Source organism: Medicago sativa, chromosome 2, assembly GCF_051527215.1.
Source record: "Medicago sativa cultivar Bolivia chromosome 2, Bolivia_mono, whole genome shotgun sequence".
Classification (NCBI taxonomy): domain Eukaryota; kingdom Viridiplantae; phylum Streptophyta; class Magnoliopsida; order Fabales; family Fabaceae; genus Medicago; species Medicago sativa.
In genome coordinates, this window is record NC_140750.1 from 55,086,923 (window position 1) to 55,375,280 (window position 288,358).

A 288,358-nucleotide genomic window follows, 5' to 3' on the forward strand; every position below is an offset into this window, starting at 1 on the left:
AAAGAAAAAGGAGAATAAGAAAAATACAAGGTTCTCTACAACTTATCTGACGAAGGTTATGAGATCTTACCAGACTCTCATTGTGGCTAGACATCAGAGAGGAAGAGCGAAACTATAACTGCTATCATAGGATTCAAGCACATGAGGTAAAAGAAACATTGAAAATGATTAGTAATTGCAAGACAATTGAGTCAGACAAATATACCTATTCAAGTGTAGAAAAATCTGGAAGATAGAGGAATTGTGTGGTTCACCAAACTTTTTAACAAGATTACGAGAACAAAGAAAATGTTGGATGACCGGAGAAGCACTTTAATTCTAACATATATGAACAAGGGGGTATACAAAATTGCATGAATTATAGGGAAATTAAACTACTATTTTATTATTATTATTATTATTATTATTATTATTATTATTATTATTATTATTATTATTATTATTATTATACAATAAAAAAGCATCAAGAAAAAACCATATATTTGTCCAAAAAAAAAAAAACCACACGTATAGTTTTGTAAAGAATACATCACCAAGATAAATAATGATGAATTGAGATTTCTATAACAGAAGTGAAGATGTTCATTAGTAAACTTGAGATATAAATGCACACATATTTATAACTTTACTAATAGACATCTCCATTTTAAGAAATATATAGAATCTCAATCCATTGAGCACCATATCTGGGCCGCAGCAGGCATGGTGAGAATCTTACTATTCACAAAATATGCAAACTAACTAAACGGTGAATGTTGGTAGCTTCGGAGGGAATCCACATGGACAGCCAAATCATCAGGTAGAAGTACTTCCCTAGGATTGGTAGATCTTCAAGTTGATAACATGATTGAGCTATTTCAACCAGTCCATTCTTGTCCATCAGAGGTCACTGTTTATGTTCACAAGGGATCAAAACAGCCATTTCTAGGTACCTCATATCAGAAACCTCTCATTTCACAGGACGTACACCAATTGTTTTCACACGAAAACGGTACTGTGGCAAAGATTCATCATCTTCATCCTCATCTTCACTAGAATCATCTTCGACATTGTCCCACCGAGCGTAGTCCAAAGCAGAATGTCCTTTTGGTTTTGGAATTGTTTTCCATGCTTTGGATTGTGGCTCGGATGATTCCTTGTTCTGTGCTTTAGGAACTATATGCTCTGTCGTCGACTTACAAGTCTCATAGTTTTGGTCACTTCCCAGTTTGGATGAAAACTTGAGGTCTGTTTGTTTGGGAGCACATTCAATATTGATAACACCTTTGCCAAGCTGACCCTTTAGATCTTTCCTAACATTAGAAGCTGCTGCATGTTTCTGTCCCATTTCTTCCTTCTTTACCTCTCTTTCTAGCATCGCCTTGTCCTTCTCATCTTCATGTTCCTCGAACTCCTCTTCTGACTCTGGTATTGGAGCAAGCGACTTTCCTTGAGCAATGAAAAATAGCATCATTTCTTAGAAACACAGCTGACAAAGTATATTCATTGCAAGAACATAATTCTAGGTCAAATTTACAAGGTTAGTGCACCCTTTTTCTCTACCTTCTTTTTATTCACCTACTTCTACTTTTCCTCTCTTCATTTCACATCTATATTTTAAATATTGAATACAACTCTTTTTAACAAACACATTACATTTGTTTATTTTTGATAAAAAAAAAAAAAAATTATTTAACATGCTGCACTTAATGAGTGTTCCCGCTATCAACAGGATGAAAGGGGGCATGGGATATATATATATATATATATATAAAAAAAAAAAAAAAAAACACTAAAACACTTATGAGTAATTTTCGAGATCTATCTAGTATAATACATGCAACTGAAATGAAAGGAATAATATCGTACCAACTGTGTCTTCAAGCGAGCATGAAGATTTTGATAGACTTCTGAGGATGGATTCAACTCCAAGAGTCTGTTGACATCAAAAAGTGCTGAATGGTACTCCTTCAGTGTCACCAGTGTTTGAGCCCTCAGCATCAATGCGCCACTGTGATTGCTATCAAGCTCAAGCACCGAAGTACATTCTTCTGCTGCCTGAAATATAGAGTAAGCATCATTGCTTGCAACATATAAATCTACTATTAGACTACAAATCTTTCATCAAAAGCTTCCAACTAGGAAGAAAAACTGACAAGAAAGGGCCTCATTTCAAAGTATGAAATCCCAACAACTATTTCTCATTTTACTATGCTTGACTTGGATTAGATAGAGGCTTAGAGCTGAAAAGGGGTTCCAAAAAATACGGCAAAAGTAGTGAATTTGTATGCAAGCACCAATTCGCAGGAGAGAACAGAGAAGATCAGAATACTGTATTCTGTTTCTATGATCACAATTCGCAGGTCTAAATAAATCCCAACCATTGTCACACAAAATGCATAACAAATGATCATGATTATAGAATGAGACTATAAACTAATAAGATTAATAATTCAGCATCAACAAGGCAGCCAATTTGTTACAAATACAAATCATAGATCCTATCCTTCTACAGATCTACAAGTAAACAAACAAATTAGTTAGATTCAACTAAGCAATTTTCCATTCACATTTCACAACCCATAATCTGAATTCTGAACAAATTTGCAAACTATTTCACCAACTAATCTAAATTATTAGAATTCATACAATATCATAGAAGAGAATTGCTAAATACTACAAAGGGTCAACCCACGAATTTCAAGAATGCTTACTTGCCGTATTTTTAATTAAGGAATAAAATTTTATTTCCGCATTTGGCGGAATTCATGGGATGGGTGGGCATACAAAATAGGCCTTTGTTTTTTTGACTCTTTCGTAGGTTTTATCATTTTTTATGATAAAAATATCTTAACCTAGTTAGGAATATTCATAAAACCAGAACTATGATAGTTCCAATAATCCTCAAACAATACCAAAAATTCCCTCCCTCTCGAGCAATCCTTTTTTTTCCCGGCCTCTGATTCCCGGGAAAAGGGGCTAATAACCTATTGTGCTGTAAGTAAAGTCTAACAAAAAATTGTTTCTAGCGTAGATCAAACTCGCATGCGCTAAGTCAATTTGACTTCTAACAGAAGCTCATTAACCACTTGAGTCTAACCGAACCTCATTAATACAATATTTACAACACAAGCACACACAAAATTAATCAAATAGTTTAGAAAAAGATAAACTATGGTATAATTAAAATTTATAGTTTCAATTTCATTTTTTGAATAATGCTAAAAAACTAATTCATCCAAAAAAAAAAAATGAACAGAGAATAGTGGAAGAATAATAATAAGAAAACGAACCTTTTTGAAATCATGAAGCTTAAGAAAACAAGCAGCACGATTACTATGCAAAGCGATCTTCTGAGGATTCGTCTTCGCCATACCAATAGCGTCCGTGTAAAACGCTAACGCCTCTTTGTAGAGTCCGTCACGGTACATCTGGTGACCGCGTTCGATCTTGTTCGTCGCCATTGATTTTCGAATTTGAATTTGTTTGGACTGTTATGTTTAACGAAATAAATGGGATTCGTTGAGATGAATTTGAAATTTATAGCTTAGCTTAGTGACAGCTTGTAGAGAGAGAGAGAGAAAGAAGAATGGAGTGAGAGAGATGATGAGGAAGGAGTTGGAAGTGATTTGTTTGTTTGGGTAATTATTCTGCTCTTCGTTGGAACGCGCGTTTGCCTCCTTCCTGTCTTTCAATTTTTTTAATCAAGTGGTACATTTTTGTTTTTATAGATAACTTTTTTTACAAAAATAAATGATATTCATTCGTTTAAATTGATAGAGTATATCGATAAAATACAAATTTAAAATCGTTAAAGTGAAAGATCAAAATAAACACTGCATTAAGATGGGAGATAAAAAATACACTGCATAAAGACGATAGATCAAAAGAAATGGAGTCATGCAGAGACGACGAAATCACAAAAACAAACAAAATAAGAATGACAATATGAGGAGATAACTTATTCAACTAAAAAAGAAAGAAAAACAATTTGAATGGATGATATTGGGTCAAAATTGACCCTTTGAAAAAAGTTGTTGGTTCTTTAGTTTTGAAAAGTGATTGAGATTTGAGAATCTAAAGTATGTATCAAAATAATTTTTTTTTATGAGCAAGGAGAGAGGACAGACATCAAGAGGCAACATAGATATCCCAACTAGGTTGGCACCCGGGAAACCTTCATCATATGCCGCCAAACTCTAAAGATTTTATTTAAAAAAGGGGGAAAAAGGAGGGGGGACTAGGCCAAAACCCTCAAAGAAAGAAAGATAAAACAAAAAGCAAAAAACAAATAACAAAAACTCCCCAAAAACAAATTATGGAAGTCTGTAGTTGGGTAATCCACATCTATCTCAAAAAAATCGACGGACAACTCAGAAAGAAGAGAATTTGGAAACACCGTTGCAGAAGTGAGAGCAGCCCAAAGATGTCGACGACGCTTGACCTTAACAGTCCAAAAATTCATTGGGCAGTTGTAGAAGGATCACCCCGAGCACGGGTTTTGGTAGGCTGCTTCTTTAAGACTAGTTGTAATTTTAATTTCTGTTTCTGCTTCCTTGTTAGAACCGGTGTGAAGTCTTCATCGGCTGATCTCTCATCATATTGACGCACCCGTTCCCATAAATCTAAACCATGTTGAATATTTTTGCTGGGATGAAATTCTTGTTGTTGAATTTCGGCAGCCACATGTTCATCATGCGATACATTAATATTAACATATGCTTGCACAGCCTCTTCAGTCCCTTCAAGTGATATCACGACAGCCTCATGGGACACTATAGAATTTTCAATGGAACGAGCAGCCATGGGGGATTGATTTGGAACAGAATGCACGTCAACGTGCTCAACCAAATTCTCTGTCTGAACCTGCGGCGAATCCATAGATACCTCATGCACGTTGTTGTGCTCAACAATTGATGAATGTGGTACATGCTCATGGGCACCCTTAGGACTCTCAACCAGCTCCCCCGGACGAGAATGATTATGTTCCACATCATCCGAGAGCGTTGCAGTAACATCGTCAACCACGGGGTTCTGCAACTCCTCCCGCGATGTTGGATGCGACTGCTCCACTCTCGCAGAATGCACTTCATCGTGCGCAACCGGAGAAACAATTTCAAACACTGGTGTAGCTAGTGGCAGCTCCTCACTAGAAATGTTGTCAAACACGTTATGGAGTGGAAAGCTGAAAGATGTTGACGACAATGACGTTCTGGGCATAGGGACCGTCACTTGAGAAGTAACAACCGCTGAAGTAGAATTAACAATTGGCCCCATGTGTGAGCTAGCAATAATAGGTGCTAGAATAGCCTGTGAAGGCGGAGCCAGTGTTGAAGGGGCAGTAGTAAGCAGAACTCTCTGAGAAGTGGTAACTGTCGAAGTAATCGGAGCCGGAACCCAAGTCCAGGTACTGCCATTGGCTGAAGTGGAAGCCCCTCCATCTGTGTCCTACCGAGTTGTTGTGGGGGGTGCTTTCTCAGCCACAACGATTTGTTTCCCACGATCATCTTTATCCTTTGGTTGTTGAGGATGTATCCATCGGCAAGAGGAGACATTATGTCCAATGGAGTAACAGTGATGGCAAAACAACGGCCTCCTCTCATATTGCACTTCCACCTTAAAGGCGAAGCCCTCACGCTCCACAAGGATCTCATCGTAAGCTCTCTTTGATAGGTCAATGTCAACTAGGATCCGTGCAAAGTGGCCAAAAGTGCGGTTTCTTGTCGGTCCATCAATGTCTATCGGAGTGCCAACCACACTTGTTATTTCCTTCAATGTTCGCTTCCGCCAATACTCTTGCGGTAACTCAACCAAGCGAATCCAGAGCGATACATGTCTGTTTCTGAGCAAGATACTTGAAATCTTTGGTCCACCGCGATAATCTTAACAAACCCGGCTTGAGGTTGACTGTGCCTGCTGCCCATATTTTCTAGAGATCATCCGCTGAGTTTAAGTGAAAGTCATAGTAACCCTTGCTGAGAGGCACCATTTTCCATCCCGCCGATGTTTTCCAAAGCTTTCCGATTTTGGTACTTAGGTCACGTGCAGAATACGGCTTATCCCCCTTGTGAAGAGTTAATCGGGCCCTTACCGCATTCTTGCATTCCTCTACTCCCCTATGGTCAAAGCATCTCCTTTAATGCATGGAGTAGGGAGAGGTCTGTCATCAATCACCTTCTGACCCGCTAAGGCTGCTGCAAATGACTTAGTTGTTACTATTGTAAGTGGTTGCGCAATTGCTGAAGGAACGGGTTGCCCAACTGCTGAAGGTACGACGTTTGACACACACGGCCAGGGGCACGTGTATGCCATCAGTGGCCTGACTGCAATTCACGATTATTTCCACCCAAATCCAATGATGACAGGAGTGGAGACTCACGTAAACAAGGCAGCAATTTTGAAAAGTCTAATTGGTATGATTCAATCGGTGAAAACACAGAGGCGTAGTTACAAATCCAATTGATCCAGCACCGAATTGGTTGAAAACAAATGAATAACCCATAGTCACATAATTCGCAATTCGCTCGGTACGCGGTACGGGTACGGGTTCGCCGTACGCGACATTAGAAGAATTCGGTACGTGTAGGGGTATAGAGCTTCGGTACGCTTCGGTTCGTAATACTAATATTACCTAATTAAATATAGTAAGCCATCAATAAATTATTTTTACTAGAATTTTTAAACAAAAAATAAATAAAATATTTTACTTAAAAAAATTGAGTTTACGTTTAATTTTTTTTTTCACAAAGCCATACTTATTATATTGTTTATTACTTCTGAGTAGCAATTCTCAATTCATTGGGCCAGCCAAATTTAGAAAAGCCCAATATAAAGAATGTCCAGGAAAATTGCTTTTCGGACATAGAATACTACCTTTTGACACAAGTAAATGACCAAATTATCCCCAGCGGCATTTAACAACCGCTGGGAAAAACGTCGGTAGTTAACTACCGCTGAGTGCCAGTGGTTGTTAACAACCGCCGAAGCTGAAGGTATCGGTTTTTAACTGCCGCTACGTGCTTGCCCATTTTCCAGAAGCTCATTTCCATTTTCCTGAAGGTTTCCTAACCAATTTTCATTTTCATATTCATTTTCATCTAAGATTTTCATCAAATAACCACTTGAAAATTCTTCTAAAATTTTCATATAATAACCAATTGATACCTAAACATATTCATCCAATATTTAACAGGAACATGGTAAAATTAAAACGCAAGAAATAATATAAAACGAACGTACGTATATGTCATAGAAATAGCAAAATGTATGGAACATGTCATAATAATACATCATGATCATCATAGTCAAAAAATACATAAAAAAAATCCTAATACTAATCAGCCCTGCCTACCCTGCCTCTGTTGCCCCCTGCGTCGCCTGGAAATCTGATAAGTAAGTGCAGGCTCAGTAGCACTAGCTATCCGCATGACCTCCTGGACAATCTCCTCTTTGGTCATCTCGGCTTGTCTGGCCACAATATCTCGGGCTATGTGCGCCACATCCCGGACGATCGTCAGTGTGTCAGGCATCTCCATGGCATGCTCCTCCTCAATCAGCTGCTCCACGTTCGCCGGCCTGGGAGCGGATCCCTCATCAGGTGGGAGAATGCGAGGGTGAGAGACTCTGGCATACCAAGCCATGTAGCCAGGAACATGCTGCCATGGTGTCTCACACCCATCTACCCAACCAGGTACTAACCATGCCGCAACATCCATCAACACAGTAGTCAACATCTGTGTAGGCACCAGAGGGACAGCTGAAGGATGTCTGGGAACGACCTGGACAAAGGAGAACTTCCTCTTCACCCGCTCAGGCAAATGACGGTACACCTTCTCCTTCCCGCACATGAGCCATCCCGAGTAAGTGCACAAGATATTAAATGGGTGCACGTCTCTGCGATCACCATAGGTAGAAAACCTGACGTCATCCACCTCCAAGTGATCCAGGCGTGAACGGTAATGGTGCACACTCTTATGGCCTTTGCTAGTGAGCCATCTCCAAGCACATGGTGTCCGCGGGTCCCAATACGGGTTACGCTTCCTTGGGTAAGGACCTGACAAATGCTCCAAAATCCATCCCTGCAACAAAATAAATAATACACAAAAATAATTATTCAAGTTAAAACTTCAATAAATCTAAAACATTATAAAATAGTCTAACATGATAATAAAATTTATAAAATAAATTCATAAAGAAATTAAGATAAATATTACCATAAAAAGAGTCGCAGAGCCAGCCATCGTTCTGTTATTCAAGATAACAGAATCATCCAGATAACCATAGAGGTAGGCTAAGGTCATCCCTCCCCATGACCACTTCCCAATCGCCCCCAAGTCCGCCATGCAATCCAGATATATCAAGTCGATGTGTCTGTTCGTTTTGTTAGTGAACAGCGCACAACCGACGAGATATAGAAGGAAACTCCTCACACAACACGCCCTCCTCCTGGCTCTCTCCTGCATCTCCTCCCTAGACTGTGCATGCTCAAGTCGTCTAGCCTCAGTCAGGTGCTGCTCATAAACCTGCTTCAGTGCGGGATAACTGATATGACCAGGAGATTCATCCCTAACCTGAACTCTGGCATCAGCATCTGACATGCCCAACAACCTGGTCATCATATCAATAGATCGGTCCCGATCCATCGACTCATCGTGCTCCAACATGCGGCCGTAAATAGGAATGTGCAGAAGATTATGCACATCGTCCAGAGTGATCGTCATCTCCCCCACAGGTAGATGAAAACTACTCGTCTCCGTGTGCCACCTCTCGCATAGAGCACGTATCATCGCATGGGTCACAGTCGAATACCCAACGTGTATCAAACCATGGAGGCCAGACCCCTCCACAGGCTCCCAAAACCACCTCATAGCCGCCTCCGGCTTATCAAGCTCCTTCAACCTTTTCCCCGCGTTTACGCACTTATAACCCGCTGCATCCTGCCACATCTGAAATTCAAATTAAATAAGACATTGTCACTATTTTAAATAACTAAAACACTTACGCTACATTATTTTAAATAACTAAAACACTTACGCTACGTTATTTTAAATAAATAAAACACTTACGCTTCATTATATTAATTAATTAAATCTCTTACGCTACGTTATTTTAATTAATTAAACAACTTACGCTACCTAATTTTAATTAATTAAACCACTTACGCTACGTTATATTAATTAATTAAATCACTTACGCTACGTTATTTTAATTAATTAAACAACTTACGCTACCTAATTTAAATTAATTAAATCAGTTACGCTACGTTATATTAATTAATTAAACAACTTACGCTACCTAATTTTAATTAATTACATCACTTATGCTACATTATATTAATTAATTAAATCACTTACGCTACGTTATTTTAATTAATTAAACAACTTACGCTACCTAATTTTAATTAATTAAATCACTTACGCTACGTTATTTTAATTAATTAAACAACTTACGGTATGTTATTGTAATTAATTAAACCACTTACGCTACCTAATATAATTAATTAAAACATTTAAAGAATTTTAAACAATTTAAACACTTACATTATTATGGTTCACCCAAAGAGGGTTCGCCACGTGTCTCGCGTAGTCGGACAACAATGACGTGGTCTGAGGTCCTCCAGGAAAGGGAGCCTCTCCAGCAGGATAGGGCGGTATCCGCGGAACACGACTACCTCGTCGTGGCTGAGGCTCACGCTCAAGCTCACCCTCGGGAATAACATTATGTGCCTCCATATAATCTGCCACAACATCCTCTGGCACCCCCTCATCCTCTGCCTCGTCCTGCGGCGGCGGCTGAAAATACATCCTCTCTTCCTCCATCCGATCAAAGCCAACAAAACCATCATCCGCATACCCAGCATAATCATGCGTTGGTGTCAGATCAACCACCTGGGATGAGTCATCCACATGTGCCTGTGAGCCCTCTCCATGTATCATCGGGTCCCTGCGCCTCCGAGTCTTAGAGACATACGGGTCTTCAGCCCTCTTTTCTCTCCGAGCACTAGCGGTACTCGCCTCTTTACCTCTCCGCATCCTATCCTCTCTAATAACCCGCCGCTACTCATCTGTATCCCTAGCCAAATCTGTACAAAACAAATTTTAAAAAACATAAATAAGTTGACAATGTATTTAAGAATACAATGTATCTAAGCATTCACTTAAGGCATCAAACATAGGCGAACATAGGCATGCATACAATGTATTTAAAACTTTTAAGGCATTGAACATAGCAAGTAACATGTAACATATCAAAAATGAAACTTAGGGGGGTGTATTGGATTATGATTTTAAAAGATGATTTTAATAAAAAAAGTCTTTAAGATTTTAAAAGACTGTGTGAGATTGTATTGATTCTGTGAGATTTTAAAAGACTTTTTATGTAAAAGACTTTATACACTCAAGATTTTAATCGATTTATCACACTGACTTTTAAGGATTTCAAAGGATTTTATGGGATTTTAAAATTTTAAAGGATTCAATGAATTTTAGGGGAAAAAAGAACAAACTTACAAGTGTGAAAGTGTGAATGATAAAAATAATGAACAAATAAATTCTAGCGTTTGAATAAAGAAAAATAAAACCAATAAAAAATTCTTTTACTATTGATTTTAAAATTTTAAGGATTTTATAAGATTTTAAGGGACTAAAAAACACTCTTAACACATTATTCTCCATACACATTTTTTATTTGTTAAAAATGTTATTCCCACAAAATTCAATTGTACTCCCTCCGGTCACATTTATAAGCAAAAAATGACTTTTTAGATACATTGAATAATGAATGTATCCGGTCACATTTATAGGTTAAATACATTAATCATTAGATGTATCTAAAAAGTTGTTTTTTTGCTTATAAATGTGACCAGATGGGGTACATATTTAAAATTATGACAGCCCTTACAAATCTTTCAAAAAAAAAAAATACTGTGTCAGCCCTCATTTTGTGTTTGAAATTAGAGAAGTCGTTTGAGTTTTTCTAAGAGAGGTGAGAGAGAGAGAGAGAGAGAGAGAAGAGAGGAGGGAGAGAGAGAGAGAGAGAGAGAGAGAGAGAGAGAGAGAGAGAGAGAGAGAGAGAATGGAGAGATAGAGAGACGAAGAGAGAAAGGAGAGAGGGGGGAGGGGAGAGAGAGAGAAGGGAGAAAAAAGAGATAGTAACTTTTAAATGAAAAACAATCCCAAGAAATCTCATCTTTTCATGAAAGATTTTTTCTTGTTAAAATTACACTACAAAATCCCACAAAATCCATCAAAATCCAATTTATTAAACAATCCTTCGAAATTTGAATGATTTTGAATACCATGAGACTTTTTTTAAGTGATGAAAAATCTTGATTGAATACCTCAAGACTTTTTTAAAATGACAAAGAGTCTTGATTGAATACCACAGGACTTTTTTTAAGTTGCAAAAAGTCTTGATTGAATACCACAAGACTTTTTCATAATTAAAAAGTCTTTTAAAATCCCACAGAATCCTAATCCAATACATCCCCCTTAGGCATTCATAAAATTTAATATAACACATTCATCAAACTTTATATAACATACCACATTATGTCATGCTTCAAACGTGCCAAAAAATTTAAAAATCCAAGCTTATAATAATTATAACATATATACTTTATAAAATTGAACATACTTGAAAACAAATTACACAAAAAAAGCAATATTTCCTCACTTATGCATTTTAACAAACACCTTATGTGCATTCTAAATTAGGAGCACAATTAGTGTTATTTGAACATCTAAACAACTACATTATACCTAAACCTACTCTAAACATCAATTCCAGCATAAACAATACATTAAAACATCTAAATCATAGTTAATTTTCAATTTTCTAACCTAACCTAAAACTACCTAAAACTAACATTTTGCTCAAAATTATGAAAACTAACACCCTAAACAAACTACATTGCATGTAAATAGGAAATAATGAACTTACTTGTGAATTAATTGATGAAATTTGGCTCAAATTCGTGAAGTACAAGTTTGGAGAAATTTGGAAGAGAGTTGAATGTGTTTGTGTTTCTGGAAAATGAAGAAATGAGGGTTCTGGTGTTGTTTAATCGCAGAACTCAGCGGCAGTTAACAGCCGCTGGAAGCCAGCGGTAGTTAACTACCGGCGTGTTTCCCAGCGGTAGTTAACTACCGCCAGGGGCATTATAGTCATTTCCATGTGTCAATTGGAAGTATTCTTTGTCAAAAAAGCAATTTTCAATGTCTAGTGCAAGAGCCCATCCAACACACTAACCATAATTTCATTATCTTCTTCCTCGTTCCTCCATACAGCAGCAGCCGCTACCAATCCCAGTTTCTTCAACTGACTTTCTTCACTCTCTCGCGTTCTTCTCACTTTCAGGCTACAACATCGTTCTTCAACTCACAGCTATCCCCCTTACTCTCACGACGCTGGTTTCTATGGGTACTCTTGGTTCGCGAGTTTTCGCGAATTTCTTCACGAATCTGAGCGAACCAATACGCGAAAGAACCGCGAATCGGTTCGAGCGAACCAATTCGCAGTTCGCCACTCAACCAGCGAATTATGTGACTATGGAATAACCAATTGGAATTACGTAAGCTAATAGAACCAAAAAAGCTAAACCCGTGAAAGTATTGGAAGCTACTCAATCCCAAGGAACAAACGTTAGCCAAGTAATGAATCAATTGAAAGCAAAAGTACACTAACAATTGAACCTTCTTAAATATGGATATGGATTGAAAGTAATGGACATGGAATGAAGAACATGAAGTGGCGGCGCTTGCTAGTGTTGTGCCCTAGCAGAGCGTTTTTGGCTTCTTAAATATAATACAACAAGAGTATGAGTAAATGTATATTGTTTTGATCTATCAAAATAAAGAGATTAGGAATAGACAAGATGACAAAAAATAAGTTATCATAGTTCAGTCCGCACAAAATGTGAGATTATCCAATATAATCCTTGAGATACACTCTCAATGTAGCACTCTCATTTATGGTCTACGTAATCTTACAAGTTTTGCACAACCTCTTCAAACTTTTGCAACCACGCAATCTGCCTTTAAAGCTCGAAAGATGATTAGTGATTCCCTAACAACTAATTACAATGACTTAGTTGTGATCTGAATCTGTTTTAACCATTTTAATCTCACAATGACCTTTCTTATCTCACAAGGTTCAATCTAGTATCACTAGAGTGGTGGACTTGAATTTCATATACACTTTGACTGATATTACAAATCTATTGTGTAGACTTAAGTGTATTTGAGATTGCTAGAATGATTCTTAACTTTGAGATTGAATCCGACAATTTTCAAGTAATATGATCTTTTTGTATTATGATCTTATTGTATGATGTATGATATTTTCAAAAAATATATTTTGGTGATATGTGTGTGAGATGTTCTCTTATTTTAATGTCGTGTTGAACAAGTAAGGAAAATAGCCTTTTGAAAAGCTAGTCATTATTTTGTCCTTTCTGATTTGCCTTGGTGACTAAGTTTCTCCTCAAAAGTAGTCATTGTGCTTTGTTCTCAACTTCTAATGTGTTAATATGATCTTCGAAAACATCTAATCACAAGATATTTGACAATATTTTATCTATGTTTTTGAGTCGTTTTATTAGAGTTTGATATCATTTTAGAGACGTTTTAGAGTTGTTTATGGTTGAAGGAATATTTTATATTTGTTATACCCTAATTTTGGACCTAAAAATACTAGCTCAATTCTTCTTTTCTTGCATTTCAAGTCATTCAAAATATTTTTTCTTACATTCCAAGTCATTTGAAATTATCTCTGATCAATTGCATCTTTCTCTGCATCTTATTTCAATGTTATTTGCAAAATTCATGAAAATGGGTATTTTAGTCTTTTCCTGCATTCAAACTCATTTTAGTCCTTAAAAATTGTTTGTGTCTTTCCATTTGATTTGAATAAGTCCTTGTTTCAATCTCGTGTTAAAATCCATTTCAAAAAATTACAGTTGAAGTCATTTTGAGTCAGTTTAGCCCCTAGGGGCATTTTAGTCATTTCCAGTATCAAAAACTCTTTCAAAATCCTTAATAATTGTCTCTGAGTCTTTTCAATTTGTTTGGATAAGCTCTTGCCTTAGTTCCCTGTTAAAGAACCATTTTAAAATTGCATTTGAGTCGTTTTGAGTCATTTCAGTCCCTAGGGGCATTTTGGTCATTTCACACGAAATTTTGGCAGAGAGAGGTTACTTTGAAGTACCTCATTTAAGTAGTTGGTTCATTTTAGTCCTTTTTGTGTTTTTTATTTTTGTTTCACTTTAAGTTTTTTCCATTTGCCAATTTTAATTCAATTTTATTTTTCATTTTGGTCCTCAAATTTCTAAAATTGCACTTTGGTCCTTTTTTCATTTCAGTCCTTAAAATCTTTAAAGTTTAATTCTTTTTTTTTCTTTTTTTTCCTTTTCTTTTTTTCTTTTCACTTTAGTCCATAAAATCTTTTTTAGTTTCAATTTTAGCCCTTTAAGTATTAAAAATTACCTATTGGTCCAATTTGTCAAAATTGCAGTTTGGTCCTTGTACTTTCGAAATTGCAGGAAGGTCCTTGAACCAAATTTAGTCCAAAGCAAGTCCAGGATACGTGGCAAGCCCTCATTGGCCTACAGATACACATGTCAAGCTATAAAAGGTGCATTCACTGCACAAGTGCCAACAGAATCAATCACAATTTGCCAACTCAACAAACACGTTTCACCAATTCTCTCTCCTCTAATAGAATCAAAATCACCTTTCATCAAGAACATGATGAAACTTTTGAAGAACTTCATCATCACAAAACCCTAACCGTTTCAAATTTCTATCAAAAATTCATCATCAAGCACACAAATCAAAATAAGTTTTCAGAAAACAAAAGATCAACACCGTTTCAATTAGAAAAACCTTCATCAAATTTGGTTTAATTCATGTTTGTTCTCAGTGATTCCTTACGGAAATCATCATCATCGAACCATATCATTCATCTTCTTGCAATTCAAGTCGAGGACGATCACAAGAAGAAGTTTGAGAAGAGAAGAAGAAGAATCAAAGCAAGTTTCGAACCGGTGAAGAAGGAGAAGAGAGTTTCACCGATTTATTTTTGGTTCAACACTTACCAGAAGAATCAAAAGCTTTCTCAAGAATCTTTTGTTCGAATCTCCAACTTAAAGCCAGGTAAACACACGAACTCTTCTCATTTTTGTTTTAAATCATCATCGAAAGTTCGTAATCAAAATAAACGGTGAAACATAGTAGATCAACAAGCTTTAAAACTTGTTCTTTCGAAAAAGTTTGAAAAAGATTGAAAAAGTTCAAAACCGAAACCCTAAAATGCAGATCTAGGATGATTCACCGTTTATTTCGTAAAATCAAGTTCAAATTCATAATCAGTATGAAAAATAGAACAGATTAGGGTTTGGATTCATGAGATTCGAAGCATCTGAAACGTCGCCAGAATCTGGAATTCACAGCGGTGACAATGAAGATTCCGATGAATCTTCATCGTCTCCAGCCGTTTCATTCCAGAAACCGGCGGTGGAGAGGTGAACGGAGAAGAAGAGAGAAGTGAGAGCTTCTCTCACTAGAATAAGCTTAGAGAGAGAAAGAGAAGTGAGAAATGGACTGGACCGGTCTCTTTGCTTTTTTATAGACCCCTGAACCAGACCGGTTCAGTCCTGGTTCAACTCTGATTCATTTTCAACCGTCTGATCTAGGTTTTTAGGATCCTGGATCAATCCAACGTCCCTGATACGTTTGGATAGTCCAGGATCCATATTCCCTTGGGCATGGGCTTGGGTTCCTGCGCAGACTGCTTCTCTTTCATGTTTTCTTGCTATTTCGTATGTTGTTTTTACTTTTTACACCTCTTTTGACTCAAAAATCTTTTTATAAAAATATCTAAAAATTCTTGTGTGTGTTTCTTGATATTTTTGTGAGTGTTTTACATATTAAAATTGATAAAAGAAGAATATACTTGACACTTGTGATTTGTTTATCTTTCTTGTGATTTTTTTTTTACTATACTTTGATATGATATTTTGGTGAATTGATACTGATGCTTGATGTGCAAATTTGTGAATATGTTGGTCTCTGAGTTTGGGTTTTTTTTACTGCTTGAGAGTACAATTTGTTGATTTCTTGTGTTGCAAGTTAGGTGGATTTTGTTTGTGAAAATTGAATGCCAAATATGCCTAAAATATATCATGGTTCTTTGACTTGAATGTGTTCTTATAATTCTCATTTTGTTGATTGTGATAAGAATCTTTGAACATTGTCATGATATGGGAATTATAAGTCATACACTTGTCTTGTTATCATGATAAATTTTAGGCATATTTTGCTAAGAGTTTAATCACTTTTTTTTTCAAGTTTTTGCTACTTTGTTTAATGTTCCTTTTGCTTATAATTTTCATGCCATTATACCTTATCCTACTAACCATTTCATTTCATGTTTCATTCATCCATAAGTATTCCTCATCTCACATCATATTTTCATCTCTTATTTCTTGCACTTTAATTTTTACCAAGGCTTAGAATGTAAAAATTAGGGACTTGTAATATTACTTTCATGCCATTTACTTTTCTTGCAAGACCATAGCATGTATCTAGGCCAATGATGTAAAGGACAATGGACTCTAATGATGTACACCGGCACAAGCACCGACACATGCACACATATCACATAGATATCTTTAGATATATGCTTAGGATATGCATGTTTAGATGTATGTTTAGGATTGCATGTTTAGATGAATGCTTAGGTTTTACACTTAGAAAAATCAATTTTCACAAATAACTTGAACAACATCACTTGAAAACCTTTTCCAAAAAATATAGGAGTCAAAACTCCTTTGCATTTTCTCTTTATTTTCTTAATCAAATTTCAATGAAAATTAATCATACTTAACTTTTTTTCCAAAATCACTAATCAAACCCCACTTTTTCTTAAATCTCAATGCTCATGAAGCCTCTCAATCTCCATTCTTCAAAATTCCAATTTTCAAACTTAAAATCAACCAATAAAAACAAAAACATTTTTTGGAAGAGAATTACGGTGGATTTGATCCCTTAAAAGGGTACGTAGGCAAGGAATCAAAATTCCTTCAATTCAAATAAAATAAAAATTCAAACACTTTCTTCTCCCTCCAATTCTTGACTTAGTAAACTCTTAGGTGTAAATATCACTTTTCAAATAGCATTTAAAAATAAAGCGCACGCGTAGAAAATAAAGACGGTTCCTATAGGATACTATAGTCGTTATGGGTGCCTAACACCTTCCCGTAGCGAAAACAACTCTCGGACCTCGATTCTCAAGGGTTTTGCTTATTTTTTCCCTTCCCAAGAAAAAATGAGATATCAAAGGTTAAAAGGTTCAAACGTAATCAATGTTTGACACCCGAAAACCAAGATAAAACAATATTGTTTTCATTTAAGCCCATGCAATTCTATTTCTTCCTAAAACTGACAACTACATAGGTGTTATGGGTCATTTTAGTGAGAAATCATGTAAATCGGAAAATCAAGACATCACATAGAGTTATGGAGGCAAGAGAATGAATATCAAAGGAGTTCAATAAGGATTTTAAAAGGCAATACAAAGTGGGAGAATAATATCATAAGTGCCAAGATGAAAGCATGGGGAAGATGCCCTATGTACCCCATGCTATGCCTCATGCGCCCCAGGCACATGGAAGTTCCCATAAGGCACAAAGTTTCAACTTCATGCGCCCCAGACGCATGGTTCCATGTATTTTTGCGTTTTGACTTGTTTTTCAAGTTGGATCAAGTGGAAAACCACTTTAACCCGGTTCTAAGCTTTCCTATAAATAATGACCCTTGAAAACACTTTTATTTATTAGAAATTGGGAGGTGCAAGGGGAAGGCAAGTAGAAAGGAAACATTAAGGAGCAACTAGAGTTTCCCTAACTCCTCTCTTGAGTATGTTTTGTAATTTATTATTGTTTATGTTTTTTGTTGTCATGAAAAACTAAACTCCCTCTAATATGGGTTATGAGATTTTTTTTTTAGGAATATGGGTTATGAGATAAACCTTTGTTTATTTGTTTGAAATCATTAATGCAATTTCTCTATTCAGTTATAATTTAAGTCTTATTTAACTTTTGATTTCTATTATCTTTATAATTCTTTTGGAACACAAATAAACCTGAATTGTATCTAATAGACCTTAGGCATACTGAGTCATATGATTATCTTGTATGATCCCAGGTTATAGTGCAGGGTTGAATTACCTTTCTTTAACCCAAATTATAATTAAAATAGAAAGTTGCTTAATTATCTTAATCAAATTAGGTTTTTTGATTAAGATGTTAGATTATGATTCATCCTTTGAGAACTTACTTGGTATCTCTCTAGTTAAGCAGAATTACCATAAGTAATTCGATTGATATATCACGGTTTCATAATTCAAAATATCGTTTATCAAGCAATTAGTCATAACTGATAATGAATATTGCATCAATTTGACAAATAAGACACAGGGTATTCAGAGAAACCTAATCACCTTATAATCTCTAAATCAAGCATCTTTTATTATCAGCAAACTACTACTCACATTGAGCACACAATTCAAAAGTGAAACCCCTTTAACCCCTTTAATTCATTTCTAGTTTGAATAAGTTAAGCGAATTGCTAAGTTGACGACAATCTCTATCGAGATAATAAACTTACTACTTTATTACTCCCTCCGTTTCAAAATGAGTGTCGCTTTAGCCAAAAAAAAATTGTTTCAAAATGAATGTCACTTTCAGTTTCCAATGCAATAATAACTTTTTCTTTTCAATTGTACCTTCCAATTAATACTCTGCACACTAATTCCAAAGTATTACTTTTAAAACTAACCAATAGTTAATAAGGATAATTTGGTAAAATAACCATTCTCTTACTTTTAATCATTGCATTTCTTAATATGTGTGAAAACACCTAAAACGACACTCATTTTGAAACGGAGGGAGTATTTCTAATATCATTGGATTCATTCTTTTCATCATTCTTTTATGTGTTTTCTAAATATCCCATTATGAAGTCCATTATTATCTTATATGATGATCTTCCGCGTCTCATTCTTATGTGTTATTGACTTGTCATCTAATGTACCTAATTTGCAATTTGAAGTACCCTTGATTTCAATTCTAATCTCAAAATTTGATCATTGACTTTGTAGATGAGATTGCATCTGAACTTTGGGTTGATGCCTTCTTTAAACTTGATATGAAGTGCTTTTGAATTTCCAGTATGTTCTCATTGATCTACAAACTGAAGTGCTTCTGCTTTCTATTCTTAAAACATCTTGGTTTATGAGAATGAAGAATTTTGATCATTATTTTTTATTGACATGAGATTGCATCTCATCTCCTAATTTCTTGGTTAATCTTGTCTTCATTCTGAGGTGTAGTTGAGATGTGCTTGATCTCATTTTGAAGTCTTTGTTATCAATATGATGTCCTTAACACATAATGATGTTAAGATTCAAGTTTCTTTGGGTATTTTTGATTTGTACATTTGTAATACTACCTCCGTTCCTTTTTAATTGTCACATTTTGACATTTTACACAAACCAAGACAATCAATAAATATTGCTACTTTTGATACAATAATTTCTATTTTTACTATAATAACCTTATTTATTTAATATCTCATTACATATATTTAATGTTGCATTGAATTATGCAAAGTGACACTTAAATAGGAACAAAAAAATTCTTCAAAAGTGACACTTAAAAAGGAACGGAGGGAGTATTTTGTTATAAAAAACACTCAAACAAACTTGTCAGAAAACTATACTTATCAGAATAATTTTGATCTTATCAAATAAGTTTTTATTATTAAAACATCAAATTAAGAAGAATTTTATGATTTATTAGTTTCTGACAACCCAACAAATTGTGATTATCCAATTCTAACCGGCCCTTGTTTTTAGCACACTTGTCATTTAGCATTATTGATGATTCATAATTATTAGTCACCATTTATAGATTTTTTTTTTTTACAAGAGAAAATTTAATGCATTTCATTTAAAATAAGAGTAGAGATACAAGATGAAATTCAAATGAGAATACAGAAATGAACATGATATGGAGCTATCCTAGGTAAACCATGAGTAACTTTGTTGGTTTTTTCAAACTATTTTCTTTACTTTAATATTTAATTTAATGTTATTTTAAATAAATTATGGTCTTTGATTTATTGAGTCAATTTTGTGCTTATGCTTTCAATCACCCAACTAACTAAACAATTTTAAACACAATCCGGGTTGAGACAATATTCTTTCACTATTATTACTGAAACAATTGTGTACATTTTCCGAAAGTCAATCCATTATTTATTCGTTCTGAGCCATGTTCTTGATCTTTTGTAACATTAACACACATTAAACAAGAGTTTGAGCAGAAAAAAAATTTGGTATCAATTGAATAAATTAGAACTCATAAAATATATGGTTCAAGTAGATATGAAGGTAATTCATCTTCAACCCTAATCCAGAGAAATTTAGCTCCTCATAGTAACAAACATTAAACAAGAGTTTGAGAAATTATAGGTTCAAAAATAATCACTAGAAATCTTCAATCATGTAAAAAATAATAATTGTTGTTATTTTAACAACTCACCATTTATCATGACACACCCACAAGATTTACCATATTGATTATATATTAACTAATAATTAAATTTACTCGCTTCTAACTCTTTAGTTAAATATTAACTAATAATTAAACTTACTCGCTTCTCACTCTATAGTGAATGGTTCACTTTAGAGTAGTTAGATATATACTCCAAATGACATGGTGACATGTTGTGCGTATCTATACTTCTATATTATATATAAAGAAAGTAGACTCTTTTGAACTGCCTTTTTCTTCTTCTAGTTACACTCTAAAACAAATTTGAGCATAAAAATAATATTTTGTTGGTTTCATTCAAAAAGATAAGAATTTATATTATAGTAGTTATATTTTTTCAAAAGATGTTATATTTGTTTTATTGTTGGTATCGTTATATTTTTTCAAAAGATGTTATATTTGTTTTATTGTTGGTATCGTTGAGAAAGATAAATATAATTTATTACAATATGAAGGTGCAAAATATATATTACCTATAACTATAATCTTAATCAAAATTTCTTAAAAAACAATTGTTTGTAATTTATATACAATAGCAAGAAGAGCGGATAGACGATTACAAAGTACCCGTCTAAACGTTAGTATATATAAAATAAACTAAATGATATGTTAATCAAGAAAATTAAATATATAAGACATTCAGTAATGCTAATTAATTAATTATTTATTTCTTTTAATTTGAGACAATTTCATATGACATGTCTTTATTGAAAGGTCACTAACACATAGTGGTCCCATAAAAAATTTATTCTAAGACCGGATAGTAAGATTGTACCATATTAATACCACAAACAGAATTACGAGAATTACCTTGCCTTTTCACTCTCATGTATCCATTCTCACCCCAACCTTCACCCCTCCAATTCTTAATCAACCAATATGCGTTTTTATTTTCCCCTCCGTAACCAACTATCGTAACAGCATGATTTAGTTTGAGCTTGGGAAGGGGTTTACATGGTCCAGTACCAAATATTCCTCCTTTGTAGTCAGCAAAGTTTGTGTTAGTTTGAATTCCAACTGCGACCGGTTGATTTGCGACGGCTTCTAGTAGGCTTGTTTCACCGGGTGGTACTATTGCATAACCTTTTATTTTTGCAGTACGTTTTATTTTGTCGTTAAGGCAGGTGCCTTGTTTATCTTTGTACGGATAATCGGCTTCTGTTGCTATTTCATTCTTTGCAATATAATCAAATGCTTTATGTAGGTGACCTCCTTCACAACCAAAATTATTTTTGTCACAGTCTACCAATTCTTGAGATGACAATGACATCAAATTGTGAGTTTTGATTTGTATAATTCCTTCTACAGCAGCTGCTGCCGCGAATGCCCAACAACTTGCTATGATTAAAAAAAAATATCAACCACACAATATGTTAATTAATTAGTACACTAGTAGTACATGATTTGATCAAATTTAAAGAGAATATAATTTATACATACTATGTGTGCTAATGTGTAATTAAAGAAAATTGTTTGAGAGGTGATAGTTTAGTTATAATATTAAAGAAAATATAATTATATATACTATATGTGCTAATGTGTAATTAAAGAAAAATATTTGAGAGGTGACAGTTTAGTGATAATAACTTGACTTTGTAACCTCAAGAGATTATTAATTATTACCACAATCGCCTTGCTCTTTGACATTAGTGACAGCTCCACTCTGTCTCCAATCTACAGAATCTGGAATTCTCTTTCTTTTCTTTAGTGATGAATTGGTAGTTGAAATTTTGCTCACATTCAGTATAGATGAGTACTCTACTTTGCTTTGAAATTTGATACAAGAATATTTAGCAACGTACTCTTCATCAGTTAAATCTGAGTATTGATTCAGACCCAACTCATAAGTCGCATTTCCATCACGGTTGAAATTCTCTATGTATTCCAATTTCTCTGCAAAAATCTTGAACCGTTTCTTCTTCTCAGCATCATCTGCATAAGTGCGCCCGAATTCTTTCATCCATTGCTCGTGTCTCATTTCAGTAGCAAGAGATGATTCCAACACAGTTCTGGACATGGTTTGATATGCACATGTCCAAAATGTGAAGAAAATAGCTATTAATATAATATTCTTCATGTTCAAGTATCACTTCAAATGATATTGGTAGTCGTTGTGTGAAGGTAAACATGTGATATGTTTATTTATATAGTACTTTTTTAAGTCAAACAATCCATTAATTTATTATTCATGGTCAACATTATTTATTTATTTCAAACAAATATACTAATTTTAAACACCATAGTAATAAAATTATCCCCATCTAAAGGTTTTTTAAATCTTAAATATCATTTAAAATTAACCATAATCATATTTTACAACTTTTTAGTGTCATAACATTTAATAAAAAAGATGAATAACAATATTAATAATAATACTTTTCGGTCTCTATGATGTCATTAAATATTAAAATATAATAACATAATAAAAGGTAAATAGTAGCCAAACTTGTTATTGAATACTTTATACTTAATAGAAAAGTATTTCATTTAGTTTTATAATATAATATTTTTTTAAGGGATGATATAATATTGTTTTATTACAATACACGTAATTATAATTTAATTTTAATAAATAGATAATCATGACCATTATATGTTATTTGTGTGATAAATAAAATATTATATAATTATTTAAATATTAAATTTATTCTCTAAATCCTAAATGTATGTTTTTGTAGCTAAGTTAAGAGTAATAACATGCACCAAAATGTTTAAGCAACATTCTAATCATGTTGACACCCATACTAATTTGTGGAGTGAATGACATTTAAGTAAATTAGAGGTGACGGTTATTTTATGAGGTTAATGACAACTTTGTGGAGTTGCTAGAGTAGAAGTAATTGGTAAAAAGGGAGAATTAAATGAATTAGAAATATGAGAGTTAATTGTTAGTAAGAATAAGTTTGAGCCCAATAGATGTTAAGTTAACTAAGCCCAATAGAATGAGTATATAGGCTAGTGTTAGTCATAACCGTAGATTTGACATTCATTTGGTAGGTTCACTAGAAAGAGGCAAAGTGATAAGAAAATTGCTTTTATGACTGTAGATATTTTCTAATAACACATAGAAATGTCTAAAATACCCCCCGGCAGAAGTTAACTACCGCTGTGCAAACTGACAGCAAAAAAACAGTGCAGTCTGCAATGTCATTTCCAGCCATTTTCGGTCTTTTTTACCTGTAATTTCAAACGGCAATTCCTCATGAAATAACACCGATACAACAACATCCAGAAATTACAAACAACAACATTTCATAATTTATCAATGATTTGGTAACATTACACAAATACGTTAACGTTACACAATTGTTTGAAATTCGCCAAATTTTCCACATTATGCAACACATTCACTAATAGTACATTAATTTATAATAAATGCGAGATATATATATATATATATATAATTCATTAAAGGTTAGTTACATCTTGGCCACAAAAAAAGGACTTTACATTATATATCCCAACAAAAACACGTCGGTGTATATCAACAAAAAAAAGGACGAACACCGACAAAAAGTGTCAAATTTCATCTAATGAAATTAAATCATCTAAATGTTCCACAAGATCTTCGAATTCTTCATTTGCTTTAACCGGATTGTCAAATAAAATTAGATTGTGTTGGTTTGAATATTTTTTGGATGATAACGATTTCTCTCCTCTTTCAAGATTCATGAGTGTTTGGAAACGATCGTGTTGATCCAAAAATTCATCTTCCAATGATGCCGCCTCTTTCCTCTTGTGATTATTCCACTCCGTGGATGATGGAGGTAGTGGGCATCTTTCAACGAAAGAAGAACAAAATGATTTGGGAATAAACCAAGACACATGATGTGGATTTTCGGGTTAACTGGAGGCCTACCTCTAATTGGGAAAAAAGTCTCTGAGATTCCAATATCAAGGCTAGTATCTCCACCACCGACCTATTGTAATAAGTTGCAACGATGTGACCCATATCCAGCAATGTCAACCATTTATTGAGAGGTGCAAAACCACTACCATTTTTGGGAGGATGCAACCCATTTAAGGTGTAGTTATAACGGCCCTCGTCCGTATATACCCACATGTAGTCATTCTTATGTTCTTTCATCTCTTGAATAAGTGCTCTCCGCACCATAACATGACTTTCTTCCGTCAAACCCAAGGATTCGGCTATAGCCCTAAACCCACAATTCCCATCGCCTTTAACATCCACAATTTTCTCAATATATGGTCTCATGAATTGTGGCATGTAATACATTGGATTCGATGGATCATAAGTTCTTGGAACCAAGATAGGCTTTGGAACCAGAACCGGAGTTGGCGTTGGAATCGACGAACGTGGAGAAATGCCAAGCAGAGCACGTTTTCTTTTAGGTTGTGCATATTTTTTTGGTGGTGAAGATTGACTTTTTGGAAATTGAGAATCAATAGTCTCCCACAAAGATGAGACCATACATGTCGATTTTGGTGTAGTTTTGATTTTTTTCTTTGCTCCTTTGGTTGGTACCTTTCTTGGAGGTGGTGGCAACATTGTGGTCTCCGAAAACGCTAACAACCGCAAACCCTCTTTGATTCCTAGTTTCATTTGGTATGGAACTCTTTTGAAACGTTCTTGAATACCACTCCACTCCTCCACAACCGAAAACAATTCTTCATTACTTTCTTCTTCACCCATATATCTTATGCCATTGCGAGTATATCTCATCCAATTGAATAGGCTTGTTGTGACGGATTTTTATAGCAATGAAGCATGCACAAGGTAGGCCATACGACGTCCTTTGAACACAACCGCATGTTTTCTTGTCCATGCACAAGGTTTTCCTAGCACCCTCTTCTTCCACAAAAATATAGTTCATGGCTTGTCTAGACATGTTACCCCCCAACCCATAGTACAAACTGACATCTTTGTATATATGTTCCAAGATCGTAACACTCCTACCAAACGATGATTGTATCTCCCCAAACTGGATTATCAACATCTCATCTATTTTTTCCCAACAAGTACCCAAATCACCCTTGGAGGTGGAAAAATATTCCTTCACTCTACCATGAGCTCCTTCAACTCTGTTCGTGGTCCTGCACCCAAGATATAACACAAGGTCTGTCCATGCCCTCACTATTTTGTCCTTCACAGTGTCCAAAATGGTAGTTTGAACATAGTGAAGAAACTTTGGATAATTCTTACAAGCATCTTGCCATTCTATTAGATTACTTGCATATAACTCTTGAGTATGAGATTCAACCAATTTTTCCCATGCATGAAATATGGTATCAACTATCTCACTATGCTTCACCTCGTCGACAAGCTTCCTTTTCCCATCCACTATGACAATCTTTTGTTTCACTTTACAATCGATGATGATTTTTGCTCCTACATTTTTTCCAACATGGAAATAACAAAGTATTGCACTACTATCAAGGAGAACATTTTCTACGGCATTCATCAAAGTCGTATCTCTGTTAGTCACTACCACCTTAGGCATATCACTATTTGGTTTAAGAAGTTTAAGCAACATTTGTAAAGCCCGAGTAAAGTTATCCTCTTTCTCTGACGTCATAAATGAAAAATAAATCGAATATGTCATATCGGTTGAGGTGACTCCAACTATTTCAAACAATGATATCCTGTACAAGTTGGTTTTGTATGTGGAATCCATTGTCAAAACAGTCGGGAAATTGTTAATCAACTTTACCCATGTTGGATAAGTCCAAAATATGTCTTGAATAGTTTAACTTTCACAGTTTTCTCTAATGAAATAAACATATTTATTCTCTTCCAACTTTGAGATTAGAAACTGCATCTCTGTCAAGTCACCCCTTTTTGCCGTTTTGAATTTATGACGTTCATTGTAGACTTTGTTGGAACAAAATGTGTTTAACAATGAACCTTTGAGAGTTTTCATGATAACAAGGTATTAAAAATTGTCAATTGGATAAGCTAATATTTGTTCAAGTGTACAGGACCATAGACACAATTTGACATCTTAAATAGGTCCTAGATGAACAAAAGAGAGCTAAGAAATCAACAAAAAGGAAGCTTAAAGCGTCTGAAGAGAAGTGCTCCTGAAGTGATGATGTCATCAGAAGCAAGTTCATCACCAGAAGCTGAAGTACATCAGGAGATGCAAGACTTAAAGCTTCAAGAGCTGTTCAATGGATTTAAACTCATCTAAGCATTGCAGAAGACTGGAAATGTAAATCAACGATTATTTTTGAATGTATTTGAAGGCATTGGATGCTTATCTTCAAAAAGCGTTGACAAAGTACAATTGTACGAAGTGTACAACAACTACCTCCACTACTCTGTGTTTGTCTCTGCTACCAGACAAGAAAAACAGCTTTGCCAGCAACGATGCTCCTTCACAATGGGAATGGATTTGAAATTGATCCTTCATTGGACAACTACCATATCAGGCAAAAGATCATTGGTGATTGATCAAAGCTTCAAACGACTCTTTTTGATGTGCTGGAACATCTCTTTCACACCTCTATATAAAAGAGTGAAGACTTAGAGATTGGCAAGGACTCAACAACAATTTACAAGTGCCAAAACTCTGCTGAAATTGTTCTGCATTCAAAGCTCACTTAGAATTTCTGTTTCAAAAGTTCATATCTTAGAAATTCTAGAGTCTTAAGAGTCTGTATCTGATTTGTATTGTAAACACCACTGATTTTATATCGAGTGTTCAACCTCAAACATTTTTCTTTGTAATTTTGTTTGATTAGAAGTCTCTTGCAGTTGTGCTTGAGCAATAGAAGTCTCTTGATTGTGTTCAATAGCATAGGAAGTCTCTTGCAGTTGTGCTTGAGCAATTTGATCAAATTATTGGCTAAAGCTGCAACATCATAGTCTCTGTCATGAATGTCGTCATCATCACTATCCCTCATCCTATCTTGTAAAGTAGTCGGGCGTCTGCACAGGAAAAGGAAAAATGAAAAGAAAAATCAAAATAAGACAGAACTCACAACAAAGAGATCACAAAACTAAAACGTAAAAGGATCAACCAAGGATTGTGATTTCACTTGAGTTACTAAAATGTAAAGGTGGATAGTCCATATTATACGTATTACATCTTTATGATAAAATATGATATGACAGAAACATAACATATATACACATCATTATCATAACTAATGGTTTCTCACATCAATATAGTCAAAATCATATATAACATTATAATTAAAACTACTTCTCTATATTTCTAATGTTATTTATTGAATATCAATCAAGTCCCAAACCCTTATTGGTCAAGATAACCGGGTCACAACACCAACCATGTAAGGATGTGGCCTACGCTGACAATTATAGTACTACAACCAATTCAACACTTCCAACAAAGACTTTATGCATGAGAAAAGAAAAAAAAAACTCCAACCTCCTTGTAAAATGTTGCTAAGGATTTAGATCAAAAAATAAATGAGAACTGAGCTTACCCACACGCCCAACGGTTAACATTCTCAACCACATTACGGTCCTGAAGCACGGTAGCTTGCCATTCACTCCACTCACTATTTTCCTGCATGTTAAGAACACCACGTTGAATATATAAGAAAAAATCTATCTCGACAAATTTGTGAGAAGCAATCTAGAATGGATTTAGGTTGTGAGAAGCGATTCATCCTAAACTTCCTCCTAATTTGCAGTCAAATGATTCTGTTAACTGTTAAGGTCTCTCACAAAACATTTATATTGCAAAGTGAAAACATAACTGAAGACACTCTTAAAAGTTCTTCCAAAGTACCACTCCTAGGTAGTCAACGTCATAAAAAGAGTAAAAGACACCTATATCTTCTAGCAAGAAAAAACCTTGCACAAGTTGCAGCAAATTCCTATATAAATGAATGATAGAATCAGATAATATTTCTTTTGAAAGCACTAAAGAGAAAATTAACTCACTTCAAGCAAAGCTCGGATAGCCAACTTCACAGTTTCCTGTCCAGATGTCTCTTTAAAATTCTTTTCTAGAAACTCAAGGATTGAATTCGAGTTTTTGCCAGTGGCATTTGCCTTCCACGCTGAAAATGTACCAGAAGGATCTGTCTGGTACAGAGAGGGAGACCCAGTGTAAGGATCAAAGCCAACGATCAAGGTGGAAAGCCCAAATGGCCGCACACCAACACTCTGTGTGTACTTCTGCTGGAGACCAGCTATGTACCGGGTAATATACTCCACAGTGCATGGATCTTCAACGGTGAGTCTGTGACTCTGGCATTCAATGCGTGCCCGGTTTATCAGGACTCGAGCATCAGCTTTTAATCCCGCACATGCAAGAGCAATGTGATCATCTAGATTAACAATCTTCCTAACCGACCTGCAAAACAAAAGCAAAACGATTGTAAACAACTCAAATCCATATTATTTTATAAGCAGTTTGGATAAACTCTTAAACATCAGCTATATAAAAAATAAAAAATAAAATAGCTTCTCATAATCTTATTTAAAAATAACTATAGATTTAGCAAGAATTTGCAATAACTATACCCGTATTTAAACAAATAGCTTCTCATATAAGCTAAAATTAGTTTCAGCATCTCAAATTTTTCAAAAGTTCTCTCCTATAAATAACAGAATATAAATACCAACAAGCTTGTTCGGTCTTTGTTGCAAATGAAACTATATAATCTTATTTCAATCAAGAAGCTATTGTAAGCTATAAACACTTATTTCCAAACTAGATCTAAAATTCTAAATACACCGCACAAAAATTGCAAAACCTTTATTTCTATTACTTTGCTAGACAGGACCTAACATATCTTATGAAGTGTTGGTGCTACCGAGTTATTTACTGACATCATAAATCACAGAACTACAACAATTAACACATCAGGATTCAAAGCTTATAACAAAATCATAGGGTAAAGAAACAACATAAAGCACGGATCACGCTTAAACCCTAAGATCCTAAACCTAACACCGAATTTGAGAAATGAAAATCAATTGCATAATTTTTTGAAGAAAAGTGTGAAACCAAACCTAGAATCTTGAAGCTTAGCGGTGGATTTCTTCTCAACACCGAGAACGATGTTATCGATACCGCGAACACCGACGGTGGCGTTACCCTTCCTAACAGCCTCTAGAGCGTACTCGACTTGAAAAAGATGACCATCGGGGGTGAAGACTGTGATCGCTCTGTCGTATCTTGCCATTGTGATATTCTTTCTCTTCTTCTTCTTCTTCTTCTACCTTTTTCCGATTCAAACCAAATCGAAAGAAGCTTTCTCTTTCTCTTTCTCTGTTTGATTGAAGGGAAGTGCGATTGAGTTCAGGGAAGGAGGCATCTTGAATTTGAGACGACCTGGAATTGATTTGGGGTGAGAATCGATTTCAGTTGAATACGTTTTTGTTTGAGAGTTGGATTGTGTGGATACGTTTTACTGATAGAGGAATGGATAAGGGAAAAGTGAAAATTTGTTTTCACATCAGGCCGTTCTCACCCACGGATGTAAAAATAAGTTAGCCAAAGTTTTCGCTCAAATTGTGAAAATGCCACCCTGTGTTTTTCCCTTCATCTCAATTATGCACTGATGTAAATGGTATATGCTATTAGGAATTCCCTTCATTTACTTATGCCAACTGATGTTAAAACTCACACTGTTATCTTTCCCTTCAGATATTTTCCATGCTGATGTGAAAACTAAAACCCCCTTGATGTTAAATGTGTATTTTGTAGTAGTGAGAGTTTCACGACATCGACAATGTCGGATCTAATACATTCAGTGGCATACCTAAGTGCTGCCAATGATGCTCGTATATTTTCTTCTAGCTCCATCTCAAGTGTTCTTACACTTGGATCATAATATATGATTGCAAGTTTACGGTGAAATAATTACATTTCCTTAAGATCTTCTCAACTTTGTGAGATTTATCAAAAAAGTTATCTTTTCTGATCTAGTAATCTTGAAACCAAGAATTACTTCAATTTTTGTCTAGGTATTTCTTATCAATGTTGTTGATAAACAATGATTTCACATAATTCATAACATGAATCTTTAAATCAAATATGAGCAAGTCGTCTTCATAGAGACATATGATCGTGCAAATATTATTTGTCACTTTCATTCACTTTATAATCATTCGATAGCATTAGAATGTCAAATTTTTCATGTCATTCCTTAGGAGTTTATTTTAGATCTCACAAAGAATTATCTAACTTACAGACTTTGTTTTCTTGTCCATGAATTGCAAAATTTTCAGGTTGTTCCATATAGATTTGTTCTTCTAGTTCACCATAAAAAGGTAACTTTCACATCCATTTGGAGTACTATCGAGTTATAAACGGCGGCTAAAGGGACTAGTACTCTTATGGATATGATTTTCGTGACTGGTGAATGAATGTCGAAGAAGTCTATATTTTTCTCTTTGTCTAAAACCTTTGACTACAAGGAAATTCTTGTATTTATCAACCGTCCCTTTAGGTTTTAGTTACCTTTTCGAAATTCCAAATACAACCGATTGATTTTGCAACCATGAGTCAAGTCAACTAAGTTTCATGTTTTGTTAGACTCTAGAAAATCCATTTCATCGTTTATTGCTTCTTGCCATAATTCAGCATCCATTAAGGATATAGCTTTTTAAGGCTTTAATGGATCTTCTTCCATTGTATAAACCAAGTTCATACTTGTTAGCAATTTTAGCTTTCTTACCTCCTTGAGGTTCTATAACATCTCGTATGATGTTTTCATAACTATTTCTAATTACATGAATGTGATTAAATATAGTGCCCCCACTAGTTCTTATTTTTTAGAAGGGAATTTATTTTGCCCCCACTAATGTCGTGCTCCCATTAGAGCCCCCACTAGTGCCCCCACTATTCTTTAGTTAAAGGGGTAAATATTTACATAGAATTCGACATCTATTAAATTCTATGATCACTTTAACATTTAGGTCATAAAACCTATATGTTTTCGTTATTTATCGCATACTCGATGAATACATATTCATACGCTTTACTAGTGAGTTCAACTCTCTTGGGGTCCAGGATCTAAATATAGTCTAGACAATCCCAAGTTCAAAAATAAGACAAGTTGGATTGTTTTTTCTTCAAAAATTTCTTAATTAAAATTTTTGTTCTTAGACTTGGGTACTCTATAAATTTCAATTTTCGTTATAAAAATTGAACATTCAAGCACATCAATTTTATTTTCTAAAATTCACAGTCATCAATAAATATGATAAAAATATCATTTTATCATTTCTAATTTATGTGTCATCAAATTAACACATATCATAATTTATTATGTTTAGAGATTCAATTCTCTAAATTCTGATTTATATGAACTTTTTGGTTCATATATCTTGACTGCAATAAATAAAATTGTCTAATTATATAACGTTGGAATTAAGTCCAAGTTACTCAAAAATTAAACTCTTGTTCATGATCAGTTTTGATATGTCAAATATTAAAATCTCACAACTAATAAAATAGAAGGAGAATTTAATTTTTAACATACCATCAAAGTGCAATCTTTTTCCACAAGAATGCATGGTACACAAGTTTCTCTTGGAGTCTGAGTCAACTCAGTCTTATTCGATAGAAATCTGAAATTCAGATTCTTTCTTAATTTTATATGAAACATTTAGAACAAGTTTCTCATATAAATTCTAGTTCATCAAAAAACCTTTTCAATTTGGTCCATTCTTTGATTTTTCAATGTTGATATTTTGTACATATAAACATGGACTGTTTAGATGGTAAATTGTCCTTTTTTCCTCGGTATTACATCTATTAACTTTGGTTATAGCTGGACCATTAGCTACTCCACGAGGCTACAGAAGCAAACTGCTTTATACTCACCAAGTTAACAATCGATTGCATAACAAACAGAGAATGAGGTTTAATTAATCCTTTTATTAAATAAAGAACATTATGTTATGCCAAACTAAGTGGAAGTGCCGAGAGACAATTTTTCTATCCACAATAACTTCACGTTTTACCATTAAAAGTGATATTTGGATTTCTTAGTGTTTGTTGTTATAACAACAAACACTTCATTGTTTCAGTCGAAAGGTGCATTTCTATAGCTTGATTTATCCTTAATCTGTTTAGGGACAACTTAACCTCAATATGTAACTTTAAAATTGTTGTTTTTGGATTTCCAAACTGTTAAATTTGAATTTCCAAATTCTATTATCTACCGAAGTTGTTACTAGGTTGAGTCACGACCAGGTCGCTCTCTTTAAGACGTTTTGTGGCACTACCCAAAGTTGTGCAAGGTAGACTATCAACCACGCCGCCTCTAGGATAAAACAAGCCCAGCTACAACTGTTCGATTAACTACTGCACTGTAGAAAAATCGTTCGAGAATTACACCCTCAAATATGGTACTAAGACCACTCTTTAATATTGAAACCATTCAAATTAATATGGTATTATTACCATTCTATTATGGTGCTGAGACCACTCAAATTAATATGGTATTATTACCATTCTATTATGGTGCTGAGACCACTCAAATATGGTGTTACCACCATTCTAACTTCTCCAAAACATCAATATGGCACTACGACCACTCAAATATGGTGATACCACCATTTCTCCTTAAATAGAAAATTATTGAAATAATTTATATACTGTTAAGATCATTCTTTAATTCCGACGGGACATTAGTATTACGAAAAGGGACTATGATCTTAATAGTACTCTATATTCCGAAGAATCATATATTATCGAAGGGACTATGAACTTAAGACCAAGGGATTATGGTCTTTAGAACACTCTTAATACCGAAGGAACAGAAAGGAGTAGAAGCAGAAGAAACTCGTTATCGCAAGTCGGAGGGAGAAGAGAAGAAAAGAATTCCCGACAACTCAATGAAATTCTTTTCGGTGTGAAGAATGAGTGGGGCGAACTTCTCCTTTTATAGGGAGAGTTTGTAACAAAAAACGAGTGACTTGGGGATTAAGTCTGCTTAATCCTTAAGCAAACGCGTTTTGTTTCTTAATTGGATATATCCGGAAGTTTCTGGATACGCGTTTTGGATCGGGTTGGATCGTAACAAATTTATTTGTTACGCGTAGCGCTTACGGATAATGATTAAATTAATTAATTAATTAATTTAACATTTTCAAGTAACAAAAAATATATATATCTTTTTTTTTTAATCCACGACCCATATATAAACACTTACTAGTTGGGGTGACCCTCCAATGTGGGACATTTTTAAGTCACACCTACACACTAGTTCTTTCATAGTGTTTTTCTTTCCAATTTTCTCACTAGAATTAACTAGTGTTCCAACAGTTCTGCCTGCAACGCGCGCTGAATTTCGTTTAGGAAACGATGGACTTGATTTTTATACCGTTAATGTGGTAGAAGGTTTCAACATCTCCATAGCAGTGACTCCTATGGGTGCTTCCGGTGAGAATCTCAATTGCAGCAGCGCGGGTTGCCCTGCAAATCTGAATACTATGTGTCCGACGGAGCTTAAGGTGATGGAAAATGAGAATGATGTGGCATGTCAAGGAGCTTGTTCTACAGATAATTTGGAAAAATTTTGTTGTCTTAAGAGTAATTTTTCAACTAGCGAAACTTGTGATCCAAGTTCTTATGCTCTCACATTCAAGACAGCATGTCCTCATGCCTATAGCTACCCTAACAACAATGGGGAAAACACATTCAGTTGTTCATCTAAACTTTACAAAATCATCTTTTGCCCCGCTTCCAGCAATGATGGCAGGTTAGTCCTTGCAATTTTTTCTCCAATTAACAGTATTTAGTTTGAACCAACGCACTCGCATAAAACATCCTCTCAACTTACAACTAAAGTACGTATAATCAAAGTCAATATTTTAATAATGTGACTTTTTCTAATTGATCAACAGTTTGAAAAACGGAGGTTTAAAATGGCAGAGAATTGTTTTATTTCATAAAATATTTTCTATTTTCATTGTGTTTTTACTTTCAATTTTTGCAAATTGTTTGTCTCTCTTTTTCTGTCTTTCATAAAAATTTTATATTGTAGTATGCGATCTTTGGGTGGAAGTGTGAGTCCAGGTGACTCACTCACTGCTGGAAATGGGACAAGTCGTTGGCTCTCTCCTTCGGGAGATTTCGCATTTGGATTTTACCAACTTCCAAATAAGCTTTTCTTGCTAGCTATACGGTATGACAAAATACAAACCGATTCCATCATTTGGTATGCAAATGGTGACAACCCTGTTCCTAAGGGATCAACATTGGTATTAGATGGTTCTCATGGGTTGATGCTCACCAACCCTCAAGGTTTAGAGATATGGAGATCATCATATTTTTCTTTAGGTAGAATTTCAAGAGGTCTAATGAAGGATGATGGAAATTTTCTATTGCTAGACCAAAATTATGTTGTATTATGGCAGAGTTTCAATCATTTCACCGACACATTAGTTCCTGGTCAAGAAATGAAGTCAAATAACTATATTTATTCTCGACAAGGAGAATTCAATTTCTCGCGTGGAAAGTTTGAACTTCACCTACAAGAAAAAGGAGATGTGCTCCTCAACCTCATAAATTTCCATACAAATACAAGCCACAGTACTCAACCAGATGCTTACTATGATAGTGGCATTGTTGATCCTGAAAATCAATCATCAAATTTTGGCAAAAAATTTGTATTTGACAAGTCAGGATTGTTCTTATACATATCGAAAATGAATCGGTCAGTGTTTAAAATAATCACCAATCCAAATAAGACAGTGTCAAATGATGGCTTCTACCACAAAGCAACAATCAATTATGATGGAGTTTTTACCCTCTCATATCATCCTAAAGATCTAAGAAACGGTCATGTTGGAACATTAGTGCGATGTTGGAAAATAAATTGGAAGATTAAACCCAGTAATTATACTTTAATCTAATGTTGTGTGAATTGAAAAAATAAGAGTGTGGGGGTCCCACATAAAATAGAACTCACACATTAGTAGTGTTTAAATTGCGGTATTTAATTTTAAATATTTGACAATGATAAAATTAATAGTAATTATTATTTTTATTCGAGAATATCACTTCCCATAAATTTAGCTTATGGTGGTTGTGATATGAATAAGAATTTAATTAAATTTCTTATATTTCCTTCATTCAAATCCAATAGTTTGTTTCCTCCACTTTTGTGGATTTGTTTCTTTTGATCCTATCCACAAGTGTTGTTGAACTGATTAATGGATAAACTTCATTTTAATCTTCTCCATTAGAGTAACTGTTGTCGCAATTTTTGCTAAAACAGTGACAGAATATCTATATAAATAGAGGACTCCACTCAGTTCAAAAAACACACCAAAGAGTTTCATTGAGTTGTCGGGAACTCTTTCTCTCATCTCCCTTTCTTGACTTGTGTTGACGAGTCTTTCTTCTCTTCATCGCCTTTTTTTTGTCCCTTTGGAATTAAGAGTGTTCTTAAGACCATGGTCCCTTTTTCGGTTTAATGTCCCTTCGGAATTAAGAATGGTCTTAAAAACATAGTCTCTTCGATAATATAAGTCCCTTTGGAATAAGGAGTACTATTAAGATCATAGTCCCTTTTTGGAATAATAATGTCCCGTCGGAATTAAGAATGATCTTAACAGTATATAAATATTCTTTCAATATTTTTCTAATTGAGGAGAAATTAAAAAGTGGAAATGGTGATATCACCATATTTGAGTGGTCGTAGTGCCATATAGATACTTTGGAGAAATTAAAGTTAGAATGGTGGTAACACCATATTTGAGTGGTCTCAGCACCATTACAGAGTGGTAACAATATCATATTAAAGTGGTTTCAGTATTAAAGAGTGGTCTTAGTACCATATTCGAGGGTGTAAATCTCGAACGGTTTTCTACAGTGCAGTAGTTAACCGCACAGTTGTAGCTGGGCTTGTTTTATCCTGGAGGCGGCGTGGTTGATAGTTTGCCTTGCACAATTTTGGGCAGTGCCACGAAACGTCTTAAAGAGAGCTACCTGGTCGTGACTCAACCTAGTAACAACTTCGGTAGATAATAGAATTTGGAAATCCAAATACAACAGTTTGGAAATCCAAAAACAACAATTTTAAGACGTTTTGATCTTCTATGTCTACCAAAGAAGTTACTTATTGAGGTTAAGTTGTCCCTAACCACATTAAGGATAAATCAAGCTATAAAAATATATATTTTAGCTGAAACCATGAAGTGTATGTTGTTATAACAACAACGCTAAAAATATTCACATATACGTTGTCGAACTTGTTTGAAATTTGTTTTCAAAAAATCAAACTATACTGTGAATAAAGATCCGAACATTACTTATGTGAGACTATCATTAATGATGATAAAATGGATATGGCATAATTTTTTAGATTGCTACAAAACTTAAGAAACTGTTTTGGACCGAAAAAGGATATGGCATAATCTATATGGAACAACCTGAAAAAATTTGCGATTCATTGACAAGAAAACAAGGTATGTAAGTTAGATAATTCTTTGTGAGGTCTAAAATAAACTCTTAAGGAATGACATGATAATGTTATCGAATGAGTATAAAGTGAATGAAAGTGACAAATAATATTTGCACGATCATATGTCTCTATGAAGACGACTTACTCATATTTGATCTAATGGTTCATGTTATTGATGAGTCATAGATAGTCTTATTTATTGCCTTATTTAGTTTAGTTTTATTTTAGATTTGATTTTATTTTATTGCATTTTATTTTAGTTTAGAATATTTTACTTCAAATTGTGTTTTATTTTATTTTAGGAATAAATATATGGTGGAAGGTGCCCTGGAGCAAAAGAAAGAGGACTGGAACAAATACAGCGCAAGAATACGAAGATACGGGACAAAAATATGTTCCCCCAAAGTCAGAAGCTTGGCACGGCCCGTGCCAATATGTGGCACGGCCGTGCCCGTCTTCGGGACCTGTTTTGCTGCTTTTCTTCAAGCCCAAGTTACCCTGTTGCAGCTTTACCGTTTTATCCTTTTAGTTGCTTAGTTTCTAAGTCAAATGTAAAGCTATAAATAGAGTAGCTCTCCACCATAAACAATCATCCTTTACTTTGTTTATTTTAATTGCTATTTTAATAAAAGTCTTTATTTTCCCTTTTACTTTCTTTGCAATTTACTTTACTGTTATTTTCTCTCTTCTTCCCCCATGTCTACGATGAACGTTAGTGAGTAGACTCTTCTTTGTCTTGGGATTGTTGGATAAGTCTAATGACGTAATCCGGATCAAGCCAAGTCTTAAACCCTAATTAATTGTTACCCTAATTCCTAATCTAAATTCACCGTTTTAACATGAATTAATTATTATCAAACTGTGGAAGCGAACGCGGAGGGTTTGATAATGGTTAATTCATCATCACAGATATCAATTCATAAAGCGAACGCGGAGCTTTGATATCCGAACAAGTGAATTTAGACAAGGTTTGCGAAACATGAGAATAGTCTAGCAAACCTTGGGACACATAAAGTTTCGATCTTCAAGGGTCCCAAAGGCAATCACCCATGAGAATAGGTGTGGTTGTTGGAGGGATACACTCACTGACTTCGAGAGGAGCTGTGATATGCTAAAGAGAGACTTGTCCTTAGTAATTATGATTAACGTTTAATTATAAGTTTAAGGCTTGCTAGTGAAAAGATTCGTTATTATGATGAACCAATGATCCCAAGGCTTTTTAATACTATTGTTATTTACCTTCAAAAACTGCACTCTCCAACTTCTTATTTCTTTCTCTTCTAATCAATTTCTAAAAGCTAATTGGATTGACCAACTCCCTAGCGGAACGATAACTCTACTTACTACTATTACTTCGATAGACCGTGCACTTGCGGTTTGGCCTATCAAGTTTTTGGCGCCGTTGCCGGGGAGTTAACTAATTTAATTAGCTTTTTCTTAGTGATTAGAATTCTCTCTTCTTTCTCTTTTCTTTTTATTTTTAACTTTTTATTTTTTGTTATCGTTAACTTCTTGGGTTCTCAACCTTTTATGCGAAGAACTAGAAATCAAGCGGTATTCATACCCGAAATCGAAAGGTTCTTACATAGAAGAAGGAGAGCAGCACAAAATAACACCGCCATGGCCAATCGCAATCTCAAAGAGTATGCAACGCCGTCTACGGCTGAGCCACAAGCTGTTATTGTGTACCCAACGGTTAAGGATGACAATTTTGAAATTAAGCCTGCCCTACTTAACTTGGTGCAGCAAAACCAATTCTCGGGATCCCCCACTGAGGATCCCAATCTTCACATCTCTGTTTTCCTACGAATTAGTGGAACCATGAAGGAGAACCAAGAAGCCGTAAGACTTCATCTCTTTCCCTTTTCCTTAAGGGATAGAGCTAGCGCTTGGTTCCATTCCCTCGAAGTCGGTTCCATTACTTCATGGGATCAGATGAGGCAAGCATTCCTTGCCCGTTTCTTTCCACCATCTAAAACCGCTAAACTTAGAGACCAAATCACGCGGTTCAACCAAAAAGATGGGGAATCTCTCTATGATGCGTGGGAGCGTTTCAAAGAAATGCTAAGACTTTGTCCCCACCATGGCCTAGAGAAGTGGCTTATAGTCCACACTTTTTATAATGGCTTGTCTTATACCACTAAGATGTCTGTTGATGCAGCTGCTGGTGGAGCACTTATGAATAAGAACTACACGGAGGCGTATGCCTTGATTGAAGACATGGCTCAAAATCATTACAAATGGACCGACGAGAGAGCCACCACTAGTTCTTCATCCTCCAAAAAGGAGGCAGGTATGTACGAAGTCTCTAACTATGACCACCTCGCTTCTAAAATTGATACACTAACCGAAAAACTTGAAAAACTCAATGTTAGTGCTATCAATTCTGCTTCTACTCCTTCTTGTGAAATATGTGGTATAACCGGTCATGCTGGTGTTGATTGCCAACTAGGTAGTGCTATTAACGGTGTTGAGCAAATGAATTATGCTCAATACAACCAAGGGATGCGACAAAATCAAAATTTTTATAAAAACCAAAATCCCTATGGACAAGTAGCACCACCCGGTTATGCAAACAACCAAAGATTCACTCAGAAATCCAATTTGGAAATTTTGTTGGAAAATTATATTGCCAACCAAAACAAACAACTTCAAGAACTTAAAAACCAAACTGGATTTCTGAATGATTCTCTTTCCAAGCTCAATACCAAGGTTGATTCTATTGCTACTCACTCTAAAATGCTTGAAACACAAATCGCCCAAATAGCTCAACAAGTGGCTACATCTTCCCAAACACCGGGAGTCTTTCCTGGTCAAACCAAAGCCAATCCCAAAGCCCAAGTTAATGTCATATCTTTTAGGGGTACTAAGTTAGGCGAAACTTTTGCTAAGGTTAAAAACATTGGGAAAGAGAATGTCAAGCCCTTAGGTGATAAAGTTGTGATAGAAGAAGCAAAACCACTTGAAGAAAACAAAACTCCATCCCCCTTAAATCCTGAAAAGCTTAAACTAGAGGGTAAGTTTGAAAAATTTGTTAACATACTTAGGAAGATTTGCATTAAACTTCCCTTTGCTGAAGCTTTGTCTAGGATGCCTCTATATGCCAAGTTTTTAAAGGAAATTTTTTCAAAGAAAAGGGCTATAGAGCATAACGAGACAATAGCCTTGGCTAAGGAAACTAGTGCAATCATCCAAGAAGCACCCCCTAAGCTTAGAGATCCAGGTAGCTTTGCCATACCGTGTGAAATTGGGAATGAAACCATAAACAAAGCCTTATGTGACTTAGGAGCTAGTGTTAGTTTGCTGCCTTTGTCTCTTCTTAAAAGGATAGGGATAGGAGAGTTGAAACCTACCGAAATGGAATTAAAGTTAGCTGACCGTTCTACCATGAAACTTGTAGGATTTGTCGAGGACATACCTGTTAAGATAGAGGGGATATACATCCCCACTGATTTTGTAGTCGTTGACATTAAAGAGGACGACGACGTCCCTATAATCCTAGGTAGACATTTCCTCGCAATTGCGGGAGCTCTCATTGATGTTAAACTTGGTAGGATAGTCTTTCAAGTGAGTGATCAAATGGTAGGATACGAGTTGGAAAATGTTATGAAGGGTCCCGCTCTTTACTCTTGTTGCATGCTTAACGATCATGTTGTGAAAGAACGTTTTATAGCGTCATCTACACAATATGATATTTTTGATCCATTCTAAGGACTCTTTCTAGCCGTCAAGCTAATGACATTAAAAGAGCGCTTCGTGGGAGGCAACCCACGCATTTAATCGCTTTTGTTTTGTTTTTCTTTGTTTTAAGTATTTTTGTAGGTAATTGTCCAAGTTGATTCGAAAAAATGGAAAAATTTTGAAGCCCCAGGACCAGAGAAGAGGCACGGCCCGTGCTAGGTATGGCACGGCCGTGCCAAGTTTTGAAGCAAAAAAATGATGGATGAAGTCAGAAAGATGGCACGGCCCGTGCCAATAGGTGGCACGGCCGTGCCCGACCTCTTGTTGCCCATATATACAAATTTTTCTTTCTTCTTCCTCATTCACAAACAACAACCCTCTTTCATCTTTCAAACTTCTCTCTAAACCTCCATAACCTTCAAACCTTCAAACCCTCATATCTCCCTCAATTCTTAACCAAATCACTCAATTCTTTCACCAATCAACAACAAACTTCATCCAAAACAAAGACCACCAATCAAAAACATCTTTCATCCATTCAAACCCATAATTCACCAAAAACCTAATCTTTCAAAACCTAACCCAAACACCACAAAACCTTAACCAATCTCCACATCCAAACCAACAAACCTTCCTTAAACATCAACCCCAACCCTAAACCAATCCTATCCACCAAAAATCCTCCCAAACCCTAAACCTTCAAAACCAATTCCAACAAGGGTCAATGGCTTCAAGAAGAAGTGGTAAAGAACCAGCAAGCTCTCAAGGAGGACCTCCCCCAAAGAAGCAAGCCCAAGTGAAGAATCATGGGATCCAGTTCAAAAACAACAACCAAAGGGACAGGTATAAAAATCTCATCTCTAAACACTTGCATCCTTCTCGTTATCCTGATCCCAATACTTTGGATGTGCTAGAGCTTTTTGTTTTATCTTGGTTTTTCGGGTGTCAAACATTGATTACGTTTGAACCTTTTAACCGGTGATATCTTATTTTTTCTTGGGAAGGGAAAAAGTAAGCAAAACCCTTTGGAATCGAGGTCCGGGAGTTGTTTTCGCTACGGGAAGGTGTTAGGCACCCATAACGACTATAGTATCCTATAGGAACCGTCTTTAATTTCTACGCGCGCGCTTTATTTTTAAATGCTATTTTGAAAAGTGGTATTAAGCCTAAGAGTTTACTAAGTGAAGATTTGGAGGGAGAAGAATGTGTTTGGATTTTTATTTTATTTGAATTGAAGGAATTTTGTTCCTTGCCTACGTACCCGTTTAAGGGATCAAATCCACCGTAGTTCTCTTCCAAAAAATGTTTTTGTTTTTGTTGGTTGATTTTAAGTTTGAAAATTGGAATTTGAAGAATAGAAAGAGGCCTCAAGGGCATGAGATTTAGAAAAGGTGAGGTGGGATTAGTTATTTGCAAAATATGGTCAAAGTATGATTAATTTTCATTGAATTTTTGATTAAGAAAATAAAAGGGAAAATTACAATGGGATTTTGATCCCAAGGTTTATTTTGAAAATGATTTGAGTGAAGTTTGTTCATATATTTTGGAAAATTGATTTTTTCTAAGTAATAAGCCTAAACATTCATCTAAACATACAATCCTAAACATACATCTAAACATGCATATTCTAACTATATATCTAAAGTGAAGTGTGTGCGTGTGTCGGTGCTTGTGTCGGTGTACATCATTAGAGTCCATTGTCCTTTACATCATACCCTAGATACATTCTATGGTCTTGCAAGAAATTAAAAATTGCATGAAGTAAAATATTACAAAAGCTCCTAAGTATTACATTCTAAGCCTTGGTACAAATTAAATTGCAAGAAAAATAGAGATGAACATGGGATGAAATGGAGATGCTTATGAAATATATGAAACATGAAATGAAATGGTTAGTAACACATGGTAATATCAAAAGAAATAGAGCAAGAAACACACTATAGCACAAAGCATGGAAAACAACCCAAAATAAAGGCAAAATGAGTGCAAACATGACTAAAATTTGTTCATAGAATGCAAGAGCCATATGACCTATAATTCTCACATTCCAATACATTTTTTTTAAAGGTTTAGAATCAAGTCTTGGAATGAGAATTAAGGCAACATGGTTAACTTGACATTTTGGAAGCAAACTTAGGCATATTTACATTATTTATTTACACGAGTAACTTGTAAACTAAGTAACCTATCAAGATTCACACTTATGCAGCAATATCAAACACAAACAGTGGATAAAACCCCATAAAATCAAGTGGCATAGGTCACAAGCATTCATCAAGGGATTGGAATTGGAATCAAGCAAATTTTCATCAATTTTTAGCACAAAATATCACAAAATAGTAAAAAATTAACCACATTATTTTTATCAATTTTAATATGCAAAAAAAAACATCACAAAACACTACAAAATTAACAAGAAGTGTATATGAATTTTTGGAGTTTTTTTAGAGAATTTTTAGACACAAACACATGTAAAATTTCACAATATTCAACAAAAAATGGTAAACTTTTAACAAGAAAATACTACATATTTTTTAATCAAGATTTAACACATAAAAACACCAAAAAAATGTCAAGAAAATGATCAAGAATACATGAAAATTTTTTAGGAATTTTATCAAAGATTTTGAAACATGCGGGGGGTGTAAACAGCGAGAAATTACCAAGAACACACAGGGGAGGGGGGTGCGCGTAGTAACAACATGCAGTAACAAGGAAATACTGCTATGGGCCCAAAGAAGCAACCAGGCCTGAGGGATATTGGGTAATGGAGCGGGTTATGGGTCAAGCCCATGGGTCATGGGTCAAAAATGGATCAATGAAAATTGGACAAAAGCAAGCAACGTTGTTGTTCCTTCCTCATTCCTTTCTCCTTCTTCTTACTTCGAACAACATCTCTTCTCCCCTTAACAAAATACAACCGCCTCTCAGACCTTTCTTCTCCGATCAAAGCAAACTTCCGGCGCGGTGGCCGGTGGTGGCACCACCGCGTCGGAGTCACAAACGTCACCATTTCCGAAATTTTCTTTAAGTTTTACACATCCTTTTCTTCCTAGAACTCAAATCCGGTCTCAAAGATTCCAAAACAAATCAGATACACTTTAAATCTAAGATCAAGTAATGCGTAGAAATAGGAAAACGAACTACCTGAGATCGGGATGAACATGAACAGAAACGAACAGGCCACCGCGCCTTCGCACTCGGCTACTTCTCCTTCGGCAACTGCTCCAGCACTCACTGCCCTGGCTACCGCAGCTCCAATGTTCTCAGATTCGCGACGGAAAACGACGCCGTTTCCAACAGTTTTAGCGGAATCATCAACAGAATCAGCAACAAAGAAAGAAACCACAGCGATCTTGAGTTTCAGACATGGCGGATCCTTCTTCGTACCACTCTCTCTTTCTCTGGTTTGCAATTCTGGCCGTGATTATTGTGATGAGCTCTTCGTGTTGGTTACGAAAACATGATGAGTTTTTGATTTGTCCGTGAATGAAATAAGCGATTAACGTAATGAAATAAGTGATTAATGGATGAATCGGTGATTAATTGATTGAAGATTGGTGATGATGATTGAGGTAAGATGAAGATGATGATGTAGGTGGCAGTTGAATGATGATGATAATGGTGGTTGTTGTGGTGGTTTTGTGGTGGTTAGGGTGGTTGAAGGTGGAGGAGGAGTTTGTTAGGGTGGAGGTGATGTTTGTTACGGCTGAAGTAAGAGAAGAGGGAAAAAATGAAAATTGATTTTATTATTTTTGTGTGGATTTTTGTGGAAAATGATTGGTAATGATTGAAGTGTTGAAAATTTGACAATGGGTTTGACTTTTATAGGTGGTGTGGTAAGCCTTGGACCAATTGGAATGGGACATGTGGCACTGGACTCTAACAAACTTTTGTGGACTAATAACATTTGGACACGTGGCACTTGGACTTAACACACTTAAAAAGGATTAAAATGTAAATAACAAAAGTACGAGGACCAAAATGAAAACTAAAATTGAATTGAAAAAGTAATATTGAAAATTAACGTAAAGCGAGACGATTAAAAACAACAAATCAAATTAAAACGAATCAGAAATATTATGTGAAATGACCAAAACGCCCCTAGGGACTAAAATGACTCGAAACGACTCAAATGCAACTTTAAAATGATTTTTTAACAAGGGATTAAAGCAAGAGTTCATACAAGCGAATTAAAAGACTCAGAGACAATTTTTAGAATTTAAACAGAGTTTTGACACATGAAAAGACCAAAATGCCCCTAGGGGCAAAACTGACTCAAAATGACTTCAAATGCAATTTTTGAAATGGATTTTGACATAGAATGGGAATAAGGACTTATTCAAACTACTTGAAAAGACTCAAACAAAATTTTAAAAGACTGAAAGAAATTTTGACATGGGAAATGACTAAAATGCCCTTTTCTAGGAATTTTGCAAATAACATTGAAATAAAATGCAGAGAAAGATGCAATTGATCAGAGACATATCAAATGACTTGAAATGCAAGAAAAGAAGAAATGAACAAGTATTTTTAGGTCCAAAATTAGGGTATAACACTTTTTGATGATGTTTCTAGGCTGATAGGAAAGTTAGGATGGACTGATTTGCTGAAACCTATGCGGGGTTATGAAAATTTCACTTATGAATTCTTGAGCTCAATAGATTTTACCAAAGATAAGTTGGATTATGATAACCCTAACCATAGAGTTGTTTTACGGTTAATGAATATTGATTATGACATGTCACTTCAACACTTTTGTGAGGCCTTAGGTTTTGCAAATGAAGGATATATTCATGATCATTGGGATCCTAGTCTAAAACCGGCTAACTATGACCCAGCTGCCTTTTGGAAACAAATCACCGGTCTTAACAAATACGTCCCTAGGGCAAACAAAGCTAGCAACATTCACAACCCCGTACTTAGGTACCTTCAGAGGGTAATGGCTTGCACTATTTGGGGTAGAACCGAGCTAGGAAACACTAGAACCGATGAATTGTTCATGCTATGGGCAATGCTCCACAACCACCCCGTCAATACTTGTTTTTATTTGATTGATTACCTAGACTTTGGCGGTACTAGACCGGCCGGTAGAGGAGACATAGTGGTGGGTGGCATCATTACATATATAGCTAGGTGTTTTGGAGTGGGTGAAGATGAGGGGATCAAACCAATTGAGGGAAACAATAGGCTTAACATAGAAACCCTTATTGCTATGAATTTCATCAAACATCGTCCACCGCTCCATTACCAACTTAAGCTAAATATGCCAATCGTGTTTTTATTGCCTAACCCATCTCGGACTACCACCGAGGTGGAAGAAAATTGGTTGTATGTTAATGATGTGCAGGTTCTTGGTGAGCAAGATGATGAAGAGGGAGAAGGTGCTAACTTGCACCATGATGAGGGAGAAGGTGCTAACTTGCACCAAGAGGGGCACCATGGCCATGAAACCGGTGAGCTTAATTAAAATCAAAGATGGACATGGATTCATAATGAGATCGAGAGGATGAGCACCGAGCAACAAAGGCAAGGTGTTGAAATCTCCGGCCTTCGCAATGAAGTTCAAAGGGCCAACCGTGTCAATGATGAAAATAATGAGATGCTCCGTCGGATGATGCAACACCTCCAACTTCAAGGTCCTCCTTACGGACCTCAATAAACAAATGTGAGCTTTCCTCTTCCTCTCTTCTCTTCTTCTTCTTCCTATCTCTCTCATTCTTCTTCTACTCATCTCCTTCTTTCTTCTCCTTCTTTCTTCTCCTTCTTTTTAATTTCTTTTTCTTTGAATCATTGAGGACAATGCTTCCCCTACGTGTGGGGGGGGGGGGGGGGGGGGGCTAATAAAGTGTCTAGAGTCGTAGTGTTCCCAAACTCCCTTGAACTTTATTCTTTTGTTTTGTTTTTATAGCAAGAGGCATGACTAAGTAGCTTGTTTTTAATGTAAATATGGCATGAAAATTTTTTGTTTTGTCTCTTCTTTAAAGGTTGTTTCTTGTACATAAAAGTAGTTTCTTGTGTTTCTTGTGTTCTTGCTATACCCATATCTTGTTTTAATGTGAAAATTCTCCAATGAGAAAAGCACCCGGTTGCAATCCTTGAGTAAATGTATGAATAGGTATTTTAAGGAACACGTTCTATCTTTAGTGTTAACTTAGACCCTTTAAAGTCTTAAGAGTAAAAGTAGTATAAGTTTGTGTGGGAAAATTAATCAAATTGTTCTTAATTGTTATATTCCTTTTAATTTATTAATGATAAATGGGGCGGGAGAATGGCACCAACATGTGGGGGAAAGGACAATTACATTCTAACTTCCTAGTTGTGGTGGTGACTCCTTAATTTGAACTTAAAGTGAAACAAATTCATCAATGCTAGGGGGAAAGGACAATTACATCCAAAAAGACTTCCTATGCGGAGATGAAACAAATAAATAATTTTGCAGCACTGCTTAGGGTGATTTTGAATCTAGGGGGAAAGGACAATTACATCCGAGAAGACTTCCTACGAGGATAGATAGCCCCTAAGCATCTGCAGCCCCTTGTGCTTAATTGTTAAATTAATTCAATCTTAACTTAAATTCCCATCACTCTTATATGAAATGAAGAAAGGACTTTTCTCGGTTACTTTAGCACTAAGGATAGAACCTATTCCTCATAATATCTGTCTTATACAGGAGCAAGAAAAGGGTTGGACTGCACACACACACTCACTTGAGACTTGATGTTGGGTAGAATAGGTTCATGAGAAGTATTTGAAATTGTAATTAGTGTACTTGAAGCAAAGCCTTTCTTTTGAGACATTTGTTCTTAATATTGCCATAATCAAATCTTTTGTTGCTGCTATGTTTGCTGCCTTTTGCTTGAGGACAAGCAAAGATTCAAGTGTGGGGGAGTTTGATGAGTCATAGATAGTCTTATTTATTGCCTTATTTAGTTTAGTTTTATTTTAGATTTGATTTTATTTTATTGCATTTTATTTTAGTTTAGAATATTTTACTTCAAATTGTGTTTTATTTTATTTTAGGAATAAATATATGGTGGAAGGTGCCCTGGAGCAAAAGAAAGAGGACTGGAACAAATACAGCGCAAGAATACGAAGATACAGGACAAAAATATGTTCCCCCAAAAACAGAAGCTTGGCACGGCCCGTGCCAATATGTGGCACGGCCGTGCCCGTCTCCAGGACCTGTTTTGCTGCTTTTCTTCAAGCCCAAGTTACCCTGTTGTAGCTTTACCGTTTTATCCTTTTAGTTGCTTAGTTTCTAAGTCAAATGTAAAGCTATAAATAGAGTAGCTCTCCACCATAAACAATCATCCTTTACTTTGTTTATTTTAATTGCTATTTTAATAAAAGTCTTTATTTTCCCTTTTACTTTCTTTGCAATTTACTTTACTGTTATTTTCTCTCTTCTTCCCCCATGTCTACGATGAACGTTAGTGAGTAGACTCTTCTTTGTCTTGGGATTGTTGGATAAGTCTAATGACGTAATCCGGATCAAGCCAAGTCTTAAACCCTAATTAATTGTTACCCTAATTCCTAATCTAAATTCACCGTTTTAACATGAATTAATTATTATCAAACTGTGGAAGCGAACGCGGAGGGTTTGATAATGGTTAATTCATCATCACAGATATCAATTCATAAAGCGAACGCAGAGCTTTGATATCCGAACAAGTGAATTTAGACAAGGTTTGCGAAACATGAGAATAGTCTAGCAAACCTTGGGACACATAAAGTTTCGATCTTCAAGGGTCCCAAAGGCAATCACCCATGAGAATAGGTGTGGTTGTTGGAGGGATACACTCACTGACTTCGAGAGGAGCTGTGATATGCTAAAGAGAGACTTGTCCTTAGTAATTACAATTAACGTTTAATTATAAGTTTAAGGCTTGCTTGTGAAAAGATTCGTTATTATGATGAACCAATGATCCCAAGGCTTTTTAATACTATTGTTATTTACCTTCAAAAATTGCACTCTCCAACTTCTTATTTCTTTCTCTTCTAATCAATTTCTAAAAGCTAATTGGATTGACCAACTCCCTAGCGAAACGATAACTCTACTTACTACTATTACTTCGATAGACCGTGCACTTGCGGTTTGGCCTATCAGTTATGAATTATGTGAAATCATTGTTTATAAAACAACATTGATAAGAAAGAGCTAGACAAAGTTGAAGTAATTCTTGGTTTCAAGATTACTAGATCAGAAAAAAAGAGAATTTTTTTTTATAAATCTCACAAAGTTGAGAAGATCTTAAGGAAATGTTATTATTTGAGTGTAAACTTGCAAGCATATATTATGATCCAAGTGTAAGAGCGCTTGAGATGAAGTTAAACAAACAGAATATGCGAGCATCATTGACAGTCCTTAGGTAAGCCACTAAATGTATTAGACCCGACGTTACTGATGTCGTGAAACTATTGTGCAAGTTTACTAGTAGACAAATGAGAAGCATTGCCATGCTATTGATAGAGTCATGAGGTGCCTTAAGAAGACTATGACTTTAAGATTAAATTATAAGGAGTAACCTATTGTATTTGAATGGTACAAAATACAAAATAGAACATCCTTCAGATGAGTCTTAAAGCGACCAGTGACTGCACATTGAGCATCATTGTAGGAGTTGTTTGTTGAAATAAATGATATTGACTCAACCCACTATGGAATGTATCTGGGATGAGAACACTAGAGAAAACTAGTGAAGAAGCAAGTTGATAAGATACTTGCTAGCTGAGAACCCTTAGTGGGTGAAACCGTTGTCTGAAGTGTTAATTTATTGTGATAGTCTGCAGCTATTACAAAATTGAGAATTGTTACCACAATGGTAAGAAACGATAATTAAGGTACGAACACAGAATAATTAGAGAGCTCTAAAGGAACGGTTAAAGTATATCGTGCACGTACTGATAAAGAATTAGTCAATCATTTGACGAAAGGAATTACTAGAAAGAAAGTCCTAAACACATCCAATAGGATGGGACTAATGCCCAAAGGTCACAAGTGATGGTAACCCGACCTACGTGACTGGAGATCCCATGAAATAGGTTCAATGGGTAATAACAATGAGTGATAGAACATGCTATGAGAAAAATTAAGAAAGCATGAATCCTGCAGCGATAGAAGGATGAGATAATAGAAACTCTTAATGAGATCTATACTCTATGTTGAGTGGAGTACATAGCTACAGGAGTACTCTTGATAGACTCACCTATACGAATGTGGAACTGAGGCCGGTTTCTATGGGATTCGGGGCAGAATACCTAGAGCGTTCGTTAAAACTGGGATATACGTGCAGGGCCAAAAAACGCACGGGCTTTTAGATTACACCTTAGGAAAAGATTTGTGTGCGGGTTCTATGTCTGAGATAGAGTTCAATGCTTTAAGCAACTCTTGTTAAATCAGAATATTATCCGCTATGCAAAGGTTCAAGTTGTAGGTGACACCTTTGTTTATTAGCAACCTTATAGAAACGTTTTGGCGTTATTATTGAAACCATTTTTTAAATTCAAGTGGGGGATTGTTGGAACATTAGTGCGATGTTGGAAAATAAATTGGAAGATTAAACACCAAGTAATTATACTTTGATCTAATGTTGTGTGAATTGAAAAAATAAGAGTATGGGGGTCCCACATAAAATAGAAATCACACATTATTAGTGTTTAAATTGCGGTATTTAATTTTAAATATTTGATAATGATAAAAATAATAGTAATTATTATTTTTATTCAAGAATATCACTTCCCATAAATTTAGCTTATGGTGGTTGTGATATGAATAAGAATTTAATTAAATTTCTTATATTTCCTTCATTCAAATCCAATAGTTTGTTTCCTCCACTTTTGTGGATTTGTTTCTTTTGATCATATCCACAAGTGTTGTTGAACTGATTAATGGATAAACTCCATTTTAATCTTATCCATTAGAGTAACTGTTGTCGCAATTTTTTATAAAACAGTGACTGAATCTCTATATAATTAGAGGACTCCACTCAGTTCAAAAAACACACCAAAGAGTTTCATTGAGTTGTCGGGAACTCTTTCTCTCTTCTCCCTTTCTTGACTTGTGTTGACGAGTGTTTCTTCTCTTCATCTCTTTTTCATGTCCCTTCGGAATTAAGAGTGTTCTTAAGACCATAGTCCCTTTTTCGGTTTAATGTCCCTTCGGAATTAAGAATGGTCTTAAAAACATAGTCCCTTCGATAATATAAGTCCCTTCGGAATAAAGAGTACTATTAAGATCATAGTCCCTTTTTGGAATAATAATGTCCCGTCGGAATTAAGAATGATTTTAACAGTATATAAATATTCTTTCAATATTTTTCTAATTGAGGAGAAATTAAAAAGTGGAAATGGTGATATCGCCATATTTGAGTGGTCGTAGTGCCATATAGATACTTTGGAGAAATTAAAGTTAGAATGGTGGTAACACCATATTTGAGTGGTCTCAGCACCATTACAGAGTGGTAACAATACCATATTAAAGTGGTTTCATTATTAAAGAGTGGTCTTAGTACCATATTCGAGGTTGTAAATCTCGAACGGTTTTCTACAGTGCAATAGTTAACCGCACAGTTGTAGCTGGGCTTGTTTTATCCTGGAGGCGGCGTGGTTGATAGTTTGCCTTGCACAATTTTGGGCAGTGCCATGAAACGTCTTAAAGACAGCTACCTGGTCGTGACTCAACCTAGTAACAACTTCGGTAGATAATAGAATTTGGAAATCCAAATACAACAGTTTGGAAATCCAAAAACAACAATTTTAAGACGTTTTGATCTTCTATGTCTACCAAAGAAGTTACTTATTGAGGTTAAGTTGTCCCTAACCACATTAAGGATAAATCAAGCTATAAAAATATATATTTTAACTGAAACCATGAAGTGTATGTTGTTATAACAACAACGCTAAAAATATTCACATATACGTTGTCGAACTTGTTTGAAATTTGTTTTCAAAAAATCAAACTATACTGTGAATAAATATCCGAACATTACTTGTGTGAGACTATCATTAATGATGATAAAATGGATATGGCATAATTTTTTAGATTGCTACAAAACTTAAGAAACTGTTTTGGACCGAAAAAGGATATGGCATAATCTATATGGAACAACCTGAAAAAATTTGTGATTCATTGACAACAAAACAAGGTATGTAAGTTAGATAATTCTTTGTGAGGTCTAAAATAAACTCTTAAGGAATGACATGATAATGTTATCGAATGAGTATAAAGTGAATGAAAGTGACAAATAATATTTGCACGATCATATGTCTCTATGAAGACGACTTACTCATATTTGATCTAATGATTCATGTTATGAATTATGTGAAATCATTGTTTATAAAACAACATTGATAAGAAAGAGCTAGACAAAGTTGAAGTAATTCTTGGTTTCAAGATTACTAGATCAGAAAAAAAGAGAATTTTTTTATTTAAATCTCACAAAGTTGAGAAGATCTTAAGGAAATGTTATTATTTGAGTGTAAACTTGCAAGCATATATTATGATCCAAGTGTAAGAGCGCTTGAGATGAATTAAACAAACAGAATATGCGAGCATCATTGACAGTCCTTAGGTAAGCCACTGAGTGTATTAGACCCGACGTTACTGATGTCGTGAAACTATTGTGCAAGTTTACTAGTAGACAAATGAGAAGCATTGCCATGCTATTGAAAGAGTCATGAGGTGCCTTAAGAAGACTATGACTTTAAGATTAAATTATAAGGAGTAACCTATTGTATTTGAATGGTACAAAATACAAAATAGAACATCCTTCAGATGAGTCTTAAAGCGACCAGTGACTGCACATTGAGCATCATTGTAGGAATTGTTTGTTGAAACAAATGATATTGACTCAACCCACTATGGAATGTATCTGGGATGAGAACACTAGAGAAAACTAGTGAAGAAGCAAGTTGATAAGATACTTGCTAGCTGAGAACCCTTAGTGGGTGAAACCGTTGTCCGAAGTGTTAATTTATTGTGATAGTCTGCAGCTATTACAAAATTGAGAATCGTTACCACAATGGTAAGAAACGATAATTAAGGTACGAACACAGAATAATTAGAGAGCTCTAAAGGAACGGTTAAAGTATATCGTGCACGTACTGATAAAGAATTAGTCAATCCTTTGACGAAAGGAATTACTAGAAAGAAAGTCCTAAACACATCCAATAGGATGGGACTAATGCCCAAAGGTCACAAGTGATGGTAACCCGACCTACATGACTGGAGATCCCAAGAAATAGGTTCAATGGGTAATAACAATGAGTGATAGAACATGCTATGAGAAAAATTAAGAAAGCATGAATCTTGCAGCGATAGAAGGATGAGATAATAGAAACTCTTAATGAGATCTATACTCTATGTTGAGTGGAGTACATAGCTACAGAAGTACTCTTGATAGACTCACCTATACGAATGTGGAACTGAGGCCGGTTTCTATGGGATTCGGGGCAGAATACCTAGAGCGTTCGTTAAAACTGGGATATACGTGCAGGGCCAAAAAACGCACGGGCTTTTAGATTACACCTTAGGAAAAGATTTGTGTGCAGGTTCTATGTCTGAGATAGAGTTCAATGCTTTAAGCAAATCTTGTTAAATCAGAATATTATTCGCTATGCAAAGGTTCAAGTTGTAGGCGACACCTTTGTTTATTAGCAACCTTATAGAAACGTTTTGGCGTTATTATTGAAACCATTTTTTAAATTCAAGTGGGGGATTGTTGGAACATTAGTGCGATGTTGGAAAATAAATTGGAAGATTAAACACCAAGTAATTATACTTTAATCTAATGTTGTGTGAATTGAAAAAATAAGAGTGTGGGGGTCCCACATAAAATAGAACTCACACATTAGTAGTGTTTAAATTGCGGTATTTAATTTTAAATATTTGACAATGATAAAATTAATAGTAATTATTATTTTTATTCGAGAATATCACTTCCCATAAATTTAGCTTATGGTGGTTGTGATATGAATAAGAATTTAATTAAATTTCTTATATTTCCTTCATTCAAATCCAATAGTTTGTTTCCTCCACTTTTGTGGATTTGTTTCTTTTGATCATATCCACAAGTGTTGTTGAACTGATTAATGGATAAACTCCATTTTAATCTTATCCATTAGAGTAACTGTTGTCGCAATTTTTTATAAAACAGTGACTGAATCTCTATATAATTAGAGGACTCCACTCAGTTCAAAAAACACACCAAAGAGTTTCATTGAGTTGTCGGGAACTCTTTCTCTCTTCTCCCTTTCTTGACTTGTGTTGACGAGTCTTTCTTCTCTTCATCTCCTTTTTCATGTCCCTTCGGAATTAAGAGTGTTCTTAAGACCATAGTCCCTTTTTCGGTTTAATGTCCCTTCGGAATTAAGAATGGTCTTAAAAACATAGTCCCTTCGATAATATAAGTCCCTTCGGAATAAAGAGTACTATTAAGATCATAGTCCCTTTTTGGAATAATAATGTACCGTCGGAATTAAGAATGATCTTAACAGTATATAAATATTCTTTCAATATTTTTCTAATTCAGAAGAAATTAAAAAGTGGAAATGGTGATATCACCATATTTGAGTGGTCGTAGTGCCATATAGATACTTTGGAGAAATTAAAGTTAGAATGGTGGTAACACCATATTTGAGTGGTCTCAGCACCATTACAGAGTGGTAACAATATCATATTAAAGTGGTTTCATTATTAAAGAGTGGTCTTAGTACCATATTCGAGGGTGTAAATCTCGAACGGTTTTCTACAGTGCAGTAGTTAACCGCACAGTTGTAGCTGGGCTTGTTTTATCCTGGAGGAGGCGTGGTTGATAGTTTGCCTTGCACAATTTTGGGCAGTGCCACGAAACGTCTTAAAGAGAGCTACCTGGTCGTGACTCAACCTAGTAACAACTTCGGTAGATAATAGAATTTGGAAATCCAAAAACAACAATTTTAAGACGTTTTGATCTTCTATGTCTACCAAAGAAGTTACTTATTGAGGTTAAGTTGTCCCTAACCACATTAAGGATAAATCAAGCTATAAAAATATATATTTTAACTGAAACCATGAAGTGTATGTTGTTATAACAACAACGCTAAAAATATTCACATATACGTTGTCGAACTTGTTTGAAATTTGTTTTCAAAAAATCAAACTATATTGTGAATAAAGATCCGAACATTACTTGTGTGAGACTATCATTAATGATGATAAAATGGATATGGCATAATTTTTTAGATTGCTACAAAACTTAAGAAACTGTTTTGGACCGAAAAAGGATATGGCATAATCATGATAATGTTATCGAATGAGTATAAAGTGAATGAAAGTGACAAATAATATTTGCACGATCATATGTCTCTATGAAGACGACTTACTCATATTTGATCTAATGATTCATGTTATGAATTATGTGAAATCATTGTTTATAAAACAACATTGATAAGAAAGAGCTAGACAAAGTTGAAGTAATTCTTGGTTTCAAGATTACTAGATCAGAAAAAAAGAGAATTTTTTTTTATAAATCTCACAAAGTTGAGAAGATCTTAAGGAAATGTTATTATTTGAGTGTAAACTTGCAAGCATATATTATGATCCAAGTGTAAGAGCGCTTGAGATGAAGTTAAACAAACAGAATATGCGAGCATCATTGACAGTCCTTAGGTAAGCCACTGAATGTATTAGACCCGACGTTACTGATGCCGTGAAACTATTGTGCAAGTTTACTAGTAGACAAATGAGAAGCATTGCCATGCGATTGAAAGAGTCATGAGGTGCCTTAAGAAGACTATGACTTTAAGATTAAATTATAAGAAGTAACCTATTGTATTTGAATGGTACAAAATACAAAATAGAACATCCTTCAGATGAGTCTTAAAGCGACCAGTGACTGCACATTGAGCATCATTGTAGGAGTTGTTTGTTGAAACAAATGATATTGACTCAACCCACTATGGAATGTATCTGGGATGAGAACACTAGAGAAAACTAGTGAAGAAGCAAGTTGATAAGATACTTGCTAGCTGAGAACCCTTAGTGGGTGAAACTGTTGTCCGAAGTGTTAATTTATTGTGATAGTCTGCAGCTATTACAAAATTGAGAATCGTTACCACAATGGTAAGAAACGATAATTAAGGTACGAACACAGAATAATTAGAGAGCTCTAAAGGAACGGTTAAAGTATATCGTGCACGTACTGATAAAGAATTAGTCAATCCTTTGACGAAAGGAATTGCTAGAAAGAAAGTCCTAAACACATCCAATAGGATGGGACTAATGCCCAAAGGTCACAAGTGATGGTAACCCGACCTACATGACTGGAGATCCCAAGAAATAGGTTCAATGGGTAATAACAATGAGTGATAGAACATGTTATGAGAAAAATTAAGAAAGCATGAATCCTGCATCGATAGAAGGATGAGATAATAGAAACTCTTAATGAGATCTATACTCTATGTTGAGTGGAGTACATAGCTACATGAGTACTCTTGATAGACTCACCTATACAAATGTGGAACTGAGGCCGGTTTCTATGGGATTCGGGGCAGAATACCTAGAGCGTTCGTTAAAACTGGGATATACGTGCAGGGCCAAAAAACGCACGGGCTTTTAGATTACACCTTAGGAAAAGATTTGTGTGCGGGTTCTATGTCTGAGATAGAGTTCAATGCTTTAAGCAACTCTTGTTAAATAGAATATTATCCGCTATGCAAAGGTTCAAGTTGTAGGCGACACCTTTGTTTATTAGCAACCTTATAGAAACGTTTTGGCGTTATTATTGAAACCATTTTTTAAATTCAAGTGGGGGATTGTTGGAACATTAGTGCGATGTTGGAAAATAAATTGGAAGATTAAACACCAAGTAATTATACTTTGATCTAATGTTGTGTGAATTGAAAAAATAAGAGTGTGGGGGTCCCACATAAAATAGAAATCACACATTAGTAGTGTTTAAATTGAGGTATTTAATTTTAAATATTTGATAATGATAAAAATAATAGTAATTATTATTTTTATTCAAGAATATCACTTCCCATAAATTTAGCTTATGGTGGTTGTGATATGAATAAAAATTTAATTAAATTTCTTATATTTCCTTCATTCAAATCCAATAGTTTGTTTCCTCCACTTTTGTGGATTTGTTTCTTTTGATCATATCCACAAGTGTTGTTGAACTGATTAATGGATAAACTCCATTTTAATCTTATCCATTTGAGTAACTGTTGTCGCAATTTTTGCTAAAACAGTGACATAATCTCTATATAATTAGAGGACTCCACTCAGTTCAAAAAACACACCAAAGAGTTTCATTGAGTTGTCAGGAACTCTTTCTCTCTTCTCCCTTTCTTGACTTGTGTTGACGAGTCTTTCTTCTCTTCATCTCCTTTTTCCTGTCCCTTCGGAATTAAGAGTGTTCTTAAGACCATAGTCCTTTTTTCGGTTTAATGTCCCTTCGGAATTAAGAATGGTCTTAAAAACATAGTCCCTTCGATAATATAAGTCCCTTCGGAATAAAGAGTACTATTAAGATCATAGTCCCTTTTTGGAATAATAATGTCCCGTCGGAATTAAGAATGATCTTAACAGTATATAAATATTCTTGCAATATTTTTCTAATTGAGGAGAGATTAAAAAGTGGAAATGGTGATATCACTATATTTGAGTGGTCGTAGTGTCATATAGATACTTTGGAGAAATTAAAGTTAAAATGGTGGTAACATCATATTTGAGTGGTCTCAGCACCATAACAGAGTGGTAACAATACCATATTAAAGTGGTTTCAGTATTAAAGAGTGGTCTTAGTACCATATTCGAGGGTGTAAATCTCGAACGGTTTTCTACATTGCAGTAGTTAACCGCACAATTGTAGTTGGGCTTGTTTTATCCTGGAGGCGGCGTGGTTGATAGTCTGCCTTGCACAATTTTGGGCAGTGCCACGAAACATCTTAAAGAGAGCGACCTGGTCGTGACTCAACCTAGTAACAACTTCGGTAAATAATAGAATTTGGAAATCCAAATACAACAGTTTGGAAATCCAAAAACAACAGGTCAACGATGGATCGTGGCAAAGGCAATACCTGAAAACATTTGTTTAAATTCTACATTTAACAATGTTAAAAGTATTTGTGGGTCGAATAGCATTTGTACCCTTAGAGATAACCAAAGGCCAATGTGTACTTCTCTAGAAGGATACTCCCTCCGGTCACTATTATAAGCAAATTTCTACTTTTTAGATTCATTCAATAAATGATGTATGTGGCCTACAATATAGACTACATACATCATTTATTGAATGAATCTAAAAAGTCAAAATTTGCTTATAATAGTGACCGGAGGGAGTATACTCTAGACGATTCAAACAACATGTTTGGGGGTTGCGAGCCAAATTCCCAAGTCAATTGTCAAGGATGGAAATATCAGGGTTCAGAAAATGATACACATGATGACAAAATTGTCCAACACTTATTGGCCTAAATCTGATTACGCAACACTGAGTCCTTGTAGTCTAGAAGAATGCAAGGAGTCTTGTTTGCAAGATTGCTTCTGTGTGTTGGTGTTTTTCAATGAAGGTTCTTGTTGGAAGAAAAAGCTACCACTCTCACATGGGAGAAAAGATGTGCTAATAAAAGGTATTTCTATAATGAAAATGAAGAAAAATGATACTCGATCATCTCTCTCCAATTTGAATGAAGATCATCTCTACGTGCACTACAAGTTAACCATTCTCCTTTGAGAGCAACGGTGCCCTTTGTCCGTATAACACAAGTTTACAGTTTTTCTCACACGGTACTACACCCTCCAATCACGTTCTAATCCATGGAAAAAGGGGACACATTCATATCTAGGTTAACACAATCAAGGGGCAAATTATTTAGGAAAAAGCCCAATTCATGTGACTTTGATTAAGTCTTCCTACGAGTCAATATGGAATTTTGTGGAAATGTGTCTTTCAATCACAATTTTCGTGGAAGAAACCAATCAGTCATCACAATCTTTCCTAGACCAATTAATTCTTTGAGAGAGTACAAAAAAATTTAAATCCATAACTTTTATTTTAACTATAGTTAATATCAAAGTTTTATTTCAATATCAAAGTTTAGTGTAATAACAAATATCGCCGTTCTACATGTTTAGTGTAAATTCAGAAAGCTTAATTTAAAAGTCAGTTATTATTTTGTGTCAAAAAAAAAAAAAGTCAGTTATTATTTGAACATTAAGAAATGACCAATTATATTTCCTGACACCAAATCTTTCCTGACACCACATTGAAATGCCTTCCTTAAAAAAATATATATATATCATTGAAATGCCGGTCACCAATTATATTTTTTTTTTAAAAATCAATATTTTTTTTATAAAAGGTATTTATTTAAAAATGGGTCTTGCTAATCGGTGTCTCCGGTGCGCTGGTTAAGAAATCCAAAAGTAAAATTTTTATTTTGAAATATAAGTTATTACTTTTGATTAATTTTAATAAAAACTTACTCTTTGGTTGCTTGACCAATACTCCAGGAGCCGGTGGCGGATCTCCATGGAGACCCATGGGAGCCACTGCACCCACAGTTTTAATATAAATTTAATATTAGTCATGTCATTTTAACAAATATGGTGTTGTTGTAGCGGTTTGATTATCTCCCAACCCAAATCTTGTAATGGTCGTGGGTTCAATCCCTCCCTTTGCATGCTGCATGCTCCTTTTCATTTTTCTTAGCGAATTTTTCATGCATGCTCCTTTTCATTTTTCTTAGCGAATTTTTCATATTCTTTTCAAAAAAGAAGCTCCTCTTGGGATTTGAAACGCCACCCCTCTTACAATCAAGCAATTGTACCAACATACCACTTTACAATATTGATTAAATTTTGCTGCATGCTCCTTTTCATTTTTCTTAGCGAATTTTTCATGCATGCTCCTTTTCATTTTTCTTAGCGAATTTTTCATATTCTTTTCAAAAAAGAAGCTCCTCTTGGGATTTGAAACGCCACCCCTCTTACAATCAAGCAATTGTACCAACATACCACTTTACAATATTGATTAAATTTTGAAATTTAATATTTATTCCACAATTATTTGACACCTCCGAAAAAAACTCAAGATCCCCGACAAGAGCACTATTTACCATTCTCTTTTAAAAAAATGTGGAAAATAAATTACTTCTATTATTAGCATTGAGCTAATACGCAAAGAGAAGCTGAGTATTTTTATTTTAAAATATAGACTTAAGTCAATTTTTCTCACTCAATTTTAAAACAATTGAAGTTTTAATCCCCCATTTTTAAATCATTTTTTTATCCATTTATTAAAAAGTAACGGTGTTTATTATGTGTTTTTTATTGACATAGAAATTCAATATAGTAATATAAGCTCTATTGAAATTAAAAATGAGATGATAGTGAAAAATGAGATGGTGGTAAATAACATCCGGAAGAATGACCTTAAAATGAGATGTAGATAAAATTAAAAAAAATATTAGTAATAATTTGATAGTCATAAAAAAAAAAAAGGATATACACTTCAATATTCATTGTTCCACGCTGGTTGAAACATTCACGTAATGAGCACGTTATTTATTGAATCGATATAAGCAATCCAGATTTTAATGTACATTTTATTTTATTTTTTAAATAAAAAAATACCAATCTTAAAATTTAGACTTTCAATAGTAACCGTGTGAATGCCTCAAATTGCTGACCAAAGACAATCTACTTTGTTTCAAGACATAACAATTACTGTGGCATTTTATTTTTAGGTTAAGGGTCTATTAACCGGTGTCCCTGGGATATTAGTTAACAAACTAAAAGTAGAAAAATAAGTCAAATTTTGCATTAAAAAAAATATTTTTTCAACTTTTAAAAAGTAGAATACACAATTTTCAATTGAATATTTCCTTTTATAATTCCTCAACAAGTGCCCCAAGGGCACTTGTTAACATTAAATATGTTTTTGGTCCATATAAAATTGGATACTTCTAATTACTTAATTTTAATAGGTTTTTTATTCCCTACAAAAAAAAATTACTTCTAATTTTAGTGCATGCTAAAACAATGTTTGTTTAACTATCCTTAAACTCTTAAATTTTTGAACAATTTTTTTTTAGACAAGTTTAGAACACTATGAAAGGTTCGTTTACTAATTTTTAGAATTTTTTAACATGAAAAGAATTAAATATGAATTTTTTAAAACGACGAAAATTAAAGATAAAAGTAACAAAATCTGGATGTAGAAATCAAATTTTGTGACAATTTTTTGCAGAGAAACTTTTAGGAATGTTCTTAACATGTCTGCGAAAAAATTGTTCAAAAACTCAAGAGTTTACGCATAAATTAAACAAATTTGATTTGAGTAGGGATTAATACTGAGTGCAAAAAAAAATTAAGGACTAAAAGAACTATTAAAATTAAATAAGTACTAATATACTTTCTAGGGGGTTTGCTTCTTTGACAAGCTTCCTTTGTTAAAAAAAAAAGGAAGGACTAAACTTAAAAAATCTCAATTTTATAAGGACTAAAAACATATTTATCCCTTTATTTTTTTGTGTTAATATTTGGTTTTTAAGAGAAAGGATCACCGATAATATGAAGTTCAGCGGTAAAATAAGTATAATTATTCAAAAGTTATTCCACCAACAATCAAACTCGGTTCTTTCACTTGTTGCAGCCAATTAAGCATAAGTCTTAAATGAAGCGCGTAAATTCATTGCAGTTCCCTTCCTAAACTGGCACCCTTTTATATCACAAAAGAAAATTTGGATAACTATTTTCTCTGCTCCACCTTCTTCTCCATTTCGATTTTAGCTTCCACATGGTTGAGCCAATGTCATTTTTGTTCTTCTTCACACTTCATCTATCAATAACTTCAGGTACACTTATACACAAATTAAATACATATATATCATAATCTTTCTCTTCATTTCTTCTAATTATTCAATGTTCAATGTCTAAGTTATCTTTTTTTTCTATTTTGCAGTGGTATTTTCAGCGGAATTCACTATAGTTAACAATTGCAACTATACGGTTTGGCCAGCTTCACATACTACTAGTGGAAATAGTGGCAATTCAACATTAGCAACCACCGGATTCATGTTAAAACCCCGTGAGAATTCAACAATTACAGCGCCTGCCAAATGGACTGGCCGTTTCTGGGGACGGACTCTTTGCACAACAGACTCCGTCTCCAAAAACTTCTCATGTGTCACAGGTGACTGTGGATCCGGCAAAGTAGCATGTGATGGCCGCAGCGGATCACCACCTGTGACACTGGCGGAAATCACTTTGGACGGTGCTAACAATCAAGATTTTTATGACGTTAGCTTGGTAGACGGTTATAATGTCCCGATGGAAATTGTTCCGTTAGGTGGTTCTGGTAAGTGTAACAGCACGGGTTGTCCTACGGATTTGAACACGGTGTGTCCAACGGAGTTGAAAGTAACAAAAAATGGGACGGTAGTGGCGTGCCAGGGTCCTTGTGCTGCTTTTAATTTGCAGTTTTTCTGTTGCGTTGGGAATCATTCAGCTCCAAATACTTGTGAGCCGAGTGTGTATGCTAACATATTCAAGACGACGTGCCCTCAAGCTTATATCTATGTGTATGATGATCAGACCAGCACGTTCACTTGTCCGGCCACCGATTATCACGTTGTTTTTTGTCCTGCCTCAAATAACGCCAGGTTAGATACCAATACTAATACTAGTTCAAAATATTTTTCATGTCATATTTATATTTATCAAAAAGTTCTACCATTTGCAAACTGTTTCTTGTTATCGGTTCGCATATTTGCAAACTGTTATTAGCTTGTGTGCTATCGGTTAACTGGTCTATCGCATTAAGTTGTGCTATACAAATCAACTTGTCAGTATAAGATCAATTCATTGATTTGGACGAATACTAAGATAAAAAAAAATTAACATACTAATATTTGTCATTAAAAAAAAAATCATTGATTTGGACATAAACAGTTACAAATTCCGTTTCAAAGATTATTCATTACTATTTTATTATGCAGCTTAGAATCATTGGATCAAGGTGTGATTGTTGGTGAGTCACTTATTGCTGGCAGTGGCACAACTCTTTGGCTCTCTCCTTCAGGAGATTTCGCATTTGGATTTTACGAACTTCCAAATGAGCTTTTCTTGCTGGCTATATGGTATGACAAGATACAAGATGATGCCATCATTTGGTATGCAAATGGAGACAACCCTGCTCCTAAGGGATCAAGATTGATATTAAATGATTCTCGTGGTTTGGTGCTGACTAACCCTCAAGGTTTAGAGTTATGGAGTTCGGATTTCACATCAGGTACAATTTCTAATGGTCTAATGAATGATGATGGAAACTTTCAATTGCGAGACAAAAATAATGTGACAATATGGGATAGTTTCAATCATCCTACTGACACATTAGTGCCGAATCAAGTAATGGAGTTGAATGGAAATCTTTCTTCACGACAAGGAGCGTTCAACTTCTCACAAGGAAGGTTTAAACTTCATCTACAGGAGGATGGGAATCTCGTTCTCAACCTTATAAATTTGCCAAGCAATTACAGTTACTATCCTTACTACAGTTATGGTACCAGTGATTCTAAGAATCAAACAAACGTTGGTCAGCGTTTGATATTTGACGAATCAGGTTTCTTATACATTGAGAAAAAAGGAGGGGATAACTTTTCTATCAGCAATCCAAATGGGGCATTCTCAACGGATGATTTCTACTACAAAGCAACTATTAATTTTGATGGAGTTTTCACCATTGCATTTTACCCTAAAGATCCAAAGAGAGGACAAAGTTGGGTCATTGCAAAGACTATCCCAGAAAACATATGCTTGTATTCTACATTCACAGATGGCGAAGGTGTATGTGGTTTTAATAGCATTTGCACCCTTACAAATGATCAAAGGCCTAACTGTACGTGCCCAGTTGGATATTCTCCGATTGATTCAAATAACATGTATGTTGGTTGCATACCAAATTTCCAAGTTATTTGTCAAGCTGGTGCGAATTGGGATTCAAAAGATGATCTATATACAATGAAGGAGCTACCAAATACTGATTGGCCAAAATCTGATTATGAAATAATAAGCCCATCTAGTCTACAAGAATGCAAGGAATCATGTTTGCAAGATTGCTTGTGTGTTTTGGCTTCTTTCAACCAAAGTTCCTGTTGGAAGAAGAAGCTCCCACTCTCGTATGGGAGAAATGATCAAGGAGTTAAAGGAATTTCAATCTTGAAATTGATGAACAACGATCCTTTGTCATCCTTATCTGCCTTGTCAAATGGGAAGAAAGATCATGATACTTTGATCATTGTGATTTCAGTTCTTTTGGGAATCTCATTGTTTGTCATTTTAACGTTTCTTGGTGCAAAATTTTTTGGGTTCCCCTACAACCTCAAGAAGATCAAAAGTAGTAGGACCAACAAAAGTGTTGTTGACAATAACTTGTGAAATTTTAGCTTTAAGGAAATTGTGGAAGCAACACATAATTTTAGAGAAGAATTGGGAAGAGGATCTTGTAGCATTGTCTACAAAGGAACAATAGATATGATGATCAATGTGGCAGTTAAGAAACTAGACAAGCTGATCCAGGATAGTGATAAGGAATTTAAGACTGAAATGAGTGTGATAGGCCAAACTCATCATAGGAATCTTGTCCGTCTTCTTGGATATTGCAACGAAGGACAACATCGCATTTTGGTATATGAGTTAATGAGTAATGGCACTTTAGCAAGCTTTCTTTTCACCCCATTAAAACCAGATTGGAACCAACGAGTCCACATTATCCTGGGGATTGCAAGAGGTCTTGTTTACTTGCACGAGGGGTGTTGCACTCAAATCATCCACTGTGATATAAAGCCACAAAATATACTTCTAGATGATCAATACAATGCTAGAATTTCAGATTTTGGATTAGCTAAGTTATTGTTGATTAATCAAAGCCATACTGAAACTGGAATAAGAGGAACTAAGGGATATGTTGCACCAGATTGGTTTCGGAGTGCACCAATCAATGCTAAAGTTGATACTTATAGTTTTGGTGTATTGTTGTTAGAAATCATTTGTTGTAGGAAAAATGTAGAGAAAGAAATTTTTACTGAAGAAAAAGGGATTTTGACAGATTGGGCTTATGATTGCTACAAGACTAAAAGACTTGACGGTCTTCTAGAAAATGATAATGAGGCTGGCAATGACATGATGTGGTTGGAAAAGTTTGTCATGATTGCTATTTGGTGCATTCAAGAAGATCCTTCTCTTAGGCCAACAATGAAGAATGTTTTACTGATGTTAGAAGGAATTGTTGAAGTTGCAGTTCCCCCAAGTCCCTATCTATATGGTTCTGTAAGTTGTAATTAGTATTAGTTTCTTTTCATGGGATTTTAGCATTGTTTTCTGATTTTATTTTGCTAATGCAATTGAACATTTAGCTTTTATTCATATTGCTTTTTCATATAACTTAGAAATTGGTTGTATTTATGAACAATGAAAAGTTTATTGTATGGTACATGCACAACAACAATTAGAACCTATGTTTTGCTTTCCTCTGTACACTTAAAAAATAAGGTTCCTATTGATCCAAAGTCCAAACAAATATTACATGGTGAAAATGTCAAAACTACATAAACTCTATTTACAAAGTTAATAAATATGAAAAACATGTCTGTCATAGGGAACTAGTCGTCATGCTCCAATGGTCAGAAGCTTCCTTCCTAATTGTGTTCACAAGAGTTTCCGACAGCTTCATTTCCTAAAGTGACATTTTCATCAGCAAAAGATGTATTCAAAACTATATCAAACATATATCATATTCTAAATATAAAGCAAAATTTTGAGCTTTTTTAGCTCATCTTCTGTAATTCGTGTAATCAAGGGAGAATTGCGAATTGGTACGTGGGTACCGAATTCGGGTACTTCGGCGTATTGGTACTCACAAACCAGCGAACCAAGAGTACCAAAGCATGGTTACCGCTGATTGGTTGAAATAAAGGTTTAGACTACAAAATAAATATAAAATGAATCACCATGAGTTGAGGACTGAGTGAGAAGAACAGGAACAAAGAGTGGAGAGTGAGAAACTTGGTAGAAGAAATTAGGTCTGGAACAGTGGTGGCGGCTGCTGTTTGAGGAGCAGATGAGGAAGATGATAAAATTTGGGTTATTGTGAAAATTGGGCTTTTCTCTTGTTGGACCATTTTTTTTATAGAATGTTGCTCTTTACCCAAACAGTTCTGCTCATTCCCAAAGTAAAAGTCCAAAATGCCCCTACGCAACTTAAGTTGCGCAGCGCAACTTAACTTGAGCTCAGAATACACTAGCGCAACTTAAGTTGAGCTAGTGTATTTCTGTTCAGAATACACTAGCGCAACTTAAGTTGCGCAGCGCAACTTAAGTTGAGCTAGTGTATTTCTGTTCAGAATACATTAGCACAACTTAACTTGAGCTCAGAATACACTAGCGCAACTTAACTTGAGCTCAAAATGCACTAGCGCAACTTAAGTTGCGCAACGTAACTTAACATGCGCTAGTGTATTTCTCATAATACACTAGCGCAACTTAAGTTGCGTAGGGGCATTTTAGACTTTTACTTTGGGAATGAGCAGAATTGGTTGGGTAAAGAGCAGCATTCTTTTTTATATTGAACTTTGCTGCATTTGGCCCAAAGAATTTTGAATTGCTAACTCTGCAGAAAATAATAATATAAGTGTATGACCTAATGATTTATTTAAGAAGTAAACTCTTTTCTTTTTTAACTAAACTACTTTTTTTTAGAAAATCTATAAATATATTTTTTGTAATTAAAAGTTTTAGTAAAAAAAAATACTTTTTTTTTTATAGCTCACTATATTTATTTAGGTATTATTAGTACTACGAACCAGAGCGTACCGAAGCTATATACCCCTATACGTACCAAATTCTTCTCCTGTCGCGTACCGGGAACCCGTACCCGTACCGCGTACCGGAACGAACCGCGAATTATGTGACTATGGTTGCAACATATATGGGGAGATGACTTGTAAATCTTGTACAAAAAAATCCATAAATCTATTTCACATTTTGACTAGACACTAGATATGCTACTTAGAAACATAATTAATTCCATAGAGGAACACATATTTCGTTGTTACTACATTCTTTCTCTGCACATTACTCACACTGTATTGAAACTAGTAATTGACATTATCGCAACATAAGGGGATATGGACTTTAAAGGGTGCTCTTGGGACATGTCAACATTTTTTTATCCCAACTAGCTCGTGAAGTGTTGTTTGGGTTTTCACTTTTTAACACCTTCAAAATCGAATAGTATAACTACATTGTGACCTTTCGGTTTCTTGAAGTTTCTTTTGCCACCGTATATCATCAATACTTTTCCTAAAATGTCTTTTGAAAATGTCTTTTGAAAAGACCAAGGGTATTTAACAACAAAACCGGAGTATCGTAATGAATGAACATTTTTCCTAAAATGTTACTTGTAATTAGTTCTTGAGAAATGCTAACATGCCCATTAGGAATTTAAGGTATTGTTTAAACAATCAACAGTAATAACTTTTTCTTTAAAAAATTATGTAATTATGACTTTAATGTATGTTTAACTTGTATTTTCAAGATAAGTTTCTTTTTGTGTATTTTTTAAACAATGCATTCTCTTTAACGTTAACATAACCATTAGTTGTTAGATTAATATTTAGTTCTTTGTGTAGGTTTGAGCTCAAAACCTTCAACTATTTATTCTTTTACTCAAAGAAGTTGAGCAATCAAACCCACTTCAACTAATCAATTTTAATATATTAAAAATTTTATACTGTATATTTGTATGACTATTACACTTTAAGCCGTTGCTATTGTACTTTACCTTTTCAAAATCAGTTGAAGCCACAATTTTTTTTACACAAAAGCAGGACCGAAGAGGTAGAGACTCATATTTTATATAAGGTAAGGAAAAATATTGTGAAGCTTTTACTTAAACTTCCATCTTCATTTTCATTTTAATCATTCCCAATATCTCATCTTTCCAAAATGTACGTAAGCTCTCATCTGCTTAGGCCGCCAACATCAGTTTTTTCATTTTGGTTAGTAACCCATCTTTTATTACCAGGTAATCTCTTTTTTTTCGACAGTAAGGTAATTTTATTTTTTATAAATCATGTGATTTACTTGTCATTTTATACGTTACATTGCTAAACACATAATTAAATCTTTTTTTTTTTTTACTCAATTCTAATTCAATCTTGTTGTTTCCTATCCATCTTGAAAGGAAAAAAAAAAAATAGTATAAAATGAATGAGTGATTTTAACGTCTTTTAATACTTGGAAAGTTGAAATTAATAACATTGCTTTGCAGGGGCCAATTCGGCGGTGTTCACACTAATTAACAAGTGCAGCTATGCAGTGTGGCCAGCTTCACTTACTACAAGCACAAACGCAACTCTCCCAAACCACCGTTTTAATTTTAAAGTCGGGAAAGACTTTCACCGTTACAGCACCTGACACCTGGTCTGGCCACTTTTGGGGCCGGACTGATTGCAACATTGACTCTGTCACTGGAAAATTCTCATGTGTCACCGGCAACTGTGGGCCAGGGAAGTTAGCTTGTAATGGCAAGGGACCCGAACTGCCTACCACGCTGGCACAATTTAGTTTATCCAGTGAAGGTGGACTTGATTTTTACAACATCAGCGTGGTAGACGGTTTCAACATCCCCATTTTGGTTGTTCCTGTTGGTGGTTCTGGCAAGAATTGTAGCAGCACCAGTTGTCCTGTAGATCTTAATAACGAGTGTCCCACGGATCTTAGGGTCTACAACAAAAGTAAAGTGGTGGCGTGCCACGGTGCTTGTTCTGCATTAAAATTGAAGCGTTTTTGTTGCGTTGGAAAATATTCATCTCCAGAAACTTGCGAGCTAAGTTCTTACTCTCTTGTGTTCAAGAGGGCTTGTCCTGATGCTTATAGCTATCCTTTTGTTTATGGGACGAAAACATTTAGTTGTTCATCTGACAGTTATGACATTATATTTTGTCCACTTTCCAAAAAGAAAACTCTATTTAATACTCTATTTCGTCCTTTTGTAATATTGATATCAGTGAGTGTTGTAATTGGATTTTTGATAAAATGTTGTTGGTGTCCCGCACAAAAACAATATGTTGACACAAATGTAATCGTAAGGCCTGCCCGGCCTATGCTGGTTTATTATTGAGAATTTTTACCAAGAACATTATAGAGATGAAAATCAGTTTTAGTTTAATACTGATTTAAGTATATTTGTTGTTGAGTTATACACAAGTCGATCTTTCTTCTATTAGTAAAAAAGGAATAGTTTATATTTGATTTAAAATAATGACATCTGAAGTATCAAATTGCTAAACTAAAAGTTAGAATTTCGAAATTGTGGGTATAGTTAAAGTTCGGCTCTATGGTTGATCACACAATAGAATATGACAATATTCAATTGTAATTCTCTGAGCACAATTTGTTGTATTCCCCAACGACTTGCATCAAAGAGGCAAGATGGTTTCCTTATTTGATTTTAGAGTGCTTGGATAATTTCCAACAATCTAATTGTATCTACCCTAAACTCGAAATCTCTTCCTATTTTCCAAGAAGTAATTCTAGAAACCCTCGATGTTTTTTTCTACCCAAATGTAGCACAACCTCCTAATGTCTTAGGTAAGAATGGTTTTACCGAATGTTAAATCCTAAGGCTTTGTTTGGAAGTTTGGAGGGGAGGGGAGGGGAGGGTTTTGGAAAAAAGGAAGGAGCAAGTGGAGGAAATAGAAGACATTGGGAGGAGAGGGCTTTGGAGGTTAATTTTTTACTCATAATAAAAAATCCCCCTCATTTGGGGGAACTCAAAAATTGTATTGGAGGAGGGTTTTAGGGGGTTATGGAGGGTTTATATGAATTTTTCAAATCCAAGTTGTTATTATATTCTTAAAATTAAAAGTATATTAATCATAAGTATTAGTTTATCATTCTCTATGTCATACCCCAATTTTTGACCTAACATCCTACATTCATACATTGTCTGACCCTGAATAGTCTTTGACTTTTCAAAGGAAATTTCAGCAGAAAGGTATCTTAAAATACCTCATGTTTGGTTCCGAGTCGGGCCCTCTTCGCTCTTTATATTTTTATAATTTTAGTTTTCTTTATTTTTTTATTATTTGTTATTTACTCTTTAATTTCCGTCTTTTATTTAATTTTATAATTTTAGTTTTTATTTCCAATTTTTATTTTAGCTTTTAATTAGTCATTTTTCATATTTTATTTTAGTCACTTTTATTTTATTGTCCAAGTAAAAAAAACCAAAGTGTCAATGAGTTTATTTTAGTCACTTTTATTTTATTGTCCAAGTAAAAAAAACCAAAGTGCCAATGAGTCCAAAATTAAGTGTCCAGGGGTCCAAAATATTTTTCCTCCAAGCCATGCCATAATCAGTGCAGAGTCAAAACTTTCTTCCCATTTTTCATCAGGAACGCGTTTCATCATCAATACCTCTTCTCACTCTTTTAATTTATTAGTCATTTTTTTTTTAAACTTTTAGTTTTTATTTTTATCTTTCATTTTTATTCAGTCTTGATTTTTATTTTTTTTTATTTTCCATTTTATCATTTTGTTTTTATTTTTTTTCGTTTAATTACTTCTTTAGGTTTTTATTAACTTTTTGTTTAATGAGTCCAAAAATTGTCAAAAAATATAGTGTCAAGGTCCAATTTTTTTTCTTTCTCAAGTGTGCCACCAATCATGCCATTTTTACATGTCAACTCTCCCATTTGAAAAATCATTCAAATCACATTCCAAAACCATCAATCTCATTCAAATCCCCATCAAAGTGCATTAAACCAATTTTCCATTTTTCATCAACCTTAGAACCTATAAATAGAGCTCTCATCCTTCACAATTGGACACACCAAAAGTTCTCTTGAGTTGTCAAAGAACTTTTCTCTCTTCTCCCTCATTTAGCTTGTGTTGACGAGCTATTCTTTTCTTCTCTCTCTTTTTTCTGTCCCTTCGGAATTTTGTCCCTTCGGTAATTTTTGTCCCTTTCTTTTATTTTCTTGCATTTTATTTCTTTTTATCATTTTATTTTATTTCTATTTAGCATTTTAATTATTGTCATTTATTTTCCTGCAATTAGAATGTATTTAGGTCCAATGTAAATATAAATAAGAAAAGTGTGTGTGTGTGTGTGTGTGTCTTTTATTTCTTTATCGCTTTATATATATAAAAAAAAATAAAAAAAATTAGATTAGGGATTTTGTGGTGACCCAACGTCACTACAAAAATCCACGCGCTTTTAATTTTATTGCTCCGTTAGTTTAATTTTCATTTATTACTCCAAAACAACAAAAACATTCAAAAAAATCAAAAATCACAAAAATATTTTCATAATAAACCTTGATTTTCAATCAAGTGATCCTCCTTTTTATTTTCTTTCTTAATCAAATATCAAATCAACTTTAATCATACTTTGAGTCTATTTTTCTTTCAATATAAAAAATACAAACCAATTCTCATTTGCCACTTGCCTTTTCATTTTAAAACCTTTTTAAAACTAATAAAAAACACAAAACAAATCAAACGTCAATTTCTACCCCGAACTACGTGATTTTGATCCTTCACGGGTACGTAGGCAAAGGACACTCGTCCCTCAAATCAATAAAATGTAGATGATTAGGTCTTCCTTTTTTTTAATCATTTCAAAGTTTCATTTTTTTAAAAATAAAAGCAAGCAAGCTAGTTTATAGCACAAAATGTTAAATAAAACCAAAAGGTTCTCGTAGAGTACTACAAATATTTAGGGTGCTAATACCTTCCCTAAATATAACCAACCCCCGGACCCCCCAATTTAAATAAATTTTTTCAAAGTCGTGAAATAAAAAGTGAGTCAAAAGCTAATCAAATAGCCTTGATCTCCAAAAAATGACGCGACACTCTAAAAAACAGTTCTTTCAAAAAATGTGAATTTTTTGTCCATTTTTTATATATTTCCAACCCCCCAAAGCCCTCCCCTCCAAACACCCAAACAAAGCCTAAGTCGCAAATGTTATCATACAATATTTCTATAACTATTATCATTCACACATTTATCCTAGATCAAATATCAAAAGTTAGGGTTAATAACTATGAAGCACGGACACAGACATAGACACGACACGGACATCGATACGCCGACACCGATAATAATTTGAGAAAATGAAATAATTCAGTGTAATCATAGGTGTCGTGTCGTTGTCCGAAATCAACGCGTGTTTGATACTAGGACACACCTAATCCGAGGAGTGTTCGTGCTTCATAGGTTAATAGTCATTCAACACATTAACTAATTTATACATTCGAAAACGTAGAAAAAAGAATTAAGAAAAAGTAATAACTGAATAAAACTAGAAGTTCAATTGTGGAAAGAAGTACTCTAAGATTACATGGTTCAAATAGCTAGATAGAATGTCATCTGCTTCACCTTGTCGGAGAAACCTAGCTACTCATGATAAAATTAAAGATAACTAATGATTTTTAAAGAATTATACATTAATAGATGAAGAATTAAAGGCCTCAATCTTGTTTCCAAGGTTGATCTTTAGTATGGATCCTTCATAAATCGTGTTACTTGGCTTCTATGTGCCAAAAATCAAACCCTGCTCATTTTTGGTTATCCAAATATACAGAAATTTGATATCAACTGATTCAGCAATGACCTTGTGTTATGTGCATACCCCTCTGCACAATGTGCATGAGGCACTAGCTTTTCCATTGACTTCCTTCTTTCCTTGTACGATGTGCAAGCTCTCCTCATGCCTGATGTGCAGCTTCCATTAGATAATTCATTATACCCCAAGAGATCACTTGATGCAGATATCTTGTCAAAAGTATAGTGCAACCACAAAATGTTTTGGAGGGTGAATTCGGTCTAGTTTATAGGTCTTCAACACAATTCTTTAGTGAAATGCTAATGCTTCAACTTACTACAAAACTTGACTAAAAACATGTTAACGCCTGTTATACCCTAATTTTGGACCTAAAAATACCTGCTCAAAATGCTTTTCCATCTTTGATATATGTCTATTACTCTTGAAAGATTGCTAGTTTGCTATTATTTTACACTGATATTTTACCCTGCTTTATCTTCCAATTTTGCCTCAAAAATCTTTTCAAACTGTGAGTTTGTCTATGTCTTCTTACATTTAAAACCATCCAAATGTTTTTCTTGCATGTCAAGTCATTTTGAAGTTGTCTCTGATCAATTGCATGTTTCTCTGCACTTCATTTCAATATTATTTGCAAAATTCATAACTAAGGGGTATTTTAGTCATTTCATGTGTCCAACTTCATTTTAATCCCTGAAAATTGTCTTTGAGTCATTTCAAGTTGTTTGTATAAGTCCTTGATTTAATTCATGTCAAAATTCCTTTTAAATTTTTTTTTGCATCTGGGACATTTTGAGTCAGTTTAGTCCTCAAGGGCATTTTAGTCATTTCCAGTGTCAAAACTCTGTTTGATCTCTAAAAAAATTGTCTCTGAGCCTTTTTAATTTGTTGTACAAGCCTTTGTTTCAATTCCATGTTAAAAATCCATTTTAAAATTACATTTGCGTCATTTCGAGTCATTTTAGTCCCTAGGGGCATTTTGGTCATTTCACACGAAATTTTGGCAGAGAGAGGTTACTTTGAAGTACCTCATTTATGTAGTGGGTTCGTTTTAGTCCATTTTGTATTTTTTAATCGTTTCACTTTACGTTATTTTCCATTTACCAATTTTAATTCAATTTTATTTTTAATTTTCATTTTAGTCCTAAAATTTCTAATAATTGCATTCTAGTCCTTTAAGTCTCAAATTTTTGTTTTTTTAGTCCTTTTTCCATGATTGCAGTTTGGTCCTCAAGTTTTAATCAATTGCAGATCAGTCCTCAAGATTATTTCAGTCCAAGTTTAGTCCAGGAACACGTGGCAGTATCCTATTGGGCAGAGGGCACACTTGGCACCTATAAAACAGTGCCAACTCAAGTCAAAGTCAGAGATCACCATTCATTCATTGACACATCACCAAAAACACATTTTCACCCATTCTCTCTCCTCTAACAGAATCAAAAAACTGTTTTCACAAGAACGAAGATGAAGCTTCATCTTCTTCGTTGAACCCTAATTTCCAGAAATCAAAATATTCACAATCAATTGCAACAAGATTCAACAAATTCAATGAATTCGAAGTAGTTCTCAGAGATTCACTAAGGAATCATCATCATCGAACCCTAATTTCTGCAATTCCAGCATGAATTCGCCACTGAAGTGACGAATCACACGATCACAGAGAAGTGGTGAGAAGAAGAGGAATCGAAGAATCAGAGAATACGAAGAGAAACATTCAGCCAAACTGAATCAAATTCAACAGAGGTTCGAAGCAAGTTCATCAAGATTGAACTAACTTCGTCAAAACCGAATCAAATTCGATCAAGAAAACCAGCACAAAGTCAAATCAAACTCAAACAAAAACCAATTCATCAAGATCGAATCAACTTCGCCAAAGCCGAATCAAAATATTCAACGAAATCAAATCAAAGTCCGAAACCCTAGGGTCTCAAATCAAGGATTGAATCGAAGATCAACAGCGAAGGGATCCTGAATCTGTGAAAGAACTGAAACGGTTAGGGTTCAAATAGCTTTCAAAAAAATCAAAAGACGAAGAGAAAGTGTTTGATTATCATCAAGAACTCGTCAACGTGGACTAATACGGTATCATTCCTTCCTCTTGCAACTTGATCTATGCATGTTCATATACCTTTGAATCTGTTACTGTCTCAAAGAATCGAATCCACACACCTTTAGATCTAGCAAAATCTAAAGAGTTTTTGAGTGATTGAATGTTAGAAATGGGAACAGGAGAGGAAGACGAACATTTCTATGTAATTAGTTTTGAAAACGGCATCAGATCGTCGGAGAAGATGAAGATTCCGATGAATCTTCATCTTCCCCCGCCGTCCTCCGCCTCTGTTCCCAGTTTCCAGCAAGGCCACTAACCTAGAGAGAGGACAGAGCGTTTTAGGATGTAGAGAGAGAAAGAAAGGGAGAAAATGAAGAAAACGTTGGGGAGGGGTTTATATAGACCTCTAGGTTATGTTCCCCACCGTCAGATCTAGGGTTAAGGGGAACTGGATCAATCCAACGCCCCTGATGCGTTTGGATGATCCAGATCCCTGTTGGATCTTGGGCCTGGGCTTCAGTTTTTCTGGACTTCGTATTCTTGTGTTTTTGTTGCTATTTCAATACTGTTTCTTGCTTTTGGCCCCCCTATGTGTTCAAAAGCCTTGATAAAATTCTAGAAAATTTCCTATGTGTTTTTAATGTGTTTCTTGATATTTTTGGTGATTGTTTTACATGTTAAAAATTGATAAAAAAATATATAATATTACTTGTAATTTGTTTGTCTTTCTTGTGAATTTTTCTGCTATGTTTGATATGATATTTTGCCAAGTTGACACTTGTGCTTGTTGTGTAATCTTGTGATATGCTTGCCTTTGATATTGAGTTTTTTTTTCTACTGTTTGTGAATGTGATTTGTCAATTTCTTGTGTTGCAAGGCAACTTAATGTTTGTTTGTGAAGATAAAGTGCCAAATATGTCTAAACATATCATAATTCTTGACTTGAATGTGTTCTTATAATCCTCATATTATTGATTATAATAAACCCTTTAGAAAATTGTCATGGTGTGAGAATTATAAGTCATATACTTGTTTTGATGTCATGATAAACTTTAGGCATACTTTGCTACTTTTAGGTTAAGGATCTTATCACTTTTTGTCAAGTTTTTAGTGGTTCTTTTGCTTATAATTCCCCTTCTATTATGCCTTATGCTACTAACCACTTTACTTCATGTTTCATGCATTCCATAAAGCATCTCATCCTCCATTCTTGGTCTTTATTTTCTTACACTTGAAATTCATGCAAAAGTTAGAATGTAAAACCTAGGAATTCTTGTACTTTACCTTATGCTTTTAATTTCTTGCAAGACCATAGAATGTAAACTAGGGCATATGTAAACGACAATGGACTCTAATGATGTACACCGACACAAGCACCGACACATGCACACATATCACATGGTTACTTTAGATGTATGCTTAGGGAATGTATGTTTAGATGTATGCTTAGGAATCGCGATACTTAGAAAAATTCTCTTTTCCAAAAAATATGAACAACATCACTCAAATCATTTTCTAAATAAACTTTGGGATCAAAATCCCATTGATTTTCCCTCTATTTTCTTAAACAAAAATCTTAATGAATTTTAATCATACTCAGACCTTTTCTTTGCAAAATAACTAATTCCACCGCACATTTTTCCAAATCTTATGCCCTTGAGGCCTCTCTCTCTTATTCTTCAAAATTCCATTTTCAAACTTAAAATCAATCAACAAAAACAAAAACATTTTTGGAAGAGAACTACGGTGGATTTGATCCCTTAAAAGGGTACGTAGGCAAGGAACCAATATTCCTTCAATTCAAATAAAATAAAAATCCAAACACCTTCTTCTCCCTCCAATTCTTGACTTAGCAAACCTTTAGGTGTAAATAGCATTTTCAAATAGCATTTAAAAATAAAGCGCGCTCGTAGAAAGTAAAGACGGTTCCCGTAACGAAAATAACTCCCGGACCTCGTGCCTAACACCTTCCCGTAACGAAAATAACTCCCGGACCTCGATTCTCAAGGGTTTTTCTTATTTTTTCCCTTTCCCAAGAAAAAATGAGATATCAAAGGTTAAAAAGGTTCAAACTTAATCAATGTTTGATACCCGAAAACCAAGATAAAACAACGCCGACTCACATGTCTGCAAAATGACATTAAAAAGACTCCAAAATATTGCTATCACAGGGTGTCATCAGCAACCTTCTTGTCTAGGAAGATTGCGATGGTTACGATGTTAGTCTCCCCGAACGAGTTTCACGGTTTCTTCCAAGACTGATTTTTTTTTTAACTCGGCGTTGACGTTAGTAGTATCAAAATAATTAGTATCAAATTTTTGCAAAATTTTAGACTTGGTCAACTAAAATATTCGTATCAAAATCAAATTTCCAATAAATTAGTATAAATAAAAACACGGTTAACATTAGTACTATGCCGGCCTGCCTCTTTCCTTCTTCGGTTGGATTTTTCTTCTTGTTTTCCATTTACTTTATTTAAGTAATTTCAATACACAAAAATACTTTTTCAACTCATAGTAGCTACTATATTCTTTAGATTAGGTGTGTCCAAGTGTCACGCGTTAGTGACTAACACCGACACGACACCGACTTATACGATTACACACCAATTTGTTGCCTTTTTAAATTATTATCGGTGTTGGCATATTGGTGTTTGTGTTGTGTCCGGTTTCCGTGTGTGCGCGTTTCATGACTACTAATAGAAATCTGACATGATGTTTTAGCTCTAATACAACAAAGTAAAGCGTATGACTCATTCTACATTTTTTTTTTATAATAATGAATCATCCCTATTGCAACAATTAGCGTATCAAAATATATAGGATTACGTTTACGGACTACCTCTGACGCTTGCAGAATATAACTTATTGTGTAGGTCAATTGATTAGCGCCGGCGATTAAGCGGAAAAGTCGTGATAAAATGCGTACACTTAAGAGAACTTGGATAAGTCACTTTTGTACCTTCAATACCTTCAATTTATGCACATATGGTTGAACCAAGTCCACTTTTGTTTTTCTTCACACTTCACCTATTAGTAACAGGTACTTGTACAGAAATTAGATAAACCATAATCTTATTTATGCGCATTCAATGTCTAATATACCATTTTTTTGCAGTGGTAATTTCAGGGGAATTCACTATAGTTAACAATTGCAACTACACAGTGTGGCCAGCTTCATCTACTACCAGTGGAAATGCAACACTCGCAACCACTGGATTCATTTTAAAACCTGGTGAGAATTCCACAATCACAGCACCTCCCGACTGGGCAGGGCGTTTCTGGGGACGGACTCTCTGTGCAACGAATTCCATCTCCAGAAACTTCTCCTGCGTCACAGGTGACTGTGGATCCGGCAAAGTAGCTTGTGATGGCCGCAGTGGATCGTCACCTATGACAATAGCTGAATTCTCTTTGGACAGTGTTAACAATCAAGCTTTTTATGATATCAGCTTAGTAGACGGTTATAACATCCCAATGGAAGTGATTCCGTTAGGTGGTTCTGGAAAGTGTAACAGCACGAGTTGTCCTACTGATTTGAACACGGTGTGTCCATCAGAGTTGAAAGTAACGAAAAATGGGACAGTTGTGGCGTGTCATGGTCCTTGTGCTGCTTTTAATTTGCAGTTTTTCTGTTGTGTTGGGAATCATTCGACTCCAAATACTTGTGAGCCGAGTGTGTATGCTCAGATATTCAAGACGACTTGCCCTCAAGCCTATAGCTATGTGTATGATAATAAGACCAGCACGTTCGCTTGTCCAGCGACCGATTACAATGTCGTCTTTTGTCCTGCCACCAATAATGATAGGTTAGATTGGTTATGATTATCTTACTATACATACTCCTTGATGACAAAATACTAGCAAGTGTACATGTGTATCGACAAGTAGTAATATTTTTAAAAGATTAATCTCCACGGAGATTGTTTAGTTTTAACTCAACTATTGCGATTTTTATTAGGGTACTTGTAATAAATTAGCAAATTGATTAGTTTAGTTACCTTAAGAGTTAGACAAAGAAAGCGACTAGGTCACGTTAGATTTCCTTTTTTGAATTGTTTGGGTAACCGCAAACTATGAATACATTGGTATTGATTACTTGATTTTAAGACATTTGGACAAAATAGCTAGATCAATGTCTTAGTCGCCAACTCTCTTCAACGGTTACTTCCACCTATTGTCTCAATGAAGCCCGTGACCCACGAATATTTAAGAACACCAAAGTAAGTAACAATTATCATTAGTTATGTGTAAATCTAATCAATTGTAGAACGATTAACACAAGTCCAGCCGACAAAGTTAGGGTTAGTATTCATTGTGACCTAGATCAATTTGTGGACATCCGTAGATGCATAAAAGACATTAAGAACAATATTAAACAAATAAAATATCAAAGTAATCAACTGAAATTCATAGCATAATTTAAAGTTACATAATCAGACAATTACAAGAAAGTTCCTCTTTCATGACCTAACCTAGAGAGGATTAGCTACTCATAGTTCCTAATCATATACAAATAGAGATGAATAAGAAATCATGAGAAAAGGATCACTGATTAATGAATCTTTGGCCCCCAAATGGCTCTGGTAGCTACAATCCTTATGAAAACACGTATCTGCCTTCGTCTTCTCTTCAAAAGGTAATTTTCCACTGACCTATGTGTTTGTTATTTATAGGAGAGTGTTTCCCTAAATTTTAGGGAAATTTGGCTCGCGATGGGAACCCAAATCTCGCGTTGCGAGATAGGCAGTGAGTAGGGACGGACCTGAACAAGGCATGGTGTGGCAAGTGCCACACCAGTTCAGGTCCGATTTATTTTTTTTATAATTTTGTTTTGTTCGATTCACTTTATATTTTTACTCGTATATTAATACAGACATCGAATTTTTATTATGTTTATACGTCTGTCTATATTTTTACTCATATATTAATACGAAAACATATTTTTATTTAATTTATATACGTGTCTATATTTTTACTTATATAAGAGAACCTTTTTTTTTAATTTATACATGTGTAAATTTTAACTTGTATATAATTATGAAGACCGATTTTTATTTTTAATTTATACGCATGTCTAATTTTTACTCATAGTTAATACGAAAATAAATTTTTGTACAATTTGTACATATGTCTATATTTTTATTCATATATCAATATAGAGTTTTTTTTATAATTTATATGCAATTGCGACTTGCTTCCAAATAAAGAGTGAAACGCTCTCACCCGTCCAAATAATTTATATAGAGTTTTTTTTATAATTTGTATGCACGGGTATCCTGCTAGAGCATTTGACATCTCTTGTAACTTATATAGAAAGAAATGTTCTTAGCGCAATTAGTAATGATATAATTTTAGTTCATTTTCAACAAATAAAAAATATATTATAAAGAAAAAAATATTTAATTATTTGACAAAAAAATTTTGCCCCACTAGCATTGAAAGTCCAGATCCGCCCCTGGCATTGAGCTTCCCTTTGAGTTGTCGTTTCATTCTTGTGATGCGGCGCTCATAGCCCACAATGAGAGAAAGACAGTGACGATTGCATGGCTCATAGCCTGCTATGCGAGATTGGCAATAGCTGCTCCTTAGTTTCTTCAATCCTTACTCCATTTCTTCTCACCAGAGTGTCTGTAACGACTATACCTTAAGCATCATCATTTGGTTTTTTTTATTCCTTGATCCATTTCTGCTCAAAAACATTTTTTTCTTTGTGGAAGATGGGTATATGAGTTTTGAAGGCAAAATTAATAAGTTGGGTGTTTTTTATTTTATATTGACATACAAACACTTAATAGCGCTTTTGTAAAAGCGTTAACAAACGGTACCTTTATAATAGTGTTTATCTCAAAGCGATATCTAACTTTCATTGTTTAACGTCTTACAAGAGCGTTTCCCGAAAAGCGCTAATAAAAGGTACCCTTATGATAGCACCCGACCAAAAGAGCTATAATATGCCTCAATATTGCTTTTTTAATAGTATTTTAGTAAAAGCGCTTTTAAAGTGGCACTATTGTCTGTCAAAATTGTAGTAATGAATTTCATTTTGAACTTGAATCTTAAATTATTGTCGATTTATATGATATATGATCCAATTCTAACTTTTCTATTTCACCCTTAAAAAAATTCTATTTGACTTCTTTTTTACTTAAAATATTTAAATTTTTTTGTAATGTATTTTACGATTCATAATTTGTTCATATTATTTATTTATAACATAATTATTTTATAATCTTGATTTGATAATCACATTAGATAATATCATATTTCCGCATCATTCAGATGTTATCTGAATCACTAAATATAAGCAATATTACTTGACTATTTTTTTTAAACACTTGATTGACTAATAAGAATTTATAAAACAATGGATATAGTTTTTCAAATTTAACATTCATTAATTACTATGTTCATTGTGGAATTTTATGCAGCTTAGAATCATTTGATCAAGGTGTGAGTGTGAGTGTTGGTGAGTCACTTACTGCTGGAAATGAGACAACACGATGGCTCTCTCCTTCCGGAGATTTTGCATTTGGATTTTACCAACTTCCTGATGATTTTTTCTTGCTAGCTATATGGTATGACAAGATACAAGATGATGCCATCATTTGGTATGCAAATGGAGACAACCCTGCTCCTAAGGGATCAAGATTGATATTAAATGATTCTCGTGGTTTGGTTCTCACCAATCCTCAAGGTTTAGAGTTATGGAGATCCGATTTCACAGGTACAATTTCTAATGGTCTAATGAATGATGTTGGAAACTTTCAATTGCGAGACAAAAATAATGTGACAGTATGGGATAGTTTCAGTCATCCTACTGACACATTAGTGCCTAATCAAGTAATGGAGTTGAATGGAAATCTTTTTTCACAGCAAGGAGCGTTAAACTTCTCACACGGAAGGTTCAAATTTCATCTACAAGAGGATGGAAATCTTGTACTTAACGTTATAAATTTGCCAAGCAACTATAGTTATGATCCATATTACAAATCTGGCACAAGTGATGCTGAGAATCAAACAAATGCTGGCCAACGTTTGATATTTGACAAATCAGGTTTCTTATACATAGAGAAAATAGGAGGGGATAACTTTTCTATTAGCAACCTGAATGTGAGATTCTCTACTGATGAGTTCTACTACAAAGCAACAATAAATTATGATGGAGTTTTCACCATATCAGTTTACCCTAAAGATCCAAAAAGAGGACAAAGTTGGGTCATTGCAAAGACTATACCAGAAAACATATGTTGGTATTCTACATTCCGAGGTGAAGGTGTATGTGGGTTTAATAGCATTTGCACCATTACAAATGACCAAAGGCCAAATTGTACCTGCCCAGACGAATATTCTCCGATTGATTCAAATAACATGTATGCTGGTTGCATACCAAATTTTCAAGTTATTTGTCAAGCAGGTGGGAATTTGGGTCCACAAGATAATATATATACAATGAAGGATTTACCAAATATTGATTGGCCTGCATCTGATTATGAATATATAATTCCATCTAATTTACAAGAATGTAAGGAATCATGTTTGCAAGATTGCTTATGTGTTTTGGTTCATTTTGACGAAGATTCTTGCTGGAAAAAGAAGCTTCCACTATCTTATGGTAGAAATGATCCGGCGGTAAAAGGTATTTCTATCATGAAATTGATGAAAAGTGATCATTTGTCCTCCTTGTCAAAAGAGAAGAAAGATCATGATACTTTGGTCATTGTGATTTCAGTTCTTTTGGGAAGCTCTCTGTTTGTCATTTTAACATTGCTCGGGGTGATATTTTTTGGGTTCCCCTACAACCGGAAGAAGATCAAAAGTGGTAGAAACAACGAAAGTTTTGTTGACAATAACTTGCGCAGGTTTAGCTTCAAAGAAATTGTTGAAGCAACAAGAAACTTTAAAGAAGAATTAGGAAGAGGGTCTTGTAGCATTGTCTACAAAGGAACAATAGAGATGATGATCAATGTGGCAGTTAAGAAACTAGACAAGCTGATCCAGGATAGTGATAAGGAATTTAAGACTGAAATGAGTGTGATAGGCCAAACTCATCATAGGAATCTTGATCGTCTTCTTGGATATTGCAATGAGGGACAACATCGGATTTTGGTATATGAGTTAATGAGTAATGGCACTTTAGCAAGCTTTCTTTTCGCCCCTTTAAAACCAGATTGGAACCAACGAATCCAGATTATCTTCGGGATTGCAAGAGGTCTTGTTTTCTTGCACGAGGGGTGTTGCACCCAAATCATCCATTGTGATATAAAGCCACAAAATATACTTCTAGATGATCAATACAATGCTAGAATTTCCGATTTCGGATTAGCTAAGTTATTGTTGATTAATCAAAGCCATACTGAAACTGGAATAAGAGGGACTAAGGGATATGTTGCACCAGATTGGTTTCGGAGTGCACCAATCACCGCTAAAGTTGATACTTATAGTTTTGGTGTATTGTTGTTAGAGATCATTTGTTGTAGGAAAAATGTAGAGAGAGAATTTTTTACTGAAGAAAAAGGGATTTTAACTGATTGGGCTTATGATTGCTACAAGACTAAAAGACTCGATATTCTTCTCGAAAAAGATAACGAGGCTAGCAATGACATGATGTGCTTGGAAAAGTTTGTCATGATAGCTATTTGGTGCATTCAAGAAGATCCTTCTCTTAGGCCAACAATGAAGAAGGTTTTGCTGATGTTAGAAGGAATTGTTGAAGTTGCAGTTCCCCCAAGTCCCTATCTATATGGTTCTGTAAGTTCTAATTAGTATTAGTTTCTTTTGGTGGGATTTTAACATTAAATTGGTTGTATTTATGAACAAATGAGAAGTTTATTGTATGGTACATGCACAACAACAATTAGAACCTATGTTTTGCTTTCCACTGTATACTTAAGAAATAATAAGGTTTCTATTGATCCAAACAAATATTACATGGTGAAAATGTCAAAACTACATAAACTCTATTTACAAACTTAGTAAATATTAAAAACATGTCTGTTATTGGGAACTAGTGGTCATGCTCCAATGATCAGAAGCTTCCTGTTTCACCAGTATTTTGAGTTGTAATAAATTAATCTTCTAATTAAAGCATTTAAATAAGAAATTTTTCTTTGAAAAATTTCAAACTGTGATGTTCACAAGATTTTCTAACAACTTCATTTCCTAAAGTGACATATTCATCAGCAAAAGGTGTATTCAAAACTATATCAATCATATACCATATTCTAAATATAAAGCAAAATTTTGAGGTTTTTTAGCGCATCTTCTGGAATGTGCCTAGGAAATTAAATGTGGATATAATGGATATATGACCTTTAATAAGGGGATGTGAACTTTAAAGGGTGCTCTTGGGACGTGTTAACATTTTTTTATCCCAACTAGCTCGTGAAGTGTTGTTTGGGTTTTCACTTTTTAACACCTTCAAAATCAAAGAGTATAAGTACATTCTGACCTTTCGGTTTCTTGAAGTTTCTTTTGCCACCGTATATCATCAATACTTTGGCCCTTTGCAGAAGTCTTCTGAAAGACCAAGGGTATTTAAGAACAAAACCGGAGTATCAGTAATGAATGAACATTTTTCCTAAAATGTTACTTGTAATTAGTTCTTGAGAAATGCTAACATGCCCGTTAGGGATTTAAGGTATTGTTTAAACAATCAACGGTAATAACTTTTTCTTTAAAAAATTATGTAATTATGACTTTTCCGTATTTTTAAGGTAAATTTTTTTTTTTTTTGTGTATTCTTTAAACAATGCATTCTCTTAGCGGTTAACATGACCATTAGTTGTTGGATTAATATTCAATTCTTTGTGTAGGTTTGAGCTCAAAACCTTCAACTATTTATTCTTGGGTCTTGTTAACCAGTGTCCCCGTGGCACTGGTTAAGGAAGCAAATATAGTAATATTTGCCTTGAAAGATGTGTAATCAATGCATTAAAAGATTAAAAAGTGTCTTTTTTGACTTTCACTTTCTTCTTTTAGCTTCCTTAACCAGTGTCCTGGGGGCACTCGTTAACATTTTCCTTATTCTTTTACTCAAAGAAGTTGAGCATTCAAATCCACTTCACCTAATCAATTTTAATATGTTAAAAATTTTATATATTTGTATGACTATTACATTTTAAACCGTTGTTATGGTACTTTACCTTTTCAAAATCAGTTGAAGCCACAATTTTTTTTTACACTAAAGCAAGACGAAAGAGGTAGATACTCGTATTTTATATAAGGTAAGGAAAAGTATTGTGAATCTTTTACTTAAGCTTCCATCTTCATTTTCATTTTAATTTCATTCCCAATATCTCATCTTTCCAAAATGTACGTAAGCTTTCATCTGCTTAGGCCAACACCATTTTTTTCATTTTTGTTATTAACCCTTCATCTTTTATTACCAGGTAATCTCTTTTTTTCGACATTAAGGTAATTTTATTTTTTATAAATCATATGATCTTACTTGTCCAGAATTAAATCAATTTGTTTTTACTCAATTTTAATTAAATCATGTTGTTTCCTGTTGCAGGGGCCAATTCAGCGGTGTTCACACTAATTAACAAGTGCAACTACGCGCAGTGTGGCCAGCTGCTCTTACTACAAGCACAAACGCAACTCTCCCAACCACCGGCTTAATTTTAAAGTCGGGAAAGACTTCCACAGTTACAGCACCAGACACCTGGTCTGGCCACTTTTGGGGCCGGACTGATTGCAACATAGACTCTGTCACAGGAAAATTCTCTTGTGTCACCGGCAACTGTGGGACAGAGAAGTTAGCTTGTAATGGCAAGGGACCCTAACCGCCTACCACGCTGGCACAGTTTAGTTTATCCAGTGAAGGCGGACTTGATTTTTACAACGTCAGCGTGGTAGACGGTTTCAACATTCCCATTTTGGTGGTTCCTGTTGGTGGTTCTGGGCAAAATTTTAGTGGCACTGGTTGTCCTGTGGATCTTAATAACGAGTGTCCCATGAATCTTAGGGTCTACAACAAAAGTAAAGTGGAGGCGTGCCAAGGTGCTTGCTCTGCATTAAAATTGAAGCGATTTTGTTGCGTTGAAAAATATTTATCTCCGGAAACTTGTGAGCTAAGTTCTCACTCTCTTGTGTTCAAGAGGGCTTGTCCTGATGCTTATAGCTATCCTTACGATTATGGGACGAAAACATTTAGTTGTTCATCTGAAAGTTATGACATTATATTTTGTCCACTTTCCAAAAAGACAATAAAACCAAAAAGTATTTGTGGCAAAGACAATACCAGAAAACATTTGTTTAAATTCTACATTTAACAATGGTCAAAGTATTTGTTGGTTGAATAGCATTTGTACCCTTAGAGATGACCAAAGGCCAATGTGTACTTGTCTAGAAGGATATTGTCAGATTGATTCAAACAAAATGTATGGGGATTGCACACCAAATTTTCAAATGAAGAAAATTGATACTCCATCACCTCTCTTCGATTTCAAGGAAGATCATGATAATAAAACCAAAAAGAGAAAAGGTCAGGATACTTTGATCATTTTGATATCAATTCTTTTAGGAATTTCTGTGATTATAATTGTATGTTTGGTTGTACAATTTGCTTTTGGCACAACCACAAGAAGATCAGAAGCAGTGCAACCAAAAAAAGTGTTGGTGACAAAAATTTACGAATTTTTACCTTCAAAGAAATTCTAGAAATAACAAATAACTTCAGTGAAGAATTAGGAAGGGGGTCATGTAGTGTTGTATACAAAGGAACATAGATGTAGATACTAGTGTGGCGGTTAAGAAATTGGACAAGTTGTTTCAAGATAGTGACAAGGAATTTCAAACTGAAATGAATGTGATACTCGAAACTCATCGTAGGAATCTTGTTCGTCTTCATGGGTATTGCAGTGAGGATCAACACCGGATTTTGGTGTATGAGTTGATGAGCAATGGTACTTTAGCAAGCTTCCTTTTCACTCCTTTGAAACCAAGTTGGAACCAACGAGTTCAAATTGCCCCCGGAATTGCAAGAGGTCTTGTTTACTTGCATGAGGAATGTTGCACCCAAATCATCCATTGCGACATAAAGCCACAAAACATACTTCTAGATGATGATTACAATGCTAAAATTTCTGATTTCGGCTTAGCAAAACTATTATTGATTAATCAAAGTCACACTCAAACCGGAATTAGAGGAACCAAAGGGTATGTTGCACCAGATTGGTTTAGGAGTGCACCAATAAGTGCTAAGGTTGATGTTTACAGTTTTGGTGTGTTGTTACTTGAAATAATTTGTTGTAGAAAAAATGTAGATCATGAAAATGTAAGTGAAGAAAAGAGGATTTTAACTGATTGGGCATATGATTGCTATAAGGCTAATAATTTGGACCTTCTTCTAGAAAATGAATGTGAGATTGTCAATGATATGAGTAGAGTGGAAAAATTTGTCATGATTGCTATTTGGTGCACTCAAGAAGATCCATCTATTAGAACAACAATGAAGAAGGTTTTACAAATGCTAGAAGAGATTGTTGAAGTTGCAATTCCTCCAAGTCCCTACCTCTATGGTTCTTTTAGTTGAAATTAGAATTAGTTCCCTTTGGATGTTGTTTGATGCTTCTTCTTGTAATTTGTTTTACTAAGTCTACCATTTAATTATAGGCATCACCTTGTTTATATAGCTTTTCTTCAAATTGGGTTGTACATGACAAGGTTGAACATAAATATTAATGGAGGGAAGGTGATCCATCAGTTTTTTGCCTCAGAAAAATAAATTAAAACAGTTTTTATTGGATAAATCTGAACATTTTTAAATATCATATTTTGACCACAATTCATTTATTTATTTTTTATAAGAAAAAGGAGTTACTACAACCCAAGTACAAGAGATTATACTTTTTCCTTCCATTAAGCCTCCATGCTGTATAAAGTGATTTGCAAGGTGACGATGAAGGGCCCTTGAAATCCAGATACATGAAACGATACGGATACGATACCGATACGCCGATATGAAAAAAAAATTAAAATTCAAAATACGATACGGTTGGGATACTTCAATAAAAAATTAAATTTAAACTACGTATTAAAACTCAAAATACAAATTATCATTAACAAAACAATTTTTACCTATGAATCTTAGAATTTCACCACATACCTTTGCATTTGCATGTCCCTAACGGATTAAATTGATAGACCTGACCCTATATTACTAGGGAAAGATGATAAAGTTCATATCCAACGATGTTGAATATAAGCTAGATATACTTCTGTAACCCATTCCTAAGTTCAATCATACTTCTTAGGTACGTCACACTCTAGGGTTATGAAAGCATTAAGGACGATGCACACAAAAATTAAATAGACCTTAAATCATAACTAAATAAAATACTTGCATTAATAAAATCCAATAAACAAATATAGGGTTCATCTTAGAACCCTAATCAAAAGGTGTTTAGTTACTCATGGTAACCAAAGACGAATTACAAAAGAAATAAAACATATTTTAAGAACAAAGGTTGAGGAGAGACTCCCTCTTGATGCTCGTAGCGTTTGCCTTTCTCTTGAACCTCCAATTTATGAATGAGAATTTGTGAATAAAAACTCTTGTATTGATAGGAAATTATCCAGCTGAGTTTGGGTTGAGAATCTAGGCTTTTCTCCAAACCTGCACAGAAAATACGGCAAAATATTGTATTTTTTTTTAACCGCACGTGCCTCGCTCGTGGCAGCAAAACACATAGCCGTGTTTGGGGCACGCGCCTCGCTAGTGGCTTCAGCCCTAGGTGTTGTTTTTGACTTTTCCTTCATCTTTTTGAGCGGGTTCTTCTTTCGAATTGGTCTTTGAATTTGGGACAAAATTTCCCAAGTTGTAAAGTCTTTAGAGACCTCTTGAATCTTCATCTCATATATTCGAATTCTTCATGAGGTGGCTTGCTTTGGAGAATTAAAAACACCTATGAATTGCTTAGTTTATTAACTCTAATCACTACTAAAATGAAAGTAAAATACAAAAAAAATAATGTAAAATGTCATGTCATCATCTTCACAACATTCTGCCCGCAACATTCACCATCAACTCATTTATTAAGTTCTTTTGAAAGGTTACAAAACAAATCAAAAGCAATCAAAGGCTGTTAAGAATCACTAAGTGTGTTAATGATTGAAAAAAAAGAATTACTTGCTTTATCTTTAAAAAATAAATTACTTGTATTTGAATTAGTCAAAATTTTATTCACCCAAGTCCCAACATTAAGTTAGTAAATTAAATCTTGTCAAAAAAAAGTTAGTAAATTAAATAAATATCTAGCTATTAGTTACTCGTATATAACTTTCTCCTTCTATCTACTAAACTAAGTACGACAATCTTTGTCCGTGCTTTTGACGATTTTGCCCTTCTGAGGGTATTTCTGTAAATTAGTAAATGCCTCTTTCCCTCTATATATATATATGGAGTGGTATGAAATTCCCACTACTTACTTCATTTCATTCATTCCAACTATCAGAGCTGTTTCGTTTCTTACCTTCTTCCAGAGAACGTGTTGTTCGTTTTATTGCAAGGTATGTTGGAATATTTTATTATTTAATAATATTTCAATATCATTATGTGGGCAAATATCGTAATAATAATTATATTAGCTATTTATCAATTGTGAGCTTTAATTGATTAGTGATCAAATTAAGTAATAAGGCTATTAGATTTCTAATTGGATAATTAATTAAATATTTAATTAATTGATATGGACTCAATGAGTGGATGTCCGGATGGCCCATTAACGGAATAATGGGAAACCCTAATTGTCATCCAATATAAAAGAGGCTATGGTCCCCAATACACCGTACACGGCAAACTCTCTCTTCTCCCCATCTGAAGAGAACTTGAGGCATAAAGGTACCGGTTGAGGAAGAACCAAATCAGCCGCCGCTAACCGTGTTGATGTTGATGTTTGTTTCAGATCACCTCCTCTCTTTATAGTTGTTGTCGAGAGGGCTGCCACCAAAGCTTCATTCCAGGTATTCCTAATACCCTATTTCTTAATATCTTGATAAATCAAACATGTCGTAGATCCGATCATAATCATGTTCAATGTTTTGTTTGCTTCCGCTATTGATTCATAATTGTTGAACATGTTTTATGAGATCTGTTTTTATTAAGACCTAAATTTCCAACAAGTGGTATCAGAGCGGTCTTCATGTTTGATTTGTTGGGATAACTTGTGTTTCGTTGTTTGCTTTTGAGTATTTTTTATCATCGTTAATTTTTTTCTTGAACCCTATTAAAGAATTGGGGGATTTTCGGTTTATTTCTCCCAAATTTATGAATTCGTGGTTCGAGCAGTTTGGTTTTTTATCGGTGTGAAGTTATAAATTGCAGACAACTTTTATGATGATTGCTACTAAAGCTTTTAACCATTTATTTTATTTTTGTTTATAAATTGCATTTAAATTGGTCAAGGAAGTTCCAACAATTTAAGTATCGATTTTGATGTTATATATACTAATATATATACCCATCTTTTATTACGTGTTTCTGGAGCATCCTTGTTTCTGGAACATCATGCTTGCGTAATTAATATTGTGATCTTAGCTTCCTTTGAGGTCCTATTAGTTACGATTTTTTTTTCTTTCTTTTTTCCTTCTGCTTGATTGTTTGTGTGTGTATATATTGATTGGTTGATGTTATAATCGATCTTTGGTTGTTGCAATATATACTTGTACAAAATTGTGGCTGTGCTTTGGTCTTTTGCACATACAGTCGGTGCAAACTTTTGTTTTCACGGTTATCTATGTTATCCTCCCAGTCTCTTACTATGCAATCTTTTTTTTTTTTTTTTTAGAGAAAATTCAGTTTAAATCTTTTGAAAGTCCAAAGTTGTTGCATTCGTTTGACATGAAATACGGATTTGATATCGTTTGGATTTGAGCTTTTCATTTGTTTTTCAGTTTTATTTTCAAATCAAATATTTTGATCTCATTGATCCATAAAGTTGTCACGTTGTTATACATATTTGGCATTACATATAGCAAATAAGGATTTGAATTTTGGTGGTTTGATTTGATTTAAAAATAAAACCTTTGATTTGGCATAATTTTAGGTGTCGTTTTTTTTGTTTGATTCTTTCAAATTAAGATTGATTCACAATTTCTTTTGTATTCAAAGTTTATTTTGAGATATTAGGTAATTCTTGATATATATTTGGTTATCATATATCATTTGTGGAAATTTGTTGTCTCCTTCGAATAGTGTTTAATAACACATCTCAAAGTATATTTTGAACTAATTTGGTAGTACATAAAGTAAGGATTAAATTCTTTAATTTTGGAAAATATTAATTCTAGTTTTGCTTATTTGTTTATAGACATATACAGTTTGATTTCTTTATTTAGGAAAACATTTCTTTAAAAGAATCATTTGGTACTTGTGTGAATCAATTGTAGCATGAATACTTTTGGTATATAAGATTCAATTTTCTTCTGTTTCAAAATTGAATATTTGGCTTATAGCATGATTCTGATGTTAGAGTTTATTGTTATTAAGTTTTCTACAATAATATTTTGTCTTATCATGCATTTTGAATATATTTCATGCTATGTTTGTTGTTGTTTTTATGCAATATATGTAAATGTATTGTCATACACACATTGGTGTGATTTGTGACTTGCATCTTCTTTCAAATTCGTGAGTTTGTCTTCACACTTAAGTATTGTCATACACACATTGGTGTGATTCGTGACTTTCATCTTCTTTCAAATTCGTGAATTTGCCTTCACACTTAAGGGTTGTCGAGTGACCTTATGGTTACTTAGCAACATAATGAACTAATTCAGCCTACATTATGTCGGTAGTGCCTTGTAAATTTAAGACCATTCCCATTTAATTTGTTGTGAGATGTCTAGTAATTGCGGTTGTTTTGGTTGAAACAACATGTTGCCAAAGTAACCTCTGTTGCGTAGATTTGATTCAACTGAACTTACAAAAGACGTAGTATAAATTGTCCATGTGAGTTGTCGTCGGCCCCAAGGAAGGCACAACTTGACCGGATAGTTGCATACATATGGTAGTAAATGTGTGGTGATTATAAAGTAATCTTCCATGTGAATAATAGGATACCCGAAGGTGACTATTATTTGATAGGATTTATCACCCCATTTAATATATATTAAAATTGTCTAGTAAAATTAGTTGAGTCAGTTGAAACAATAATGTTGCCCAAGTAACCTCTGTTGTGTAAATTGTTTTCAATTAAGTTTACAAAAGATGTAGTGTAAAATTATTCATGCGAGTTGTTGTTCGGCCCCAAGGAAGGCGCAACTTGGCCGGATAATTATGCACTTGCGAGGGTAAATATGTGCTGATTATAACGTAATTATCCATGTGGATAATGGGATGCCCAAAGGTGACTATTATTTCCAATGTTTGATCATTACATTGAGAGTACCGCTTGCAGTTAATTCTTAGCAATCCAAAGATTGTGTTTTAATGGTGCGCTTGGTATCTTGTTAAGGTCTTTTATTTGCAAATAAAGAAGCACATTTCTTTAATATTTTACTGACATGTGTGATGATGTTGTGTTAGTGTAAACTTATTTAAATATTTAAGAGTTTACATTAACATGTATTATGATAAACATATGGCAATTATAAGAATTTATTCTTTGTCAAAGTAAATTGTCATTGTTTGATCATTGCTGTAAAATACCACTAGCAATTGATATTGTTTAAAGACTTAATATTGATGGTGCAATAGGTATTTTGGTGAGTACTTTTGCTACTCTTGTTCTCTTTAAGCTAATATAGTTTAATGTATCTGCTAATTTAACTTAATTTTTTTTTAACTGTTAAAAGCTTTAACTTTTAGGAATTAAAGAATAACATTAATATTGTTCTTGGATCTAGACCTTAGATAAGGGTGGTGAAACTCACATTCTCTCACAAATTCAGAACCTAATGTGAGAATTAAGTTTGATAAGTGAGTATACACCAAATCTCATAGGTCACGTGAGATCATAATGCTGAAATATCATATGTATTAGAGGTGTTATTTAAGATGACAAAATTCTTGTCATGTTTTCTTTGCTTAAACTAAGGTGCTTTTAAAGCAATATAGAGAATTACAAGCTCTCATTGGAGAGTGGGTATTTCATGAAGATTATTAGGCAAAGAAAATGTAAGAAGCACATTATGTAAATATTTAATCTTGCTAAGACACTATAATTTCGACTATCTATGACTTGTTCGAAAATTCAGTAATTTCGACTATCATATGACTTGGTTGAGAATTCAGTATTTAGTATTCTCTTTGCACAATTAAGTTTATAACTATTTCAGTTAGAAATGATCATTTAAATGATAAATTCATAAAGTGTGCAAATAAGGAAAAATTGAAGCAAGAGAAAATAAAATAGTGCTCATTCGGAAAATACCTCAAAAGATAAGGGCAAATAAAGAAAGGTATTCTTGACTGACTTATGTCCAATGATGTTGAAAGATATATCAATTTGGAATGGACAAAGTCGATAAAGATTTCTTTATTCATTTTTTGAACTATTTTTTTTTTTAGATTGTCATTAATGAATTGTTTTTGTATTTAAAAGACAATTTGGTGAATCATTGCTTAGATTGATTTTTTGTTTTAATTTCCCTTTGAATGAACCAAGATATTTTACGTTTTTATTTTATGATGATTCAATGTGTCTTTTAAGTTCAATTATTAGAGTCAATTCAGTTATGACTTGTGACATTCTATATTTTTTTTAAGGTTCTAAATACTATAAGTTTTCGTCCCACAAAATAAGAAAATTTTGAGACATATATTGTTAAGTTTTCTTGAGGATATTGAGTTTGGGGGAGAGATATGGTAATAGAACAAAATTGATTGAGGAAGAATTAGTTCTAAACTAATTCATATAGTTACTATTATTATAGTATATTTGGATCCTCATGAGGACATTATTGTTATACCTCTCAATCAAGTTAAGAAACTATTTCATATAGATCAAACTCAACACCCTCAAGAACTAGGGATTCTAGTGTCATTAAGAATTGACTGAAAAGAGAAATTCTATTTAGTATATTTGAAAGACTCTATTAAGACAGTCATGATACTAGTTTCCTTATTATAATTATGGAGTTGCATAAGATGGATTTAAATATAGTGTTTCTTAATGGTGACATTAATGATACAATATGGTGCAGCTAAATAAAACTTGTATCAATTGATACAAAGTAAATGGTTTGCAAAGTCATGCTCCACTTATATGTTAAGAAATTTGTCTCTTTAGTGTTACCACAAATTCTCATAAAGTAATTGTCTCATGTGGTTTGGAGATAATATTATGGAGAATTGTGGATTTAGCAAGTTCAGTGGGAGTAAGTTTATATTCCTAGTTTAATATGTCAATTTTATTTTATTTAGTCAACTATGATATATGTTTGTTATGTGAAACCAAGGAAATCTCTAACAAAAGTTAGTAATGAAAGATCCTGGGGACACCTCTTTTGTATTAGGCATTTCAATACTTAGAGATTCTTCTCAAGGCATTATTCGGATATCACAAAAGAGTTATATCAATAAAGTTGAAAATGAAATGACATAATTTTTAGATGACCTCAATCACCGAGAGAGACTTTTCAGTCTCAAATATTGCCCATTAGGAAGTTTATGAATTCAGAAATTTAAGTATTTTCCTAAGTTTTGCCTATAAAATATTTTTTATGTATGATCTTATTATACGCATTTGGAAAATATATAATAAGATTGTTTGGCAGATACTTGAGCAATTCAAAATTTGAATTATTGAAGAAGCAACCAGAAGAATTTTAAAAAGAACAAGAGAGCTTATGCTCACATAAGAGATCTGATAATTTGGAGATCATTTGTGTGTCAGACTTTGGTTTTTGGATGTAAGTAGATAATACACATCCTAACTCAGGAAATGCCTGTAAGTATTTATGTCACTTGGTTGCATATTGTTAAAGGTATTGAAAGACCGCTCAAGTTATATAGTGACATAATTCAGTCGTACAGTTGTTTAACAACAAATTTCTAAAATTTCATTACCTTATAGATTATTGTTGTTAAATGATAGAACATGTAGAGACAAATTTTATGCTAGCTGATCCACTAATCTAAGACTTGACACATAAGGTCTTTCATATGGTTGTTGTCATTAAGGATGTCTTGGATTAGTGGGAGTCTCTTTTATTTTATGTTCTATACTTTGTTTTAATATCGATGCAGACTTTATGTTATGATTTTCTGCAGAAATAAAGTTCATAAGGTTATTTTGTTATAACTATTTATGTATCATTTTGTGCAAATATTGAATTTGCAAACTTCAGTTTGATCTCACTAAAGTTTTCAGTTGGACCAGTTGGAAATAGACATGATTTAGAGATCACATTACATGAAATTTCCATGTCACTCATCCATATCGATCTATGTCATCAAGTGCATTGATATGGTGGTCGTCGGGGTTCCGTCACGTTATACGTCAGTGACGACAGCCGCGGTGGTCCCATTATTAATGTATGAGGTGGACCAGATTGTAAAGTTGAAATTTAAAGATAAATAGCATTCAGTTGCGCGCCTAAAGAATTCTGATATAATTATTAAGATATGTAGCCCAAGTGGGAGATTGTTGGAATATTTTATTATTTAATAATATTCCAATATCATTATGTGGGCAAATATCGTAATAATAATTATATTAGCTATTTATCAATTTTGAGCCTTAATTGATTAGTGATCAAATTAAGTAATAAGGCTATTAGATTTCTAATTGGATAATTAATTAAATATTTAATTAGTTGATATGAACTCAATGAGTGGATGTTCGGATGGCCCATTAACGGAATAATGGGAAACCCTAATTGTCATCCAATATAAAAGAGGCTATGGTCCCCAATACACCGTACACGGCAAACTCTCTCTTCTCCCCATCTGAAGAGAACTTGAGGCATAAAGGTACCGGTTGAGGAAGAACCAAATCAGCCGCCGCTAACCGTGTTGATGTTGATGTTTGTTTCAGATCACCTCCTCTCTTTATAGTTGTTGTCGAGAGGGCTGCCACCAAAGCAAACATGTCTAAATTTCCAACAAACATGTCGTAGATAAATCAAACATGTCGTAGATCCGATCATAATCATGTTCAATGCTTTGTTTGCTCCCGCTATGAAGGTGAGAAAAACAAAAAAAGGGGGGTTGAATTGTGTTTTGAAAAAATTCTTCGTTTCTCCTAAAAACTGAACACACTGATCAGAAGCTAGGTGAGACAGCTTCTGAAGTGATAATCAGAATCTAAATGCAGCGGAATAAAACAGAGAGAGAGAAGAAGAACGACACAAAGCAATTATACTGGTTCCTTCCACAATCCGGAAGTAGTCCAGTCCCCCTTGCACTTCCAAGGAGATTTCACTATGAGTAATATCTGATTACAAATGCTCAAGTACACAAGCAAGAGACTTCCAATGCTCAAGCACACAAGCAAGAGACTTCCTTTGCTCAAGAACACAATCAAGAGACTTCCTGCTCAAGCACAACTGCAAGAGACTTCCTAACTAAACAAAATTACACAGAAAATTGTTTAAGGTTGAACACTTGATATACAATCAGAGGTGCTCACAATACAAATCAGATACAGACTCAATGGACTTAAGAATTTCTAAGATATGACTTTGAGACACAGAAATTCTAAGTGAATGCAGAACAATTTCAGCAGAGGTTTGGTACTTGTGAAAATCTTGTGAGTCTTTCGTTCAGCGTTCTTGCATTACCAAATCTCTAGGTCTTCACTCCTTTATATAGAGGTGTGAAAGAGACGTTGTGAAATTGCCAGCACACCAAAGAGTCGTTGTTGAAGCTTGATCTTTCACCAATGATCTTTTGCCTGATTTGGTTGTTGTCCTATGAAGAACAAATTTGAAATCCATTCCTTATCCAAAGGAACATCTATGCAGGCGAAACCGTATTCTAGAGCTGTTTTCTTGTCCTGTAGCGTGGACACAAAACAGGGTAGTGGAGAACGTGGTTGTACAATTCGTACAAAGTACAATGTCAACGCTTTCGTCCAAATTGCAAGCACACGCCTTCAAACACCTTTGAAATGACCGTTGCAAACTCCACTAATCCTTTGTTTGTGTTTTCGAATCCAATAGACAGCTTTTGCATTGATAATTCTTCAATTCTTGATTCTTTGCAAATCCAGTTGAAATTCAGCTTCTGGTGAAATGGCTTCTGATGAGGCAGCTTCTGATGATGCAGCTTCTGATGATACAGCTTCTGATGATGCAGCTTCTGATGATATGACTTCTGAACTTCTTGTCTTCAGGAGCACTATTCTTACTTCAGAAGCGTCTTAACTCCAGGAGCACTATTCCAACTTCAGAAGCGACTTAACTTCAGGAGCGCTTTTCCTCTTCAGTAACAAGTTGCCTTCAGGAGCGTCCAAGCTTCAAATTTTTGTTGTTTCCTTAGCTCTTTATTTGCTTCATTCAGAACCAATGATGATGTGACTTTATAATTATGGTCTTGTACACTTGAACAAATATTAGCTAGTCCAATTTACAATTTTTAATACCTTGTTATCATCAAAACTCTTTAAGGTTCATTGTTAAACACATTTTGTTCCAACAATCTCCCCCTTTTTGATGATGACAAACAAAAGTATTTAAAATTGATCAATTGTTGTTAATCTAATTAACAAGTTGACTTTGGGGTTCTGAGGTTTGTAAGCTCAGAATCTGAGGTTTGTAAGCTCAAACTCCCCCTGAGTCTGATAGTCTTTAAGGTGAGGTTTGTAAGCTCCCCCTAAGTTCTATCCAGGTTAATTAAATTCATTTTTCGCGTAATAATATTATCAGAGCTTAAAAACAAAATTGAATCATTGAAAGAATTAACTTATAGATAAGAAGAATGGTTCAATTAACTTTACTTGAATTTTGATACTCCTTCGTTCGTTCATAGCTTATACCAATAAGGTAAAAAAAGATGATAGAAGTTTTTCAAAAATTTCAAATGCAATTAATGGGGCTCAGAGCCTTTAAATACTTGTCACATATACTCCCCCTTTTGTCATTATCAAAAAAAATTGAAATATATATAAGCATAAAAGACAAAAAGATATGAGAAAAACTCAAACATGAGAGAGTATACTAAGCAATGAACTAAATAAATCAGAGCAAAATATATGAACATGTATATTCAATTGTCAGAAGCAGCTAAACAGTCAGAATCAGTAAGCATTCAGAAGCAAGAGAAATAAGACAAGATGGTTTCAGAAGCAAGGACTAAAAAAATAAAACAAACAACAATCAAAAAGTAAAACACAGGGGTGTGCAACTAAGGGTTGGTTTGTTGTTGTTTCTTCATCTCCTCCATTTCTTCAATCTTCTTCTGCAACAGTTCTTCAAGTTGTTGTTGCCTCTGGAGAAGAGCTTGTTCCCTTTCTCTAGCTTCTTGCTGCTGCTGTGCCATCTGTTTCTTCATAAGCTTACACAACCTTGCTTCTCTGGTCAAGTAATCCGTTTCAAAGAAGAAAGGCTGTGTAATACCCCATCCATTTAGGTTGCGAGTAATATCAGTTAACGAAAGGAAGTGCGCGTCTGAGTTTAGGGGCGTAATTGGAATTTGAGCTTGAGGGGTATTTAAGGGCAAAAGGTCCCAAAATATTCATTTTCATTTGAACTTTCTCTCTCTCTAGGTTTCCAACAAATATTTCTCTCTCCCTTCTCTCTAAAATTTCGGCCCAATCTCCCCTCCATAATCATCCACTCTTTGTGATAATTCCTTGAGGCAAGCATCATGGAAAGGGATAAGAAGTACATGTTAGAAAACACCTAAAGATTGTAGAAGCAAGCTCTCTCTCTCTTGATTTTTGTCTACCTAGGGTTTGGTAAAGCTTAGAAAACACTTGAATCTTATTTCTTTTGGGCAAGGTGAGTTCTTAGTTAGAAAAGCCTTCCTTTGGTTTGAGCTTTCTTGGTGTGTAAGCTTTGATTGTGCTAGATGTGTTTATGAACTTCAAAGCTAATTCTTGATGAATATTTGTTAAGATTGCCATGAAATATGTTATTTATTGCTTTAGTATGTTGCTGGATGTTTTGGTGCATTGCAGGAAGCATTAGGATGCGTTTTGGGTCAAAAATTGCAATTTTGGTACCACAGGCCCGAAGAGCTACGCTATTAGCGAAATTCTACGCTAATAGCGCAGCTCCCCAGAAAAGCCACGCCCCAGGGGCGCTAATAGCGCAGCCCTCTGGAGTGGCCAACTTAATTTTGGCCTTTTGGCCCTCCCTCGGGTCGGTGGTGCGTTCCGAAGTATTTCTTTCATCGTTTTCCAATCTTATAACCCCAAAACGACATCTAGGCAATGCATCTAACACGTAACGATTCTCGAATTAAAAATCATGGCAATCATAACATAATCATTAGGGATTTCTAGTGAGCAAATCACTTGATTGTGAGAGGGAAAGTAATAGTTTATCAAGGGAAGAAACATAGAGACTCGACATAGTTTGTCGTGAATAGAATAGCATCATTTAGGCGATGAATATTAGATTGTGATACGATTAGATATCTTTTCACTAAGAATGTTTTAATAACATATATGTGCCGTGTCTCTTGTGATCACACTAGGTTGGTTCCAAGAGGTTTCCATTAGGTGAAACGGGAATAGCCGTAAGGGGCCCACACGTCACTAGGGAGTTCCGGTGGTTTACCTTAGATAGGTTTCCATCGAGCAGATAGGGTTTGCGCTCGGGTTTACTCCACCCCGGGGCTTTCCATAAAATGAATCCAGATATTGTTATTGTTCAACGCTAACTCTTATTTCAAATATTGTTGACTATGAGATGACGTCAGATACGTTAAGCTTCAGACTAGAATAGTTAAAGATAGTATTGTCGATGACGATTCTAGGTTTTCCCCTAATCGTACGACTTAGTAATGTGACATATGTATAGACCTCGATGCTTAGAGAGTATCTTGGTAAAGCGGTCTTAGATTACCCCTTAACCGCGATGTCATATTTAGAATTATTGAGACTATAACAAGTAAGTTGAACCTACGACGGGTCTAGCATGCACTACCGTCTAGGAAAACAACCCACACACGTATAATCAACCGTCAGGTTGTAAATTAGACACGTGGTAACCATAGACTTTTCCCGAGGTTATCACTAGCTAGGGTTAGATAGAACTCACTGAGGCATTATGTCTCATCCCTCTCCTTATTTGTTCAGGTTCTCAGGTTTCCCGCAGTAAAGGTAAAGAAAAGGTGCAGGTTTAGCATGCATGCAAGGACTTCATCTTGGTGTTAAAGTAGTTGATGCATATGTATAATTATTAGCACATGTTGTATATTGGATGTATAATTAGATTTGTACGACAAACTTCTATGAAGAATGATGTAATATAAGACTTTGGTTGTTGAAGTTGTGTTTGATGACACGGTTATATTGTAAAATTAATGTATCCAATATCAGTTTTAACGCACTTTTGATTATTCTAGACACTATCAAAGTGGGCGTTACAAATTGGTATCAGAGCAGGTCGTTCCAGATCGTGCCTTGGGTCATTAATATTACAATCCAAGGAGTTGTTCTTTCGAGTTTAGGATATTGTCCTCATTGTTATATTTGGTTGAAATTGATCACTTTGGCTTAAATATGACAGTTAGAGCGGAAATGTCCGGAGCGCGAAGAGGACGAGGACGGGGCCGGCCAAGGAATAATCAGAATGATGAGGAGAATGAGAATCCTAGTGCTCAGATGTGGGCACAGTTGATGCAGCAGAATCAGCAGATGATGCAAATGATGCAACAGCAAATCCAGCAGAATGCTCAATCCCATCAGCAGTGGGTTGCAGCTATGCAGCAAGGTCCGGGAGTGCATCAACAGCATCCTCCACCTCCAGTTGTGGGGAACCTAGCTTTCCGAGAGTACAATCGGAACCATCCTCCAGAGTTCGATGGTAGTGGTGAACCACCAGAGGCTAAGAGGTGGATTAAGCACATGGAAAAGATTTTCCTTATGGCCAACTGTACCGAGGAAGATAAAGTGATCTTTGCAACTAATCAATTCCGAGGTGCAGCCCAGGATTGGTGGGAAACTGCTCGGCGTAGGATGGAGGCTAATGGGCTAGAGTTGAATTGGGAGAATTTTAAGCAAGTTATGAAAGAGAAGTACCTTCCTATGACATTCAAGGTCAGAAAAGAACAAGAATTTCTTCACTTGAAACAGGGTAACATGTCCGTGACGGATTTTACCAAGAAGTTCGAGGAGTTATCTCATTACTCAACTCACAATGAGCATGCTGGTAATGAAATGTGGAAGGTTAATCATTATAAGCATGCTTTGAGGGGCGAGTTGTATGCGGTGGTCAGTCAACAGAGGTTGACAAACTTTGATGAGATGGTACATAATAGCTTGGAAGCTGAAAGAGGTTTTGACAGAGCTGCTAAAGAAGGTACCACTGCTTTCGATAGAAGAAGAGGTAGCTTTGTTGATAAACATCATGAGAAGTTGAAGCCAAAGGGGTCTCCTCAGAGGGGTAAACAGTCGGGTTCTTTCAGATCCTATCCAACTTGTAAGAAATGTGGAAAAGCTCATACGGGGGAATGTAAACTGGGTGACAACTCTTGTTATGCTTGTGGCCAGACGGGACATTACATGGCAAATTGTCCAAATAGATGAGACAAAGGCAAGGGAGCAAGCACTACAATGACTAGAGGAAGGGTGTACTCACTAGATGGGAAGAAGGCTCAGGAGAATGAAGACTTGATCGGCGGTATGTGTTTTCTTGGTCAGAATCCCATTAGAGTTTTGTTTGATTGTGGTGCCTCACGTTCCTTTATTTCTTTTCAATGTGTGGAAACTCTTCAATTGTCCGTTTCATTACTAAAGCCCCCTATGATGGTGACTACGGCCACCGATGGAGGAGTAGTAGCTAATTATGTATGTGAGAATTGTCCTATCACCGTGTCTAGCAAGACTTATTATATAGATTTAGTATGTCTTCCGATGAAACAACTTGATGTGATTTTGGGAATGGATTGGCTGTCAGCGAATCATGTGTATATAGGGTGCGCAGAAAAGAGTATCTATATGCCAACTAGTGATACAGTGGAAGGAGTAGCCTTGTCAGAATTGATTAAGCACACATATCAGATGGCTCGGTTTATCTGTGCTCAAGATAAGAGATTTTATGTGATGCTCACTGTGACTCCAGAAACAGATTTAAGTCCTAGCGACATTCCAATTGTCAGTGAGTATTTGGATGTTTTTCCGGCAGATATCACAAGTTTACCTCCCGAAAGAGAAATTGAGTTTTCAATTGATTTGATTCCAGGAGTAGAGCCAGTATCAGTAGCGCCTTATAGAATGTCCCCCCTAGAACTCAAAGAATTGAAAGCCCAGTTAGAGGAGCTTATTCAGAAGCATTTCATCAAGCCTAGTGTTTCTCCTTGGGGTGCACCTGTATTGTTAGTCAAGAAAAAGGATGGCAGCATGAGGTTGTGTATTGATTATCGCCAGCTGAATAAGGTGACCATAAAGAATAAGTATCCTTTACCAAGGATTGATGACTTGTTAGATCAACTCAAGGGAGTGTCAGTGTTCTCGAAAATTGATCTCAGATCGGGATACCATCAGATTCGTATCAAGTCTTCAGATGTGTCTAAGACGGCTTTCAGAACACGATACGGGCACTATGAATTTTTGGTCATGCCATTCGGTGTAACCAATGCCCCAGCAGTTTTCATGGACTATATGAATCGGATTTTTCAGCCATATCTAGATCAGTTTGTCATTATTTTCATTGATGACATTTTGGTTTATTCCAAGAACCCGCAGGAACATGCTCAACATTTGAGAATAGTGTTGGACATTCTTCGGGAGAAGCAATTGTATGCAAAGTTCAGTAAATGTGAGTTTTGGCTAACGGAAGTCAGATTTCTGGGTCATGTTATTTCTCAGGGAGGTGTAGCAGTGGATCAGTCAAAGGTAGAGGCTATTCAGAATTGGACTAGGCCAAAGAACGTGTCAGAAGTTCGAAGCTTTTTGGGACTAGCTGGTTATTATCGCCGTTTCATTATGAAGTTTTCCCAGAGTGCTTTACCCTTAACTCGACTCACAAGGAAAGATGTACCTTTTGAGTGGGATGAAGAATGTGAGAAGAGTTTCAAGACTTTGAAGAAGAAGTTAACACAAGCACCAGTCTTGACTCTTCCAGACCCGGAGAAGAGATATGTTGTGTTTTGTGATGCATCGTCTAAAGGACTTGGAGGAGTGCTCATGCAAGAAAACAATGTGATAGCTTATGCATCTAGGCAACTCAAGACTCATGAAGAAAACTATCCCACCCATGATCTAGAATTGGCAGCCATAGTGTTTGTTTTGAAGAGTTGGAGACATCATTTGTATGGAGCACAATTTGAGTTGTTTAGCGATCATAAGAGCTTGAAGTACTTGTTTGATCAGAGGGATCTGAATATGAGGCAGAGGCGTTGGATGGAATACCTAAAGGATTTCGATTTTGAATTGAAATATCATCCAGGAAAAGCCAATGTTGTTGCGGATGCATTGAGTCGTAAAGCCTTGATCCAAGCCGAAGTAAAAATGCATGTTTGTAAGTTGCACGAGGAGATTCGAGACCTTAACCTTGAAGCCACAGAGGATGTTGATGGTATTTGGTTACACAGATTAGAAATCACTTGTGATTTGCGGTCAAGAATTGTACAAGCACAGGAGACAGATGGTGACTTACGAAGGAGAATTGGTCATCCAGAATTTTCTATAGCTTCAGATGGGGCAATTTTATTCGAAGGAAGAATTTGTGTACCGAATGACGCAGAACTCAAAAGGATGATTTTAGAAGAAGCACACAAGAGTAGTTTCTCGATTCATCCTGGTGCTACCAAGATGTATCGCGATCTAAGGAGAGATTACTGGTGGCCTGGAATGAAATCAGATATTGCTGACTTTGTAGCTAGATGCCTGGTGTGCCAACAAGTTAAGATTGAACATCAAAGACCAGCGGGGTTGCTACAACCGCTAGAGATTCCTCAGTGGAAATGGGAGCAGATATCTATGGATTTTGTGGGAGGCTTACCTCGTACTCAGAAGGGACATGATTCCATTTGGGTAATCGTGGATAGATTAACCAAGTAGGCTCATTTCTTACCGGTTAAGTCTACCTACAAAACCTCTCAGTATGCAGAATTGTTCATTTCAGAAATAGTTAAGCTACACGGTGTTCCAGTGAGTATCGTGTCGGATAGAGATCCCATCTTCACCTCACACTTCTGGAGGGCTTTCCAAAGGGCTTTAGGGACTCGCTTGAAGCTGAGTACGTCTCATCACCCACAGACTGATGGACAAACAGAGAGAACCATCCAGACCTTAGAAGATATGTTACGCGCTTGCATATTGGAAGATGGTGGAAGTTGGAATCATCACTTACCTTTAATAGAGTTTTCCTACAACAATAGCTACCACTCTAGTATTGGCATGACACCTTATGAAGCTTTGTATGGTAGGAAGTGTAGAACTCCTTTATGTTGGGCTGAGGTAGGAGATAAGAGTATTCTTGGACCAGAAATCATTCAAGAGACAACTTTGAAGATTAAATCGATTCAGGAAAAGATGAGGATAGCTCAAAGTCGTCAAAAGAGTTATGCGGACAATCGACGAAGGCCTTTAGAGTTCAATGAAGGTGATCATGTATTCCTGAAAGTTACTCCCAAATTAGGTTTGAGGGGTACTTTCAAGATTAAGAAATTGTGTCCTAGGTATGTAGGACCGTTTTTGATACTCAAGCGTATCGGACCAGTGGCTTATCAATTAGCTCTACCACCAGCTATGTCAGGTATACATGATGTGTTTCACGTGTCCCAACTGAAGAAGTATGTACCGGATCCTTTCCAACCAGTTGAATTGGATTCTATAGAATTGAAATCAGATTTGACATTTCAGCCAGAACCAGACATGATAGTAGAACGTGATGTCAAATCTCTCAGAAACAAAGAGATTCCTATAGTGAAGGTAGTATGGAAAGGTTCACCGGATGGTGAAGCTACGTGGGAACTAGAATCAGAAATGTTGAAGCAGTATCCGCACTTGTTTTCAGGTAAATTCTAAATTTCGAGGACGAAATTTTTTTTTAAGGGGGGTAGAGTGTAATACCCCATCCATTTAGGTTGCGAGTAATATCAGTTAACGAAAGGAAGTGCGCGTCTGAGTTTAGGGGCGTAATTGGAATTTGAGCTTGAGGGGTATTTAAGGGCAAAAGGTCCCAAAATATTCATTTTCATTTGAACTTTCTCTCTCTCTAGGTTTCCAACAAATATTTCTCTCTCCCTTCTCTCTAAAATTTCGGCCCAATCTCCCCTCCATAATCATCCACTCTTTGTGATAATTCCTTGAGGCAAGCATCATGGAAAGGGATAAGAAGTACATGTTAGAAAACACCTAAAGATTGTAGAAGCAAGCTCTCTCTCTCTTGATTTTTGTCTACCTAGGGTTTGGTAAAGCTTAGAAAACACTTGAATCTTATTTCTTTTGGGCAAGGTGAGTTCTTAGTTAGAAAAGCCTTCCTTTGGTTTGAGCTTTCTTGGTGTGTAAGCTTTGATTGTGCTAGATGTGTTTATGAACTTCAAAGCTAATTCTTGATGAATATTTGTTAAGATTGCCATGAAATATGTTATTTATTGCTTTAGTATGTTGCTGGATGTTTTGGTGCATTGCAGGAAGCATTAGGATGCGTTTTGGGTCAAAAATTGCAATTTTGGTACCACAGGCCCGAAGAGCTACGCTATTAGCGAAATTCTACGCTAATAGCGCAGCTCCCCAGAAAAGCCACGCCCCAGGGGCGCTAATAGCGCAGCTCTCTGGAGTGGCCAACTTAATTTTGGCCTTTTGGCCCTCCCTCGGGTCGGTGGTGCGTTCCGAAGTATTTCTTTCATCGTTTTCCAATCTTATAACCCCAAAACGACATCTAGGCAATGCATCTAACACGTAACGATTCTCGAATTAAAAATCATGGCAATCATAACATAATCATTAGGGATTTCTAGTGAGCAAATCACTTGATTGTGAGAGGGAAAGTAATAGTTTATCAAGGGAAGAAACATAGAGACTCGACATAGTTTGTCGTGAATAGAATAGCATCATTTAGGCGATGAATATTAGATTGTGATACGATTAGATATCTTTTCACTAAGAATGTTTTAATAACATATATGTGTCGTGTCTCTTGTGATCACACTAGGTTGGTTCCAAGAGGTTTCCATTAGGTGAAACGGGAATAGCCGTAAGGGGCCCACACGTCACTAGGGAGTTCCGGTGGTTTACCTTAGATAGGTTTCCATCGAGCAGATAGGGTTTGCGCTCGGGTTTACTCCACCCCGGGGCTTTCCATAAAATGAATCCAGATATTGTTATTGTTCAACGCTAACTCTTATTTCAAATATTGTTGACTATGAGATGACGTCAGATACGTTAAGCTTCAGACTAGAATAGTTAAAGATAGTATTGTCGATGACGATTCTAGGTTTTCCCCTAATCGTACGACTTAGTAATGTGACATATGTATAGACCTCGATGCTTAGAGAGTATCTTGGTAAAGCGGTCTTAGATTACCCCTTAACCGCGATGTCATATTTAGAATTATTGAGACTATAACAAGTAAATTGAACCTACGACGGGTCTAGCATGCACTACCGTCTAGGAAAACAACCCACACACGTATAATCAACCGTCAGGTTGTAAATTAGACACGTGGTAACCATAGACTTTTCCCGAGGTTATCACTAGCTAGGGTTAGATAGAACTCACTGAGGCATTATGTCTCATCCCTCTCCTTATTTGTTCAGGTTCTCAGGTTTCCCGCAGTAAAGGTAAAGAAAAGGTGCAGGTTTAGCATGCATGCAAGGACTTCATCTTGGTGTTAAAGTAGTTGATGCATATGTATAATTATTAGCACATGTTGTATATTGGATGTATAATTAGATTTGTACGACAAACTTCTATGAAGAATGATGTAATATAAGACTTTGGTTGTTGAAGTTGTGTTTGATGACACAGTTATATTGTAAAATTAATGTATCCAATATCAGTTTTAACACACTTTTGATTATTCTAGACACTATCAAAGTGGGCGTTACAGGCTGGTTTGCCAGGAGTAGTGTAGAACTTCTTACTCTAAGACTCTGATTCACATGCTCCATTAGCCTTCTGACTGATGCTTGCTTGACTCTGATGCATTTAGCCTTGATTTCTTCGATAAGCTCAGCTGCCCGGTTCTGAAGAGATGCCCAGGAGTCTTCATATGCACCTGTGAGATCAATCGTCCTTCTTTGATCCACCAGATTATGCATCTGACTCAGAATTGTCAGAAGCTCAGAATTAATATATCCAGATTCCAGGATGTTTGTGGGTGGTTGATCAAGGGTTTCAAAATCAGAATCACTGATTTCCAGATCTTGAACAGGGTTAGGAACTGGAATGGTAAGGTGTGTTTGTGTGTTTGAAGATGAAGGCTGGTTAGAAACAATGTGTGTGGTGGAGGTTGAGGCTTGAACATTGACTAGAGAGATGTCAACATCCATGGGAGTTGGTTCTGGAGAGTGTTCAGGTAAAGGTTGAAATTCAGTTTCAGTTGGTGGTTGTTGTGGTGAATTTGTTGTTTGATTGTTGAGTTGGGGGTCAATGGTAGCTAATGGTGATTGTGGGGGTGTTGTGGGTTTATGTGGTTCAGGTGTTTGTTGATGGGGGTTTTCTGAAACAACATTTTCAGAAGCAGCTGCTTCTGGAGTTGTTTCAGAGGCCTTTTCTGAGGTAAACTCAACATTTTCTGGAGGAATCATGTTGAGAGGTTGAATGTTAAGAGGTTGAGGGTGAAGGCGAAAAATAGTATCAATGACTCTTTCTCTCTGCTCAGCCAGTTCAGCCAACTTCTCATTAATTATGTGACCAACTGGTTCATAAGTAGTTGACTGAGAGGGCTTATCGTTGGTTTTGGTTGATGTTGATTGGCTTTTTACTGGTTTTTGAAACAGTTGAGCTAAGGGTATATCATCATCAGAATCATCAGAATCTGATAATGATTTGGATGCGGAATCTGATGATATATTAATTACCTTCTCTGGTTCAGGATCAGAATCCTCTTTAGCAGACTCACTGGACATCTGCAACATTTGCTTGGCTTCTGATACTACAGACTCTTGTAGCTCAGCAGCAATTTCCAAGACTTTTTCAGCTGCTGCCTTCTTCTCTTGTAACTCTTTTAACTCTAAATCAGAAGCAGCTTGAACTGTTAAGGTGATATGAGGAAAATCCTTGGTTCTCCTCAAGGCTGGCTTCCTCTTCCTCTTTGGTATAGCAGGTTGATCAAGAGAAATGCCAACATCCATGATCAACCTTGAATCCACGTCTCCAATAGCTTCCTCAATTGATGGTACTGAAGAACCACCAATCTTGAGCTTGTCAGAAGCAACTCTTGCCTTCTTAACAGACTTTTCAACGTCCAGGTATTCTTCTGCAGACAATTTCCTCTTAGCTCTTCTGCCTTTTGCCAGAGGCACAGTACCACCAAACATTTCCTCAGGTACTTCATCCAACCTAATGACTTTGTTGGTTGCCTCATAGTGATCTTTGATGTACCTCATCTGCACTTCAATAGGATCCTTTTTGCAGATGGGTGGAAATTCTCTCATAAGATCAGATACAACAAGAGATTCACTTAAATCAGTTTGAAGTTTGGTGACTTCACTGATTAGCTTCATATTCAAGAGAGTATGAGCATTAATGAATTTTCCAGTTTTTGTGTCAAGTAGCTGATCTGTGAAGCCTTGAGATTGACTGAGACTGTCCAAGACACCTCCTTGATAGAATATCTCTGAAAGGAGTCTTCCATAAGGAACCCAGGGTTTATCCAGTAGCTGACTCTGTTTCAGACACTCTACCAAGTACTTGAACATGTATTTGGGCACATTCACCTTTTCCTTCTTGATGAAGTGCTGGAGAAGGACCTTCTGAGCTAGATTTGGTTTCACACAGTCACCACATGGAAACAGGTTCTCATTCTGAATCTTCAGAAGCATCTTAGTTTCCATGCTCAATTCAGCATATTTCTTCTCCTTCTCAGAATTGTATATCACCAAGTTGGCTTGCTTTTTCCAAATGTGTTTTTCAGCAGCATCTGAAAGATCAATTCCAGAGTAGTATCCAGAGGCTGCAGCCTTAAGAACATACTCTATGTGCCATTGTGCAATTCTTACTGGAATACCACAGATGCTGGACCTGATTTCATCTTCAACAAATGGCGCAAGACCCATTTCTTCTCTTGTTTTCCCTTCTAATTCAGGATACATTAACACCATCTGACTTTCCTCAGCTAAGGATGCCGCTTTGTTGTAAAATTTTGCTCTTACCCAGAAGTGTCTAACCAGAGCTTCATATGTTGGTCCATTCAACATTTTGAAATAATGCATGAGTCCTTGCTCTTCATAGTAGCTTCTGATTGAACACCTATGAAAATTCAGAGAATCAAAATCCACTGGATTCTCTATCTGAACTTGCAAATCCCATTCTTCCAATTTCATGCTTCTTCCTCTGTAGTCATATTCAGGGACCATTCGTGAAGTAGATACTGAATCTTCTCGTTGCGAACTTGATGATGCCATTTGATGATTGACGAAGATTTGAAGAAGATGAAGATTTTAGGGTTCTAAGGTTGAGAGAATGCGCTTACTTCGCAAGAGGTTTGAGAGCAAATGTGTTTGTTGTGAGTGAGTAGTGTGTGAATTGTCAAAGTGTTAAAAGTAAAACGATTGCAATTCAAAAGAGACAAACAAACATAACATTAATGACAAAATTGGGGGCGCGTGAAAAGTACTTTCAAAGCTATTAAATCATCATTGCCCTTTTAGTTATACACTAATACATACAGGCCACGTAAGAAGTTCACAGAGTAACTACCAAGTTAGTGGGCCAGAAGTTACTTTTTAAAAGGTAACTTCCAACGTTTCCACTAATTCAACTATTCAGAAGCAACAAATCCAGCTTCTGGACTTCAGATGCTGACGTCATCATCAGAAGCGAGTTTTCCTCAGAACCTCAATAAAGAGCTTCTGATGGACTACCGCTTCTGAACTAACTTCAGAACCTAAAATCCTATTCAGGAGCAAGCAAACATCTAATCAGATATAAAGTGCATGTTCAAATTTTTCTTTATAAAATCAAATCTTTCAACGGTTAAAGGCTTAGTAAATATATCAGCCCATTGATTTTCAGTATCAATGAATTGTATATCTAAAATTCCTTTTTGAACATAATCTCTGATAAAATGGTGTTTGATTTCAATGTGCTTAGCTCTTGAATGCAAAATTGGATTTTTAGACAAACAAATAGCAGCAGTATTATCGCAATAGATGGGAATACTGTTAGCAGTTATCTGATAATCTTCCAACTGATGTTTCATCCAAAGTAGTTGTGTACAACAACTTGCAGCTGAAATGTATTCTGCTTCTGCTGTAAACATAGCAATAGTTGTTTGTCTTTTGCTGGCCCAGGATATAAGATTATCACCCAGAAATTGACAATTGCCACTGGTTGACTTTCTTTGAATCCTATCACCAGCATAATCAGCATCACAGAATCCAATTAGCTTATAATCTAAGGATTTCCTATAAAGGAGTCCAAGATTAGTTGTTCCCTTCAAATACCTGAAGATTCTCTTGACAGCAGTCGTATGAGATTCTCTAGGATCTGATTGGAATCATGCACACAAGCATACACTGAATAAAATATCTGGCCTAGATGCAGTGAGGTATAACAAAGAACCAATCATACCTCTATACAGCTTCTGATCTACTTTAGCTCCTTCATCTTCTTTGCTCAGGTTGCACGTAGGATGCATTGGAGTGTTCACCACTTTACAATCTTCAAGTTTGAACTTCTTCAGAAGCTCCTTTGTGTACTTTGATTGATGAACATAGACTCCATCTTTGCATTGATTGATTTGAATGCCAAGGAAGAACTTCAGCTCTCCCATCATGCTCATTTCAAATTCATCCTGCATTAACTCAGAAAATTCCTTGCAAAGAGATGCATTAGTAGAACCAAATATTATATCATCAACATATATTTGCACAACAAGAATATCTTTCCCAAGGGTCCTTCTGAAGAGTGTAGTGTCAACCTGTCCTCTCTTAAAATCATTTTTGATTAAGAAATTACTTAGTCTATCATACCAAGCTCTGGGAGCTTGTTTCAAGCCATATAGTGATTTCTTCAGTTTAAAAACATGGTCAGGATATTTAATATCCTCAAATCCAGGAGGTTGCTTAACATACACTTCTTCTTCTATGACACCATTGAGAAATGCACTCTTGACATCCATCTGATATAATATTATGCCATGATTAACTGCATAGGAAAGAAGTAACCTGATTGCTTCCAATCTTGCAACTGGAGCAAACGTTTCAGTGTAATCAATGCCTTCTTGTTGACTATACCCTTGTGCAACAAGCCTGGCTTTGTTTCTTGTTACTTCACCTTGCTCATTCAGCTTGTTTCTGAATACCCATTTTGTTCCAATAATGTTCTTGTGCTGAGGTTTGGGTACCAGATCCCACACATCATTTCTTTGAAATTGATTCAACTCTTCTTGCATAGCTAGGATCCATCCATCATCTGAAAGTGCTTCATCAACTGTTGTAGGTTCAATCATTGAGATTAGTCCAATCATTGACTCTTCTTGTCTGAAATGTGATCTTGTTCTTCTTGGACTATCTTTGTTTCCAATGATTAGCTCCTCAGGATGTGAAGACTTGTGTTTGAATGTGTTTCTGGGAGGATCTGCTTGATGTGAGCCATCTTGTGCTTCATCAGAAGCAGTTTCATCTTGCGCTTCTGATGTGGGTTCAGCTTCTGGACTATCTTCAGACTCAGCTATCTGATCAGGTTCTGGAGTAGCTTCAGGAACCTGTATCTCTGCAAAACTTTCACCTTGCTTTGAAGTTTTATCTTCAATCTCCTTGTCATCAAATTTAACGTGCATAGATTCTTCAACACAGAGTGTTTCCGAATTATACACTCTGTATGCCTTTGACCTTTCAGAGTAACCTAAAAAGATTCCTCTTTGGGCCTTGGCATCAAATTTCTTTAGGTAGAGCTTGTTGTTCAGAATGTAACAAGTACATCCAAATTGATGAAGGTAAGAAATATTGGGTTTTCTTCCTTTAAAGAGTTCATATGCTGTTTTCTCCGAAATAGGTCTAATATAGATCCTGTTTTAAACATAGCATGCTGTATTCACTGCTTCTGCCCAAAAATGTTTTGGTAAATTGTTTTCATGAATCATGGTTCTGGCCATTTCTTGTAAAGTTCTATTCTTTCTCTCTACAACCCCATTTTGTTGTGGTGTTCTAGGAGAAGAGAATTCATGGAAAATTCCATGTTTTTCACAAAAAACTTCAAATGGCTCATTTTCAAATTCTCCACCATGATCACTTCTGACTTTCAAAATTTTTGATTCTTTTTCAGATTGAATTTGAGTGCAGAAGCTACTGAATACATCACACGCAACATCTTTACTCTTTATGAATTTCACCCAAGTCCATCTGTTGTAATCATCAACAATGACTAATCCATATCTACTTCCATATAAGGATGCAGTACTCACTGGTCCAAATAAATCAATATGGAGTAATTCTAAAGGTCTTGAGGTCGAAACAAAGTCTTTGGTTTTAAAAGATGATTTCACAATTTTCCCTCTCTGACATGCACCACAGAGTGCATCTGAATGATAGTCAATGTCTGGTAGCCCTTTCACAAGTTGTAACTTACTAAGCTTAGAGATTAACCTCCAGTTAGCATGTCCCAACCTTCTGTGCCACATCCATTTCTTATCATTCACTGATAGTAGGCAAATCACCTTCTGATCAGCCAGTTCAGAAAAATTGATTTTATAGACGTTGTCAACTCTCTTTCCTTTGAACACAATGAATTTGTCTTCCTTGTTGATTACTGTACAGTTGGGTTTTTCAAAAAGCACATCATAACCATTATCACAAAATTGACTAATGCTCAAAAGGTTATGTTCAAGACCATCTACCAACCATACATTATCAATTGAGGTAGAGGAATTACCAATAGTTCCTGTACCTATGATCTTGCCTGACTGGTTGCCTCCAAATTTCACATTTCCTCCCTCTTTCATTGTTAGGCTGAGGAACATGGACTTGTCTCCTGTCATGTGTCTTGAGCAACCGCTGTCTAGGTACCATGATCTTTGCTTTGGCACTGCTCTTAGACATACCTGCATCATTGACATTTTTAGTTTTAGGTACCCATTGTTCTATGGGTCCTGGAAGGTTAGTACTTAAGGCTTTACTCTTCACTTCTTGTACCTTGTGCTGTGAGTTGGGTTGCTTCTGATTAACCATCACCTTAGGTTTTGGTACTTCAGAAGCAGTAACTGTCTTCTTCTGAAACTTAGACTTCAGAACCCCAGATTTTGGCTTCACCAGACTCTGAGGAATAGGTTCTGATCTTTTCAGGATCCTAACCTTTGAAGTCTTGGAATCAGATTTGATCATAGCCTTTGACTTAGAGTTCTTTGGCTTTGAAATAATCTTAGCCTTAGAACTAGAAGCTTCAGGTTCTGATTGAACAACAGTTTCCAACTCAGCCCCTTCTGGTACAAAGAATGTTTTCAGACCTTCCTTGATGCATTCACAACAAGACTTTAGATTGGTTTTCTCCAGTTTCACCTCTGGAAAACCAATTCCTCTGCCATTGTTCTTGTAAATGCTATAAATCATAGAAGCTACTCTGCTTCTGTCAATGCCAGATATAATGAAATCTTCAAGAGCAATTTCATGATTACTTAAAGGTTTTTCATTACACTTTTCTTGTAGCTTCTGACATAAGAACCTGAGCTGGTCTTCATATGTTTTACACATGAAGTCAAAGCCCCTAAGTCCTTGTTCAGAAGCTTTCAGATCCAATAGAGTTGATTTTTGCTGTTGTACCAAATCAGCATATTTTTCTTTTAAATCCTTCAACTCATTGGTTCTTACTTCAAAATGTGTAAGAAGTTCTTTAAGTGACTCAACAAGTTCATCTCTGGGAATTTTGGAATATACCTCATTTTCATCTTCTGAGTCTGAATCTGATCCAGCTTTTGAAGTTGCTGTTGCTACCAACCCAACAGCTACCTTTGCATCTTCATCAGCTTCCTCTTTATCAGATCCAGATTCACTACCCAGATCATCCCAGGTTGCCATTAAACTCTGCTTAATCTGCTTCTTGAATTTGGTTTGAATGTAGACCTCTTTGATTTGTCCTTTGACTTTTCTCTTTGAAGATCAGGGCATTCAGCAATGAAGTGTCCAGGCTTCTTACAGTTGAAGCATCCCTTCTGATCTTCTTTCCTTGAGCTTCTGGAGTTACCCCTTTTGGCGAGAAACTTTCTGTTCTTCTTGGCCAGATATTGAAGTCTGTTTGAGAGCATGGCCATTTCAGCAGCATCTGGTTCAGAATCTGAACTTGACTGTTCTTCCTCTTCAGATTCAACCACTCTGAGAGCTTTTGATGACTTGCCTTTGGATGGAAGATCTATTGATTTACTCTTCTTAGTAGACTCATGTTCATTAAGACTTAACTCATGAACTTTGAGATAACTAACAAGATCTTCGACACTTAAAGTGTTTAAATCTTTAGCTTCCTCAATGGCAGTCACCTTCGGTCTCCATCTGGCAGGTAAGCTTCTGAGAATCTTGCTTACATGATCAGAAGCAACATAGCTCTTCTTTAGAATCTGTAGCCCAGAAACTAAGGTTTGAAACCTTGAGTACATCTCCTCAATAGTTTCATCATCCTTCATCTTGAATAACTCATACTGATGTACAAGCAGAAGAGCCTTTGCTTCTTTGACCTTCTTGCTCCCTTCATAATTTGAACAGAGAAAAGCAAACATAGCTTTGGCAGTGGATTTGTCACTCATCTTCATGTATTCTGCTTTGGGTATGGCAGTGACAAGAGCTCCTCTGATAATATGATGCTTCTTGTAGAGTTTCCTCAGTTCTGGAGTATGTTTCTTTCTATCCACAGCAGCTCCTTCTTCATCAAGGACTAAATCACCAACACCATCTTCCAGAATATCCCATAATTCTTCATCCAGGCTCATGATGTAACTGTAAAAATTGGTCTTCCACCAAGAGAACTCTTCAGCATCTCCATTGAACTTTGGAACTTTTCCAACACTGGTTTTCTTACTATCACTATAATCATGTGAGACATTTTTATAGCTAGTATCACTAGAACCAGAACCATTAGGAGGAGGAGTAGTCATGTTTTTCTCAGATCTTTGACTGTTGCACGGTTAAGTGTTACACAACAGACCAAGGCTCTAGATACCAATTGAAGGTGAGAAAAACACAAGAAGAGGGGTTGAATTGTGTTTTGAAAAAATTCTTCGTTTCTCCTAAAAACTGAACACACTGATCAGAAGCTAGGTGAGACAGCTTCTGAAGTGATAATCAGAATCTAAATGCAGCGGAATAAAACAGAGAGAGAGAAGAAGAACGACACAAAGCAATTATACTGGTTCCTTCCACAATCCGGAAGTAGTCCAGTCCCCCTTGCACTTCCAAGGAGATTTCACTATGAGTAATATCTGATTACAAATGCTCAAGCACACAAGCAAGAGACTTCCAATGCTCAAGCACACAAGCAAGAGACTTCCTTTGCTCAAGAACACAATCAAGAGACTTCCTGCTCAAGCACAATTGCAAGAGACTTCCTAACTAAACAAAATTACACAGAAAATTGTTTAAGGTTAAACACTTGATATACAATCAGAGGTGCTCACAATACAAATCAGATACAGACTCAATGGACTTAAGAATTTCTAAGATATGACTTTGAGACACAGAAATTCTAAGTGAATGCAGAACAATTTCAGCAGAGGTTTGGTACTTGTGAAAATCTTGTGAGTCTTTCGTTCAGCGTTCTTGCATTACCAAATCTCTAGGTCTTCACTCCTTTATATAGAGGTGTGAAAGAGACGTTGTGAAATTGCCAGCACACCAAAGAGTCGTTGTTGAAGCTTGATCTTTCACCAATGATCTTTTGCCTGATTTGGTTGTTGTCCTATGAAGAACAAATTTGAAATCCATTCCTTATCCAAAGGAACATCTATGCAGGCGAAACCGTATTCTAGAGCTGTTTTCTTGTCCTGTAGCGTGGACACAAAACAGAGTAGTGGAGAACGTGGTTGTACAATTCGTACAAAGTACAATGTCAACGCTTTCGTCCAAATTGCAAGCACACGCCTTCAAACACCTTTGAAATGACCGTCGCAAACTCCACTAATCCTTTGTTTGTGTTTTCGAATCCAATAGACAGCTTTTGCATTGATAATTCTTCAATTCTTGATTCTTTGCAAATCCAGTTGAAATTCAGCTTCTGGTGAAATGGCTTCTGATGAGGCAGCTTCTGATGATGCAGCTTCTGATGATACAGCTTCTGATGATGCAGCTTCTGATGATATGACTTCTGAACTTCTTGTCTTCAGGAGCACTATTCTTACTTCAGAAGCGTCTTAACTCCAGGAGCACTATTCCAACTTCAGAAGCGACTTAACTTCAGGAGCGCTTTTCCTCTTCAGTAACAAGTTGCCTTCAGGAGCGTCCAAGCTTCAAATTTTTGTTGTTTCCTTAGCTCTTTATTTGCTTCATTCAGAACCAATGATGATGTGACTTTATAATTATGGTCATGTACACTTGAACAAATATTAGCTAGTCCAATTTACAATTTTTAATACCTTGTTATCATCAAAACTCTTTAAGGTTCATTGTTAAACACATTTTGTTCCAACACACTATTGATTCATAATTGTTGAACATGTTTTATGAGATCTGTTTTTATTAAGACCTAAATTTCCAACAAGGTATCGTTCTTCTCATACCATCGATTGAAATTGAAATCGATTTAGTGTAAAAGATGATTGATTTGGTCTATTTTTTTGTTTGCTTCATCTGTTTGCTTTCTTATCTATTGCATGTTTCAATCTTTATTATTCTACATTATCGTTGGGTTTTGTTTGGTCTTTGGTTGCATGTTTTAAAAAAGGGTCTTTTTGATTGTGGTCTAGGATGATCAGATGCTTTTTTGGTGTTTTATGTTTTCTTTGTGTGATGCATGTCCGATTGCATGTTGGTAATTTCCCATTTTTACAATTTGGTCTTTGGTTGCATGTTTTCAAAAAGGGTTTTTCGATTGTTGTCTAGGATGATTAGATGTTTTCTGTTCTGTTTTTTGTTTTCTGTGATTTAGGATTTGTGCTGAGCATGTTTTTTATGATCTTGTGCAGGTTTCTTTCTCATCAAGCATAAGGTTGTGTGATTGTGGGAGTTGGTGCTGTTTATGTCAATTATTTGTTGTTATTTTGTTTTGTTTTTGTGTGATTTTGCTCACTTTGTGTTGTTTTGTTTTTTTGATGAGTATTGGATAATGTTTTTTAAAACTGACTTATATGTTGTTGGGTTCTTTTTAATTTGATTTCGGTTGCATGTTTGAGATAATTGGAAAATGTTTAGAGAAAAGCAATAAGTTGTGATTAAGTTGCAAATAAACAGATTATAAGCCATTTGAATCAGTGTTTGTGATCAATTGATGTTAAAGATGGCCATGGATATCATTTAGTTGATCACTAAGTAATTTTAAGAATTTGGTTGCTGTTTGTGTTATTTTTGTTTGCTATTGAATCATGATTTTGTTATTTCTTTTTGAAACCAGGGAGATTTTTGCTAACTTCTTTGGAATATTGAACTGATTTCATTAGGTGTAGGGCTCATAGATATGGCTACGTGCGAAATTTGAATGAGAATGACATTTGGTTCTGACAAAAGTTTGCATACACTGATTTGATTCCTGCTTAAAAATTTGCATTTCAAGATGATAGTTTTTTATTCTAAATTCTGTATGATAAGGATTCTAAATGTTGTATCTAAGGTGTGAAAAACTAGTATAGACTTCTGATGCAGAATTTGGAACCAACATTGGAACTGGTATAGTCTTGGTTTACTTTCTTGGATATATTGAAATGATTGTTATCTGGAAATTTGCTGAAAATCTTAAGTTCTTGTGATTTGGTTGTTGACTTTGATAGATAGTGTTTGTCTGAGAATAAAGTTATAATGATGGTGTTTGATACAATATTTGAGTGAAAGATAGTCTCTATTTTCTTTCAAATTCCATACAAGTTTATTCATTTGTAGTCTATGAGCCATTGGACCACTTTGGTTTTATAATATTGATTGATTTGAATTGTTAAAATCTGATGCTTAAAAATTTGCTGGTATAGTGTTGGTTTGCTTTCTTTGATACATTGTATTGAACTGATTGTTACCTGAAAAATTTGCTAAAAATCTTTAGTTTTTGTGATCTGATTGGTGACTTTGGAAGCAAAAGCTACATTATTACTGATAATATTTTCAAGACCTAATAAGGTACCATAAACAGGTACCATAAACATATCCAGATAATAAAATTAATTTTACATATATAGATTGCTAGAAATAAAAGGAATCTGTTGAAGCCTAATAAGGTCCTTTTTAATACAGGCAAGTGAATTCCTTTCTACATTAGGTGATCTAATTATTTGTTTTTCAGGTTTATGAAGGAAATCAAGGTTGGCCCTTTATTGAAGAGGGCTCTTACAAGCTGCTGATTGAAACTATTCTTTGTAAAGAACAAACTTGTGATGAAGACAAGGTAAACATTCAGAAATTTGACACTTATTTATTATTTTTTATTCACAATAAGTTCTCATGATATTCATAAATGGAAATGTGTAATTATACATTGATTTTCTAACCAAACTGAAGTTTTGAGACAAAATATCAGGAAGTAACAGAGAGAGTATATTTCTATAGTTTTGATAATTTTGTTTTTTGGTCAAGTTCTGTAGTTATAATTAGAAATATAGACAAATACGTAATTCACCTTTGTTCCCTCTACTTCTTGATTAGCAGCTATATTTTTTTTGTTCATATTGACTAATGTTTCAATAAGTGTTCTGAAATATATCTTTAACTACTGGTTTTTAACTTAATTGGATTTATGTAGAATATAATTGAAATAAGGGAGCTTTTTGTGTTCCTGTTGCTTTACCCAATATGTATAGGCTGAGTGCTGATGTGTGTGGATGTTTTGCCTCGCTAAATGGAGCTTTGAGTGGCTATTTTTGAACATTAGTGATGTTAGTGGTGTAAGACAAAATGCCTACATATTATCATGATCAAACTCACTAAAGTATTAAATTGATATAGATGAATGCACCCTGTGCTTTGGTTTTATAGATGAATGAACAACATGTTGCTCTTTGGTTTTATATAGAAACGGAGATGAATGCATTTATGCTGTTCTTGGGAAGAGCTTTGCGAAAATTCTTCTCCTAAGTGATAACTATCCAAGCATACCAGCTTCTTTGCACCCTGTGCTTTTATCTAAGCCCATTTACTTGTACTTCAGTGACATATCGGAAAATATGCACAGGTGGTTCCTAATTTTCTCCCTTCGTACTATTCTTGCCCTGTACAATTAGCTAATTTAGATCAAATGTTTTTCACCTGCCCGGTTGAAGCAATGCTTATCGGTTTTCTTTGAGCGCTACCCATGTCTCTCAACAAATCACAAGGTAAGCATTATTGATGTCATATTTTCATTGTTTTACATTATCCATCATTTTTACCATCCACAAACTTGAAGTTTGTTAAATATATGCTAACTTTATCATCTGTTCACCTTACTTGATATTCAAAGGCACGCACCTTCACCTTAATATGAATTGGTACGTGGTAGGTTTAAATTAGTTCACATAATTCTGTTCTAATTGCTTCTAAAGGTTTTATTTTGTGTACTTGTGATTTATTTTTGTCGATGTTGAGGATATATCATAATGTGATATCTGCATATTATGGCTGAATAAAGACTTAATCTTTTTTTTTATATACAGTTTTTAGAGAATTAACTTATTTAAAGCAGCATTTTTTTTTAAAAGAAATTTATTTCAAGGAGCTCTTTTATAGTTGCAGTACAGTATCTTAATGAATTGAACATGGAAAGTTGTTTTCTAATGGGGTAATTTATGTTGCACATATGTGAAGAGGGGCATGTCTTTAGCAAAGTCACCACAGCTAGATAGTGCAAATATTATGTAATCTATTTTATTGATAGTATTGTACTATAGGACATAAATCATCTAAACAAATATACATAGGATGAACAATGCAAATCCTGCCTCAGAAACCAAAAACTTATCGAGCTCTTTTAGAGGAAAAAAGCCAGTATGAGGCAAGACTAAAGGTATATTGATCTTCTTACAGGAAACATCTAACCCCTTATGCCAAACCCTATGCTTTTAGTCCATGTGCATGAGTGAATTGTTTTGTGTTTCTCCTGTCATATAAAAGTTTATTAAAGAGCTTCTTTATGATTATTTACTTAATAATAACGTTTATAGGAAGAGCAAGAAGCAGCCATCAAGCAGATGAGAAAGAACTTAGTAATTAAAGCAAAGCCGGTACCAAGTTTCTACTATGAGGCGCCTCCGCCTAAGGCTAAACTCAGGATGGTTCTTGATCTCGGGTTGCAAAACAAAAAGAGTATTTGCCAAAATACATAACAAAATTGGATTATATTTTATGATCATAGCTTTTTGGATATCATTATTATGTTATCATATCATTTTTTGGTCTATTACTGATCCTGATTGGATATTGTATTCTTTCTTGAGCATATTTCAAATTTCTTTGTGAAAATCCTCTATGTTCTTCAGCTGTATGTGCATATATCCAAAGTGTACTAACTTTATAATATGGAATCACTGTTTGATGGAATCTAAGCTGTCATGTGAAGTATTTTCCAGGGTTATCTCAAATTATAATAACAATCAATTTGTTTTTCTGTGAATATTTAATGGCTAGGAGATCATAGAGTATTCTTGCTGTCTGTATAATGGGCCCGTTATGAAGTTAATGTGAAGTCTGATGTTAGATTATTTTTCTTGGCCTCTCCGTGGTGTTATGTTGTTAGTTTGATTATAGATTAAAGATCATGAATTAATCTCTCTTTCTTTCTCTGATTGTCTATGCTTTGTTATTTTGTTTGTAACCCTTTCCCCATCTCACATAAATAAGGAAGAATAAATTTTGGCCAAGAACCTATTCATTGTATGGTTTTGGTTGAACCATTATTGGTTTCCAAAAGAGAATTTGATTCCATTATTTGCAGATTTTGACAGAGATAATCAGAGGCTGAATATGTATAACCTACAATGTTTGAATTGAAATATTACTGTGAAACTAAATTCTACTTCAATGAATCTCTGTTGTTTTTCCATTGATTGTATGTAATTAATGTTATCATCACAGTTTAGATTGTAATTTTTCTCCCTCTCTATTCATATCTTTTAGTGTCTTTCCTAATACCTTATACTCACTAAAACCTGCAAACAATTGAATACACAATTTGTTCAAAACCGTTTTTGTTCAATAAGCATAAATTTTCCATCATGACAAAGAAAGGGGAAAAGGAATTATCTACTAACTATTTATAAAAATTTTGCAGGGTTGTTTTACAATTTTGCAAATAACACTTTATCGACCAAGAAAAGGCTATCTTTGAGAAAGTAAAACCTTCGATGTTTGTTTATATAAATTCAAAATTTGATTGTAGGAATTTTGGATGATGCCATTTGGTTTCTCTACACGAGAGAAGAAGTGGTGTGAATTTGCAGAACCTATTGACGGGGAATCAACTGAATTTTTGCGAATCTTTGCACTGAAGTATAACATGGTGATTATAAGCCCATTTCTTGAGAGGGATATGAACTACGGAGAGGTTATTCGGAACACTGCGGTTGTGATTGGGAATCACGGCAATATAATTGGGATACACAGGAAGGTAAATTCTCTAAACTTTCTACTTCCACTTCTAATGGAATAGACCGTCTTTCAGCTATCTAATAAACATACAAAATTTTGCACAACCATGTAACAAGAGTCGGAGACTTCACTGAGAGTACATATTATATGGAAGGAAATACAGGTCACCCTGTATTTGAAACAGAATTTGGAAAGATTGCCATTAATATATGTTATGGTAGGCACCATCCTTTAAACTGTTAAACTTTTGGCTTGAATGGCGCCGAAATTGTTTTCAACCCTTGTGCCACTGTTGGTGAACTCACTGAAGCAATGTGGCCAATAGAGGTCAGTTGTTTTATATTGATGGAAGACATGTTAAACTCTTTTCTGGTATTACTTAATGTTTATAAATTATTCTAGCATACATGTAGGCCGATATTCCATATTTCTCTAAACCGTCTTTGAAGTACTTGCTTCAATGTTGATTTGCTTTATAAAAAGGGACAAATTGAAGTGTATTGTTTTGAGTAAGTAAACTCATAAAAGCAATTAGAGGGATATGCTACTGTCATTAACTTGGTGGCATTTGGAATATGTTTGATTTGGTCATATAAATTTAACAACACATGCTATACCCATGTTTGATTAGTTTACAGTTATTTTTTTCTCTCCCATTAAGCCACTGTAATTTTTTTTAATACATTTGTCATTGCTATGACACTACTATGTAGCTCTACATTTTCTCTTAAATTTGTGTTCAATAACCGATCTGATGTTTTGGTCTTTGGTTCTGATAGAGTTTGTGTACTGTGGCAGGTTAATCATGCCCTTTTGGAAGAAATACAGCAAATTAATCGCCGAATTATTGACACAGTAGTAGACATAAGTAATGAAGATGTTGATTCAACTACAGCTGCTGCTGCTGACTGGGTTCATGGGACCATTGTCAAATGTTCTTTCATTCCTGTGTCTCTCAGCCTATCTTTAAAATCTGAATATGCTTCACTACAGGTATGGACTCCCAGATTTTGCAACTGATTTTTTTTTATAGCTTTTATTAGCCTTATTTGTGTTTTATCACCTTACAGTCACCTATTCAGCCTCTGCGCTTGCTGGTTCCTCCAAATTATCCTAATTCTTCTCCCATATTCATAGACAAGTTTCCAGTTGAATCCCGGTGAGATAATGGGACATTTTAGCCCCACATGCTTTAATTTTGCTAATTTCGGATCTGAAATGTTTTGTATTTTCTCTTCCAAATAGTGGCAGTCTACACAATGCATGTATCACTTTTCACCCTTATCTTTAAATTTTGCTGCGAATTGTTTCTAATGCATAGTGTTATTATATATGTTATGGCAGTAAGGGGAATGAGGATCTTTCAGAGAAAGCAAAGGTGAAGCTTAGCATGTCCTTATGTAATTTCTCACAACCTATGTCCCTTAAGGATATAGCAAAGACTTGTGTGATGCTTCTGCTCTCGGTGTTATTTCCGAGTATGCACAACAATTTGGTGGAGGAACATTCAGCTCTAAGTATGGAGAATGGCACGAGTTCACATCTTGGGAAGATTTGTTAGCTGCATAATGAATTATTCTTAAATAGTGGCAAACATTATATGAAGACCTTTTTAATTTTGGCCTAGGAGGTTTCAAACATTATTATATTTCAACTAGCAACAAACCTGTTGTTTATTCAATAATAGCAAATTAGAATCCTCTCCATTTGTTAAACGAAATAGAGAACTCCATTTATAAAGTCACATGAGTAATATGCATCTCTTTACATTATTTTTGGATGAAAATTAAGGTTTGGGACATAATACAATTGCATAGTTTCATCTATGTTTTGCGTCTATCTAATGATCTCATTACAGATGACAAATGACAAAGATGACACTAAGAATTTGCTGAGTTATTAGTTTAAGGGGATTGATCTGCATATTTCTGAAATTAGGCAATTGTGCGTAGTTTCTATCTACAGTTACATTGCATTCATGAATTTACTGAACTCATAATGAGTCTGATCATGTTGCACATATGCATGTTTGAAAATAATCTTTTGAAGAAAGATGGCTTATACTAAAATTCAAGTCTATATTTTATCTGTTACCAATAGAATTTACCATGTCAGTTGAGCTAATATTTTTGAGTATTTAAATTGTGTTAGAGCTTCTTTCAAAATTAGTACACTATATAATTGATCTATTCTGAAAGTTTACTGTTCATGTCTAGAGAATTGATATATCAGGTTGATTGCATAGCAGAAAAATTGATCACAATGAAATATAGAGAACCAAATTAGTACAATGCAGTGAATTGTGTTAAGAGTTTTTTTTCTTCAAATTAGTAGAGTTTGGTTTGGTGCTATATCATTGATCACACAAAATAAATTAGCAAAAAAAAACGTTGAATATAAAATAGAGATTGTCAATTTCATTGGATAAATTATGAAAATGGAACACATGAAGCTATTAGAGGAAGTAGAAGCATACATGAAGCAGATATAAGTGAAATGGGACTCATCATCAAATCTAAATGTTGCATTAGAATCTCTATCTTGTGCGTGTTAATGTTATTAGTTTTCCCTTTCGCATGTGTACAGTGTACTTGACCCTTTATTTTATGCCGTTTTTTATAGTACTTGAACAAATAGAGAAGTCTTTCGAAATCTTGTGCAATATCCATTAATTTGCTCATTTTTCTTTTGGAACAATTTTTTACAAGATACGTTATTCAACCCGTGCGAAAGATAAAAGGTATATTATATGATATTATATTTGAGTCAATAACGGCATAAAATAAAGGAAAAATGTTTGTCTCGCACTGGTATGAGAAATATATAAAAATCACATATTTATGATCTCTAAATATATATGCTTCTTTCGTTAATTTTTTCAGTCCTTTAGTCGGTGGACATTTTGCCAGTGATGATAATTTGGTGATTTTTCTCATTAACTTCTTATGTTAGAGAAAATGTTATGTGCAAACCTGTAGCACTTCTCTTTTTTCTTTTTGGAAAGTTGTCAAATATAGTTCTATACCCACTTGGTCTTTTATTATAGATAGTGAAAACAGTTTGGTTTTGCTAGAGGTAGGTGGCTAAAGATTGTCTTTTTAATCATGAGTATTTTTGATATTGTCTCAAATTTAACTTTGTAATTTATTAAACACAACTACTTTAGAATCTATGTTGTATAACTTCTGTTTTGGTTTCGTTTATGGTAGACCTGTCTAGGACTTGATATGTTATGAATCATGATTTTTTATATCTATATGCATGTAATATCTATATTTGGAATCAGTTTACTTTTAAGCGTTAACAAATATGTTTTTGCAAACAAAATTATCTGAAAAAAAGTAATCCACCCCGTGCGAAGCACGGGTTTGTAACTAGTTTTGTTATAAAATTCGAAATTTCCTCGAAGCCAAAGCTGTGTGATTTCAATTCTCCTTCATCCACAAAGGACAAAGACTTGTTTCTAGTTGGTGACTTTTGAAGATCTTTCCTTGTTTTATTTTGCTAACTGAGTCGTCTCTATAATATTAGTAACTATTGCACTTCCGTAGAACACACTTCGTTAGTCCCTTTGACTCGTGATATATGGCTTTCACTATCATTGAAATGTCTTTCTTCAAATATACACGCTCTGGTCACTAATATAAGCAAAAATCTATTTTTTAGTTACATTCAATTAATAATGTATGTGGTCTTTATTATATGTCACATACATCATTAATTGAATGTATCTAAAAAGTAGATTTGTGCTTATATTAGTGATCGGTTGTTACAAGTCACCCTTTGGTGGTGTCTTTTATCAAGTCACGCCTTAAGGTGTGATTTTCACTTTTTAGTTATAACTTTGCTGAAAGACACCTTCATAAAAGTAAGTTGGTGTCTTTTCGCAAATGCTCATAGAATAACTTGATAAAAGACACCTTCACAAAATGTGTCTTCTATCATAACCCATATATATATATACCCCGGTCACTAATATAAGCAAAAATCTACTTTTTTAAAAATCTATTTTTTCAAAAAGGTATTATTTAAAAAAATGTGGAAAATAAATTACTACTATCATTTAATAAAATGAAACATCAATACTTATTCTACCGAGAAGATTTGAGTTAAACCTTGAAGTTAAAGTATTAAATTATTAGCATTGAGCTAATACACAAAGAAAAGCTGGGTATTTTTTATTTTATTTTTAAGGGGGGAAGCTAGCTAGGTATGTCATGTTGTCAAATAAAAAATAGATTTAAATGATTTTTCTCTCACTATTTTAGAACAATTGAAGTTTTAATCCCTCATTTCAAAATCATATTTTTATCCATTTATTAAAAAAGTGAGTGTTTATAATGTGTTTTTTATTGACATAGAAATTCAATATAGTAATACAAGCTCTATTGCATTATTAATAGAATTTGATAGTCATACCAAAAAAAAGGAGGTACACTTCATAAGCTGATTGTTAACGTTAACACAATCAGCACGCTAGTCATTAATCCATATCAAGCAATCTAGATTTTAATATTGCAGATTTTATTTTATTTTTATAAATCAAAAATACCAATCTTAAAAATTAAGACTTTCAATGAAGTGACCGTATGAATGCCTAAAATTGCTGACCGAAGACAATCTTTGTTGCTTCAAGACGTAGCAATTACTGTGGCATTTTATTTTTTGTGTTAATGTTTGATTTCTAATCAAGGATAATTTGAACCAGCAAAGCAAGAGCTTGTTTGAAACACTTTCCAAAAACTCTTTTTTAGTTTTTAAAAACTTGAAAATTTAAAACTTATTTGATAAACTATTTTTAAAATTACAGTTTTGGAAACTGTTTTGAATTTTTTAGTTTTGGGAATAAAAAACTAAAATATGTTAAAGGATAACTATTGTGAAAAGAGGACTTATATATTTCAAAAACTGAAAACAAAAACTATTTCAAACATGTCAGTGTGGCAGTTTTGGTCAAAGAGAAAAACAATTATTGTGGCAGCCAATTGGTCAAGACTTGCGATTAAGTAAAAGTCTTAAATCTAGCGCGTAAATTCATTGCAATTCCCTTCCTAAATTGGCACCATTTCAGGGGTAAAGATCCTCTTCATTTATAACTTTTTTCCATTTGTTGTAATTTGGAGAGATATAGACAAATAAAAAAAAATGATGGTGGGATCCACTTAGTGATAGGACACAAAAAAAAAAGTGGTGGATCCTATCACTAAGTGGATCCTACCATCATTATTTTTTATGTGTCTCTCTCCAAATTGCAACAAATAGAAAAAATTATAAATTGAGAGAATCTTTACCCCATTTCAGACCATAGAAGAATAATTAGAAGAAAACTTGCATTACAATTTTTTAATCTTCATCTTCTCCTCCAATTCAAATTTAGCTTCCATATGGTTAAGCCAATGTCATTTTTGTTCTTCTTGACACTTCATCTATCAATAACTGCAGGTACTCTTACACAGAAATTAAATAAATATCATAATCTTTCTCTTCACTTATTCTAATTCTCATTTTTGGCAAATTAATTAACACACACGAATATATTCAATGTTCAATGTCTAAAGTATCTTTTCTATTTTGCAGTGGTATTTTCAGCGGAATTCACTATAGTTAACAATTGCAACTACACAGTGTGGCCAGCTTCATATACAACCAATGGAAATGCAACATTATCTGAAGGTGAGAAAAACACAAGAAGGGGGGTTGAATTGTGTTTTAGAAAAATTCTTCGTTTCTCCTAAAAACTGAACACACTGATCAGAAGCTAAGTGAGACAGCTTCTGAAGTGATAATCAGAATCTAAATGCAGCGGAATAAAACAGAGAGAGAGAGAGAAGAAGAACGACACAAAGCAATTATACTGGTTCCTTCCACAATCCGGAAGTAGTCCAGTCCCCCTTGCACTTCCAAGGAGATTTCACTATGAGTAATATCTGATTACAAATGCTCAAGCACACAAGCAAGAGACTTCCAATGCTCAAGCACACAAGCAAGAGACTTCCTTTGCTCAAGAACACAATCAAGAGACTTCCTGCTCAAGCACAACTGCAAGAGACTTCTTAACTAAACAAAATTACACAGAAAATTGTTTAAGGTTGAACACTTGATATACAATCAGAGGTGCTCACAATACAAATCAGATACAGACTCAATGGACTTAAGAATTTCTAAGATATGACTTGAGACACAGAAATTCTAAGTGAATGCAGAACAATTTCAGCAGAGGTTTGGTACTTGTGAAAATCTTGTGAGTCTTTCGTTCAGCGTTCTTGCATTACCAAATCTCTAGGTCTTCACTCCTTTATATAGAGGTGTGAAAGAGACGTTGTGAAATTGCCAGCGCACCAAAGAGTCGTTGTTGAAGCTTGATCTTTCACCAATAATCTTTTGCCTGATTTGGCTGTTGTCCTATGAAGAACAAATTTGAAATCCATTCCTTATCCAAAGGAACATCTATGCAGGCGAAACCGTATTCTGGAGCTGTTTTCTTGTCCTGTAGCGTGGACACAAAACAGAGTAGTGGAGAACGTGGTTGTACAATTCGTACAAAGTACAATGTCAATGCTTTCGTCCAAATTGCAAACACACGCCTTCAAACACCTTTGAAATGACCGTTGCAAACTCCACTAATCCTTTGTTTGTGTTTTCGAATCCAATAGACAGCTTTTGCATTGATAATTCTTCAATTCTTGATTCTTTGCAAATCCAGTTGATATTCAGCTTCTGGTGAAATGGCTTCTGATGAGGCAGCTTCTGATGATGCAGCTTCTGATGATATGACTTCTGCAGCTTCTGATGACGCAGCTTCTGATGATGTGGCTTCTGGACCTCTTGTCTTCAGAAGCACTATTCTTCAGGAGCAGCTTACTTCAGGAGCACTATTTCTTCAGGAGCAGCTTGACTTCAGGAGCGCTTTTTCTCTTCAGTAGCAAGTTGCCTTCAGGAGCGTCCAAGCTTCAAATTTTTGTTGTTTCCATAGCTCTTTATTTGCTCATTCAGAACCAATGATGATGTAACTTTATAATTATGGTCCTGTACACTTGAACAAATATTAGCTAGTCCAATTTACAATTTTTAATACCTTGTTATCATCAAAACCCTTTAAGGTTCATTGTTAAACACATTTTGTTCCAACAATCTCCCCCTTTTTGATGATGACAAACAAAAGTATTTAAAATTGATCAATTGTTGTTAATCTAATTAACAAGTTGACTTTGGGGTTCTGAGGTTTGTAAGCTCAGAATCTGAGGTTTGTAAGCTCAAACTCCCCCTGAGTCTGATAGTCTTTAAGGTGAGGTTTGTAAGCTCCCCCTAAGTTCTATCCAGGTTAATTAAATTCATTTTTCGCACAATAAAAAATATCAGAGCTTAAAAACAAAATTGAATCATTGAAAGAATTAACTTATAGATAAGAAGAATGGTTCAATTAATTTTACTTGAATTTTGATACTCCTTCGTTCGTTCATAGCTTATACCAATAAGGTAAGAATGATAGAAGTTTTTCAAAAATTTCAAATGCCATTAATGGGGCTCAGAGCCTTTAAATACTTGTCACATATACTCCCCCTTTTGTCATTATCAAAAAAAAAAATTAAAATAAGCATAAAAGACAAAAAGATTTGAGAAAAACTCAAACAAAAGAGAGTATACAAGAAATTAATCAGATCAAAAATAAATGAACATGAATATCTAAAATATCAGAAGCAGCTAAACAGTCAGAATCAGTAAGCATTCAGAAGCAAAGAGAATTAAAACAGAATGGTTTCAGAAGCAAGGACTAGGAATTTAAAACAAACAACAAACAAAAAGAAAAACACAAGGGTGTGCAACTAAGGGTTGGTTTGATGTTGTTTCTTCATCTCCTCCATTTCTTCAATCTTCTTCTGCAACAGTTCTTCAAGCTGTTGTTGCCTCTGGAGAAGAGCCTGTTCCCTTTCCTTAGCTTCTTGCTGCTGCTGTGCCATCTGTTTCTTCAGAAGCTTACACAACCTGGCTTCTCTGGTCAAGTAGTCCGTTTCTGAGAAGAAAGGCTGGTTTGCCAGGAGCAGTGTAGAACTTCTTACTCTGAGACTCTGATTCAGATGCTCCATTAACTTCCTGACAGAAGCTTCCTTGCTTCTGATGCACTTAGCCCTTATGCTTTCAATTAGCTCAGTTGCCCGGTTCTGAAGAGATGCCCAGGAGTCATCATATGCACTTGTGAGATCAATTGTCCTTCGTTGATCCACAAGATTATGCAACTGACTCAGGATTGAGAGAAGCTCAGAATTAATATATCTAGATTCCAGGATGTTTGAGGGTGGTTGTTCAAGGATTTCAAGATCAGAATCACTGATTTCCAAATCTTGAACAGGGTTAGGAACTGGAATGGTAAAGTGTGTTTGTGTGTTTGAAGATGAAGGCTGGTCAGAGGCAATGTGAGTGGTAGAGGTTGAGGCTTGAACATTGACTAGAGAGATGTCAACATCCATGGGAGTTGGTTCTGGGGAGTGTTCAGGTAAAGGTTGAAATTCAGTTTCAGTTGGTGGTTGTTGTGGTGAAGATGATGTTTGAGTGTTGAGTTGGGGGTCAATGGTAGCTGTTGGTGATTGTGGGGGTGTTGTGGGTTTATGTGGTTCAGGTGTTTGTTGATGGGGGTTTTCTGAAACAACATTTTCAGAAGCAGCTGCTTCTGGAGTTGCTTCAGAGGCCTTTTCTGAAGTAAATTTGTCTATGGGTAACTCACCTGAGTAGTGGAGAGCAAGATTGTCTAAGACAGAAGTGTCTTCTATTGGTTCAGGTGCTGATGGTGAAGAGGGTGAAATGGGGAGAGAGGTGACTGGAATCTGAATTACCTGATCTGCAGGGCCAGCTTCAGAAGTGATCTTTTGTGGATCAGCAGCTTGAGGAACTACTTCTGAAGTTCCCTCTTCTGGAGCATTTTCAAAAATGAGCATCATATCGTCTTCCTCATTGTCTTCAGTAGGCTTACCAGCAATGGCTCTTACTTCAGCCAATTTATCTTTGTAGAACCTATCACAATCTTCCAATCCCAAGGCCTTGAGCTTTTCATCTCTTTGATGAATGTATTGTGCTTTTTGTTCCTTTCTGTCTGATATAAGATCAGAAGCACGTTCATCTGCCATCCTTTTCCTTATTGGAGTCATCTCAACCATAGGACTCACAAGTTGAAGGGGAGCCTTCTTCTTCTTCAGCTTGGGATCAGCCTCTTCTTTCTCCATTTCTTCAAGAGCTTCCTCCAGCTGCTCTTGGGTGATTACCAAATCTGCCTTACCTTTTCTTCTTTTCTGAGGAATAGAGGCAGCACCAACCTTCTGCATCTTTCCTTTTTCCTTGATAGAAACAGGTTTAGCAGCTTCTGACTCAGTACTAGTTCTGGCCTTCTTTCCTTTAGTAGGAGCAGCATCAGATTCAGAACTAGTTCTGGCCCTTTTCCCTTTAGGTGCATCAGAAACAGCAGCTTCTGACACAGCAACTGCTTTGGCCTTCTTGCCTTTCCCTTTAGCAAGAGCAGCTTCCTCCTGAGACCTCGCATCTTCCTCCAAGACGTACTCAGCTACTAATCTAGCTAAGTGTTCAGGATTACTTTCCTTAACTATGGAAGGAAAGTCCCTGATAATCTCAGATTCTTCTGTGGTCAACTCCAACCATTTCTCATCTTTAGGAGCTGTCTTGAAAAAGTGCATTGAATGCAAAGTCTTGCTACTGATAGTCTTCTTTGCAGTAGAAACTTCGAAGCATTTATCAGAAGCATCCCTTGTTCTTCTCAACAAATCCAGCACCTTCCCTTGATAAAAGATCTCAGAGAGCAATCTTCCATAGGGCACTTGTTTCCTTCCTTTGACTGTGCTTTCATTAATAGCCCAGCAGAGATGATCCAATACATATCTTGGAAAGTTTATCTTTTCCAGATTGGTCATGAAGTAGATTGCTAGCTTCTGTTGGTTGTTGGGTTGATCAGACCCACCTGCTCTTTGAAAGAAGCAATCGTTGCTGAATTTCACCAACATTCTATTGTGAATCTCCATTTCAGAAGGCTTAGCATCTTTGTTACCACCCAGAAGAGTGTTGTAGTAGTTTTGCAGCAGGACATCATCCTTCTTAACAATTTCTTGAAACCTCCCTTCTGCATCCATTCTACAAGCTTTAGCAACAATCTCCTCTGTGATGATTACGGGAATACCCATCACTTCAGACCTTATCTCAAGGCTACTGAAGGAAGTGGGATTCAACTCAATCTCCTTCTTTCCTTTCTTCGACCCAGCTGGTTTATCTGCTGCCTTCACAGACTTTCTATTGACAATTTCAGCCCTTAACCAGAAATCTTTGACCAAGTTCACATATGTTGGCCCATTTAGCATGTTGAAGTAGCCAGACAGTTTCTGAGTTTCTACGTAGCCTTCCATGTCCACTTCGTACTTCTTGAGTGAAGTGAAGTCCACTGGTGATTCTACTTGGACGATTAAGGATTTCCATGGAATATCCATAGTCTTCTCTTTGTAGATGGACCCAGATTCTGATACGCTTTGCTTGTTTGATGTAGATTCTGAAACTATTGAGCTTGATGATGCCATTTGATGATTGACGAAGATTTGAAGAAGATGAAGATTTTAGGGTTCTAAGGTTGAGAGAATGCGCTTACTTCGCAAGAGGTTTGAGAGCAAATGTGTTTGTTGTGAGTGAGTACTGTGTGAATTGACAAAGTGTTAAAAGTAAAACGATTGCAATTCAAAAGAGACAAACAAACATAACATTAATGACAAAATTGGGGGCGCGTGAAAAGTACTTTCAAAGCTATTAAATCATCATTGCCCTTTTAGTTATACACCAACACATACAGGCCACGTAAGAAGTTCACAGAGTAACTACCAAGTTAGTGGGCCAGAAGTTACTTTTTAAAAGGTAACTTCCAACGTTTCCACTAATTCAACTATTCAGAAGCAACAAATCCAGCTTCTGGACTTCAGATGCTGACGTCATCATCAGAAGCGAGTTTTCCTCAGAACCTCAATAAAGAGCTTCTGATGGACTACCGCTTCTGAACTAACTTCAGAACCTAAAATCCTATTCAGGAGCAAGCAAGCATTTAATCAGATACAAAGTGCATGTTCAAATTTTTCTTTATAAAATCAAATCTTTCAACAGTTAAAGGCTTAGTAAATATATCAGCCCATTGATTTTCAGTATCAATGAATTGTATATCTAAAATTCCTTTTTGAACATAATCTCTGATAAAATGGTGTTTGATTTCAATGTGCTTCGCTCTTGAATGCAAAATTGGATTTTTAGACAAACAAATAGCAGCAGTATTATCACAATAAATGGGAATACTGTTAGCAGTTATCTGATAATCTTCCAACTGATGTTTCATCCAAAGTAGTTGTGTACAACAACTTGCAGCTGAAATGTATTCTGCTTCTGCTGTAGACATAGCAATAGTTGTTTGTCTTTTGCTAGCCCAGGATATAAGATTATCACCCAGAAATTGACAATTGCCACTGGTTGACTTTCTTTCAATCCTATCACCAGCATAATCAGCATCACAGAATCCAATTAGCTTATAATCTAAGGATTTCCTATAAAGGAGTCCAAGATTGGTCGTTCCTTTCAAATACCTGAAGATTCTCTTGACAGCAGTCATATGAGATTCTCTAGAATCTGATTGGAATCTTGCACACAAGCATACACTGAATAAAATATCTGGCCTAGATGCAGTGAGGTATAACAAAGAACCAATCATACCTCTATACAGCTTCTGATCTACTTTAGCTCCTTCATCTTCTTTGCTTAAGGTGCACGTAGGGTGCATTGGAGTGTTCATCACTTTACAATCTTCAAGTTTGAACTTCTTCAGAAGCTCCTTTGTGTACTTTGATTGATGAACATAGACTCCATCTTTGCATTGATTGATTTGAATGCCCAGGAAGAACTTCAGCTCTCCCATCATGCTCATTTCAAATTCATCCTGCATTAACTCAGAAAATTCCTTGCAAAGAGATGCATTAGTAGAACCAAATATTATATCATCAACATATATTTGCACAACAAGAATATCTTTCTCAAGGGTCCTTCTGAAGAGTGTAGTATCAACCTGTCCTCTTTTAAAATCATTTTTGATTAAGAAATTACTTAGTCTATCATACCAAGCTCTGGGAGCTTGTTTCAAGCCATATAGTGATTTCTTCAGTTTAAAAACATGGTCAGGATATTTAATATCCTCAAATCCAGGAGGTTGCTTGACATACACTTCTTCTTCTATGACACCATTTAGAAATGCACTCTTGACATCCATTTGATATAATATTATGCCATGATTAACTGCATAGGAAAGAAGTAACCTGATTGCTTCCAATCTTGGAACTGGAGCAAACGTTTCAGTGTAATCAATGCCTTCTTGTTGACTATACCCTTGTGCAACAAGTCTGGCTTTGTTTCTTGTTACTTCACCTTGCTCATTCAGCTTGTTTCTGAATACCCATTTTGTTCCAATAATGTTCTTGTGCTGAGGTTTGGGTACCAGATCCCACACATCATTTCTTTGAAATTGATTCAACTCTTCTTGCATAGCTAGGATCCATCCATCATCTGAAAGTGCTTCATCAACTGTTGTAGGTTCAATCATTGAGATTAGTCCAATCATTGACTCTTCTTGTCTGAAATGTGATCTTGTTCTTCTTGGACTATCTTTGTTTCCAATGATTAGCTCTTCAGGATGTGAAGACTTGTGTTTGAATGTGTTTCTGGGAGGATCTGCTTGATGTGAGCCATCTTGTGCTTCATCAGAAGCAGCTTCATCTTGTGCTTCTGATGTGGGTTCAGCTTCTGAACTATCTTCAGATTCAGCTATCTGATCAGGTTCTGGAGTAGCTTCAGGAACCTGTATCTCTGCAGAACTTTCACCTTGCTTTGAAGTTTTATCTTCAAGCTCCTTGTCATCAAATTTAACGTGCATAGATTCTTCAACACAAAGTGTTTCTGAATTATACACTCTGTATGCCTTTGACCTTTCAGAGTAACCTAAAAAGATTCCTCTTTGGGCCTTGGCATCAAATTTCTTTAGGTAGAGCTTGTTGTTCAGAATGTAACATGTACATCCAAATTGATGAAAGTAAGAGATATTGGGTTTTCTTCCTTTAAAGAGTTCATATGCTGTTTTCTCCAAAATAGGTCTAATATAGATCCTGTTTTGAACATAGCATGCTGTATTCACTGCTTCTGCCCAAAAATGTTTTGGTAAATTGTTTTCATGAATCATGGTTCTGGCCATTTCTTGTAAGGTTCTATTCTTTCTCTCTACAACCCCATTTTGTTGTGGTGTTCTAGGAGAAGAGAACTCATGGAAAATTCCATGTTTTTCACAAAAAGCTTCAAATGGCTCATTTTCAAATTCTCCACCATGATCACTTCTGACTTTCAAAATTTTTGATTCTTTTTCAGATTGAATTTGAGTGCAGAAGCTACTGAATACATCACACGCAACATCTTTACTCTTTATGAATTTCACCCAAGTCCATCTGCTGTAATCATCAACAATGACTAATCCATATCTACTTCCATATAGGGATGCAGTACTCACTGGTCCAAATAAATCAATATGGAGTAATTCTAAAGGTCTTGAGGTTGAAACAATGTCTTTGGTTTTAAAAGATGATTTCACAATTTTCCCTCTCTGACATGCACCACAGAGTGCATCTGAATGATAGTCAATGTCTGGTAGCCCTTTCACAAGTTGTAACTTACTAAGCTTAGAGATTAACCTCCAGTTAGCATGTCCCAACCTTCTGTGCCACATCCATTTCTTATCATTCACTGATAGTAGGCACATCACCTTCTGATCAGCCAGTTCAGAAAAATTGATTTTATAGACATTGTCAACTCTCTTTCCTTTGAACACAATGGATTTGTCTTCCTTGTTGATTACTGTACAGTTGGGTTTTTCAAAAAGCACATCATAACCATTATCACAAAATTGACTAATGCTCAAAAGGTTATGTTCAAGACCATCTACCAACCATACATTATTAATTGAGGTAGAGGAATTACCAATAGTTCCTGTACCTATGATCTTGCCTGACTGGTTGCCTCCAAATTTCACATTTCCTCCCTCTTTCATTGTTAGGCTGAGGAACATGGACTTGTCTCCTGTCATGTGTCTTGAGTAACCACTGTCTAGGTACCATGATCTTTGCTTTGGCACTGCTCTTAGACATACCTGCATCATTGACATTTTTAGATTTAGGTACCCATTGTTCTATGGGTCCTGGAAGGTTAGTACTTAAGGCTTTACTCTTCACTTCTTGTACCTTGTGCTGTGAGTTGGGTTGCTTCTGATTAACCATCACCTTAGGTTTTGGTACTTCAGAAGCAGTAACTGTCTTCTTCTGAAACTTACACTTCAGAACCCCAGATTTTGGTTTCACCAGACTCTGAGGAATAGGTTCTGATCTTTTCAGGATCCTAACCTTTGAAGTTTTGGAATCAGATTTGATCATAGCCTTTGACTTAGAGTTCTTTGGCTTTGAAGTAATCTTAGCCTTAGAACTAGAAGCTTCAGGTTCTGATTGAACAACAGTTTCCAACTCAGCCCCTTCTGGTACAAAGAATGTTTTCAGACCTTCCTTGATGCATTCACAACAAGACTTTAGATTGGTTTTCTCCAGTTTCACTTCTGGAAAGCCAATTCCTCTGCCATTGTTCTTGTAAATGCTATAAATCATAGAAGCCACTCTGCTTCTGTCAATGCCAGATATAATAAAATCTTCAAGAGCAATTTCATGGTTACTTAAAGGTTTTTCATTACACTTTTCTTGTAGCTTCTGACATAAGAACCTGAGCTGATCTTCATATGTTTTACACATGAAGTCAAAGCCCCTAAGTCCTTGTTCAGAAGCTTTCAGATCCAATAGAGTTGATTTTTGCTGTTGTACCAAATCAGCATATTTTTCTTTTAAATCCTTCAACTCATTGGTTCTTACTTCAAAATGTGTAAGAAGTTCTTTAAGTGACTCAACAAGTTCATCTCTGGGAATTTTGGAATATACCTCGTTTTCATCTTCTGAGTCTGAATCTGATCCAGCTTCTGAAGTTGCTGTTGCTACCAACCCAACAGCTACCTTTGCATCTTCATCAGCTTCCTCTTTATCAGATCCAGATTCACTACCCAAATCATCCCAGGTTGCCATTAAACTCTGCTTAATCTGCTTCTTGAGTTTGCTTGGTTTGAATGTAGACCTCTTTGACTTGTCCTTTGACTTTTCTCTTTGAAGATCAGGGCATTCAGCAATGAAGTGTCCAGGCTTCTTACAGTTGAAGCATCCCTTCTGATCTTCTTTCTTTGAGCTTCTAGAGTTACCCCTTCTGGAGAGAAACTTTCTGTTCTTCTTGGCCAAATATTGAAGTCTGTTTGAGAGCATGGCCATTTCAGCAGCATCTGGTTCAGAATCTGAACTTGACTGTTCTTCCTCTTCAGATTCAACTACTTTGAGAGCTTTTGATGACTTGCCTTTGGATGGAAGAGCTATTGATTTACTCTTCTTAGTAGACTCATGTTCATTAAGACTTAACTCATGAACTTTGAGAGAACTAACAAGATCTTCGACACTTAAAGTGTTTAAATCTTTAGCTTCCTCAATGGCAGTCACCTTTGGTCTCCATCTGGCAGGTAAGCTTCTGAGTATCTTGCTTACATGATCAGAAGCAACATAGCTCTTCTTTAGAATCTGTAGCCCAGAAACTAAGGTTTGAAACCTTGAGTACATTTCCTCAATAGTTTCATCATCCTTCATCTTGAATAACTCATACTGATGTACAAGCAGGAGAGCCTTTGCTTCTTTGACCTTCTTGCTCCCTTCATAATTTGAACAGAGAGAAGCAAACATAGCTTTAGCAGTGGATTTGTCACTCATCTTCATGTATTCTGCTTTGGGTATGGCAGTGACAAGAGCTCCTCTGATAATATGATGCTTCTTGTAAAGTTTCCTCAGTTCTGGAGTATGTTTCTTTCTATCCACAGCAGCTCCTTCTTCATCAAGGACTAAATCACCAACACCATCTTCCAGAATATCCCATAATTCTTCATCCAGGCTCATGATGTAACTGTAAAAGTTGGTCTTCCACCAAGAGAACTCTTCAGCATCTCCATTGAACTTTGGAACTTTTCCAACACTGGTTTTCTTACTATCACTATAATCATGTGAGACATGTTTATAGCTAGTATCACTAGAACCAGTAGGAGGAGGAGTAGACATGTTTTTCTCAGATCTTTGACTGTTGCACGGTTAAGTGTTACACAACAGACCAAGGCTCTAGATACCAATTGAAGGTGAGAAAAACACAAGAAGGGGGGTTGAATTGTGTTTTAGAAAAATTCTTCGTTTCTCCTAAAAACTGAACACACTGATCAGAAGCTAAGTGAGACAGCTTCTGAAGTGATAATCAGAATCTAAATGCAGCGGAATAAAACAGAGAGAGAGAGAAGAAGAACGACACAAAGCAATTATACTGGTTCCTTCCACAATCCGGAAGTAGTCCAGTCCCCCTTGCACTTCCAAGGAGATTTCACTATGAGTAATATCTGATTACAAATGCTCAAGCACACAAGCAAGAGACTTCCAATGCTCAAGCACACAAGCAAGAGACTTCCTTTGCTCAAGAACACAATCAAGAGACTTCCTGCTCAAGCACAACTGCAAGAGACTTCTTAACTAAACAAAATTACACAGAAAATTGTTTAAGGTTGAACACTTGATATACAATCAGAGGTGCTCACAATACAAATCAGATACAGACTCAATGGACTTAAGAATTTCTAAGATATGACTTGAGACACAGAAATTCTAAGTGAATGCAGAACAATTTCAGCAGAGGTTTGGTACTTGTGAAAATCTTGTGAGTCTTTCGTTCAGCGTTCTTGCATTACCAAATCTCTAGGTCTTCACTCCTTTATATAGAGGTGTGAAAGAGACGTTGTGAAATTGCCAGCGCACCAAAGAGTCGTTGTTGAAGCTTGATCTTTCACCAATAATCTTTTGCCTGATTTGGCTGTTGTCCTATGAAGAACAAATTTGAAATCCATTCCTTATCCAAAGGAACATCTATGCAGGCGAAACCGTATTCTGGAGCTGTTTTCTTGTCCTGTAGCGTGGACACAAAACAGAGTAGTGGAGAACGTGGTTGTACAATTCGTACAAAGTACAATGTCAACGCTTTCGTCCAAATTGCAAACACACGCCTTCAAACACCTTTGAAATGACCGTTGCAAACTCCACTAATCCTTTGTTTGTGTTTTCGAATCCAATAGACAGCTTTTGCATTGATAATTCTTCAATTCTTGATTCTTTGCAAATCCAGTTGATATTCAGCTTCTGGTGAAATGGCTTCTGATGAGGCAGCTTCTGATGATGCAGCTTCTGATGATATGACTTCTGCAGCTTCTGATGACGCAGCTTCTGATGATGTGGCTTCTGGACCTCTTGTCTTCAGAAGCACTATTCTTCAGGAGCAGCTTACTTCAGGAGCGCTATTTCTTCAGGAGCAGCTTGACTTCAGGAGCGCTTTTTCTCTTCAGTAGCAAGTTGCCTTCAGGAGCGTCCAAGCTTCAAATTTTTGTTGTTTCCATAGCTCTTTATTTGCTCATTCAGAACCAATGATGATGTAACTTTATAATTATGGTCCTGTACACTTGAACAAATATTAGCTAGTCCAATTTACAATTTTTAATACCTTGTTATCATCAAAACCCTTTAAGGTTCATTGTTAAACACATTTTGTTCCAACATTATCAACCACCGGATTCATGTTAAAACCCGGTGAGAATTCAACAATCACAGCACCTGCCAAATGGACTGGTCATTTATGGGGACGGACTCTCTGCACAACAGACTCTGTCTCCAGAAACTTCTCCTGTGTCACAGGTGACTGTGGATCCGGCAAAGTAGCATGTGATGGCCGCAACGGATCAGCACCTGTGACACTGGCGGAATTCAATGTGGACAGTGTTAACAATCAAAATTTTTATGACATCAGCTTAGTAGACGGTTATAATGTCCCGATAGAAGTGGTTCCATTAGGTGGTTCTGGTAAGTGTAACAGCACGGGTTGTCCTGCGGATTTGAACGCGGTGTGTCCAACAGAGTTGAAAGTAACAAAAAATGGGACGGTTGTGGCGTGCCAAGGTCCTTGTGCTGCTTTTAATTTGCAGTTTTTCTGTTGCGTTGGGAATCATTCAGGTCCAAATACTTGTGAGCCAAGTGTGTATGCTAAGATATTCAAGACGACATGCCCTCAAGCCTATAGCTATGCGTATGATGATCAGACCAGCACGTCCACTTGTTCGGCCACCGATTATCACGTTGTTTTTTGTCCTGCCTCAAATAACGCCAGGTTAGATACTAATAATAGTTCAAAATATTTTTCATGTCATTTTATATTTATCAAATAGTTCTACCATTTGCAAACTGTAACACCCCGTTTTCCCAACATAAAAATTTCATATTAAATCAGATTATTTTAAATCATAACGGAATGTCACATACTCTTTGAAAATCATAAAATGGATAATAAGTATTATCTCTCAATATTTAACATCAAAAATCTAAAATCGTGCAGCGGAAAATAGTTCAACATACTAAAAGTCTTGGCACGCAGGCCTCATCAAAATCTCATAAGTCTTAGTTCATTATTTATTCATAAGGTTCATAAAAAGACACGTAAGGAATAGAAGTAAAAGCAAGCCCCCATCCTGTTACGTATCAGAGCACCTAGACACGAACCACAGCTAGTCCTGGTTACCTGCGCGTTACCAACGTAAGGTTAACATTACAACAGAAGGGGTGGGATTTCACAGTCAATAAATTAAGCATATAATTCATTAAAATGCATTTAGCAACATAAAACATTATTAACATATCAAACATTTATCACTTAGCATATTATCATTTCATAATCAAATACCATCATCAAATATCATCATCATTAAATATCATGTTCAACTTAACACTTGACTGGACAGCACGACTCAACTTGACAATGCAACTCTTATCAACTTAACAACTTAACAACTTAAACCATCGTGAAACTTCTTGATATGCAAATGCATGTGGTACCATTCAACATCATAAATGAGCGTAATTAGGCTCTTCAACATGTGAGCATAAAGCTGCCGTGCTTAAAGCCCCCAACGTAGTTTGAGCACAAAGGTTGTCGGGCCTAAAGCCCCCAACTTTAATGAGCACAAGGCTGCCGGGCCTAAAGCCCCCAACTTTAATGAGTATGCAATGGACTCAATCTTCCTACAACTTAGACAACAACGTGAACATCTTATACAATTCCATTAAAATGGACAACTTCTTAAATCATGACAACTTAGACCGACTCATGCAACTTCAAGACATTAACAGTCAACAGCAGAAAACAGTAGCAAGATACAACATATAATAATACTTGAATGCATTAACATCATTTAAGGAATGAATTACATCAACATAATTATCATAAAACATCATAATATCACTCATGCAACCCTACTAATAATCTCAGTCATCTAAACAGGCTTCTGAACATTCTGGAAATGTCCTAACAACTCTCATTCTTACTTCTAAGTCAACTCATAACTACATGTGCGAAAGAATCGCATGGAACAACAATTTTGGGCAACTAACAGGGTTACTCGCAACGGCGAGTACATAGCTCGCAATGGCGAGCAACTGACTTGCTCGCAGTGGCGAAGGGTCCTGCTCGCAATGGCGAGTGAAGGGGTAGCTTGCAGTGGCGAGTTGATTTACTCGCAATGGCGAGTTCACTGGGTTAGCTCGCAGTTGCGAGCGGTTCTGCTCGCAGTTGCGAGCGGTGACTGTCAGCTCGGACAGAAACATGGTTTTCTCAAAATTTCATCTACTCTCTTGATTCTACCATCCAAATAGCATCTAATTAACATCCTATGGAATATCTAAGGTCTGTATACAAGTTTTGCATCAATCTAACATCTTTTCATGGTTCAATCATCAAAATCGGTCTTAAACCTAATTTCGAATTCTCACCAAAACTCAACCTAATCATGCTAAAATCATTTTTCAGAATCATACCCTTAATAGTATTGAAAGTTAGTCTCACCCTTACCTGGTAATTGCAGAAATCGCAGCCCTCTCTCTCTTGTTCTCCTCTTCTGACTTTTCTCCCTTTTTCTCCAAAAACGCACGTACTGTGTTACTAACTTATGTCTGTCTATTTATCTTTTCATATTACTCTTCTCACTGTTAATTTACTCATCTCACAACACAGCCCCACTTTTAATATTTTTATTTTATTTCTCATATCTTATTTTATTTAATAATAAAATAAGTCACACCAACATAGCAGCTTCATAAAATCATATACCTCACATAATTTATTTATAAATCATATAAACCACTCAACTTCATGAATCATAAAATTCACACATATCAATCATGTAAACCACTTAAATCATATAAGAATATAAATATATTCTAAACTTCATTGAATTAATTAAATAATTAAGACGGGCGTTACAAATCTCCCCAACTTATAGAATTTTCGTCCTCGAAAATTTACCTCAAGCAAACAACTCTGGATAAGACTCCTTCATCTTACTCTCTAGCTCTCACGTCATGCTTTCACCAGTTACTCCACTCCAAACCACTCTCACTAGAGGTATCTCCTTGCCTCTCAACGTCTTCACCTTGCGATCATCAATCCTCAAAGGTAAAGTCTCCACCGTAAGGTTGTCTCTAACTTGCACATCATCTCTCTGAATCACATGGGACGGGTCTGGAACATACTTCCTCAGCTGCGACACATGAAACACATCGTGCAAATTCGATAAATGCGGTGGTAAACCCACTCGGTATGCCACCGTCCCGACTCTTTCCGATATCTGGTATGGACCAATAAACTTCGGAGTCAACTTCTTTGACTTCAATGCACGACCAACACCGGTCGTTGGAGTAACTCTCAAGAACACATGATCTCCCTCTTGAAACTCAAGGTCTTTCCTACGCTTATCATGGTAACTCTTTTGTCGACTCTGCGACGCCTTCATCTTTTCTTGAATCATTTTCACCTTGTCAGTAGTCTGTTGAACAATTTCTGGTCATAAAACCACACTTTCACCTGTTTCAAACCAACACAACAGAGTCCTACACCTCCGACCATACAATGCCTCGAAAGATGCCATTCCAATACTTGAATGATAACTGTTATTATAAGTGAACTTTATCAACGGAAGATAACTATCCCAAGTTCCACCTTGCTCAAGTACACATACTCTCAACAAATCTTCGAGTGACTGAATCGTTCTTTCCGACTGACCATCTGTTTGGGCATGATAAGTCGAACTCAATCTCAACTTAGAGCCTAAAGCCTCTTGCAAACTCTTCCAAAATCTCGAAGTAAATCTTGGGTCTCTATCTGACACAATGCTTGAAGGTACACCATGCAACTTCACAACGTCTCGAATATAAATTTCCGTCAACTGAGCTACCGGAAAACTGATATTGATCGGAATGAAGTGTGCCGACTTCGTCAATCTATCAAAAATCACCCAAATGGCGTCATTCCCTTTAGGAGTATTCGGCAAACTCGTCACAAAATCCATAGATATACTATCCCATTTCCACTCTGGTACATCTAACAGTGTCATCAATCCAGCAGGTTTTCGATGTTCTACCTTCGACTTCTAACAAATCAAACAAGAGTACACAAATTGTGCTATATCGAATTTCAATCCAGACCACCAAAACAACTTCTTTAAGTCATGATACATCTTTGTAGCTCCCGGATGAATACTTAAGCTACTTCTATGACTCTCTTCAAGAATCATCTTCTTTATCTCATCATTATCTGGAATACATATCCTACCTCGAAACCTCAACACACCTTGATCATCTACCTTAAAGTCACTATCTTCAGTTTGATTACTAGCAACCAACAGGTCCACAAACTTAACATCGACTTTCTGCGCATCTCTGATACTTTTCAAGAAATCATTATCAATTTTCAGCATTCCTAACTTAACACTCCGAGACGACATTTCACAAACTAAACTCAAATCTCTGAACTGTTCAAGCAATTCGAACTCTTTAACCATCATAGCGGACATATGTAAAGTCTTCCTACTTAAGGCATCTGCAACAACATTAGCTTTACCCGGATGATAATTCAAACTAAAGTCATAATCTTTCAACAATTCGAGCCACCTTCGTTGTCTTATATTCAATTCCTTCTGATCAAACAAATACTTCAAGCTCTTGTGATCACTAAACACCTCAAATCTCGAACCATACAAGTAATGTCTCCAAATCTTAAGCATAAATACAACTGCAGCTAATTCAAGGTCATGAGTAGGGTAATTTCGTTCATGAATTCTCAACTGTCTTGATGCATAAGCAACCACCTTACCATCCTGCATAAGTACATCACCTAAGCCCAACTTGGACGCATCGCAATACACCACAAAAGGTTCATTAGGTTTCGGCAGAATCAAAACTGGAGCCGTCGTCAACCGCTTCTTCAATTCATTAAAACTGTTCTCACAATGAACATCCCACACAAAGGTTTTACCTTTACACGTCAACTGTGTTAACGGAAGTGCTAACTTAGAAAATCCTTCTATAAATCTTCGGTAGTAACCTACCAAACCCAAAAAGCTTCTAATCTCTGTAACTGACTTAGGAGTCTCCCATTGTGATACTGCTTCAACTTTAGATGGATCGACTGCAATACCACTACCAAAAATAACATGGCCAAGAAAACTTACCTCATTCAACCAGAATTCACACTTAGACAATTTAGCATACAACTTCTTCTCTTTCAGCACTTGCATGACAATCTTCAAATGTTCCGCATGCTCTTTTTCAGTCTTAAGAGTAAATCAAAATATCATCGATGAACACAACCACGAAGCGATCCAAAAATGCATGAAAAATGCGATTCATATACTCCATAAACACGCCAGGCGCATTACTCACACCAAAAGGCATCACCTTATATTCATAATGTCCATAACGCGTCCTAAAAGTCGTCTTCTGCATATCTTCATCTTTTACTTTAATCTGGTGATAACCCGACCTCAAGTCAATCTTGCTGAACACACGTACACCCACTAACTGATCCATCAGGTCATTAATTCTAGGAAGTGGATATCTATTCTTTATAGTTACTTTGTTCAACTGTCGATAGTCAATACATAACCTCATACTACCATCCTTCTTCTTAACCAACAATACCGGCGCTCCCCAAGGTGAAACACTCGGTCTTATAAACTTCTTATCAAGTAAATCTTCCAACTGTTTCTTCAACTCAGCCAACTCAGAAGCTGACATACGATAAGGTGTCATAGACACAGGCTTCGTTGCCGGAACAAGATCAATAGAAAATTCAACCTCTCTCTCCGGCGGTACAACAGGAATTTCATCAGGAAAATCACACACCACTTGCAATTTATCAATCACTGCTTGATTCTCCAAAGATAAGGATGCCATCAAGGAAAACATAAAGATTCCTTCGCGTTCTAATTGCTTCAGCTGCTTAGTAGACAAGAATTCCGCTCCACTTTCCTCTTCAGCAGAAGAGAAACGCACCGACTTACTAAAACAATTAATGAGGACATGATTGTATTCTAACCAGTTCATACCAAGAATCACATCCATTCCACTCAAAGGTAGACAAACTAAATCAATCTCAAAATCACGATCAAACATAGACAAAGGACATTGTAAACAAACCAGAGATGTGGTCACCGAACCCTTAGCTGGAGTTTCGACAACCATTTCTCCATTCATATCAGACATAGCAAGGCCCAACTTAGAAGCACAATCTAAAGCAACAAAACAATGTGCATCACCAGTATCAATAATAGCAACTAAAGGAGTACCATTAATATAACAAGTACCTCTGATCAACCGATCCTCACTATCAGTCTAAGTACCAGTAAAAGCAAAAACCTTTCCTCTAGCCTGAGTCTTCTTCGGATTCTTGCATTGAGACCCAATATGACCCTCTTCATTGCAGTTAAAACACACAATGTCCCCATGCTTACACTCTGCAAGTGTATGTCCTTTACTGCCACAACGAAAGCACCGTTTAATATCCTTAGTGCAAGCATTACTCTTATGGCCTTTCTCGCCACAAGTAAAACAAACAATCTCAGCACCAGCATCTTTCTTATTTGACCTTCTTTCATCATTAGCTCTTCCTTTTCCTTTGTCAGCAGGAGCTCTGTAAGGCTTTGGGCGACTTTGCTGGCCCTTACCCCTCTTCTCACTCATAATCTTATAATGAGCTTTGCTATCATCTTCATAGATTCTGCATCTGCTCACCAAAGCAGGAAAATCACGGATCTGTTGGTAACCAATGGCTCGCTTAATATCAGCACGCAAACCATTCTCAAACTTGATACACTTAGAGAACTCAGCATTGTCCCCAGTATAGTGTGGATAGAACTGAGCCAGCTCCACAAACTTTGCAGCATACTCTGTCACCGACATGTTTCCTTGCTTCAGCTCAAAGAACTCGATCTCTTTTCTTCAGAAAACATCCTCAGGAAAATATCTGTTCAGGAACTCCCCTTTAAACACAGCCCAAGTAATGACTGCATCATCTTGCTCTAGGGTAGGTTGGAGGCTCACCCACCAGTCATCAGCTTCCTCAGCCAGCATATGCGTACCAAAACGCACATTCTGATCATCAGTACCCTGCATAACTCTGAAAACTCTTTCAATCTCCTTGAGCCATGTCTGTGCTCCATCAGGTTCGTACCTTCCTTTGAAAGTGGGAGGATGATTTCTCAGAAAGGTCTCCAACATTCTCACATCAACATTAACACCAGCACCAGCATTTTGTTGTTGTCCTATAGCTTGGGCCACGGCTTCCAATGCAGCAGCCACCGCAGCATCATTCCTTCCAGCCATTCTAGTTCTCTTATAACAGATAAAATTTGCAGCCTCCAGGTCTCTTCTCTGCACAACACACAACAATTAGAATAACATAATAATGGTATTCCAACTGCTAAAGACACAACTTGACTCACTACTTGGCCGGACGGACCGACCTGCTCTGATACCAATTGTAACACCCCGTTTTCCCAACATAAAAATTTCATATTAAATCAGAGTATTTTAAATCATAACGGAATGTCACATACTCCTTGAAAATCATAAAATGGATAATAAGTATTATCTCTCAATATTTAACATCAAAAATCTAAAATCATGCAGCGGAAAATGGTTCAACATACTAAAAGTCTTGGCACGCAGGCCTCATCAAAATCTCATAAGTCTTAGTTCATTATTTATTCATAAGGTTCATAAAAAGACACGTAAGGAATAGAAGTAAAAGCAAGCCCCCATCCCGTTACGTATCAGAGCACCTAGACACGAACCACAGCTAGTCCTGGTTGCCTGCGCGTTACCAACGTAAGGGTAACATTACAACAGAAGGGGTGAGATTTCATAGTCAATAAATTAAGCATATAATTCATTAAAATGCATTTAGCAACATAAAACATTATTAACATATCAAACATTTATCACTTAGCATATTATCATTTCATAATCAAATACCATCATCAAATATCATCATCATTAAATATCATGTTCAACTTAACACTTGACTCGACAGCACGACTCAACTTGACAATGCAATTCTTATCAACTTAACAACTTAAACCATTGTGAAACTTCTTGATATGCAAATGCATGTGGTACCATTCAACATCATAAATGAGCGTAATTAGGCTCTTCAACATGTGAGCATATAGCTGCCGGGCGTAAAGCCCCCAACGTAGTTTGAGCACAAAGGCTGTTGGGCCTAAAGCCCCCAACTTTAATGAGCACAAGGTTGCCGGGCCTAAAGCCCCCAACTTTAATGAGTATGCAATGGACTCAATCTTCCTACAACTTAGACAACAACGTGAACATCTTATACAATTCCATTAAAATGGACAACTTCTTAAATCATGACAACTTAGACCGACTCATGCAACTTCAAGACATTAACAGTCAACATCAGAAAACAGTAGCAAGTTACAGCATATAATAATACTTGAATGCATTAACATCATTTAAGGAATGAATTACATCAACATAATTATCATAAAACATCATAATATCACTCATGCAACCCTACTAATAATCTCAGTCATCTAAACAAGCTTCTGGACATTCTGGAAATGTCCTAACAATTCTCATTCTTACTTCTAAGTCAACTCATAACTACACGTGCAAAAGAATCGCATGGAACAACAATTTTGGGCAACTAACACGGTTACTCGCAACGGCGAGTACATAGCTCGCAATGGCGAGCAACTGACTTGCTCGCAGTGCCGAAGGGTCCTGCTCGCAATGGTGAGTGAAGGGGTAGATCGCAGAGGCGAGTTGATTTACTCGCAATGGCGAGTTCACTGGGTTAGCTCGCAGTTGCAAGCGGTTCTCCTCGCAGTTGCGAGCGGTGATTGTCAGCTCGGACAGAAACATGGTTTTCTCAAAATTTCATCTACTCTCTTGATTCTACCATCCAAATAGCATCTAATTAACATCCTATGGAATATCTAAGGTCTGTATACAAGTTTTGCATCAATCTAACATCTTTTCATGGTTCAATCATCAAAATCGGTCTTAAACCTAATTTCCAATTCTCACCAAAACTCAACCTAATCATGCTAAAATCATTTTTCAGAATCATACCCTTAATAGTATTGAAAGTTAGTCCCACCCTTACCTGGTAATTGCAGAAATCGCAGCCCTCTCTCTCTTGTTCTCCTCTTCTGACTTTTCTCCCTTTTTCTCTTAAAACGTACGTACTGTGTTACTAACTTATGTCTGTCTATTTATCTTTTCATATTACTCTTCTCACTATTAATTTACTCATCTCACAACACAGCCCCACTTTTAATATTTTTATTTTATTTCTCATATCTTATTTTATTTAATAATAAAATAAGTCACACCAACATAGCAGCTTCATAAAATCATATACCTCACATAATTTATTTATAAATCATATAAACCACTCAACTTCATGAGTCATAAAATTCACACATATCAATCATGCAAACCACTTAAATCATAAATCATATAAGAATATAAATATATTCTAAACTTCATTGAATTAATTAAATAATTAAGACGGGCGTTACACAAACTGTTTCTTGTTATCGGTTAGCTTATTTGCAAATTGTTATTAGTTTGCACCCGCTTTTGGTTAACTTATCTATCACATTAAGTTGCGCTATACAAATCAACTTGTGAATATAAGATCAATTCGTTCATTTGGACAAATACTAACATAAAAAAATTAACCTACTAATATTTGTCATTAAAAAAACAAATTCATTGATTTGGACATAAACGGTTACAAATTCCGCTTCAAAGATTATTCATCACTATATTTTATTATGCAGCTTAGCATCATTGGATCAAGGTGTAATTGTTGGTGAGTCACTTATTGCTGGCAGTGGCACAACTTGTTGGCTCTCTGCTTCGGGAGATTTTGCATTTGGATTTTACCAACTTCCAAATGAGCTTTTCTTGCTGGCTATATGGTATGACAAGATACAAGATGATGCCATCATTTGGTATGCAAATGGAGACAACCCTTCTTCTAAGGGATCAAGATTGATATTAAATGATTCTCGTGGTTTGGTGCTCACTAACCCTCAAGGTTTAGAGTTATGGAGATCAGATTTCACATCAGGTACAATTTCTAATGGTCTAATGAATGATGATGGAAACTTTCAATTGCGAGACAAAAATAATAAGACATTATGGGATAGTTTCAGTCATCCTACTGACACATTAGTACCGAATCAAGTAATGGTGTTGAATGGAAATCTTTCTTCACGACAAGGATCGTTCAACTTCTCACAAGGAAGGTTTAAACTTCATCTACAAGAGGATGGGAATCTTGTGCTCAACCTTATAAATTTGCCAAGCAATTACAGTTACGAGCCTTACTACGTTTCTATGACCATTGGTGATTCTAAGAATCAAACAAACGTTGGTCAGCGTTTGATATTTGACGAATCAGGTTTCTTATACATTGAGAAAAAAGGAGGGGATAACTTTTCTATTAGCAACCCAAATGGTACATTCTCAACTGATGATTTCTACTACAAAGCAACTATTAATTTTGATGGAGTTTTCACCATTGCATTTTACCCTAAAGATCCAAAGAGAGGACAAAGTTGGGTCACTGCAAAGACTATACCAGAAAACATATGTTTGCATTTTAATTGCCGAGGTGAAGGTGTATGTGGGTTTAATAGCATTTGCACCATTACAAATGACCAAAGGCCAAATTGTACCTGCCCAGACGAATATTCTCCGATTGATTCAAATAACATGTATGCTGGTTGCATACCAAATTTTCAAGTTATTTGTCAAGCAGGTGGGAATTTGGGTCCACAAGATAATCTATATACAATGAAGGATTTACCAAATATTGATTGGCCTGCATCTGATTATGAATATATAATTCCATCTAATTTACAAGAATGTAAGGAATCATGTTTGCAAGATTGCTTATGTGTTTTGGTTCATTTTGATGAAGGTTCTTGTTGGAAAAAGAAGCTTCCACTATCTTATGGTAGAAATGATCCGGCGGTAAAAGGTATTTCTATCATGAAATTGATGAAAAGTGATCATTTGTCCTCCTTGTCAAAAGAGAAGAAAGATCATGATACTTTGGTCATTGTGATTTCAGTTCTTTTGGGAAGCTCTCTGTTTGTCATTTTAACATTGCTCGGGGTGATATTTTTTGGGTTCCCCTACAACCGGAAGAAGATCAAAAGTGGTAGAAACAACGAAAGTTTTGTTGACAATAACTTGCGCAGGTTTAGCTTCAAAGAAATTGTTGAAGCAACAAGAAACTTTAAAGAAGAATTAGGAAGAGGGTCTTGTAGCATTGTCTACAAAGGAACAATAGAGATGATGATCAATGTGGCAGTTAAGAAACTAGACAAGCTGATCCAGGATAGTGATAAGGAATTTAAGACTGAAATGAGTGTGATAGGCCAAACTCATCATAGGAATCTTGTTCGTCTTCTTGGATATTGCAATGAGGGACAACATCGGATTTTGGTATATGAGTTAATGAGTAATGGCACTTTAGCAAGCTTTCTTTTCGCCCCTTTAAAACCAGATTGGAACCAACGAATCCAGATTATCTTCGGGATTGCAAGAGGTCTTGTTTTCTTGCACGAGGGGTGTTGCACCCAAATCATCCATTGTGATATAAAGCCACAAAATATACTTCTAGATGATCAATACAATGCTAGAATTTCCGATTTCGGATTAGCTAAGTTATTGTTGATTAATCAAAGCCATACTGAAACTGGAATAAGAGGGACTAAGGGATATGTTGCACCAGATTGGTTTCGGAGTGCACCAATCACCGCTAAAGTTGATACTTATAGTTTTGGTGTATTGTTGTTAGAGATCATTTGTTGTAGGAAAAATGTAGAGAGAGAATTTTTTACTGAAGAAAAAGGGATTTTAACTGATTGGGCTTATGATTGCTACAAGACTAAAAGACTCGATATTCTTCTCGAAAAAGATAACGAGGCTAGCAATGACATGATGTGCTTGGAAAAGTTTGTCATGATAGCTATTTGGTGCATTCAAGAAGATCCTTCTCTTAGGCCAACAATGAAGAAGGTTTTGCTGATGTTAGAAGGAATTGTTGAAGTTGCAGTTCCCCCAAGTCCCTATCTATATGGTTCTGTAAGTTCTAATTAGTATTAGTTTCTTTTGGTGGGATTTTAACATTAAATTGGTTGTATTTATGAACAAATGAGAAGTTTATTGTATGGTACATGCACAACAACAATTAGAACCTATGTTTTGCTTTCCACTGTATACTTAAGAAATAATAAGGTTTCTATTGATCCAAACAAATATTACATGGTGAAAATGTCAAAACTACATAAACTCTATTTACAAACTTAGTAAATATTAAAAACATGTCTGTTATTGGGAACTAGTGGTCATGCTCCAATGATCAGAAGCTTCCTGTTTCACCAGTATTTTGAGTTGTAATAAATTAATCTTCTAATTAAAGCATTTAAACAAGAAATTTTTCTTTGAAAAATTTCAAACTGTGATGTTCACAAGATTTTCTAACAACTTCATTTCCTAAAGTGACATATTCATCAGCAAAAGGTGTATTCAAAACTATATCAATGATATACCATATTCTAAATATAAAGCAAAATTTTGAGGTTTTTTAGCGCATCTTCTGGAATGTGCCTAGGAAATTAAATGTGGATATAATGGATATATGACCTTTAATAAGGGGATGTGAACTTTAAAGGGTGCTCTTGGGACGTGTTAACATTTTTTTATCCCAACTAGCTCGTGAAGTGTTGTTTGGGTTTTCACTTTTTAACACCTTCAAAATCAAAGAGTATAAGTACATTCTGACCTTTCGGTTTCTTGAAGTTTCTTTTGCCACCGTATATCATCAATACTTTGGCCCTTTGCAGAAGTCTTCTGAAAGACCAAGGGTATTTAAGAACAAAACCGGAGTATCAGTAATGAATGAACATTTTTCCTAAAATGTTACTTGTAATTAGTTCTTGATGAGAAATGCTAACATGCCCGTTAGGGATTTAAGGTATTGTTTAAACAATCAACGGTAATAACTTTTTCTTTAAAAAATTATGTAATTATGACTTTTCCGTATTTTTAAGGTAAATTTTTTTTTTTTTGTGTATTCTTTAAACAATGCATTCTCTTAGCGGTTAACATGACCATTAGTTGTTGGATTAATATTCAATTCTTTGTGTAGGTTTGAGCTCAAAACCTTCAACTATTTATTCTTGGGTCTTGTTAACCAGTGTCCCCGTGGCACTGGTTAAGGAAGCAAATATAGTAATATTTGCCTTGAAAGTTGTGTAATCAATGCATTAAAAGATTAAAAAGTGTCTTTTTTGACTTTCACTTTCTTCTTTTAGCTTCCTTAACCAGTGTCCTGGGGGCACTCGTTAACATTTTCCTTATTCTTTTACTCAAAGAAGTTGAGCATTCAAATCCACTTCACCTAATCAATTTTAATATGTTAAAAATTTTATACTATATATTTGTATGACTATTACATTTTAAACCGTTGTTATTGTACTTTACCTTTTCAAAATCAGTTGAAGCCACAATTTTTTTTTACATTCTTGGGTCTTGTTAACCAGTGTCCCCGTGGCACTGGTTAAGGAAGCAAATATAGTAATATTTGCCTTGAAAGCTGTGTAATCAATGCATTAAAAGATTAAAAAGTGTCTTTTTTGACTTTCACTTTCTTCTTTTAGCTTCCTTAACCAGTGTCCTGGGGGCACTCGTTAACATTTTCCTTATTCTTTTACTCAAAGAAGTTGAGCATTCAAATCCACTTCACCTAATCAATTTTAATATGTTAAAAATTTTATACTATATATTTGTATGACTATTACATTTTAAACCGTTGTTATTGTACTTTACCTTTTCAAAATCAGTTGAAGCCACAATTTTTTTTTACATTCTTGGGTCTTGTTATCCAGTGTCCCCGTGGCACTGGTTAAGGAAGCAAATATAGTAATATTTGCCTTGAAAGCTGTGTAATCAATGCATTAAAAGATTAAAAAGTGTCTTTTATGACTTTCACTTTCTTCTTTTAGCTTCCTTAACCAGTGTCCTGGGGGCACTCGTTAACATTTTCCTTATTCTTTTACTCAAAGAAGTTGAGCATTCAAATCCACTTCACCTAATCAATTTTAATATGTTAAAAATTTTATACTATATATTTGTATGACTATTACATTTTAAACCGTTGTTATTGTACTTTACCTTTTCAAAATCAGTTGAAGCCACAATTTTTTTTTACACTAAAGCAAGACGAAAGAGGTAGATACTCGTATTTTATATAAGGTAAGGAAAAGTATTGTGAATCTTTTACTTAAGCTTCCATCTTCATTTTCATTTTAATTTCATTCCCAACTAGTATGGACACCCGTGCCAAGCACGGGCTAGAATTTCGTCATATTTGAGGGATAAAATAACGTGATATATTAAGTGTCGGTTAAAGCCAACGTTGAATTAAAATGTAGAGGTTGAACAACAAATAAGTGAAAAAAACTAATTCAGATTTTGGATTAAGGTGTGGTATCATTACCACTTTTGTGGTTGCTCTTTATGCAATGTGTTGATTCACATTAGTGTTGACTCCCCTGGAAGACCCAACAGTGATATCGTATCCCGATTCATAATTGTGGGGGAGAGGGAGTGGGTTCTTGGCGGTGAATCACGGTCACAGAGAGTCTTATATTTAATAGAGAGATGTTAATGTGTCAAGTATGAGTTAAAATTCGACATTAGATGCAAGGGTAGTTGTTGAGGAACATATAAAGGAGATTATCCATATACTTGATGCCTAAGGACTTTGAGTAAAGATGTGATGTCAATCTCACTTTTGTGGTTGCTCTTAGCATAATATGATGATACAACCTAATGTAGGTTCTCACGAAAGTTGCAACATTATAATGATTCGTTTTGTTAGTTTTTGGGTGTCATTTATTTAATTTTTTATCTTAAATTTTAGTTATTAATTGTCATTCGCTTTCATTTTTTTTTATTCAACCTCTATTATTTCAAATTCTTTCGCTTTTAGTCTTTGGTGGGATTTGACAATGGAAAAATACACACATGTTATGCTGAGTTGAAAAAATATATGCATATTATACATTTTAAATTGATGTGATATTTTTGATTTAGCCTGTTTTTTTGGTAACATAATTATCCGGTAATTTCTAACTCTTTCAACAAATTCATAAAATTTCCAACAACTCAATCTATTTGATATACTCTCACGGATAAAACACATTTTTTCCTCTAATCATTCTCTCATGTTCAAATTCATTTTTTCAGCTTTTTTCTTTTTCTATTTTACTTTCTATATTCTAATGAAAGAAAGGAACAAAGACATCTCCCTGTTAAACAACCACCAACCTGCATATTTTACCATGTAGTATCTCTGATCTTTTTTGGCTATCTCACTCTATCATAGATACAGAGAGATGTATGAATTAAATTTCTACTTTGGATGCAAGAGTATATATTGAGCAACATATAAGTGATATGACTAATATACCTATTGTCTTAAAGTATTTGATGAGAATGTGGTGTAAATCTCATTTATGAAGTTTTTTTTAGTCAAATATGATGATCCAAGTCATTGTAAGCTTCCTCGGAACTCCGAACATTATGATAAATTATTTTGTTAGTTTTTGGATGTCATTTGCTCAATTTTTTATAGAGGAAAGATATTTGAACAACCATTTTTTGGGACAACTTACGTTACAACAAAAAATACAAAGAAATATAGACATTGACATTAAAACCAAAATAATAGAGAGAGAAAAAAAAGAGTAAAAACACAATGTGAGTATAAGAGAAGATGTTGTGTCAATCTCACCTTTATGATTGCTCTTAGCCTAATATGACGATCAAACTAAGTGTAGGTTCCCCCATAATCACAACATTATGATGAACTTTTTTTTTTAGTAAATTACGATAAACTACTTTGTTATTGTTAGGATGTTATTTGTTTATTTTTTTATCTTAAAATTTAATTTTTGATATCATTCGCTTTCATGTTTTTTTATTCAACCTCTCTTATTTTAAACTCTTTCACATTTGGACTTTGATGGAATGTGATAGAAAAAATACACGTCGAGTTGACAAATTACATGTTTGTTACATATTTTAAAATGATTTGACGCTTTTTTGATTAAGTCTATTTTTGTTGTAAAAATACCAAAAATCTTCATATCCTTCAACAAACCCATGAAATTAGCGGCAACTGAATCTATTATGTATACTCGCACAAAAAAAAAAAAAACATACACTGCATGTTTTTTTTCCTTATCGTTTCTTTCATATTCAAATTCATTTTTCATATTTCTTTTTTCTTTCTAATTTCCTTTCTCTCTTCTTATGAAACAAAGGTACATAAATTTCCCTCTTGAAACTACTTTCAACCCACCTTTTGAACATGTCGTTACTATGTTTGACATTATTTGACTATGTCACATGATTACTGATGTGAATAGTCACACACTTGATTAAGAGATGTTAATGTGTCAAGTGTGAGTTAACATTCTACATTGGATGGAAAAATAGATTTTAAACAACATAAAAGTGAGATGGATCATATACCTAATGTCTTAAGATTTTGTGTGAAGAAATGATGTCATTTTCACCTGTATAGTTGCTATTGACACGATATGATGCTCTAATTTAGTGTAGACTCATCTGAAAGTCACGATATTATTACAACGTTGTGATAAACTGTTTGAGGATTGCTAGAAACACATTTTAACATACATTTTTCAACACACTCTCTTTGATTTGACAAAATTCACATGAATCCCACCAAATCATGTGGGTCCCATATAAATTTTGTGGGTCCGATGTGAATTTTAACCAATCAAAGAGAGTATGTGTTAAAATGTGTGTTCCTAACATTTCTCGTATTGTTTTGTTAGTTTTTGGATGTCGTTTGTTAATTTTTTTTATCTTAAATTTTAGCTATTGGATGTCATTCACATTGATGCTATGTTTTTTATTCAACCTCTATTGTTTCAAATTTCCTACAGTTTTGACCTTTGGTGGTATTAGACAATGGAAAACTACATATGTATTATGTTGAGTTGATAAAATACATGCATATTAAACAAATATTTACACAAAAATCCGCAACTCCTTCAACAAATTGGAAAGATTATTAACAATTCACCATATTCCTTATAATTAATCTCATAGACAAATTGCACACACTCCGTTTTTTTTCCTTATCATTCCTCTCATGTTAAAATTCAATTTTTACCTTCTTTCCTTATCGAATTTATGTTCTTTCTCTTGAAAGAAATGAACAAAAACCTCCCTCCATTAAATCACCATTATCCCACCTTTTTACCATGTTATGCCTTCTCAGCTCTAATTTGGTAATTTGGCTAAATTATCAAATCACATATGTAGAGAGTCTCACACTTAAGAGAAATATGTTAACATGTCGTGTGTGAGTTAGAGTTCCATATTAGATCATATACCTAATTTCTTTAAGATCTGGATGAAAATGTGATGCCAAATTTATTTGTGTGGCTGCTTTTAACATAACGTGATTATCCAACCCATTTTAACCCTCGGGAAGTCCCAACATTATGTAATTTTTTTTTTCATTTGGATGTCATTTGTCTTAGATGTTATTTTTTATTCAACCTCTATCATTCAAATTATTTCACATTTGTTCTTTAGTCGGATCTGACAATGACAAACTATAGATGTGTTATGACGAGTTAACAAAATTCATGCTTATTACTTATTAGACATTTTAAGTGAAGATGTTGTATCAAATACATTTGTGTGGTTGTTCTTAACCTTTTGTGAATTTTTTTGTGCCAACCCTCTAGTTTCTAGAGGATAGGGTCCTAGTGTAAAGAGGGAAAAACTAACAAATTATGTTTGAAACCCTAATACTAATACAAAATATAAAAAAGATAAAATGGCAATGTTAGAATCAAGATGACTTAAAAATATCAATTGATATGTGTTATGATCTTATTAGTTTACAAATTAAAAGGCGACGTATGCTACAATTAGATTGACCGAAGTAATAAACATTTTTTAGTACAAGAAATCAATACCACATGATTCATGCAAATGTAAATTACATTATATTGTTTTCATTAGTTATTTTCTTTTAACATTTTGATGATGGATAAACCATGTGAATTGAAATTCTTATGTCTACCAAAAGAAAAAAAAATGGAGAAAATGGATGAGGGAGATTTGAAATTCTTATGAAAGCAAATAAATAATAATCAATAATAATAAATGGAGATTTGAAAAATCAAATTATATTTGAACTGTGTTAATAACGTATAAATAATAATCAATATATGTATATATTTGAATTAGATTTGAAACCGTGTTGCATACATATAAATTTGTCATCGTAAATTAATTTTATTCCATGTTCATTATCCTAATATTGTTGTGGGTAAAGTTAATTTGGTTAAATGCTATAATATTTTCAAATGAAATTTAAGATGACAATAATTGAGACAAAGACAATCATTAAAATTAATGGAAAAGATTATGCTGTCTCCTCTTTTGATTTTTTTTTTTATGGGGGAACAATGAAACATAATGAAAAGGCATGACCCTAATGAAAATAATGATCAACTTTTATTGGCTGATAAAAAACATTAAATGAGATGAGAAATGTGAAGATGCCGCATGTACTTTTGATGATCTTTCTTATAAAAATTCTTGATGATATTTCTCTAGTTCTAAGAAGTGACCAGTTAAGAGGTTCATAGAGCACTCTTCTCATCCCTTTTGCCACCACAAAGTGTGATGTATGTTGATGTGTAGCTGGTCTATCAAGATTGTATTATGTGGTATGTGAAATATAAGTAGAAAGAATACTATGTAATCTCTAGCAGAATGAACTATCAGAGAGATGAGGATGATTATTAAAGAAAAAAAATTTGAAATACATGCTATAAGACATTTATATAAGTTCTTTTTTTAATTTTAACTAACCATCACGATCAAGTAACAAATGATTAAATCAAACTGATAATATTAAATTACTAAAATCAAACTCAATGTTTGAAAATTTATGTATATTGATCAATCAAAAAGATATAAATAAATATGGATGAGTAATTAAGTTCATTCTTATATCCTTAAAAAATGTTAATTCTTGTCACCTCCTTGGTAAATAAATTCATCCTTATCACAATTGTTTTGCCTTTTCTTCCGATGAATTATACGAACTTTTTTAAAGCACTAAATAAGTTTTTTATATCCTTAAAAAAAAGTTAATTCTCGTCACCTCCTTGGTAAATAAATTCATTCTTATCATAATTGTTTTGCTTTTTCTTCCGATGAATTATACGGACTTTTTTAAAGCATTAAATATGTTTTTTTGACAAATTTAAGCATTAAATAATATGAAATTAATTAGTACCTTTTATGCACCATTAAGTTATTCCAAATACCAACACCCAAAAAAAAAAATCATTCCTTATATATATAAACGTCTTGCTTTGACTAATATGTATGAATGCTGCAATTCATTATTCATTTAATGGCTGTCTAATGAAAATTAAAATCAATTTGATACAAATCAAAATATGGCCTAAGTTTGATTGGAATATTTGTCTTTGATACAAATCAAAATATGGCCTAATAAGTTTGATTAGAAAATTTCCTACTCTGATATATTTTTCCGAAAATTAAAACTAATATTTGAAAAAGTATATTTTTTAATTTTCGTAGGATATTAAATTTTATTGAAAAAGAAATAATCATTTTCGTATTATGTCAATTTTTTTTTCTATTTACATAAAGATTACAAACGTATATACACATCAAAAAAATAAAGATTACAAACGTATATACACATCAAAACATGAATAAACTAAACAATAGTCATAGATAGAAAAATAATTGATATCCACAAAAAAAAAAATCAAAATCTTTCATGGAATAAGTACAAATGGGAGGCAGACACAAACACTAAGTAAATCTTACAAAAATATTCAAATAGGACTAACCAACAATCTAAAGGCAAAATTTCAATAAAATATGAAACTGAACATAAGATATATTATAGATGAAAAAGAACCCAACAAATGGACATTCTCTACAATAAAAAAAAATTACATTATCTAATTTTCTCTTGGCACATAAACATTCAAAAAGTTGCATGGGTAGATCTATGATGTCCATGCCATAAACCGTTAGAACTTGAAATTATCATAGGGCGAATATGTGTATTTGGACAAAATACATGGATATCCACAACATTTAGTGGATTGATATCATAAATTGAATCAATTTTTGAAGTTAGAGTGATGGAAAAAAATATGCTTTGAAGAAAAGTATTTCAATAAAATGAAAGAGAGATTTCGAGAAGAATTTCAAAATTGAATTCCGAATGACGTGAAAATGTTGAGACTCACCAACAATATTTATAGAAAAAAGAAGCAAGTAAATTGCATCAATTATGCCCTTAATTTAATAATGAAATTAGTATGACATTAAATAGCAAAAATAATTTGAATAAAATTGAATAAAAAAATATGAAATGCACTAAATCAGAACAACATTAAATGCACCTTAGAATTCTAAGATGACACGTGTACTATCACAAAAAAATAAGGTAAATGTTTATAATAGAGATATCTCATCTTTCCAAAATGTACGTAAGCTTTCATCTGCTTAGGCCAACACCATTTTTTTCATTTTTGTTATTAACCCTTCATCTTTTATTACCAGGTAATCTCTTTTTTTCGACATTAAGGTAATTTTATTTTTTATAAATCATATGATCTTACTTGTCCAGAATTAAATCAATTTGTTTTTACTCAATTTTAATTAAATCATGTTGTTTCCTGTTGCAGGGGCCAATTCAGCGGTGTTCACACTAATTAACAAGTGCAACTACGCGCAGTGTGGCCAGCTGCTCTTACTACAAGCACAAACGCAACTCTCCCAACCACCGGCTTAATTTTAAAGTCGGGAAAGACTTCCACAGTTACAGCACCAGACACCTGGTCTGGCCACTTTTGGGGCCGGACTGATTGCAACATAGACTCTGTCACAGGAAAATTCTCTTGTGTCACCGGCAACTGTGGGACAGAGAAGTTAGCTTGTAATGGCAAGGGACCCTAACCGCCTACCACGCTGGCACAATTTAGTTTATCCAGTGAAGGCGGACTTGATTTTTACAACGTCAGCGTGGTAGACGGTTTCAACATTCCCATTTTGGTGGTTCCTGTTGGTGGTTCTGGGCAAAATTTTAGTAGCACTGGTTGTCCTGTGGATCTTAATAACGAGTGTCCCATGAATCTTAGGGTCTACAACAAAAGTAAAGTGGAGGCGTGCCAAGGTGCTTGCTCTGCATTAAAATTGAAGCGATTTTGTTGCGTTGAAAAATATTTATCTCCGGAAACTTGTGAGCTAAGTTCTCACTCTCTTGTGTTCAAGAGGGCTTGTCCTGATGCTTATAGCTATCCTTACGATTATGGGACGAAAACATTTAGTTGTTCATCTGAAAGTTATGACATTATATTTTGTCCACTTTCCAAAAAGACAATAAAACCAAAAAGTATTTGTGGCAAAGACAATACCAGAAAACATTTGTTTAAATTCTACATTTAACAATGGTCAAAGTATTTGTTGGTTGAATAGCATTTGTACCCTTAGAGATGACCAAAGGCCAATGTGTACTTGTCTAGAAGGATATTGTCAGATTGATTCAAACAAAATGTATGGGGATTGCACACCAAATTTCCAAATGAAGAAAATTGATACTCCATCACCTCTCTTCGATTTCAAGGAAGATCATGATAATAAAACCAAAAAGAGAAAAGGTCAGGATACTTTGATCATTTTGATATCAATTCTTTTAGGAATTTCTGTGATTATAATTGTATGTTTGGTTGTACAATTTGCTTTTGGCACAACCACAAGAAGATCAGAAGCAGTGCAACCAAAAAAAGTGTTGGTGACAAAAATTTACGAATTTTTACCTTCAAAGAAATTCTAGAAATAACAAATAACTTCAGTGAAGAATTAGGAAGGGGGTCATGTAGTGTTGTATACAAAGGAACATAGATGTAGATACTAGTGTGGCGGTTAAGAAATTGGACAAGTTGTTTCAAGATAGTGACAAGGAATTTCAAACTGAAATGAATGTGATACTCGAAACTCATCGTAGGAATCTTGTTCGTCTTCATGGGTATTGCAGTGAGGATCAACACCGGATTTTGGTGTATGAGTTGATGAGCAATGGTACTTTAGCAAGCTTCCTTTTCACTCCTTTGAAACCAAGTTGGAACCAACGAGTTCAAATTGCCCCCGGAATTGCAAGAGGTCTTGTTTACTTGCATGAGGAATGTTGCACCCAAATCATCCATTGCGACATAAAGCCACAAAACATACTTCTAGATGATGATTACAATGCTAAAATTTCTGATTTCGGCTTAGCAAAACTATTATTGATTAATCAAAGTCACACTCAAACCGGAATTAGAGGAACCAAAGGGTATGTTGCACCAGATTGGTTTAGGAGTGCACCAATAAGTGCTAAGGTTGATGTTTACAGTTTTGGTGTGTTGTTACTTGAAATAATTTGTTGTAGAAAAAATGTAGATCATGAAAATGTAAGTGAAGAAAAGAGGATTTTAACTGATTGGGCATATGATTGCTATAAGGCTAATAATTTGGACCTTCTTCTAGAAAATGAATGTGAGGTTGTCAATGATATGAGTAGAGTGGAAAAATTTGTCGTGATTGCTATTTGGTGCACTCAAGAAGATCCATCTATTAGAACAACAATGAAGAAGGTTTTGCAAATGCTAGAAGAGATTGTTGAAGTTGCAATTCCTCCAAGTCCCTACCTCTATGGTTCTTTTAGTTGAAATTAGAATTAGTTCCCTTTGGATGTTGTTTGATGCTTCTTCTTGTAATTTGTTTTACTAAGTCTACCATTTAATTATAGGCATCACCTTGTTTATATAGCTTTTCTTCAAATTGGGTTGTACATGACAAGGTTGAACATAAATATTAATGGAGGGAAGGTGATCCATCAGTTTTTTGCCTCAGAAAAAAAAATTAAAACAGTTTTTATTGGATAAATCTGAACATTTTTAAATATCATATTTTGACCACAATTCATTTATTTATTTTTTATAAGAAAAATTTATTGATAATAGAGTAAAGGAGTTACTACAACCCAAGTACAAGAGATTATACTTTTTCCTTCCATTAAGCCTCCATGTTGTATAAAGTGATTTGCAAGGTGACGATGAAGGGCCCTTGAAATCCCTTGAAGCCCAGATACATGAAACGATACGGATACGATACCGATACGCCGATATGAAAAAAAATTAAAATTCAAGATACGATACGGTTGGGATACTTCAATAAAAAATTAAATTTAAACTACGTATTAAAACTCAAAATACAAATTATCATTAAAAAAACAATTTTTACCTATGAATCTTAGAATTTCACCACATACCTTTGCATTTGCATGTCCCTAACGGATTAAATTGATAGACCTGACCCTATATTACTAGGGAAAGATGATAAAGTTCATATCCAACGATGTTGAATATAAGCTAGATATACTTCTGTAACCCATTCCTAAGTTCAATCAGACTTCTTAGGTACGTCACACTCTAGGGTTATGAAAGCATTAAGGACGATGCACACAAAAATTAAATAGACCTTAAATCATAACTAAATAAAATACTTGCATTAATAAAATCCAATAAACAAATATAGGGTTCATCTTAGAACCCTAATCAAAAGGTGTTTAGTTACTCATGGTAACCAAAGACGAATTACAAAAGAAATAAAACATATTTTAAGAACAAAGGTTGAGGAGAGACTCCCTCTCATACATCATTAATTGAATGTATCTAAAAAGTAGATTTTTGCTTATATTAGTGACCGGAGGGTGTATATGTGTGTGTGTCTATATATATATATATATATATATATATATATATTATTGAAATGCCACTCACCATTAATTATATTTTTTTAAAAATCTATTTTTTCAAAAAGGTATTATTTAAAAAAATGTGGAAAATAAATTACTACTATCATTTAATAAAATGAAACATCAATACTTATTCTACCGAGAAGATTTGAGTTAAACCTTGAAGTTAAAGTATTAAATTATTATACACAAAGAAAAGCTGGGTATTTTTTATTTTATTTTTAAGGGGGGAAGCTAGCTAGGTATGTCATGTTGTCAATTAAAAAATAGATTTAAATGATTTTTTTCTCACTATTTTAGAACAATTGAAGTTTTAATTCCTCATTTCAAAATCATATTTTTATCCATTTATTAAAAAAGTGAGTGTTTATAATGTGTTTTTTATTGACATAGAAATTCAATATAGTAATACAAGCTCTATTGCATTATTAATAGAATTTGATAGTCATACCAAAAAAACGGAGGTACACTTCATAAGCTGATTGTTTTTTTTTACAAAATAAAAGATATTCATTCATTCAAATTGAAAGAGTACATCGATATAATGCAAATTCGCTAAAAACAAAAAGATGAATCTGTGAACAGACTCACAACATCCATGCAAATAGCATAAAACGGTAAAGTACAAATGCCTACACATATGACTATATTTAAATCTCCTGAATAACCATGTTTCCGGTTGTTAACGTTAACACAATCAGCACGTTAGTCATTAATCCCTATCAAGCAAAATCTAAATTTTAATGCAGATTTTATTTTATTTTTTTAAATCAAAAATACCAATCTTAAAAATTAAGACTTTCAATGAAGTGACCGTATGAATGCCTAAAATTGCTGACCGAAGACAATCTTTGTTGCTTCAAGACATAGCAATTACTGTGGGCATTTTATTTTTTGTGTTAATGTTTGATTTCTAATCAAGGATAATTTGAAATTATAGTTGATAAAAAAAAAATTATTCAACCAGCAAAGCAATGGAACTCTTAGTGTGATAGTTTTGGTCAAAGAGAAAAACAATTATTGTGGCAGCCAATTGGTCAACACTTGCGATTAAGTAAAAGTCTTAAATCTAGCGCGTAAATTCATTGCAATTCTCTTCCTAAACTGGCACCATTTCAGGGGTAAAGATCGTTTCCATTTATAATTTTTTCTATTTGTTGCAATTTGGAGAAAGATGGACAAAAAAAATAATAAGTGGTGGGTCTTATCACTAAGTGGATCCCACCATCATTATTTTTTACGTGTCTATCTATCTCCAAATTGCAACAAATGGAAAAAAAATTATAAATGGAGAGGATCTCTACCCCCATTTCAGACTATAGAAGAATAATTAGAAGAAAACTTGCACTACAATTTTTTAATCTTCATCTTCTCCTCCATTTCAAATTTAGCTTCCATATGGTTAAGCCAATGTCATTTTTGTTCTTCTTGACACTTCATCTATCAATAACTGCAGGTACTCTTACATAGAAATTAAATAAATATCATAATCTTTCTCTTCACTTATTCTAATTCTCATTTTTGGAAAATTAATTAACACACACGTATATATTCAATGTTCAATGTCTAAAGTATCTTTTCTATTTTGCGGTGGTATTTTCAGCGGAATTCACTATAGTTAACAATTGCAACTACACAGTGTGGCCAGCTTCATATACAACCAATGGAAATGCAACATTATCAACCACCGGATTCATGTTAAAACCCGGTGAGAATTCAACAATCACAGCACCTGCCAAATGGACTGGTCATTTATGGGGACAGACTCTCTGCACAACAGACTCTGTCTCCAGAAACTTCTCCTGTGTCACAGGTGACTGTGGATCCGGCAAAGTAGCATGTGATGGCCGCAACGGATCAGCACCTGTGACACTGGCGGAATTCTATGTGGACAGTGTTAACAATCAAGATTCTTATGACATCAGCTTAGTAGACGGTTATAATGTCCCGATAGAAGTGGTTCCATTAGGTGGTTCTGGTAAGTGTAACAACACGGGTTGTCCTGCGGATTTGAACGCGGTGTGTCCAACGGAGTTGAAAGTAACAAAAAATGGGACGGTTGTGGCGTGCCAAGGTCCTTGTGCTGCTTTTAATTTGCAGTTTTTCTGTTGCGTTGGGAATCATTCAGGTCCAAATACTTGTGAGCCAAGTGTGTATGCTAAGAAATTCAAGACGACGTGCCCTCAAGCCTATAGCTATGTGTATGATGATCAGACCAGCACGTCCACTTGTCCGGCCACCGTTTATCACGTTGTTTTTTGTCCTGCCTCAAATAACGCCAGGTTAGATACTAATAATAGTTCAAAATATTTTTCATGTCATTTTATATTTATCAAATAGTTCTACCATTTGCAAACTGTTTCTTCTTATCGGTTATTAGCTTGCCCGCAATCGGTTAACTGGTCTATCGCATTAAGTTGTGCTATACAAATGAACTTGTGAATATAAAATCAATTCATTGATTTTGAAAAATACTAACATAACAATTAACATACTAACATTTGTCATTCAAAAAATAATTCATTGATTTGGAATAAACAGTTACAAATTCCGTTTCAAAGATTATTCATTGCTATTTTATTATGCAGCTTAGAATCATTGGATCAAGGTGTGATTGTTGGTGAGTCACTTATTGCTGGCAGTGGCACAACTCGTTGGCTCTCTCCTTCAGAGATTTCGCATTTGGATTTTACGAACTTCCAAATGAGCTTTTCTTGCTGGCTATATGGTATGACAAGATGCCATCATTTGGTATGCAAATGGAGACAACCCTGCTCCTAAGGGATCAAGATTGATATTAAATGATTCTCGTGGTTTGGTGCTGACTAACCCTCAAGGTTTAGAGTTATGGAGTTGGGATTTCACATCAGGTACAATTTCTAATGGTCTAATGAATGATGATGGAAACTTTCAATTGCGAGACAAAAATAATGTGACAATATGGGATAGTTTCAATCATCCTACTGACACATTAGTGCCGAATCAAGTAATGGAGTTGAATGGAAATCTTTCTTCACGACAAGGAGCGTTCAACTTCTCACAAGGAAGGTTTAAACTTCATCTACAGGAGGATGGGAATCTCGTTCTCAACCTTATAAATTTGCCAAGCAATTACAGTTACTATCCTTACTACAGTTATGGTACCAGTGATTCTAAGAATCAAACAAACGTTGGTCAGCGTTTGATATTTGACGAATCAGGTTTCTTATACATTGAGAAAAAAGGAGGGGATAACTTTTCTATCAGCAATCCAAATGGGACATTCTCAACGGATGATTTCTACTACAAAGCAACTATTAATTTTGATGGAGTTTTCACCATTGCATTTTACCCTAAAGATCCAAAGAGAGCACAAAGTTGGGTCATTGCAAAGACTATCCCAGAAAACATATGCTTGTATTCTACATTCACAGATGGCGAAGGTGTATGTGGTTTTAATAGCATTTGCACCCTTACAAATGATCAAAGGCCTAACTGTACGTGCCCAGTTGGATATTCTCCGATTGATTCAAATAACATGTATGTTGGTTGCATACCAAATTTCCAAGTTATTTGTCAAGCTGGTGCGAATTGGGATTCAAAAGATGATCTATATACGATGAAGGAGCTACCAAATACTGATTGGCCAAAATCTGATTATGAAATAATAAGCCCATCTAGTCTACAAGAATGCAAGGAATCATGTTTGCAAGATTGCTTGTGTGTTTTGGCTTCTTTCAACCAAAGTTCCTGTTGGAAGAAGAAGCTCCCACTCTCGTATGGGAGAAATGATCAAGGAGTTAAAGGAATTTCAATCTTGAAATTGATGAACAACGATCCTTTGTCATCCTTATCTGCCTTGTCAAATGGGAAGAAAGATCATGATACTTTGATCATTGTGATTTCAGTTCTTTTGGGAATCTCATTGTTTGTCATTTTAACGCTTCTTGGTGCAATATTTTTTGGGTTCCCCTACAACCTCAAGAAGATCAAAAGTAGTAGAACCAACAAAAGTGTTGTTGACAATAACTTGCGAAATTTTAGCTTTAAGGAAATTGTGGAAGCAACACATAATTTTAGAGAAGAATTGGGAAGAGGATCTTGTAGCATTGTCTACAAAGGAACAATAGAGATGACGATCAATGTGGCAGTTAAGAAACTAGACAAGCTGATCCAGGATAGTGATAAGGAATTTAAGATTGAAATGAGTGTGATAGGCCAAACTCATCATAGGAATCTTGTTCGTCTTCTTGGATATTGCAATGAAGGACAACATCGCATTTTGGTATATGAGTTAATGAGTAATGGCACTTTAGCAAGCTTTCTTTTCGCCTCTTTAAAACCAGATTGGAACCAACGAATCCAGATTATCTTGGGGATTGCAAGAGGTCTTGTTTACTTGCACGAGGGGTGTTGCACCCAAATCATCCATTGTGATATAAAGCCACAAAATATACTTCTAGATGATCAATACAATGCAAGAATTTCAGATTTTGGATTAGCAAAGTTATTGTTGATTAATCAAAGCCACACTGAAACTGGAATTAGAGGAACCAAAGGGTATGTTGCACCAGATTGGTTTAGGAGTGCACCAATAACCGCTAAAGTTGATACTTATAGTTTTGGTGTATTGTTGTTAGAGATCATTTGTTGTAGGAAAAATGTAGAGAAAAAAAATTTTACTGAAGAAAAAGGGATTTTAACTGATTGGGCTTATGATTGCTACAAGACTAAAAGACTCGACATTCTTCTCGAAAAAGATAACGAGGCTAGCAACGACATGATGTGCTTGGAAAAGTTTGTCATGATAGCTATTTGGTGCATTCAAGAAGATCCTTCTCTTAGGCCAACAATGAAGAATGTTTTACTGATGTTAGAAGGAATTGTTGAAGTAGCAGCTCCCCCAAGTCCCTATCTATATGGTTCTGTAAGTTGTAATTAATATTTGTTTCCTTTGAAGGGATTTTAGCATTGTTTTCTTTTTTGTATTTATGAACAATGAGAAGTTTATTGTATGGTACCTGCACAACCACAATTAGAACCTATGTTTTGCTTTCCCCTATACACTTAAAAAATTAGGCTTCTATTGATCCAAACAAAAATATTACATGGAGAAAATGGCTGGAATTCGCAGGAAAACTGCCGCGAGTCGTTCCGCCACCTCTCAAGCACCGCGTTCGACAATCCAGATTCTCCATAGTCGAACGGTTCCGATACTTGAACCGGTGAATCCTGAATGAAGCGACTTGGACGCAACAACATTGCCTCCACCTCTTTCCCAACCGGAGGACGCTCCTCTTCTGTCTCCCCAGTCTCCTCCACCTCTGAAAATGAACGAAGTCCTCGCGGAGCTAAACCTTAAACTAACAAGCGTTTTATTTTTTAAGCAACAGTGGAAGAACGGAAACATACCTATAGAATCAACCAAGCTCTTTGAGATCTAAACCCATTTAACAATTTTACAATTACACCATATCTTGTTTTGAATTTGATTCTGATGTTACACTTTAATATCCTTCTTCTACCTTATACTAAAATAAAACAACTGGTCTCAGGCCGGCTGTTGTAATTGGTAAGTCTGCATTTGACCAGTACAAGCAGCTCATGGGCTAAGTTGAAACGAAATCATACATTCTAGTTCACAAGGTAGTGCTATAAATAAATCCCAAGAAAAGAAGAAAAACACCAAGTCTTCATAGTCATAGAATTCTAGTTCCTAGCTTCCAGCAATTTATTCACGTATAAAACAGAATTTTACTTAATACCTCACAAAAATACATAAAACATTCAAAGTTTGCATATGGTTCGGCCAGGCGCAACAACGTTGTTGTCATTCTTCCTATTGTGTCCTATTATAAAACACATATACACTAATATTTATTTATTTTGTATTAATTCTCTTATTTATTTGTTGTTCTTAAATATTTTATTGAAATGTTATACTTATTTGTTGTTCTTAAATATTTTATTGAAATGTTATACTTCCACAAGAATGCAGTGAAAGATAAAAAAAAATGATATATGATATATTTTCTCGACCGTATTGATGAAAAATGCTAGTCAATAGAGAAATAAAATGCTACTATTTTATTTCGGAGTTAATAGGGAAGGAAAGGGAATAACTGAGCCATCACATTAGACTAAGAGCACCACATAATTGAGCATGGACATCACATGTTCATCCACAACCTTAAAACATTAAGTATATACGAATCATACAAAAATATTCATCATATCTCGCGATACCTATATTTGTACACATATTTTAGAAAATAAGCATAATATGATAGAATTATACTCTTGTCTAAAACGCTAGTGGTTGTTTAAATGAAAACAAAATAGTGATTGATTTTCATTATGCATAAAAAAAATGTAACAAGCTAAATTACATTAATTTGCAGAGGCTTTCTCAGATGATCAAGTGAGATTCTTTTTATATAACAAATGCAAACACTACAAAAAAACGCGTTTTTTCCGGCGGTTTTTTTCCGGCGGTCAGTGTTGACCGCCGCTATATCCAGTGTATTATGGCAGTTTTTATAGCCGCCGCTTTTTACGGTACATTACGTCGGTTTCGACTGCCGGTATTAACAAAATTTAATTGAATAATATTCCTTGTATATAATGGCATTTTAGACTGCCGGTATTAACCTTTCTAATTTTTCCAGCCACTACTTTGGCGCACTAGCTTCCCTCTTCTTTTTTTCCCAATTATTTAGAAAATCCCTCCATCTTTTTTGTCTCAACACAATATATTTTTATAACTAAAAACCCAAACCTTCATCTTTTTTTTCTCAACACATAATTTTTTTTTCTCAATCCAGAACAACACATGCAGAAGATGAAACCCTCAATTTCATCGATTCCAAACCCTCAAACACCATCGATTCATCCAAAACCCATCGATTCAAACACCAAAACCCTCAATTCCAAAACTTCAAACACCATCGATTAATCCAAATCCCTAACTTCCAAAACCCTCAAAACCTTCACCTTTGAATCCAGTAAAAGATTGTTCGGATCTCACATTCTTTTCACTTTCTACCTTCACAAATGTCCCTGGTATTGCGATAATGCTTCTTTTTTCTTTTTTCACTTTCTAATTTTAATTTTTGTAAAATTTCACGAAGCTTATTTCTGAAGTGTGATTGGATTCTTTGGTATTTTTTTTAGTAATATTGTTATTATTTACTGATTTGTTTTTCTTCATGATTTTAAAATGTTATTTATGAATTTATTAATTTTGGATTAGTTTGTGTTATTTTTCTTAATCATATATAACTTTTGTCTTTTATATCGATGAATGAGTTACTGAAACTGGAGTGAAGAGATAAATTTAAGATAATATATCTATGCTTAATCTTTGGTTTGCTTTGGTTTATCTTTGCTTAATCTGGAACCTGAAACTGGGTATGAAGTTTGCTTAATCTTTGGTTTGTATTATTCTTTATTTTAGTTGGTGTTGTGATTCATGCAGTTGAAAATTACCTCAGTCTCCTGCTGTTGAAGAGGACAAAGTCAGAATAGAAAGAGCCCTTCATCCAGGTTCTTGAACAAATATTGTGTATGTTACCACTTCTGATATGAACCTTTTGATTTGGTGTATCTTTGGATTTATTAATTTCTGTTTAGTGCAATTTCAATTTAATTTTTTAGTTTTGAAGCTATTTGAAGTTGTATCATATGGTGGTTTGAACTCATTTGATCTTGTTAGTTGATTTGTGATTCAGATTTTAGTATATTAATTAGGTTGGATTAATCAGTTAAATGATAAACAAACAAAAAGAAAGAAAGTTGTGGTGTACTGTATATTGTAAACAATGATCTTTGAGTCCTCCATTGCATGAAATAACATTTTGTTGTATATCATAGTTTGTTGTATATCATAGTTTGTTTCGCATTGGTTTTCTTGTTCTTTTTTTAATTTCTCGTGCTTATTGCATTTCAAGGATTTGGTAAACTGATTGTACCTCTTTCATTCAGTTTTGAACTCGATTTGATCCTAAAACCATATCTCAACTTTAGTTCTTTTGCTTCTGCACTGTTTATTTCCTCTCTCTTTGTTTTAAAGCCTTTTACTTTTGCTTTTGTTAAATCCAAAAAGTTGTGGTTCTATGTTTTAGGTTTTTTCTGTTTTGGACAACCCTAGGTTGCTTGTTTATTTGTGAACTGGTTTCCGAATTGATAAATCCTAGATTTGGTGTGTTGTTGGGATGAATTCCTTGTTTTCAATTGTGAATCCTTCTCATTATTTAGTCTACATGCTTCTGAAATTGATTTACCTTTTATTGAAGTTGTTTGTGTCTGATGTTGTCATATCCTTTTGGTTTTTGGTGTCTATACATTTTGTCCTGATTATCATTAATCTTGAGATGGGTTCTTTTATTAATATGACTGTGAATTCACATAGAACTACAAAGGTTTAGAGTTTTGAAGTAACTGAATGTGTGTTATGTGGCTGCAGGTGCCAGCTTCATTACATTACAACATGGTATAGATGTTTGAAGAAAATTAATGATTGTTGATTTGGATAATGCTTTGTCTTCTATTTTGCCACCAACAATTTCATTTTTGTTTTTGCTTGTTTTGAATTTATATAATAAGTGACTATGTTTTATTTTTTCAGCCATTGTTTCTTGGAGAGAGGGGGGTCCATCATTTGGTAGAGATGATTAAGGTATTGATTTGATATACAATTGAATGGAAAATGAAGAATTTGAAGTTGGGTTTATAGGGAATTTGTTAGTTTTATCTGTTGTGAATTTATTCTAACAGCTTGAATTTTTATTTGTTGTTTTTGAATTTTTTTTGTTAGCTTGAATCATGGCAACTGCAACCATTGTGGATTTACATTTGGCATTAGCTTTCTTCTCAAGAGGCAGGTAATGACAAATGAGGATTTTGGTTCTTTCTTTGTTCCCTGGTTTAAGAAACTTAAATGACATGTCTAACATTGGAGTTTTGTGTTTGTAATTACTAACCTTGAAAACATTTGAAGTATAGGATATATAAAACTTCAATACAAAGTAAGATATTGAATTACTAAAGACAATTCAGGTTTTCTACTAGGCATGTAATTGATCTTTGGGAGAGAGCTTATACATAAGAGATAGATCATGGGAGTCCTTGCTGGAAGATGAATTTGGACTTCTTCACCCCATAGATACGATTTCTATTCAACACGCCTAGTATTGTAGGCGCCTTCGCACCCTTGCATCAAACGCAGCTACTGCTCAAATTCACAAGGGCAATACGATACTCATACATTGTTGTCGACATGTCCAAGGTATTGGTTTTAATACTTTGTAGTCTATGTGTTTCTTCTGAGTTATGTTATCTAGCATTGACCATCATTTTAATTACTTGAAATTTGGGATTCAATTGGAGGATAAGTATGTTGGAACACTTAATGAATAAATGACAATAAACTTGTTGAATCATGGCATGAAACATTACAACAGTTTAAGAAGTAAATAATGTTGTGATAAATATTTGTTACAGAAATTACAGAAATAATATCACTTTTGCAGGAGGTGCTGACATCAATGGCTTTTGGGAGAGAACTAAATTTTTTTGGGACTGGTTTTGCGGTAAAAAGAATGGCGATGTTAGCTATTTGTACTCTAGTTGGCAATGTAATCATCTCCTGTGTTTTATGTCAAAAACTCTCTTTGTATCATGGGTTAGACCCTTGTACTCATTTAATTCATTTGCTTATTAAAAAGAAAAATACTTATATGATTTGTTACAATTCTTATATTTTTATATGCTGTCCATATTTTTCTACGTTTCTTATCATTTCTTTTATGATTTTTGGGCCAGAAAAATGTTTGCTATCTACCTAATAATCATTATTCAATTTTTTTTATTAAAAAAGAGGCAATTGTGGCGGTTGAAGCTGCCATAGTTCCTTTTTTAAAAAAATTAAATTACAACAATTTTGGCGGTTAAAACTGCCACTATGTGCAATTTTTTCTTCTGAAATTGTGTACAATAGGGCGGTTGAAACCGCCGTTTTAATCAATCAACTAGCCGCCGCTATATGCATTGCGTATTACGGCAGTTTTCATGGCGGTTAGTATTAAACTGCCGTTTTAATCTTTGTGGCAGCCAAAATTCCGGCATTTTTCTGAACCGCCAGTTTGGCTAATAGTGGCGGCTAAAACTGCCGCAATATGCAAAATTTAGCCGCCGGAATTCACGCGTTTTTTTGTAGTGAAATATAGAGTGTGGCCAGCTTCGCTTACTACAAATGGAAACCAAAATCTCCTAATCGACAGATTCGGTTTAAAAACAGGTGACAAGTCTACAGTCATGGCTCCTTCCACATGGAGTGGTCACTTTTGGGGCCGAACACTCAGCAAACCGGATTCAGCCACAAAAAACTTCTCATGTGTTACCGGGAAGGTGGAATGTGATATAAAGAAAGTTCTGCCTGCAACGCACGCTGAATTTCGTTTAGGAAACGATGGACTTGATTTTTATACCGTTAATGTGGTAGAAGGTTTCAACATCTCCATAGCAGTGACTCCTATGGGTGCTTCCGTTGAGAATCTCAATTGCAGCAGCGCGGGTTGCCCTGCAAATCTGAATACTATGTGTCCGACGGAGCTTAAGGTGATGGAAAATGAGAATGCTGTGGCATGTCAAGGAGCTTGTTCTACAGATAATTTGGAAAAATTTTGTTGTCTTAAGAGTAATTTTTCAACTAGCGAAACTTGTGATCCAAGTTCTTATGCTCTCACATTCAAGACAGCATGTCCTCATGCCTATAGCTACCCTCACAACAATCGGGAAAACAAATTCAGTTGTTCATCTAAACTTTACAAAATCATCTTTTGCCCAGCTTCCAACTATGAGAGGTTAGACCTTGTAATTTTTCCTCCAATTAACAATGTTTGATTTGAACCAACACACTTGCATAAAACGTCTTCTAAACTTACAACTAAAGTAGGTAGAATCAAAGTCAATATTTTAATAATGTGACATTTTCTATCGACAATTTGAAAAACAAATGTTTTCAAATGTTTTCTATTGTCATTGTGTTTTTACTTTCAATTTCTACGGACTAGTCTTTTGGGTTGGGCTCTTCTCATGGGCTAAGTCCTAACAGACCGACCCTGTCTATACTATCATTCTCTACTTTCAATTTTTACAAATTTTTTGTCTCTCATTTTTTGCCTGGGATCTTTGGGTGGAAGTGTGAGTCTAGGTGATTCACTCACTGCTGGAAATGGGACAACTCGTTGGCTCTCTCCTTCGGGAGATTTCGCATTTGGATTTTACCAACTTCCAAATAAGCTTTTCTTGCTATCTATACGGTATATATGACAGAATACAAACTGATTCCATCATTTGGTATGCAAATGGAGACAACCTTGTTCCTAAGGGATCAACATATTGGTATTAAATGATTCTCATGGGTTGATGCTCACCAACCCTCAAGGTTTAGAGATATGGAGATCATCATATTTTTCTTTAGGTAGAATTTCAAGAGGTCTAATGAAGGATGATGGAAATTTTCTATTGCTAGACCAAAATTATGTTGTATTATGGCAGAGTTTCAATCATTTCACCGACACATTAGTTCCTGGTCAAGAAATGAATTCAAATAACTATCTTTATTCTCGACAAGGAGAATTCAATTTCTCGCGTGGAAAGTTTGAACTTCACCTACAAGAAAATGGAGATGTGCTCCTCAACCTCATAAATTTCCATACAAATACAAGCCACAGTAATCAACCAGATGCTTACTATGATAGTGGCATTGTTGATCCTGAAAATCAATCATCAAATTTTGGCAAAAAATTTGTATTTGACAAGTCAGGATTGTTCTTATACATATCGAAAATGAATCGGTCAGTGTTTAAAATAATCACCAATCCACAAAGCAACAATCAATTATGATGAGTTTTTACCCTCTCATATCATCCTAAAGATCTAAGAAACGGTCATGTTGGAACATTAGTGCGATGTTGGGAAATAAATTGGAAGATTAAACCAAGTAATTATATTATGTTGTGTGAATTGAAAAAATAAGAGTGTGGGGTCCCACATAAAATAGAACTCACACATTAGTAGTGTTTAAATTGCGGTATTTAATTTTAAATATTTGATAATGATAAAATTAATAGTAATTATTATTTTTATTCGAGAATATCACTTCCCATAAATTTAGCTTATGGTGGTTGTGATATGAATAAGAATTTAATTAAATTTCTTATATTTCCTTCATTCAAATCCAATAGTTTGTTTCCTCCGCTTTTGTGGATTTGTTTCTTTTGATCCTATCCACAAGTGTTGTTGAATTGATTAATGGATAAACTCCATTTTAATCTTATCCATTAGAGTAACTGTTGTCGCAATTTTTGCTAAAACAGTGACAGAATCTCTATATAAATAGAGGACTCCACTCAGTTCAAAAAACACACCAAAGAGTTTCATTGAGTTGTCGGGAACTCTCTCTCTTCTCCCTTTCTTGACTTGTGTTGACGAGTCTTTCTTCTCTTCATCTCCTTTTTTTTTGTCCCTTTGGAATCAAGAGTGTTCTTCAGATCATAGTCCCTTTTTCGGTTTAATGTCCCTTCGGAATTAAGAATGGTCTTAAAAACATAGTCCCTTCGATAATATAAGTCCCTTCGGAATAAAGAGTACTATTAAGATCATAGTCCCTTTTTGGAATAATAATGTCCCGTCGGAATTAAGAATGATCTTAACAGTATATAAATATTCTTTCAATATTTTTCTAATTGAGGAGAAATTAAAAAGTGGAAATGGTGATATCACCATATTTGAGTGGTCGTAGTGCCATATAGATACTTTGGAGAAATTAAAGTTAGAATGGTGGTAACACCATATTTGAGTGGTCTCAGCACCATTACAGAGTGGTAACAATATCATATTAAAGTGGTTTCAGTATTAAAGAGTGGTCTTAGTACCATATTCGAGGGTGTAAATCTCGAACGATTTTCTACATGCAGTAGTTAACCGCACAGTTGTAGCTGGACTTGTTTTATCCTGGAGGCGGCGTGGTTGATAGTTTGCCTTGCACAATTTTGGGCAGTGCCACGAAACGTCTTAAAGAGAGCTACCTGGTCGTGACTCAACCTAGTAACAACTTCGGTAGATAATAGAATTTGGAAATCCAAATACAACAGTTTGGAAATCCAAAAACAACAATTTTAAGACGTTTTGATCATCTATGTCAACCAAAGAAGTTACTTATTGAGGTTAAGTTGTCCCTAACCACATTAAGGATAAATCAAGCTATAAAAATACATCTTTTAACTGAAACCATGAAGTGTATGTTGTTATAACAACAACACTAAAAATATTCACATATACGTTGTGGAACTTGTTTGAAATTTGTTTTCAAAAAATCAAACTATACTGTGAATAAAGATCCGAACATTACTTGTGTGAGACTATCATTAATGATGATAAAATGGATATGGCATAATTTTTTAGATTGCTACAAAACTTAAGAAACTGTTTTGGACCGAAAAAGAAAATAATGAACTAATAATGGAATTGCTTGGATTCGGTTATTACTTTGAGGGAAAATGCTCTATACTACTTTGGAATAACCATTTGTAAAACTGTGCAAACTCTTTTTTTTAACAAGCCAAAATGAAATATAACTCAACAAAAATGGCTCATCCCGCACAAGGTGTGCTGAGAAGAACCACCCAAAAGATTACAACGTTATGAGTCTGTTGCCAATAACTGCAACTAAAAACCAGAAAAGACTACTCCCTTCTTTCCTTTTCTTTTGTCACGTGAGTGACATTCCCTTTTGCTTTCTTTTTAAAAAAAAAAGTTCATTTATTTTAAGTTTGTTTTTAGTCCAATTTTAGTGTAGAAGGTTCCATTTTCAGTCCAATATTTGTCCAAATCTGATCCAAGCAGCAGCAGGGGTATAATGGTACAGTGCCAGAGGGACACATCATCAGAAATTCCTGCAAGCAAACCCTATTTTACACAATATAAATACAACATTTATGGCACCAATCACTGTACAGACTGACAGAGGCAGCAGCCGCACCAATTACATCCACAAACCCTAAAACCTTTTCTCTCTCATCTAATTTCAGATCAAATCACCAAAAATCAACAAGAATGACATGAACACCATGGACAAAATTTTTCCAGCAAGATGAAATTCTCACAAATACCATAACAACTCAAATCCAATCGCATCAATGTAACAACAACACTGTTTATTCCTTTTCTCTCTAATTCATCTCACAGCACTTATGTATAAACACTATTCCAACATAGCTCACCAACAAACTCAGAAATCATCACAAAACTACAATCCACGTTTTCTGTCATAGATCTATAACAATATATCCACATCACTGCTACTATCCAGGCTCATCATCAACACTCAATTCGGCTAAACCGAATCTGCCATTATCTGTACGGATCGAACTCGGCAAGGAAGGAGCGGTTTAACTTCTGGCTCGCGAGAACAGAAACGGATTCACACTCAACTTACAACATCAACTGTGAAGCTTGCAAATCGGATCTATAGCAGAGAAGAGCGGCTGGTACTTGAAGTTTTCCGTCGATCTGTTGATTTTCTCCGATCTAAGCCAAGGTAAATTGTTTTTCATTAAAAGCTTATGTAGATCCGGTTTCATTTGTGTTGTTGTGCAAAGTTTTTTTCGAAAATAAATATGTAGATCTAGGCCAAATCGCTGCTTGTTTTGAAAATCTATTGTGAGAAATGAATAGAGGAGGAGAAGAGGAGCGTTTTGATGTGAAATTTTCGAAAAAAATAATAAAAAAAAGCTCTGACGCGGCGGCTCTCCAGCCGACCATCGCGTCGGAGCAGCTCCGGCCACCACTCTTCATCTTCTCCGGCAGACTGTTATTTTAGAGAGAAGTGAGAGCAAAAATTTTAGAGAGAGGGAGAACAAGAAGGAATGAGGTTTTTTTTACAGCAAAATGAATTTATATGCCTCCTTCATAAGCCCATTTTCGTAGCTAACAAGGCCCAGTACTCCTCATTCATTTCTGTTTCATTTCTCTACAGATCTGCTACTGCACCCTCCGTTACTGCTCACTGCACACCCCCTCTGCATACTTGCTTTGTTTTTTTATAAATCTTTAAAACAATCTCATGCATTTCTCTTTTAATTTCCTTTCAATTAATATTGTCCCATCCATTTTGAGGCTTTAATTTCTATATCTCATTTTATTCTTTGCTTTAGAGTTTTATCTCATGCATTTTTAAATATCTTGTTCATTGCTTTACTTGTGAATTTTGCTTTCATGCTTTGCTTTAAAAATCATAACATCATTGCATTTTATTCTAGTATATGATGCTTTTAAAATTCTCATTATCTGATCATCTCATGTTTACTTTAATTTTAGTATAATCTCATGCATTTTTATTATTCTTGCAATTTATTTATTTTCCAATATCTTAGTGTGTATTTTAGGCATTGATGTAATTTATTTTTTGAGCATTTTTATTTCTTGCTTTAGAATGCCCCTAGGATGGTATGTAATAATGTAGTAATTGCACACACCGACACAAGCACCGACACTACACCATTTTATTTGTTGCTTTACGCTTGCTTTATTTTTCGCATCGTTACGCTAAGTTACCGTTAGTTTAGAAAAACCTTTTTACCTCAAAAAAAAATCAAATAAGCAAAAAGTCAAATATTTTCTCAATAAACCTTGGATCCAAATCCAAGTTGTTTTTCTTTTTATTTTCTTAATCAAATTCCTAAATGAATCTTAATTAAACTTAGACCAAATTTCTTAAATAAAATGAAACAACCTCACTTCTATTTTATTCTTCTATACCTTGAGGTCTCGCAACCCTTCTTAAAACCATTTTCAAAATCAAATTAAAATCAACCTAACCCACAAAAAAATATTTTTGAGAAAGAACTACGGCGGTTTTGATCCCTTTTAAGGGTACGTAGGCAAGGGTTTATTCCTTCCAAATCGATCAAACAAAAATAACAAAAGCTTATACCTCTTCTCCCTCCATTCGTTCACTTAGACTTTTAGCAATAAATTTTCAAATAAAAATAACCTAGTACAAGATAAAGTTAGAAAGAGGTTCCCACGTAGTACCGTGGACGATGCGGGTGCCTAACACCTTCCCCAATCGTAACCGACCCCCGGATCCAAAAAAGGGTTTTTAATTCATCTTTTCCCTTCCCACGAATAAAGATCGAAAAGTCCAAACGATTAAAGGTTCAAAACCAATTAATGGATTGACACCCGAAAAATCATGGTCTACAGCGTTCTTAAAAATCCTGTTATTTCTCTCCCTCCAAAGGACCCAAACAGTAGCATGCCAAATAACCTTAAGGTAGACGTAAGTAAACCGAGGTAAACCAGCATAGTGACCAAAATGATGAAAATGATCAGTAACCAGCTCAGGAGGAATGAAAGAAATACCAACCCAATTATAAATGAGATACCACAAGCTACCAAAGATGTTGCATCGGAAAAGAACGTGAGTCGCCGACTCCGGGCAGCCGCAACCACCAACACAAGCGTTGTCAGCTGGCTGAAGAATGCTTCTGCGTATCAAATTGTCTTTTGTTGGCAATCTATTGCGAAGAAGTCTCCACACAAAAACCGACACCTTCAACGGGACTTGCTTCAGCCAAACCATATCAGACATACCCTGCTCCATAGGTGAATCAGATGATGTGAGATACTGATAGGTCCCTCGAACAGTGTAACCGTTGATGGGATCGGGAACCCATCGCCACCTGTCAATAATGTCTACCTGCAAAACAATGTCAGAAAGCAAAGTCGCACACTCTGTAACAGTCCCCTCTTCCTATGCCAGAAGGCGCCTCCTCCACACCCAAGCGCCGCCACCAACCTCCCACCCTCTCTCCACCATCTCCCTAACCGTTGCACCCTTATCAGTAGCCAAGTCAAAGAGGCGTGGGAATTGCACACGATGCGGTGCACCCCCCACCCAATTATCTGTCCAAAAGTAAGTCTCACTCCCTCCACCCACCCTCCTCCTAATATTGTCTTCAAACCAACCCTCCATCCCCACACCTACACCCCGACGAACTCCCGACAACATCCGCCACCAAACAGAACTATCTCGCCCACCCTCTTTCAGCCTCCCACCTTCCTCTCCATACCTAGCCCTTAAAACTCTATACCACAAACCCTCCTTATCAGTCAACATCCTCCAACACCATTTACCTAACAAAGCCACATTAAATTCCCGCAACCTCCTAACCCCCAACCCTCCTTCCTCCTTCGGTAAACAGACAGAATGCCAATCAACCCATGCAATTTTCCTAATTTCCTCACCCCCACCCCAAAAAAATTTAAAAAATAGATTCAATGGAAGAAATGATACCTGTGGGGGCCTTGAAAAAGGAAAGAAAATAAACCGGTAAAGATGACAGGACAGATTTGAGTAGAATCAGACGGCCACCAAATGAGAGAAATTTGCTATTCCAGTTCGACAATCTAGACTGAATACTGTTCAATATCGGTTTCCAAAAAGCTAACTTTCGCAAATCTCCGCCTATAGGCAACCCCAAGTACACAAATGGAAAAGCCCCAACCCGACAGTTTAAAACCAACGCCGCCTCCGCCAACCAAGAATCAGACACATTCACTCATGTGAGCATACTCTTATGAAAATTAACCATTAAACCAGAAAGTTGCTCAAATATCATCAAAACAGCTCACATCGAACAAACATTCAACCAAATCTTGTCTCCTATTATTAATGTATCATCAGCAAATTGAAGGTGGGACAAACACAATTCATTTCCACGCCCCACTTGGTAACCATGAAACAGCCCCTCCTCCATTAAAGAAGTCATCAAAACGTTGAAACCTTCTGCAGCCAATAAAAACAGAAACGGTGAGAGCGGATCACCTTGACGCAGCCCACGTTCAATCGGAAATTCTTCCGTAGGACTACCATTAACCAACACTGAAGCTGTTGTCGTTCCGACACATTCTGACATCCATTTCCTCCACAAAGTCGGAAAGTTCATTTTTTTCATTACCGCTTCCAAGTAATTTAAATCCACCGAATCATAAGCCTTCTCAAAATCCACCTTAAAAAGTAACATTTCCTTCTTAAACCGTTGGGCCTCGTCCACCGCCTCATTAGCCACCAAAATTCCATCGAAAATCTTTTTTCCTTTGACAAATGCAGATTGTGCTTCAGAGACCACACTTCCAATAACATTTCGCAACCGATTGGCAAGAACCTTAGATAGAACCTTGTACATACATCCCACCAACGATATAGGTCAGAAATCGTTCAGCCTTTGAGGACTTGACACCTTTGGAATTAACGCGATAAATGTTGCATTAATCCCCTTTGTCAATCGACCGTTGCGATGAAATTCCATGATGAAGCGCATAAAATCCTCCTTCAAAATATGCCAAAATTGCTTAATAAAACCAAAGTTAATTCCATCTGGACCCGGACTCTTGAAGCTATCACAATCCCACACTGCCTGTTTCACCTCCTCTACCGTAAATGGCCGAATAAGATTACCAGCCTCAATCACGGACAATTGTCGGAACCGCATGTTTTCCACCCCTGGCCGCTCCACATGATGTTTACGGAAGTGAGATGAAAAATGATCATAAACGGCACTTCTAATATGTTGCTCCCCTTCAACTTAAATTTGCATCCATAAGAGAGTGCTAAGAGATGGGATTTTGGATGCTATAAAAGTTTATGCAACTGAATTCCATCTGAAGTTAGTTGCTCTAAAATAAGAAAGAATCTGAATTTCAGATTTCTATTGAATAACACTGAGTTCATTCAGACGTAAAGAGAGACTTGTGTATCATGCATTCCTATGAAAAAAAAATTGCGCCTTTGATGATATGTTCAAAATTAAATCCTCATTCTATATAAGTTGTGTGATTTTAATATTTGACATATCAAAATTTACCATGTGAACAAGTGTTTAATTTTAAACTTGAGTAACTTGGACTTAATTCCAACGTTATATGATTAGACAATTTTATTTATTGCAGTCAAGAAATATGAACCAAAAATTCATATATATCAGTGTTTAGAGAATTTGAAAATTTGAATCTCTAAACTTAATAATTTATGATATGTGCAGCTTCATGACACTTAAACTAGAAATGATAAAATAATATTTTATCATATTGATGACTGTGAATTTTCGAAAAATAAAATTGATACCCTTGATATGTTCAATTTCTATAATGAAAATTGAAATTTATGTTGGATAGAGTACCCAAGTCTATGAACAAAAATTCTAATTAAGAAATTTTTGAAGAAAAGACAATTCAACTTGTCTTATTATTTTTGAACTTTGGATTGTCTGGACTATATTTTGACTCTGGATCCCAAGATAGTTGAACTCACTAGTAGAGCCTATGAATGTGTATTCAATGGGTATGCTATAAATAGCGAAAAATATAGGTTTATGACCTAAACGCTAAAGTGATCATAGAATTAAAAGATGTCGATTACTATGAAAATATTTACCGCTTTAACTAAAGAATAGTGGCGGCACTAGTAGGGGCTCTAGTGGGAGTACGACATTAGTGGGGGCAAAATAAATTCCCTTTTAAAAATTATGAACTAGTGGGGCACTATATCTGATCACATTCCAGTAATCAGAAATAGTTATGAAAACATCGTACGAGATGTTATAGAACCTCAAAGAGGTACAAAAGCTAGAATTGCTAAAGAGTATGAACATGGTTTATACATTGGAAGAAAATTCATTAAACCTTAAAGAAGTTATATCCTCATTGGATGCTGAATTATGGCAAGAAGCAATAAACGATGAATTGGATTTTCTAGAGTCTAACAAAACATGACCCTTGGTTGACTTGCCTCATAGTTGCAAAATCAATCGGTTATATTTGGATTTTGGAAAAAGAAACTAAAACCTGATGGTACGGTTGATGAATACAAGGTTGTCCTTGTAGTCAAAGGTTTTAGACAAAGAGAAAAATATAGACTTTTTCGATACTCATTCACTATTCACTAGAATCTTATCCATGAGAGTACTAGTCCCTTTAGCCGCCGTTCATAACTCGATAGTACTCCAAATGGATGTGAAAGTTGCTTTTTTTATGGTGAAGTAGAAGAAGTAATCTATATGGAACAACCTGAAATTTTTTCCGATTCATGGACAAGAAAACAAGGTATGTAAGTTAGATAATTCTTTGTGAGGTCTAAAATAAACTCTTAAGGAATGACATGATAGTGTTATCGAATGAGTATAAAGTGAATGAAAGTGACAAATAATATTTGCACGATCATATGTCTCTATGAAGACGACTTACTCATATTTGATCTAATGATTCATGTTATGAATTATGTGAAATCATTGTTTATAAAACAACATTGATAAGAAAGAGCTAGACAAAGTTGAAGTAATTCTTGGTTTCAAGATTACTAGATCAGAAAAGAAAAAAAAAGATTTTTTTTTTTTTATAAATCTCACAAAGTTGAGAAGATCTTAAGGAAATGTTATTATTTGAGCGTAAACTTGCAAGCATATATTATGATCCAAGTGTAAGAGCACTTGAAATGAAGTTAAACAAACAGAATATGCGAGCATCATTGACAGTCCTTAGGTAAGCCACTGAATGTATTAGACCCGACGTTACTGATGTCGTGAAACTATTGTGCAAGTTTACTAGTAGACAAATGAGAAGCATTGCCATGCTATTGAAAGAGTCATGAAGTGCCTTAAGAAGACTATGACTTTAAGATTAAATTATAAGGAGTAACCTATTGTATTTGAATGGTACAAAATACAAAATAGAACATCCTTCAGATGAGTCTTAAAGCGACCAGTGACTGCACATTGAGCATCATTGTAGGAGTTGTTTGTTGAAACAAATGATATTGACTCAACCCACTATGGAATGTATCTGGGATGAGAACACTAGAGAAAACTAGTGAAGAAGCAAGTTGATAAGATACTTGCTAGCTGAGAACCCTTAGTGGGTGAAACCGTTGTCCGAAGTGTTAATTTATTGTGATAGTCTGCAGCTATTACAAAATTGAGAATCGTTACCACAATGGTAAGAGACGATAATTAAGGTACGAACACAGAATAATTAGAGAGCTCTAAAGGAACGGTTAAATTATATCGTGGACGTACTGATAAAGAATTAGTCAATCCTTTGACGAAAGGAATTACTAGAAAGAAAGTCCTAAACACATCCAATAGGATGGGACTAATGCCCAAAGGTCACAAGTGATGGTAACCCGACCTACATGACTGGAGATCCCAAGAAATAGGTTCAATGGGTAATAACAATGAGTGATAGAACATGCTATGAGAAAAATTAAGAAAGCATGAATCCTGCAGCAATAGAAGGATGAGATAATAGAAACTCTTAATGAGATTTATACTCTATGTTGAGTGGAGTACATAGCTACAGGAGTACTCTTGATAGACTCACCTATACAAATGAGGAACTGAGGCCGGTTTCAATGGGATTCAGGGCAGAATACCTAGAGCATTCGTTAAAACTGGGATATACGTGCAGGGCCAAAAAACGCACGGGCTTTTAGATTACACCTTAGGAAAAGATTTGTGTGCGGGTTCTATGTCTGAGATAGAGTTCGATGCTTTAAGCAACTCTTGTTAAATCAGAATATTATCCGCTATGCAAAGGTTCAAGTTGTAGGCGACACCTTCGTTTATTAGCAACCTTATAGAAATGTTTTGGCGTTATTATTGAAACCATTTTTTAAATTCAAGTGGGGGATTGTTCGAACATTAGTGCGATGTTCGAAAATAAATTGGAAGATTAAACACCAAGTAATTATACTTTGATCTAATGTTGTGTGAATTGAAAAAATAAGAGTGTGGGGGTCCCACATAAAATAGAAATCACACATTAGTAGTGTTTAAATTGCGGTATTTAATTTTAAATATTTGATAATGATAAAAATAATAGTAATTATTATTTTTATTCGAGAATACCACTTCCCATAAATTTAGATTATGGTGGTTGTGATATGAATAAGAATTTAATTAAATTTCTTATATTTCCTTCATTCAAATCCAATAGTTTGTTTCCTCCACTTTTGTGGATTTGTTTCTTTTGATCCTATCCACAAGTGTTGTTGAACTGATTAATGGATAAACTCCATTTTAATCTTATCCATTAGAGTAACTGTTGTCGCAATTTTTGCTAAAACAGTGACATAATCTCTATATAAATAGAGGACTCCACTCAGTTCAAAAAACACACCAAAGAGTTTCATTGAGTTGTCGGGAACTCTTTCTCTCTTCTCCCTTTCTTGACTTGTGTTGACGAGTCTTTCTTCTCTTCATCTCCTTTTTCATGTCCCTTCGGAATTAAGAGTGTTCTAAGACCATAGTCCCTTTTTCGGTTTAATGTCCCTTCGGAATTAAGAGTGTTCTTAAGACCATAGTCCCTTTTTCGGTTTAATGTCCCTTCGGAATTTAGAATAGTCTTTAAAACACAGTCCCTTCGATAATATAAGTCCCTTTGGAATAAAGAGTACTATTAAGATCATAGTCCCTTTTTGGAATAATAATGTCCCATCGGAATTAAGAATGATCTTAACAATATATAAATATTCTTTCAATATTTTTCTAATTGAGGAGAAATTAAAAAGTGGAAATGGTGATATCACCATATTTGAGTGGTCGTAGTGCCATATAGATACTTTGGAGAAATTAAAGTTAGAATGGTGGTAACACCATATTTGAGTGGTCTCAGCACCATAACAGAGTGGTAACAATACCATATTAAAGTGGTTTCAGTATTAAAGAGTGGTCTTAGTACCATATTCGAGGGTGTAAATCTCGAACGGTTTTCTACATTGTAGTAGTTAACCGCACAGTTGTAGCTGGGCTTATTTTATCCTGGAGGCGGCGTGGTTGATAGTCTGCCTTGCACAATTTTGGGCAGTGCCACGAAACGTCTTAAAGAGAGAGACCTGGTCGTTACTCAACCTAGTAACAACTTCGGTAGATAATAGAATTTGGAAATTCAAATACAACAGTTTGGAAATCCAAAAACAACAGGTCAACGATGGATCGTGGCGAAGGCAATACCAGAAAACATTTGTTTAAATTCTACATTTAACAATGTTCAAAGTATTTGTGGGTCGAATAGCATTTGTACCCTTAGAGATGACCAAAGGCCAATGTGTACTTCTCTAAAAGGATATTCTCTAGACGATTCAAACAACATGTTTGGGGGTTGCGAGCCAATTTCCCAAGTCAATTGTCAAGGATGGAAATATCAGGGTTCAGAAAATGATACACATGTGATGACAAAATTGTCCAACACTTATTGGCCTAAATCTGATTACGCAACATTGAGTCCTTGTAGTCTAGAAGAATGCAAGGAGTCTTATTTGCAAGATTGCTTCTGTGTGTTGGTGTTTTTCAATGAAAGTTCTTGTTGGAAGAAAAAGCTACCACTCTCACATGGGAGAAAAGATGTGCTAATAAAAGGTATTTCTATAATGAAAATGAAGAAAAATGATACTCGATCATCTCTCTCCAATTTGAATGAAGATCATGATAATAAAACCACAAAGGAAAAAGGTCATGATACTTTGATCATTGTGATATCAATTCTTTTGGGAATCTCTATATCCTTATTTACCTAATTTTTTCCCGCTCATTTGCTTTATTAGGTTTGCAATTATTTAACCTAACAAATTCCATCTAAAAAAATGCATTGCACACCAATTTCATTCGTATCCGCTTGCCTTTTTTTTTTAAGAAAATATTTTCTACCATATCAATGATATTACGTGTTAAAGATTATTTATTGGTCTCTATTATAGTCGAGAAAACTCGTGCGACGCACGGGTCAAAAGTCTAGTGGTTATAATTTTAGCAATGGTTTGTGCAATTTGCTTTGGCTATAACCGCATGAAGATCAAAAAAAAAAAAAAAAAATCTTGAAGTATCTCTACGTGCACTACAAGTTAACCATTCTCCTTTGAAAGCAACGGTGCCCTTTGTCCGTATAACACAAGTTTACAGTTTTTCTCACACGGTACTACACCCTCCAATCACGTTCTAATCCATGGAAAAAGGGGACACATTCATATCTAGGTTAACACAATCAAGGGGCAAATTATTTAGGAAAAAGCCCAATTCATGTGACTTTGATTAAGTCTTCCTACGAGTCAATATGGAATTTTGTGGAAGAGTAATGATATTTTGACATCCATTTGATGACAACATTGTTGACAACCTTGTTTTTCTCACTTCTTATTGGTCAAAAACAATGGAGAGAGAAAAATGAAGAGAGAGGATAACAACATCATGTGAGTGTGAGAGAGAAAGTTGTCAAAAAGTGGTTGTCAAAATATCATTTCTCTTTGTGGAAATGTGTCTTTCAATCACAATTTTCGTGGAAGAAACCAATCAGTCATCACAATCTTTCCTAGACCAATTAATTCTTTGAGAGAGTACAAAAAAATTTAAATCCATAACTTTTATTTTAACTATAGTTAATATCAAAGTTTTATTTCAATATCAAAGTTTAGTGTAATAACAAATATCGCCGTTCTACATGTTTAGTGTAAATTCAGAAAGCCTAATTTAAAAGTCAGTTATTATTTTGTGTCAAAAAAAAAAGTCAGTTATTATTTGAACATTAAGAAATGACCAATTATATTTCCTGACACCAATCTTTCCTGACACCACATTGAAATGCCTTCCTTAAAAAAATATATATATATCATTGAAATGCCGGTCACCAATTATATTTTTTTTTAAAAAATCAATATTTTTTTTATAAAAGCTATTTATTTAAAAATGGGTCTTGCTAATCGGTGTCTCCGGTGCACTGGTTAAGAATCTAAAAGTAAAATTTTTATTTTGAAATATAAGTTATTACTTTTGATTAATTTTAATAAAAACTTACTCTTTGGTTGCTTGACCAATACTCCAGGAGCCGGTGGCGGATCTCCATGGAGACCCATGGGAGCCACCGCACCCACAGTTTTAATATAAATTTAATATTAGTCATGTCATTTTAACAAATATGGTGTTGTTGTAGCGGCTTGATTATCGTTGTAGCGGCTTGATTATCTCCCAATCATGTAATGGTTGGTTGTGGGTTCAATCCCTCCCTTTGCATGGTTGGTTGTGGGTTCAATCCCTCCCTTTGCATGCTCCTTTTCATTTTTCTTAGCGAATTTTTCATATTCTTTTTCATGTACGTAATGGTTGTGGGTTCAATCCCTCCCTTTGCATGCTCCTTTTCATTTTTCCTTTTGCATGCTCCTTTTTATTTTTCTTAGCGAATTTTTCATATTCTTTTGCATGCTCCTTTTCATTTTTCTTAGCGAATTTTTCATATTCTTTTCAAAAAAGAAGCTCCTCTTGGGATTTGAAACGCCACCCCTCTTACAATCAAGCAATTGTACCAACATACCACTTTACAATATTGATTAAATTTTGAAATTTAATATTTATTCCACAATTATTTGACACCTCCGAAAAAAACTCAAAATCCGCCACAAGAGCACTATTTACCATTCTCTTTTAAAAAAATGTGGAAAATAAATTACTTCTATTATTAGCATTGAGCTAATACGCAAAGAGAAGCTGAGTATTTTTATTTTAAAATATAGACTTAAATCAATTTTTCTCACTCAATTTTAAAACAATTGAAGTTTTAATCCCCCATTTTTAAATCATTTTTTTATCCATTTATTAAAAAGTAACGGTGTTTATTATGTGTTTTTTATTGACATAGAAATTCAATATAGTAATATAAGCTCTATTGAAATTAAAAATGAGATGATAGTGAAAAATGAGATGGTGGTAAATAACATCCGGAAGAATGACCTTAAAATGAGATGTAGATGAAATTAAAAAAAAAATTAGTAATAATTTGATAGTCATAAAAAAAAAGGATATACACTTCAATATTCATTGTTCCAAGCTGGTTGAAACATTCACATATAAGCAATCCAGATTTTAATGTACATTTTATTTTATTTTTTAAAATAAAAAAATACCAATCTTTTTTTTTCTAAGAAAAAAAATACCAATCTTAAAATTTAGACTTTCAATAGTAACCGTGTGAATGCCTCAAATTGCTGACCAAAGACAATCTACTTTGTTTCAAGACATAACAATTACTGTGGCATTTTATTTTTAGGTTAAGGGTCTATTAACCGGTGCCCCTGGGATATTAGTTAACAAACTAAAAGTAGAAAGAAAAGTCAAATTTTGCATTAAAAAAAACATTTTTTCAACTTTTAAAAAGTAGATTACACAATTTTCAATTGAATATTTCCTTTTATAATTCCTCAACAAGTGCCCCAAGGGCACTTGTTAACATTAAATATGTTTTTGGTCCATATAAAATTGGATACTTCTAATTACTTAATTTTAATAGGTTTTTTAGTCCCTACAAAAAAAAAATTACTTCTAATTTTAGTGCATGCTAAAACAATGTTTGTTTAACTATCCTTAAACTCTTAAATTTTTGAACAATTTTTTTTAGACAAGTTTAGAACACTATGAAAGGTTCGTTTACTAAAATTTAGAATTTTTTAACATGAAAAGAATTAAATATGAATTTTTTAAAACGACAAAAATTAAAGATAAAAGTAACAAAATCTGGATGTAGAAATCAAATTTTGTGACAATTTTTTGCAGAGAAACTTTTAGGAATGTTCTTAACATGTCTGCGAAAAAATTGTTCAAAAACTCAAGAGTTTACGCATAAATTAAACAAATTTGATTTGAGTAGGGATTAATACTGAGTGCAAAACAAAATTAAGGACTAAAAGAACTATTAAAATTAAGTAAGTACTAATATACTTTCTAGGGGGTTTGCTTCTTTGACAAGCTTCCTTTGTTAAAAAAAAAAGGAAGGACTAAACTTAAAAAATCTCAATTTTATAAAGACTAAAAACATATTTAACCCTTTATTTTTTTTTGTGTTAATATTTGGTTTTTAAGAGAAAGGATCATCGATAATATGAAGTTCAGCGGTAAAATAAGTATAATTATTCAAAAGTTATTCCACCAACAATCAAACTTGGTTCTTTCACTTGTTGTGGTGGTTTTGGTCAAAAAGAAAAACAATTATTGTGGCAGCCAATTGGTCAACACTAGCGATTAAGCATAAGTCTTAAATCAAAAGCGCGTAAATTCATTGCAGTTCCCTTCCTAAACTGGCACCCTTTTATATCACAAAAGAAAATTTGGATAACTATTTTCTCTGCTCCACCTTCTTCTCCATTTCGATTTTAGCTTCCACATGGTTGAGCCAATGTCATTTTTGTTCTTCTTCACACTTCATCTATCAATAACTTCAGGTACACTTATACACAAATTAAATACATATCATAATCTTTCTCTTCACTTCTTCTAATTATTCAATGTTCAATGTCTAAGTTATCTTTTTTTCTATTTTGCAGTGGTATTTTCAGCGGAATTCACTATAGTTAACAATTGCAACTATACTGTTTGGCCAGCTTCACATACTACTAGTGGAAATAGTGGCAATGCAACATTAGCAACCACCGGATTCATGTTAAAACCCCGTGAGAATTCAACAATTACAGCGCCTGCCAAATGGACTGGTCATTTCTGGGGACGGACTCTCTGTACAGATTCTGTCTCCAAAAACTTCTCCTGTGTCACGGGTGACTGTGGATCCGGCAAAGTAGCATGTGATGGCCGCAGCGGATCACCGCCTTTGACACTGGCGAAAATCTCTCTGGACAGTGCTAACAATCAAGATTTTTATGATGTCAGCTTAGTAGACGGTTATAATGTCCCGATGGAAATTGTTCCGTTAGGTGGTTCCGGTAAGTCATGTAACAGCACGGGTTGTCCTACAGATTTGAACGCGGTATGTCCAACGGAGTTGAAAGTAACAAAAAATGGGACGGTTGTGGCGTGCCAGGGTCCTTGTGCTGCTTTTAATTTGCAGTTTTTCTGTTGCGTTGGGAATCATTCAGGTCCAAATACTTGTGAGCCAAGTGTGTATGCTAAGATATTCAAGACAACGTGCCCTCAAGCCTATAGCTATGCGTATGATGATCAGACCAGCACGTTCACTTGTCCGGCCACCGATTATCACGTTGTTTTTTGTCCTGCCTCAAATAACTCCAGGTTAGATACTAATACTAATAATAGTTCAAAATATTTTTCATGTCATTTTATATTTATAAAATAGTTCTACCATTTGCAAACTGTTTCTTGTTATCGGTTAGCTTATATGCAAATTGTTATTAGTTTGCACCCGCTTTTGGTTAACTTATCTATCACATTAAGTTGCGCTATACAAATCTGTTATTCTGGCACGTTAGACTAACGATGTTCTAAACGATGTTCCAACACAGAACGCAGTAAACAGATGTTGTATATGATGTTTAGAACATTAAGCTAACATACATAAACATAACAGAGAGAAATAACAGACAGGAAAGAAAAGAGGCACAGAGAAATTGTTAACCAAGTTCGGTGCAACGTCACCTACTCTGGGCGCTACCAAGCCAGGAAGGAAATCCACTAGTGCAGTCCGTATTCAAAAGCTCTCAGCAAACCACGTTTGCACTTATGACCTAGGACCTACCCTAACTTAGACTTCAACCTAGGAACTCCTAGATCTGAGATCCCATCTCACTCCCTTACAACAGATCACAATCCCCTGTGATTCCCAAATTACAGACTCAAATCAAATGAGGTTACCCTCAAAAATAACAACTTGCAACCTTGCTTAAAAGCTTAGATGTAGTTCACAATCTACCTAGCTCCTTGCTTAAAAGCTTCGGAGTAGTATACAATATTACAACTCAAAGCACAATCCTAAACATGTATCAAGATGATACACGAAAGGCTCACAAGATATAAGACTCAAAACCTAAACAAAACTCTATTTTGTAAACCAATGTCTTGAATAATTCTTCAGGTCCTGCAACCTCCTTTATATACTGAAGCAAGGCGTGTCATTCCATCAATCATGCTTCAGATCGGATCAGTGACTTATTGATTAAGCAACATGGACGGATATGGAAACTCCTAGAAATTAGGCTTATTAAAAGTCACCTTAAAAATACTTTCCTAAGTCATTTTAACAATTCCTTAAGAAATCACATATGTTCTGATCTCATCATAATTGCACACGATTCATACCAACACATGCTGGTGTGGATTCCTTCAATTAAGCAAGCGCGTGCGTAAACATAGGCAAAGCACAGAACGTACAGACCAGGTCTGGATGTTGAACATTGTGTTCCACATCTGAATTGAATATTTGTTTTAGGTAAAAATGAAGCCAACATACAAATATCCAACAATCTCCCCCTTTGGCAAATTTTTGGCTAAAACAAATTCAGCCCACACCTGTTAAGACAGAGAGATAGCTCACGCAACCTTTCCTTCAATCTTCACAATTAAAATCTTTCTTGAAGAAAGGTTCACATTCTCAGACTTCTAAAAGATACCACAATATAATTCTTCAGTCATCACACATAATCTTCATGACTAGAAGAAGTATATTACAGGTCTCAGATTCTGCTTCCAATATTTTCACACAACCATCAACATATGGAATTATGCAGACAAGAGAAGCTAAAAAGGTATCAGAGAGAAAATCAGTCTTGCAGCAAAGGACGTATAAGGAAAAATAAATTCCTATACATCCTAAACAGAAAGTCAACTGTCACAACATGCTACTTAGAGAAATATAAGAAACAACGTTCAGTAGCTCAAACCATCAGGATGTTCCAACATCCACAAGAACATTCAGGGACAATGAAGTTTACTCCCCCTCAAAGAGTACAAACAGATATTTCTTACTCCCCCTGAATTCATGCAAACTAGCAGAAATTTGTTGTTGAAGATCATGCAAAAAAAATTCCTCATACATACACACATTCCTTATAGTACTAGAATACCAGAAGTCTGATGTCTCAACATCAATAAGCACATACATAAATACTTAAACACCAGATCAAGGGATTGCAGACAGCAACTAAGTGCACATATAGAATGCAGAGAAGTGATGTGTTCCAACATCACCTAACACAACTAGAATCATACATTTACTCCCCCTTTTTAGCCATAAAATATGCCAAAATAAGAATACCAAATACTTAGATAAAACAGTCTTCAACTTCCAGAGATGTTCAGAATATAAGAGTACCAAGATTAAGAAGAAAGTATTCAGTTACAGACCATAACACATAAGGTGTTCAAAATATCCAAGGCATATCCCACAAAAACAACAAAAAAAAAATCAAACATAACAAAAGAAAAAGAAAAATTATTCTTCTGCCTCAGAGCTGCTCCCAGATGCTTCTTCTTCATCCTTGTCATCAGCTTCCTCATCTTCATTCTCAGATTCATCCTCAACTTCCTTTTCACTCTCCAGCTCCTTATCTTCTGTACCAGCTTCCTCTCCTTCCAGGGCATGGATCATCAGTTCAAACTTAGCCTTCCTCTCATCCAGCATAGCACATGTGTCCTTCAAGGCTGCAATGATCTCTTCCTTTGTCATAATACCTGTACTAGGAACAGAAGCAAATGTTCCAACAAGATCTGGAGCATGATTATCTCCAAAAAGTTTCTGATGAAAAGTAAAAGGAGATTCTCTCTTCATTGGCATATCATCAGCAGAGATGAGACCAGGATGTTGACTAAGCATAATATTACAAAGCAAGGTAGGAAAAGCAATTGGGAATCTGACAGCATCAGTCTTGGCATGCTTTACAGTTTGTTCAAACACATAACGACCAATATCCATCTTTGTTTTAGTTCCTATGGCATAAATAAATTTACCCAAACCTGTTGCAATGTCTGAGGAGTGAGTAGTGGGAACCCAGTTTGCAGCTCCAATTTGGTTCAGAACAGCATACTTCATGCTTAATTTTCCTGAGGAAATCTTCCCTTTCTTTGGCCAAACTTTCACCTTATTGGCTGTGATTTCTTTGCAAATCTGATTGTCAGTGGCTTCCACCTCAGCAGCACCTCCTTCGACACCTAGAAAGCTATTGATGATGTTGGGGGAGAAGTTGACACATTCTCCTCTAACGTATACCTTTTGATAATCTTTCCTGAGAGGATTATCACAATCCTTGGGAATATTTACCAGAAACTCTCGAACCAGCTTTTCATAGCACTCTCCTAGCTTGCACACTGTTTTCTCCAGACCAGCCTCTTTGATCAAACTCATTACCTCTTCAATCTTCAAGGCCTCTTCACTCAGTTCTCTTTCTAAAGCAAGTCTCCTATGGTAAATAAATTTCCACCTCTTAGCAAAGCTTGGAAGATGAAATGACACTTTGTCGATGGGCACGTCTTCAACCACCTGTAGGTCTTTCTTATCAGTTTTCTTTAAGTCAGAGGGAATGATGTTTGGAACATCCTTCTTAACATCATACTCAGATTCACTTGAAGAGACAACTTTTCTCTTTTTCGAACTTCCAGCAGTAGCTTTCACCATCACTTTACTCCAACTTTTCTTTGGGCCAATACTAGCAGACTTTGTCCTTCTTTTGGGTGTTTCAGTCACAGTGGTATCCGTCTTCTTTGAGGTTTGGCTAACAGCAGGAACAACCTTACCTTTGTTACTTCTTAGTCTCTTGGCCATGCTATTACCAAGGATCTGTGTCTAAGGAACATCCTCCAGATTGAGTTTATCAACATCTACCACATCTTTATCACTTTCTTCCGCTTCTTCATCATTTCTTTTAGAACCATCACCAGAGACACTATCCTCTTCTGTTTGAGCTTTCTCCACAGTCCTTTCGGGACCATTCTCCTTTTCAGAATCTGACTCAACACTAGGTACTTTTTCAACACTCACATCCTCTTCTTCACCAGATGACTTAGCAATTTGACCCAGGGATGTGCTAACATCCGGTTCAACATTCTCTTGAGCTAGGGTTTCTTTAGTTTTTTCAACAGAGGCCTCAGTACCAGTTTCTTTCTCCGGTTTATCTAAATTCATGTTCTCAGTACTTTCTATAGCATCATTCAGGTCTTCTAACCCTAGTTTTCTATCAGATACAGGTTCACCAGGAATTTGAGTAGAAACGGGATTACCTTTCTCACGACTAGGTGTTGCAACATCTGAGGAGATCTTTGAATCGTCACCAGCATTAGTATCACTAACAGCAGAACCTTTCTCCGTCGTCTTAAAAGGATTCTCCTTTTCATAGAGATCTGTCATGGTTAGGGCTTGCTTGGATTCACCCTTCTTTGTGGTCTTCTTCTTCTTAGTGCAGGACTTCTCAGCAGTTTTCTTCATAGATTTTGTAGGAGAGACAGTGTTGAGTGGCTTGACCATCTTAGGAGCAGAGGAACTGGTTTCACGTTGAGCGGCGGCTTTCATTTCAGAAGAAACAGAGGTGTCCTTTTTGAATTTCATGACGAAGTAAAAAAGATGATATCGAATGGGGTGAGAAAGGAAAATTGAAGATTGATTTGGAGAAGAAAGAGTGTGAACGGTTTTGAGAGGTTTTGAGAGAAAGAAGAGAATGACAAGGGTTAGGAGTGATATGTGTGATATGATTGCGGTTGGTAGAGAGAGGGAAGTTAATTGGGAAAAACCGCCTAAATATGCGTGCACTAATAAGTAACCTGAAGCACAACCTTCTTTTGCATGCTTTCCCCTAGTTAACTGCTATAGCCTCTTCCTTAGAGAAATGTCCAGTCTGTCCTTTATTTTTTTAAATTTTTTGAGATCCAACAACTCTTCAAATTCATCACTTACTATTCCTTCTATAGGGATGCAGCTGATTTCTTTAGGATTTCCACTTAGATTCTTTTGAAGTTTATTAATTTCTAGAGGTGAGTCTCTCTGAGAACCTCTTGTTACTTCTTGAGAGTGTGATGTCCTTTGATCTTTCTGATGTTTCAGTATCCTATCCAACATGTCAACATGTTCTTCTGAGATCCATTTGTAGCAGTCATTCTTAGTCCTTTTTCCTTTCATAAGAACTAGTCCCTCCTTATTTGTTACCCTGCAACCAAGTTTGTTGAATCTTACCTCCAGACCTTGGTCACACAGCTGACTCACACTGATTAAATTTGAGAAGAGTCCTTCAACAAATAATACATTATTAAGTTTGGGTAGCTCATTATTGATCAACTTACCTTTACCTCGTATTTCTCCCCTACCATCATCACCAAAGGTTACATACCCTTTCTCACAAGGTCTTATGTATTCAAAATAGTTGTCATTCCCAGTCATATGTTTGGAACAACCACTGTCAAAATACCAAACTTCTTTTGATGTTGACTTTTTAGATGTGTGTCCTACCAAGCAAACATTGTCACTCCTAGGCATCCATTTGTGATTGAATTTACTTGGATAACCGTATAGTTTGTAGCAGAAAGGTCTAATGTGGCCTTTTCTCTTACAATGATGACAAATCCAAAGGCGAGTTCTCCTTTTCTCATACAGATGTTGTTGAGAAGGTTCCAACATAGTCTTGTTATCAGAGGTTCCACCATTTCCTGAAGTGTCTGTAACCTTATTATGCCTTTTAGGTTCTTCTTTTCTTATCAATCCATGATCTTCCATAGCATATGCAATTTTTTTGTTACGTTGTTTTCGATTCAGAGATTGATAATTGAAATCTATACCTTTTGTTTGTCTCTTGCCTTCACCTTCTGCAACATTATTCAGAAATGTAGACTCATTTTCAACTTGTATTTTTACTCTCCAATTTGAGAGTTTAAACATGTTACCTCAACATTGAGTTCAGATACCTTTGTCAGAAGAGCATTTTTATCTGCAAGGAGTTGATTATTTATCTTCTTTTGTTCTCCTAACATCGTACAGATTTCAGTGCTTCTAGCATGCAGATCCTTATATGCAGTAACTAGATCATCATACTCCAATTCTTCATCACAAGACTCATCATCAGAGTAGATTTTTCATGTTATAGCAGTTACTTGTCTAGAGAACATAACTTCATTTAATCTTTCAGACACATCTTTCATAGACCAAGCATTATTGAACCTTTTCTTGTAAAAGTTAGTACATTCTGTTGTTATGTGACCAAAACCTCCACATTCACGACATTGATCTTCCTTGTCTTTCTGCTTTTCTCTGATGTTGGATCTAGTGTTCTGACTATTTTTTGCCAAACTCACAATTTTGTTGAACAGTTTTCCTAGGAGAACTACAGATTTAGTCAATTTTTCATTATTTCCAGGATTCCCTTGAGTTTCTTTAATGCCAGTAGAGTAAACTTCCTTTTCAACCCTATTGTTGATGATGATTTCAAAATTCTGTAGAGATCCAATGAGCTCTTCTATCTTCATTTCAGAAATGTTCTGAGCTTCTTCTATAACAATGACTTTAATGTCGAATCTTTTAGGAAGAGACCTGAGAATTTTTCTGATCAGTTTTTCTTCAGACATCTTTTCCCCAAGAGTATCAAAAGCATTAGCAATGTCAAGAATGTTCATGTAGAATTCTTCGATACTCTCATCTTCCTTCATGGTCAGTTTTTCAAACTGAGTGGTTAGAAGCTGTAATCTAGATTTTTTCACTCCTGGGGTGCCTTCATAAGTAATTTCCAGAATTTCCCATGCCTTTTTAGCAATATTGCATTGTTTAATCATTCTGAACACATTTTGATCAACCCCGTTGAAGATAGCATTTAGAGCCTTAGAATTAGCAAGAGAAGCTTCATCCTCAGCTGAAGTCCAATCTTCTTCTGATTTCAGAACACTAGTCTTGTTTCCATCTTTGTCAAGTGCCATAGGATGTTCCCAACCTTTTAACACTGCTTTCCAAGTTTTGATGTCAATAGATTTAAGGAAAACACTCATCCGAGATTTCCAGTAATCATAGTTGGTTCCATCTAGCACTGGTGGTCTGTTAACAAAACCTCCTTCTTTCTCCATATTGCCAGAATACATCTCCTCTGGATCTCACCCAATAACAGGCAGGGTGCCTGCTCTGATGCCAATTGTTATTTTGGCACGTTAGACTAACGATGTTCTAAACGATGTTCCAACACAGAACGCAGTAAACAGATGTTGTATATGATGTTTAGAACATTAAGCTAACATACATAAACATAACATAGAGAAATAACAGACAGGAAAGAAAAGAGGCACAGAGAAATTGTTAACCCAGTTCGGTGCAACGTCACCTACTCTGGGGGCTACCAAGCCAGGAAGGAAATCCACTAGTGCAGTCCGTATTCAAAAGCTCTCAGCAAACCACGTTTGCACTTATGACCTAGGACCTACCCTAACTTAGACTTCAACCTAGGAACTCCTAGATCTGAGATCCCATCTCACTCCCTTACAACAGATCACAATCCCCTTTGATTCCCAAATTACAGACTCAAATCAAATGAGGTTGCCCTAAAAAATAACAACTTGCAACCTTGCTTAAAAGCTTAGATGCAGTTCACAATCTACCTAGCTCCTTGCTTAAAAGCTTCGGAGTAGTGTACAGTATTACAACTCAAAGCACAATCTTAAACATGTATCAAGATGATACACGAAATGCTCACAAGATATAAGACTCAAAACCTAAATAAAACTCTATTTTGTAAACCAATGTCTTGAATAATTCTTCAGGTCCTGCAGCCTCCTTTATATACTGAAGCAAGACGTGTCATTCCTTCAATCATGCTTCAGATCGAATCAGTGACTTATTGATTAAGCAACATGGACGAATATGGAAACTCCTAGAAAGTAGGCTTATTAAAAGTCACCTTAAAAATACTTTCCTAAGCCATTTTAACAATTCCTTAAGAAATCACATATGTTCTGATCTCATCATAATTGCACACGATTCATACCAACACATGCTGGCGTGGATTCCTTCAATTAAGCAAGCGCGTGCGTAAACATAGGCAAAGCACAGAACGTACAGACCAGGTCTGGATGTTGGAACATTGTGTTCCACATCTGAATTGAATATTTGTTTTAGGTAAAAGTGAAGCTAACATACAAATATCCAACAAAATCAACTTGTGAATATAAGATCAATTCGTTCAGTTGGACAAATACTAACATAAAAAAATTAACCTACTAATATCTGTCATTAAAAAAACAAATTCATTGATTTGGACATAAACGGTTTCAAATTCCGCTTCAAAGATTATTCATCACTATATTTTATTATGCAGCTTAGCATCATTGGATCAAGGTGTAATTGTTGGTGAGTCACTTATTGCTGGCAGTGGCACAACTCATTGGCTCTCTGCTTCGGGAGATTTTGCATTTGGATTTTACCAACTTCCAAATGAGCTTTTCTTGCTGGCTATATGGTATGACAAGATACAAGATGATGCCATCATTTGGTATGCAAATGGAGACAACCCTGCTTCTAAGGGATCAAGATTGATATTAAATGATTCTCGTGGTTTGGTGCTCACTAACCCTCAAGGTTTAGAGTTATGGAGATCAGATTTCACATCAGGTACAATTTCTAATGGTCTAATGAATGATGATGGAAACTTTCAATTGCGAGACAAAAATAATGAGACATTATGGGATAGTTTCAGTCATCCTACTGACACATTAGTACCGAATCAAGTAATGGTGTTGAATGGAAATCTTTCTTCACGACAAGGATCGTTCAACTTCTCACAAGGAAGGTTTAAACTTCATCTACAAGAGGATGGGAATCTTGTGCTCAACCTTATAAATTTGCCAAGCAATTACAGTTACAGGCCTTACTACGCTTCTATGACCATTAGTGGTGATTCTAAGAATCAAACAAACGTTGGTCAGCGTTTGATATTTGACGAATCAGGTTTCTTATACATTGCAAAAAAAGGAGGGGATAACTTTTCTATCAGCAATCCAAATGGGGCATTCTCAACGGATGATTTCTACTACAAAGCAACTATTAATTTTGATGGAGTTTTCACCATTGCATTTTACCCTAAAGATCCAAAGAGAGGACAAAGTTGGGTCACTGCAAAGACTATACCAGAAAACATATGTTTGCATTCTACACTCCTAGGTGAAGGTGTATGTGGGTTTAATAGCATTTGCACCATTACAAATGACCAAAGGCCAAATTGTACCTGCCCCGACGAATATTCTCCGATTGATTCAAATAACATGTATGCTGGTTGCATACCAAATTTTCAAGTTATTTGTCAAGCAGGTGGGAATTTGGGTCCACAAGATAATCTATATACAATGAAGGATTTACCAAATATTGATTGGCCTGATTCTGATTATGAATCTATAATTCCATCTAATTTACAAGAATGTAAGGAATCATGTTTGCAAGATTGCTTATGTGTTTTGGTTCATTTTGATGAAGGTTCTTGTTTTAAAAAGAAGCTTCCACTATCTTATGGTGTAAATGATCCGGCGGTAAAAGGTATTTCTATCATGAAATTGATGAAAAGTGATCATTTGTCCTCCTTGTCAGAAGAGAAGAAAGATCATGATACTTTGGTCATTGTGATTTCAGTTCTTTTGGGAAGCTCGGTGTTTGTCATTTTAACTTTGCTTGGTGCAATATTTTTTGGGTTCCCCTACAACCTCAAGAAGATCAAAAGTAGTAGAACCAACAAAAGTGTTGTTGACAATAACTTGCGCAGTTTTAGCTTTAAGGAAATTGTGGAAGCAACGCATAACTTTAGAGAAGAATTGGGAAGAGGATCTTGTAGCATTGTCTACAAAGGAACAATAGAGATGATGATCAATGTGGCAGTTAAGAAACTAGACAAGCTGATCCAGGATAGTGATAAGGAATTTAAGACTGAAATGAGTGTGATAGGCCAAACTCATCATAGGAATCTTGTCCGTCTTCTTGGATATTGCAACGAAGGACAACATCGCATTTTGGTATATGAGTTAATGAGTAATGGCACTTTAGCAAGCTTTCTTTTCAACCCATTAAAACCAGATTGGAACCAACGAGTCAACATTATCCTGGGGATTGCAAGAGGTCTTGTTTACTTGCACGAGGGGTGTTGCACCCAAATCATCCATTGTGATATAAAGCCACAGAATATACTTCTAGATGATCAATACAATGCAAGAATTTCAGATTTTGGATTAGCAAAGTTATTGTTGATTAATCAAAGCCACACTGAAACTGGAATTAGAGGAACCAAAGGGTATGTTGCACCAGATTGGTTTAGGAGTGCACCAATAACCGCTAAAGTTGATACTTATAGTTTTGGTGTACTGTTGTTAGAGATCATTTGTTGTAGGAAAAATGCAGAGAAAGAATTTTTTGCTGAAGAAAAAGGGATTTTAACTGATTGGGCTTATGATTGCTACAAGACTAAAAGACTCGATATTCTTCTCGAAAAAGATAACGAGGCTAGCAACGACATGATGTGCTTGGAAAAGTTTGTCATGATAGCTATTTGGTGCATTCAAGAAGATCCTTCTCTTAGGCCAACAATGAAGAAGGTTTTGCAGATGTTAGAAGGAATTGTTGAAGTTGCAGTTCCCCCAAGTCCCTATCTATTTGGTTCTGTAAGTTTTAATTAGTATTAGTTTCTTTTGGTGGGATTTTAACATTAAATTGGTTGTATTTATGAACAAATGAGAAGTTTAATGTATGGTACATGCACAACAACAATTAGAACCTATGTTTTGCTTTCTACTGTATACTTAAGAAATAATAAGATTTCTATTGATCCAAACAAATATTACATGGTGAAAATGTCAAAACTACATAAACTCTATTTACAAACTTAGTAAATATTAAAAAAATGTCTGTTATTGGGAACTAGTGGTCATGCTCCAATGGTCAGAAGCTTCCTGTTTCACCTATCTTTTGAGTTGTAACAAATTAATCTTCTAAGATATTTAAACAATAAATTTTTCTTTGAAAAATTTCAAACTACGATGTTCACAAGATTGTCAAACAGCTTCATTTCCTAAAGTGTAATTTTCATTTGCAAAAGATGTATTCAAAACTATATCAATCAGATACCATATTCTAAATATAAAGCAAAATTTTGAGGTTTTTTAGCGCATCTACTGGAATGTGCCTAGGAAATTAAACGTAGACATAATGGATGTATGACCTTTAATAAGGGGATGTGAACTTTAAAGGGTGCTCTTGGGACGTGTTAGCATTTTTTTATCTCTGCTAGCTCGTGAAGTGTTGTTTGGGTTTTCACTTTTTAACACCTTCAAAATCTAATAGTATAACTACATTGTGACCTTTCGGTTTCTTGAAGTTTCTTTTGCCACCGTATATCATCAATACTTTGGCCCTTTGCAAAAGTCTTCTGAAAGACCAAGGGTATTTAACAACAAAACCGGAGTATCAGTAATGAATGAACATTTTTCCTAAAATGTTACTTGTAATAATTAGTTATTGAGAAATGCTAACATGCCCGTTAGGGATTTAAGGTATTGTTTAAACAATCAACAGTAATAACTTTTTCTTTAAAAAATTATGTAATTTTGACTTTTACGTATTTTTAACTTGTATTTTCAAGATAAAGTTTCTTTTTGTGTATTCTTTAAACAATGCATTCTCTTAACGGTTAACATGACCATTAGTTGTTAGATTAATATTCAGTTCTTCGTGTAGGTTTGAGCTCAAAACCTTCATTTATTCTTTTACTCAAAGAAGTTGAGCATTCAAATCCACTTCAACTAATCAATTTTAATGTGTTAAAAATTTTATACTAGATATTTGTATGACTATTACATTTTAAACCGTTGTTATTGTACGTTACCTTTTCAAAATCAGTTGAAGCAAGACGAAAGAGGTAGATACTCGTATTTTATATAAGGTAAGGAAAAGTATTGTGAATCTTTTACTTAAGCTTCCATCTTCATTTTCATTTCAGCAGTGCTATTCCTCCCGAAAAAAACATCCCGAGACCATCCCGAAAAGTGCTTAGCCAATAGAATTTAGTTATTGCCGGAAAACATGGGAGGCATGGCATACACACAACAAAAGTATAAAGGTCGGGATAACGGTCGGGATAGCTTTTTCGGGATAAACATCATTATCCTTTTCATTTTAATTTCATTCCCAATATCTCATCTTTCCAAAATGTACATAAGCTTTCATCTGCTTAGGCCAACACCATTTTTTTCATTTTTGTTATTAACCCTTCATCTTTTATTACCAGGTAATCTCTTTTTTTCGACATTAAGGTAATTTTATTTTTTATAAATCATATGATCTTACTTGTCCAGAATTAAATCAATTTGTTTTTCTTCAATTTTAATTAAATCATGTTGTTTCCTGTTGCAGGGGCCAATTCAGCGGTGTTCACACTAATTAACAAGTGCAACTACGCAGTGTGGCCAGCTGCTCTTACTACAAGCACAAACGCAACTCTCCCAACCACCGGCTTAATTTTAAAGTCGGGAAAGACTTCCACCGTTACAGCACCCGACACCTGGTCTGGCCACTTTTGGGGCCGGACTGATTGCAACATAGACTCTGTCACAGGAAAATTCTCTTGTGTCACCGGCAACTGTGGGTCAGAGAAGTTAGCTTGTAATTGCAAGGGACCCGAACCGCCTACCACGCTGGCACAGTTTAGTTTATCCGGTGAAGGCGGACTTGATTTTTACAACGTCAGCGTGGTAGACGGTTTCAACATTCCCATTTTGGTGGTTCCTGTTGGTGGTTCTGGGCAGAATTGTAGTAGCACCACTCGTCCTGTGGATCTTAACAACGAGTGTCCCACGAATCTTAGGGTCTACAACAAAAGTAAAGTGGAGACGTGCCAAGGTGCTTGCTCAGCATTAAAATTGAAGCGATTTTGTTGCGTTGAAAAATATTTATCTTCGGAAACTTGTGAGCTAAGTTCTCACTCTCTTGTGTTCAAGAGGGCTTGTCCTGATGCTTATAGCTATCCTTACGATTATGGGACGAAAACATTTAGTTGTTCATCTGAAAGTTATGACATTATATTTTGTCCACTTTCCAAAACGACAATAAAACCAAAAAGTATTTGTGGCAAAGACAATACCAGAAAACATTTGTTTAAATTCTACATTTAACAATGGTCAAAGTATTTGTGGGTTGAATAGCATTTGTACCCTTAGAGATGACCAAAGGCCAATGTGTACTTGTCTAGAAGGATATTGTCAGATTGATTCAAATAAAATGTATGGGGATTGCACACCAAATTTCCAAATGAAGAAAATTGATACTCCATCACCTCTCTTCGATTTCAAGGAAGATCATGATAATAAAACCAAAAAGAAAAAAGGTCAGGATACTTTGATCATTTTGATATCAATTCTTTTAGGAATTTCTGTGATTATAATTGTATGTTTGGTTTGTACAATTTGCTTTTGGCACAATCACAAGAAGATCAGAAGCAGTGCAACCAAAAAAAGTGTTGGTGACAAAAATTTGCGAATTTTTACCTTCAAAGAAATTCTAGAAATAACAAATAACTTCAGTGAAGAATTAGGAAGGGGTTCTTGTAGTGTTGTATACAAAGGAACAATAGATGTAGATACTAGTGTGGCGGTTAAGAAATTGGATAAGTTGTTCCAAGATTGTGATAAGGAATTTCAAACTGAAATGAATGTATAATCCAAACTCATCATAGGAATCTTGTTCGTCTTCATGGGTATTGCAGTGAGGATCAACACCGGATTTTGGTGTATGAGTTGATGAGTAATGGTACTTTAGCAAGCTTCCTTTTCACTCCTTTGAAACCAAGTTGGAACCAACGAGTTCAAATTGCCACCGGAATTGCAAGAGGTCTTGTTTACTTGCATGAGGAATGTTGCACCCAAATCATCCATTGCGACATAAAGCCACAAAACATACTTCTGGATGATGATTACAATGCTAAGATTTCCGATTTCGGTTTAGCAAAACTATTATTGATTAATCAAAGTCACACTAAAACCGGAATTAGAGGAACCAAAGGTTATGTTGCACCAGATTGGTTTAGGAGTGCACCAATCAGTGCTAAGGTTGATGTTTACAGTTTTGGTGTGTTGTTACTTGAAATAATTTGTTGTAGAAAAAATGTAGATCATGAAAATGTAAGTGAAGAAAAGAGGATTTTAACTGATTGGGCATATGATTGCTACAAGGCTAATAATTTGGACCTTCTTCTAGAAAATGAATGTGAGGTTGTCAATGATATGAGTAGAGTGGAAAAATTTGTCATGATTGCTATTTGGTGCACTCAAGAAGATCCATCTCTTAGACCAACAATGAAGAAGGCTTTGCAAATGCTAGAAGAGATTGTTGAAGTTGCAATTCCTCCAAGTCCCTACCTCTATGGTTCTTTTAGTTGAAATTAAATTAGTTACCTTCGTATGTAATTTTGATGCTTCATTTAATTTGTTTTACTAAGTCTACTATTTGTCTATAGGCATCACCTTGTTTATATAGCTTTTCTTCAAATTGGTTGTACATGACAAGGTTAAATGAGAAGTCTCATTTAAATGGTTACTAGACCATCAACCCGTGCTAACGCACGGGTCATACAAAAGAACAAATATAGCGCAAATATGAAAGTAAATAGTTACCTTGAATCGAAAAAATAGTATAATTCAACTCATAAAATAAATTGCCACAAACGCTTTTAATGTACCATATTAAACAATTTCCATGACATCGACCCTGTTACAGAAAGGAAAAACGCTAAATCCTAAATGTCTGATTCATGGAGATTGAAGAAATTCGATAACAAAGCAGATAGTTTCAGCATTCGAGTAAGTTAAACAACTTTAGTGTCGGTAGGCTCAATCTTGACACGAACAGCCCTGTTAGGTTTTGTAACCGATGTCTGACCAGCTTCACCATGTTCAACAGCCACAAAGTTAATGCTATCAGAGGACCTCTTAAGACTTGTCTTGCTGGTTGGTGTGTCAATCACAGAGGTATTGTTGCATGAGTCTTCAACCTCCTGTACATCCCGCAGACATTTGCGTAAAAAAATTTGTTTAAATTTCTTACAGATTAAATTTTCTGCATTTCATTAGTAATTGTAGATTATATATAATTAATCAATTAAGTAACATTTGAACATTATAATTGTTTGCTGGAACACCATCCACACTAAGCTCTTCACCAGATCCATCATTGGGTTTCTATCACACATACACCAACAAAAGAACCAATTAGTCATATGATGATTTCCTTATGTACATTAATCTAAAACAATTATTAGATTGTAATATCATATATGAACTACCTCCAAATTATACTTAGACATAAATTGTTCAATGACACCAACATCATCAGATGCCTTCTTAACGGCATAATTCATATACTTCTTTACGACATTTCCTTCACCAACCTCAACCTTGAAAAAAACTTGCTTGTTAATAAGCATATTAAAATCAGCAGGATAATCACTGGCTCCTTCTCCCTGTTGAAAGATTAGAAGATGTTAGTTGAAAATTCTTTGGAAAAAAAATTCCTCATATGTAGTACATGCATTTATCCACTACCTTGTCACGTTCTTTGATTAAGTCTTCCACGTTACGCCCAATAAATTGTGTCACTTGGCGATCAAAAAGGACAAAGGTAGTGGACCCTGTATCGTCCATCATAATGACATGCAGCTTGAACCTAACAAATAATCAACGGTATCAATAGACTTCTACGTATAATAAAAACAAAAGTTATATTCGGATAAGATTCAGATACCTAGGCACAACGCTTTTGCAAGTTTTGCACTTGCGACAACGGAGCATTCCATTGTCAACATTGACCAATGAAGCACACTGGGTGCATGATCGAAAGTACCATTCAACCCCAGTTTCGATCTCACATATATAGTGGCAAGTACCGAACCTTGACACACCTGTACAAATTTCACCGCCTTTTGCATATAAATCTTGAACATAAATATCAATGATTAATCCAAAACAATATTTAAAAATTCCCAAAATAGACAACTACCTGAGTTGACTCAATCATACTTTCGATTGTCATTCTCTTGGTGTTGAGCAAGTCATCTGACAGAGATGCAGAGCTGTTTGTGGAAATCTGACTAACACTTTGGGTCAATTGGAGCGATGCATTTTTCATGCTGATAAAAGTATACCAATGTCATTAAAAGAATGAAACTCAAGCAGCAAAATGTTTCATTGATGTAGTAATTATAGTATATCAAGTCTTACAAAATAAGTCCATACCAATCATAAATTTTTAGTTTCTACTTTCTATAAAAACGTAAATGCTTACCCTTCCATGTAAGCAGCAACATCAGGTAAATCGCCATTAAGTATGAGCTTAGTCCCAAAAAACGCATTAGCAATTCCCGTTACACCTAGTTTTAACAAATTGAACAGCAAGTGAACATTATTTCTCATTTCATGCGTGGATATTAATAGAAAGTAGAAACTAAAAACTATGAAATACCTAAATATTTGCGTGTCTTGCAAAACTGCAATATCAATACAACAAGCGAAGAGTTGTCATGGTTAACAAAAAAGCTCACAATTTTGTCAGCATGTTCACCCCAAAGAGAGCAATGCAAACTGTTGTTTCTGTAATCAAATATTAGGTAATAATCAATACATCCACACAATGTTTATTAAATTATATTACATGAAAGAGACACAAATAAAAAGATAAAGTTCACTCCAGATCTTGCAAAGTGAGATCAATCACTTTGCTCTTCCTGCCCTCCTTTTCAGTTTCCCTTACATCACCCCTTTCAATTACATGACCAATAACATCTGATATTATGTATAGAAAAGTAAAAACAATTGTAAGAATTTTCTCAAGGAGTGTAGAGAGTTATAAGTAATGCACAACACACATTCATAATCGAAGTATTACCAGCAGATGTGTCCTCGACATTTGAAGAGAGAATTTCATTGAATGACATGAAATCAAAAACATTGATAGGAATAGTAGGCAAGTCTTTTTTGGTAAAACTTGAGTTGTGCAACATACTAAGTTTGTGTTTGTGTTTGTGCGAAGTTAGCTTATATGGATTATTATACATAGGTTAGAAAATTAATACTATCAAAATAAGTACATAAGCTACAATATAAAATAATACTTGCGTTTCTTTTTCTTAGTTTGGTAAACAATACTACTACTTTATTTCTCCTTTCAAAAAGATAGCATTATTGTATTTCTAGCTAATGTACGATTATTATACATAGGTTAGAAAATTAATACTATCAAAATAAGTACATAAGCTACAATAATAAATAATAATTAGTCTTATAAAAAATAGGATAATTAGGTTGGAAAGGATTTTGTTTTATTTTTAATTAAAAAATAGGTTTGTTTTGTTTTTCATAAAAAAAATAGTGTAATTAGTTTAGTTTAGGCTTCATAAAAAAATAGGAGATGATTTTCTTTTGTTTTTAATAAAAAATAGGAGCGAAAATAGGATTGGATTTTCTTTTGTTTTTAATAAAAAATAGGAGCGAAAATAGGATTGGATTGGATTTAGGAGTGATGTGTTGTTTTGTTCAAAATAATAGGAGTGATTTGTTGCTTTTAGGGGTAATACAGTAATATTAAGCATTAGGGTTAGGTTAAAATTAGGGCAAAAGTTAGCTTCCGGGTTAACTTTTATATATAGATAGATTTTGGTGGAATTTAGCGTCCCTCCATATGTCACGTACTCCTCAATCACCCTAAAGGTCATACGGGTACAAGGTCGTCAATCCTTAAAATTCCGTAAACGGTCAGATAGTTATTAAGGCGGGGACTTACTCTCTCACATATAATTAAAACATAGACATAGTAAATATTCCTAAATTTTCATCAAAAGAAACCACTTTTACATATGAATCTCATAATTTCACCACATACCTTTGCTTGTCCCTAACGAATTAAATGGATATGCCTAATTCTATCTTATTAGGGGAAGAGGATAAAGTTCCTATCTAACGATGTTGAATATAGGCCAGATAAACTTTTGTAACCTAGCTCTAAGTTCAATCATATTTTTTAGGTACATCTTTCTAGGGTTATGAAAGCGTTAAGCATGATGCATACAAAAATTAAATAGACCTCAAATCATAAACTGAATAAAATACTTGCAATAATAAAATCCAATAAGCAAATATAGGTTCATCTTAGAACCCTAATCATGGTAATCAAAGATGAATTACAAAAGAAATAAAACATATTTTAAGAACAAGGGTTGAGCAGAGACTGCCTATTGATGCTCGTAGCTTTTCCCTTCCTCTTGAACCTCCAAGTTATGAATGAGAATTTTTTAATGAGAACTCTTGTATTTATAAGAAATTTTCCAACTAAGTTTTTTTTCTCCAAACCCGCAGAGAAAATACGGCAAAATGTTGTATTTTTTGGAACCACATGCGCCTCGCTCATGGAAGCAAACCACATAGCGTTTTCTCTTTGTTCTACGTGCCTAGGGAACGTGCCTCGTGAGTGGCTTCAGTCCTCGGTGTCATTTTTTTTTTACTTTTTCTTCCTCTTTTTGAGTGGTTTCTTCTTCCGAATTGGTTTTTGGATTTGGGACAAAATTTTCCCAACTTGTAAAGTCTTTAGAGAGACCTCTTGAATCTTCCTTTCCAGTGTGTTTGGAACAGAAGATTTACGCGAGAGAGAAATAAAGGAGAGAGAGATATGGAAGAAATGGGAAACTTCTCCTGTTTGGCATAGAGAAGAAATACAGGAGAGAGAGCAAAAATTTGTGGGACCCACCACCTTTTTGTTTCTCTTCAGTGGAGCGAAGAAAGCCAAGAGAGATGACCAAAATTTTACGTTTTCCATTTATACCCTTGTCTTCATTGTTCCTCTTTTTGCCTTAAACTTTTGTACAGTTACCAAGCTAAACTTATATCCACTACCAGATCCAGTCACTGCAACACAAAAGATCACAATTATCACTTCGCCATCTTCATGTCCATTTCCTACCATAGTTATTCTCTTCAGTTTGGATTCATGTTCTGGAAGTTGCTCCAATGTTGTTTCTTTCCACTATGTCTATTAATTTATATGAAACTATGGATGCTGGGTTGATTGAAAAAGCAACAAATGAAAGATAGCATATTGAAAACCAAAAGGGCGTGAGCGTTGAAAATTAAACAAGTTCTTTTGATTAATTAATATTTTAATTGAATAACAATCCTAATTAATTTAAAATGAAATTAAAAAATGTGATGATTTAATTCAAATTAATGGATTTATACTACAGGGGTATTTTAGTACTTTTCATAATAATCAACATTTCTTTCTTCTATATTTCTCTTATCTTTCTCTTATTCCAAACAATCCACCAAATCTACTCTATTTCTCACATATTTCTCTCTTCCCATACTCTCTCTCACCAATTTCTCTCTTCACAATTTCTCTTCGGAACCAAACACACCCTTCATGTCTTCGATTTCTTCATGAGGTGACTTGCTTAGTGGAATTACATAATTTTTTTAAGGAAAAAGATAGGTAGACACACTTTTTTATACACCTCTCTTGTACACCCCATGTGTCAGGGGTGTTTTAGTAATTTCACATGACATCATCACCCTCTATCATCTCTTCTTTCAAAGTTTTTGCCACGTGTCACAATTTTGTGTGGGTGTCAAAGGGTGTATGCCACCTAAGGTGGTTCATGTATAGGGGCTCTTTTTTTAATGAGAAATGATATTTTGACAACCACTTTTTGACAACTTTTGGACAACTTTCTCTCTCATACTCACATAATATTGTTATCCTCTCTCTTCCTTTTTCTCTCTCCATTGTTTTTGACCAATAAGAAGTGAGAAAAACAAGGTTGTCAACAAAGTTGTCATCAAATGGATGTCAAAATATCATTACTCTTTTTTAATACAATACTTCAAAAACACCTATAAATTGTTTGGTTTAGGGAAGAACTATAATTACAATTACTCAATATGAAAACATTACAAAATATTCCTTAATAAACCATGATCAACTTCTCACAGAACTCCTTTTTAATGACTCAAATTACTACTAAAATGACTAAAAAAACATACTAAAAAATTATGTAACATATCTTATCGTCGTCTTCACAACATTCTCCCCACAATTCTTAACAAGAGTAATTTACTTAAATGAGTTGGTAAACTTGTCTTTTCCAACTTCCCCTTTAGCTATTCTTTATACAACTTTCTCCTTTTTGTTTTGTTATAAAATTCGAAATTTCCTCGAAGCCAAAGCTTTGTGATTTCAATACTCCTTCATCCACAAAGGACAACGACTTTGTTTCTAGTTGGTGACTTTTGAAGATCTTTCCTTGTTTTATTTTACTGACTGAGTCGTCTCTATAATAGTAGTCACTATTGCACTTCCGTGGAACACTTCGTTAGTCCCTTTGACTCGTGATATATGCCTTTCACTATCATTGAAATGCATTTCTTCAACAAAAAAGAAAATGTATATATCATTGAAATACCAGTCACCAATTATATTTTTAAAAAAATCTCTATTTTTTTTCAAAAAGGTATTATTTCAAAAAAATGTGGAAAATAAATTACTACTATCATTTAATAAACTTATTCTACTGAGAAGATTTGAGTTAAACCTGGAAGTTACAGTATTAAATTATTAGCATTGAGCTAATACACAAAGAGAAGCTGGGTATGTTTATTTTGTTTTTAAGGGGAGAAGCTAGGTATGTTATGTGGTCAATTAAAAAATAGATTTAAATGAATTTTTCTCACTCTATTTTAAAACAATTGAAGTTTTAATCCCTCATTTTAAATTCATTTTTTTATCCATTTATTAAAAAAGTGACAGTGTTTATTATGTGTTTTTATTGACATAGAAATTCAATACAGTAATATAAGCTCTATTGCATTATTAATTGGTAAACAACATTCGGACCTTAAAATGAGATGTGAATGAAATTAAAAAAATAAAAGAATTTGTCAGTCATACCAAAAAATAAATGAGATACACTTCATTGTTCCAAGCTGATTGATTCCCTAGCTTATTTTTTATTTTTTTTGACAAATGATTCCCTAATTGCTAACATTCACGTAATGAGCACGTTAGTCGTTGAATAGATATCAAGCAATTCAGATTTTAATGCAGATTTTATTTTATTTTTAAAAATTAAATACACCAATCTTAAAATTAAGACTTTCAATGAAGTGATTGTCTGAATGCCTGAAACTACGGAAAAAACAATCTTATTTGTTTCAAGACATACTCCCTCCGTCCCTTAATAATTGACACAGTTGACCTTATTACGCATGTCAATGCATAATTTTGAGCTTAAATATCTTGAATAATATTATAGAAAAAATTATGAAAATTTGATATTTTGAAAATACTTATCGAGACAAATCTAACGACATCTTATATGATATTATTTATCTTTCTATATTAGTAGAAAAATATGGTCAAAGTAAGTTGGGTCAAAATTACACATTTTCAAATGGGTCATCTATTGCGGGACGGAGGGAGTAACAATTATTGTGACAGTGTTTTTTTTTTTTCGGTTAATATTTGGTTTCGAAAGGACCACCATAATATGAAGTTCGACCTTAAGACAACTATAATTGTTCAAAAATTAGTCCACCAACAATTGAACTCGGCTTCTTCCACTTATTGTGGCAGTTTTGGTCAAAGAGAAAAACAATTATTATGGCGGCTAATTAGTCAACGCCAGCCATTTAGTGTAAGTCTTAAATCAAGCGCGTAAATTCATTGCATTTCCCTTCCTAAACTGGCACCATTTCAGACCATAGAAGAATAATCAGAAGAAAACTTGCATTACTATTTTTTCTTCTTCTTCTCTTCCATTTCAAATTTAGCTTCCATATGGTTAAGCCAATGTCATTTTTGTTCTTCTTCACACTTCATCTATCAATAACTTCAGGTACACTTATACACAAATTAAATACATAACATAATCTTTCTCTTCACTTCTTCTAATTATTCAATGTTCAATGTCTATCTTTTTTTCTATTTTGCAGTTGTATTTTCAGCGGAATTCACTATAGTTAACAATTGCAACTATACGGTTTGGCCAGCTTCATCTACTACTGGTGGAAATAGTGGAAATGCAACACTTGCAAACACCGGATTCATTTTAAAACCCGGTGAGAATTCAACAATCACAGCACCTGCCAAATGGATGGTCGTTTCTGGGGACGGACAGATTCCGTCTCCAAAAATTTCTCATGTGTCACAGGTGACTGCGGATCCGGAAAAGTAGCATGTGATGGCCTCAGCGGATCACCACCTGTGACATTGGCGGAAATCTCTTTGGACAGTGCTAACAATCAAGATTTTTATGACGTTAGCTTGGTAGACGGTTATAATGTCCCGATGGAAATTGTTCCGTTAGGTGGTTCTGGTAAGTGTAACAGCACGGGTTGTCCTGCAGATTTGAACGCGGTGTGTCCAACGGAGTTGAAAGTAACACAAAATGGGACGGTAGTGGCGTGCCAGGGTCCTTGTGCTGCTTTTAATTTGCAGTTTTTCTATTGTGTTGGGAATCATTCAGCTCCAAATACTTGTGAGCCGAGTGTGTATGCTAACATATTCAAGACGACGTGCCCTCAAGCTTATAGCTATGTGTATGATGATCAGACCAGCACGTTCACTTGTCCGGCCACCGATTATCACGTTGTTTTTTGTCCTGCCTCAAATAACGCCAGGTTAGATACTAATACTAATAATAGTCCAAAATATTTTTCATGTCATTTTATATTTATCAAATCGTTCTACCATTTGCAAATTGTTTCTTGTTATCGGTTAGCTTATTTGCAAACTGTTATTAGCTTGCGCGCTACCGTTTAACTTGTCTATTGCATTAAGTTGTGCTATTCAAATGAACTTGTGAATATAAGATCAATTCATTGATTTGGACAAATACTAACATAACAATTAACATACTAACATTTGTCGTTCAAAAAATAATTCATTGATTTGGAAATGAACTCTTACAAATTCCGTTTCAAAGATTATTCATTACGATATTATCATGCAGCTTAGAATCATTGGATCAAGGTGTAATTGTTGGTGAGTCACTTATTGCTGGCAGTGGCACAACTCGTTGGCTCTCTCCTTCAGGAGATTTCGCATTTGGATTTTACCAACTTCCTAATGAGCTTTTCTTGCTAGCCATATGGTATGACAAGATACAAGATGATGCCATCATTTGGTATGCAAATGGAGACAACCCTGCTCCTAAGGGATCAAGATTGATATTAAAGGATTCTCGTGGTTTGGTGCTCACCAACCCTCAAGGTTTAGAGTTATGGAGATCAGATTTCCCATCAGGTACAATTTCTAATGGTCTAATGAATGATGATGGAAACTTTCAATTGCGAGACAAAAACAATGTGACAATATGGGATAGTTTTAGTCATCCTACTGACACATTAGTGCTGAATGAAGTAATGGAGTTGAATAGAAATCTTTCTTCACGACAAGGATCGTTCACAAGGAAGGTTTAAACTTCATCTACAAGAGGATGGGAATCTTGTGCTCAACCTTGTAAATTTGCCAAGCAATTACAGTTACGAGCCTTACTACAGTTCTGGCACCAATAGTGATACTAAGAATCAAACAAATGTTGGGCAACGTTTGATATTTGACAAATCAGGTTCCTTATACATAGAGAAAAATGGAGGAGGTAACTTTTCTATCAGCAATCCGAATGGGACATTCTCAACAGACGACTTCTACTACAAAGCAACAATTAATTTTGATGGAGTTTTCACCATAGCATTTTACCCTAAAGATCCAAAGAGAGGACAAAGTTGGGTCATTGCAAAGACTATCCCGGAAAACATATGCTTGTACTCTACATTCACTGACGGTGAAGGTGTATGTGGGTTTAATAGCATTTGCACTCTTACAAATGATCAAAGGCCTAACTGTACGTGCCCAGTTGGATATTCTCCAATTGATTCAAATAACATGTATGTTGGTTGCATATCGAATTTCCAAGTTATCTGTCAAGCTGGTGGGAATTGGAATTCAAAAGATGATTTATATACAATGAAGGAACTTCCAAATACTGATTGGCCCAAATCTGATTATGAAATAATAAGTCCATCCAGTCTACAAGAATGCAAAGAATCATGTTTGCGAGATTGCCTTTGTGTTTTGGTTTCTTTTAACCAAAGTTCCTGCTGGAAGAAGAAGCTCCCACTCTCGTATGGGAGAAATGATCAAGGAGTTAAAGGAATATCAATCATGAAGTTGATGAACAATGATCCTTTGTCATCTTTATCCGCATTGTCAAATGGGAAGAAAGACCATGATACTTTGATCATTGTGATTTCAGTTCTTTTAGGTGTTTGTCATTTTAACATTGCTTGGTGCAATATTTTTGGGGTTCCCCTACAACCTCAAGAAGATTAAAAGTAGTAGAACCAACATAAGTGTTGTTGACAATAACTTGCGAAGTTTTAGCTTTAAGGAAATTGTTGAAGCAACGCATAACTTTAGAGAGGAATTGGGAAGAGGATCTTGCAGCACTGTCTACAAAGGAACAGTAGAGATGATGATCAATGTGGCAGTTAAGAAACTAGACAAGTTGATCCAGGATAGTGACAAAGAATTTAAGACTGAAATGAGTGTGATAGGCCAAACTCATCATCGGAATCTTGTCCGTCTTCTTGGATATTGCAACGAAGGACAACATCGCATTTTGGTATATGAGTTAATGAGTAATGGCACTTTAGCAAGCTTTCTTTTCACGCCATTAAAACCAGATTGGAACCAACGAGTCCACATTATCCTGGGGATTGCAAGAGGTCTTGTTTACTTGCACGAGGGGTGTTGCACCCAAATCATCCATTGCGATATAAAGCCACAAAATATACTTCTAGATGATCAATACAATGCTAGAATTTCAGATTTTGGATTAGCAAAGTTATTGTTGATTAATCAAAGCCATACCGAAACTGGAATAAGAGGAACTAAGGGATATGTTGCACCGGATTGGTTTAGGAGTGCACCAATCACTGCAAAGGTTGATACTTATAGTTTTGGTGTATTGTTGTTAGAAATCATTTGTTGTAGGAAAAATGTAGAGAAAGAATTTTTCACTGAAGAAAAAGGGATTTTAACTGATTGGGCTTATGATTGCTATAAGACTAAAAGACTTGACTGTCTTGTAGAAAATGATAATGAGGCTGGCAATGATATGATGTGCTTGGAAAAGTTTGTGATGATTGCTATTTGGTGCATTCAAGAAGATCCTTCTCTTAGGCCAACAATGAAGAAGGTTTTACTGATGTTAGAAGGAATTGTTGAAGTTGCAGCTCCCCCAAGTCCCTATCTATATGGTTCTGTAAGTTGTAATTAGTATTAGTTTCTTTTCATGAGATTTTAGCATTGTTTTCTGTTTTCATTTTGCTAAAGCAATTTAGCATTTAGCTTTTATTCATATTGATTTTTCATATCACTTTTGGAAATTAAATTGGTTGTATTTATGAGCAATGAGAAGTTTATTACTCCCTCCGTTTCAAAATGAGTGTCGTTTTAGGTATTTACACACATATTAAGAAATGCAATGATTAAGAGAAAGAGAATGGTTATTTTACCAAATTATCCTTATTAACTATTGGTTAGTTTTAAAAGTAATACTTTGGAAGTAGTGTACAGAGTATTAATTGGAGGGTACAATTGAAAAGAAAAAGTTATTATTGCATTGGAAACTGAAAGCGACACTCATTTTGAAACAAATTTTTTTGGCTAAAGCGACACTCATTTTGAAACGGAGGGAGTATATGGTACCTGCACAACAACAATTAGAAGATATGTTTTGCTTTCCTCTGTACAAATTAGGTTTCTATTGATCCAAACAAATATTACATGGTGAAAATGTCAAAACTACATAAACTCTATTTACAAAGTTAGTAAATATGAGAAACATGTCTCTCATAGGGAACTAGTTGTCATGCTCCAATGGTCAGAAGCTTCCTTCCTAATTGCGATGTTCGCAAGATTTTCCGACAGCTTCATTTCCTAAAGTAACATTTTCATCAGCAAAAGATGTATTCAAAACTATATCAATCATATACCATATTTTAAATATAAAGCAAAATTTTGAGTTTTTTTAGTTCATCTTCTGTATTTCACAAATAGGAAATAGTCGGCAAAATATTTAGACAGAGTGGCACTTTAGTTAGCCCAAAAATATAAGAAATGAAAATTTTGCAATGTACTAAGTTCAATATATGGCAAAAAAAAAAATATTCTTTCCTTCCTAATTAGTAAAGGATAATATTATGCTATGCCTAAGTGAAATTTGCATGATGTTCAAGGAGGGAGAGATTTTGAACATAGGATCTCAACAATTTGGTAATTCGTACGCTAGTGTATTGGTGATTTGGAAATTTAAGATTCTAACATGGTGTCGAAGTCCTTTTGGTTAATCTAAGTCATTGTTGGAAATTGGAATTAAAATTAGTAGCACAAATTGATGGATTCTGCATTCTGGCTCAAGATGCTGTCATGCTGCAGCAATGGCTGCATTTATCAGTTGGATAGAAGTTGTAGCAGTTCCATACAAGTTGCTGCAATATATATGGGGAGATGACTTGTAAATCTTGTACAAAGAGATCCATAAATCTATTTCACATTTTGACTAGACACTGGATATGCCACATAGAAAAATTAATTCCATAGAGGAACACATATTGATAAATGATTATGGTGGAAAAGTGCATTTAAAAATAATTTGAAATACCAACGACGACGGATTCTTCCCTTAAACAAAAAAAAACAAAAAAAACAAAAAAAACCTATAAGAATCATTGTTCTCAAGGTCGTGAGAACAATGAGTTACATTGGTGTTACTTCTACCTAAACAAAGGGAAGCGGATATGAGTTACATTTTGATACGTAGTTCATGTTATCTTTTGCGACCATTCTCTCTTCCCCATGTCTCTCTGACCAAACTCTTCTTCAAACAAATCGATTTGCGAAGCTATACATGCATCAATATTCATAAACACAACTATATATTACCTTTCTATGTTGCAGCAATGAAGGCACGAGCGCACAACCAGAAGTGAATATTAGATGCAACTTGTTCTGTTTTAGCATGGTGTAATAAACTTTTGTTTTCGAAACCATGATTTTACCTTCTTTTTTTTACTAAAAATGATGGAGTCTATCTCCTTTTTTTTTTCTTTATTGAAGCAATGTGGAGTCTATTTTGAACCTTGTTGTTGAGGTTCATATCAGGGTAACTTTTTTCTACAAAAACGGAACTTAAAATTTTGCTATGACTTCTACATTGAGTCTGTGGTAATTTTGTTATTGTTTTTAGGAAAAATCCTATAACTAGTGTTAAATATACTACTTTTGACTTTCTTGGCTAATGCATGGGGACACTGGTTATAATGACTTTTTTATAGTGAAGTTTTGTTTTGCTTTTTCACTTATTGCCACAGTCAAAATCGAAGAGTTATAAGGACGTTGTGACCTTTCGGTTTCTTGAAGTTTCTTTTGCCACCGTATAGCATCAACAATACTTTCGCCCTTTGCAAAAGTCTTCTAAAGTCCAAGGGTATTATTTATCAACAAAACGGGAGTATCATACATCATAATGAATGAGCATTTTTCTTTAATATAAAATGTTAAGGGGCTTGCTAACGAGTGTTTTGGGATACTTTTTAAGTATATTAAATTTTAAAAACTATTTATTCAAAAAGTTAAATATTACAAATTCTAATGTATTGAATATACAAATTTTCATAAATACTTATGCTCAGGGACATTCATTGTTATTTCTTAAATGTTAATAATTAGTCGATAAACTCTACCGTATTCAATTGTTTGTTTGCGTTTGAGCTCAGACCATCAACTCTTTATTCTTAAACTCAAATCAATTGAACTATCCAACTTTCTTTAATGTTGAGCATTTTTCTAATCAATTTTAATATGTTAAAAATTTTATACTATACATTTGTATGACTATTACATTTTAAACCGTTGTTACGGTACTTTACCTTTTCATAATCAGTTGAAGTCACAATTTTTTTTACACAAAAGCAGGACCAAAGAGGTAGAGACTCATTTTATATAAGGTAAGGAAAAGTATTGTGAATCTTTTACTTAAGCTTCCATCTTCATTTTCATTTTAATTTCATTCCACCTATCTCTCTCCAAAATGTACGTGAGCTTCCATCTGCTTAGGCCAACATCAGTTTTTTCATTTTTGTTAGTAACCCTTCATCTTTTATTACCAGGTAATTTTTTCCGACAGTAAGGTAATTTTTTTTTTTTGAAGGAAACAGTAAGGTAATTTTATTTTTTATAAACCATATGATCATTTTATAGTTACATTGCTAAACACAGAATTAAATTATTATTTTTTACTCAATTTTAATTAAATCATGTTGTTTCATGTCCATCTTGAAAGAAAACAAAACCAGAGTATAAAATGAAAGAGTGATTTTAACGTCTTTTGATACTTAGAAAGTTGAAATTAATAACATTGATTTGCAGGGGCCAATTCAGCGGTGTTCACACTAATTAACAAGTGCAACTATGCAGTGTGGCCAGCTGCTCTTACTACAAGCAAAAACGCAACTCTCCCAACCACCGGCTTAATTTTAAAGTCGGGAAAGACTTCCGCCGTTACAGCACCAGACACCTGGTCTGGCCACTTTTGGGGCCGGACTGATTGCAACATTGACTCTGTCACTGGAAAATTCTCATGTGTCACAGGCAACTGTGGGTCAGGGAAGTTAGCTTGTAATGGCAAGGGACCCGAACCGCCTACCACGCTGGCACAATTTAGTTTATCCAGTGAAGGTGGACTTGATTTTTACAACGTCAGCGTGGTAGACGGTTTCAACATTCCCATTTTGGTGGTTCCTGTTGGTGGTTCTGGCAAGAATTGTAGCAGCACCAGTTGTCCTGTAGATCTTAATAATGAGTGTCCCACGGATCTTAGGGTCTACAACAAAAGTAAAGTGGTGGCGTGCCACGGTGCTTGTTCTGCATTAAAATTGAAGCGTTTTTGTTGCGTTGGAAAATATTCATCTCCGGAAACTTGCGAGCTAAGTTCTTACTCTCTTGCGTTCAAGAGGGCTTGTCCTGATGCTTATAGCTATCCTTTTGATTATGGGACGAAAACATTTAGTTGTTCATCTGAAAGTTATGACATTATATTTTGTCCACTTTCCAAAAAGAAAACTCTTTTTAATACTCTATTTCGTCCTTTTGTAATATTGATATCAGTGAGTGTTGTAATTGGATTTGTGATAAAATGTTGTTGGTGTCCCGCACAAAAACAATATGTTGTTGACACAAATGTAATCGTAAGGCCTGCCCGGCCTATGCTGGTTTATTATTGAGAATCTTTACCAAGAACATTATAAAGATGAAAATCAGTTTTAGTTTAATACTGATTTGAGTATATTTGTTGTTGAGTTATAGTCAAATCAATCTTTCTTCTATTAGTAAAAAAGGAATAGTTTCATATTTGATTGAAAATATTATTGACATCTGAATTATCAATTGCTAAACTTATAAGTTAGAATTTTGAAATTTTGGGTTTTGTTAAAGTTGGGTTCTATGATTGATCAATTTCATAAATGCCTATAGTGGAAAAGTGCACGTCAAAATCACTTAGGGTGTGTTTGGTTTAGAAAAGAAGTTGTGAAGAGAGAAATAGGTGAGAGAGAGAGAGTGAGAAGAGAGAAATATGTGAGAAATAGAGTAGATTTGATGTGTTGTTTGGTATAAGAGAGATGAGAGAAATAGAAGAGAGAGAAGTGTTGATTATTTATAAAAGTACTAAGATACCCCTACATTAAAAAAATCCATTAAAATTATTTAATCTTTTATTCAAATTTATTTTCTTTAATTAAATTATTTATTTAAAATTTATATCAATTAAAAATTAATTATTTTTTTTTGTGTTAAATTAAATTCATTAGTTTAATTGAATTAAGTTAAATTAATTCTAGCTTTTATGTAATTTAATCAATTATTAGGTCAATTTTAAAAATTTACTTACTCACTGTATTCCGTACTACTCGACATATGGATATATTAGGAAAGCAACACTTTATCACCACTAATCACAGGTAAAAGACCCTTTATAGGCTACCATAACGAACTAACAGGTAAAAAAAAGGAAGAAAAAAACACTAATTCATAGGCTACCAAAACCATGAAACAATGGAGGGGCAAATATGGAAGTTTGAAAAAAATAACCCTTTCTTAGCTCTTTCTTCGCTCATGTGGAGAGATATAAAAACATGTGGGTCCCACATGTTTTAACTCTCTCTCCCCTATTTCTTTGGTCTCCCAAACAAGAGAAATAGCCAACTTCTCTTCTATTTCTCTCCCCTTAACTTCTCTCTCCCCTAATTCTCCTCTACCAAACACATAAACATAGAAGTTTAATAGTAATTTTGTTCTCGTGAGTGAGACACCGACTTGATTGGTGTTAGTTCTGGAAAAAACAAACAAAAGATAAAATGAGCTGAGTTTTTATAAACTTTTTTTCCTAAAAAAAATAACGGCTTTCAATTATATGTTGTCTCTCACTCATTAGAACGAGGAACAATGTGAGTTTCTACCTACAACACAAATCGGGAGTCGTCTGATCTACATTAGAATATGACAATATTCAATTGTAATTCTCCGGATACTATTTGTAGTAGTTCTCAACGTCTTGCATCAAAGAGACAAGATGGTTTCCTTATTTGAGTTTTTACGAGTGTTTGGATAATTTCCAACAATCTAATTAATAATTATATAACCATAATCTCCAAATCTCCTCCTATTTGCAAAGAAGTAATTCCAGAAACCCACGATGTTTTTTTCTTCCCAAATGTATCACAACCTCGTAATGTCTTAGGTGAGTCTTTGATCATAAAAGGTTTTACCGAATGTTAAATCCTAAGTCACAAATGTGATCATACAATATTTCTAAAACTATTACCATTTGCACTTTTATCTTAGATCAAATATCAAAATTTAGGGTTAATAGTCGTTCAACACACGAATTGATTTATACATTCGAAAACGTATAAAAAGCATCAAGAAAAAATAATAACTTAATAAAACGAAGTCTGATTGCAGAAAGAAGTAATCTACAATTACATGGTTCAAATAGCTTGAAAGAATTTCATCTACTTCACATAGTCGGAGAAACCTAGCTACTCATCATAAAATTAAACATAACTAATGTTTTTTGAAGAATTATACATTAATAGATGAAGAATTAGAAACCCCAGTCTTTTTTCCAAGCCCCAAATATTTTTGCTCTCACTCACAAAACTTAAGACCAGAAAGCCATCAAAACCTTCCATTTCTTGTACTTCCAGATGGTCTTTATAATAATTTTAGCAGATGTACTAAAAAGCATCGAATTAATAAAATATATAAGATTCGTCTTCATAGGGGTTATTTCAATTTTTGCCCCACAATGTCGTTATTATTATTTATGTGTTTGGATTTTATAGACCTTTGTCATGATTCTTCATTAATTTCATCATTCAACACACTTTAATGTAAAATTGTGTCATGATTATCCTGAATTTTCCAAATTCCCATTTTGGCGCTCTTCTGATCGTGGCTCGAAATCCTTGGATCACGCCACGATTTTGTGTGAATTGAAATCATCATTTTTTGCTTCAAAATCTTGTCGTGACTTCCATAAATCGTGGCACGATTAAAAAAACATCAAAAGTTGATTTTCTTAAATTCTTTAGCTCCAAGCTATCTATAACTGCTAAAAACTCAGTTAAAATACATAAAAACTAACTGAAAAACATCATATGACATTATGTCATAACCACCCCAAACGTGCATCATTCTTTATCATCAAGGAATTGACAGTAAAATAACAAGTTACTCACTAATGATAGCATCAAAAGTTCATCTTCTTAACTAATGTTTGATGAGCTAGCTTGCTTGACCAAACATCCAATTCTACAACTTCTTGCATAATATTGATAAAAGGGTTCCCACAGTCGACATGTAGTTCTGCCATATTATCATACGCTTGAAAGGTTTATAAATTATCAATCAAAGTAGTTCTGCCATATTATCATACGCTTGAAAAGTTTATAAATTGTCAATCAAAATCAATATTATAGTACACACATTTAAGGACTTTTAAGGGTTATAACGGGGTTTAGGCACACGTGGCATGTTTTTGGGAAAGTAGGTTTAATAGAACAAACATGTAGTTAAGCATTTTCTACTGTTTTGATAAAGTGACACCACACCCTACAAATCAATTAGAGTACTAGAGAACTAAAATGATGACAACAAATCATTGTATTCACAATATTTTGTCTCCAAAACTTTTTTTTCCTGCAAACCAATTTTAGAAGATTCAGTTTACATTTTCTATGTTTTTTTTTATTTGAGACATTTGTGATCTTCTTAGTTCATGTTCTTTAATACCTCCACCCAAACTTAAAATGTTGCTAGTTCCAGAAGCAACCTCAAACTTAAGATTCAGATTCATCAAACTTAAAATTTTGGGTTCATGAATTCCTAAAGTCTCTAGGCTTGTAACATGTTTGTCACCAAACACGGGGTATAACCTAAATGCTCAAATTGGCCTAAAAAAGGATAAATTAATATAAAAACCAGGTTATCTCAAAAGGCTCTAGGTAACAAACACTTTGTCTTAGTGTGTAAAAAACATAACCAATTAACTAGCAGAGAAAAATGACAAACTCTATAAACGACAATTGCATGGAAAACAGTTATAAGAAGAAAAAGTAAAAAAAATTATTGTTTTTGGTTCAAACCTCACAAGCTGATTTCTGAAAGTTGTGGCTACCTAAGAATCATGAAAGTCATACACTTCTCCCTTGAGTTGCAACTCAAGCCTCTACCTCCTTATAAACTTTTGAAGTACCGTTGACAAGATTTATTACCAAACTGAAAAAAGTCAAAAACAAACAAATTCATTAATAATAAACAAGTATATATGCATTGTAATGATAGGGAGTACAACTGAATCTCACAACAGACACATTGACAATGACAAATTATTGAAAAAGATTATCGTGGACATATATTTTTTTCCGTCCTATTTTTTATTGAAAATAAAAACCTGCAAAAAAACAAACATTAGATAAAGTATGGGCTGCCTCCTATCAAACGCTTTCTTTTACGCCCTTAATCTTGAGTCTTCAACCACTGTTAGCACGACAAATATGACAGAAAAAACACATCATCTTTCTTCTTCCTCTTGTATGGTATGAATTCCATGAACATCATACAAAGCAACAAGTTCTCACATGCTCCCTCTATTAAAATTTTAGAATTTAAGCTCTCCTACCATAGAGAATAATATGTATCCATTTGCACATATGGTCTCTTTAAACCTCGTTGGTTGATACTTCAGGTAGAGAGCAAAACTCTATCTTGTATATTTTCTTCCACCATAATAACATGACACTTAATCTCCATCTCAATCAACTTCTTCTCACATTCATATGTTATCTCATCAATTACAACACCAAACTTGAAACTTATCAAATGAGGCTTGATTTTCTCTTCATTCGTTATATGAGACCATTCACAATAACTATTATGATGACCTTCCCCACAAAAATCACATCTCAGATTTAATCTTGCGATTTTGTCATCTCAATGTGTTATCTTGTGAGATAGCAACTACTTTCCATACATCCGGATAATAATCTCTTTTGAATCAACTAGGCAAATCCCGTCTATCATTGCTACAAAATTTGGATACACTTTTTAGCAGCAAAGAACAATGAAATAAATGTGAAGAGCATAAATGAATAAATAAAAAATCAAATTTTTTCAATATATATATAAAAATATGAATGACAGAAATCTTAAAAAAAATAATGAAATTGTCTCGTTTAAATGATTCAACAGTCCCCGGCAACGACGCCAAAAAATGATATAATTTTAGCAAGTGTCCTAAAAACGCATCGAAGTAATAAAATTTATTAGATTTGCCTCCACATGGATTGTTTTAATTTCAACTTGGCAATATCGTTGTTATTAAAAATTTGTTAAAATGGGGGATTGCAGTGTATAATTTGTTTGGTAATTAAAATCATAAACTAAACATTTTTTTAAAGAAATATGCTTATAACATTTCATTAATAATAATATGTTTAATACATTTGGGTATATTAAAATAAGTAACGGGATCAGCTAGCTAGTAACGCGCCTTCTCCTGCAAGAGCATGCACAACCCCATTGGCTTGTCACCTAGCAAACTCCACCCTAAAGTTGGTAAAGAAAGAGCTAAATAGAGTACGACATGAGGAAATAATACACCCAAATTCAGAATAGTCTTCTAGAGTAGCATGAAAGGCATCACAAGTAAGCTTGGAGTCTTTATCAAAATTGACGTTGTCAAATTGCATATCGCTCAGCCACTGCAAGGCAGAATGGAGCCCTAAAACGTCACCAATGTCGTCTGAATAACGACAAGGGTAACTAACAACCTTGGCCAAAACAAATGTACCTTCGGAAACCCGAACGCAAATACCAATACCAGTGCGATTAAGATGAGATGAGAATGCAACATCAATATTACACTTGTACCTACCCGACAAAGGCCGCTGCCAATCGAAAGAGTTCACATGTGCTGAAGCAACTGCGGTCGAATTCCCCCCTCCAACAGGTTGTTGTGCTTGCTGCTGAGAAGTGAGATCAGCTATGGCGGGAACATTAGCAAGCTGCCAATCAACAGCCAAATGCTTAGCCCGCTCAACAACCGTGGCACAAACTTCCGTAACATCATCCCAAACTCTAAGATTATGGTGCTTCCAAAGACTCCAAAACAGTGATATCAGCCGTTGATTAAGTTTAGCAGACAAGGTTTCCAACAAACAATATAAATATAATATCAATTGCCGAAGTAGTAGATGACATATCATGCTGAATTGCTCCCCAAAGTCCTATCATTCGCCAAACATGAAAAACAAAAGGACAATCGAAAAAAATATGAGCAAGGTCTTCGTGGTTTGGTGGACAGCTGACACAATTAGTAGGACATTGAACACCTTTGTCAAGAAGGCGGACACGAGTCGGTAGGCAGCCCTGACACATATGCCAAACAAGATTCTTTATTTTAGGAGGAACCTTGAGCTTCCAGATCCCGAACCAAGATCCTAGGTGGCAGAGATGAGAAGACTCAACAAGCTCGTCAACACATAACCCATAAGCACTACGAACATAATACTGACCATGCCTTTCTGCTTTTCAAATAAGTCGGTCCTCTGGTACCTGAGCAAGAAGCGACGTTTGAAGAATCTTTTCAGCAATGTCAACACTGAAGACTTGACGAACTACCTTTTCGTTCCAACTCTTGTCGTAAAGATTCATCAAATTATTGATAGTAACATTCTAAACAAAGTGGGGGCCTGCAATATTGCGATCAATGTACTCCCCATTAGGCAACCACAGTTCATTCAAAATCGAAATAGATGTACCATAACCAACACTCCAACGAGCACCACCATGAACGATAAATCTATCGCGCAAAATACTCTGCCATACACAACTGGGATTGTGGCCAAGCTGAACTGTGAGATAGTTTCAAGATGAGGAATACCGCACTTTAAAAATACGGGAAACAGGGTATCAGGTTTCGAAAGAAACTTCAAACCCTGCTTACCAAGCATTGCTAAATTGAAAGCGGAAAGATCCTTGAAACCCATACCACCATGAACTTTAGGTGCTGATAACCTCTCCCAACTCATCTAATTAATACCTCGCTGTGTAGTTCTACCATGACCCCACCAGAAAGAATTCATCATCTTTTTGATGTTATTAATTAACATAGTCGGCAACTGAAAGATATTCATAACATACAACGGAATAGCCTATAGGACGGATTTGATCATAACCTCATGCCCTGCCTTAGATAAGCACTTACTGCTCCAAAAATTTATTTTCTGCCAAACACGGTTTTGATATAGGCAAATGTCGCATTTTGATCCCTACCCACCTTAAAAGGTAAGCCCAAATATTTACCGGTCCCCAACACTGCTTGAACCCCAAGAATGTCAATTAGGGTCTGTTTCAGGGGACCAGGAACATTACAACTACAATAAATTTTGTACTTAGAAAAACTAATAGCCTGACCAGAAGCTGACTTATACAAGGAAAATATTTTTCATAACAATTGTTTGTTCTTCATCAGCTTTGAAAAAAAGAAAACGGTCGTTTGCAAACAAAAGATGAGAGACAGGGGGCGCCCTACGACAAATTTTAGTACTTGTAATAACACTTCTCGCCTCCCATAAACTAAACACATATTAATATACAAAATGATAAGAAATTTATAGGAAATGTGATCATGTATTTTGAATCCTTCGTCTCTCATTGTCCGGTAAATACACTTATCTTCTACAATTACTCTCCTAATTTCACAATAAAATAACAAAATAGTTCTGATTAATCCTTTGGCTAAGAACCCTCTTCTAAAACTACAACACCCTAAACTCTTAGGTGAGTCCATAATCGTTGAATGTTTTATATGAACGTTAACATATATGTCATAACCTAATAGTCATCTATCCTTAGACTGACTCATTAGATTAACCAGAATTATTTGATCAAATTCAATAGTTAATATTATTAATTAATTGATACTGTATTTGAAATCATTTCATATAAAATAAAAATCAATATACAAAAAGCAATAACAACAAATAATTTCGAATAAAACTAACTTGGATTTATAAAGTTATTTTAATTTTTTTATTTTTAGGGGAGAACCAAAAGAGTTATTTTAATTTATTAAACAAAAGGAAATATATGAAAAATATCAGTGTATATGGTCGGTCATACGGCCAAGTCCGTTTCTTCTTTCTCCTCTCCTCTTCATTTCATTTCCACTGTAAACCCTAATTCCCTAAATTATCCCAATTCTTCTTCTCCTCCACCTTCTTCATCTCTCTCTCTCTCTCTACAATCTGTCGCATCGCATATTGTTCCCTGATTTCCGTTTCGTGTTCCCATTGCTCGCGCAGAAAATTCTTCTCTCTCTCGTCAAATTCCTCTCCGATACTAAAACCCAACTTCAATTTCGCTTTTTGCTTCAGGTAACGCTCTAAACGCTTTTTACTTCTGTAATTTTCAGCTTATTAAGTTGTTTTAATTTCAATTGAAGATTAATTAATTACTTTTCGCTTTCATGTTTCATTTATGTACTTTTTAACCCTCTTTAGTTTTATGAATTGATATGAACTTATATATTTTTTATTATTTTTTTAATTAATGATTTAAGAGTGGTATATGGAAGCATATTGCTATAGACATTTTTTTGGGTTATTAGGGTTGTTAAATTGTGGGTATTGATGTGAAGCTCTGTAGCAGCGACACGACACGACACTTGTGATAGAAGATGTTCGGTGTCCGTCATGTGCGACATTACACTGACACGTGTGATCATATATTGAATTATCATTTTCTCAAATTATTATCGATGTTGTTGGTGTCCGTGTCTATGCTTCATAGATGTGAATTTCCTTGTTGCATACAGGTTCATGTATATCGCTACATGATAGTGTTATAAGAGAGAATATATGATATTTGTGCTCATTTTATTAGTGAGAATAAATTGGCCAAATCTTAGATTAGACACGTTCATATAACAAATTATTGCCACTTGGGCCGTTCAAAAGAGCTTAATTGGACTTATTATATAATCACCTGCACAAGTGTTTGTGAATTGGAAGAGCTGATGAAAATTGGTTATGATATGTCTACTAAGTTACTAACAAGCAGTTTTGAGCTTATTTTCATAAGCATTGCAGAGTAGCTTATTAAAAGAACTTATACAGATCTTATGTGATGCATATTATAATAGCTTATTAAATTTCCAATATTTATTGGTGCCCATGATATGTCTACAATATGAATTTCACTTCTTTAATTTTCAGCTTGTTAAGTTGTTTGGTCTTATTACATAATCACTTTCACAAGTGTTTGAAAATTGGAAGAAGTAATGAAAATAGGTTATGATGTGTGTACTAGTGGTTTTGAGCTTAGTTTCATAAGCATCGCAAATAGTGTAGTAAAAGAACTTATACATATATTATGTTATGTTTTGTTGTCCCATAAGGTCTTCGATGGTTGAAATACCTTTTTTTAAGTTTTTATATGAAAAAGTAATAATTAAATAAGTGCTTAATTAAGCTGTTTCCTTTTTCTAAACCCCTAGTGTACATTCAATTATTTATATATCATAATGAAAAGTACCTTGATGACATAATTGATGATTATACTATTTATCTTGCACATTAGTGATTTGTGTACTTTGTTTCTCATTAGTGTATTTATTGTACAGGGAACAATTGAATATTAGAGTCGCGATTATTACATTGTGAAATTTGTATACATATACATCAAAACTAAGTTTAATCAGCACTTCAACTCATGGCTGGATTGTTGCTTGGTGATGCCTCTCATCAAGGAGCACATCCAGTTGGTTCTCAAAGATACTCTGAAGAGAAGCCAGAGGATGGATCAAGATGGTATTTCTCTAGAAAGGAGATTGAAGAAAATTCTCCATCCCAAGGAGATGGTATTGATTTGAAGAAAGAAACTTACCTGCGCAAATCATACTGTACATTTCTGCAAGATTTAGGCATGAGGCTTAAAGTGTGAGTCTTTATTAGTAGCCTTAGATAACTATCTTTACAGCAAACCTGTTGGTTTCTCTTTGTCGGCAGCTTATTTTTTAAAATGGTACAGAAAGAATGTAAGGTTGTTTTATATGTGATTTGTTTCTTTATTTGAGCTCATTATATTTATAACTTATATTGCTAGAGATTTAGGGATTTTTTTTTTTTTTTTTGTTTCTTATCATATTAAAATTACTAATAAATGGTGATGAAGTTACTTCCCTTTGTTTATCCTGATGTTGATATTTAAATCTGATGCAGACCTCAAGTAACTATTGCAACAGCAATAATCTTTTGTCATAGATTCTTTCTTCGGCAGTCCCATGCAAAGAATGACAGAAGGGTGAGTCTGTATTTTGTTATAATATATTCTCACATTTTATGGTGATGATTGTTATCTCATTGAAGTGTAAATAAATTTATGCTTATCAATTTTTTTTTTTACTGAATAATTAATATAGACTGTTGGGTAAATTATAAATACATATTTTGTTTGTTTTGACAACACCTGTGCACTATCTTTTATTTATGCGGGGCGGGATATTGTGGTTAGTCAATAAGATACGAGAGTGTAGACATTATTGTATTCTTGGAAATTTATAAGAAAAAACATAAAGGGATAGAATTCTTCAGTTATTTATATCTCCAAGCTGTTAAAAATAAAACAAATGGCTTATTGTTGAAGACTGGTTTATTTACTTTATGTCCTATACTTATTGTAGTGCATATATCTAGCTATGACACTGAAAAACTGGTGCACTATTTTATCGTATGAAGCATGGATATAAACCAGAACAGCGGATACAATCACACGTAGACAATGCTAATGTCAAAATGTAGGATACCGACACATAACTACACATGATCAAAAAGAGGTGAAATTTAGCGATTCACATAATTTCACAGAATCATAGTTAGAAGCCAAATTATTCTAACTAAAAAGACATAGCCAAACAAAATATATAAATATCCAGTAAGATATCCCATTCGACAGGAGCCGTGTACGAGGTAAAGGGACTGTGAAATGGAAGGGTGTATGTTATACAATAATTGACATAATATTGGCAAACGAGTTGGCCTATTTATTGGAAGTTTTGTTACCAGCAGTTGAATATAGTGATTGTGGCAATCAGCCAATTTTTTGTTTAGTGTTTAGCTTGTTTTTATATTGGTGTTGGACTTGCTTATTTGTCCAAAAAAAGTATTAGATGCTTATTGCAAATTCTGAAAATTATCACATTAAATGCATAATACTACATTGTCGTGAGAATGTCATATTATCTTTTCTTCCGTCCTCCAACTTACTGGGTTGTTATACACCCTAGGCCTAGTGAATTAATCCTACCCCACCTTATGATTTTGAACGAAGTTGTAAAAACTGTGCAATTTACTGATCCTGTGCACATAAAATCACAAGAGTAATGATAGTTGTACAACCATTTTGTGACAACTTTTGGGACAACCTTCTATCTTCTTAATGGACAAAAACAATAGAGAGAGGGAGTTGTCCCAAAATAGTTGTTTAATATCATTTCTCACATCACAATGTGGCTTGGTTGATCAGATTAGGATTCCAGTGACAACTCAAACTCGTGAGATCATCGAGCTTCACGGGCTGGGTTATTGCAGTTATCATCATTCCACTGATAGAATAGCAATATCATATTTTGTTTTATACTTTTCTACTACTTCCATCATCTTGGTCTGTAGGCACCAATCATTGGAGTGTGATATGATAACTATTTAGCTCTTTTACTTTTAGGTATTAAAACTACACACCATATACTATTTAGTATGATTAATTTTATTCCCTGGTATGTATAATAGGTAAGGATATTATTATTTATGAGTGACACTTAATGACTTTTTTTAAGGTTCGATTAATGACTTTCCTTATAATATGATTATTGTTAGCAAAACATAAATTGAATTTGTAGAATTGTTTTATGTTGGTCATCAGCCCACTTCATACCTTGTCAGCTGTTTGAGTTTTTGTTCTGCTAATTAGAATATTTAGTTTTATGCTTTTGTTGTATTGTTTTGAACGAAAATTTTTATGGCATCTTATTTTTGTTTGTATTGTATTCCTTTTTCTTCATTTGGAAAACTTATGGATCTAAGGTCATCTTTATCTTCTATCTGTTAGGCTTTCCTATTTTTCAGCATTTATTTGAGTCTGTGGACATGTACCTTGATGTGTGATATATGTCGGAGTGCATAGTCATTAATAATTTTTTTGTTTTCACGTGATGCATGGTCAATGATATGTAGGGTGAAATATTAAGTTGGAGACATGGTGATAATTAATAACTTACAATGTTTTGCAGACCATTGCAACAGTGTGCATGTTTCTAGCTGGCAAAGTTGAAGAAACTCCTCGGCCATTGAAAGATGTGATTATGGTTTCTTACGAAATTATAAATAAGAAGGATCCAACAGCAGTTCAGAGAATCAAACAGAAGGTATGCCATTTAATATATCCTAATGTTACAAACCCACAATTAAGAATTGAAGAATAGGAAGGAAGAAAGAAATAGGGTGAATATGTGATGAGGATTTCGCTCCTCTAATGAGGGGTTAATTTAGAGGTTAAAGGTTGAATTGCAGAATTGTAACCGCAATCAATGGTCTGGATTTAAACAACTTCGTAATTTGTTATCCATGTGCATGCACTAATTAGTAATTACAATCTCTAAGTGTTGTCTTTTTCAATCAGCGGTTATTATTGTACGCTGTACTCTATCCTCGAAAATTGCAACCCCCCCCCCCTCCCTCTCTCTCATTTTAGAGTAGACAAATTCAAAATCTGACATCCAAAGAGAGATTTTATACTCCCTCCACAAATGATTCTCCTTTTGTCTTACACACTACTTTATTATATAAAATCTTCATTTTCTATCCTCATTCCCCCATTTTTGAAGTTGGTATCCTGTCTAACTAACTTCTCTATTTTATCTTATCTAATATCTCAACTAACTGAATTTTCTAATTGTTCCCTTGCTGCTATCCTAATGCCACCCCTTCAAAATTCATCTCACCTGAAGGTGGAAATTAGGGAGTCCTGCTGGTCATCTCCCCATCATGCTTCACACCTTGACTCTTGATAGAGCCTCAGCCCAAATAAGGATTTGATTGAGCAAGTGTCCAGTGGTCCTAAGGTGTGGAAGTTTTACACCATTTGAGAGAGAGAAAGGGAGAGTGGGGGAAGAATGAAGTGAGGTGATGTGTGAAATGCTGCACTAGCATAAAGAGAGTAATCTTAGAAATCGTGGTTGGGCCTAACACAACCCCACAAAACTGGCTTGTGAGGTGAGGATTGCCCCCACTTATAAACACATTGTCAGGCCGTCTCCTATCCGATGTGGGACTCTTAACACACCCCCTCACGACCAGCACTATTGGGCTTGGTTCGTGGACATAATGGTGTGTGGCCCGATAGCGGAAACCTGATAGCAGATGGCCCAATGGATCTTGAAGAGGCTCTGATACCATCTTAGAAATCGTGGTTGGGCCTAACACAACCCCACAAAACCGGCTTGTGAGGTGAGGATTGGCCCCACTTATAAACACATTGTCAGGCCGTCTCCTATCCGATGTGGGACTCTTAACAAGTAAAATAGGGAATCATGAGGGGAATTCAGTTATCATATATAATCAGAAGAGGTGTGAGGAAAAAGGTAGCTTTTGGCATTCATTTGAGAAGATAATGTTTTATTGTCTGCACCTGAAATGTTTTCAGCACTAGCAATCTAGCCTAACCTTCTTCACCCATGATCTGTACTTTTTGTTGCCCTTTGTGCTGCTGCTACTGCCTCGTTCCTGTTATTCAACTTGTGCATGCTTGGACAGAGGAACCCCCATCCCTTCCGGGTTTCTTAATCTACTACACTCTCCTGTGTCTGGCATGTAAGAATCTGTTCGATGTTGTCTACTGTGGCAACATTCTTCTTGTCTTTGTAGAGATGAATGCTGTGTTCACAGGCCACCTTCTCGAGAAATTTTATTTATATTTCTGAAGTTTCATTACTTGACTATTCAACTCCATGGCTGAACATAAAAGCTAAGAATTCTCATCCAAGGGTTTCCCTTTCTCACACAAACTATCAAATTTTCTTAATCTTCTCTCTATCTCTCTCTCTCTCTCTCTCTCTCTCTCTCTCTCTCGATTTCTCTCATTTATCTAGTTGTTATGCCACCTGGTTTACCAAGTAACTAACTTAACTTTCTGTCCCTAACTAATATCTAGGAATGAACAAAGTGACCAGTTACAGGGCCCTAAGCACAACCATATCCAAACCATTTTTTTAAATCAGCAATTTGCAAAAACAAATTAATTGGCTCATTTCGTTTTCATAGATGGGTTGTCTGATTTAGTAAACCTGACTAGTGAAGTTGAGGTCCATATCCGAACTTGGTTGTCTGATTTTCAGTCTCTCTTGCTACTTTATGTTCCCCCGGTTCCATTATTCTTGTTGAATTGCAGTACTCTCCTTGCAGTCAGAAATCAAAATTACAAACCCTTGTCCTAATTTAATCTCAATCTGCGGTCAAGATTTTATTCACTCTAGATTCATTCACCCATTCCCATATACCTTGGCACCTTCAGATTTTGCGACACCAAGTCCAGCAGCAGTACAAGTAGCATTCCTCCATCCTTTTTGTTTTGCAACAAACTTTACAGGAAGAGGCTGGATTACTACTAGTTATGGGCTGAAACAAGGGATGGCTTTTCTGATTCCTTAATTTGAATGGAGGACCCTGGGGTGTATAATTCTGACGTGTGAGATACAATACAAAGATGCAACGAGAAAAACAAGACCGTTTTTTGAGGTACTGGGAGGATTGATGAAACTGAATTGGAAATCAAATCCTGGACAAAACTGGTTTTGAAATCGAATATGGGACCGGTTTCAGGGGGGTATGTGATTTGGTTTTGAAATCCAATCTTGATAAATGGTTAATAATTGGATATGATTAGGTTTTTGGAAAAAAAAACTATCCATCAACGGCTATTAACATCTCTTTTTCTATTATCAAGCAATCTCTACTTCCTGTGTTGAACTTGAACTACCTGTTGATATACTACATTCTATGCAGTGGTTTGATTTAGGTGCTGTGATAAATATCTTTTTGAATTAACTTCCACCTTACATCCATTATAGTGGAAAAATTTGCATTTCTGTCATGTAAAATATTTGACCCTGCTGCCAGGAGGCTAATGCATGCAAAAAATGATTTGCAAGTTATATCTAGATTTAGTTTACAACAACAACAACAACAACAACCAAGCCTTATCCCACTAAGTGGGGTCGGCTATATCTAGATTTAGTTTAACCTTTTTTTTTGTTTGTTTGTTTAACCAACAGTGATTTTCTTTCAAAATCAATTCTTTTTGAAGTTTTTCGTTTTCTTCCTACATCAAGTAATATAAATTTTTCACATGCAATTAAATTTTTTTTTAGTTGCAAAAATGTACCACAAAATTCATCTGGGTTAATTTTGATCTTTTTTTCTTTCTTTTTGGTGTTTGTTTAACCAAAGTGTATTTCTTTTGAGTTTTCATTTTCTTCGTGCCTCTTGTAATATAAATTTTTCTCATGCAATTTTTTCACGTGCTAAAATGAAACAGGAAGTGTATGAGCAGCAGAAGGAATTAATTCTACTTGCAGAGAGGGTTGTTCTTGCAACTCTTGGTTTTGATCTTAATGTTCACCATCCTTATAAACCTCTTGTTGAGGCAATAAAGAAATTCAAAGTTGCTCAAAACGCCCTTGCTCAAGTTGCTTGGAATTTTGTAAATGATGGGTAAGAATTGTATGATGATTACACCATTTTTATTACGTCCGCCTTTGAATTTCCTTTCCTGAAATTTGGGTGCCACATGCGCAGACTTCGGACATCTCTTTGCTTGCAATTTAAGCCCCATCACATTGCAGCTGGAGCCATATTCCTTGCTGCCAAGTTTCTAAAGGTGAAGCTCCCATCGGATGGGGAGAAGGTCTGGTGGCAAGAGTTTGATGTCACCCCACGCCAATTGGAGGGTCGGTGTCTTTTTTTTCGATACTAGTGGTATAAAGAAATGAGAAACAAAAGTACCAACTCATCATTATTTCTCTTTTTCTGTTTTCTAGTTCCTGTTGCATATTTCCCTCTATTTGGAGTGTGGTGATATCTTAGTATTCTATTGAAGTAGATTAGTATAATCATGCCAACATTGAGTATAACAGTTATTTATACTTTCTTTTTATCTCAATGCTATACCTAATGTGTACCTACTTTTTGCAGAAGTGAGTAACCAAATGCTCGAGCTGTATGAACAAAATCGAATGCCGCCTTCCAATGATGCTGAAGGAACTACTGGAGGTGCAACTTCCAATCATCGGACCACTGTAAAAGCTCCAACTAGTAATGATGAAACTGCACCCGCAAACAGTAATTCCCAGACCGGAGGCATAAGTTCAAGACTTGAAGCATCAAAGCCTGCATCTTCGAAGACTGCTTTTGATTCATCTGCCGCCAATCAGGTTGGGCGTCCCGTCTCTAATCCTGGCAGAAGTAGTGATTATGGGTCCACAGAAATAAAGCACAGGGTGGTAGATGATGTCAAAGGCAATCAACATCCTGAGCATGAACCTCTTCCATATAAAGACAACTTACAGCATGTACAAGATGTGATGAGATCTCGGTCTGATAATGGTCAAAAAGAGCACGAAAACAATACTCTTAGAATTGAAACTAAAGAACATTCTGAATCAAAAGATAAACATAACAGCAGAAACCCAGATCATAAGGATGGTAGTATGCTTAGCCGGCCTCCTCAGGAAGCTATTAAAAAAATCAATACAGACAAGGTAAAGGCTGCATTGGAAAAACGAAGGAAAGCAGCTGGTCATCTAACCAAAAAAACAGATTTCATGGATGACGATGATCTCATTGAGAGGGAACTGGAAGATGGAATAGAATTGGCTCCTCCTCAGAGTGAGAAGAGTAAGCAAGATAGAAGGCAAAGCTGGTCGAAGCTCTCAGCAGATAAAGCAGATTATGAAAACTTACATGGGAGACACCAAGATCATGCAGACGAGCAACCTCATGGGGTAAAGGGTCTGCCATCACGTGGACCAGATCCAAGTGCTGTGGAAGAAGGTGAGGTGGCAGCTTTTGACGACATAAGTGCAGGGCTTCCATCACCCAAGTCAAGCAGTCGCAAGAGGAAAGCAGGGAGCTCACCTGATAGAGCGGTGGAGGGGAAGCAGCGACATAATCATGGCCCTGGACCTCACCACAATAATCATTCTGATTATGTTGAAGATCGGAGCAAGGTAAGCAGGTTAAGCCATACCGAGAGAGACAGCAAAAGGCATGCTCAGGAAAATCATGTTTGAACATGGATAAGTTATTATTCCGAGATATTTTCTGGTCATAACCTCCTTAGCTGCCAATGAATCTCTCTGATAGAGGAATTTTAAGTGTTTTAAGGACATGAAAACAAATTGAATTTGGTTGGAAGGACTAATGTCATTTCCTTAATTTATGGGCATTTGGGAAAAACTGTATCATAGAAGTTAAGTGTTATAATATATATTATTGCAAAACTTGTATTGGATGGCCCAATTTCCCAACATGATCCATGTTTTTGATGATTATTACCCCTGTGAAATAATGGTAGTTACGATGATCATAAACTCTGAGCAAACCAAAAGGGAAGATTGTTGTTGTTCTGTACTATGTTCAGGAGTTTGAAGTGCTTTTCTAATGTCTAGTATATTTATGCCCTGGGAACACATTTATGCTGTGGCAGATATGAAATTTGTGTTTGCCGCAACAGTTTTTAATTTGTTTTTTTTTTTGGCTTAATGTGCTTTTGATCCCACTATTTTAATCCCCCTGTTTTATTTTTTTTGGGTTTTTTTTAATCCCCACCAATTCTAGTGATTTGTCATGCGGTGACGTGACAGTGTGTTGGCTAATTAAGTTTTCATGTCATTAACAGAAATAATTAGTTAAATACAAAATGTAAAAACTAATTCCCTAAAAAATAGTGTAAAAACTAATTGATTAGTAATTAAAAAAACAAAAATTGAATTAAATTTATAATAAGAAAGGTTTGTTAACATCAACCCTAATTTCTAAAATCCGTAATTTCTTCGTTCTCCATCTACTTTTCCTTTTAAAAACCTGATTCATGGAGAATGGGGCAGCCAAATAAAAGCTTAGAGAGATTTTCATAATATTTGAAAGTGATAAAACGCAAGTTAAGGACTTTGAGCAAGGGAAGATCAACTTTTTTTTTTTTTAAGGAACGTATGAAGATTTTATCAAACGTTATGTTTTTCAATGTGAGGACCGACATGGTTTTGGTAGTGAAAACGGAAGAAGACAAAGAATCTTGGGGTGGTGGGGTTTAGCATGGAAAACAGCTAGCCTTTCCGATGCTAAACCCCACCACCCCACTTCTCAATATGTGACACGTGACCTCAAACCTTCAAACACTTTACCTCTTTCAAACCAATTTGGTATAAAACCTGTTTAAAATAAAAATAACAGGAACTTATTCATTGAAACCCATATTAACATGTTAGCTCATATGATTTTTTTAATTAAAAGTTAAATATTTATCTTCATGTGTTTTTCAAAGGAATCTTCATCTTCACCAATTTTCTTTCTACAAGCTCAGATCTAGAAAACTACAAGTAGAAAATTTCCAAATCTGGAAAATCACGGCAACAACAATTACCACATCCTTTCTTAAATAAACATATCAAGTCTATATAAAGTCACTTATATTTCTACTCACGCTATCATTCTGTTACATAGAAAATTCAACAATGTATGATCTGAACTGTCCTTCACCCTACAAAGTACTTGACATAATTCAACAATGTAAAACACATAATTAAAGGTCACAAATCAGCTAAACTATCTTCTTCATCTAGTTCCTCCAAGAGAGCCTTGATTTCTTTGTATTTCCTAGGTCAGATCAAACTTTTCCGAACATCTTCGAAATATCTGACCAATGAAGCGTCCAAATCGATTGGTCTTTTAGTACCATACTGACCAAATATCGAGAACATAGCCTCACGTCGTCATCGTTCTTAAACTTCATTTGATTGAACTGCACTCTTCCAGCTGAGTCGGTCGATGGACGTCGATAATCAACATTGTCCACTCTCCTTGTGTCTCTATGGTTGAGTTGATGGTTGATTTGGTAAAGCATATCCTTCAACTCGAACAATGTGATATCATTATGAACCCTGAACATATGTGGATTTTCCCCATTGTAGTAAACTACAAATAGTTTGGTGTTCAGATCAGTGGCTGAAGTGTCCATGATTATTTGGTGTGGTTTACAAGAAGATAAAAGAAGCACACCAATTTATAGAAGTTTTTGTGCGTCGTAGACCACATAAATTGTCGGTGCAATGTGGACCATATGAAAATCCAGTACTTGACTGGTTCAGATTATATAATCTGAATTGTCCCTCATCCAATAAATTACGAGTTTTAACATAGTAACAAGTTCAGACAATTTAATCCGAACATTTTTGGGATAGTTTCAGAATATATAATCTGAATCACCACACAAACTAGACGGTGGCTTGGTCAGCAAGAATGACTCATTGAACACTTATTTTTAGGTTGGTCGGGAGGAATTGAATAGTCAGGTAGACTTGAAAACATTTTTTTAACCATGCATTGATGGACCATTACACTATATTCATTCATGCTTAAAAAATCCCCCTATAAATACCCATTAATCATTCACAAATTCTCATTCCATCTAACATTCTCTCCTCCTATTTTCTTCTACAATGTGCTTCCATCGTTGACCTTTCATACAAGGTTACTCTAGTATTTTAGAGATTTTCTAAATGGTCAAAGAACATGATGCAACTATGTTGGTTGGAACTATTTGTTTGAGTGTAAGGTTGATGTGTCTTGGTGTAAGGTTGATCATCAAAGTCTCATTCTCCCTAAAGAGGAAACAAACTTTACCACAACCTCCTTCCCCCTCCATCTTCTTGCACCACATGTTTAGCATGAAGTGTTTATTAATTTTGTGTAATAAGCTTCAATGTTAATATACTATGAAATATATGATCTGTTAATGAAATGAGAGTTTTATTATGTTTTTCTCTTTTAATTTTTTTAATTTTCAATCATGTGTTCTTAATATTTTATATGTCGATGTTGTTCTGCAATTCTAAGCAATAGAAGGTTTTAGATTATTTAATCCGAAACATGATTCAAATTATAAAAGCAAAGCAAAGAGTATTTTCGAAAAAAAGTAGGGCGCGTGAGTAACACAAAGGGGGAAGGGGAAGTAATCCCATAAGTTGTTCCACATATTCTTCGACCTTTGAAATCCCTTTCATTCTCTTGAAGAATTCATTGCTTTCAACTAGAGGATAATACAAAAAGACTCTATAGTTGTACCCTTTCAATGTCACCATTGATTGTCTACTCCTAGTCCCACTAGTAGAATACTCCACCTTAAGCTGAGCTTTCTCCACCTCAACTTCTAAATGCATACATCGACTGTGCCTTTTACCTTGTAGCCTCCTTCTCTCAAGATGACCATGAGTATTCCTACCTTTCCTCTCCAGATTGATCTTTAGAGTAGTCTTTCCTGCACCTCTCCAGAATGATCATGAATGTTTAACTTCTCTCCAAATGAGCAAGGCCATTGAGAATACACATCACCGCCACGAGTTCACCTTCATGACTTCCTTTCTCAACATTTTATCTTTGAGGTAATAGATAATGACATTCATTACTTTTTCCATCATCTCGGTCTTCTATGATTTTGCTAGGTTGTCTGGCATTTCTGCGTCACCCTTCAATATTTTCATACGCTTTCAATGAGTCAAGCTTTGCTTCCATCTCCAAGATGTTAACTTTGGCCCACTTGAAAAAAAACTACACCCCTTGCCCCATGTTAGGAATAAATTGTTGTGAATTCGTAAACTAAATGACATCAATAAACCTAGATGTGTGGAGAAATTATCAATGCAAACCAACAAGCAAACAATCCAAGCAACAACAAACAACCAATTGTAAACCAAAATTCCGATCAAAACTAACAACAACAACATAAAGAAAGTAGCGAGTAGAGGAACAACATACCAATAATTTGTTTACCCATGTTTCGTCTAACCTTGACATACATGGGGAGAAGAGAGTATCTCTTCAACCCACTATCAAAGAGTCATTACAAAGAGATACAAAGAGTTATAAAAAATTAGATTCCACAATCTCTCCACGAGCAAATTTAATTTCTACCGTTTTTTACTCCATTCCCTTGATCAAGAGAGTTACAAAAGTGACTAAGAAATTTACTCCCAATATTATCAAAGAACATCAACTAAATTTCTCCCATTTACCCTTTTACAACCACTCAATAATTTTCACTATCCAAGGCGTTTCTAATGTTTGACTAATGTCTCTAATGCCTAAAATCTCTCTCCAAAAGGAATCTACCATTTACCAAGAGTCACCTCTTTTGGTTCCCCAAGGTTCAATTTTTTTCTAGCATTTTGAATCTCTCCCAAAGACCCCCAATTCTTAGCTTCGAATGTTCTTAAAAGTTTCCTCCTTTGATTTCACGAGATTCACCACTAAAGGAGTGAAAAAATGGAATTCATCGTCAACTCTACTATCCTTGGCGCAATGCGATTCTGTCTGCATGCCTAGCGTATGTACAGTAACAGGCCTTGCGTGTGCCTCCATGCGATGAAAATCCTTAAGAAAAAATGTCAATTTGATCCATCCTCACCAATGTTTCACATACATCTTTGAAAGTTGAGTGTCATCTACATTCACATTCCAACTTTGAAGGGGGAACGTTAAAAGAAAAAAATCTACCTAGAAAATCAACATTCACTTGTAATTATAGGATACTAGTAATGTCATAATTGTAACCGTCAAATAGTTCAAATTGTTTTAAAGTTGTACAACATTATTGTACAAACATAAGATATACAACAGTACATTTGTGTAAAAGGAGTACTAGTCAAACCCGTGAACACAAAGACACCAAGAACAAATTAAAACAAAAGTGTATCTTCTTTGTGTGATTGGGGTTTCTTATAGGAGCTTGCATAACACGAAACAAAGAAGAAAACCCCTTTAGTCCTTCCCTACCACATGCTTTCTTTTTATGATTCTTCTAAAAACATTTTGTTCTTTTGATTTTTTTTTCTTCTATCATTTGAATATCATGAAAAGAGTTGGAACAATAAAAAGTAGATATAGCGTTTAGACAAAGGATTGAATACCCAACTTGAATAGGTAATAGTAAACTGATCATGTAGATAAAAAGCATGACAAATCTAAGAACAATGGATCTCACATGTTTCAAAGAGATACAAAAGAAAGTGTACTATGGAAGAGAATAATATATTATTGAATTAATAAATAATTAATTAAATGTTGGTTGGAAAACAAGAAAAAAGGTATAGCCCGTAGTGATCTTATATATGCCTCAAAATCAGCTATAGATTCATTTCCGTGCAACATCCACCACTGCAACAACATGAGTCTGTTTGGTCCTTAAAACCAATTGGGGTCATAAAAGTAGATGTGATCGAAAGGTAGAGGCATGTGTCAACTAATTGTACAGTTGAAATATTTTTGTGTTTCTTGAATTTTGGTTCATTCCTTTTACACTGTCTAGGTTTAATTTGTACTTACATGCATATTAATCAGAGATTTAACATTTAGGTTAGATTGTTAATCATTAGTACATTTTTTCAAATCTCAATGATTAAATTGGAATATAAAGATTGTAACAAAAAAAAAAATGGAATATCAAGACTATAAATAGAGGTTAACTTTATCTATTTAAGCAGTCGCTTTTATACTATTGGCTGATCCCAAAAGAAATTATTGTTAACTTGTTTGCTTGGTTTTCAAGCTTTGTTTTAGTCATAAAATCCTAAAATATGGTTTTGGACAAAGTAATTCAACCGTTGGGATAATGAATCTAGCAAATCCAATGGTAGACACATTACATTGATCTTGGGAAATAGTGAACGCAGTCGATCTAGGTCAAGGAATTTTTAAAGAGTCTTGCTAACTAGTGCCCCTAATGCACTAGTTAAGGAGTTCTTAAATAGTTTTTATTTTTTATTTTTTTAAAAAAATGTAAGTTTTTATTTTTGATGAAGCAATAATTACAATTCCTTTTTATAAAATCTTACCTATTTTGGTTGCTTAACCAATATCCCTAGGACGCTGGTTAGAATTCTCCATTTTTAAATTGGATCATCTCTTTCATTTTTCTCTCATCCCCCCCCCCCCCCCCCCCCCCCTCTCACTATATATATTACCTTCTCTTCATCAAAAAATAAAAATATAATCAAGAAAGAGTAAGATTAAGAGAGAGATAGGGTGAGAAAAGAAAAGAGAAGGGAAGTAAAATGATGGAGAATATTTTGTCCCATTAATTTTTTTTATAGGGGAAATCAGTGTTCTCGACCATTTGTGAAAATTTGACAATTCAAATTTTTAATTTTGGATTTGTCGATTCACAATGTGAGTCATCTATCTCTATCAATCGACTTGATTTATCTAATTGTAGCGATATCAAGAGTTATCGACTGAAATAAATCTGAATCAAGTGTGGCCATACCGTGATAGAAAATGAGTAGATTTTTTTTATTAATTTCAAACAAATATTTCGTTTTATTTAAACTTTGTTGAAAATTCTGTGTGTGACCTTATATTTATAACATTATATATTAAATTGTCATACTTTTAAAATAAAAAAAGAAATTCCATAAAATTCCTCCATCAAAGAGTAAGAGGGCTTGATGAAACATAAGGCATTAGGTATCAAATCAAATATCAATTCATATGATTCGGTCAAAATAAGAGCAAAGAAAGACAGCTTATCATGCACTTTCGTTACATTGTGAACTAACCAAATGTTTTTGCCATTACCAAAATTTATATTTATATGTATTAAGCAAATCCATGTTTTTGCCTCCTAATTAAGTTCCATTTTGCCACCATGTGTTATGTTAAAATATTTTAATAGTAGATAAGAGAAAAGTAATATTTGTTACCAAATGTGGAACAATTTTTGTAAGTGGGAAGTGGAGTCTTATGTCTAGCTGGTTAACTTGTGTGACAGGTATGGAGAGACAAGAAGCAGAGGCACCTGATACTACTTACAGTCACGAATTAGATAATCTTCAATTCTATCTGAAATTTTGCTTTTTGTGGCAAATTTTCAGAGACAGACCAAATTTGAAGGAGAAGCTACATAGAGTTCTTCCTCTGGTTAATCAGAATTTTTGTCGAACAATTTATTGTCTCAAATTATAAATTACAAATATTAAAAAAAGATGATAGTTATTTTTTTAAAGAAAAAGAAAAGATGATAGTTAGTTAATCATATTTGATTCATACTATCCTAATAAAAAAAAATTAAGTCTTTTGCTTAAATCACCTTCAATCACTAATGAATTTTCTTTTGAAGTCAATCACTAATAAATTTAAATTGTGTCAATTTATTTCTAAAAGGTTGAAAATTAATTGTTGTCAATAAATATTTGCTACTTGTAAAATTTTAATCGTCGTCTATTTGTCCATAATTGTGAGTATGACCCTTAAATTTACTTGTACTAAATTTATCTTATTCACTATTAGTGTCACCATCATAAATGTAAATTGAATATAATGTTTTAAAAGTAGTATACTCGATAATTGTTAGAAGGAAAAATTAAAAAAAATATTAATTTTACGTTAGAAAGTGTCACTGAGTCCCGTAAGTGTAGCTCAGTTGGTAGCTACAAGGATAATTTGTGCAGGGGTCAGAGTTCGAACCCCAAATTCCCCACTTCTCCACACATAATGTGTGTGAATCTAGCCACTAGTCTACTTGACAAAAAAAAGAAAAGAAAGTGTCACTGACACTCATTTTAAAACATTTTTTTTGGTTAAAGTAAAATTCATTTTGGAATGGAGTAAGTATAAATTGTAGCATTTTAGGTACTCGAACTCATATATAAGTAAAGAAAAGGAGAATAAAGATCAAACTAAGGGTGCGTTTGTTTCAGCTTTAAAAAAAAATAGATTTTGTGTTAAAAGAATCTAGAGATTTTTTCTTAGAGATTTTTAAAAAAATCTAAAGTTTTTGTGTTTGCCTACTATCCATAAAAATCCATTTTTTTTAAAAAAATGAGTTCTAACATGTACATGTGTTATCTCCTTGTTGTTGAAAAAAATAGATTTTGAGAAAAGCTAATCCTAATAGCTTTTCATTTTCGGGTCAAAATATATTTTTTTGATAAAATGATTTTTCTAAAAATCCTAAACAAACGCTTAAAAATGAAAAAAGTGATTTTTTTTGAGGGAAAAAAATAGATTTTTTTTGAAAAAAATCTGAAACAAACGGGCCCTAAATAACGAGGAAAACCTCCAAAGATAGAATAGTACTTCACTATATCCATACAATCAATAAGATCTACACACTAGTCATATAACATACAGTGTCTCTTTCTAGTCTTTGCCAAGAACTATTTTCAAGACTCTTTAAAAAAAAAAAAATCAATTTAAAGAAGTAAATTGCTATTTTATAAATTTGAAAGATTAAATTGGCTTATGGCCACACAATGTTTTTAGAATTTTTTTTAGTAGTATAATACACCAATAATTGACATTTTTCCCACATAGCTCACACTTATCACAAATCGTTTCTCTCTTGGTCCACACATATCATCATATATCTCAAATTCTTTCATAATAATATAATTTTTTTTTATGCAAAAAATATTTTTTTTTGAACAATCATAATAATATAAATATTATTAAGAATCGGATACAAAATCGAATGAGAGATGATCGGTTAAATGATGTTTAGTTATTTATATTGAGAAAAATATTTTTATTGATATTAAAAATAAGAAATTAAAATCATTCAAAGTTTCTACAATATGAAAAATCGTAGAAGATAATTATTAATGTTAAAGATTTTTATATATGATGCCCCAGTAATAAAAAAATCCTGGATCCGTCGATGTTATATATGTATATAACATCAAGAATTAAAATGTTGATTTACTTGCACTTTCTCTATGAAAATGTTTTTTAGCAAGCTGGCTTCGTCCTCACACTTTTATGACGGCTGATACTATAAGCTGCTAAGGTGGGAGACCAGGAATCCTGGCAGATAACAAAAGATTGTGCAAATGTATATAATATATGCTTTTTATAAAAATTATTTTGAACCAGATACCCCTTTTTATCAAATGTAATAGAAAGTGTCATGGATAAACAAAAGTAATTTTTTAACTTTTGTTCTTTAGAGAGCACTATAGCTTAGGTAATAAACAAATATGCTCAACATTTCTGTTGGTGAATATGTGAACTATTTTTTGTGGATAAATTATGTAGTATGGTCTCAGACACCAAGACAAATTGTTTTTAAGCGGCATACTAATTTGCATATTATAATAATCGTAACATCAACAATTTGCTTGTTGTGATAATGGGGGCCTGAGTCATGTATTCGCAGCACTGTTAGGTGTGTATTAGATTATATATATTCCAAAGTAATATAAATAATAATATGCAACCGTAGGCTTTAAGTTAAGTTCCTTCAAAAAAAAAAAAAGTTCAGTGGACCGTTGCAGGTGAGATTTTTTTCTCTCAAATGCAACTTTTGGTCGACATGGCAACATTTATGTTAAATAATAAAAATTAGGGTCCTGCTAACCGGTGTCCCTGGTGCACTGGTTAAGCATACCATAAATGAGAATTATTACCATAAAAGGAAACTATTTTTGACTTTATTATAAATTAATTACACAATATCAATGCATTAACTATTATATAATTTCCTTTTTTATATCCTTAATCAGTGCCCCGGGAGCACCGGTTAGCATTTCCCTAAAAATTAAGATATCAAATAAGGGTAACTTTAACATCTGAACATTTTCTAGTCATATGAACTAGAGAAACTTTGATATTTTTAGATTCTTTTTAATCCAATTAATTGCTTTAAATGTCTCTAGATTTTGCTATTTTTTAAAGGCAAAATTTATTAGTATAAATAAGATTCATTATAACTCTAAAGATTCTTTCGTATAATGCTAGGGTTTGGGTGGAAGTGTAAAGAGGAAGAAGGTAAAGGAGTTGGCTTGTGATAAAGGTCCGTCAGTGTTGTGTATTCATGAGATAAAATTAGAGATGATTGATGTGAGAGTGTAGTTATTTGGGGCTCAAATCTTTGTGGTTTTTCTTATCGACCAGCGATTGGTTCTTTAAGAGGAAATTTTATGTGGATAGTTCAGAGGTGGAGGTGTAGGTGACTATGAGTTTGGTTTATGTTCAAAGGTGGAGGTGTAGGTGACTATGAGTTTGGTTTATGTTATTATTTATGTACGCTTCATTAAGACCGGCAAAGTGTTTTATATTACACATGTGTATGTGTCATGTGACTCCCGTCGCAAGAAGAATCTTTGGGGGCTCTTAGGTGGGGTGATGGCTAACTATACAAGTGTGTGTTGGTATTTGTGTAGTGATTTCAATGCTATTTGATCCAAAGATAAAAGAAAGAGTAAAGAGGGTGGTTCTATTCAGGGTGATTTTACTCATTTTAATGATTTCAATGTTGTTGATTGTTATGTTAAAGGATTCAGTTGAGGCAAGATACATGTTATGTTGTTGGTAAGGAAGAGGAGTACACCATTTCGCATTTACAATTTTCAGAGGATACTCTAATTGTAGGTGAGAAAGTTGGGTGAACGCTAGAGCTATAAAAGCTAACATCGTTCTTTTTAAGTTAACATCAAGGTTGAAGGTGAATTTTTATAAGAGCTTATTGGTAGGGGTGAATGTGTTTAATTCTTGGATGGTTATTAAAGCATCAATTGTGTTGAATTGTAAAATTGGCTGTATCCCTTTATTTATCATGACCTCCCGATTGGCGGTGATAGGAGGCAGTTAGTAGGAAAATAAATTGCACTAAATGGAACATTGTTTGTTTGGATAAGAAGGTTGACGGGTTAGGTATGACGAGGATTTTAAAGTTTAATATAGATTTGTTAGGCAAATGGTGTTGAAGGATAAAGTTGGTTTTAAGGACTTTAGGTCGGGGTTTCAGGGTAGAGGCTTGGTTTTGTTGGGTAACTGTGGGAGCTCGGGGGACCGTTGTAACGCCCTATTTCTATTAAAGCGATAAAACACGCGAATACAACAGATATTCAAGAAATAGACGCTACGTCTCAACAAAACTCCAAAATCATCATGCATATATAAAACATCTCAATAGTCACAGTGGATACAAATCATATATCTCCAACATATACATGCCATGGTCAAAAATACATCATCATATAAAAATTCTTCAAGTCCCAACAAGTGGACAAATCTCAACAAAATAAAACAAATCCGACAATAAACATAAGATACGACAATCCTAATCAGAGCCTAAACCTACGACTACAAACGATAGCGGAGATAGCTCGCGCTATCCAAGCACTCACCAGAGCGACTACTCCTGCACAGCGTCTACCCATCCATACAGACAGGTAGGCGGTCAAACCACTGGAGGTTAGCATTACATTAATCATAATCAATACAAATAACTATATATATATATATATATATATATCATTTCAATTCTTCACTTAATAACATGAATAATTAACCTCCACATATTCATTCACAAAACATTTTCGAATAACACAAATATATGTATTCATCATACCTACATCAACTACCTTCATCACATTCATCATTAAATGCAACATTCAAGACTCATGCTATAATGATATGCGCCTAACTCGACACATATATGCATGTGGTACCAAATCTCCTCAAGGTCGTCACCCATGATGCAACAAAAACATCATTATCAACGGCTATAGTCAACGGCAATATGGATATAACATCCGACACGACATATGATGCTTGAACATACGACTCAATCCACTATGCATATGTTCACAACAATTCAACGACTATATTCAACGACTATCATCAACATTCCACTTTATCATAAAGTTCAACAACTCCATTCAATACAACACATGATAACGAAAATCATATTCTTCACCTAACAATCATTCAAACATCCTCTTACAATCATATCAAACTATCCATAGAGGATTTATAAAGCGTTCGGCTCATAAAACTATTTTCATCAAAGTTCGTCTCTAACTTCACCATTTTAAAAGAATTGAAGCTTTTGAACCAAAACCAAGCAAACAAGATTCAATGCCTCAACTAAGTATACCTCTATACCACATATAAGTGCAGTAGAGCATACAATTACGTTTCACCGGCTAAACACGACGAAATCATGAAATTCCCAAAGTTCGTCTCTCTTTGTCATTTTTGCAAAAGAATCCTATTTTCAAAGCAAAACATGTTAAGACTTGATGAAACCAATCACAACCATTATTAGAAATCATATAAACATTATACAACCTTAACCCTACTTCAATTTCACGAGAAAAGCGAGTTTACGGAAAATTGACGTTTTGGACCATTTTTCAAAAGTTAAGTGAATTTTACAAAATCAAGTCCAATTTGATTCAAATGAAGTTCCAGTAGGATTAATTGTATAAACAGAGGTTAAACAAGTCAAAATAAACAGTTTAGAAAGCCTGGATTGGTCCCCATGTGCACGAAGCGAAGAAATAAAAATGGCTGAACTGGTTGTTGCACGCTTAAGCGTCCTCTGCACGCTTAAGCGTCCTCTGCACGCTTAAGCGTTCAACTTCCAGTAGCTTCTGGGAGTTGCTCGCTTGTGGTACGCTTGCGGCAAGTTGGTGTAGCTCGCTTAAGCGTCCTCTGCACGCTTAAGCGTCCTACACCAGAAGTTCAAAAACCAGTTACGGGTTCCAACCCTTTTCACCCCAAAATCCCCTTTTTGATCATTCCAAACCCCAAAACTTAATCCCAAAGATGTTTATAGGTCATATACACTTCAAAACACTTAAACATACACAAGTTTTGAGATTAAAACATCAATTTAACAAAATTCATCAATTCACCAAAACTTCCACAACTTTCAACAACAACAACAAAACCTCATCATAATCCACCAATTCATGATACCTAATGTATCTATTCATCAACAACACATTCAACAACAACAACAACATTTGAACATGAATTCATCATCAATCTAACAACCACAACATTATTCATCATCAATTTCATACAAAAACTCATTAAGTTCATATATACCCATTTTGACATACAAATTCAACAACAACAACACAATTATCATTCAATTCATGCATATAATCATATCATCAAAATTAAGCACGAATTTCTACATCTAAAATCAAATTAATCACTTGACCACAATTATGCAAAGAATTAGGGTAGAAATTAAACTAAAGGATTATGATTAAAGTCTAACCCCCTTACCTTAATTCTTCATAATCATCAACTAAGACTTCACTTTAGCTCCCAAAGCTTGAATCTCTAGCCTCCTCTAGCCCTCTCGAGATCTTCCTTTTCAAACCCTTATCTTCTCTCTATCTATATCTCTTCTCAATTGTGAAAATGTTGGTAAAACCCTATTTTCTCTATAAACTAGAGTTTATATAGGTTCCACCTAATTGGGCTCAACTCACAAAGTTCTAATGGGCCTAACCCATTTCTATTCTAACCCAAAATGTTACTACTCACTTAACGGTAAAATGTAATACTAACGGTCACCTACCGGTAATAAAATAAATTACTACAACTCCCTAGCACTTAGTAAAATAATACTAACCCTCACTAAGCATTAAAAATAATCCTCATCAAAACTACTAAATTACCCCTACTCACAAAATGACCAAAATACCCCTGAGTCCAAAATGACTAAAATATCCTTCTAACACCGAATTCTACAATCCCCGACCAAAAGTACACACAGAGGCAAATAATCACATAAGAGCACATACAATTGCACATAAAAGCAATTAAATAAATAATAAAATAAATCTAGCGAAAAATCGGGCTGTTACAACTCTCTCCCACTAAAAAGAATTTTCGCCCTCGAAAATTACCTGAAGGAAACAGCTCTGGATACGAAACCTTCATCCTACTCTCCGATTCCCAAGTGGCACTCTATCTAGTTGGTCCAACCCAAATCACTTTAACCAAAACGATCTCCTTGCCACGCAAACGCTTCACTTCCCGATCCTCAATCCTAACTGGCCAAGTCTCAACGGTCAAATTATCCCTTACTTCCAAATCATCCACTTGAATCACATGAGACGCATCATACACATACTTCCGCAACTGAGACAAATGAAACACATCATGAAGATTCGACAAAAATGGTGGTAACGCAATCCGATACGCTACGACCCCAACCTTCTCAATAATCTCAAACGGTCCAACAAAACGAGGAGTCAACTTTCGACACTTTAAAGGTTACTTTGTTTGTTTGGAGGTTATTACAATAAAGGATTCACACGAGAGATCATTTATTGAGGCGATGGATGATACCGCCAAATGATATTCTTATTTTCCTGAGTTGTTCGGTCTCTGGGGGTCCCTATTATTTAGTTCAACAATGGTTATGGATGCAATCAGTCAGTCCTTTGGATATTTGTAATCATGTTATCCAATTTCGAATTTAGGAGGTTATTGAAAGAAATTACAGTTTACTTTTCATTTCATCTAGCTAGCTATTGTGTGGATTATATGAAAGAAAAGAAACTCTCACATTTTTTTAGCATAAGCAGGTTTTGATACATCATCTTGTTACAAAGTTAATAAACTTTTAACCTTCTCACAGTTGAAAGTGGAAGACAATATTTTGTCTTTTGATCTTCATCTCTGGTGGCATAGTTGGATTGGTTGTTTGGGATTTGTTATCTAGTTTTGAGTTTTTTTTTTGTTTTACCAATTTGGTTTTATTGTTGTTGTATCTTAATACTTTAGTCAATTTTCTAAGCCTCTTGTGTTGTTTAGGAGACATTGGCAGTTTTAATATATTTCTTTTTTTTTTTTCTTTTTTTTTTTTTTAAATCTAAAGGTATGATCCAGTGGTAAAAATATGAAGGGGGTGATAGACCATGCATGTATCTTAAACCCTATGAACCCTTAACATATGTATTAACATACACATATACCCCTCTATTGGCTCAAAAAATATATACACCCTTCTATTTGCAATTAAAAAAATCATAAACATTTTTTAGTTTGAGCTTGTGGTAAACAACAGAAGCTTCATTGATATATAACCAAAACGAATATGTCCCATCTTCGTACAAAATTAAGAGCCTATCCAATCATGGGTGCACTTAGGGCTACATATATGTGAGCACAAATTTTTTGTTTGCTAAGGGTATATTTGTTTATAAACCTCAAGTCAATGTACTATTGTTTCGATATAAATGATAAGTATTTTAATACAAAGTAGGAAGTATATTATTGTATAAACTGAGTTGAGAGAAAAATATTTTGTACTTGATTTGTTTACTGAAAATCTAACAATACCATGTGTAAGATTCGTAGCCTATAAGTAGGATAAATCTATAGTAGTATATATACTTATTGATGTATAGCTTTAATACAGTTTGAAAGAGAATAGAGTGTACATGAAGCTCTCTACAATTTGCTTTTTCAGATCACTTCAGCTTTTTCCTTCTAATTAGCTAGCTTAAATTCCTCTTCTCGTTGGCTATAAGCTGCTGAAAAATTAAATTCGTACTTTATTCTATCGACAACATGACCAAAATTATTATCAATAAACATATATTATAATATAAAGAAAATACTTGCTTCCTAATAAATTTTTTTTATTGAAAAAAATTAGCATATTTACAGATACACTTAATTTCATATCATGTCATCTGAGTTAGATGTTAGAGTCAATACATCAATTCCAATTCGATTAAAAAGTCATGTTCAATAAAATATCAGTTTGGGACAAATTCATTGCTTTTCGGCCACACATGATTAAGAACAATGGTTTCTGATCATTACCCATATTATTATTTTTTAGCTTTTTTTAAGATATGGCATTATTTTATTATATTTTTGGTTCTGATCATTGTCCATATTTAAGAATATGAAAAAGGGTGTTGGTTCTTTTTTTTTTGGTAGTGTAAAAGGGTGTGTTTCTAATCATTCATGCAACGGTTTCTTTTGGGTAAAAAAATCATATTTGTTACATATTTAGGAAACAAAAATAATTTATGGACTATAAGTTCAAAGTTTTTTCTAGACCCAAATAGTGCGAGCCATGTATAGTTACAACTGCTAGCTAAGATAAGCCATGTAAACAAGAATTTTCTTTCTATCCCACACTTTTGACCTCAACTTTAAAGGTCTTGATCTATAATTTTACGTTTTTCCGCATATGCAAAGAGTTAAATCATCTTTAGTAAACATGTGTAGTGAGATAAAAGATGAATATGTAAATAGGGAAACAAAAAGGGTGAGGTGGGTTAACGAATCATAATATATCACATTTATATGCTTTTGGAATAATTTATTTACATGCGGAGTGTAAAAGAAAAAATTTCACATAAAAGTGAATAGTTTCATTAACATTTTTTCTGAGGTGAATAGTTTCATCATGTTATGCAGTATGCACTAAATGTATATGTATTCTTTCATATCCATTAGGTATTTATCTTTTGTTTTGTCAAATAGTCAAAATGCTAAAAACTCACCTCTTTAAGATAAATGAACTCAATGTCTTTATGTGTATTTTTTGTGTGTGGTCAAGTAGTTAGTGATTAAAAATTCATATTTTTAAGATGAATTAGTCAAATCATTTATATATTATTATTCAATGTCTCCACCAACATAATAGTTAATGAAATAATCTTGAGTAAACCACCAATTTGATCCCTGTCTTTGTAAGTGATTCTCAAATTAGTCACTGATTTTATTAATATTTCAAAATAGTTTCCGTCTTTGTCAAAAAATTCTCAATTAAGTCCTTCGTCATGTGGAAAAAACATAGAAACATGGGTCTAATTGAGAAACTTTTGACAATATTTCAAAATAGTCCATGTCATTGTCAAAAGTTTCTTAATTAGACCCATGTTTCTATGTTTTTTTTTCACGTGACGAAGGAATTAATTGAGAAACTTTTGACAAAGATAGGAACTATTTTAAAATATTAATAGAGTTGTGGACTAATTTGAGAATTACTTACAAAACAATTACCAATTTGATGGTTTACTCAAATAATCTTGCTATTTTTTTATTTATTTTTTTATATACCGAAGAACGTGTTATGCACACAACTTATATGGATTCTCTCGTATACTTTGCTTAAGAATTATTCCTTATCACTTTGACCGATCACATAATTGGACAAGTTTTGTATTTGTTATTAAAATAATTATTTTCCATCCCTTCTTAATTATAATACTCACTCCTTTCAAATAAAGTGACATTTTAGATTTTGTTACATAGAATAGAAATATAATGCATATATGGTTTAATGGGTGTTAAAATTTACTAGATATAGAAAGGAATTTATATACCTTAAAGTATGATGTTTAGAAAAGGAAAAACAAGATAAAAAGTTCTATCCTTCAAAAAAAAAAAGATAAAAAGTTCTATGCAAAGCACACACACACACAGCAAATTTTACAATCCAAACAAAAATTAACACGTTTACACCTTCACACACAACATTCACAATAAACAGTAAAATTGAAATCAAGTACAAAAACACACTTAACTAATTAACTTTATTTTGTTATCCAAAACAAATTCATAGCTGCTTAATTAATAATTACCTTATTATAGTCATGTCCACTTGCCTTGACAACTTGTCACAAACATATCCTATATATACATATATATTCATCACATAAAAACCAAACCAAAAACCAAACACAAACACAAACATATCCTATATATACATACATATTCATCACACAAAAACCAAACCAAAAAACCAAACACAAACATATCCCTCCACATTCACAACAAAAAACACAAGACCAATTTTCCTTTTCAATTTATGTCCCTATCTCCTTCATTCATGGCTTCTTCCACCATCCCTCATCACTTCTATACAAACTATACTTCTGATTTCACCACACAACAAGGGTTTTCTTCAACAATGATGGACAATACTATGATGTGGGGTTGTCAAGAAAATATAATGCCTGTTTATGATAATTATGGAGCATTTGATCAAATTGTGTCACTTGATTGTGATGCTTCGGCTTCTTGGATTCCGAATTTGGTTGAGCAACAAGATTTCGCTGTTCCGGCTTTATTATCAGATTGTAAAATGGGATTTTATGGTGGAGGGTTTCAGAATTTCAATGGTAGATATAATAATAATCAGCCACATATTATTGGTCATGAATTTGTAGAAGATCAATGTTGTGGTTTGGTTGAAGATGTTAAACCACCTACAACTTATCCTAATGTTGCAAGAGAAAATTGGGTATGATCATAATTATCTTAATGTTTCATTCTTGTATAGTGCATGTCAAAGTGTTATTTATATCATGGTTTTTCTTGATCAAGTACATGGTTTTGAATTGCCATTGGAGTCGCTTTTGCAATTACGCTGCAAACCTTTATATTGACGTTGCAACACAATTGTGGTTGCATACTCAAATTTAAAAGAATGATGCACACCTTTACTTAATTTTTAAGTTTTCTAATGCATTAATAAGCATAGGTTTTTTTTTAGAAAAAATCCTAGGTCCCTTGACATCTTGAGAAAATAAAATTTTCATAAATTTTTTCAAAGTTTTCATAAATTTTCAAGCTTTGAAAATAAAATTCACTGCATGTTTAGAAAAAATATATATTTCAGAAGTGCATACACATCAAAGTTCAAAGAGTCACATACAAATATGATTAGTTTTATTATTAAATAAATGTTAACGTGAAATTAATTGCAGGGGATTCAAGGTAATCAACTAGCAGCAGTTGAAGAGCCAAACATAAAGGTAGGAAGGTACTCAGAAGAAGAAAGGAAAGAAAGAATTCTTCGATATTTGAAGAAAAGAAATCAAAGAAACTTCAACAAAACCATCAAGGTCTTATATATTTTCTCACATGATGGTTTTTTTAATTAATTTAGAATTAATAAACAAGATTATGAAATTCACAATATCATTCTCCTTCACATAATTTTGCAGTATGCATGTCGAAAAACTTTAGCTGATAGAAGAGTAAGAGTGAGGGGAAGGTTTGCAAGAAACAATGAGACATGTGAAGAAGATCACATGGCCACAAAAAAGCTTGAGAATCATCATGATCACATTAATGAAGATTTCTATGGTGCTGATTCATTTCAGTTCCAGGTAACTTTCATGATTTAAGGAGATTTTATAATACTTTTTTTATTTTTTTTTGTTAATATAGATTCTTTAAATTAATGACACTGAAATGTCATTTTTATTAGATTTTTTTTGGTTCCAAGTACTTAACTATAATTCCCTAAAAAAAGTACTAAACTATAATTAAATTTTTTAATGATACCCGTTAAACATTTTCACCAAAAACAAATTAATATTAAATTTTAAGGATTTAATTCATATACACTAAGTGGATTAACCTCCGATTATAAAAACTGTTTAGTTTTAATCAAAATTATTTTTAAAAGTTCACTCTGTTTTTTTGACTGAACTAAAAGTGCACATATGAATGATGGTGATTATTTGACAATAAGAAAAACTATATAACTCCTACAAAAAAAAGTATATAACTTTTTTTTAAGGAACTATATAACTTTAACCACTCCATAAAATTAGAGATGAATTTTAATTTTTAATTAGAGATGAAATAGTGTCTACATTTTGTGTTTAATTGGAAATATAATTGCAATGAATCCTAATTATGTTCTTAAATTGATGACTGTTTATGCAGTTAAAGAATGAAGAAGAGGACTGGCTTCAAGAGGCCATGGCAAGTTTGGTCTATTTATCCCATTCATCACCAGATGATATGTGAATTAATTATAGCATCAAAGATCAAAGATATTTTACATATATGATTACTATATGTAGCTCTTGGAGCATGGCTTCTCACAAGGTTTAAATTAAGCTAGCTAGTGTGAAAGGTGAATAGGAAGAGAAAGTTTGATAGCTAGCTAGTTATTTCAAATTAAGTGTATTATGCTAATTAATTTTTCTTTGATAATTAATTACGTACGTAGATGTAAACTCTAATTGCATGGCAATGTTACCATCGATTGTAGATTGTTTAATTTGATGTTAATTTATTGGCATCTTTTTAGAAGAATTAAGTCAATATGTGGGCCTAGCTAGTTTGACTAGATACGTGGGTTCATTGAAAAATATAAATATTCCAATAAGCTGGTAAAAATAAATATAAAAAATAAAAATAATGTTCCAATAAGGGACTTTATGTTTGAGTAGACAGAAATATTCCGATAACTTAGCTTTTATATGTCACAATCTTTATAACTGTTTGGGATCAATTATCATTAATGTAATGATTACTGAAAGGCACTAATATAATTCAACTTCTCATATTACCATCTTATGTTATTGGGGAGATAGATGTGGGGGTCTACACGTTTTACAATTACTGTATGAGCAAATCTTTGGTTTCAATCTTTGCCACTCAAATTTCATTTCATTTCTCATATTTCATTTCTTATAAAAAAAAAAGAGAGAGAGAGAGAGAAGAAAATATTAGGACTCGCCCATACATGCAGTTCTAATGCCAATTTCAAATAAACGTGTAGATCCCTCTATGAATGAGACTGACTGATAATATTTGAGGGTTGATAAAGTGTGAGTTTCTATCAGAAAAATATATATTAATTGTGGGAGATTGCATTTTAGGCATTTACAATTGCTCACAATCACCTATAAAAAATACCCCAACGATAATTAATTTTAATAGGTTTAAACCGTTCATGGTCAAACAGTTGTTATAAACCGTTCATCACTATTTAAATTGGTTTAACCAATTTAAAAAGTTATGCGAATGATTGTTATTTAAACGTGGGAGTATTTTCTGTAAATCGAGGTGTTTGTGATCAATTGCTAAATGCGAGTAATTCCCTTAAGTGTGGGGAGCACAATCTCTCTTAAGCATGCAATCCTCCATGCATGAGGCCTAAAACAAAGGTTTTAGAGATTTATATAAGTTTGGACTAGCCTTGTCGAGTCCAAGGGGCTCATGATTATGGTATGAGATATTAAGATCGGTCCAATATATACATGCATAGCCGTCTTATCGATTTGGAGCTTATAATTAAGAGAGATTGTGAAGCTTATTCAAAAAAAAGAGAGATTGTGAAGTTTAATGTTTTTACCTCTGTTGAAAAGAGTTGTTAAAAAAAAATTAGTTGAAGCTTATTAGTACAGTTTAAACTTTTTACCTCGACTGAAAAGAGTTTTTTACGTTCATTGTATTGGCCTTTAACATCCATAAAAAAAATATACTTTTTACTTTTCATATCGAGTGTATAAACTGATGTTTAAAGATGTTTTAGCCCCTTGCCATATAGCTTATGGTGTCGCTTGTGTAATTTTATTTATTTAGACTCCTCCCTTCTTCAAAAATATTATTTAGACTTTCCCTTGTGTGTAACTTTCTTGATCTTTATTAAAAAAAAAAAAAAACTTTCTTGATCTCTTTTAGACGTAAAAAATAAAAAAAGATTCTTCTCTTTAAGTCCATATTTTCTTCTTTTTGATTTTTTTTTAACAAGTCAAAATATAATAAAATAAATCTTTATCTTTTTAGCTCAAAGACGTGCCAGAAAAATTACAAAAAGATACAATTAATCAAGGAAATTATTGAAACGAGAAAAATCATAAAAGCAAAGAAACTAGATTACAGACAACAAATATTGACGAAGATAACCTCCAAATCTGGGATTAAAAGTCAAAAGTAGCGTATTTTGATTTCAACCACCAACAAAATTTGAAGCTTGAGATGTTCTCAATGTAAGTAGCGTTTTTTGATTAATTTTAATTTACACATGGGGAATGTGATATTACAATATGATATTACAATATAAAAGAAGAATCTTATATAAGAGTGTGTCATATCATGTTTTTTTATTAAGGGTTAATTATGTTTTTGGTCCCTACAAAATTGCGACCTTGTAAGTTTAGTCTTTACTTAATTTTAATAGCATTTTTAGTCCCTACAAAAAAAAAAATTTACTTATAATTTTAGTCCCTGCTAAAATAAATTTTGTTTAATTATCCTTAAACTCTTAAATTTTTTAACAATTCTTTTTATACAAGTTTAGAACACTATGAAAGGTTCATTTACTAAAATCTATAATTTTTTAACATGAAATAAACTAAATATGAATTTTTTAAAACTACAAAAGTTTAAGATATAAGTAACAAAAATATGGACGTAGAAATCAAATTTTTGCGATATTTTTTTCGGAGGACCTTTTAATAATGTTCTTAACACGCCTGTAAAAAATTGTTGAAAAACTTAAGAGTTTAAGCATAAATTAAACAAATTTGAATTGAGTAAGGACTAATATTGAGTGCAGAAATTTTTTGTAGGGATTAAAAATGCTATTAAAATTAAGTAAGGACTAAACTTACAAGATCGCAATTTTGTAGGGACCAAAAACATAATTAACCCTTTTATCTACTATATATATATATATTAAAGGTAATGTCCATTGAATTTACCAATTTGCCCCTATGAGGGGCATTTTGGTAATTCAATTATTGGAGGGTGGGTTTTTTTTTTTTTTTTGAGGGTTGGCCTATGAATTTCCATTTTTGTCCCTAACCAATTTTTTTAATTATTTTCTAATTTTTATATTTTTAATAACTTTTATTTATTTTCCAATTTTTATATTTTTAACTATTTTTCAATTTTTTCTCCCAAATTCAATTGCTTCTACATTGCCGTTGTGGGAGATTAAGGTATCGTTTGACCCGACTTTTTTCAAACTTCTCTACATTTTTAAGGAGAAGTTAGGCCGAATACAATATCAATTAAGTACTTACTTAAAAAAGTACTTTTTTTGAACGCATAAAATTGAATGGAATGAGCTTTGACCAGAAGCTGTTGAATGTTACTTTAAAAAACTACTTCTCGACAATTTATTTCACAAGCACCTCTTTTCAACTCACGCTGGGAACCTTTTCTTACAATATCAATTAAGTACTTATTAAAAAAGTACTTTTTTTGAACGCATAAAATTGAATGGAATGAGCTTTGACCAGAAGCTGTTGAATGTTACTTTAAAAAACTACTTCTCGACAATTTATTTCACAATCACCTCTTTTCAACTCACGCTGGGAACCTTTTCTTTATTTTTTTAATATTATATTTCAATGTATTTTTTTCTTCCATTTAACTTTATTTTTTTAACCGTTCCATTAATTTTTTAAGGAGGTTCCATTTAATTTTATTACCTTTTTTTCAAAGGAATTTTATTATCTTTTTATCACTTATATATTTAATTTCAATATCGTTTAATCATCACAATCTCACAAAGATTTTTATTCACAAATATATACACACATTAACGTTTAGAGTAATATTTTATGTCCGTCTGTCTGTTTTTTTGTTACCCTAATGCATATAATTTTTTTAGTGTTGCTTGGTTGAGTGCTACCTCACCAATTTTTTTAACTATTTTCCAATTTTTATATTTTTAAAAACTTTTAACTATTTTACAATTTTTTATTTTTAACTATTTAAAACTAAGTTGATGGTTCATGGTTTTTAAGGTTTATATTTTGACATATTACAATGATTCACAATTATCCGTCATTTTACCATCTATCCTTTCAATGTAATCTTCCAGACTGAATATTTCTAAGCATATGTGAAGAGACTGAATATTGCTTAGCTGATATTACTTTTTTGACGTCAAAGAGATTTTTTATTTTTTAACGGTCAAATTATTAATAACCAAGTTCCTACACATGATGCTAAAGAGTTTAATGTGTTTCTTTCGTTCATTTTGTGTCATGTAAGTATTGGTGTTAATCCCTTTTTGGTAACTCTATGACAGTAGCGCTCAATTTTATAATTTTAATTAATATGTAATTTATGATGTTTTCCTGCTTTTGATAAAGCTTTCATAAATATTTTGATAAAGATTTATAATTTTTGTGCAATATTCATTAATTTGTTCATTTTTCCTTCGGAACATTTTTTTTACAAATTTGCCACTAGGAGGGGCAATTTGGTAATTCAATTATTAAGAAAATTTTATCACCCACCTAAAAATCCTCAATAATAACCTATTTTTATTTTAAATTTTTTTAATTAATCTTATTAAGTTTACCGTTTCCACTTCATTCATATCATAAAACATATAGATTACTCCCTCCGGTCACTATTATAAGCAAAAATCAACTTTTTAGGTTCATTCATTAAATGATGTATTTGGTCTATAATATGGACCAAATACATCATTTAATGAATGAACCTAAAAAATTGATTTTTGCTTATAATAGTGACCGGAGGGAGTATATAAGAATCATGAATTTTCTATGAATTATGTATGATTTATGAAATTTTAAGTGGATTATGTATGGATGTTTAAAAGTTGAAGTTTTTTGGTAATTAAATATTTTTTTTTGAACTCCATGGGTACTCATGGATACCTCAATACCCACGGGTACCCGTATAGTGGGTACCCACGAGGATACGGGGCTGGCACGGGTATCATATTTATCCAACGGGACGGGTATCATATTATCTGTACCCATGGGTATCCATTGACATCATTAGCCTTTGTTGTAGATCATGTGAAAAGATTTATATACGTTGAAGCTAAAACACAAAATGATATAAATTAGGTAGAGAGGCTTTCAGTTATCTGTCTGATGCAAAAGTTTGTTCACCTGAAAGAACTAGATACTAAATTGCAGTTAATATCTGCCTTTGCTGTAGATCATGTGAAAGGATTTATATATGTTGAAGCTGAAAGTCAAAATGATATAAATCAGGTAGCTTTGGTAATAGGGTTTTCATTGGTTTATAAATAGATATCAATTATTACTGGAAAAATGTTTCTACCGCTGACTAAATATGTTTTCATTTGTTACTCTTGATAAAGCCAATTTGAAGATTTAATTTTGTAATTTGTAATGCAAGAGTACTATAAATATTATATTATGGTTTATAATTATCTGTCATTTCGCAATCTATCCTTACAATATAATATTTTGTCAAATACGTTATTGAACCCCCGTGCGAAGCACGGGTTTGTAGCTAGTTACTATAAAAGAAGAATCTTATACTAAAAGGGGGGGATCTAAAAAAAAATTATAGGGAGAAAACTAAAATCCACGCTCCGGACGGAAACACCTTTAACCATTTTTTCTAAATTGTTTTTTAAAATATTTTACTTTAAATTAATTTTTCTGTTTCATAATTTTTTATGTATTAGTTTGTAGTGTTGAATAATTTCTTTTCATAATTTAAGTACTCTCTAAGTGTACTCTACATTTTACTATATATGTAAGGATAAAATGCAAGTACTTCTTGTGGGTTAAAATTTCATAAAAGGATAAGATGCACTCTCCTAAGTCCTAATCCTAACTAGATTTAATTTGTAATTAAGAGTTTAGATCAAACTCTAGAATACTTGTTTAAAGGAACTGAATTCTTCACCAACCAAGATCAAACTCTAGAATACTTGTTTAAAGGAACTGAATTCTTCACCAACCAAAACAATCAATTGTTAGTTTTCCAATTTACATTCTAGATTTTTTAGTTATTTCTTTTTTTTAAGGGGATTTTTTAGTTATTTCTTAATCACTATATTCAGTTAATCCTTTTAAATTTTATCTGTTATTATTTTATAAATAAAAAATACCCATAAATTATAAGGAAAATTTATTATCTTTTGAAGAACGATACCTTCTGCAATACCAATATGTACCCTTTTAAAAAGAACCTAAGCTAAAAATGTTCTAAGCAATTTTTATGATTAAAGCATTAAAGTATAAAAAAGTGCACCATACCTCAACATTTGCAATTGTATTTCAATTGATTCCTCCCTAGCTCCTTCTAAAAATTATGTTCTTCCCTTTTTTTTTTTATATATATTTATAACTTGGATGTACAAGAGAAAAAATAGGTTATCCTAATTATTGTGGAATAAAATTCCAATTCCCCTATGGGCATGGTGCCATGCCGATAACATATATCTTTATCTAACCAAGCAAGCATCTTAAGCTATGCATGGTTCTTATTTTTGTTGCAATTCAAGAATATAAATGAATTTTAACATTTGATTCTTTAATTGTATTCCGTACATTAATAATTAAGTATATATAAGTGTAACATGATTATAGAGAAACAGAATTAAGGTTTGTCACGATCATGATTAGGACTGTTACCATTGCTAGCATGATCTTATCTCTCTCTATTTATACATATACAAAATCAAAATTCTTTCATATGAATAAAGAAAATCTTGCATGTTAATTATGTGATTAGGTCGGTCTCATATATATATATATATATATATATATATATATATATATATATATATATATATATATATATATATATATATATATAGCTCCTGATTTTCCCACAATTTATATTGGAGACTGGCCCCTACTTTATTGAAATGTCAAGTTCTTTACATCCCCTCTAGACGAGGGTTCCATTCTTGGCAAATCACAACTTCATATCCTTAATAGTGGCGTCATTTTCATAGCTATATCTTCCCATCTCACTGCCATCATGTTCAATCAGGACTTTGTAACACTTATGATTTTTGTTAACAAATAAAAATGTGATTAATAAATATAAGCTTTGAAATAAAAATGTATTTAAAAAAAGTTTAAGCTTTGAGGTGGTACTCTCATTACGATATTTGGACCTTTTGGTAACATTTGATGGGTAACATTTTCTAAATGTTGCTAAAATCAGTTCACAGTAACGGTTTTTGCAAAATGTTGCAATAATTTTAGTTGTTAATTCAGTTTGATTGTTCACTGCATGATTTCTTCATCTCTTGTTTTATAAATATTTCTTTCCCTTGTTTTTTTGTTGGTCACCGGAATTCAAACTCTGGACCTTGCATATACTATGCATTGTCCCAATCAATTGAGTTAAGCACACGATAACTTTCCCTTGTTTAGTTAGTCTCCTCTCATTTTCTTAAGTTTTTTTTTTGCATATCGCAAGAACCATGCATGAAGGTTGAGGAAGCCACTCATCATGGCCTAGAACCAGATGAACACAAATAAGAGTCACACTGTGAAATCCAGGTAGTTTAAGATTAGAGAACAATAAGTAAAAAAAATACCAGTTTTGTATTTTATTTTTTATAATAAGTAAATACTATTAATTTTCAGAATGAAATATAAGCAAAAAAATGTAGTTGAAAAGTTGATTTATGTTGTTAAAAATATAGTCCATATACATCTAAATTTCAACTAATTATTTTGTTTATATTTCTTTTTCGGAGTAGTACAATCATAGAGACTTGAGTATTTTTTAAGGAACTTAAGTATATTTATTAGTAACAACTTTAAATTAGCTTCAATTTAATTTCGTTTTTTTAGAGGAGATTCAATTTAATTATAGAATTCTATAAGTATTATATTTTTTTTAAGAAGTTAAACTAACTCACCAAAATTGACACTAATTTTGTCAAAAAATAAAAAATAAAAAATTGACACGAACGAAAATCAAATCTGCGACCCTGAGAGGAGCAAACCAACACAACTAGACCAACCCAGATGGATATTGAAAAATAAGCATTGATCAAATTGGTAAGGATTTAACTCACATTTCATAATGATTTAAATTTGAATTTTGTTGTTGATGTTTAACTGGTAATGTATGTACCTTAATCAACATTGTACTATAAGTCTTATAGGCTATCGGTGACCAGTGAGCTCCACGGACTTAACTCATATTTTTATTTTTTATTTTTACTAAAAGAGAACGTTAGTCAATATATCATTAACGAACATCTAAATCATCAAATGAAAATGTTAATGTACAATAGAAATGCATGGTTGATATGTTTTCTATAGCTTCTCTGATTTTGATAACTTAATGGTGGTGTGCTCTTTATTATGGGCACAAACAAGTTCTTATGTGATTGAAAGTGATATTTTACAAAGTCGTTGTCAGATTCTACCAACAAGTATCCTTGTTCCTTTTAGATCTTGGTGGTCCACTCCTCTGTTCATCATCTAGCTCATTTTCTAGTGTGCTTTTGATTGGACCACTATTTGGGATATTAAAAATAAAATGTTAAGTCTCACTTAGAATAAAAATAGAACTGGTAAAAGAGTTTTTGAAGAGTAACACTCTTGATCTTTTAAGTCAAGTTTTGTAAGGATAGATTAAATTCAATGCAAAAATTTAATACAGTATCATAGTTTATCGTTTTGAAATTACTCACAACTTAAGTACATACTAAACTCCGATTTTCATACATGGCTAAGAAAGAAAAATAGAGAAAAAGAAAACTATAATATACAGAACTAAAGTCAACTGCAAGGAGGTCCAATAATCTTGGTGGAGAAGTGTAAATTATGAAATCTGATGTAGAAGAAGTTTTGAGCTTTGCTCAAAAGTCAACACAATTATTTCCTTAGCAAAATGCATGTATGAGCAATGGATATGCTACCATCAAGGTTGAGAATGTTGAAAGTGACTAAAAATTGAAGTTTAGGAATATGTCAAAATCGTAGCACGATTTAGAAAATTGTAGCACGATTTTTGGACCAGATTTGACATTTTCCATTCGGAAAAAATTGTAGCACGATTTTACGCTGATGCAGAAAAACATAAACGTATTTTCAGCTTGAGATTTGTTCCAATTTTTGAGGGATGCTTTTACTATAAATATAAACGGTGTATCAGATGAAAATTAGGTAGAGATTATAAAAACAGGGTTCAGAAACAAACAATAAACTAGGGTTTATAGAGATTTATCTTGGCAACAAACACTAGGGTTGAGATTGTTTTGATTCATCATTATAGTGCAACGGAGGGGTGCTCTCTCCGCCAGACTAGGTCAGTATTGGACCGAACTGGGTAAACAAATTTCGTGTGTTCTCTCTTTCTTTCTCTCGCTAATTTCTACTTTTGCTTGTGTTTATAACTTTCACCCACATTGTTTTGGTTGCTTGATTAATTTGCTCCACACATCAAGTATTTTATTGGTGTAATTTTTAACGAATTTACAACAATTGGCGCCCACAGCGGGGCAATGATCAAATCGATAATCAAGTACCATGGGTTCAAAGTGAGATATTTACAAGTTTACTGGAGATAATGATTTTGGGTTATGGAAGGTAAAGATGGAAGCATTGTTAATACAACAAAAGTTTGAGAAAGTTTTGAAGGATGAAGGTGCGTTACCGGTCACCATGTCACAAGTGGAGAAGACAGAGATGGTGGACAAGGCCAGGATTGCCATTGTCTTGTGCCTCGGGGATAAAGTTTTGAGAGATGTAGCGAAGGAACCAAACGCGACATAGATGTGGTCAAAGTTGAAGTCATTGTATATGACCAAATCTTTGGCTCATCGGCAATTCCTAAAGCAACAACTCTACTCATTCAAGATGGTGGAGTCAAAGGCCGTCATGGAGCAACTTACGGAGTTCAACAAAATCCCTGATGACATGGAGAACATTGAGGTTCATCTTGAGGATGAAGATAAAGATATACTCTTGTGTGCTCTACCGAGATCTTTTGAATCTTTCAAGGATACCATGCTCTATGACAAAGAAGGCACTATCATATTGGAAGAAGTTCAAGCGGCTTTGAAAACCAAGGAGTTGACCAAGTCCAAGGACTTGAGAGCTGATGAAAACGGTGAAGGCCTAAGTGTTTCAAGAGGGAATGGTGGAGGTAGAGGTAATCAGAGAAAGAGCGGTAACAAGTCAAACTTTAAGTGTTTTAATTGTCACAAGATGGGTCAATTCAAGAAGGATTGTCTGGAGAACAATGGTAACTCCGTAAAAATTGTGTCTGAGGGTTATGAGGAAGTGGGTGCTTTGGTGGTGTCTCGTTGAGGAGATGAAGAAGGTGGATGTTTCTCACCTTGTGAATGATGCCTTGTAGAGCGGTGGTCGTCTAGAGAGACGTTAAACACTCAACATCAGCCTAGAGAGGCGGTGGGAAGAATATTCATGGTCAGTCTGAAAAGGCGGAGGTAAGAATACTCGTGATCAACCATTGAGTGAAGTTGCAAGGTGCAAGTCATAGTGGATTTACGCATTTTCTAGTTGAGCTAGAGAAAACTCAACTTGAGATGGAGTTGATGACACCGAGAATGGTACGACTATGGAGACCTTGGGTACTATGCTCTAATTATGAGCAAGGGAATTCTTCAAGAAGATTGAAGGCATTTCAGAGTTTGAAGAATGTATAGCTTGGCTTGTGGGATTACCAGAAACGACCAAGGGTAATTGGAAGGAAGTGAATCTTCAAGAAGACCGAAGGCATTTCAATGGTTGAAGAGTTTATGGTTTAGACTTGTGGAACTACCTAAATTTCCTAGTGTAGTTGGATGCAAGGATGGACTTCAAGAACACGAAATGAATTCCGATGGTTGAAGAGGTTGGATGGAATCTTGTGGAGCTACTTGATAAGTTGGAAGCAAGGGAAGATGAAGCACGAAGAGAGCAACAAGGTGATTGATGGTTAAATTGACATCATCACTAATTTAGAGTCAAGGTGGAGAAATGTTGAAAGTGACTCAAAATTGAAGTTTAGAAATCTGCCAAAATCGTAGCATGATTTTTGGACCAGATTTGGCACTTCCCATTCGGAAAAAATCGTAGCACGATCTGGAAAAATTGTAGCACGATTTTACCCTGAGGCAGAAAAACAAAAATGTATTTTCAGCGTGAGATTCGTTCCAATTATTTAGGGATGCTTTTACTATAAGTATAAACCTTGTATCAGATGAAAATTAGGTAGAGAGTAGAAAAACAGGGTTTAGAAACAAACAACAAACTAGAGTGTATAGAGATTTCTCTTGGCAACAAACACTAGGGTTGGGATTGTTTTGATTCACCTTGAACAAAACACTATTAGGATTGAGTCTCTTGGTCACGAGAAGAGATTGAGACTTTGGGTAGAATTAGGTTTGAAGACTAATTCTTGTAACCTTTTGATATCTCTTTGTAAAGTTACTCATCATTATAGTGGAACAGATGACTGCTCTCTCCCTCGGATTAGGTCAGTATTGGACCGAACTGGGTAAACAAATTTCATGTGTTATCTCTTTCTTTCTTTCGTTTTCTAATTTTGCTTGTGTTTATAACTTTCACCCACGTTGTCATGGTTGCTTGATTAATTTGCTTCACACATCAATATTTTATTGGTGTGATTTTTAATGAATTCACAACAAAGAAGATCTTTGATGTCTTGAATTTAAGTAGCATATTTATGAAACGAGGAGCCCTTGAGAATGTTAATACAATGGAATGGAGAAATTCGGTAGATTTTTATGTTAGATTTCTTTGTCTAATTTTAGTTGGGATTCGTGTGTGTATATATGTTATGGTGCGTAGTAGTTGATGAAATGATGGGAATCAAATCATCACACCCAATATAATTAATATTTAAGAGTAATAAAACATATGATCGTTATAAATATTTTGAATTTGTTCTTATAAAAGAATCACACTTTTTAATTCTTGTAAAAACTTTTGCCAACTTTTTTAATGCTTGTAAAATTTTCTATCAGTATTTTTAGTCTTAGTAAAATATTTCCATCAATATTTTTAGTCTCTAAAATATTAAAGTAAAATGTTACAAGAATTAAAATTCGCAAAATTTTTTGTACAAAATAAAAACAAAATTATGAATATTTATAAATGTAATTTGTTTAAGCAACCCTTATGTGTAAATGAGATGAGATGTGAAACTAGTTTTTGATAGATGTTCAATGCATCAAAGCCTAGCAAGTCAAGCTAGGAAAACACTGAAATGAAATGCATAGAAATGGTCAACACTGAAATGCATACAAATGGTCAATATTAGGTGCATAAAGTCAAATGATAGTTAACAATTTGCAAGGAGAATTAGGGAGTTTAATCTGGCGTTGTTAGGAAAATGGTGTTGGAGGGTGGTGACGGATAGAGAGTTTGTGGTTTAGGCTCTTGGCCGCTAGATACGGCTTGGAGAGGAGGCGGTTGAAGGCTGGTGGACGGGAGGGGTTGGTGTGGTAGAGGGATATTGCTAGCATTTGTGATGGTGGGGGCTCTGTTTTAGGCAGTTGGTTCCCTGATAATTTACGTCTAGTTGTCGGTAACGGTGCTAGTGTTTCTTTATGGTTGGATAGGTGGGTTGGTGATGTGCCTCTCTGTGACAGATTCCTCCGTTTGTATGATTTATTTGATAGTAAATTGTGCACGGTGGCGCAAGTGTTTGCTGGGGAGAGGGTCGCGGGAGGTGAGGTTTAGAGGTGGCGGACGAGACAGTGGGTGTGGGAGGAGGAGTTGTTACAGGAGTGTAGAAAGTTGTTTATGTCTGTTATGCTGCAGGTAGATATCGACAATGCCTAAAGGTGGACTCTTGATCCGGTTGTTGGGTATATAGTTAGTGGGGCTTATCGCATTCTTACTGATAGGCCGCCCTTCACTGACCATATTCCTACGACCCTGTTATGGCCGAAGGATGTAACACCCCGTTTTTTCCCCAACATAAAAATTTCTTAAATAAATCAGAGTATTTCCTCGTGAACGGAATGTCACATTTCATAAAAATCATAAATGGAATAAATAATAATTTATCCTTCAAAAATATTCAACATAAATTTTCAAACTTGCATCGGATTAGTTCAATGTCTAAAAGTAGTCTTTGGCACCAAGACCTCATCATAAAAGTCTCATAAATAGTCTAAACATCATAATTAGTTCAATCCGACAACTTCATTATAATTTTCATAAAAACAATACGTACGGAATAGAAACTAATGTCAAACTCCCATCCCGTTGCGTATCAGAGCACCTAAAGACACACAATGAGGAGTCCACTCACGATCACGCCTATTCTTGATTACCTGCAAGTTACCCATACAAAGAGCAACATTTTCAAGCAGAAGGGGTGAGATTTCTCAAACAATAATATTAAGCATATAACTCATTAATTACATTTAACAACATAAACATCATATAATTCAACAATTATATTTAAAAGCATAGATATCATCATATAACAGTCGTAATCATCGTCACATAACATCATACAAATATTCCATCACTAGACACTTCGTTAAGACATCACAACTTGACAACTTGACTCGACAATGCAACTCTTCATCTTAAATCATCTTGATTCGACTATGCAACTTCAACTTCTTAAATCATCTTGACAAAATGCAAATGCATGTGGTACCAATACAGGGCATCAAGCCCCCAACATATTGATCGTAAAAAGGCTCCAGGGCATCAAGCCCCCAACATAATTGAGCAAAAGCTCTAGGGCATCAAGCCCCCAACGTGGTTGAGCAAAAGCTACAGGGCATCAAGCCCCCAACTTTGAATGAGTGTGCATGGACTCAACATCTTACATCTTAAAAACTTCATGAACATCTTATAACTTCTTGACTTAGACTGACATTTACATCTTAATAAAGATCAACAGCAACATATGCGGCACTTATAAAGTCATATCATATCAGCATCATAACATAACAGTATCAAATGATAACAATAACATCTTAAACATCGTAATATTCCACATAATGCATATATAACATTATAACATCAATACATATCTTTAATCATCTTAAATTCAGTTCTCTAGGTGACTCATAGTCTCATGAACAACTTCCATTCCTACCCCAAGGATCAACTTCTAACACGTCGTGCAACAAGGATCACAAAAACCTAACAAGGTTGTCTTTTTTTTTAGTTGCTCGCGAGGCGAGCTCATCCACTCGCGGTTGCAAGTTCAAGAAAAGGGCTACTCGCCGTTGCGAGTAAAGGTACTCGCGAGGCGAGCTCAACTTTGGTTGCTCTCGGGTTCTTGACATTTTTCACCCAAAAATCCCATTTTTTAACCTCCCTAAGGCCAAATTCAATCCAAAAACTTGCCTAATCATTCTTATAACTATTAAGGCACTCAAAACCATATAAAACTCGACCCAAAACATCAATTTCAGAAATCAGGTTTTCTACTGGGTTACTCGCGTATGCGAGCTCTTTTACTCGCGAGGCGAGCGATGAATGTCAGCTCGGCCAGAATTCAGTTTTCTACAAATTTTCACATAATCACTTGGTTCTAACCTCAAAACAGCTTCTAAATATCACCTTATGGATTATCTAAGGTATGTACATGATTATTACATCAATTCAATGGTTTATCATCGTCTAATCATTAAATCGCTCTTAAACCTAATTCTTAAATCCTCACAAATTCAATCCTAAAACATGTTAAATGCAATCTAATGATTCACAAACTTAATATTAGTGAAAGATAGTCACACCCTTACCTTATAACAGATGAAATCGGCAGCCTCCAGGGTTCTCTCTTCTTCTCTTGACTTTTCTTCCTTTTTCACCAACAACTGATCGTACGTTATGTCTTTCTCTAAACCTAACTTCTCTATTTATAACACCTCTTCTATTCTTTCTATTTCCTCTTAACCACCAAACTCTCTAAATTTATAAAACAGTCCCACATCTCAATAATTATTTTATTTTCAAATCTTATTTTATTAAATAATAAAATAAGTCACAACATCACATAATTTCTCTAAAAATCATATAACTCACATAAATCTCATAAATCATATATAAATCATATAAATCTTATAAATCACGTCATTCATATAAATATATATTCTAAAACTCATTAAAAATATTAAATAATTAAAATGGGCGTTACAAAGGACGTCCCTTTGAAGGTTTCTATGTTCACTTGGTGGCTTTTCCGACATTGATTGTCGTCTAAGACAAACTTGTTTTGTAGATGCATTATTCCTGCTGAGGCTCAGTTGTGTGTTTCAGGCTGTGGTTTTAGGGAAGCAGATAATCGTCTTTTTTTTTCATTGTCCCTTGGTTGGTCAGGTTTGGCAGCTTCTTCGGTGTTGGTTGTGCGTGTATATAGTTGATCCGTCCATTATTATTGATCACTTTTATCAATTTGGGACCTGCACAGGTTGTGCTAAGTCAAGGTGTTCGTTTATGCACCTGATTTGGTTTGCTACTATTTGGGTGCTTTGGAAGGAAAGTAATGATATGATATTTCGTGGTAAACAGAACTCTCCTATTCAGCTTCTGAAAAATGTGGAACTTCTTTCCTTTTGGTGGATTAAAGCTAAATCTATAATATTTCATTATAGCTTTCATAATTGGTGCCAAAATCCCTTCTTATGTGTGGGCATTGGCTAATTTGTGCTCTTTGTGCTGAACGCTTGTTGTAAATTTTGGTTGTCTTCTTTGGTACACCTTGTCCTGAGAAGGTAGTCAGTGTTTAATGTTATATATCATTTTGATTTCTTAAAAAAAAAAAAATTTGCAAGCTCGAACATCATGAGAGCAGATCGATCAAACCTAAGCATGAGGCCTATAGCAAATTTTAATATGAAGTATTTTTAAAACTTTTAATATTGTTTTTTTAAAGATTATAATAGTGTTTTATTAAAATTACTAAATTTGGCTTAAGTTTTATTTTTTATATGTTTTAGACTACAAAATCATTTATTAAACTAGTATAGTGACCCGTGTCAAGCACGGGAAATAAAAAAAAATTTTAATCAAATGTATAGATTTTATATTATGTTATCATAAAGTTATAAGTGTGGTTATAATTTAAATTTGATATGTAAAAAAATATCATCTTAATTTTGTTAATTTTTTGAAATATCTAAACATTGCACATAACGATTAAAGTATTTGGATTTATATTTATACTAATTATCTGTAGTATAAGATGTACTCATTGTTAAACTTAACATATGTAATATTTTTGCAAAAATACACCGACGTACTGTATATTATTATTTGTTGACATAATGTATTTTATTAATCATAAAAACTACAAAATTTGTATTTTTTTTATATAATAGTCAGTGTCAGATAGGCATGGCAAGAAAACCCATATCCGCGGTTACCCGCCCGAACCAAACCCAATTTGACGGGTCTTCCCCGTTTTTACTGGGTTTGAATATGGGTATGGGTTTTTCCCGATTTCAAAACACGGGTATGGGACGGGTAACGGGTATATAGGTACTCACCCCAAACCCAAACCCATACCCATCCCAAATGTAAAAAATTACTTTATGTTGATATGTCATGTTATTTTGTTTGATAATTGTCATGTTAATAAAAACTACAATTGATATTTAAAGGATCAACTAAATCATTTCATCTAACAAATGTTAATGTGAGCGTGTTGTTCGATAATGTATTACAAAATTTCTCTTGGGGATGCAAAAAAACTTCTCTTTTTTATTTAAAAAAATTATTCAATGCGGCGACAGGGATGGGGCGGGGATACCCGAACTCGTCGGGGACGGGGATGAGATTCAATTTCTCATCCCCATTGAGTATGGGTAGAATAACAGGTAAGTATATGAGAATCGGGTATGGGGACGGGGAAGGTAAAACCCGTCCCCACCCCCACCCCCCATTGCCATGCCTAGTGTCAAAATCAATGGTCTAATGTAAATATTGTATTTTAGGGTAACAACGATATAAAAAGAAGTTCCATGTATTGTTATACCTGAAAAGTGCATCAATTAAAAGTCAATGGCAGGAGGATCTGCTTATATAGAAATTGCATGGCCTGTAATGACCAATACGCCTTACAAAGAAATTAAAAAAAAAACAACTTCCAAACAATACGCAACTTTAGTTTTCTAAATTATAGCAACAACAATTATAAAACATAACCAATGATCATACTTTTTGAAAAACTTCACGATACACAACATTTGTGGTCTCCTTGCAAACATTATTATCTTCATCCAAGATGAGCAGCTTCAAACCTTTTCTATAAGCAACTCGAGAGACAGCGGCATAAAGTGGTCCATGCGTGAACACGAACTTAAGAAGATAAACTCCCACCCGAGATAAAGATTGACCCTGACTTTTATTTATTGTCATTGCAAAACAAAGCGTCAATGGAAATTGCATGCGCCTGAATTCGAAGGGTAGTCACTACTACAAAATTGGGAAAATATAGCGCCTCATAAATAGCGCTTTTAACACTAAAGCGCTATAAATTAAAACACGGAGGTCTTAGCTAGCACTTTTTTGAAAAAGCACTCTCTATCCTTTTAAGTATATATAGCGCTTTGTATTGAAAGCGTCAGTATAGGCTAAATAAAAATAATAGATATTTAAATAAAAAACATGATTAATCGTATATGGCGCTTTTTATGAAAAACGCTATGTATAAATCAACCTTAAATAGCTTAAATAAAAAACATGATTAATCGTATATGGCGCTTTTTATGAAAAACGCTATGTATAAATCAACCTTAAATAGCGCTTATATGCTTGTGAAAGATAGCACTTAAAAAAGCGCCATTTTATAAAGTGATTTAATGTACATGTCCCCTGTTCGATCCCCTGCATAGCATATTTCAATTTTTTTTTGAATGATTTAATGTACATGCCCCCTGTTCGATCCTCTGCATAGCATATTTCAATTTTTTTTTTTTTGAATTTTAATGAAAAATGGATTGCAGTAACAAAGCACACCTTTTTTTTATCATATATATATATATATATATATATATATATATATATATATATATATATTATATATAACAAACTAAATCCAAACTTTTTCAAAAAAACAAATTCAAACTTTTTTCCAAAAAACAAATTCAAACTAAAAAAAACAAATCAAATATATAACAAACTAAATCCAAACTTTTCCAAAAAAACAAATTCAAACTAAAAAAACAAATCTAAAAAAACAAATCAAAATTTTCAGATCCCACTAAATCCTACTTTTCCATAAATAAATCATATCCTCGCAAAAAAAAAAATTGGCTTCAAGTTCTCTCTCACAGCTTTTTCACGTTCTTCTTCACGTCTTCACGTTCCATAAATCAACTCCTTTTTTAGATCACCTCTCTCTGTTTACCGTTGCCGTTGAGAGGGCCGCCATGAAAGCTTTATCCAGGTATTCCTAATACCCTATTTCTTAATATCTTGATAAATCAAACACGTCGTAGATCCGTTCATATTCATGTTCATTGTTTTGTCTTGCTTCTGCTGTTGATTGTTAATTGTTGAACATGTTTTATGAAACCTAAATTTCTAACAAGTGGTATTAGAGCAGGTCTTCATGTTTGATTTATTAGGATTTTCGTTAACCCTATTTTTTTTATTTTGGTGTTTTTTTGGTTTTCTCCGATTTGTTTGATCCGTAATTTTTCAATTAGAAGCTTTTATGTTGATATCAATTTACGATTACGGCATATGTTTGTTTTTTTTGCTATTGTCGTTCAATCTCCTTATATGGTGTTTCGGTGTTGATTATAACATGCAAATTGTTTGGTCATATGCGTATATGATTCATCTAGTGCTGATACTATGTTGCTTTTTCAAATTTCTAAATAAATCAAATTGATATGATTTCTTCTTCTTTTTTTTTTTGCTGCCATGCCATTCAGTTTTATATATTGTGCTTGCAAATTGGAAATTGTTAATTTGGTTTTAAAACTTTATCCAGTCGAAAGGTTATAACAAATAAAGTCTGTTCCCTAGCATGTTGGCAATAAAGAGATGCTACATTAAGTTTTTCTTTATTTTATAATGAAATGTGGGGCTATAATGATTCTTGTGAATCCAGTTGAACATATGTGCATGCCATTTTTTTTTTCTCCATTAAGATTTGATTGCAATTGAGCTTTGGGAGAATTCATAGGTGAAACCTTTTTTTTGTTCGTGTGACCACTCATGAATGATATGATAATACAGTCTTGATTATTATATATAGTAAATTTTTGTTTTGGTGATAAAATCTCTTTTATCAATTTAGTTTTGAAATTTAAAATGCCAAAGGATAAAGATAATTTCCCCTTTACAGTCAATGAAGGATTATGGTTCTTCATGATATTTATGTACGTGACTGTTGATTGAATATATTTGAAAAGTGTCTTACATTTCATTCGGCCAATAATATATTTTTAAGAATTGGAATAGGGGTTTTGATATGGTCTTTGATTTGATTTTATATTTTGATTTTGGTAATTTGATTTAAATCAAATTCATGTTCATTATTTTTTCTTGCTTCCGCTGTTGATTCATAATTGTTGAACATGTTTTATGAAATCTGTTTTTTATTAAGACCTAAATTTCCAACAAGTGGTATCAGAGGTCTTTATGTTTGATTTATTAGAATATATGAACCCTAATTTATTTATTATTTGGTCGCCGATATTTATTTTAATGATTGGATTATATTTCATCGTTTGTTTACGGGATGGATATATATCCAATCAAGTTTCGTGTTTGATTTGTTTGGGTCAATTAAGGTTTGGTTCGTTTGAATTTCCAGTTATTTATTCAATGTTGTCGAACCCTTAACTTTGCAAATTGGGTTTATTTTTTATTTGTTGCACAAATAACAAATACGTTGATTTTTACGATTCTTTTCGTCTGGAATTTTGTAGATCATTTCCCTTTGAAAAATAATATATCTAAACCGCATGAGATTGTGGTTAAATATATTTTATTCATATATTTTAGATCCAGGCTATTTTGATTTGTCTGAGGCTTTGTTTTTTTTTTTCCGTTGCTAAATCTTGACTAAACCTCACACACTCAGTACAAGAATTTATGGTCTGTATGCATTCAGTGAAAAGCGTGTACATTTTTTGGTTGATATTTGTATATACTATTAGTATTAATAGTGTTGCTTGCTTTGCCCTTTCGACTTAAAATTTGTGCGCGACACGGATTTCGCAAGGAAATACTCCTTCTTATCCCCCCATCGAATATCATTGGCGTTAATTGAAGCAGAACAAGAATTGGTCAAAACATACATGGTTAAGGAATTCTTGAAATATAAAGATGAGTGTAAGTTATTTATTCTACCATTTTATATACATAAGCCTATGTAAGATTTTCCTTAGAACTTTGTTTTTGATTATTTTTTCCTAACTTGTTACAATCATTTATAGAAGATTTTCTAATTAACTTTGACATTTGTGTAGTGGGCATTGGGTGTTAGTTGTCATTGATCACATATCGGAAATCATATATTATTTGGATCCATTACTCAATGACTATATGAATTACCCAAAAATGAAGAATATGTTTGACACGTAAGTATATATAAATTTATATATTGATGTATATGAAAACAATATATAGACACACACACACACACACACACACACACACACACACACACACACACATATATATATGATTAGTTGTATGTAATCTAAGTTTACATTTATATTTTGTAGAGTTCTACAGGTATTTCGCTCTGCAAGGGACGCTCAAGTATCAAAGAATAAATTTAACAACATATCATGAGTCCAAGTACAGGTTTAGTAATATAACATAACAACCTTAAAAAATTAGTGTATGAATAATATAAATAATTTGATTGATACAAACTTATTTTATTTTTTGTAGTGTCCTCGCCAAGAAAATGGTATAGATTGCGCGTACTTTGTGATGAGGTTTATGAAAGAGATTCTCATTTCAAAACTAAACGAGATTCCAAAGCTGGTATGTTATTTTTATATTAAAGTATAATATTTGTATATAATTAAGTTTATTAAGTAACATGGTTATTTTTTGTTATAATATATGCAGTACATTAATGATTTCAAGTGTGTGACATACTCAAAAGATAAACTAAGAGAAATCCAAGAAGAATGGTGTCATTTCATGCTCAGCCTAAAAGTTATATGATATTTTTATGATAAGGTGAGTTTCATGTTTATCAATATATTTGCTAGAAGTGGTAGTTGTTTTAATTTATAATCTTGCTTTAATTTGTACTCATGATCAGTAGTACTTTGAATTTATCTTTAATATAATATAGTATTATTGCTTAATGGTGTTTTCTGGTATATATTCAGGTGGAGGATTCAAGTGGAGGAGAGTGAACGAAATTTGGAAATGAATGATGATTTGCCTGCTTGTTTTGGATAAAAATGTTGAGAAGATCAAGAAGATAGATGAAGACTGCATGATACCATAGAAGATTTTGATGTTTATGTTAACTAATTAGTTGTAACTCCTAGAGATATATATATGTTACCATATTACAGGCTATACATTTATGACTTTTATGCTATATATAGATACATTTTTTATGATATGGTTAAGTTTTATTTGATAAATAATAGTCCCAATTATAATGTGCCAAAATTATATATATTTCCCTTTAAATTTCTGACTTTATATATATTTTACTTTAAATTGATAAAAAAACGCTATCTGCAAAGGAAAAAAAATTGACAAAATAAATAAATAAATGCTTCTCCTAGCACTTTTTTTTTCCATTATAAAGCGTTATCTAAACATAATGTTACATAGCGCTTTTAAAACAAAAAAGCTGTCTTTAAACCTGTCTTAGATGACGTTTTTTTTTGAAAGCGCTATCTAAGGAGACTCTTTGCCAGCGCTTTTTAACATAAAGCGCTATATAAACCATGCTTTAGCTAGCGCTTTATACATAAAAAAAGCGCTATATTACTTTTACCAGCGCCATTTACAGTAGCGCTTCAAAAGCGCTATCTAAAGCAAAAAAAAAGCGCTATATAAGCTCATTTTTGTAGTAGTGAGTCCTGGATCACTCGGAATAAGATTCATCATGGGAATGAATACCCTAGTACCGCCCCTTTTCCTGTAATTAGGGTAGCAACTATCGTGCTCTTCCCTAGATGTGTAACTGTCAGCCTCGCACCATTACACAATCCATTGGCATGATCGATGTTTCTCTCCAGAGCTCTTAATACCATTAAGAAATTCTGTTGTTAACCACTCGCTTTGGACATCAGAATTTTCACCCGATCGACAAACAGAATCAGAGCTTAAATACTCTTTCTCTTCACCTGGAATCAGTGACATCATATATTCATTAACATGCTCAACTGAATCAAGCGTTGGTGCGAGTATTCCCCTTTCTTGGAAAAATAACGGGTCACCAAGATTATCATTCAAATCGGGATACTCGTGCTAAGCACGGGAAATTAACATACTTTTTAATATTTTTTTACTCAAGGAATTAACGTTAATGTTTAATAAAATATTATTTAAAATTGAAAATTAATTTACATAAAGTTTGTGAGTATTTAAGTTATTTGATATATAAAATATAAATTTAAAGTAACTTTAAATAAATTATATAGTTTTTTTTGACAAAAAAATATAACTTAATATTAATAGTTTTTGTAAAAAAATATAATATTATATAGTTGTATCAAGATCTTTTCTTTTACAATTTTTTTTTGAGGGAATATTTTCTTTTACAAATATAAAGTATATATATAGTTTACAACTATATTTTATTTTAAATTGGTATTTTTATCCTAACTAATAAATTGTTTTTGTGGTTGAGTAGTTCAAATGATTTGAGTTAAGGAATAAGGAGTTGGAGGTACTGGGTCAAACTCAAACGAATGAGTAATATTAATTTAACAACTAATTGCTAACATTTGTCATTAAAAAAAAGGGCAATTGTTTTGATCTCTCCAACATGATGATATTTGCCCCAAGAATATATTACATTGACATTTAAAAAAAAAAATATTTACTATTGTCAAATTCATCTTTTGAAAATGTATTTTTTTTATAAGATCTATGGTAGGCTGTGTTCATATTATGATTGACAAGTATTTAAAGATATAGATACCCATTTCGAACCTATACCGAATGTAGAAATATATTAATATGTAACATGCAAATCTCTAAATATTATCTCTACTTTTGAGATATTTTTGAACTTTTAATCACTGTAATCATTACCCTAATTTAAAATTGACTAATTACTTTGTGAAGAGGTTCGTTTGATATAAAATATGGTGTTGTGTGTTTTCCTACCTCAAATGGATTAGATTAATAAAAAATGGTGGATATGAATTTCTAGTAGTAGGTTCGGGTTTGGGAAAATGTTTAGGTTGGGGACGGGTTCAGGTTTGAGGATGAAATTTCTCCACAACTTTTTTGCACTTCAATAGATTTATTTTCAAGCTCAACTACCTTATCGTCTCATCCTTTTCAACACTTCTTTTACCTCGTGTTCCATAATACGATGATAGTAGTTATAGTTTATATCTGCCTCTCTAATATCTATCTTTTCTTTCTTTCTTGTCCCTTAGCAAGAATATATATAAACTTTTCTCCCTCATTGGTGTGTAAGGATTGGTATAACCCATCAAAAGCTTGTGTTCTTGTTGCGTTTAATGCCTTCAATGCCCCTTTCTTAGCTCTCTTATAATTTTCCTAAATATTTGTACGTGTACACCTATACCACACTTTAAGACATCCCCTTTTGATTCTCATTTTAATTTAAAAATGTTAGTGCCACCATGATTCTTTACTCCTAGTTAGGTCCAAAACCTATTAGTTTTTCTATTGTCTTTTTTGCTACTTTTCTAATCTCATATGTCATCTTGTTCCACTTATCATTTTCGCTTCTATGTAGCTTGACGCAACCTTCCTTTAAAATCTTTTGTTGGAAAACACTTTGTTTTTCATCCTTTAAATGCCACCATTTGATCCTTGTATCCCAACTGTGGCATCTCCTCTTCTCTCTTCTCTTAACCCTTGCATCTATAACCAATACTATATGTTGGATAGTCAAAATCTCTCCAGGTAAAACCTTAAGTTCATCAAATCTTATTGTCATAATTACTAATAAGAAATACATCTCTCTGAAAACATGACATCTCACTCTTGTATGTAATAAGACTCCCTTTTGTTTTCCTAAAGTAAGATTAGAAGACAACAAAAAATCTGGGATAAATTTACCCTGTGCTTTTATCTCCCCGAGGCTATACCCTAATTCACACCTTCAAAACTTATCAAACACTCCTAACATGCCCATTTAGACCCCCTCCTAGAAAAATATTTTCTTCTTGTGGTATATCTTGAATTAAGCCTTTCAAATTCTTTCAAACTTTTACTTTAGGACATTCTTTCAACCATACCTAAGATGCATAAACACTAATAACATTAAAGTTGTCTTATTTCCTTTCAAAAAATAATAATTAAAGATGTCTAATTCAGCTACAAATTTGTGGGCTACAATCCAATCTTCTATCCTCTTTACATCCATAATATCCTTTTTCCCATATTTATTCACAATAATGCCTACACCATTTCTTGATCCAACTTTTCCAGTGTATCAATGCTTAAATCTTGAACTATCTAATTCTTTCGCCTTTTCACCCACCCACTTAGTTTCTTGTTGGCACATAAAATTAACCTTCCTCCTAGACATAGAGTCAACTATTTCCATATATTTTCAAGGGTGCTTTTATTCCATGTTCTAAAATGGGTCATACTCTCGTGAACTAACTTATTTACTCACACTCATTCACAAAGATGTTGAGACTCTTGCTTATTTTTTACTGCATCCAGGCGGCGATGTATCGACCCTTGCTCATTTAACATTGTACTTGACTTATACAACGTGTTTCCTCTAAGCACTGACCTAGTGTTCACACTATTAATACTCGGTTCATGTCATAGAGATTCAAAGTGTTTCAATTGTATTCAAGTGTTGAAATTTTAAACAATAGAATCTAGTCTAAGTCTTGAAGTTTTTATAATATAGAATGTCATTTAATTATAAATATTTTAAATATTTTTTTAAAAAAAGTTATATGTAATGATTTGTTGATCCAACCTAACGAAACTTCATTGCATCGGGTAATAGATTACAATGAAAAGTGACCCATCCTGTGAACACATGTAGGTGTCGATGCAAAAGCATGTATAACAACACCAAGTATATATAATCACAAATGGTTTGACCAATTTTTTTAAACTTGCAATTTTACTGTTATCTTGTAGACATCTTTCACATGTAAGTTTATTTTTAGGAAAAATTTGGTGTGACTATAGCCACACCAAATCCATATGGTGCATCCACCCATGGAAACACACTCATAAGAATGAGATAAAATATAAAAAAAAAAAAATTAAAATCAACCGATGATATATTAATATTAATGTAATACATTAGTAAATGTTTGGTCTAGTGGTAAAGAGATAAGATCTTGGACATTAAAGACAGATCAATAAATTACATCAACCTGTGATAAAAAGAAATGAACCGGTTTTCCCTTTTTATTTTAATAATAGTTATTATTTTAATTTATTAATGTATAATTGTAGTTATAAAAAAATTAAATTTTTATTTATTATTATAATTATAATTATTAAAATTCGACGGTAAAGAGAATGTCCTGATTAATATTCAATTTTCTGTTATATATAATATTGACATGACTTATTAGGAAAACTTCATTACTCATTAAGGAGAGTACGCATTAAAATTAAAATTTATTAAAAATATTACAAATTGATAACTTGTTTAGAAAGCTTGTATCACAATATTATCATTTAAATTGCTTCTGATTCTCTTAGATATTTGTCTACCTTCATAAGTTTTTTTTTAATATGACTTAAAAATTATATAACTATAATAATTTTTTTGAGGAATTTAATTATAATATTTAAAATCCTAAGAAAATTAAAAGATAACAAAATTATTTTAACCATGTTGTAGATTAAAAATGATTTAAATTTTAAAAAAAATCAAATTATCTTTATGTATACTTTTTCAACATATAAAAAATTAATTTAGTGGTACAATTTTTAAAGTAGATGAATGTTGTTTAGAAACCAACAAAAAAGATGAATGTTGTTTCAATTTATTTAAAAAAAATAAGATTAAAGCAATTATATTTATAAAAAAATTCAATTTTCTTTTTTAGTTATAATTATTAAATTTTGTGTTTGGTCCAATTAATGCCTACATAATGAGAAAATAAAAAACCTTAGAATAGTAAAATTATTTTAATGCATACATCATGACCAAATAAAAAAAATTATAATAAAGAAATAACCGCCACAGATGTTAAATGCATGAAAATGCTTGGTTTGGTCCATGGTGTCGTGTGTCAAGAGTAGGCTTTGAAGAACTTTGTTTTCATATATACATTTGAGAAATATATATATATATATATATATATATATATATATATATATATATATATATATATATATATATATATATAGGCAATAGAGGATATATGCAATAGATGTCTATGTTTTTTTTTTTGTGCTCATAATCATCTAAAAATATCGGCATAAAAAAGGTATCATACCAACAAAAAAAAAAAAGGTATCATCTTTTATTTTATTTAGTCAAATTAAAATACTAACATCGTATTTATAATATACAAAACACTTCAAGCATACACATTAAAATTTCGGGACAATGATAATAACTATTGAATGGTGAATATTTCCTTATTAAATGTCCATTAAAACAATAATTCTTTTAAAATTTTGGTGATTGGAAAAAAATTGAACTAATAAAAAAATATTAATGTAAAATATATACCTAAAATGGTATATATATCGTTTAATTTCGGATATGTTTATTTTTAACGTCAAATATTAGTAAAAAACTAAAATTGAAAATCATAAAAAAAAATCTAAAATTCAACAAAAAATTGAATTAATCACCAATAACGTAAACTACTAAAAAATTCAAAAATTAAAAATCAAAATTGCAAGCCAATCTTTTGATTCATTAAAACCATTTCTAAATATTAAGAAAATTGGTCTATGTTCGTGTCCCACACAAAGTCATAGGGCGAAGGATTTGAACCACGATGTTCTATGTCTCTTAAGAAGAAGATCTATAATTGTATTTTTGTGCTCATTAATTTCGTTGAATAACAAATTGCAAAGAAGCAAATAACAAATTTCTATAATATTCAATAAAATCTTATCAATATTATAATATTAAGAAAAAAAATCTTAATAAACATATGACAGTTCTTACAATTTTTTTTCATAGATGCAGATCAAAGTTGAAAGTACAACATAATGAATAATCTATAGAAACACTACTATTTAGAATGTAAAATAACATTTACAACACAAATTGTATTTCTAAAGCTTTTTTTTTTTTTTTTGCTAAGCCAGGAGAATGGACAGGCATCAGGGGGAAGCAACGACATCCCAACTAGGTTGGCATCCCGCAGAACCCTCATCCTATGCCGCCAAACTCAGAGAAAAATTTTATTAAAAAAAAGGGGGAAAAGATACAAGAGGGGGGACTAGGCCAAAACCCTCAAAAAACAAAACAAAAACAAAGAAGAAACAGATAACAAAGAAAAATAGAGAAACAACAAATAAAAAACATCTGTCTACGGCAGCCTAGAGCGAGGAAACCCGGTCCGGTCCAAGAAGAAATCTGTTTGCATAGACTGAGGCAAAACCGAAAACCAAACCTTCCCTTGAATCGAGTGACCCAAGTTCGCAAGAGAGTCGGCGCAACAATTACCCTCCCTAAAGATATGAGAAGTGATAACCTGGATACCTTGGTTGCAAGCGTTATACCAACGATTACGAAGAACAACCGGGACAAGAGAACGGCGTGTAAAGACCATCAGAGCACTCGTCGAGTCACTCTCCAACCAGATATAATTCCAACCATGTTGGCCTGCATACTCCATAGCAAGAAGGAAAGCATAAACCTCCGCATAAAAAACAGTAGAGTGGCCAATGTTACAAGCAAAAACACCTAAAAGGGAACCAAGGTGATCACGGAACAATCCACCACAAGCCGCAAGAGAACCAATCAAAGAGCCATCCGTATTCACTTTTATCCATGGGGCCGATGGAGCCTTCCAAACCACCGATAAAATATCACTGACACGGCGGTTATGAGGAGAAACTGAGAATGCATCAAGAATGTCTGCATCAGAAGCAATGCATTTACCCGTGGAAATATTACCACTAAAATTAATCGCCGCATGGATACACGCCTTTGTCGAGTGCACCGAAGATGTCATATTAGTGAAACGCAAAGAATTCCGAGTCAACCAAATGTCATGAAGAGAATGAACCAATGCTGCCATATAAATGTCACGCAATTGGGAAGAACAATTTGGTGGAATGGAGCTGATCAGAGACTCAAAGGATGCCAAATTAAAATTAATATGTAAAATACCACCCAGCCAAAGCCAAATATCAGTTGCAAAGGAACAATGTAGAAATAAATGTTCAGATGTCTCATCCGTAACCATACAGAAACTACAAATAGAAACAATGATGCAGCCACGACGACGAAGGTTTTCGTCCGTGGGCATTTTTCCATGCATTATGCGCCAAATAATAAATGAATGAGAAGGGGGAATGCAAGATTTCCATATAGCAACAGCCCAAGGTAAAGAAACAGATACCGGATTCAGAAAATTAAAGGCAAGTTTCGAAGTTAATTTACCATCGGACGAGTGCAGCCAAACAAGCTCATCGGACAAAGGATCGGTTGGAAGAACTATGCTAGCAACACGGCTAGCAACTTCTGGAACAGCAAGTGCTGCTGCTGGAAGAAAGACCGCTCCATTTACAACCACATCAGCCACCGAAGCTCGGAATTTTGTGTGAAGAGTTGGAGAAATGTGTAACAAGTCCACCAAACGCATATCGAGCCAATTATCAGTCCAAAGATTAATGTTTTTACCTGTCCCGACAATCCAAAGAGAATTCGAAGAGATAGTAGACAAATGTTCCTTAATGCCCGTCCACACCGAAGATTGAAAATAGTGTTGTAGCGATGTGCCATTCTTGAGGAATCTATGACGCATCAACGCTGCCCATTGAGAGTCTTCCGTTGAGAATTGCCAAGCAAGAAGAAAAATCAAGGACTCATTAATGAGACGAGTCGGTTTAATATCTAGACCACCAGCTGCCCATGTTCGACACATAACCTTCCAAGAAACCGTGCACACTTTACGAGTATAAATGTCACCACTCCAAATGAAATTTTTTATCCAAGAATCTAATTGATGAAGTAGACGTCTTGGCCACATATAAATGTGAAAAGAGTAAACCAACATACCATGAATAATGGACTTGACCAGCTGTACACGACCCATAATAGATAGCAAAGTACCTTTCCAAGTTGCAAATTTTACCTTGATTCTGTCGACAATGGATTGAAAATATATACCCTTCGGCTTGCCTTTAAAAATGGGGCATCCAAGATAGGAAAAAGGAATGCTACCAGCACTAAACCCCAACATTCCCGCAATCATCTGAGAACGAGAGGTTGTCATAGCTCCCCCATAAAACCGACTTTTGTTGTTATTAATAAGCTGCCCAGAGACCTCAGAATAGGCATTAAAAATATTCAGCAAGCATCTAATATTTTGTTTAGTACCTGCACAAAAAATTAACACATCATCCGCATACAAAAGGTGAGTCGGAATAGAAGCTCCACGACAATAAAACATAGGCACAATCTTGCCCGCATTGGAAGCCATGGAAATCGCCCTGCTGAGAACCTCTTCAGCAATACAGAAGAGAAGCGGAGATAACGGGTCACCTTGTCTGACACCCCGAGAGCAAGAGAAAAAACCCACTGCCTTGCCATTCACTAAAATAGAAAGCCTTGCTGAATGCAATATAGCAAGAATCCAGTCGGTAAACATAGGAGAAAAACCAAACTTTCGAAGCACCGCAACCAAAAAATCCCAATCCAATGTGTCAAATGCTTTTTTAATATCAACTTTCAAAGCAACATTGCCACCAAACTGTCTTTTGTCAAGCATATTAACCGCCTCTGATGCCATAAGAATACATTCTGAAATATTTCTATCACGAATAAAACCCCGTTGCTCCGGAGAAATGATACGCATGGTGATAAGAGAAAGCCTGTCTGCTAAAATTTTCGTAACAATTTTAAATTGAAAATTTGCAAGGGCTATAGGACGGAAGTCACCCATGGCCTGCGCCCCAGTGATCTTAGGAATAAGGACCAACATATTTGAATTAAAATTAGGCGGTAGCACACCCGTGGTAAAAAATTCCTGAACCGACTGAATAACATCCACTTCGATGATGTCCCAAAAAGTATGATAAAAGTGCCCCCCAAATCCATCGGGACCGGGGGCTCCATCTCCATTCAAATCAAAAACAGCCCCTTTAATTTCCTCACGCAAAGGAAGCCTAAGGAGACTATGATTGTCCTCCTCCGAAACCAAACAAGGAATAGCTCTATCCACCATATCATTTTGCACACAATTATTATCAACGCTGAAAATAGATTGGAAATAATTGAGCACATGTACCTCAATTGCAGCAGGTTCTGTAATAACTATATCCCCATCATAAAGAAGAGTGATAGGTTTAGCGGCTGCCCTTAACTTGGCCATCCTGTGGAAATAAGAAGTGTTGCGGTCTCCCTTGATAAAATTCTGGTCTCTAGCTTTCTCCCTCCAAAGCATATCCTGATAAGCCAATGCTTTAGTGAGAATTTGTATTGCCTCAAGATCCTGAGCATATAAAACATCAGAGTAACCTTCAGAATCAATCAAAAGTTGGATACAATTGACTTCCTCTAAAGCCAACCGCACCTGCCTATCCACATCTCCAAACACTGTGCGGTTCCAAGTCTTGAAAGTGGATTTCAAATTGTTCAACTTCAACTGTAGTCGAACCATTCCAGTACCTCTAACATGTCGCCCCCAATTGTTGCTAACCAAACTACGACATTCCTCATGCTCTGTCCACGCCTTAAAAAATTTAAAAGGAACCGCATGCCGGACAACATTAACATCAAGGGATAATAAAAGAGGGTGGTGATCTGACTGATGACGAGCCAGAGCACTACAATTACTCAACCTCCAAAAAGAAATCCAATCTTCATTGCAAATACACCGATCCAAACGAAGGGCAATATTTTCCGTACCAAATCTACAATTATTCCAAGTATAGAGAGGACCTGAAGTGGGTAAGTGTGTCAATAAGTTGGCATTAGTCCAATGAGCAAAATCCAAACAAGAAGCCCGCAAAGGAGGATTGCGGCCCCTTTTTTCATGAGCACCGAGCACCGCGTTAAAATCCCTAACAAACAACCAAGGACCCTGAAAACAGCCCTGCAAGTGAGTGAGGTCAGCCCATAACTGACGGCGAATAATATGAGAGTTGCTAGCATATATTGCCGCTATATAGACAAAAGATTGCTGCACAGTAAGCTCCAAAGCAATACACTGAGACGACATAAATATAACAGAAGCAATGACCTCAGAGCCCCAAAGTGCCCAAAGATTCGGCATCAAATTATCTCTAACATTTGTACAATATTTAGTAACACCAATACTGTGCCAATACCAAGATGGAACCTGTGCAAATGTAATCATCGGCTCCGCCAAAAAAATAATAGAAGGTTTATGAGACAAATAAAAATTATTTAACGCAATTTTAGTATCAGAATTACCAAAACCGCGAACGTTCCAATATAGAAAATTCATTGAGAATCAGAATTCGAACCTCCCTTAGAACGGGTCTTATACGGCGGTGGCTTACCAATCTGAAGTTGTTTCTTAACTTGCTGTTTTTGTTTCTTTGATAGAACCGGGGTGAAAGGCAACTCCGCATTGGCTTTGTCATATTCACGAAAACGCAGCCAAAGGTCCAAGTCATGTTGAACATTTAGATTGCTATGTGGTTCAAGAGTCAAAATGCGATCTGCATTTGCATCAGTCCCCTGATTCTCAACTGTGTAATTTTGGACCATTCTCTCCATCTCTAAAAAAGTAGCAGTGTCGTCCGGAATGGATCTGACAACAAGGGGGCCAACTGGGGGACTGGTTTGCACGTCATCGTGCGCAACAACAATATCAAGTTGAGGTGGAGAAATCTCCCTAGCAGAAGCGGAGGCCTCCAAGTCAACCGGTGAAGAATGCTCAGAAACCTGGGCATCCAAGGATGGGTGTGGTACTTGTACTTCCTGAACCCGGGGAACCTCCAACTCCTCCCGTGGTTCCGAATGAACTTGTTCCACATCATCCGAAAGCACGTCAACGTGCACACCATCAAGGGAAACTAACTCCAACATAGGGTGCGAAGGCATAGTACTTTGAGGAATCTCATCAGACACGCTGGGGGCTGTCTGTGTTGGTGTTGGAGCCGCAGGTGTGGGCACCTCAGCAGCAGACATAGCTTTTTGAGGCACAGCAGGAGCAGTAGGTGCTTCGAAAGCTTTGGATGAACCTACACCAGATGGATTCTCTTTAGAAGGCACCCACTTAGGCTTGGTGACTGGAATCTGCGTCTTCCCCT

At 34.5% G+C, this 288,358-nt stretch overlaps 17 protein-coding genes, 5 long non-coding RNA genes, 1 other non-coding gene and 8 pseudogenes across 33 annotated transcripts in view; 19 read left to right on the plus strand and 12 right to left on the minus strand.

The window, feature by feature from the left end:
• Nucleotides 1-463: 463 nt before the first annotated feature.
• Nucleotides 464-3,599, minus strand: LOC146949014 (Tetratricopeptide repeat (TPR)-like superfamily protein). The gene is made up of 3 exons (XM_085745140.1): nucleotides 3,273-3,599; nucleotides 1,849-2,037; nucleotides 464-1,423 (listed from the first exon to the last, which is right to left on the minus strand). The coding sequence occupies exons 1-3, from the start codon at nucleotides 3,441-3,443 to the stop codon at nucleotides 950-952; spliced, it is 834 nt and encodes a 277-aa protein (XP_085601266.1). The 5' UTR covers nucleotides 3,444-3,599; the 3' UTR covers nucleotides 464-949.
• Nucleotides 3,600-21,236: 17,637 nt separating this feature from the next.
• On the minus strand, nucleotides 21,237-22,711 carry LOC146949015 (fruit bromelain-like). Its single transcript, XM_085741490.1, has 2 exons — nucleotides 22,217-22,711; nucleotides 21,237-21,931 (listed from the first exon to the last, which is right to left on the minus strand). The coding sequence occupies exons 1-2, from the start codon at nucleotides 22,668-22,670 to the stop codon at nucleotides 21,339-21,341; spliced, it is 1,047 nt and encodes a 348-aa protein (XP_085597616.1). The 5' UTR covers nucleotides 22,671-22,711; the 3' UTR covers nucleotides 21,237-21,338.
• Nucleotides 22,712-24,374: 1,663 nt separating this feature from the next.
• Nucleotides 24,375-25,157, minus strand: LOC146949016 (uncharacterized). The gene has a single exon (XM_085748469.1). The coding sequence runs from the start codon at nucleotides 25,155-25,157 to the stop codon at nucleotides 24,375-24,377; it is 783 nt and encodes a 260-aa protein (XP_085604595.1).
• An 82-nt stretch (nucleotides 25,158-25,239) lies between these two features.
• On the minus strand, nucleotides 25,240-26,130 carry LOC146949017 (uncharacterized). Its single transcript, XM_085748470.1, has one exon. The coding sequence runs from the start codon at nucleotides 26,128-26,130 to the stop codon at nucleotides 25,240-25,242; it is 891 nt and encodes a 296-aa protein (XP_085604596.1).
• Nucleotides 26,131-28,168: 2,038 nt separating this feature from the next.
• Nucleotides 28,169-30,031, minus strand: LOC146949018 (proteasome subunit alpha type-7-like). Of its 2 annotated transcripts, none has more exons than XM_085741492.1 (3): nucleotides 29,547-30,028; nucleotides 28,470-28,884; nucleotides 28,169-28,205 (listed from the first exon to the last, which is right to left on the minus strand). In XM_085741492.1, the coding sequence occupies exons 1-3, from the start codon at nucleotides 29,717-29,719 to the stop codon at nucleotides 28,194-28,196; spliced, it is 600 nt and encodes a 199-aa protein (XP_085597618.1). In that variant the 5' UTR covers nucleotides 29,720-30,028; the 3' UTR covers nucleotides 28,169-28,193. The 2 variants fall into 2 exon arrangements, with proteins under 2 accessions (XP_085597618.1, XP_085597617.1); XM_085741491.1 differs by lacking the exon at nucleotides 28,169-28,205 and adding an exon at nucleotides 28,235-28,402 and having other exon boundaries at nucleotides 29,547-30,031.
• Nucleotides 30,032-32,248: 2,217 nt separating this feature from the next.
• Nucleotides 32,249-58,539, plus strand: LOC146949019 (G-type lectin S-receptor-like serine/threonine-protein kinase RLK1; annotated as a pseudogene).
• Nucleotides 38,942-39,048, minus strand: LOC146949020 (small nucleolar RNA R71). The gene has a single exon (XR_015029410.1). It is a non-coding gene; the product is annotated as a small nucleolar RNA R71 (small nucleolar RNA).
• A 2,777-nt stretch (nucleotides 58,540-61,316) lies between the features above and the next one.
• LOC146949021 (G-type lectin S-receptor-like serine/threonine-protein kinase LECRK3) lies at nucleotides 61,317-68,870 on the plus strand (annotated as a pseudogene). Its single transcript, XR_015027121.1, has 6 exons — nucleotides 61,317-61,483; nucleotides 61,591-62,290; nucleotides 62,627-64,955; nucleotides 67,528-67,547; nucleotides 67,658-67,710; nucleotides 67,957-68,870. The product of XR_015027121.1 is annotated as a G-type lectin S-receptor-like serine/threonine-protein kinase LECRK3 (transcript).
• Nucleotides 65,133-67,111, minus strand: LOC146949022 (uncharacterized). The gene is made up of 2 exons (XR_015027129.1): nucleotides 66,767-67,111; nucleotides 65,133-65,361 (listed from the first exon to the last, which is right to left on the minus strand). It is a non-coding gene; the product is annotated as an uncharacterized LOC146949022 (long non-coding RNA).
• Nucleotides 68,871-77,089: 8,219 nt separating the features above from the next.
• On the plus strand, nucleotides 77,090-83,231 carry LOC146949023 (G-type lectin S-receptor-like serine/threonine-protein kinase LECRK3). Its single transcript, XM_085745146.1, has 3 exons — nucleotides 77,090-77,349; nucleotides 77,425-78,115; nucleotides 80,738-83,231. The coding sequence occupies exons 1-3, from the start codon at nucleotides 77,295-77,297 to the stop codon at nucleotides 83,070-83,072; spliced, it is 3,081 nt and encodes a 1,026-aa protein (XP_085601272.1). The 5' UTR covers nucleotides 77,090-77,294; the 3' UTR covers nucleotides 83,073-83,231.
• A 619-nt stretch (nucleotides 83,232-83,850) lies between these two features.
• Nucleotides 83,851-87,014, plus strand: LOC146949024 (PR5-like receptor kinase; annotated as a pseudogene). The gene is made up of 2 exons (XR_015027124.1): nucleotides 83,851-84,697; nucleotides 84,823-87,014. The product of XR_015027124.1 is annotated as a PR5-like receptor kinase (transcript).
• Nucleotides 87,015-116,226: 29,212 nt separating this feature from the next.
• On the plus strand, nucleotides 116,227-122,998 carry LOC146949025 (uncharacterized). Its single transcript, XM_085745150.1, has 6 exons — nucleotides 116,227-119,632; nucleotides 119,790-119,931; nucleotides 121,004-121,231; nucleotides 122,011-122,205; nucleotides 122,283-122,371; nucleotides 122,557-122,998. The coding sequence occupies exons 2-6, from the start codon at nucleotides 119,866-119,868 to the stop codon at nucleotides 122,771-122,773; spliced, it is 795 nt and encodes a 264-aa protein (XP_085601276.1). The 5' UTR covers nucleotides 116,227-119,632; nucleotides 119,790-119,865; the 3' UTR covers nucleotides 122,774-122,998.
• A 15,985-nt stretch (nucleotides 122,999-138,983) lies between these two features.
• On the plus strand, nucleotides 138,984-151,112 carry LOC146949026 (G-type lectin S-receptor-like serine/threonine-protein kinase LECRK3). The gene is made up of 2 exons (XM_085745147.1): nucleotides 138,984-139,587; nucleotides 148,619-151,112. The coding sequence occupies exons 1-2, from the start codon at nucleotides 139,001-139,003 to the stop codon at nucleotides 150,951-150,953; spliced, it is 2,922 nt and encodes a 973-aa protein (XP_085601273.1). The 5' UTR covers nucleotides 138,984-139,000; the 3' UTR covers nucleotides 150,954-151,112.
• Nucleotides 151,113-151,645: 533 nt separating this feature from the next.
• Nucleotides 151,646-154,470, plus strand: LOC146949027 (uncharacterized). Its single transcript, XR_015027130.1, has 2 exons — nucleotides 151,646-151,830; nucleotides 152,005-154,470. It is a non-coding gene; the product is annotated as an uncharacterized LOC146949027 (long non-coding RNA).
• Nucleotides 154,471-159,443: 4,973 nt separating this feature from the next.
• Nucleotides 159,444-161,847, plus strand: LOC146949028 (PR5-like receptor kinase; annotated as a pseudogene). Its single transcript, XR_015027123.1, has 2 exons — nucleotides 159,444-159,530; nucleotides 159,656-161,847. The product of XR_015027123.1 is annotated as a PR5-like receptor kinase (transcript).
• A 1,739-nt stretch (nucleotides 161,848-163,586) lies between these two features.
• LOC146949029 (pathogenesis-related thaumatin-like protein 3.5 pseudogene) lies at nucleotides 163,587-167,785 on the plus strand (annotated as a pseudogene). Its single transcript, XR_015028066.1, has 3 exons — nucleotides 163,587-163,643; nucleotides 164,338-165,047; nucleotides 165,354-167,785. The product of XR_015028066.1 is annotated as a pathogenesis-related thaumatin-like protein 3.5 pseudogene (transcript).
• LOC146949030 (G-type lectin S-receptor-like serine/threonine-protein kinase LECRK3) lies at nucleotides 165,656-167,785 on the plus strand. The gene has a single exon (XM_085745148.1). It carries the CDS (start codon nucleotides 165,656-165,658, stop codon nucleotides 167,684-167,686), a length of 2,031 nt encoding a protein of 676 aa, XP_085601274.1. The 3' UTR covers nucleotides 167,687-167,785.
• Nucleotides 167,786-169,197: 1,412 nt separating this feature from the next.
• Nucleotides 169,198-172,509, plus strand: LOC146949031 (uncharacterized). 3 transcript variants are annotated; one of them, XR_015027126.1, is made up of 7 exons: nucleotides 169,198-169,806; nucleotides 170,222-170,308; nucleotides 171,209-171,235; nucleotides 171,371-171,421; nucleotides 171,560-171,626; nucleotides 171,802-172,030; nucleotides 172,073-172,509. It is a non-coding gene; the product is annotated as an uncharacterized LOC146949031 (long non-coding RNA). The 3 variants fall into 3 exon arrangements; XR_015027128.1 differs by having other exon boundaries at nucleotides 172,275-172,509; XR_015027127.1 differs by having other exon boundaries at nucleotides 171,814-172,030.
• A 459-nt stretch (nucleotides 172,510-172,968) lies between these two features.
• LOC146949032 (G-type lectin S-receptor-like serine/threonine-protein kinase RLK1) lies at nucleotides 172,969-186,761 on the plus strand (annotated as a pseudogene).
• A 3,138-nt stretch (nucleotides 186,762-189,899) lies between these two features.
• On the plus strand, nucleotides 189,900-201,356 carry LOC146949033 (G-type lectin S-receptor-like serine/threonine-protein kinase LECRK3). The gene is made up of 3 exons (XM_085745145.1): nucleotides 189,900-190,063; nucleotides 190,166-190,865; nucleotides 198,860-201,356. The coding sequence occupies exons 1-3, from the start codon at nucleotides 190,006-190,008 to the stop codon at nucleotides 201,195-201,197; spliced, it is 3,096 nt and encodes a 1,031-aa protein (XP_085601271.1). The 5' UTR covers nucleotides 189,900-190,005; the 3' UTR covers nucleotides 201,198-201,356.
• A 617-nt stretch (nucleotides 201,357-201,973) lies between these two features.
• LOC146949034 (PR5-like receptor kinase) lies at nucleotides 201,974-205,022 on the plus strand (annotated as a pseudogene). The gene is made up of 2 exons (XR_015027122.1): nucleotides 201,974-202,804; nucleotides 202,930-205,022. The product of XR_015027122.1 is annotated as a PR5-like receptor kinase (transcript).
• A 39-nt stretch (nucleotides 205,023-205,061) lies between these two features.
• On the minus strand, nucleotides 205,062-208,204 carry LOC146949035 (uncharacterized). Its single transcript, XM_085745151.1, has 9 exons — nucleotides 207,451-208,204; nucleotides 207,251-207,347; nucleotides 207,028-207,155; nucleotides 206,851-206,935; nucleotides 206,566-206,695; nucleotides 206,311-206,467; nucleotides 206,112-206,232; nucleotides 205,853-206,029; nucleotides 205,062-205,748 (listed from the first exon to the last, which is right to left on the minus strand). Exons 1-7 carry the CDS (start codon nucleotides 207,617-207,619, stop codon nucleotides 206,210-206,212), a joined length of 789 nt encoding a protein of 262 aa, XP_085601277.1. The 5' UTR covers nucleotides 207,620-208,204; the 3' UTR covers nucleotides 205,062-205,748; nucleotides 205,853-206,029; nucleotides 206,112-206,209.
• LOC146949036 (uncharacterized) lies at nucleotides 205,376-206,210 on the minus strand. Its single transcript, XM_085748471.1, has 4 exons — nucleotides 206,112-206,210; nucleotides 205,853-206,029; nucleotides 205,686-205,748; nucleotides 205,376-205,564 (listed from the first exon to the last, which is right to left on the minus strand). Exons 1-4 carry the CDS (start codon nucleotides 206,208-206,210, stop codon nucleotides 205,376-205,378), a joined length of 528 nt encoding a protein of 175 aa, XP_085604597.1.
• A 4,067-nt stretch (nucleotides 208,205-212,271) lies between the features above and the next one.
• On the plus strand, nucleotides 212,272-216,041 carry LOC146949037 (G-type lectin S-receptor-like serine/threonine-protein kinase LECRK3; annotated as a pseudogene). The gene is made up of 3 exons (XR_015027120.1): nucleotides 212,272-212,446; nucleotides 212,544-213,230; nucleotides 213,563-216,041. The product of XR_015027120.1 is annotated as a G-type lectin S-receptor-like serine/threonine-protein kinase LECRK3 (transcript).
• Nucleotides 216,042-216,122: 81 nt separating this feature from the next.
• LOC146949038 (uncharacterized) lies at nucleotides 216,123-218,402 on the minus strand. The gene is made up of 2 exons (XR_015027125.1): nucleotides 217,561-218,402; nucleotides 216,123-216,555 (listed from the first exon to the last, which is right to left on the minus strand). It is a non-coding gene; the product is annotated as an uncharacterized LOC146949038 (long non-coding RNA).
• Nucleotides 218,403-218,617: 215 nt separating this feature from the next.
• Nucleotides 218,618-219,961, plus strand: LOC146949039 (pathogenesis-related thaumatin-like protein 3.5). The gene is made up of 2 exons (XM_085745149.1): nucleotides 218,618-218,786; nucleotides 219,046-219,961. The coding sequence occupies exons 1-2, from the start codon at nucleotides 218,708-218,710 to the stop codon at nucleotides 219,897-219,899; spliced, it is 933 nt and encodes a 310-aa protein (XP_085601275.1). The 5' UTR covers nucleotides 218,618-218,707; the 3' UTR covers nucleotides 219,900-219,961.
• A 4,804-nt stretch (nucleotides 219,962-224,765) lies between these two features.
• On the minus strand, nucleotides 224,766-226,268 carry LOC146949040 (uncharacterized). The gene is made up of 3 exons (XM_085748472.1): nucleotides 225,999-226,268; nucleotides 225,793-225,912; nucleotides 224,766-225,464 (listed from the first exon to the last, which is right to left on the minus strand). Exons 1-3 carry the CDS (start codon nucleotides 226,266-226,268, stop codon nucleotides 224,766-224,768), a joined length of 1,089 nt encoding a protein of 362 aa, XP_085604598.1.
• A 1,089-nt stretch (nucleotides 226,269-227,357) lies between these two features.
• Nucleotides 227,358-236,922, plus strand: LOC146949041 (cyclin-T1-5-like). 2 transcript variants are annotated; one of them, XM_085745143.1, is made up of 7 exons: nucleotides 227,358-227,615; nucleotides 228,863-229,178; nucleotides 229,461-229,542; nucleotides 231,527-231,661; nucleotides 234,829-235,004; nucleotides 235,089-235,268; nucleotides 235,485-236,922. In XM_085745143.1, exons 2-6 carry the CDS (start codon nucleotides 228,952-228,954, stop codon nucleotides 235,264-235,266), a joined length of 798 nt encoding a protein of 265 aa, XP_085601269.1. In that variant the 5' UTR covers nucleotides 227,358-227,615; nucleotides 228,863-228,951; the 3' UTR covers nucleotides 235,267-235,268; nucleotides 235,485-236,922. The 2 variants fall into 2 exon arrangements, with proteins under 2 accessions (XP_085601269.1, XP_085601267.1); XM_085745141.1 differs by having other exon boundaries at nucleotides 235,089-235,240.
• Nucleotides 236,923-253,995: 17,073 nt separating this feature from the next.
• Nucleotides 253,996-256,359, plus strand: ASML2 (activator of spomin::LUC2). The gene is made up of 4 exons (XM_085745144.1): nucleotides 253,996-254,583; nucleotides 255,050-255,187; nucleotides 255,290-255,454; nucleotides 256,020-256,359. The coding sequence occupies exons 1-4, from the start codon at nucleotides 254,149-254,151 to the stop codon at nucleotides 256,101-256,103; spliced, it is 822 nt and encodes a 273-aa protein (XP_085601270.1). The 5' UTR covers nucleotides 253,996-254,148; the 3' UTR covers nucleotides 256,104-256,359.
• Nucleotides 256,360-276,240: 19,881 nt separating this feature from the next.
• On the plus strand, nucleotides 276,241-277,389 carry LOC146949043 (uncharacterized). The gene is made up of 5 exons (XR_015027119.1): nucleotides 276,241-276,351; nucleotides 276,499-276,580; nucleotides 276,671-276,766; nucleotides 276,854-276,967; nucleotides 277,123-277,389. It is a non-coding gene; the product is annotated as an uncharacterized LOC146949043 (long non-coding RNA).
• Nucleotides 277,390-287,543: 10,154 nt separating this feature from the next.
• Nucleotides 287,544-288,358, minus strand: part of LOC146949044 (uncharacterized) — a 1,671-nt gene continuing 856 nt past the window's right edge. The window contains exon 1 of the mRNA XM_085748473.1: nucleotides 287,544-288,358. This exon is cut by the window's right edge and continues 856 nt beyond it. Within this exon, the coding sequence (XP_085604599.1) occupies nucleotides 287,544-288,358 (815 nt within the window).

Excerpts from the sequence above, each read along its gene's own strand:
- LOC146949014 (XM_085745140.1), bottom strand. The coding sequence starts at position 3,443 with ATGGCGACGAACAAGATCGAACGCGGTCACCAGATGTACCGTGACGGA. Across the intron at positions 2,038-3,272 it reads AGCTTCATGATTTCAAAAAG|GCAGCAGAAGAATGTACTTC; the intron begins GTTCGTTTTCTT and ends TCTATATTTCAG. Across the intron at positions 1,424-1,848 it reads CTCGCTTGAAGACACAGTTG|TCGCTTGCTCCAATACCAGA; the intron begins GTACGATATTAT and ends GCTCAAGGAAAG.
- LOC146949023 (XM_085745146.1), top strand. The coding sequence starts at position 77,295 with ATGGTTGAACCAAGTCCACTTTTGTTTTTCTTCACACTTCACCTATTA. Across the intron at positions 77,350-77,424 it reads ACTTCACCTATTAGTAACAG|TGGTAATTTCAGGGGAATTC; the intron begins GTACTTGTACAG and ends ATTTTTTTGCAG. Across the intron at positions 78,116-80,737 it reads CCTGCCACCAATAATGATAG|CTTAGAATCATTTGATCAAG; the intron begins GTTAGATTGGTT and ends AATTTTATGCAG.
- LOC146949030 (XM_085745148.1), top strand. The coding sequence starts at position 165,656 with ATGAATGATGATGGAAACTTTCAATTGCGAGACAAAAATAATGTGACA.
- LOC146949026 (XM_085745147.1), top strand. The coding sequence starts at position 139,001 with ATGTTAAAACCCGGTGAGAATTCAACAATCACAGCACCTGCCAAATGG. Across the intron at positions 139,588-148,618 it reads CCTGCCTCAAATAACGCCAG|CTTAGCATCATTGGATCAAG; the intron begins GTTAGATACTAA and ends TTTATTATGCAG.
- LOC146949039 (XM_085745149.1), top strand. The coding sequence starts at position 218,708 with ATGTACGTGAGCTTCCATCTGCTTAGGCCAACATCAGTTTTTTCATTT. Across the intron at positions 218,787-219,045 it reads CCTTCATCTTTTATTACCAG|GGGCCAATTCAGCGGTGTTC; the intron begins GTAATTTTTTCC and ends ATTGATTTGCAG.
- LOC146949018 (XM_085741491.1), bottom strand. The coding sequence starts at position 29,719 with ATGGCAAGATACGACAGAGCGATCACAGTCTTCACCCCCGATGGTCAT. Across the intron at positions 28,885-29,546 it reads GCTAAGCTTCAAGATTCTAG|GTCGGTTAGGAAGATTGTTA; the intron begins GTTTGGTTTCAC and ends TTTGTTTTGCAG. Across the intron at positions 28,403-28,469 it reads CTATCCGAGCTTTGCTTGAA|GAATTTGCTGCAACTTGTGC; the intron begins GTGAGTTAATTT and ends TCATTTATATAG.
- LOC146949033 (XM_085745145.1), top strand. The coding sequence starts at position 190,006 with ATGGTTGAGCCAATGTCATTTTTGTTCTTCTTCACACTTCATCTATCA. Across the intron at positions 190,064-190,165 it reads TCATCTATCAATAACTTCAG|TGGTATTTTCAGCGGAATTC; the intron begins GTACACTTATAC and ends TCTATTTTGCAG. Across the intron at positions 190,866-198,859 it reads CCTGCCTCAAATAACTCCAG|CTTAGCATCATTGGATCAAG; the intron begins GTTAGATACTAA and ends TTTATTATGCAG.
- LOC146949040 (XM_085748472.1), bottom strand. The coding sequence starts at position 226,268 with ATGAGTTGGGAGAGGTTATCAGCACCTAAAGTTCATGGTGGTATGGGT. Across the intron at positions 225,913-225,998 it reads TCGTTGGAGTGTTGGTTATG|AATGTTACTATCAATAATTT; the intron begins GTACATCTATTT and ends CACTTTGTTTAG. Across the intron at positions 225,465-225,792 it reads AAACGTCGCTTCTTGCTCAG|GACTTTGGGGAGCAATTCAG; the intron begins GTACCAGAGGAC and ends GGCGAATGATAG.
- LOC146949025 (XM_085745150.1), top strand. The coding sequence starts at position 119,866 with ATGAGGCGCCTCCGCCTAAGGCTAAACTCAGGATGGTTCTTGATCTCG. Across the intron at positions 122,206-122,282 it reads CTGAATATGCTTCACTACAG|TCACCTATTCAGCCTCTGCG; the intron begins GTATGGACTCCC and ends ATCACCTTACAG. Across the intron at positions 122,372-122,556 it reads AAGTTTCCAGTTGAATCCCG|TAAGGGGAATGAGGATCTTT; the intron begins GTGAGATAATGG and ends ATGTTATGGCAG.
- LOC146949015 (XM_085741490.1), bottom strand. The coding sequence starts at position 22,670 with ATGAAGAATATTATATTAATAGCTATTTTCTTCACATTTTGGACATGT. Across the intron at positions 21,932-22,216 it reads CAAAGAGCAAGGCGATTGTG|CAAGTTGTTGGGCATTCGCG; the intron begins GTAATAATTAAT and ends TTTTAATCATAG.
- LOC146949035 (XM_085745151.1), bottom strand. The coding sequence starts at position 207,619 with ATGTATAATAATCCATATAAGCTAACTTCGCACAAACACAAACACAAA. Across the intron at positions 206,696-206,850 it reads GTTGCTGCTTACATGGAAGG|CATGAAAAATGCATCGCTCC; the intron begins GTAAGCATTTAC and ends TACTTTTATCAG. Across the intron at positions 206,468-206,565 it reads GTATGATTGAGTCAACTCAG|GTGTGTCAAGGTTCGGTACT; the intron begins GTAGTTGTCTAT and ends AAATTTGTACAG.
- LOC146949016 (XM_085748469.1), bottom strand. The coding sequence starts at position 25,157 with ATGAAACTAGGAATCAAAGAGGGTTTGCGGTTGTTAGCGTTTTCGGAG.
- LOC146949017 (XM_085748470.1), bottom strand. The coding sequence starts at position 26,130 with ATGACGTCAGAGAAAGAGGATAACTTTACTCGGGCTTTACAAATGTTG.
- LOC146949041 (XM_085745141.1), top strand. The coding sequence starts at position 228,952 with ATGGCTGGATTGTTGCTTGGTGATGCCTCTCATCAAGGAGCACATCCA. Across the intron at positions 231,662-234,828 it reads TTCAGAGAATCAAACAGAAG|GAAGTGTATGAGCAGCAGAA; the intron begins GTATGCCATTTA and ends AAAATGAAACAG. Across the intron at positions 235,241-235,484 it reads CACCCCACGCCAATTGGAGG|AAGTGAGTAACCAAATGCTC; the intron begins GTCGGTGTCTTT and ends TACTTTTTGCAG.
- ASML2 (XM_085745144.1), top strand. The coding sequence starts at position 254,149 with ATGTCCCTATCTCCTTCATTCATGGCTTCTTCCACCATCCCTCATCAC. Across the intron at positions 255,188-255,289 it reads ACTTCAACAAAACCATCAAG|TATGCATGTCGAAAAACTTT; the intron begins GTCTTATATATT and ends ATAATTTTGCAG. Across the intron at positions 255,455-256,019 it reads CTGATTCATTTCAGTTCCAG|TTAAAGAATGAAGAAGAGGA; the intron begins GTAACTTTCATG and ends CTGTTTATGCAG.
- LOC146949036 (XM_085748471.1), bottom strand. The coding sequence starts at position 206,210 with ATGGACGATACAGGGTCCACTACCTTTGTCCTTTTTGATCGCCAAGTG. Across the intron at positions 206,030-206,111 it reads TAATCAAAGAACGTGACAAG|GGAGAAGGAGCCAGTGATTA; the intron begins GTAGTGGATAAA and ends ATCTTTCAACAG. Across the intron at positions 205,749-205,852 it reads TGTCTAAGTATAATTTGGAG|AAACCCAATGATGGATCTGG; the intron begins GTAGTTCATATA and ends TATGTGTGATAG.